The sequence below is a fragment of the Toxotes jaculatrix genome, chromosome 3 (assembly GCF_017976425.1).
Source record: "Toxotes jaculatrix isolate fToxJac2 chromosome 3, fToxJac2.pri, whole genome shotgun sequence".
Taxonomy (NCBI): domain Eukaryota; kingdom Metazoa; phylum Chordata; class Actinopteri; family Toxotidae; genus Toxotes; species Toxotes jaculatrix.
Genome location: NC_054396.1, coordinates 24659724 through 24943445, shown reverse-complemented (window position 1 = coordinate 24943445; position 283722 = coordinate 24659724). Strand labels below are relative to the sequence as shown.

The following is a 283722-nucleotide window of genomic DNA, read 5'->3' as shown; positions in this document are numbered from 1 at the left end:
ATTTGAAGTTCCCCCAAATAAGGGAGTTGGGAGAGTGAAAATTTGGGATTTTCACCAGGGTCAGTTTTAACCGATTCTCAGGGGAGCAAGATAGAGACATGGGACCTTGTCCTACCCCCCCATTTGTGTGTACCCCGAGTCCAACGGTACCACCCTCGAGTCTCTAGGACTTAGGGTTCCAGAGTTATGAGCATTTGAAATTCCTCCATATAAATGAGTTGAGAGAGTGAAAATTTGCATTAGTGTGAGAGGCCAAAAGTGTTCCCCCAGAAAGTGTCTAGGAGCGCGTTTCGGGGCCTCAGGAGGGGTTTGGACCCCCCTTTTTGTGGTACTTTTTGTAAAGCTGAAGTTGGTGTTTCGGGTGGTTAAGAGTGTACAGGGCTCACAGGCCTAAGTGTGAGAGGCCAAAAGTGTTCCCCCAGAAAGTGTCTAGGAGCGCGTTTCGGGGCCTCAGGAGTGGTTTGGACCCCCCTTTTTGTGGTACTTTTTGTCAAGCTGAAGTTGGTGTTTAGGGTTGCTGAGTGTCCAAGGCCTAAGTGTGAGAGGCCAAAAGTGTTCCCCCAGAAAGTGTCTAGGAACGCGTTTCGGGGCCTCAGGAGTGGTTTGGACCCCCCTTTTTGTGGTACTTTTTGTCAAGCTGAAGTTGGTGTTTCGGGTAGTTAAGAGTGTACAGGGCTCACAGGCCTAAGTGTGAGAGGCCAAAAGTGTTCCCCCAGAAAGTGTCTAGGAGCGCGTTTCAGGGCCTCTGGAGTGGTTTGGACCCCCCTTTTTGTGGTACTTTTTGTCAAGCTGAAGTTGGTGTTTAGGGTGGTTAAGAGTGTACAGGGCTCACAGGCCTAAGTGTGAGAGGCCAAAAGTGTTCCCCCAGAAAGTGTCTAGGAGCGCGTTTCGGGGCCTCAGGAGTGGTTTGGACCCCCCTTTTTGTGGTACTTTTTGTAAAGCTGAAGTTGGTGTTTCGGGTGGTTAAGAGTGTACAGGGCTCACAGGCCTAAGTGTGAGAGGCCAAAAGTGTTCCCCCAGAAAGTGTCTAGGAGCGCGTTTCGGGGCCTCAGGAGTGGTTTGGACCCCCCTTTTTGTGGTACTTTTTGTAAAGATGAAGTTGGTGTTTCGGGTGGTTAAGACTGTACAGGGCTTGTAGTTTTAACCAGTGTCTGTTTTGACCGATTCTCAGGGGAGCAAGATAGAGACATGGGACCTTGTCCTACCCCCCCATTTGTGTGTACCCCGAGTCCAACGGTACCACCCTCGAGTCTCTAGGACTTAGGGTTCTGGAGTTATGAGCATTTGAAGTTCCCCCAAATAAGGGAGTTGGGAGAGTGAAAATTTGGGATTTTCACCAGGGTCAGTTTTAACCGATTCTCAGGGGAGCAAGATAGAGACATGGGACCTTGTCCTACCCCCCCATTTGTGTGTACCCCGAGTCCAACGGTACCACCCTCGAGTCTCTAGGACTTAGGGTTCCAGAGTTATGAGCATTTGAAATTCCTCCATATAAATGAGTTGAGAGAGTGAAAATTTGCATTAGTGTGAGAGGCCAAAAGTGTTCCCCCAGAAAGTGTCTAGGAGCGCGTTTCGGGGCCTCAGGAGGGGTTTGGACCCCCCTTTTTGTGGTACTTTTTGTAAAGCTGAAGTTGGTGTTTCGGGTGGTTAAGAGTGTACAGGGCTCACAGGCCTAAGTGTGAGAGGCCAAAAGTGTTCCCCCAGAAAGTGTCTAGGAGCGCGTTTCGGGGCCTCAGGAGTGGTTTGGACCCCCCTTTTTGTGGTACTTTTTGTCAAGCTGAAGTTGGTGTTTAGGGTTGCTGAGTGTCCAAGGCCTAAGTGTGAGAGGCCAAAAGTGTTCCCCCAGAAAGTGTCTAGGAGCGCGTTTCGGGGCCTCAGGAGTGGTTTGGACCCCCCTTTTTGTGGTACTTTTTGTAAAGCTGAAGTTGGTGTTTCGGGTGGTTAAGAGTGTACAGGGCTCACAGGCCTAAGTGTGAGAGGCCAAAAGTGTTCCCCCAGAAAGTGTCTAGGAGCGCGTTTCGGGGCCTCAGGAGTGGTTTGGACCCCCCTTTTTGTGGTACTTTTTGTCAAGCTGAAGTTGGTGTTTAGGGTTGCTGAGTGTCCAAGGCCTAAGTGTGAGAGGCCAAAAGTGTTCCCCCAGAAAGTGTCTAGGAGCGCGTTTCGGGGCCTCAGGAGTGGTTTGGACCCCCCTTTTTGTGGTACTTTTTGTAAAGATGAAGTTGGTGTTTCGGGTGGTTAAGACTGTACAGGGCTTGTAGTTTTAACCAGTGTCTGTTTTGACCGATTCTCAGGGGAGCAAGATAGAGACATGGGACCTTGTCCTACCCCCCCATTTGTGTGTACCCCGAGTCCAACGGTACCACCCTCGAGTCTCTAGGACTTAGGGTTCTGGAGTTATGAGCATTTGAAGTTCCCCCAAATAAGGGAGTTGGGAGAGTGGAAATTTGGGATTTTCACCAGGGTCAGTTTTAACCGATTCTCAGGGGAGCAAGATAGAGACATGGGACCTTGTCCTACCCCCCCATTTGTGTGTACCCCGAGTCCAACGGTACCACCCTCGAGTCTCTAGGACTTAGGGTTCCAGAGTTATGAGCATTTGAAATTCCTCCATATAAATGAGTTGAGAGAGTGAAAATTTGCATTAGTGTGAGAGGCCAAAAGTGTTCCCCCAGAAAGTGTCTAGGAGCGCGTTTCGGGGCCTCAGGAGGGGTTTGGACCCCCCTTTTTGTGGTACTTTTTGTAAAGCTGAAGTTGGTGTTTCGGGTGGTTAAGAGTGTACAGGGCTCACAGGCCTGTGTGAGAGGCCAAAAGTGTTCCCCCAGAAAGTGTCTAGGAGCGCGTTTCGGGGCCTCAGGAGTGGTTTGGACCCCCCTTTTTGTGGTACTTTTTGTCAAGCTGAAGTTGGTGTTTAGGGTTGCTGAGTGTCCAAGGCCTAAGTGTGAGAGGCCAAAAGTGTTCCCCCAGAAAGTGTCTAGGAGCGCGTTTCGGGGCCTCAGGAGTGGTTTGGACCCCCCTTTTTGTGGTACTTTTTGTAAAGATGAAGTTGGTGTTTCGGGTGGTTAAGAGTGTACAGGGCTCACAGGCCTAAGTGTGAGAGGCCAAAAGTGTTCCCCCAGAAAGTGTCTAGGAGCGCGTTTCGGGGCCTCAGGAGTGGTTTGGACCCCCCTTTTTGTGGTACTTTTTGTCAAGCTGAAGTTGGTGTTTCGGGTGGTTAAGAGTGTACAGGGCTCACAGGCCTGTGAGAGGCCAAAAGTGTTCCCCCAGAAAGTGTCTAGGAGCGCGTTTCAGGGCCTCAGGAGTGGTTTGGACCCCCCTTTTTGTGGTACTTTTTGTCAAGCTGAAGTTGGTGTTTAGGGTTGCTGAGAGTGTACAGGGCTCACAGGCCTAAGTGTGAGAGGCCAAAAGTGTTCCCCCAGAAAGTGTCTAGGAGCGCGTTTCGGGGCCTCAGGAGTGGTTTGGACCCCCCTTTTTGTGGTACTTTTTGTCAAGCTGAAGTTGGTGTTTAGGGTTGCTGAGAGTGTCCAAGGCCTAAGTGTGAGAGGCCAAAAGTGTTCCCCCAGAAAGTGTCTAGGAGCGCGTTTCGGGGCCTCAGGAGTGGTTTGGACCCCCCTTTTTGTGGTACTTTTTGTCAAGCTGAAGTTGGTGTTTCGGGTGGTTAAGAGTGTACAGGGCTCACAGGCCTGTGAGAGGCCAAAAGTGTTCCCCCAGAAAGTGTCTAGGAGCGCGTTTCAGGGCCTCAGGAGTGGTTTGGACCCCCCTTTTTGTGGTACTTTTTGTCAAGCTGAAGTTGGTGTTTAGGGTTGCTGAGAGTGTACAGGGCTCACAGGCCTAAGTGTGAGAGGCCAAAAGTGTTCCCCCAGAAAGTGTCTAGGAGCGCGTTTCGGGGCCTCAGGAGTGGTTTGGACCCCCCTTTTTGTGGTACTTTTTGTCAAGCTGAAGTTGGTGTTTAGGGTTGCTGAGAGTGTCCAAGGCCTAAGTGTGAGAGGCCAAAAGTGTTCCCCCAGAAAGTGTCTAGGAGCGCGTTTCGGGGCCTCAGGAGTGGTTTGGACCCCCCTTTTTGTGGTACTTTTTGTCAAGCTGAAGTTGGTGTTTCGGGTGGTTAAGAGTGTACAGGGCTTGTAGTTTTCACCAGTGTCTGTTTTGACCGATTCTCAGGGGAGCAAGATAGAGACATGGGACCTTGTCCTACCCCCCCATTTGTGTGTACCCCGAGTCCAACGGTACCACCCTCGAGTCTCTAGGACTTAGGGTTCTGGAGTTATGAGCATTTGAAGTTCCCCCAAATAAGGGAGTTGGGAGAGTGAAAATTTGGGATTTTCACCAGGGTCAGTTTTAACCGATTCTCAGGGAAGCAAGATAGAGACATGGGACCGTGTCCTACCCCCCCATTTGTGTGTACCCCGAGTCCAACGGTACCACCCTCGAGTCTCTAGGACTTAGGGTTCCAGAGTTATGAGCATTTGAAATTCCTCCATATAAATGAGTTGAGAGTGAAAATTTGCATTAGTGTGAGAGGCCAAAAGTGTTCCCCCAGAAAGTGTCTAGGAGCGCGTTTCGGGGCCTCAGGAGTGGTTTGGACCCCCCTTTTTGTGGTACTTTTTGTCAAGCTGAAGTTGGTGTTTAGGGTTGCTGAGAGTGTCCAAGGCCTAAGTGTGAGAGGCCAAAAGTGTTCCCCCAGAAAGTGTCTAGGAGCGCGTTTCGGGGCCTCAGGAGTGGTTTGGACCCCCCTTTTTGTGGTACTTTTTGTCAAGCTGAAGTTGGTGTTTAGGGTTGCTGAGTGTCCAAGGCCTAAGTGTGAGAGGCCAAAAGTGTTCCCCCAGAAAGTGTCTAGGAGCGCGTTTCGGGGCCTCAGGAGTGGTTTGGACCCCCCTTTTTGTGGTACTTTTTGTCAAGCTGAAGTTGGTGTTTCGGGTGGTTAAGAGTGTACAGGGCTCACAGGCCTAAGTGTGAGAGGCCAAAAGTGTTCCCCCAGAAAGTGTCTAGGAGCGCGTTTCAGGGCCTCAGGAGTGGTTTGGACCCCCCTTTTTGTGGTACTTTTTGTCAAGCTGAAGTTGGTGTTTAGGGTGGTTAAGAGTGTACAGGGCTCACAGGCCTAAGTGTGAGAGGCCAAAAGTGTTCCCCCAGAAAGTGTCTAGGAGCGCGTTTCGGGGCCTCAGTAGTGGTTTGGACCCCCCTTTTTGTGGTACTTTTTGTCAAGCTGAAGTTGGTGTTTAGGGTTGCTGAGTGTCCAAGGCCTAAGTGTGAGAGGCCAAAAGTGTTCCCCCAGAAAGTGTCTAGGAGCACGTTTCGGGGCCTCAGGAGTGGTTTGGACCCCCCTTTTTGTGGTACTTTTTGTCAAGCTGAAGTTGGTGTTTAGGGTTGCTGAGTGTCCAAGGCCTAAGTGTGAGAGGCCAAAAGTGTTCCCCCAGAAAGTGTCTAGGAGCGCGTTTCGGGGCCTCAGGAGTGGTTTGGACCCCCCTTTTTGTGGTACTTTTTGTAAAGATGAAGTTGGTGTTTCGGGTGGTTAAGAGTGTACAGGGCTCACAGGCCTAAGTGTGAGAGGCCAAAAGTGTTCCCCCAGAAAGTGTCTAGGAGCGCGTTTCAGGGCCTCAGGAGTGGTTTGGACCCCCCTTTTTGTGGTACTTTTTGTAAAGCTGAAGTTGGTGTTTCGGGTGGTTAAGAGTGTACAGGGCTCACAGGCCTAAGTGTGAGAGGCCAAAAGTGTTCCCCCAGAAAGTGTCTAGGAGCGCGTTTCAGGGCCTCAGGAGTGGTTTGGACCCCCCTTTTTGTGGTACTTTTTGTCAAGCTGAAGTTGGTGTTTAGGGTTGCTGAGAGTGTCCAAGGCCTAAGTGTGAGAGGCCAAAAGTGTTCCCCCAGAAAGTGTCTAGGAGCGCGTTTCGGGGCCTCAGGAGTGGTTTGGACCCCCCTTTTTGTGGTACTTTTTGTCAAGCTGAAGTTGGTGTTTAGGGTTGCTGAGAGTGTACAGGGCTCACAGGCCTAAGTGTGAGAGGCCAAAAGTGTTCCCCCAGAAAGTGTCTAGGAGCGCGTTTCAGGGCCTCAGGAGTGGTTTGGACCCCCCTTTTTGTGGTACTTTTTGTCAAGCTGAAGTTGGTGTTTAGGGTTGCTGAGAGTGTACAGGGCTCACAGGCCTAAGTGTGAGAGGCCAAAAGTGTTCCCCCAGAAAGTGTCTAGGAGCGCGTTTCGGGGCCTCAGGAGTGGTTTGGACCCCCCTTTTTGTGGTACTTTTTGTCAAGCTGAAGTTGGTGTTTCGGGTGGTTAAGAGTGTACAGGGCTCACAGGCCTAAGTGTGAGAGGCCAAAAGTGTTCCCCCAGAAAGTGTCTAGGAGCGCGTTTCAGGGCCTCAGGAGTGGTTTGGACCCCCCTTTTTGTGGTACTTTTTGTAAAGATGAAGTTGGTGTTTAGGGTTGCTGAGAGTGTACAGGGCTCACAGGCCTAAGTGTGAGAGGCCAAAAGTGTTCCCCCAGAAAGTGTCTAGGAGCGCGTTTCGGGGCCTCAGGAGTGGTTTGGACCCCCCTTTTTGTGGTACTTTTTGTCAAGCTGAAGTTGGTGTTTCGGGTGGTTAAGAGTGTACAGGGCTTGTAGTTTTCACCAGTGTCTGTTTTGACCGATTCTCAGGGGAGCAAGATAGAGACATGGGACCTTGTCCTACCCCCCCATTTGTGTGTACCCCGAGTCCAACGGTACCACCCTCGAGTCTCTAGGACTTAGGGTTCTGGAGTTATGAGCATTTGAAGTTCCCCCAAATAAGGGAGTTGGGAGAGTGAAAATTTGGGATTTTCACCAGGGTCAGTTTTAACCGATTCTCAGGGGAGCAAGATAGAGACATGGGACCGTGTCCTACCCCCCCATTTGTGTGTACCCCGAGTCCAACGGTACCACCCTCGAGTCTCTAGGACTTAGGGTTCCAGAGTTATGAGCATTTGAAATTCCTCCATATAAATGAGTTGAGAGTGAAAATTTGCATTAGTGTGAGAGGCCAAAAGTGTTCCCCCAGAAAGTGTCTAGGAGCGCGTTTCGGGGCCTCAGGAGTGGTTTGGACCCCCCTTTTTGTGGTACTTTTTGTCAAGCTGAAGTTGGTGTTTAGGGTTGCTGAGAGTGTCCAAGGCCTAAGTGTGAGAGGCCAAAAGTGTTCCCCCAGAAAGTGTCTAGGAGCGCGTTTCGGGGCCTCAGGAGTGGTTTGGACCCCCCTTTTTGTGGTACTTTTTGTCAAGCTGAAGTTGGTGTTTAGGGTTGCTGAGTGTCCAAGGCCTAAGTGTGAGAGGCCAAAAGTGTTCCCCCAGAAAGTGTCTAGGAGCGCGTTTCGGGGCCTCAGGAGTGGTTTGGACCCCCCTTTTTGTGGTACTTTTTGTCAAGCTGAAGTTGGTGTTTCGGGTGGTTAAGAGTGTACAGGGCTCACAGGCCTAAGTGTGAGAGGCCAAAAGTGTTCCCCCAGAAAGTGTCTAGGAGCGCGTTTCAGGGCCTCAGGAGTGGTTTGGACCCCCCTTTTTGTGGTACTTTTTGTCAAGCTGAAGTTGGTGTTTAGGGTGGTTAAGAGTGTACAGGGCTCACAGGCCTAAGTGTGAGAGGCCAAAAGTGTTCCCCCAGAAAGTGTCTAGGAGCGCGTTTCGGGGCCTCAGTAGTGGTTTGGACCCCCCTTTTTGTGGTACTTTTTGTCAAGCTGAAGTTGGTGTTTAGGGTTGCTGAGTGTCCAAGGCCTAAGTGTGAGAGGCCAAAAGTGTTCCCCCAGAAAGTGTCTAGGAGCGCGTTTCGGGGCCTCAGGAGTGGTTTGGACCCCCCTTTTTGTGGTACTTTTTGTCAAGCTGAAGTTGGTGTTTAGGGTTGCTGAGTGTCCAAGGCCTAAGTGTGAGAGGCCAAAAGTGTTCCCCCAGAAAGTGTCTAGGAGCGCGTTTCGGGGCCTCAGGAGTGGTTTGGACCCCCCTTTTTGTGGTACTTTTTGTAAAGATGAAGTTGGTGTTTCGGGTGGTTAAGAGTGTACAGGGCTCACAGGCCTAAGTGTGAGAGGCCAAAAGTGTTCCCCCAGAAAGTGTCTAGGAGCGCGTTTCGGGGCCTCAGGAGTGGTTTGGACCCCCCTTTTTGTGGTACTTTTTGTCAAGCTGAAGTTGGTGTTTCGGGTGGTTAAGAGTGTACAGGGCTCACAGGCCTGTGAGAGGCCAAAAGTGTTCCCCCAGAAAGTGTCTAGGAGCGCGTTTCAGGGCCTCAGGAGTGGTTTGGACCCCCCTTTTTGTGGTACTTTTTGTCAAGCTGAAGTTGGTGTTTAGGGTTGCTGAGAGTGTACAGGGCTCACAGGCCTAAGTGTGAGAGGCCAAAAGTGTTCCCCCAGAAAGTGTCTAGGAGCGCGTTTCGGGGCCTCAGGAGTGGTTTGGACCCCCCTTTTTGTGGTACTTTTTGTCAAGCTGAAGTTGGTGTTTAGGGTTGCTGAGAGTGTCCAAGGCCTAAGTGTGAGAGGCCAAAAGTGTTCCCCCAGAAAGTGTCTAGGAGCGCGTTTCGGGGCCTCAGGAGTGGTTTGGACCCCCCTTTTTGTGGTACTTTTTGTCAAGCTGAAGTTGGTGTTTCGGGTGGTTAAGAGTGTACAGGGCTCACAGGCCTGTGAGAGGCCAAAAGTGTTCCCCCAGAAAGTGTCTAGGAGCGCGTTTCAGGGCCTCAGGAGTGGTTTGGACCCCCCTTTTTGTGGTACTTTTTGTCAAGCTGAAGTTGGTGTTTAGGGTTGCTGAGAGTGTACAGGGCTCACAGGCCTAAGTGTGAGAGGCCAAAAGTGTTCCCCCAGAAAGTGTCTAGGAGCGCGTTTCGGGGCCTCAGGAGTGGTTTGGACCCCCCTTTTTGTGGTACTTTTTGTCAAGCTGAAGTTGGTGTTTAGGGTTGCTGAGAGTGTCCAAGGCCTAAGTGTGAGAGGCCAAAAGTGTTCCCCCAGAAAGTGTCTAGGAGCGCGTTTCGGGGCCTCAGGAGTGGTTTGGACCCCCCTTTTTGTGGTACTTTTTGTCAAGCTGAAGTTGGTGTTTCGGGTGGTTAAGAGTGTACAGGGCTTGTAGTTTTCACCAGTGTCTGTTTTGACCGATTCTCAGTGGAGCAAGATAGAGACATGGGACCTTGTCCTACCCCCCCATTTGTGTGTACCCCGAGTCCAACGGTACCACCCTCGAGTCTCTAGGACTTAGGGTTCTGGAGTTATGAGCATTTGAAGTTCCCCCAAATAAGGGAGTTGGGAGAGTGAAAATTTGGGATTTTCACCAGGGTCAGTTTTAACCGATTCTCAGGGGAGCAAGATAGAGACATGGGACCGTGTCCTACCCCCCCATTTGTGTGTACCCCGAGTCCAACGGTACCACCCTCGAGTCTCTAGGACTTAGGGTTCCAGAGTTATGAGCATTTGAAATTACTCCATATAAATGAGTTGAGAGTGAAAATTTGCATTAGTGTGAGAGGCCAAAAGTGTTCCCCCAGAAAGTGTCTAGGAGCGCGTTTCGGGGCCTCAGGAGTGGTTTGGACCCCCCTTCTTGTGGTACTTTTTGTCAAGCTGAAGTTGGTGTTTAGGGTTGCTGAGAGTGTCCAAGGCCTAAGTGTGAGAGGCCAAAAGTGTTCCCCCAGAAAGTGTCTAGGAGCGCGTTTCGGGGCCTCAGGAGTGGTTTGGACCCCCCTTTTTGTGGTACTTTTTGTCAAGCTGAAGTTGGTGTTTCGGGTGGTTAAGAGTGTACAGGGCTCACAGGCCTAAGTGTGAGAGGCCAAAAGTGTTCCCCCAGAAAGTGTCTAGGAGCGCGTTTCAGGGCCTCAGGAGTGGTTTGGACCCCCCTTTTTGTGGTACTTTTTGTAAAGATGAAGTTGGTGTTTAGGGTTGCTGAGAGTGTACAGGGCTCACAGGCCTAAGTGTGAGAGGCCAAAAGTGTTCCCCCAGAAAGTGTCTAGGAGCGCGTTTCGGGGCCTCAGGAGTGGTTTGGACCCCCCTTTTTGTGGTACTTTTTGTCAAGCTGAAGTTGGTGTTTCGGGTGGTTAAGAGTGTACAGGGCTTGTAGTTTTCACCAGTGTCTGTTTTGACCGATTCTCAGGGGAGCAAGATAGAGACATGGGACCTTGTCCTACCCCCCCATTTGTGTGTACCCCGAGTCCAACGGTACCACCCTCGAGTCTCTAGGACTTAGGGTTCTGGAGTTATGAGCATTTGAAGTTCCCCCAAATAAGGGAGTTGGGAGAGTGAAAATTTGGGATTTTCACCAGGGTCAGTTTTAACCGATTCTCAGGGAAGCAAGATAGAGACATGGGACCGTGTCCTACCCCCCCATTTGTGTGTACCCCGAGTCCAACGGTACCACCCTCGAGTCTCTAGGACTTAGGGTTCCAGAGTTATGAGCATTTGAAATTCCTCCATATAAATGAGTTGAGAGTGAAAATTTGCATTAGTGTGAGAGGCCAAAAGTGTTCCCCCAGAAAGTGTCTAGGAGCGCGTTTCGGGGCCTCAGGAGTGGTTTGGACCCCCCTTTTTGTGGTACTTTTTGTCAAGCTGAAGTTGGTGTTTAGGGTTGCTGAGAGTGTCCAAGGCCTAAGTGTGAGAGGCCAAAAGTGTTCCCCCAGAAAGTGTCTAGGAGCGCGTTTCGGGGCCTCAGGAGTGGTTTGGACCCCCCTTTTTGTGGTACTTTTTGTCAAGCTGAAGTTGGTGTTTAGGGTTGCTGAGTGTCCAAGGCCTAAGTGTGAGAGGCCAAAAGTGTTCCCCCAGAAAGTGTCTAGGAGCGCGTTTCGGGGCCTCAGGAGTGGTTTGGACCCCCCTTTTTGTGGTACTTTTTGTCAAGCTGAAGTTGGTGTTTCGGGTGGTTAAGAGTGTACAGGGCTCACAGGCCTAAGTGTGAGAGGCCAAAAGTGTTCCCCCAGAAAGTGTCTAGGAGCGCGTTTCAGGGCCTCAGGAGTGGTTTGGACCCCCCTTTTTGTGGTACTTTTTGTCAAGCTGAAGTTGGTGTTTAGGGTGGTTAAGAGTGTACAGGGCTCACAGGCCTAAGTGTGAGAGGCCAAAAGTGTTCCCCCAGAAAGTGTCTAGGAGCGCGTTTCGGGGCCTCAGTAGTGGTTTGGACCCCCCTTTTTGTGGTACTTTTTGTCAAGCTGAAGTTGGTGTTTAGGGTTGCTGAGTGTCCAAGGCCTAAGTGTGAGAGGCCAAAAGTGTTCCCCCAGAAAGTGTCTAGGAGCACGTTTCGGGGCCTCAGGAGTGGTTTGGACCCCCCTTTTTGTGGTACTTTTTGTCAAGCTGAAGTTGGTGTTTAGGGTTGCTGAGTGTCCAAGGCCTAAGTGTGAGAGGCCAAAAGTGTTCCCCCAGAAAGTGTCTAGGAGCGCGTTTCGGGGCCTCAGGAGTGGTTTGGACCCCCCTTTTTGTGGTACTTTTTGTAAAGATGAAGTTGGTGTTTCGGGTGGTTAAGAGTGTACAGGGCTCACAGGCCTAAGTGTGAGAGGCCAAAAGTGTTCCCCCAGAAAGTGTCTAGGAGCGCGTTTCAGGGCCTCAGGAGTGGTTTGGACCCCCCTTTTTGTGGTACTTTTTGTAAAGCTGAAGTTGGTGTTTCGGGTGGTTAAGAGTGTACAGGGCTCACAGGCCTAAGTGTGAGAGGCCAAAAGTGTTCCCCCAGAAAGTGTCTAGGAGCGCGTTTCAGGGCCTCAGGAGTGGTTTGGACCCCCCTTTTTGTGGTACTTTTTGTCAAGCTGAAGTTGGTGTTTAGGGTTGCTGAGAGTGTCCAAGGCCTAAGTGTGAGAGGCCAAAAGTGTTCCCCCAGAAAGTGTCTAGGAGCGCGTTTCGGGGCCTCAGGAGTGGTTTGGACCCCCCTTTTTGTGGTACTTTTTGTCAAGCTGAAGTTGGTGTTTAGGGTTGCTGAGAGTGTACAGGGCTCACAGGCCTAAGTGTGAGAGGCCAAAAGTGTTCCCCCAGAAAGTGTCTAGGAGCGCGTTTCAGGGCCTCAGGAGTGGTTTGGACCCCCCTTTTTGTGGTACTTTTTGTCAAGCTGAAGTTGGTGTTTAGGGTTGCTGAGAGTGTACAGGGCTCACAGGCCTAAGTGTGAGAGGCCAAAAGTGTTCCCCCAGAAAGTGTCTAGGAGCGCGTTTCGGGGCCTCAGGAGTGGTTTGGACCCCCCTTTTTGTGGTACTTTTTGTCAAGCTGAAGTTGGTGTTTCGGGTGGTTAAGAGTGTACAGGGCTCACAGGCCTAAGTGTGAGAGGCCAAAAGTGTTCCCCCAGAAAGTGTCTAGGAGCGCGTTTCAGGGCCTCAGGAGTGGTTTGGACCCCCCTTTTTGTGGTACTTTTTGTAAAGATGAAGTTGGTGTTTAGGGTTGCTGAGAGTGTACAGGGCTCACAGGCCTAAGTGTGAGAGGCCAAAAGTGTTCCCCCAGAAAGTGTCTAGGAGCGCGTTTCGGGGCCTCAGGAGTGGTTTGGACCCCCCTTTTTGTGGTACTTTTTGTCAAGCTGAAGTTGGTGTTTCGGGTGGTTAAGAGTGTACAGGGCTTGTAGTTTTCACCAGTGTCTGTTTTGACCGATTCTCAGGGGAGCAAGATAGAGACATGGGACCTTGTCCTACCCCCCCATTTGTGTGTACCCCGAGTCCAACGGTACCACCCTCGAGTCTCTAGGACTTAGGGTTCTGGAGTTATGAGCATTTGAAGTTCCCCCAAATAAGGGAGTTGGGAGAGTGAAAATTTGGGATTTTCACCAGGGTCAGTTTTAACCGATTCTCAGGGGAGCAAGATAGAGACATGGGACCGTGTCCTACCCCCCCATTTGTGTGTACCCCGAGTCCAACGGTACCACCCTCGAGTCTCTAGGACTTAGGGTTCCAGAGTTATGAGCATTTGAAATTCCTCCATATAAATGAGTTGAGAGTGAAAATTTGCATTAGTGTGAGAGGCCAAAAGTGTTCCCCCAGAAAGTGTCTAGGAGCGCGTTTCGGGGCCTCAGGAGTGGTTTGGACCCCCCTTTTTGTGGTACTTTTTGTCAAGCTGAAGTTGGTGTTTAGGGTTGCTGAGAGTGTCCAAGGCCTAAGTGTGAGAGGCCAAAAGTGTTCCCCCAGAAAGTGTCTAGGAGCGCGTTTCGGGGCCTCAGGAGTGGTTTGGACCCCCCTTTTTGTGGTACTTTTTGTCAAGCTGAAGTTGGTGTTTAGGGTTGCTGAGTGTCCAAGGCCTAAGTGTGAGAGGCCAAAAGTGTTCCCCCAGAAAGTGTCTAGGAGCGCGTTTCGGGGCCTCAGGAGTGGTTTGGACCCCCCTTTTTGTGGTACTTTTTGTCAAGCTGAAGTTGGTGTTTCGGGTGGTTAAGAGTGTACAGGGCTCACAGGCCTAAGTGTGAGAGGCCAAAAGTGTTCCCCCAGAAAGTGTCTAGGAGCGCGTTTCAGGGCCTCAGGAGTGGTTTGGACCCCCCTTTTTGTGGTACTTTTTGTCAAGCTGAAGTTGGTGTTTAGGGTGGTTAAGAGTGTACAGGGCTCACAGGCCTAAGTGTGAGAGGCCAAAAGTGTTCCCCCAGAAAGTGTCTAGGAGCGCGTTTCGGGGCCTCAGTAGTGGTTTGGACCCCCCTTTTTGTGGTACTTTTTGTCAAGCTGAAGTTGGTGTTTAGGGTTGCTGAGTGTCCAAGGCCTAAGTGTGAGAGGCCAAAAGTGTTCCCCCAGAAAGTGTCTAGGAGCGCGTTTCGGGGCCTCAGGAGTGGTTTGGACCCCCCTTTTTGTGGTACTTTTTGTCAAGCTGAAGTTGGTGTTTAGGGTTGCTGAGTGTCCAAGGCCTAAGTGTGAGAGGCCAAAAGTGTTCCCCCAGAAAGTGTCTAGGAGCGCGTTTCGGGGCCTCAGGAGTGGTTTGGACCCCCCTTTTTGTGGTACTTTTTGTAAAGCTGAAGTTGGTGTTTCGGGTGGTTAAGAGTGTACAGGGCTCACAGGCCTAAGTGTGAGAGGCCAAAAGTGTTCCCCCAGAAAGTGTCTAGGAGCGCGTTTCGGGGCCTCAGGAGTGGTTTGGACCCCCCTTTTTGTGGTACTTTTTGTAAAGATGAAGTTGGTGTTTCGGGTGGTTAAGAGTGTACAGGGCTCACAGGCCTAAGTGTGAGAGGCCAAAAGTGTTCCCCCAGAAAGTGTCTAGGAGCGCGTTTCAGGGCCTCAGGAGTGGTTTGGACCCCCCTTTTTGTGGTACTTTTTGTAAAGCTGAAGTTGGTGTTTCGGGTGGTTAAGAGTGTACAGGGCTCACAGGCCTAAGTGTGAGAGGCCAAAAGTGTTCCCCCAGAAAGTGTCTAGGAGCGCGTTTCAGGGCCTCAGGAGTGGTTTGGACCCCCCTTTTTGTGGTACTTTTTGTCAAGCTGAAGTTGGTGTTTAGGGTTGCTGAGTGTCCAAGGCCCAAGTGTGAGAGGCCAAAAGTGTTCCCCCAGAAAGATTCTAGGAGCGTGTTTCGGGGCCTCAGGAGTGGTTTGGACCCCCCTTTTTGTGGTACTTTTTGTAAAGATGAAGTTGGTGTTTCGGGTGGTTAAGACTGTACAGGGCTTGTAGTTTTAACCAGTGTCTGTTTTGACCGATTCTCAGGGGAGCAAGATAGAGACATGGGACCTTGTCCTACCCCCCCATTTGTGTGTACCCCGAGTCCAACGGTACCACCCTCGAGTCTCTAGGACTTAGGGTTCTGGAGTTATGAGCATTTGAAGTTCCCCCAAATAAGGGAGTTGGGAGAGTGAAAATTTGGGATTTTCACCAGGGTCAGTTTTAACCGATTCTCAGGGGAGCAAGATAGAGACATGGGACCTTGTCCTACCCCCCCATTTGTGTGTACCCCGAGTCCAACGGTACCACCCTCGAGTCTCTAGGACTTAGGGTTCCAGAGTTATGAGCATTTGAAATTCCTCCATATAAATGAGTTGAGAGAGTGAAAATTTGCATTAGTGTGAGAGGCCAAAAGTGTTCCCCCAGAAAGTGTCTAGGAGCGCGTTTCGGGGCCTCAGGAGGGGTTTGGACCCCCCTTTTTGTGGTACTTTTTGTAAAGCTGAAGTTGGTGTTTCGGGTGGTTAAGAGTGTACAGGGCTCACAGGCCTAAGTGTGAGAGGCCAAAAGTGTTCCCCCAGAAAGTGTCTAGGAGCGCGTTTCGGGGCCTCAGGAGTGGTTTGGACCCCCCTTTTTGTGGTACTTTTTGTCAAGCTGAAGTTGGTGTTTAGGGTTGCTGAGTGTCCAAGGCCTAAGTGTGAGAGGCCAAAAGTGTTCCCCCAGAAAGTGTCTAGGAACGCGTTTCGGGGCCTCAGGAGTGGTTTGGACCCCCCTTTTTGTGGTACTTTTTGTCAAGCTGAAGTTGGTGTTTCGGGTGGTTAAGAGTGTACAGGGCTCACAGGCCTAAGTGTGAGAGGCCAAAAGTGTTCCCCCAGAAAGTGTCTAGGAGCGCGTTTCGGGGCCTCAGGAGTGGTTTGGACCCCCCTTTTTGTGGTACTTTTTGTCAAGCTGAAGTTGGTGTTTAGGGTTGCTGAGTGTCCAAGGCCTAAGTGTGAGAGGCCAAAAGTGTTCCCCCAGAAAGTGTCTAGGAGCGCGTTTCGGGGCCTCAGGAGTGGTTTGGACCCCCCTTTTTGTGGTACTTTTTGTAAAGATGAAGTTGGTGTTTCGGGTGGTTAAGAGTGTACAGGGCTCACAGGCCTAAGTGTGAGAGGCCAAAAGTGTTCCCCCAGAAAGTGTCTAGGAGCGCGTTTCGGGGCCTCAGGAGTGGTTTGGACCCCCCTTTTTGTGGTACTTTTTGTCAAGCTGAAGTTGGTGTTTCGGGTGGTTAAGAGTGTACAGGGCTCACAGGCCTAAGTGTGAGAGGCCAAAAGTGTTCCCCCAGAAAGTGTCTAGGAGCGCGTTTCGGGGCCTCAGGAGTGGTTTGGACCCCCCTTTTTGTGGTACTTTTTGTAAAGATGAAGTTGGTGTTTCGGGTGGTTAAGACTGTACAGGGCTTGTAGTTTTAACCAGTGTCTGTTTTGACCGATTCTCAGGGGAGCAAGATAGAGACATGGGACCTTGTCCTACCCCCCCATTTGTGTGTACCCCGAGTCCAACGGTACCACCCTCGAGTCTCTAGGACTTAGGGTTCTGGAGTTATGAGCATTTGAAGTTCCCCCAAATAAGGGAGTTGGGAGAGTGAAAATTTGGGATTTTCACCAGGGTCAGTTTTAACCGATTCTCAGGGGAGCAAGATAGAGACATGGGACCTTGTCCTACCCCCCCATTTGTGTGTACCCCGAGTCCAACGGTACCACCCTCGAGTCTCTAGGACTTAGGGTTCCAGAGTTATGAGCATTTGAAATTCCTCCATATAAATGAGTTGAGAGAGTGAAAATTTGCATTAGTGTGAGAGGCCAAAAGTGTTCCCCCAGAAAGTGTCTAGGAGCGCGTTTCGGGGCCTCAGGAGGGGTTTGGACCCCCCTTTTTGTGGTACTTTTTGTAAAGCTGAAGTTGGTGTTTCGGGTGGTTAAGAGTGTACAGGGCTCACAGGCCTAAGTGTGAGAGGCCAAAAGTGTTCCCCCAGAAAGTGTCTAGGAGCGCGTTTCGGGGCCTCAGGAGTGGTTTGGACCCCCCTTTTTGTGGTACTTTTTGTCAAGCTGAAGTTGGTGTTTAGGGTTGCTGAGTGTCCAAGGCCTAAGTGTGAGAGGCCAAAAGTGTTCCCCCAGAAAGTGTCTAGGAGCGCGTTTCGGGGCCCCAGGAGTGGTTTGGACCCCCCTTTTTGTGGTACTTTTTGTAAAGATGAAGTTGGTGTTTCGGGTGGTTAAGAGTGTACAGGGCTCACAGGCCTAAGTGTGAGAGGCCAAAAGTGTTCCCCCAGAAAGTGTCTAGGAGCGCGTTTCAGGGCCTCAGGAGTGGTTTGGACCCCCCTTTTTGTGGTACTTTTTGTCAAGCTGAAGTTGGTGTTTAGGGTGGTTAAGAGTGTACAGGGCTCACAGGCCTAAGTGTGAGAGGCCAAAAGTGTTCCCCCAGAAAGTGTCTAGGAGCGCGTTTCGGGGCCTCAGGAGTGGTTTGGACCCCCCTTTTTGTGGTACTTTTTGTCAAGCTGAAGTTGGTGTTTAGGGTTGCTGAGTGTCCAAGGCCTAAGTGTGAGAGGCCAAAAGTGTTCCCCCAGAAAGTGTCTAGGAGCGCGTTTCGGGGCCTCAGGAGTGGTTTGGACCCCCCTTTTTGTGGTACTTTTTGTAAAGATGAAGTTGGTGTTTCGGGTGGTTAAGAGTGTACAGGGCTCACAGGCCTAAGTGTGAGAGGCCAAAAGTGTTCCCCCAGAAAGTGTCTAGGAGCGCGTTTCAGGGCCTCAGGAGTGGTTTGGACCCCCCTTTTTGTGGTACTTTTTGTCAAGCTGAAGTTGGTGTTTAGGGTGGTTAAGAGTGTACAGGGCTCACAGGCCTAAGTGTGAGAGGCCAAAAGTGTTCCCCCAGAAAGTGTCTAGGAGCGCGTTTCGGGGCCTCAGGAGTGGTTTGGACCCCCCTTTTTGTGGTACTTTTTGTCAAGCTGAAGTTGGTGTTTAGGGTTGCTGAGTGTCCAAGGCCTAAGTGTGAGAGGCCAAAAGTGTTCCCCCAGAAAGTGTCTAGGAGCGCGTTTCGGGGCCTCAGGAGTGGTTTGGACCCCCCTTTTTGTGGTACTTTTTGTCAAGCTGAAGTTGGTGTTTAGGGTTGCTGAGTGTCCAAGGCCTAAGTGTGAGAGGCCAAAAGTGTTCCCCCAGAAAGTGTCTAGGAGCGCGTTTCGGGGCCTCAGGAGTGGTTTGGACCCCCCTTTTTGTGGTACTTTTTGTAAAGATGAAGTTGGTGTTTCAGGTGGTTAAGAGTGTACAGGGCTCACAGGCCTAAGTGTGAGAGGCCAAAAGTGTTCCCCCAGAAAGTGTCTAGGAGCGCGTTTCAGGGCCTCAGGAGTGGTTTGGACCCCCCTTTTTGTGGTACTTTTTGTCAAGCTGAAGTTGGTGTTTAGGGTGGTTAAGAGTGTACAGGGCTCACAGGCCTAAGTGTGAGAGGCCAAAAGTGTTCCCCCAGAAAGTGTCTAGGAGCGCGTTTCGGGGCCTCAGGAGTGGTTTGGACCCCCCTTTTTGTGGTACTTTTTGTAAAGCTGAAGTTGGTGTTTCGGGTGGTTAAGAGTGTACAGGGCTCACAGGCCTAAGTGTGAGAGGCCAAAAGTGTTCCCCCAGAAAGTGTCTAGGAGCGCGTTTTGGGGCCTCAGGAGTGGTTTGGACCCCCCTTTTTGTGGTACTTTTTGTCAAGCTGAAGTTGGTGTTTCGGGTGGTTAAGACTGTACAGGGCTTGTAGTTTTAACCAGTGTCTGTTTTGACCGATTCTCAGGGGAGCAAGATAGAGACATGGGACCTTGTCCTACCCCCCATTTGTGTGTACCCCGAGTCCAACGGTACCACCCTCGAGTCTCTAGGACTTAGGGTTCCAGAGTTATGAGCATTTGAAATTCCTCCATATAAATGAGTTGAGAGAGTGAAAATTTGCATTAGTGTGAGAGGCCAAAAGTGTTCCCCCAGAAAGTGTCTAGGAGCGCGTTTCGGGGCCTCAGGAGGGGTTTGGACCCCCCTTTTTGTGGTACTTTTTGTAAAGCTGAAGTTGGTGTTTCGGGTGGTTAAGAGTGTACAGGGCTCACAGGCCTATGTGTGAGAGGCCAAAAGTGTTCCCCCAGAAAGTGTCTAGGAGCGCGTTTCGGGGCCTCAGGAGGGGTTTGGACCCCCCTTTTTGTGGTACTTTTTGTAAAGCTGAAGTTGGTGTTTAGGGTTGCTGAGAGTGTCCAAGGCCTAAGTGTGAGAGGCCAAAAGTGTTCCCCCAGAAAGTGTCTAGGAGCGCGTTTCGGGGCCTCAGGAGTGGTTTGGACCCCCCTTTTTGTGGTACTTTTTGTAAAGCTGAAGTTGGTGTTTCGGGTGGTTAAGAGTGTACAGGGCTCACAGGCCTAAGTGTGAGAGGCCAAAAGTGTTCCCCCAGAAAGTGTCTAGGAGCGCGTTTCGGGGCCTCAGGAGTGGTTTGGACCCCCCTTTTTGTGGTACTTTTTGTAAAGATGAAGTTGGTGTTTCGGGTGGTTAAGACTGTACAGGGCTTGTAGTTTTAACCAGTGTCTGTTTTGACCGATTCTCAGGGGAGCAAGATAGAGACATGGGACCTTGTCCTACCCCCCCATTTGTGTGTACCCCGAGTCCAACGGTACCACCCTCGAGTCTCTAGGACTTAGGGTTCTGGAGTTATGAGCATTTGAAGTTCCCCCAAATAAGGGAGTTGGGAGAGTGAAAATTTGGGATTTTCACCAGGGTCAGTTTTAACCGATTCTCAGGGGAGCAAGATAGAGACATGGGACCTTGTCCTACCCCCCCATTTGTGTGTACCCCGAGTCCAACGGTACCACCCTCGAGTCTCTAGGACTTAGGGTTCCAGAGTTATGAGCATTTGAAATTCCTCCATATAAATGAGTTGAGAGAGTGAAAATTTGCATTAGTGTGAGAGGCCAAAAGTGTTCCCCCAGAAAGTGTCTAGGAGCGCGTTTCGGGGCCTCAGGAGGGGTTTGGACCCCCCTTTTTGTGGTACTTTTTGTAAAGCTGAAGTTGGTGTTTCGGGTGGTTAAGAGTGTACAGGGCTCACAGGCCTAAGTGTGAGAGGCCAAAAGTGTTCCCCCAGAAAGTGTCTAGGAGCGCGTTTCGGGGCCTCAGGAGTGGTTTGGACCCCCCTTTTTGTGGTACTTTTTGTCAAGCTGAAGTTGGTGTTTAGGGTTGCTGAGTGTCCAAGGCCTAAGTGTGAGAGGCCAAAAGTGTTCCCCCAGAAAGTGTCTAGGAGCGCGTTTCGGGGCCCCAGGAGTGGTTTGGACCCCCCTTTTTGTGGTACTTTTTGTAAAGATGAAGTTGGTGTTTCGGGTGGTTAAGAGTGTACAGGGCTCACAGGCCTAAGTGTGAGAGGCCAAAAGTGTTCCCCCAGAAAGTGTCTAGGAGCGCGTTTCGGGGCCTCAGGAGTGGTTTGGACCCCCCTTTTTGTGGTACTTTTTGTAAAGCTGAAGTTTGTGTTTCGGGTGGTTAAGAGTGTACAGGGCTCACAGGCCTAAGTGTGAGAGGCCAAAAGTGTTCCCCCAGAAAGTGTCTAGGAGCGCGTTTCGGGGCCTCAGGAGTGGTTTGGACCCCCCTTTTTGTGGTACTTTTTGTAAAGATGAAGTTGGTGTTTCGGGTGGTTAAGACTGTACAGGGCTTGTAGTTTTAACCAGTGTCTGTTTTGACCGATTCTCAGGGGAGCAAGATAGAGACATGGGACCTTGTCCTACCCCCCCATTTGTGTGTACCCCGAGTCCAACGGTACCACCCTCGAGTCTCTAGGACTTAGGGTTCTGGAGTTATGAGCATTTGAAGTTCCCCCAAATAAGGGAGTTGGGAGAGTGAAAATTTGGGATTTTCACCAGGGTCAGTTTTAACCGATTCTCAGGGGAGCAAGATAGAGACATGGGACCTTGTCCTACCCCCCCATTTGTGTGTACCCCGAGTCCAACGGTACCACCCTCGAGTCTCTAGGACTTAGGGTTCCAGAGTTATGAGCATTTGAAATTCCTCCATATAAATGAGTTGAGAGAGTGAAAATTTGCATTAGTGTGAGAGGCCAAAAGTGTTCCCCCAGAAAGTGTCTAGGAGCGCGTTTCGGGGCCTCAGGAGTGGTTTGGACCCCCCTTTTTGTGGTACTTTTTGTCAAGCTGAAGTTGGTGTTTAGGGTTGCTGAGTGTCCAAGGCCTAAGTGTGAGAGGCCAAAAGTGTTCCCCCAGAAAGTGTCTAGGAGCGCGTTTCGGGGCCTCAGGAGTGGTTTGGACCCCCCTTTTTGTGGTACTTTTTGTAAAGATGAAGTTGGTGTTTCGGGTGGTTAAGAGTGTACAGGGCTCACAGGCCTAAGTGTGAGAGGCCAAAAGTGTTCCCCCAGAAAGTGTCTAGGAGCGCGTTTCAGGGCCTCAGGAGTGGTTTGGACCCCCCTTTTTGTGGTACTTTTTGTCAAGCTGAAGTTGGTGTTTAGGGTGGTTAAGAGTGTACAGGGCTCACAGGCCTAAGTGTGAGAGGCCAAAAGTGTTCCCCCAGAAAGTGTCTAGGAGCGCGTTTCGGGGCCTCAGGAGTGGTTTGGACCCCCCTTTTTGTGGTACTTTTTGTAAAGATGAAGTTGGTGTTTCGGGTGGTTAAGACTGTACAGGGCTTGTAGTTTTAACCAGTGTCTGTTTTGACCGATTCTCAGGGGAGCAAGATAGAGACATGGGACCTTGTCCTACCCCCCCATTTGTGTGTACCCCGAGTCCAACGGTACCACCCTCGAGTCTCTAGGACTTAGGGTTCTGGAGTTATGAGCATTTGAAGTTCCCCCAAATAAGGGAGTTGGGAGAGTGAAAATTTGGGATTTTCACCAGGGTCAGTTTTAACCGATTCTCAGGGGAGCAAGATAGAGACATGGGACCTTGTCCTACCCCCCCATTTGTGTGTACCCCGAGTCCAACGGTACCACCCTCGAGTCTCTAGGACTTAGGGTTCCAGAGTTATGAGCATTTGAAATTCCTCCATATAAATGAGTTGAGAGAGTGAAAATTTGCATTAGTGTGAGAGGCCAAAAGTGTTCCCCCAGAAAGTGTCTAGGAGCGCGTTTCGGGGCCTCAGGAGTGGTTTGGACCCCCCTTTTTGTGGTACTTTTTGTCAAGCTGAAGTTGGTGTTTCGGGTGGTTAAGAGTGTACAGGGCTCACAGGCCTAAGTGTGAGAGGCCAAAAGTGTTCCCCCAGAAAGTGTCTAGGAGCGCGTTTCGGGGCCTCAGGAGTGGTTTGGACCCCCCTTTTTGTGGTACTTTTTGTAAAGATGAAGTTGGTGTTTCGGGTGGTTAAGACTGTACAGGGCTTGTAGTTTTAACCAGTGTCTGTTTTGACCGATTCTCAGGGGAGCAAGATAGAGACATGGGACCTTGTCCTACCCCCCCATTTGTGTGTACCCCGAGTCCAACGGTACCACCCTCGAGTCTCTAGGACTTAGGGTTCTGGAGTTATGAGCATTTGAAGTTCCCCCAAATAAGGGAGTTGGGAGAGTGAAAATTTGGGATTTTCACCAGGGTCAGTTTTAACCGATTCTCAGGGGAGCAAGATAGAGACATGGGACCTTGTCCTACCCCCCCATTTGTGTGTACCCCGAGTCCAACGGTACCACCCTCGAGTCTCTAGGACTTAGGGTTCCAGAGTTATGAGCATTTGAAATTCCTCCATATAAATGAGTTGAGAGAGTGAAAATTTGCATTAGTGTGAGAGGCCAAAAGTGTTCCCCCAGAAAGTGTCTAGGAGCGCATTTCGGGGCCTCAGGAGGGGTGTGGACCCCCCTTTTTGTGGTACTTTTTGTAAAGCTGAAGTTGGTGTTTAGGGTTGCTGAGAGTGTCCAAGGCCTAAGTGTGAGAGGCCAAAAGTGTTCCCCCAGAAAGTGTCTAGGAGCGCGTTTCGGGGCCTCAGGAGTGGTTTGGACCCCCCTTTTTGTGGTACTTTTTGTCAAGCTGAAGTTGGTGTTTAGGGTTGCTGAGTGTCCAAGGCCTAAGTGTGAGAGGCCAAAAGTGTTCCCCCAGAAAGTGTCTAGGAGCGCGTTTCGGGGCCTCAGGAGTGGTTTGGACCCCCCTTTTTGTGGTACTTTTTGTCAAGCTGAAGTTGGTGTTTAGGGTTGCTGAGTGTCCAAGGCCTAAGTGTGAGAGGCCAAAAGTGTTCCCCCAGAAAGTGTCTAGGAGCGCGTTTCGGGGCCTCAGGAGTGGTTTGGACCCCCCTTTTTGTGGTACTTTTTGTAAAGATGAAGTTGGTGTTTCGGGTGGTTAAGAGTGTACAGGGCTCACAGGCCTAAGTGTGAGAGGCCAAAAGTGTTCCCCCAGAAAGTGTCTAGGAGCGCGTTTCAGGGCCTCAGGAGTGGTTTGGACCCCCCTTTTTGTGGTACTTTTTGTCAAGCTGAAGTTGGTGTTTAGGGTGGTTAAGAGTGTACAGGGCTCACAGGCCTAAGTGTGAGAGGCCAAAAGTGTTCCCCCAGAAAGTGTCTAGGAGCGCGTTTCGGGGCCTCAGGAGTGGTTTGGACCCCCCTTTTTGTGGTACTTTTTGTAAAGCTGAAGTTGGTGTTTCGGGTGGTTAAGAGTGTACAGGGCTCACAGGCCTAAGTGTGAGAGGCCAAAAGTGTTCCCCCAGAAAGTGTCTAGGAGCGCGTTTCGGGGCCTCAGGAGTGGTTTGGACCCCCCTTTTTGTGGTACTTTTTGTAAAGATGAAGTTGGTGTTTCGGGTGGTTAAGACTGTACAGGGCTTGTAGTTTTAACCAGTGTCTGTTTTGACCGATTCTCAGGGGAGCAAGATAGAGACATGGGACCTTGTCCTACCCCCCCATTTGTGTGTACCCCGAGTCCAACGGTACCACCCTCGAGTCTCTAGGACTTAGGGTTCTGGAGTTATGAGCATTTGAAGTTCCCCCAAATAAGGGAGTTGGGAGAGTGAAAATTTGGGATTTTCACCAGGGTCAGTTTTAACCGATTCTCAGGGGAGCAAGATAGAGACATGGGACCTTGTCCTACCCCCCCCATTTGTGTGTACCCCGAGTCCAACGGTACCACCCTCGAGTCTCTAGGACTTAGGGTTCCAGAGTTATGAGCATTTGAAATTCCTCCATATAAATGAGTTGAGAGAGTGAAAATTTGCATTAGTGTGAGAGGCCAAAAGTGTTCCCCCAGAAAGTGTCTAGGAGCGCGTTTCGGGGCCTCAGGAGGGGTTTGGACCCCCCTTTTTGTGGTACTTTTTGTAAAGCTGAAGTTGGTGTTTAGGGTTGCTGAGAGTGTCCAAGGCCTAAGTGTGAGAGGCCAAAAGTGTTCCCCCAGAAAGTGTCTAGGAGCGCGTTTCGGGGCCTCAGGAGTGGTTTGGACCCCCCTTTTTGTGGTACTTTTTGTAAAGATGAAGTTGGTGTTTCGGGTGGTTAAGAGTGTACAGGGCTCACAGGCCTAAGTGTGAGAGGCCAAAAGTGTTCCCCCAGAAAGTGTCTAGGAGCGCGTTTCAGGGCCTCAGGAGTGGTTTGGACCCCCCTTTTTGTGGTACTTTTTGTCAAGCTGAAGTTGGTGTTTAGGGTGGTTAAGAGTGTACAGGGCTCACAGGCCTAAGTGTGAGAGGCCAAAAGTGTTCCCCCAGAAAGTGTCTAGGAGCGCGTTTCAGGGCCTCAGGAGTGGTTTGGACCCCCCTTTTTGTGGTACTTTTTGTCAAGCTGAAGTTGGTGTTTAGGGTGGTTAAGAGTGTACAGGGCTCACAGGCCTAAGTGTGAGAGGCCAAAAGTGTTCCCCCAGAAAGTGTCTAGGAGCGCGTTTCGGGGCCTCAGGAGTGGTTTGGACCCCCCTTTTTGTGGTACTTTTTGTAAAGATGAAGTTGGTGTTTCGGGTGGTTAAGACTGTACAGGGCTTGTAGTTTTAACCAGTGTCTGTTTTGACCGATTCTCAGGGGAGCAAGATAGAGACATGGGACCTTGTCCTACCCCCCCATTTGTGTGTACCCCGAGTCCAACGGTACCACCCTCGAGTCTCTAGGACTTAGGGTTCTGGAGTTATGAGCATTTGAAGTTCCCCCAAATAAGGGAGTTGGGAGAGTGAAAATTTGGGATTTTCACCAGGGTCAGTTTTAACCGATTCTCAGGGGAGCAAGATAGAGACATGGGACCTTGTCCTACCCCCCCATTTGTGTGTACCCCGAGTCCAACGGTACCACCCTCGAGTCTCTAGGACTTAGGGTTCCAGAGTTATGAGCATTTGAAATTCCTCCATATAAATGAGTTGAGAGAGTGAAAATTTGCATTAGTGTGAGAGGCCAAAAGTGTTCCCCCAGAAAGTGTCTAGGAGCGCGTTTCGGGGCCTCAGGAGTGGTTTGGACCCCCCTTTTTGTGGTACTTTTTGTCAAGCTGAAGTTGGTGTTTCGGGTGGTTAAGAGTGTACAGGGCTCACAGGCCTAAGTGTGAGAGGCCAAAAGTGTTCCCCCAGAAAGTGTCTAGGAGCGCGTTTCGGGGCCTCAGGAGGGGTTTGGACCCCCCTTTTTGTGGTACTTTTTGTAAAGCTGAAGTTGGTGTTTAGGGTTGCTGAGAGTGTCCAAGGCCTAAGTGTGAGAGGCCAAAAGTGTTCCCCCAGAAAGTGTCTAGGAGCGCGTTTCGGGGCCTCAGGAGTGGTTTGGACCCCCCTTTTTGTGGTACTTTTTGTCAAGCTGAAGTTGGTGTTTAGGGTTGCTGAGTGTCCAAGGCCTAAGTGTGAGAGGCCAAAAGTGTTCCCCCAGAAAGTGTCTAGGAGCGCGTTTCGGGGCCTCAGGAGTGGTTTGGACCCCCCTTTTTGTGGTACTTTTTGTCAAGCTGAAGTTGGTGTTTCGGGTGGTTAAGAGTGTACAGGGCTCACAGGCCTAAGTGTGAGAGGCCAAAAGTGTTCCCCCAGAAAGTGTCTAGGAGCGCGTTTCGGGGCCTCAGGAGTGGTTTGGACCCCCCTTTTTGTGGTACTTTTTGTAAAGCTGAAGTTGGTGTTTCGGGTGGTTAAGAGTGTACAGGGCTCACAGGCCTAAGTGTGAGAGGCCAAAAGTGTTCCCCCAGAAAGTGTCTAGGAGCGCGTTTCGGGGCCTCAGGAGTGGTTTGGACCCCCCTTTTTGTGGTACTTTTTGTAAAGATGAAGTTGGTGTTTCGGGTGGTTAAGACTGTACAGGGCTTGTAGTTTTAACCAGTGTCTGTTTTGACCGATTCTCAGGGGAGCAAGATAGAGACATGGGACCTTGTCCTACCCCCCCATTTGTGTGTACCCCGAGTCCAACGGTACCACCCTCGAGTCTCTAGGACTTAGGGTTCTGGAGTTATGAGCATTTGAAGTTCCCCCAAATAAGGGAGTTGGGAGAGTGAAAATTTGGGATTTTCACCAGGGTCAGTTTTAACCGATTCTCAGGGGAGCAAGATAGAGACATGGGACCTTGTCCTACCCCCCCATTTGTGTGTACCCCGAGTCCAACGGTACCACCCTCGAGTCTCTAGGACTTAGGGTTCCAGAGTTATGAGCATTTGAAATTCCTCCATATAAATGAGTTGAGAGAGTGAAAATTTGCATTAGTGTGAGAGGCCAAAAGTGTTCCCCCAGAAAGTGTCTAGGAGCGCATTTCGGGGCCTCAGGAGGGGTTTGGACCCCCCTTTTTGTGGTACTTTTTGTAAAGCTGAAGTTGGTGTTTAGGGTTGCTGAGAGTGTCCAAGGCCTAAGTGTGAGAGGCCAAAAGTGTTCCCCCAGAAAGTGTCTAGGAGCGCGTTTCGGGGCCTCAGGAGTGGTTTGGACCCCCCTTTTTGTGGTACTTCTTGTCAAGCTGAAGTTGGTGTTTAGGGTTGCTGAGTGTCCAAGGCCTAAGTGTGAGAGGCCAAAAGTGTTCCCCCAGAAAGTGTCTAGGAGCGCGTTTCGGGGCCTCAGGAGTGGTTTGGACCCCCCTTTTTGTGGTACTTTTTGTAAAGCTGAAGTTGGTGTTTCGGGTGGTTAAGAGTGTACAGGGCTCACAGGCCTAAGTGTGAGAGGCCAAAAGTGTTCCCCCAGAAAGTGTCTAGGAGCGCGTTTCAGGGCCTCAGGAGTGGTTTGGACCCCCCTTTTTGTGGTACTTTTTGTCAAGCTGAAGTTGGTGTTTAGGGTGGTTAAGAGTGTACAGGGCTCACAGGCCTAAGTGTGAGAGGCCAAAAGTGTTCCCCCAGAAAGTGTCTAGGAGCGCGTTTCGGGGCCTCAGGAGTGGTTTGGACCCCCCTTTTTGTGGTACTTTTTGTCAAGCTGAAGTTGGTGTTTCGGGTGGTTAAGACTGTACAGGGCTTGTAGTTTTAACCAGTGTCTGTTTTGACCGATTCTCAGGGGAGCAAGATAGAGACATGGGACCTTGTCCTACCCCCCCATTTGTGTGTACCCCGAGTCCAACGGTACCACCCTCGAGTCTCTAGGACTTAGGGTTCTGGAGTTATGAGCATTTGAAGTTCCCCCAAATAAGGGAGTTGGGAGAGTGAAAATTTGGGATTTTCACCAGGGTCAGTTTTAACCGATTCTCAGGGGAGCAAGATAGAGACATGGGACCTTGTCCTACCCCCCCATTTGTGTGTACCCCGAGTCCAACGGTACCACCCTCGAGTCTCTAGGACTTAGGGTTCCAGAGTTATGAGCATTTGAAATTCCTCCATATAAATGAGTTGAGAGAGTGAAAATTTGCATTAGTGTGAGAGGCCAAAAGTGTTCCCCCAGAAAGTGTCTAGGAGCGCATTTCGGGGCCTCAGGAGGGGTTTGGACCCCCCTTTTTGTGGTACTTTTTGTAAAGCTGAAGTTGGTGTTTAGGGTTGCTGAGAGTGTCCAAGGCCTAAGTGTGAGAGGCCAAAAGTGTTCCCCCAGAAAGTGTCTAGGAGCGCGTTTCGGGGCCTCAGGAGTGGTTTGGACCCCCCTTTTTGTGGTACTTTTTGTAAAGCTGAAGTTGGTGTTTCGGGTGGTTAAGAGTGTACAGGGCTCACAGGCCTAAGTGTGAGAGGCCAAAAGTGTTCCCCCAGAAAGTGTCTAGGAGCGCGTTTCGGGGCCTCAGGAGTGGTTTGGACCCCCCTTTTTGTGGTACTTTTTGTCAAGCTGAAGTTGGTGTTTCGGGTGGTTAAGAGTGTACAGGGCTCACAGGCCTAAGTGTGAGAGGCCAAAAGTGTTCCCCCAGAAAGTGTCTAGGAGCGCGTTTCAGGGCCTCAGGAGTGGTTTGGACCCCCCTTTTTGTGGTACTTTTTGTCAAGCTGAAGTTGGTGTTTAGGGTGGTTAAGAGTGTACAGGGCTCACAGGCCTAAGTGTGAGAGGCCAAAAGTGTTCCCCCAGAAAGTGTCTAGGAGCGCGTTTCGGGGCCTCAGGAGTGGTTTGGACCCCCCTTTTTGTGGTACTTTTTGTCAAGCTGAAGTTGGTGTTTAGGGTTGCTGAGTGTCCAAGGCCGAAGTGTGAGAGGCCAAAAGTGTTCCCCCAGAAAGTGTCTAGGAGCGCGTTTCGGGGCCTCAGGAGTGGTTTGGACCCCCCTTTTTGTGGTACTTTTTGTAAAGATGAAGTTGGTGTTTAGGGTTGCTGAGTGTCCAAGGCCTAAGTGTGAGAGGCCAAAAGTGTTCCCCCAGAAAGTGTCTAGGAGCGCGTTTCGGGGCCTCAGGAGTGGTTTGGACCCCCCTTTTTGTGGTACTTTTTGTCAAGCTGAAGTTGGTGTTTAGGGTTGCTGAGTGTCCAAGGCCTAAGTGTGAGAGGCCAAAAGTGTTCCCCCAGAAAGTGTCTAGGAGCGCGTTTCGGGGCCTCAGGAGTGGTTTGGACCCCCCTTTTTGTGGTACTTTTTGTCAAGCTGAAGTTGGTGTTTAGGGTTGCTGAGTGTCCAAGGCCTAAGTGTGAGAGGCCAAAAGTGTTCCCCCAGAAAGTGTCTAGGAGCGCGTTTCGGGGCCTCAGGAGTGGTTTGGACCCCCCCTTTTTGTGGTACTTTTTGTAAAGATGAAGTTGGTGTTTCGGGTGGTTAAGAGTGTACAGGGCTCACAGGCCTAAGTGTGAGAGGCCAAAAGTGTTCCCCCAGAAAGTGTCTAGGAGCGCGTTTCAGGGCCTCAGGAGTGGTTTGGACCCCCCCTTTTTGTGGTACTTTTTGTCAAGCTGAAGTTGGTGTTTAGGGTGGTTAAGAGTGTACAGGGCTCACAGGCCTAAGTGTGAGAGGCCAAAAGTGTTCCCCCAGAAAGTGTCTAGGAGCGCGTTTCGGGGCCTCAGGAGTGGTTTGGACCCCCCTTTTTGTGGTACTTTTTGTCAAGCTGAAGTTGGTGTTTAGGGTTGCTGAGTGTCCAAGGCCGAAGTGTGAGAGGCCAAAAGTGTTCCCCCAGAAAGTGTCTAGGAGCGCGTTTCGGGGCCTCAGGAGTGGTTTGGACCCCCCTTTTTGTGGTACTTTTTGTAAAGATGAAGTTGGTGTTTAGGGTTGCTGAGTGTCCAAGGCCTAAGTGTGAGAGGCCAAAAGTGTTCCCCCAGAAAGTGTCTAGGAGCGCGTTTCGGGGCCTCAGGAGTGGTTTGGACCCCCCTTTTTGTGGTACTTTTTGTCAAGCTGAAGTTGGTGTTTAGGGTTGCTGAGTGTCCAAGGCCTAAGTGTGAGAGGCCAAAAGTGTTCCCCCAGAAAGTGTCTAGGAGCGCGTTTCGGGGCCTCAGGAGTGGTTTGGACCCCCCTTTTTGTGGTACTTTTTGTAAAGATGAAGTTGGTGTTTCGGGTGGTTAAGAGTGTACAGGGCTCACAGGCCTAAGTGTGAGAGGCCAAAAGTGTTCCCCCAGAAAGTGTCTAGGAGCGCGTTTCAGGGCCTCAGGAGTGGTTTGGACCCCCCTTTTTGTGGTACTTTTTGTCAAGCTGAAGTTGGTGTTTAGGGTGGTTAAGAGTGTACAGGGCTCACAGGCCTAAGTGTGAGAGGCCAAAAGTGTTCCCCCAGAAAGTGTCTAGGAGCGCGTTTCGGGGCCTCAGGAGTGGTTTGGACCCCCCTTTTTGTGGTACTTTTTGTAAAGCTGAAGTTGGTGTTTCGGGTGGTTAAGAGTGTACAGGGCTCACAGGCCTAAGTGTGAGAGGCCAAAAGTGTTCCCCCAGAAAGTGTCTAGGAGCGCGTTTCGGGGCCTCAGGAGTGGTTTGGACCCCCCTTTTTGTGGTACTTTTTGTAAAGATGAAGTTGGTGTTTCGGGTGGTTAAGACTGTACAGGGCTTGTAGTTTTAACCAGTGTCTGTTTTGACCGATTCTCAGGGGAGCAAGATAGAGACATGGGACCTTGTCCTACCCCCCCATTTGTGTGTACCCCGAGTCCAACGGTACCACCCTCGAGTCTCTAGGACTTAGGGTTCTGGAGTTATGAGCATTTGAAGTTCCCCCAAATAAGGGAGTTGGGAGAGTGAAAATTTGGGATTTTCACCAGGGTCAGTTTTAACCGATTCTCAGGGGAGCAAGATAGAGACATGGGACCTTGTCCTACCCCCCCATTTGTGTGTACCCCGAGTCCAACGGTACCACCCTCGAGTCTCTAGGACTTAGGGTTCCAGAGTTATGAGCATTTGAAATTCCTCCATATAAATGAGTTGAGAGAGTGAAAATTTGCATTAGTGTGAGAGGCCAAAAGTGTTCCCCCAGAAAGTGTCTAGGAGCGCGTTTCGGGGCCTCAGGAGTGGTTTGGACCCCCCTTTTTGTGGTACTTTTTGTCAAGCTGAAGTTGGTGTTTCGGGTGGTTAAGAGTGTACAGGGCTCACAGGCCTAAGTGTGAGAGGCCAAAAGTGTTCCCCCAGAAAGTGTCTAGGAGCGCGTTTCGGGGCCTCAGGAGTGGTTTGGACCCCCCTTTTTGTGGTACTTTTTGTCAAGCTGAAGTTGGTGTTTAGGGTTGCTGAGTGTCCAAGGCCTAAGTGTGAGAGGCCAAAAGTGTTCCCCCAGAAAGTGTCTAGGAGCGCGTTTCGGGGCCTCAGGAGTGGTTTGGACCCCCCTTTTTGTGGTACTTTTTGTAAAGATGAAGTTGGTGTTTCGGGTGGTTAAGAGTGTACAGGGCTCACAGGCCTAAGTGTGAGAGGCCAAAAGTGTTCCCCCAGAAAGTGTCTAGGAGCGCGTTTCAGGGCCTCAGGAGTGGTTTGGACCCCCCTTTTTGTGGTACTTTTTTGTCAAGCTGAAGTTGGTGTTTAGGGTGGTTAAGAGTGTACAGGGCTCACAGGCCTAAGTGTGAGAGGCCAAAAGTGTTCCCCCAGAAAGTGTCTAGGAGCGCGTTTCGGGGCCTCAGGAGTGGTTTGGACCCCCCTTTTTGTGGTACTTTTTGTCAAGCTGAAGTTGGTGTTTAGGGTTGCTGAGTGTCCAAGGCCTAAGTGTGAGAGGCCAAAAGTGTTCCCCCAGAAAGTGTCTAGGAGCGCGTTTCGGGGCCTCAGGAGTGGTTTGGACCCCCCTTTTTGTGGTACTTTTTGTCAAGCTGAAGTTGGTGTTTAGGGTTGCTGAGTGTCCAAGGCCTAAGTGTGAGAGGCCAAAAGTGTTCCCCCAGAAAGTGTCTAGGAGCGCGTTTCGGGGCCTCAGGAGTGGTTTGGACCCCCCTTTTTGTGGTACTTTTTGTAAAGATGAAGTTGGTGTTTCGGGTGGTTAAGAGTGTACAGGGCTCACAGGCCTAAGTGTGAGAGGCCAAAAGTGTTCCCCCAGAAAGTGTCTAGGAGCGCGTTTCAGGGCCTCAGGAGTGGTTTGGACCCCCCTTTTTGTGGTACTTTTTGTCAAGCTGAAGTTGGTGTTTAGGGTGGTTAAGAGTGTACAGGGCTCACAGGCCTAAGTGTGAGAGGCCAAAAGTGTTCCCCCAGAAAGTGTCTAGGAGCGCGTTTCGGGGCCTCAGGAGTGGTTTGGACCCCCCTTTTTGTGGTACTTTTTGTAAAGCTGAAGTTGGTGTTTCGGGTGGTTAAGAGTGTACAGGGCTCACAGGCCTAAGTGTGAGAGGCCAAAAGTGTTCCCCCAGAAAGTGTCTAGGAGCGCGTTTCGGGGCCTCAGGAGTGGTTTGGACCCCCCTTTTTGTGGTACTTTTTGTCAAGCTGAAGTTGGTGTTTCGGGTGGTTAAGAGTGTACAGGGCTTGTAGTTTTCACCAGTGTCTGTTTTGACCGATTCTCAGGGGAGCAAGATAGAGACATGGGACCTTGTCCTACCCCCCATTTGTGTGTACCCCGAGTCCAACGGTACCACCCTCGAGTCTCTAGGACTTAGGGTTCTGGAGTTATGAGCATTTGAAGTTCCCCCAAATAAGGGAGTTGGGAGAGTGAAAATTTGGGATTTTCACCAGGGTCAGTTTTAACCGATTCTCAGGGAAGCAAGATAGAGACATGGGACCTTGTCCTACCCCCCCCATTTGTGTGTACCCCGAGTCCAACGGTACCACCCTCGAGTCTCTAGGACTTAGGGTTCCAGAGTTATGAGCATTTGAAATTCCTCCATATAAATGAGTTGAGAGAGTGAAAATTTGCATTAGTGTGAGAGGCCAAAAGTGTTCCCCCAGAAAGTGTCTAGGAGCGCGTTTCGGGGCCTCAGGAGGGGTTTGGACCCCCCTTTTTGTGGTACTTTTTGTAAAGCTGAAGTTGGTGTTTCGGGTGGTTAAGAGTGTACAGGGCTCACAGGCCTATGTGTGAGAGGCCAAAAGTGTTCCCCCAGAAAGTGTCTAGGAGCGCGTTTCGGGGCCTCAGGAGGGGTTTGGACCCCCCCTTTTTGTGGTACTTTTTGTAAAGCTGAAGTTGGTGTTTAGGGTTGCTGAGAGTGTCCAAGGCCTAAGTGTGAGAGGCCAAAAGTGTTCCCCCAGAAAGTGTCTAGGAGCGCGTTTCGGGGCCTCAGGAGTGGTTTGGACCCCCCTTTTTGTGGTACTTTTTGTCAAGCTGAAGTTGGTGTTTAGGGTTGCTGAGTGTCCAAGGCCTAAGTGTGAGAGGCCAAAAGTGTTCCCCCAGAAAGTGTCTAGGAGCGCGTTTCGGGGCCTCAGGAGTGGTTTGGACCCCCCTTTTTGTGGTACTTTTTGTCAAGCTGAAGTTGGTGTTTCGGGTGGTTAAGAGTGTACAGGGCTCACAGGCCTAAGTGTGAGAGGCCAAAAGTGTTCCCCCAGAAAGTGTCTAGGAGCGCGTTTCAGGGCCTCAGGAGTGGTTTGGACCCCCCTTTTTGTGGTACTTTTTGTCAAGCTGAAGTTGGTGTTTAGGGTGGTTAAGAGTGTACAGGGCTCACAGGCCTAAGTGTGAGAGGCCAAAAGTGTTCCCCCAGAAAGTGTCTAGGAGCGCGTTTCGGGGCCTCAGGAGTGGTTTGGACCCCCCTTTTTGTGGTACTTTTTGTAAAGCTGAAGTTGGTGTTTCGGGTGGTTAAGAGTGTACAGGGCTCACAGGCCTAAGTGTGAGAGGCCAAAAGTGTTCCCCCAGAAAGTGTCTAGGAGCGCGTTTCGGGGCCTCAGGAGTGGTTTGGACCCCCCTTTTTGTGGTACTTTTTGTAAAGATGAAGTTGGTGTTTCGGGTGGTTAAGACTGTACAGGGCTTGTAGTTTTAACCAGTGTCTGTTTTGACCGATTCTCAGGGGAGCAAGATAGAGACATGGGACCTTGTCCTACCCCCCCATTTGTGTGTACCCCGAGTCCAACGGTACCACCCTCGAGTCTCTAGGACTTAGGGTTCTGGAGTTATGAGCATTTGAAGTTCCCCCAAATAAGGGAGTTGGGAGAGTGAAAATTTGGGATTTTCACCAGGGTCAGTTTTAACCGATTCTCAGGGGAGCAAGATAGAGACATGGGACCTTGTCCTACCCCCCCATTTGTGTGTACCCCGAGTCCAACGGTACCACCCTCGAGTCTCTAGGACTTAGGGTTCCAGAGTTATGAGCATTTGAAATTCCTCCATATAAATGAGTTGAGAGAGTGAAAATTTGCATTAGTGTGAGAGGCCAAAAGTGTTCCCCCAGAAAGTGTCTAGGAGCGCGTTTCGGGGCCTCAGGAGGGGTTTGGACCCCCCTTTTTGTGGTACTTTTTGTAAAGCTGAAGTTGGTGTTTCGGGTGGTTAAGAGTGTACAGGGCTCACAGGCCTAAGTGTGAGAGGCCAAAAGTGTTCCCCCAGAAAGTGTCTAGGAGCGCGTTTCGGGGCCTCAGGAGTGGTTTGGACCCCCCTTTTTGTGGTACTTTTTGTCAAGCTGAAGTTGGTGTTTAGGGTTGCTGAGTGTCCAAGGCCTAAGTGTGAGAGGCCAAAAGTGTTCCCCCAGAAAGTGTCTAGGAGCGCGTTTCGGGGCCCCAGGAGTGGTTTGGACCCCCCTTTTTGTGGTACTTTTTGTAAAGATGAAGTTGGTGTTTCGGGTGGTTAAGAGTGTACAGGGCTCACAGGCCTAAGTGTGAGAGGCCAAAAGTGTTCCCCCAGAAAGTGTCTAGGAGCGCGTTTCGGGGCCTCAGGAGTGGTTTGGACCCCCCTTTTTGTGGTACTTTTTGTAAAGCTGAAGTTTGTGTTTCGGGTGGTTAAGAGTGTACAGGGCTCACAGGCCTAAGTGTGAGAGGCCAAAAGTGTTCCCCCAGAAAGTGTCTAGGAGCGCGTTTCGGGGCCTCAGGAGTGGTTTGGACCCCCCTTTTTGTGGTACTTTTTGTAAAGATGAAGTTGGTGTTTCGGGTGGTTAAGACTGTACAGGGCTTGTAGTTTTAACCAGTGTCTGTTTTGACCGATTCTCAGGGGAGCAAGATAGAGACATGGGACCTTGTCCTACCCCCCCATTTGTGTGTACCCCGAGTCCAACGGTACCACCCTCGAGTCTCTAGGACTTAGGGTTCTGGAGTTATGAGCATTTGAAGTTCCCCCAAATAAGGGAGTTGGGAGAGTGAAAATTTGGGATTTTCACCAGGGTCAGTTTTAACCGATTCTCAGGGGAGCAAGATAGAGACATGGGACCTTGTCCTACCCCCCCATTTGTGTGTACCCCGAGTCCAACGGTACCACCCTCGAGTCTCTAGGACTTAGGGTTCCAGAGTTATGAGCATTTGAAATTCCTCCATATAAATGAGTTGAGAGAGTGAAAATTTGCATTAGTGTGAGAGGCCAAAAGTGTTCCCCCAGAAAGTGTCTAGGAGCGCGTTTCGGGGCCTCAGGAGTGGTTTGGACCCCCCTTTTTGTGGTACTTTTTGTCAAGCTGAAGTTGGTGTTTAGGGTTGCTGAGTGTCCAAGGCCTAAGTGTGAGAGGCCAAAAGTGTTCCCCCAGAAAGTGTCTAGGAGCGCGTTTCGGGGCCTCAGGAGTGGTTTGGACCCCCCTTTTTGTGGTACTTTTTGTAAAGATGAAGTTGGTGTTTCGGGTGGTTAAGAGTGTACAGGGCTCACAGGCCTAAGTGTGAGAGGCCAAAAGTGTTCCCCCAGAAAGTGTCTAGGAGCGCGTTTCAGGGCCTCAGGAGTGGTTTGGACCCCCCTTTTTGTGGTACTTTTTGTCAAGCTGAAGTTGGTGTTTAGGGTGGTTAAGAGTGTACAGGGCTCACAGGCCTAAGTGTGAGAGGCCAAAAGTGTTCCCCCAGAAAGTGTCTAGGAGCGCGTTTCGGGGCCTCAGGAGTGGTTTGGACCCCCCTTTTTGTGGTACTTTTTGTAAAGATGAAGTTGGTGTTTCGGGTGGTTAAGACTGTACAGGGCTTGTAGTTTTAACCAGTGTCTGTTTTGACCGATTCTCAGGGGAGCAAGATAGAGACATGGGACCTTGTCCTACCCCCCCATTTGTGTGTACCCCGAGTCCAACGGTACCACCCTCGAGTCTCTAGGACTTAGGGTTCTGGAGTTATGAGCATTTGAAGTTCCCCCAAATAAGGGAGTTGGGAGAGTGAAAATTTGGGATTTTCACCAGGGTCAGTTTTAACCGATTCTCAGGGGAGCAAGATAGAGACATGGGACCTTGTCCTACCCCCCCATTTGTGTGTACCCCGAGTCCAACGGTACCACCCTCGAGTCTCTAGGACTTAGGGTTCCAGAGTTATGAGCATTTGAAATTCCTCCATATAAATGAGTTGAGAGAGTGAAAATTTGCATTAGTGTGAGAGGCCAAAAGTGTTCCCCCAGAAAGTGTCTAGGAGCGCGTTTCGGGGCCTCAGGAGTGGTTTGGACCCCCCTTTTTGTGGTACTTTTTGTCAAGCTGAAGTTGGTGTTTCGGGTGGTTAAGAGTGTACAGGGCTCACAGGCCTAAGTGTGAGAGGCCAAAAGTGTTCCCCCAGAAAGTGTCTAGGAGCGCGTTTCGGGGCCTCAGGAGTGGTTTGGACCCCCCTTTTTGTGGTACTTTTTGTAAAGATGAAGTTGGTGTTTCGGGTGGTTAAGACTGTACAGGGCTTGTAGTTTTAACCAGTGTCTGTTTTGACCGATTCTCAGGGGAGCAAGATAGAGACATGGGACCTTGTCCTACCCCCCCATTTGTGTGTACCCCGAGTCCAACGGTACCACCCTCGAGTCTCTAGGACTTAGGGTTCTGGAGTTATGAGCATTTGAAGTTCCCCCAAATAAGGGAGTTGGGAGAGTGAAAATTTGGGATTTTCACCAGGGTCAGTTTTAACCGATTCTCAGGGGAGCAAGATAGAGACATGGGACCTTGTCCTACCCCCCCATTTGTGTGTACCCCGAGTCCAACGGTACCACCCTCGAGTCTCTAGGACTTAGGGTTCCAGAGTTATGAGCATTTGAAATTCCTCCATATAAATGAGTTGAGAGAGTGAAAATTTGCATTAGTGTGAGAGGCCAAAAGTGTTCCCCCAGAAAGTGTCTAGGAGCGCATTTCGGGGCCTCAGGAGGGGTGTGGACCCCCCTTTTTGTGGTACTTTTTGTAAAGCTGAAGTTGGTGTTTAGGGTTGCTGAGAGTGTCCAAGGCCTAAGTGTGAGAGGCCAAAAGTGTTCCCCCAGAAAGTGTCTAGGAGCGCGTTTCGGGGCCTCAGGAGTGGTTTGGACCCCCCTTTTTGTGGTACTTTTTGTCAAGCTGAAGTTGGTGTTTAGGGTTGCTGAGTGTCCAAGGCCTAAGTGTGAGAGGCCAAAAGTGTTCCCCCAGAAAGTGTCTAGGAGCGCGTTTCGGGGCCTCAGGAGTGGTTTGGACCCCCCTTTTTGTGGTACTTTTTGTCAAGCTGAAGTTGGTGTTTAGGGTTGCTGAGTGTCCAAGGCCTAAGTGTGAGAGGCCAAAAGTGTTCCCCCAGAAAGTGTCTAGGAGCGCGTTTCGGGGCCTCAGGAGTGGTTTGGACCCCCCTTTTTGTGGTACTTTTTGTAAAGATGAAGTTGGTGTTTCGGGTGGTTAAGAGTGTACAGGGCTCACAGGCCTAAGTGTGAGAGGCCAAAAGTGTTCCCCCAGAAAGTGTCTAGGAGCGCGTTTCAGGGCCTCAGGAGTGGTTTGGACCCCCCTTTTTGTGGTACTTTTTGTCAAGCTGAAGTTGGTGTTTAGGGTGGTTAAGAGTGTACAGGGCTCACAGGCCTAAGTGTGAGAGGCCAAAAGTGTTCCCCCAGAAAGTGTCTAGGAGCGCGTTTCGGGGCCTCAGGAGTGGTTTGGACCCCCCTTTTTGTGGTACTTTTTGTAAAGCTGAAGTTGGTGTTTCGGGTGGTTAAGAGTGTACAGGGCTCACAGGCCTAAGTGTGAGAGGCCAAAAGTGTTCCCCCAGAAAGTGTCTAGGAGCGCGTTTCGGGGCCTCAGGAGTGGTTTGGACCCCCCTTTTTGTGGTACTTTTTGTAAAGATGAAGTTGGTGTTTCGGGTGGTTAAGACTGTACAGGGCTTGTAGTTTTAACCAGTGTCTGTTTTGACCGATTCTCAGGGGAGCAAGATAGAGACATGGGACCTTGTCCTACCCCCCCATTTGTGTGTACCCCGAGTCCAACGGTACCACCCTCGAGTCTCTAGGACTTAGGGTTCTGGAGTTATGAGCATTTGAAGTTCCCCCAAATAAGGGAGTTGGGAGAGTGAAAATTTGGGATTTTCACCAGGGTCAGTTTTAACCGATTCTCAGGGGAGCAAGATAGAGACATGGGACCTTGTCCTACCCCCCCCATTTGTGTGTACCCCGAGTCCAACGGTACCACCCTCGAGTCTCTAGGACTTAGGGTTCCAGAGTTATGAGCATTTGAAATTCCTCCATATAAATGAGTTGAGAGAGTGAAAATTTGCATTAGTGTGAGAGGCCAAAAGTGTTCCCCCAGAAAGTGTCTAGGAGCGCGTTTCGGGGCCTCAGGAGGGGTTTGGACCCCCCTTTTTGTGGTACTTTTTGTAAAGCTGAAGTTGGTGTTTCGGGTGGTTAAGAGTGTACAGGGCTCACAGGCCTAAGTGTGAGAGGCCAAAAGTGTTCCCCCAGAAAGTGTCTAGGAGCGCGTTTCGGGGCCTCAGGAGTGGTTTGGACCCCCCTTTTTGTGGTACTTTTTGTCAAGCTGAAGTTGGTGTTTCGGGTGGTTAAGAGTGTACAGGGCTCACAGGCCTAAGTGTGAGAGGCCAAAAGTGTTCCCCCAGAAAGTGTCTAGGAGCGCGTTTCAGGGCCTCAGGAGTGGTTTGGACCCCCCTTTTTGTGGTACTTTTTGTCAAGCTGAAGTTGGTGTTTAGGGTGGTTAAGAGTGTACAGGGCTCACAGGCCTAAGTGTGAGAGGCCAAAAGTGTTCCCCCAGAAAGTGTCTAGGAGCGCGTTTCGGGATCTCAGGAGTGGTTTGGACCCCCCTTTTTGTGGTACTTTTTGTAAAGCTGAAGTTGGTGTTTCGGGTGGTTAAGAGTGTACAGGGCTCACAGGCCTAAGTGTGAGAGGCCAAAAGTGTTCCCCCAGAAAGTGTCTAGGAGCGCGTTTCGGGGCCTCAGGAGTGGTTTGGACCCCCCTTTTTGTGGTACTTTTTTTAAAGATGAAGTTGGTGTTTCGGGTGGTTAAGACTGTACAGGGCTTGTAGTTTTAACCAGTGTCTGTTTTGACCGATTCTCAGGGGAGCAAGATAGAGACATGGGACCTTGTCCTACCCCCCCATTTGTGTGTACCCCGAGTCCAACGGTACCACCCTCGAGTCTCTAGGACTTAGGGTTCTGGAGTTATGAGCATTTGAAGTTCCCCCAAATAAGGGAGTTGGGAGAGTGAAAATTTGGGATTTTCACCAGGGTCAGTTTTAACCGATTCTCAGGGGAGCAAGATAGAGACATGGGACCTTGTCCTACCCCCCCATTTGTGTGTACCCCGAGTCCAACGGTACCACCCTCGAGTCTCTAGGACTTAGGGTTCCAGAGTTATGAGCATTTGAAATTCCTCCATATAAATGAGTTGAGAGAGTGAAAATTTGCATTAGTGTGAGAGGCCAAAAGTGTTCCCCCAGAAAGTGTCTAGGAGCGCGTTTCGGGGCCTCAGGAGGGGTTTGGACCCCCCTTTTTGTGGTACTTTTTGTAAAGCTGAAGTTGGTGTTTCGGGTGGTTAAGAGTGTCCAAGGCCTAAGTGTGAGAGGCCAAAAGTGTTCCCCCAGAAAGTGTCTAGGAGCGCGTTTCGGGGCCTCAGGAGTGGTTTGGACCCCCCTTTTTGTGGTACTTTTTGTCAAGCTGAAGTTGGTGTTTAGGGTTGCTGAGTGTCCAAGGCCTAAGTGTGAGAGGCCAAAAGTGTTCCCCCAGAAAGTGTCTAGGAGCGCGTTTCGGGGCCTCAGGAGTGGTTTGGACCCCCCTTTTTGTGGTACTTTTTGTCAAGCTGAAGTTGGTGTTTCGGGTGGTTAAGAGTGTACAGGGCTCACAGGCCTAAGTGTGAGAGGCCAAAAGTGTTCCCCCAGAAAGTGTCTAGGAGCGCGTTTCAGGGCCTCAGGAGTGGTTTGGACCCCCCTTTTTGTGGTACTTTTTGTCAAGCTGAAGTTGGTGTTTAGGGTGGTTAAGAGTGTACAGGGCTCACAGGCCTAAGTGTGAGAGGCCAAAAGTGTTCCCCCAGAAAGTGTCTAGGAGCGCGTTTCGGGGCCTCAGGAGTGGTTTGGACCCCCCTTTTTGTGGTACTTTTTGTAAAGCTGAAGTTGGTGTTTCGGGTGGTTAAGAGTGTACAGGGCTCACAGGCCTAAGTGTGAGAGGCCAAAAGTGTTCCCCCAGAAAGTGTCTAGGAGCGCGTTTCGGGGCCTCAGGAGTGGTTTGGACCCCCCTTTTTGTGGTACTTTTTGTAAAGATGAAGTTGGTGTTTCGGGTGGTTAAGACTGTACAGGGCTTGTAGTTTTAACCAGTGTCTGTTTTGACCGATTCTCAGGGGAGCAAGATAGAGACATGGGACCTTGTCCTACCCCCCCATTTGTGTGTACCCCGAGTCCAACGGTACCACCCTCGAGTCTCTAGGACTTAGGGTTCTGGAGTTATGAGCATTTGAAGTTCCCCCAAATAAGGGAGTTGGGAGAGTGAAAATTTGGGATTTTCACCAGGGTCAGTTTTAACCGATTCTCAGGGGAGCAAGATAGAGACATGGGACCTTGTCCTACCCCCCCATTTGTGTGTACCCCGAGTCCAACGGTACCACCCTCGAGTCTCTAGGACTTAGGGTTCCAGAGTTATGAGCATTTGAAATTCCTCCATATAAATGAGTTGAGAGAGTGAAAATTTGCATTAGTGTGAGAGGCCAAAAGTGTTCCCCCAGAAAGTGTCTAGGAGCGCGTTTCGGGGCCTCAGGAGGGGTTTGGACCCCCCTTTTTGTGGTACTTTTTGTAAAGCTGAAGTTGGTGTTTAGGGTTGCTGAGAGTGTCCAAGGCCTAAGTGTGAGAGGCCAAAAGTGTTCCCCCAGAAAGTGTCTAGGAGCGCGTTTCGGGGCCTCAGGAGTGGTTTGGACCCCCCTTTTTGTGGTACTTTTTGTAAAGATGAAGTTGGTGTTTCGGGTGGTTAAGAGTGTACAGGGCTCACAGGCCTAAGTGTGAGAGGCCAAAAGTGTTCCCCCAGAAAGTGTCTAGGAGCGCGTTTCAGGGCCTCAGGAGTGGTTTGGACCCCCCTTTTTGTGGTACTTTTTGTCAAGCTGAAGTTGGTGTTTAGGGTGGTTAAGAGTGTACAGGGCTCACAGGCCTAAGTGTGAGAGGCCAAAAGTGTTCCCCCAGAAAGTGTCTAGGAGCGCGTTTCAGGGCCTCAGGAGTGGTTTGGACCCCCCTTTTTGTGGTACTTTTTGTCAAGCTGAAGTTGGTGTTTAGGGTGGTTAAGAGTGTACAGGGCTCACAGGCCTAAGTGTGAGAGGCCAAAAGTGTTCCCCCAGAAAGTGTCTAGGAGCGCGTTTCGGGGCCTCAGGAGTGGTTTGGACCCCCCTTTTTGTGGTACTTTTTGTAAAGATGAAGTTGGTGTTTCGGGTGGTTAAGACTGTACAGGGCTTGTAGTTTTAACCAGTGTCTGTTTTGACCGATTCTCAGGGGAGCAAGATAGAGACATGGGACCTTGTCCTACCCCCCCATTTGTGTGTACCCCGAGTCCAACGGTACCACCCTCGAGTCTCTAGGACTTAGGGTTCTGGAGTTATGAGCATTTGAAGTTCCCCCAAATAAGGGAGTTGGGAGAGTGAAAATTTGGGATTTTCACCAGGGTCAGTTTTAACCGATTCTCAGGGGAGCAAGATAGAGACATGGGACCTTGTCCTACCCCCCCATTTGTGTGTACCCCGAGTCCAACGGTACCACCCTCGAGTCTCTAGGACTTAGGGTTCCAGAGTTATGAGCATTTGAAATTCCTCCATATAAATGAGTTGAGAGAGTGAAAATTTGCATTAGTGTGAGAGGCCAAAAGTGTTCCCCCAGAAAGTGTCTAGGAGCGCGTTTCGGGGCCTCAGGAGTGGTTTGGACCCCCCTTTTTGTGGTACTTTTTGTCAAGCTGAAGTTGGTGTTTCGGGTGGTTAAGAGTGTACAGGGCTCACAGGCCTAAGTGTGAGAGGCCAAAAGTGTTCCCCCAGAAAGTGTCTAGGAGCGCGTTTCGGGGCCTCAGGAGGGGTTTGGACCCCCCTTTTTGTGGTACTTTTTGTAAAGCTGAAGTTGGTGTTTAGGGTTGCTGAGAGTGTCCAAGGCCTAAGTGTGAGAGGCCAAAAGTGTTCCCCCAGAAAGTGTCTAGGAGCGCGTTTCGGGGCCTCAGGAGTGGTTTGGACCCCCCTTTTTGTGGTACTTTTTGTCAAGCTGAAGTTGGTGTTTAGGGTTGCTGAGTGTCCAAGGCCTAAGTGTGAGAGGCCAAAAGTGTTCCCCCAGAAAGTGTCTAGGAGCGCGTTTCGGGGCCTCAGGAGTGGTTTGGACCCCCCTTTTTGTGGTACTTTTTGTCAAGCTGAAGTTGGTGTTTCGGGTGGTTAAGAGTGTACAGGGCTCACAGGCCTAAGTGTGAGAGGCCAAAAGTGTTACCCCAGAAAGTGTCTAGGAGCGCGTTTCAGGGCCTCAGGAGTGGTTTGGACCCCCCTTTTTGTGGTACTTTTTGTCAAGCTGAAGTTGGTGTTTAGGGTGGTTAAGAGTGTACAGGGCTCACAGGCCTAAGTGTGAGAGGCCAAAAGTGTTCCCCCAGAAAGTGTCTAGGAGCGCGTTTCGGGGCCTCAGGAGTGGTTTGGACCCCCCTTTTTGTGGTACTTTTTGTAAAGCTGAAGTTGGTGTTTCGGGTGGTTAAGAGTGTACAGGGCTCACAGGCCTAAGTGTGAGAGGCCAAAAGTGTTCCCCCAGAAAGTGTCTAGGAGCGCGTTTCGGGGCCTCAGGAGTGGTTTGGACCCCCCTTTTTGTGGTACTTTTTGTAAAGATGAAGTTGGTGTTTCGGGTGGTTAAGACTGTACAGGGCTTGTAGTTTTAACCAGTGTCTGTTTTGACCGATTCTCAGGGGAGCAAGATAGAGACATGGGACCTTGTCCTACCCCCCCATTTGTGTGTACCCCGAGTCCAACGGTACCACCCTCGAGTCTCTAGGACTTAGGGTTCTGGAGTTATGAGCATTTGAAGTTCCCCCAAATAAGGGAGTTGGGAGAGTGAAAATTTGGGATTTTCACCAGGGTCAGTTTTAACCGATTCTCAGGGGAGCAAGATAGAGACATGGGACCTTGTCCTACCCCCCCATTTGTGTGTACCCCGAGTCCAACGGTACCACCCTCGAGTCTCTAGGACTTAGGGTTCCAGAGTTATGAGCATTTGAAATTCCTCCATATAAATGAGTTGAGAGAGTGAAAATTTGCATTAGTGTGAGAGGCCAAAAGTGTTCCCCCAGAAAGTGTCTAGGAGCGCGTTTCGGGGCCTCAGGAGGGGTTTGGACCCCCCTTTTTGTGGTACTTTTTGTAAAGCTGAAGTTGGTGTTTCGGGTGGTTAAGAGTGTACAGGGCTCACAGGCCTAAGTGTGAGAGGCCAAAAGTGTTCCCCCAGAAAGTGTCTAGGAGCGCGTTTCGGGGCCTCAGGAGTGGTTTGGACCCCCCTTTTTGTGGTACTTTTTGTCAAGCTGAAGTTGGTGTTTCGGGTGGTTAAGAGTGTACAGGGCTCACAGGCCTAAGTGTGAGAGGCCAAAAGTGTTCCCCCAGAAAGTGTCTAGGAGCGCGTTTCAGGGCCTCAGGAGTGGTTTGGACCCCCCTTTTTGTGGTACTTTTTGTCAAGCTGAAGTTGGTGTTTAGGGTGGTTAAGAGTGTACAGGGCTCACAGGCCTAAGTGTGAGAGGCCAAAAGTGTTCCCCCAGAAAGTGTCTAGGAGCGCGTTTCGGGGCCTCAGGAGTGGTTTGGACCCCCCTTTTTGTGGTACTTTTTGTAAAGCTGAAGTTGGTGTTTCGGGTGGTTAAGAGTGTACAGGGCTCACAGGCCTAAGTGTGAGAGGCCAAAAGTGTTCCCCCAGAAAGTGTCTAGGAGCGCGTTTCGGGGCCTCAGGAGTGGTTTGGACCCCCCTTTTTGTGGTACTTTTTGTAAAGATGAAGTTGGTGTTTAGGGTTGCTGAGTGTCCAAGGCCTAAGTGTGAGAGGCCAAAAGTGTTCCCCCAGAAAGTGTCTAGGAGCGCGTTTCGGGGCCTCAGGAGTGGTTTGGACCCCCCTTTTTGTGGTACTTTTTGTCAAGCTGAAGTTGGTGTTTAGGGTTGCTGAGTGTCCAAGGCCTAAGTGTGAGAGGCCAAAAGTGTTCCCCCAGAAAGTGTCTAGGAGCGCGTTTCGGGGCCTCAGGAGTGGTTTGGACCCCCCTTTTTGTGGTACTTATTGTAAAGATGAAGTTGGTGTTTCGGGTGGTTAAGAGTGTACAGGGCTCACAGGCCTAAGTGTGAGAGGCCAAAAGTGTTCCCCCAGAAAGTGTCTAGGAGCGCGTTTCAGGGCCTCAGGAGTGGTTTGGACCCCCCTTTTTGTGGTACTTTTTGTCAAGCTGAAGTTGGTGTTTAGGGTGGTTAAGAGTGTACAGGGCTCACAGGCCTAAGTGTGAGAGGCCAAAAGTGTTCCCCCAGAAAGTGTCTAGGAGCGCGTTTCGGGGCCTCAGGAGTGGTTTGGACCCCCCTTTTTGTGGTACTTTTTGTAAAGCTGAAGTTGGTGTTTCGGGTGGTTAAGAGTGTACAGGGCTCACAGGCCTAAGTGTGAGAGGCCAAAAGTGTTCCCCCAGAAAGTGTCTAGGAGCGCGTTTCGGGGCCTCAGGAGTGGTTTGGACCCCCCTTTTTGTGGTACTTTTTGTAAAGATGAAGTTGGTGTTTCGGGTGGTTAAGACTGTACAGGGCTTGTAGTTTTAACCAGTGTCTGTTTTGACCGATTCTCAGGGGAGCAAGATAGAGACATGGGACCTTGTCCTACCCCCCCATTTGTGTGTACCCCGAGTCCAACGGTACCACCCTCGAGTCTCTAGGACTTAGGGTTCTGGAGTTATGAGCATTTGAAGTTCCCCCAAATAAGGGAGTTGGGAGAGTGAAAATTTGGGATTTTCACCAGGGTCAGTTTTAACCGATTCTCAGGGGAGCAAGATAGAGACATGGGACCTTGTCCTACCCCCCCATTTGTGTGTACCCCGAGTCCAACGGTACCACCCTCGAGTCTCTAGGACTTAGGGTTCCAGAGTTATGAGCATTTGAAATTCCTCCATATAAATGAGTTGAGAGAGTGAAAATTTGCATTAGTGTGAGAGGCCAAAAGTGTTCCCCCAGAAAGTGTCTAGGAGCGCATTTCGGGGCCTCAGGAGGGGTTTGGACCCCCCTTTTTGTGGTACTTTTTGTAAAGCTGAAGTTGGTGTTTAGGGTTGCTGAGAGTGTCCAAGGCCTAAGTGTGAGAGGCCAAAAGTGTTCCCCCAGAAAGTGTCTAGGAGCGCGTTTCGGGGCCTCAGGAGTGGTTTGGACCCCCCTTTTTGTGGTACTTTTTGTCAAGCTGAAGTTGGTGTTTAGGGTTGCTGAGTGTCCAAGGCCTAAGTGTGAGAGGCCAAAAGTGTTCCCCCAGAAAGTGTCTAGGAGCGCGTTTCGGGGCCTCAGGAGTGGTTTGGACCCCCCTTTTTGTGGTACTTTTTGTAAAGCTGAAGTTGGTGTTTCGGGTGGTTAAGAGTGTACAGGGCTCACAGGCCTAAGTGTGAGAGGCCAAAAGTGTTCCCCCAGAAAGTGTCTAGGAGCGCGTTTCGGGGCCTCAGGAGTGGTTTGGACCCCCCTTTTTGTGGTACTTTTTGTCAAGCTGAAGTTGGTGTTTCGGGTGGTTAAGAGTGTACAGGGCTCACAGGCCTAAGTGTGAGAGGCCAAAAGTGTTCCCCCAGAAAGTGTCTAGGAGCGCGTTTCAGGGCCTCAGGAGTGGTTTGGACCCCCCTTTTTGTGGTACTTTTTGTCAAGCTGAAGTTGGTGTTTAGGGTGGTTAAGAGTGTACAGGGCTCACAGGCCTAAGTGTGAGAGGCCAAAAGTGTTCCCCCAGAAAGTGTCTAGGAGCGCGTTTCGGGGCCTCAGGAGTGGTTTGGACCCCCCTTTTTGTGGTACTTTTTGTCAAGCTGAAGTTGGTGTTTAGGGTTGCTGAGTGTCCAAGGCCGAAGTGTGAGAGGCCAAAAGTGTTCCCCCAGAAAGTGTCTAGGAGCGCGTTTCGGGGCCTCAGGAGTGGTTTGGACCCCCCTTTTTGTGGTACTTTTTGTCAAGCTGAAGTTGGTGTTTAGGGTTGCTGAGTGTCCAAGGCCTAAGTGTGAGAGGCCAAAAGTGTTCCCCCAGAAAGTGTCTAGGAGCGCGTTTCGGGGCCTCAGGAGTGGTTTGGACCCCCCTTTTTGTGGTACTTTTTGTAAAGATGAAGTTGGTGTTTCGGGTGGTTAAGAGTGTACAGGGCTCACAGGCCTAAGTGTGAGAGGCCAAAAGTGTTCCCCCAGAAAGTGTCTAGGAGCGCGTTTCAGGGCCTCAGGAGTGGTTTGGACCCCCCTTTTTGTGGTACTTTTTGTCAAGCTGAAGTTGGTGTTTAGGGTGGTTAAGAGTGTACAGGGCTCACAGGCCTAAGTGTGAGAGGCCAAAAGTGTTCCCCCAGAAAGTGTCTAGGAGCGCGTTTCGGGGCCTCAGGAGTGGTTTGGACCCCCCTTTTTGTGGTACTTTTTGTAAAGCTGAAGTTGGTGTTTCGGGTGGTTAAGAGTGTACAGGGCTCACAGGCCTAAGTGTGAGAGGCCAAAAGTGTTCCCCCAGAAAGTGTCTAGGAGCGCGTTTCGGGGCCTCAGGAGTGGTTTGGACCCCCCTTTTTGTGGTACTTTTTGTAAAGATGAAGTTGGTGTTTCGGGTGGTTAAGACTGTACAGGGCTTGTAGTTTTAACCAGTGTCTGTTTTGACCGATTCTCAGGGGAGCAAGATAGAGACATGGGACCTTGTCCTACCCCCCCATTTGTGTGTACCCCGAGTCCAACGGTACCACCCTCGAGTCTCTAGGACTTAGGGTTCTGGAGTTATGAGCATTTGAAGTTCCCCCAAATAAGGGAGTTGGGAGAGTGAAAATTTGGGATTTTCACCAGGGTCAGTTTTAACCGATTCTCAGGGGAGCAAGATAGAGACATGGGACCTTGTCCTACCCCCCCATTTGTGTGTACCCCGAGTCCAACGGTACCACCCTCGAGTCTCTAGGACTTAGGGTTCCAGAGTTATGAGCATTTGAAATTCCTCCATATAAATGAGTTGAGAGAGTGAAAATTTGCATTAGTGTGAGAGGCCAAAAGTGTTCCCCCAGAAAGTGTCTAGGAGCGCGTTTCGGGGCCTCAGGAGTGGTTTGGACCCCCCTTTTTGTGGTACTTTTTGTCAAGCTGAAGTTGGTGTTTCGGGTGGTTAAGAGTGTACAGGGCTCACAGGCCTAAGTGTGAGAGGCCAAAAGTGTTCCCCCAGAAAGTGTCTAGGAGCGCGTTTCGGGGCCTCAGGAGTGGTTTGGACCCCCCTTTTTGTGGTACTTTTTGTAAAGATGAAGTTGGTGTTTCGGGTGGTTAAGACTGTACAGGGCTTGTAGTTTTAACCAGTGTCTGTTTTGACCGATTCTCAGGGGAGCAAGATAGAGACATGGGACCTTGTCCTACCCCCCCATTTGTGTGTACCCCGAGTCCAACGGTACCACCCTCGAGTCTCTAGGACTTAGGGTTCTGGAGTTATGAGCATTTGAAGTTCCCCCAAATAAGGGAGTTGGGAGAGTGAAAATTTGGGATTTTCACCAGGGTCAGTTTTAACCGATTCTCAGGGGAGCAAGATAGAGACATGGGACCTTGTCCTACCCCCCCATTTGTGTGTACCCCGAGTCCAACGGTACCACCCTCGAGTCTCTAGGACTTAGGGTTCCAGAGTTATGAGCATTTGAAATTCCTCCATATAAATGAGTTGAGAGAGTGAAAATTTGCATTAGTGTGAGAGGCCAAAAGTGTTCCCCCAGAAAGTGTCTAGGAGCGCATTTCGGGGCCTCAGGAGGGGTGTGGACCCCCCTTTTTGTGGTACTTTTTGTAAAGCTGAAGTTGGTGTTTAGGGTTGCTGAGAGTGTCCAAGGCCTAAGTGTGAGAGGCCAAAAGTGTTCCCCCAGAAAGTGTCTAGGAGCGCGTTTCGGGGCCTCAGGAGTGGTTTGGACCCCCCTTTTTGTGGTACTTTTTGTCAAGCTGAAGTTGGTGTTTAGGGTTGCTGAGTGTCCAAGGCCTAAGTGTGAGAGGCCAAAAGTGTTCCCCCAGAAAGTGTCTAGGAGCGCGTTTCGGGGCCTCAGGAGTGGTTTGGACCCCCCTTTTTGTGGTACTTTTTGTCAAGCTGAAGTTGGTGTTTCGGGTGGTTAAGAGTGTACAGGGCTCACAGGCCTAAGTGTGAGAGGCCAAAAGTGTTCCCCCAGAAAGTGTCTAGGAGCGCGTTTCAGGGCCTCAGGAGTGGTTTGGACCCCCCTTTTTGTGGTACTTTTTGTCAAGCTGAAGTTGGTGTTTAGGGTGGTTAAGAGTGTACAGGGCTCACAGGCCTAAGTGTGAGAGGCCAAAAGTGTTCCCCCAGAAAGTGTCTAGGAGCGCGTTTCGGGACCTCAGGAGTGGTTTGGACCCCCCTTTTTGTGGTACTTTTTGTAAAGCTGAAGTTGGTGTTTCGGGTGGTTAAGAGTGTACAGGGCTCACAGGCCTAAGTGTGAGAGGCCAAAAGTGTTCCCCCAGAAAGTGTCTAGGAGCACGTTTCGGGGCCTCAGGAGTGGTTTGGACCCCCCTTTTTGTGGTACTTTTTTTAAAGATGAAGTTGGTGTTTCGGGTGGTTAAGACTGTACAGGGCTTGTAGTTTTAACCAGTGTCTGTTTTGACCGATTCTCAGGGGAGCAAGATAGAGACATGGGACCTTGTCCTACCCCCCCATTTGTGTGTACCCCGAGTCCAACGGTACCACCCTCGAGTCTCTAGGACTTAGGGTTCTGGAGTTATGAGCATTTGAAGTTCCCCCAAATAAGGGAGTTGGGAGAGTGAAAATTTGGGATTTTCACCAGGGTCAGTTTTAACCGATTCTCAGGGGAGCAAGATAGAGACATGGGACCTTGTCCTACCCCCCCATTTGTGTGTACCCCGAGTCCAACGGTACCACCCTCGAGTCTCTAGGACTTAGGGTTCCAGAGTTATGAGCATTTGAAATTCCTCCATATAAATGAGTTGAGAGAGTGAAAATTTGCAATAGTGTGAGAGGCCAAAAGTGTTCCCCCAGAAAGTGTCTAGGAGCGCGTTTCGGGGCCTCAGGAGGGGTTTGGACCCCCCTTTTTGTGGTACTTTTTGTAAAGCTGAAGTTGGTGTTTCGGGTGGTTAAGAGTGTACAGGGCTCACAGGCCTAAGTGTGAGAGGCCAAAAGTGTTCCCCCAGAAAGTGTCTAGGAGCGCGTTTCGGGGCCTCAGGAGTGGTTTGGACCCCCCTTTTTGTGGTACTTTTTGTCAAGCTGAAGTTGGTGTTTAGGGTTGCTGAGTGTCCAAGGCCTAAGTGTGAGAGGCCAAAAGTGTTCCCCCAGAAAGTGTCTAGGAGCGCGTTTCGGGGCCTCAGGAGTGGTTTGGACCCCCCTTTTTGTGGTACTTTTTGTAAAGATGAAGTTGGTGTTTCGGGTGGTTAAGAGTGTACAGGGCTCACAGGCCTAAGTGTGAGAGGCCAAAAGTGTTCCCCCAGAAAGTGTCTAGGAGCGCGTTTCGGGGCCTCAGGAGTGGTTTGGACCCCCCTTTTTGTGGTACTTTTTGTAAAGCTGAAGTTGGTGTTTCGGGTGGTTAAGAGTGTACAGGGCTCACAGGCCTAAGTGTGAGAGGCCAAAAGTGTTCCCCCAGAAAGTGTCTAGGAGCGCGTTTCGGGGCCTCAGGAGTGGTTTGGACCCCCCTTTTTGTGGTACTTTTTGTAAAGCTGAAGTTGGTGTTTCGGGTGGTTAAGACTGTACAGGGCTCACAGGCCTAAGTGTGAGAGGCCAAAAGTGTTCCCCCAGAAAGTGTCTAGGAGCGCGTTTCGGGGCCTCAGGAGTGGTTTGGACCCCCCTTTTTGTGGTACTTTTTGTAAAGATGAAGTTGGTGTTTCGGGTGGTTAAGACTGTACAGGGCTTGTAGTTTTAACCAGTGTCTGTTTTGACCGATTCTCAGGGGAGCAAGATAGAGACATGGGACCTTGTCCTACCCCCCCATTTGTGTGTACCCCGAGTCCAACGGTACCACCCTCGAGTCTCTAGGACTTAGGGTTCTGGAGTTATGAGCATTTGAAGTTCCCCCAAATAAGGGAGTTGGGAGAGTGAAAATTTGGGATTTTCACCAGGGTCAGTTTTAACCGATTCTCAGGGGAGCAAGATAGAGACATGGGACCTTGTCCTACCCCCCCCATTTGTGTGTACCCCGAGTCCAACGGTACCACCCTCGAGTCTCTAGGACTTAGGGTTCCAGAGTTATGAGCATTTGAAATTCCTCCATATAAATGAGTTGAGAGAGTGAAAATTTGCATTAGTGTGAGAGGCCAAAAGTGTTCCCCCAGAAAGTGTCTAGGAGCGCGTTTCGGGGCCTCAGGAGGGGTTTGGACCCCCCTTTTTGTGGTACTTTTTGTAAAGCTGAAGTTGGTGTTTCGGGTGGTTAAGAGTGTACAGGGCTCACAGGCCTAAGTGTGAGAGGCCAAAAGTGTTCCCCCAGAAAGTGTCTAGGAGCGCGTTTCGGGGCCTCAGGAGTGGTTTGGACCCCCCTTTTTGTGGTACTTTTTGTAAAGCTGAAGTTGGTGTTTCGGGTGGTTAAGAGTGTACAGGGCTCACAGGCCTAAGTGTGAGAGGCCAAAAGTGTTCCCCCAGAAAGTGTCTAGGAGCGCGTTTCGGGGCCTCAGGAGTGGTTTGGACCCCCCTTTTTGTGGTACTTTTTGTAAAGATGAAGTTGGTGTTTCGGGTGGTTAAGACTGTACAGGGCTTGTAGTTTTAACCAGTGTCTGTTTTGACCGATTCTCAGGGGAGCAAGATAGAGACATGGGACCTTGTCCTACCCCCCCATTTGTGTGTACCCCGAGTCCAACGGTACCACCCTCGAGTCTCTAGGACTTAGGGTTCTGGAGTTATGAGCATTTGAAGTTCCCCCAAATAAGGGAGTTGGGAGAGTGAAAATTTGGGATTTTCACCAGGGTCAGTTTTAACCGATTCTCAGGGGAGCAAGATAGAGACATGGGACCTTGTCCTACCCCCCCCATTTGTGTGTACCCCGAGTCCAACGGTACCACCCTCGAGTCTCTAGGACTTAGGGTTCTGGAGTTATGAGCATTTGAAGTTCCCCCAAATAAGGGAGTTGGGAGAGTGAAAATTTGGGATTTTCACCAGGGTCAGTTTTAACCGATTCTCAGGGGAGCAAGATAGAGACATGGGACCTTGTCCTACCCCCCCCATTTGTGTGTACCCCGAGTCCAACGGTACCACCCTCGAGTCTCTAGGACTTAGGGTTCCAGAGTTATGAGCATTTGAAATTCCTCCATATAAATGAGTTGAGAGAGTGAAAATTTGCATTAGTGTGAGAGGCCAAAAGTGTTCCCCCAGAAAGTGTCTAGGAGCGCGTTTCGGGGCCTCAGGAGGGGTTTGGACCCCCCTTTTTGTGGTACTTTTTGTAAAGCTGAAGTTGGTGTTTCGGGTGGTTAAGAGTGTACAGGGCTCACAGGCCTAAGTGTGAGAGGCCAAAAGTGTTCCCCCAGAAAGTGTCTAGGAGCGCGTTTCGGGGCCTCAGGAGTGGTTTGGACCCCCCTTTTTGTGGTACTTTTTGTCAAGCTGAAGTTGGTGTTTAGGGTTGCTGAGTGTCCAAGGCCTAAGTGTGAGAGGCCAAAAGTGTTCCCCCAGAAAGTGTCTAGGAGCGCGTTTCGGGGCCTCAGGAGTGGTTTGGACCCCCCTTTTTGTGGTACTTTTTGTCAAGCTGAAGTTGGTGTTTCGGGTGGTTAAGAGTGTACAGGGCTCACAGGCCTAAGTGTGAGAGGCCAAAAGTGTTCCCCCAGAAAGTGTCTAGGAGCGCGTTTCGGGGCCTCAGGAGTGGTTTGGACCCCCCTTTTTGTGGTACTTTTTGTCAAGCTGAAGTTGGTGTTTCGGGTGGTTAAGAGTGTACAGGGCTCACAGGCCTAAGTGTGAGAGGCCAAAAGTGTTCCCCCAGAAAGTGTCTAGGAGCGCGTTTCAGGGCCTCAGGAGTGGTTTGGACCCCCCTTTTTGTGGTACTTTTTGTCAAGCTGAAGTTGGTGTTTAGGGTGGTTAAGAGTGTACAGGGCTCACAGGCCTAAGTGTGAGAGGCCAAAAGTGTTCCCCCAGAAAGTGTCTAGGAGCGCGTTTCGGGGCCTCAGGAGTGGTTTGGACCCCCCTTTTTGTGGTACTTTTTGTCAAGCTGAAGTTGGTGTTTAGGGTTGCTGAGTGTCCAAGGCCTAAGTGTGAGAGGCCAAAAGTGTTCCCCCAGAAAGTGTCTAGGAGCGCGTTTCGGGGCCTCAGGAGTGGTTTGGACCCCCCTTTTTGTGGTACTTTTTGTCAAGCTGAAGTTGGTGTTTAGGGTTGCTGAGTGTCCAAGGCCTAAGTGTGAGAGGCCAAAAGTGTTCCCCCAGAAAGTGTCTAGGAGCGCGTTTCGGGGCCTCAGGAGTGGTTTGGACCCCCCTTTTTGTGGTACTTTTTGTCAAGCTGAAGTTGGTGTTTCGGGTGGTTAAGAGTGTACAGGGCTCACAGGCCTAAGTGTGAGAGGACAAAAGTGTTCCCCCAGAAAGTGTCTAGGAGCGCGTTTCGGGGCCTCAGGAGTGGTTTGGACCCCCCTTTTTGTGGTACTTTTTGTCAAGCTGAAGTTGGTGTTTCGGGTGGTTAAGAGTGTACAGGGCTCACAGGCCTAAGTGTGAGAGGCCAAAAGTGTTCCCCCAGAAAGTGTCTAGGAGCGCGTTTCAGGGCCTCAGGAGTGGTTTGGACCCCCCTTTTTGTGGTACTTTTTGTCAAGCTGAAGTTGGTGTTTAGGGTGGTTAAGAGTGTACAGGGCTCACAGGCCTAAGTGTGAGAGGCCAAAAGTGTTCCCCCAGAAAGTGTCTAGGAGCGCGTTTCGGGGCCTCAGGAGTGGTTTGGACCCCCCTTTTTGTGGTACTTTTTGTCAAGCTGAAGTTGGTGTTTAGGGTTGCTGAGTGTCCAAGGCCTAAGTGTGAGAGGCCAAAAGTGTTCCCCCAGAAAGTGTCTAGGAGCGCGTTTCGGGGCCTCAGGAGTGGTTTGGACCCCCCTTTTTGTGGTACTTTTTGTAAAGATGAAGTTGGTGTTTCGGGTGGTTAAGAGTGTACAGGGCTCACAGGCCTAAGTGTGAGAGGCCAAAAGTGTTCCCCCAGAAAGTGTCTAGGAGCGCGTTTCAGGGCCTCAGGAGTGGTTTGGACCCCCCTTTTTGTGGTACTTTTTGTCAAGCTGAAGTTGGTGTTTAGGGTGGTTAAGAGTGTACAGGGCTCACAGGCCTAAGTGTGAGAGGCCAAAAGTGTTCCCCCAGAAAGTGTCTAGGAGCGCGTTTCGGGGCCTCAGGAGTGGTTTGGACCCCCCTTTTTGTGGTACTTTTTGTAAAGCTGAAGTTGGTGTTTCGGGTGGTTGAGTGTACAGGGCTCACAGGCCTAAGTGTGAGAGGCCAAAAGTGTTCCCCCAGAAAGTGTCTAGGAGCGCGTTTCGGGGCCTCAGGAGTGGTTTGGACCCCCCTTTTTGTGGTACTTTTTGTAAAGATGAAGTTGGTGTTTCGAGTGGTTAAGACTGTACAGGGCTTGTAGTTTTAACCAGTGTCTGTTTTGACCGATTCTCAGGGGAGCAAGATAGAGACATGGGACCTTGTCCTACCCCCCCATTTGTGTGTACCCCGAGTCCAACGGTACCACCCTCGAGTCTCTAGGACTTAGGGTTCTGGAGTTATGAGCATTTGAAGTTCCCCCAAATAAGGGAGTTGGGAGAGTGAAAATTTGGGATTTTCACCAGGGTCAGTTTTAACCGATTCTCAGGGGAGCAAGATAGAGACATGGGACCTTGTCCTACCCCCCCATTTGTGTGTACCCCGAGTCCAACGGTACCACCCTCGAGTCTCTAGGACTTAGGGTTCCAGAGTTATGAGCATTTGAAATTCCTCCATATAAATGAGTTGAGAGAGTGAAAATTTGCATTAGTGTGAGAGGCCAAAAGTGTTCCCCCAGAAAGTGTCTAGGAGCGCGTTTCGGGGCCTCAGGAGGGGTTTGGACCCCCCTTTTTGTGGTACTTTTTGTAAAGCTGAAGTTGGTGTTTAGGGTTGCTGAGAGTGTCCAAGGCCTAAGTGTGAGAGGCCAAAAGTGTTCCCCCAGAAAGTGTCTAGGAGCGCGTTTCGGGGCCTCAGGAGTGGTTTGGACCCCCCTTTTTGTGGTACTTTTTGTCAAGCTGAAGTTGGTGTTTAGGGTTGCTGAGTGTCCAAGGCCTAAGTGTGAGAGGCCAAAAGTGTTCCCCCAGAAAGTGTCTAGGAGCGCGTTTCGGGGCCTCAGGAGTGGTTTGGACCCCCCTTTTTGTGGTACTTTTTGTAAAGCTGAAGTTGGTGTTTCGGGTGGTTAAGAGTGTACAGGGCTCACAGGCCTAAGTGTGAGAGGCCAAAAGTGTTCCCCCAGAAAGTGTCTAGGAGCGCGTTTCGGGGCCTCAGGAGTGGTTTGGACCCCCCTTTTTGTGGTACTTTTTGTAAAGATGAAGTTGGTGTTTCGGGTGGTTAAGACTGTACAGGGCTTGTAGTTTTAACCAGTGTCTGTTTTGACCGATTCTCAGGGGAGCAAGATAGAGACATGGGACCTTGTCCTACCCCCCCATTTGTGTGTACCCCGAGTCCAACGGTACCACCCTCGAGTCTCTAGGACTTAGGGTTCTGGAGTTATGAGCATTTGAAGTTCCCCCAAATAAGGGAGTTGGGAGAGTGAAAATTTGGGATTTTCACCAGGGTCAGTTTTAACCGATTCTCAGGGGAGCAAGATAGAGACATGGGACCTTGTCCTACCCCCCCATTTGTGTGTACCCCGAGTCCAACGGTACCACCCTCGAGTCTCTAGGACTTAGGGTTCCAGAGTTATGAGCATTTGAAATTCCTCCATATAAATGAGTTGAGAGAGTGAAAATTTGCATTAGTGTGAGAGGCCAAAAGTGTTCCCCCAGAAAGTGTCTAGGAGCGCGTTTCGGGGCCTCAGGAGGGGTTTGGACCCCCCTTTTTGTGGTACTTTTTGTAAAGCTGAAGTTGGTGTTTCGGGTGGTTAAGAGTGTACAGGGCTCACAGGCCTAAGTGTGAGAGGCCAAAAGTGTTCCCCCAGAAAGTGTCTAGGAGCGCGTTTCGGGGCCTCAGGAGTGGTTTGGACCCCCCTTTTTGTGGTACTTTTTGTCAAGCTGAAGTTGGTGTTTCGGGTGGTTAAGAGTGTACAGGGCTCACAGGCCTAAGTGTGAGAGGCCAAAAGTGTTCCCCCAGAAAGTGTCTAGGAGCGCGTTTCAGGGCCTCAGGAGTGGTTTGGACCCCCCTTTTTGTGGTACTTTTTGTCAAGCTGAAGTTGGTGTTTAGGGTGGTTAAGAGTGTACAGGGCTCACAGGCCTAAGTGTGAGAGGCCAAAAGTGTTCCCCCAGAAAGTGTCTAGGAGCGCGTTTCGGGGCCTCAGGAGTGGTTTGGACCCCCCTTTTTGTGGTACTTTTTGTAAAGCTGAAGTTGGTGTTTCGGGTGGTTAAGAGTGTACAGGGCTCACAGGCCTAAGTGTGAGAGGCCAAAAGTGTTCCCCCAGAAAGTGTCTAGGAGCGCGTTTCGGGGCCTCAGGAGTGGTTTGGACCCCCCTTTTTGTGGTACTTTTTGTAAAGATGAAGTTGGTGTTTAGGGTTGCTGAGTGTCCAAGGCCTAAGTGTGAGAGGCCAAAAGTGTTCCCCCAGAAAGTGTCTAGGAGCGCGTTTCGGGGCCTCAGGAGTGGTTTGGACCCCCCTTTTTGTGGTACTTTTTGTCAAGCTGAAGTTGGTGTTTAGGGTTGCTGAGTGTCCAAGGCCTAAGTGTGAGAGGCCAAAAGTGTTCCCCCAGAAAGTGTCTAGGAGCGCGTTTCGGGGCCTCAGGAGTGGTTTGGACCCCCCTTTTTGTGGTACTTATTGTAAAGATGAAGTTGGTGTTTCGGGTGGTTAAGAGTGTACAGGGCTCACAGGCCTAAGTGTGAGAGGCCAAAAGTGTTCCCCCAGAAAGTGTCTAGGAGCGCGTTTCAGGGCCTCAGGAGTGGTTTGGACCCCCCTTTTTGTGGTACTTTTTGTCAAGCTGAAGTTGGTGTTTAGGGTGGTTAAGAGTGTACAGGGCTCACAGGCCTAAGTGTGAGAGGCCAAAAGTGTTCCCCCAGAAAGTGTCTAGGAGCGCGTTTCGGGGCCTCAGGAGTGGTTTGGACCCCCCTTTTTGTGGTACTTTTTGTAAAGCTGAAGTTGGTGTTTCGGGTGGTTAAGAGTGTACAGGGCTCACAGGCCTAAGTGTGAGAGGCCAAAAGTGTTCCCCCAGAAAGTGTCTAGGAGCGCGTTTCGGGGCCTCAGGAGTGGTTTGGACCCCCCTTTTTGTGGTACTTTTTGTAAAGATGAAGTTGGTGTTTCGGGTGGTTAAGACTGTACAGGGCTTGTAGTTTTAACCAGTGTCTGTTTTGACCGATTCTCAGGGGAGCAAGATAGAGACATGGGACCTTGTCCTACCCCCCCATTTGTGTGTACCCCGAGTCCAACGGTACCACCCTCGAGTCTCTAGGACTTAGGGTTCTGGAGTTATGAGCATTTGAAGTTCCCCCAAATAAGGGAGTTGGGAGAGTGAAAATTTGGGATTTTCACCAGGGTCAGTTTTAACCGATTCTCAGGGGAGCAAGATAGAGACATGGGACCTTGTCCTACCCCCCCATTTGTGTGTACCCCGAGTCCAACGGTACCACCCTCGAGTCTCTAGGACTTAGGGTTCCAGAGTTATGAGCATTTGAAATTCCTCCATATAAATGAGTTGAGAGAGTGAAAATTTGCATTAGTGTGAGAGGCCAAAAGTGTTCCCCCAGAAAGTGTCTAGGAGCGCGTTTCGGGGCCTCAGGAGGGGTTTGGACCCCCCTTTTTGTGGTACTTTTTGTAAAGCTGAAGTTGGTGTTTAGGGTTGCTGAGAGTGTCCAAGGCCTAAGTGTGAGAGGCCAAAAGTGTTCCCCCAGAAAGTGTCTAGGAGCGCGTTTCGGGGCCTCAGGAGTGGTTTGGACCCCCCTTTTTGTGGTACTTTTTGTCAAGCTGAAGTTGGTGTTTAGGGTTGCTGAGTGTCCAAGGCCTAAGTGTGAGAGGCCAAAAGTGTTCCCCCAGAAAGTGTCTAGGAGCGCGTTTCGGGGCCTCAGGAGTGGTTTGGACCCCCCTTTTTGTGGTACTTTTTGTCAAGCTGAAGTTGGTGTTTCGGGTGGTTAAGAGTGTACAGGGCTCACAGGCCAGTGAGAGGCCAAAAGTGTTCCCCCAGAAAGTGTCTAGGAGCGCGTTTCGGGGCCTCAGGAGTGGTTTGGACCCCCCTTTTTGTGGTACTTTTTGTCAAGCTGAAGTTGGTGTTTCGGGTGGTTAAGAGTGTACAGGGCTCACAGGCCTAAGTGTGAGAGGCCAAAAGTGTTCCCCCAGAAAGTGTCTAGGAGCGCGTTTCAGGGCCTCAGGAGTGGTTTGGACCCCCCTTTTTGTGGTACTTTTTGTCAAGCTGAAGTTGGTGTTTAGGGTGGTTAAGAGTGTACAGGGCTCACAGGCCTAAGTGTGAGAGGCCAAAAGTGTTCCCCCAGAAAGTGTCTAGGAGCGCGTTTCGGGGCCTCAGGAGTGGTTTGGACCCCCCTTTTTGTGGTACTTTTTGTCAAGCTGAAGTTGGTGTTTAGGGTTGCTGAGTGTCCAAGGCCTAAGTGTGAGAGGCCAAAAGTGTTCCCCCAGAAAGTGTCTAGGAGCGCGTTTCGGGGCCTCAGGAGTGGTTTGGACCCCCCTTTTTGTGGTACTTTTTGTCAAGCTGAAGTTGGTGTTTAGGGTTGCTGAGTGTCCAAGGCCTAAGTGTGAGAGGCCAAAAGTGTTCCCCCAGAAAGTGTCTAGGAGCGCGTTTCGGGGCCTCAGGAGTGGTTTGGACCCCCCTTTTTGTGGTACTTTTTGTAAAGATGAAGTTGGTGTTTCGGGTGGTTAAGAGTGTACAGGGCTCACAGGCCTAAGTGTGAGAGGCCAAAAGTGTTCCCCCAGAAAGTGTCTAGGAGCGCGTTTCAGGGCCTCAGGAGTGGTTTGGACCCCCCTTTTTGTGGTACTTTTTGTCAAGCTGAAGTTGGTGTTTAGGGTGGTTAAGAGTGTACAGGGCTCACAGGCCTAAGTGTGAGAGGCCAAAAGTGTTCCCCCAGAAAGTGTCTAGGAGCGCGTTTCGGGGCCTCAGGAGTGGTTTGGACCCCCCTTTTTGTGGTACTTTTTGTAAAGCTGAAGTTGGTGTTTCGGGTGGTTAAGAGTGTACAGGGCTCACAGGCCTAAGTGTGAGAGGCCAAAAGTGTTCCCCAGAAAGTGTCTAGGAGCGCGTTTCGGGGCCTCAGGAGTGGTTTGGACCCCCCTTTTTGTGGTACTTTTTGTAAAGATGAAGTTGGTGTTTCGGGTGGTTAAGACTGTACAGGGCTTGTAGTTTTAACCAGTGTCTGTTTTGACCGATTCTCAGGGGAGCAAGATAGAGACATGGGACCTTGTCCTACCCCCCCATTTGTGTGTACCCCAGTCCAACGGTACCACCCTCGAGTCTCTAGGACTTAGGGTTCTGGAGTTATGAGCATTTGAAGTTCCCCCAAATAAGGGAGTTGGGAGAGTGAAAATTTGGGATTTTCACCAGGGTCAGTTTTAACCGATTCTCAGGGGAGCAAGATAGAGACATGGGACCTTGTCCTACCCCCCCATTTGTGTGTACCCCGAGTCCAACGGTACCACCCCTCGAGTCTCTAGGACTTAGGGTTCCAGAGTTATGAGCATTTGAAATTCCTCCATATAAATGAGTTGAGAGAGTGAAAATTTGCATTAGTGTGAGAGGCCAAAAGTGTTCCCCCCAGAAAGTGTCTAGGAGCGCGTTTCGGGGCCTCAGGAGTGGTTTGGACCCCCCTTTTTGTGGTACTTTTTGTCAAGCTGAAGTTGGTGTTTCGGGTGGTTAAGAGTGTACAGGGCTCACAGGCCTAAGTGTGAGAGGCCAAAAGTGTTCCCCCAGAAAGTGTCTAGGAGCGCGTTTCGGGGCCTCAGGAGTGGTTTGGACCCCCCTTTTTGTGGTACTTTTTGTAAAGATGAAGTTGGTGTTTCGGGTGGTTAAGACTGTACAGGGCTTGTAGTTTTAACCAGTGTCTGTTTTGACTGATTCTCAGGGGAGCAAGATAGAGACATGGGACCTTGTCCTACCCCCCCATTTGTGTGTACCCCGAGTCCAACGGTACCACCCTCGAGTCTCTAGGACTTAGGGTTCTGGAGTTATGAGCATTTGAAGTTCCCCCAAATAAGGGAGTTGGGAGAGTGAAAATTTGGGATTTTCACCAGGGTCAGTTTTAACCGATTCTCAGGGGAGCAAGATAGAGACATGGGACCTTGTCCTACCCCCCCATTTGTGTGTACCCCGAGTCCAACGGTACCACCCTCGAGTCTCTAGGACTTAGGGTTCCAGAGTTATGAGCATTTGAAATTCCTCCATATAAATGAGTTGAGAGAGTGAAAATTTGCATTAGTGTGAGAGGCCAAAAGTGTTCCCCCAGAAAGTGTCTAGGAGCGCATTTCGGGGCCTCAGGAGGGGTGTGGACCCCCCTTTTTGTGGTACTTTTTGTCAAGCTGAAGTTGGTGTTTAGGGTTGCTGAGTGTCCAAGGCCTAAGTGTGAGAGGCCAAAAGTGTTCCCCCAGAAAGTGTCTAGGAGCGCGTTTCGGGGCCTCAGGAGTGGTTTGGACCCCCCTTTTTGTGGTACTTTTTGTAAAGATGAAGTTGGTGTTTCGGGTGGTTAAGAGTGTACAGGGCTCACAGGCCTAAGTGTGAGAGGCCAAAAGTGTTCCCCCAGAAAGTGTCTAGGAGCGCGTTTCAGGGCCTCAGGAGTGGTTTGGACCCCCCCTTTTTGTGGTACTTTTTGTCAAGCTGAAGTTGGTGTTTAGGGTGGTTAAGAGTGTACAGGGCTCACAGGCCTAAGTGTGAGAGGCCAAAAGTGTTCCCCCAGAAAGTGTCTAGGAGCGCGTTTCGGGGCCTCAGGAGTGGTTTGGACCCCCCTTTTTGTGGTACTTTTTGTAAAGCTGAAGTTGGTGTTTCGGGTGGTTAAGAGTGTACAGGGCTCACAGGCCTAAGTGTGAGAGGCCAAAAGTGTTCCCCCAGAAAGTGTCTAGGAGCGCGTTTCGGGGCCTCAGGAGTGGTTTGGACCCCCCTTTTTGTGGTACTTTTTGTAAAGATGAAGTTGGTGTTTCGGGTGGTTAAGACTGTACAGGGCTTGTAGTTTTAACCAGTGTCTGTTTTGACCGATTCTCAGGGGAGCAAGATAGAGACATGGGACCTTGTCCTACCCCCCCATTTGTGTGTACCCCGAGTCCAACGGTACCACCCTCGAGTCTCTAGGACTTAGGGTTCTGGAGTTATGAGCATTTGAAGTTCCCCCAAATAAGGGAGTTGGGGAGAGTGAAAATTTGGGATTTTCACCAGGGTCAGTTTTAACCGATTCTCAGGGGAGCAAGATAGAGACATGGGACCTTGTCCTACCCCCCCATTTGTGTGTACCCCGAGTCCAACGGTACCACCCTCGAGTCTCTAGGACTTAGGGTTCCAGAGTTATGAGCATTTGAAATTCCTCCATATAAATGAGTTGAGAGAGTGAAAATTTGCATTAGTGTGAGAGGCCAAAAGTGTTCCCCCAGAAAGTGTCTAGGAGCGCATTTCGGGGCCTCAGGAGGGGTTTGGACCCCCCTTTTTTGTGGTACTTTTTGTAAAGCTGAAGTTGGTGTTTAGGGTTGCTGAGAGTGTACAGGGCTCACAGGCCTAAGTGTGAGAGGCCAAAAGTGTTCCCCCAGAAAGTGTCTAGGAGCGCGTTTCGGGGCCTCAGGAGTGGTTTGGACCCCCCTTTTTGTGGTACTTTTTGTCAAGCTGAAGTTGGTGTTTGTGGTTAAGAGTGTACAGGGCTCACAGGCCTAAGTGTGAGAGGCCAAAAGTGTTCCCCCAGAAAGTGTCTAGGAGCGCGTTTCGGGGCCTCAGGAGTGGTTTGGACCCCCCTTTTTGTGGTACTTTTTGTAAAGATGAAGTTGGTGTTTCGGGTGGTTAAGACTGTACAGGGCTTGTAGTTTTAACCAGTGTCTGTTTTGACCGATTCTCAGGGGAGCAAGATAGAGACATGGGACCTTGTCCTACCCCCCCATTTGTGTGTACCCCGAGTCCAACGGTACCACCCTCGAGTCTCTAGGACTTAGGGTTCTGGAGTTATGAGCATTTGAAGTTCCCCCAAATAAGGGAGTTGGGAGAGTGAAAATTTGGGATTTTCACCAGGGTCAGTTTTAAACCGATTCTCAGGGGAGCAAGATAGAGACATGGGACCTTGTCCTACCCCCCCCATTTGTGTGTACCCCGAGTCCAACGGTACCACCCTCGAGTCTCTAGGACTTAGGGTTCCAGAGTTATGAGCATTTGAAATTCCTCCATATAAATGAGTTGAGAGAGTGAAAATTTGCATTAGTGTGAGAGGCCAAAAGTGTTCCCCAGAAAGTGTCTAGGAGCGCATTTCGGGGCCTCAGGAGGGGTGTGGACCCCCCTTTTTGTGGTACTTTTTGTAAAGCTGAAGTTGGTGTTTAGGGTTGCTGAGAGTGTCCAAGGCCTAAGTGTGAGAGGCCAAAAGTGTTCCCCCAGAAAGTGTCTAGGAGCGCGTTTCGGGGCCTCAGGAGTGGTTTGGACCCCCCTTTTTGTGGTACTTTTTGTCAAGCTGAAGTTGGTGTTTAGGGTTGCTGAGTGTCCAAGGCCTAAGTGTGAGAGGCCAAAAGTGTTCCCCCAGAAAGTGTCTAGGAGCGCGTTTCGGGGCCTCAGGAGTGGTTTGGACCCCCCTTTTTGTGGTACTTTTTGTCAAGCTGAAGTTGGTGTTTCGGGTGGTTAAGAGTGTACAGGGCTCACAGGCCTAAGTGTGAGAGGCCAAAAGTGTTCCCCCAGAAAGTGTCTAGGAGCGCGTTTCAGGGCCTCAGGAGTGGTTTGGACCCCCCTTTTTGTGGTACTTTTTGTCAAGCTGAAGTTGGTGTTTAGGGTGGTTAAGAGTGTACAGGGCTCACAGGCCTAAGTGTGAGAGGCCAAAAGTGTTCCCCCAGAAAGTGTCTAGGAGCGCGTTTCGGGACCTCAGGAGTGGTTTGGACCCCCCTTTTTGTGGTACTTTTTGTAAAGCTGAAGTTGGTGTTTCGGGTGGTTAAGAGTGTACAGGGCTCACAGGCCTAAGTGTGAGAGGCCAAAAGTGTTCCCCCAGAAAGTGTCTAGGAGCGCGTTTCGGGGCCTCAGGAGTGGTTTGGACCCCCCTTTTTGTGGTACTTTTTTTAAAGATGAAGTTGGTGTTTCGGGTGGTTAAGACTGTACAGGGCTTGTAGTTTTAACCAGTGTCTGTTTTGACCGATTCTCAGGGGAGCAAGATAGAGACATGGGACCTTGTCCTACCCCCCCATTTGTGTGTACCCCGAGTCCAACGGTACCACCCTCGAGTCTCTAGGAGTTAGGGTTCTGGAGTTATGAGCATTTGAAGTTCCCCCAAATAAGGGAGTTGGGAGAGTGAAAATTTGGGATTTTCACCAGGGTCAGTTTTAACCGATTCTCAGGGGAGCAAGATAGAGACATGGGACCTTGTCCTACCCCCCCCATTTGTGTGTACCCCGAGTCCAACGGTACCACCCTCGAGTCTCTAGGACTTAGGGTTCCAGAGTTATGAGCATTTGAAATTCCTCCATATAAATGAGTTGAGAGAGTGAAAATTTGCAATAGTGTGAGAGGCCAAAAGTGTTCCCCCCAGAAAGTGTCTAGGAGCGCGTTTCGGGGCCTCAGGAGGGGTTTGGACCCCCCTTTTTGTGGTACTTTTTGTAAAGCTGAAGTTGGTGTTTCGGGTGGTTAAGAGTGTACAGGGCTCACAGGCCTAAGTGTGAGAGGCCAAAAGTGTTCCCCCAGAAAGTGTCTAGGAGCGCGTTTCGGGGCCTCAGGAGTGGTTTGGACCCCCCTTTTTGTGGTACTTTTTGTAAAGCTGAAGTTGGTGTTTCGGGTGGTTAAGAGTGTACAGGGCTCACAGGCCTAAGTGTGAGAGGCCAAAAGTGTTCCCCCAGAAAGTGTCTAGGAGCGCGTTTCGGGGCCTCAGGAGTGGTTTGGACCCCCCTTTTTGTGGTACTTTTTGTCAAGCTGAAGTTGGTGTTTAGGGTTGCTGAGTGTCCAAGGCCTAAGTGTGAGAGGCCAAAAGTGTTCCCCCAGAAAGTGTCTAGGAGCGCGTTTCGGGGCCTCAGGAGTGGTTTGGACCCCCCTTTTTGTGGTACTTTTTGTAAAGATGAAGTTGGTGTTTCGGGTGGTTAAGAGTGTACAGGGCTCACAGGCCTAAGTGTGAGAGGCCAAAAGTGTTCCCCCAGAAAGTGTCTAGGAGCGCGTTTCAGGGCCTCAGGAGTGGTTTGGACCCCCCTTTTTGTGGTACTTTTTGTCAAGCTGAAGTTGGTGTTTCGGGTGGTTAAGAGTGTACAGGCTCACAGGCCTAAGTGTGAGAGGCCAAAAGTGTTCCCCCAGAAAGTGTCTAGGAGCGCGTTTCGGGGCCTCAGGAGTGGTTTGGACCCCCCTTTTTGTGGTACTTTTTGTAAAGCTGAAGTTGGTGTTTCGGGTGGTTAAGAGTGTACAGGGCTCACAGGCCTAAGTGTGAGAGGCCAAAAGTGTTCCCCCAGAAAGTGTCTAGGAGCGCGTTTCGGGGCCTCAGGAGTGGTTTGGACCCCCCTTTTTGTGGTACTTTTTGTAAAGATGAAGTTGGTGTTTCGGGTGGTTAAGACTGTACAGGGCTTGTAGTTTTAACCAGTGTCTGTTTTGACCGATTCTCAGGGGAGCAAGATAGAGACATGGGACCTTGTCCTACCCCCCCCATTTGTGTGTACCCCGAGTCCAACGGTACCACCCTCGAGTCTCTAGGACTTAGGGTTCTGGAGTTATGAGCATTTGAAGTTCCCCCAAATAAGGGAGTTGGGAGAGTGAAAATTTGGGATTTTCACCAGGGTCAGTTTTAACCGATTCTCAGGGGAGCAAGATAGAGACATGGGACCTTGTCCTACCCCCCCCCCATTTGTGTGTACCCCGAGTCCAACGGTACCACCCTCGAGTCTCTAGGACTTAGGGTTCCAGAGTTATGAGCATTTGAAATTCCTCCATATAAATGAGTTGAGAGAGTGAAAATTTGCATTAGTGTGAGAGGCCAAAAGTGTTCCCCCAGAAAGTGTCTAGGAGCGCGTTTCGGGGCCTCAGGAGGGGTTTGGACCCCCCTTTTTGTGGTACTTTTTGTAAAGCTGAAGTTGGTGTTTCGGGTGGTTAAGAGTGTACAGGGCTCACAGGCCTAAGTGTGAGAGGCCAAAAGTGTTCCCCCAGAAAGTGTCTAGGAGCGCGTTTCGGGGCCTCAGGAGTGGTTTGGACCCCCCCTTTTTGTGGTACTTTTTGTCAAGCTGAAGTTGGTGTTTAGGGTTGCTGAGTGTCCAAGGCCTAAGTGTGAGAGGCCAAAAGTGTTCCCCCAGAAAGTGTCTAGGAGCGCGTTTCGGGGCCTCAGGAGTGGTTTGGACCCCCCTTTTTGTGGTACTTTTTGTCAAGCTGAAGTTGGTGTTTAGGGTTGCTGAGTGTCCAAGGCCTAAGTGTGAGAGGCCAAAAGTGTTCCCCCAGAAAGTGTCTAGGAGCGCATTTCGGGGCCTCAGGAGTGGTTTGGACCCCCCTTTTTGTGGTACTTTTTGTCAAGCTGAAGTTGGTGTTTCGGGTGGTTAAGAGTGTACAGGGCTCACAGGCCTAAGTGTGAGAGGCCAAAAGTGTTCCCCCAGAAAGTGTCTAGGAGCGCGTTTCAGGGCCTCAGGAGTGGTTTGGACCCCCCTTTTTGTGGTACTTTTTGTCAAGCTGAAGTTGGTGTTTAGGGTGGTTAAGAGTGTACAGGGCTCACAGGCCTAAGTGTGAGAGGCCAAAAGTGTTCCCCCAGAAAGTGTCTAGGAGCGCGTTTCGGGGCCTCAGGAGGGGTTTGGACCCCCCTTTTTGTGGTACTTTTTGTAAAGCTGAAGTTGGTGTTTCGGGTGGTTAAGAGTGTACAGGGCTCACAGGCCTAAGTGTGAGAGGCCAAAAGTGTTCCCCCAGAAAGTGTCTAGGAGCGCGTTTCGGGGCCTCAGGAGTGGTTTGGACCCCCCTTTTTGTGGTACTTTTTGTCAAGCTGAAGTTGGTGTTTAGGGTTGCTGAGTGTCCAAGGCCTAAGTGTGAGAGGCCAAAAGTGTTCCCCCAGAAAGTGTCTAGGAGCGCGTTTCGGGGCCTCAGGAGTGGTTTGGACCCCCCTTTTTGTGGTACTTTTTGTAAAGCTGAAGTTGGTGTTTCGGGTGGTTAAGAGTGTACAGGGCTCACAGGCCTAAGTGTGAGAGGCCAAAAGTGTTCCCCCAGAAAGTGTCTAGGAGCGCGTTTCGGGGCCTCAGGAGTGGTTTGGACCCCCCTTTTTGTGGTACTTTTTGTCAAGCTGAAGTTGGTGTTTAGGGTTGCTGAGTGTCCAAGGCCTAAGTGTGAGAGGCCAAAAGTGTTCCCCCAGAAAGTGTCTAGGAGCGCGTTTCGGGGCCTCAGGAGTGGTTTGGACCCCCCTTTTTGTGGTACTTTTTGTAAAGATGAAGTTGGTGTTTCGGGTGGTTAAGAGTGTACAGGGCTCACAGGCCTAAGTGTGAGAGGCCAAAAGTGTTCCCCCAGAAAGTGTCTAGGAGCGCGTTTCAGGGCCTCAGGAGTGGTTTGGACCCCCCTTTTTGTGGTACTTTTTGTCAAGCTGAAGTTGGTGTTTCGGGTGGTTAAGAGTGTACAGGGCTCACAGGCCTAAGTGTGAGAGGCCAAAAGTGTTCCCCCAGAAAGTGTCTAGGAGCGCGTTTCGGGGCCTCAGGAGTGGTTTGGACCCCCCTTTTTGTGGTACTTTTTGTAAAGCTGAAGTTGGTGTTTCGGGTGGTTAAGAGTGTACAGGGCTCACAGGCCTAAGTGTGAGAGGCCAAAAGTGTTCCCCCAGAAAGTGTCTAGGAGCGCGTTTCGGGGCCTCAGGAGTGGTTTGGACCCCCCTTTTTGTGGTACTTTTTGTAAAGATGAAGTTGGTGTTTAGGGTTGCTGAGTGTCCAAGGCCTAAGTGTGAGAGGCCAAAAGTGTTCCCCCAGAAAGTGTCTAGGAGCGCGTTTCGGGGCCTCAGGAGTGGTTTGGACCCCCCTTTTTGTGGTACTTTTTGTCAAGCTGAAGTTGGTGTTTAGGGTTGCTGAGTGTCCAAGGCCTAAGTGTGAGAGGCCAAAAGTGTTCCCCCAGAAAGTGTCTAGGAGCGCGTTTCGGGGCCTCAGGAGTGGTTTGGACCCCCCTTTTTGTGGTACTTATTGTAAAGATGAAGTTGGTGTTTCGGGTGGTTAAGAGTGTACAGGGCTCACAGGCCTAAGTGTGAGAGGCCAAAAGTGTTCCCCCAGAAAGTGTCTAGGAGCGCGTTTCAGGGCCTCAGGAGTGGTTTGGACCCCCCTTTTTGTGGTACTTTTTGTCAAGCTGAAGTTGGTGTTTAGGGTGGTTAAGAGTGTACAGGGCTCACAGGCCTAAGTGTGAGAGGCCAAAAGTGTTCCCCCAGAAAGTGTCTAGGAGCGCGTTTCGGGGCCTCAGGAGTGGTTTGGACCCCCCTTTTTGTGGTACTTTTTGTAAAGCTGAAGTTGGTGTTTCGGGTGGTTAAGAGTGTACAGGGCTCACAGGCCTAAGTGTGAGAGGCCAAAAGTGTTCCCCCAGAAAGTGTCTAGGAGCGCGTTTCGGGGCCTCAGGAGTGGTTTGGACCCCCCTTTTTGTGGTACTTTTTGTAAAGATGAAGTTGGTGTTTCGGGTGGTTAAGACTGTACAGGGCTTGTAGTTTTAACCAGTGTCTGTTTTGACCGATTCTCAGGGGAGCAAGATAGAGACATGGGACCTTGTCCTACCCCCCCCATTTGTGTGTACCCCGAGTCCAACGGTACCACCCTCGAGTCTCTAGGACTTAGGGTTCTGGAGTTATGAGCATTTGAAGTTCCCCCAAATAAGGGAGTTGGGAGAGTGAAAATTTGGGATTTTCACCAGGGTCAGTTTTAACCGATTCTCAGGGGAGCAAGATAGAGACATGGGACCTTGTCCTACCCCCCCATTTGTGTGTACCCCCGAGTCCAACGGTACCACCCTCGAGTCTCTAGGACTTAGGGTTCCAGAGTTATGAGCATTTGAAATTCCTCCATATAAATGAGTTGAGAGAGTGAAAATTTGCATTAGTGTGAGAGGCCAAAAGTGTTCCCCCAGAAAGTGTCTAGGAGCGCGTTTCGGGGCCTCAGGAGGGGTTTGGACCCCCCTTTTTGTGGTACTTTTTGTAAAGCTGAAGTTGGTGTTTAGGGTTGCTGAGAGTGTCCAAGGCCTAAGTGTGAGAGGCCAAAAGTGTTCCCCCAGAAAGTGTCTAGGAGCGCGTTTCGGGGCCTCAGGAGTGGTTTGGACCCCCCTTTTTGTGGTACTTTTTGTCAAGCTGAAGTTGGTGTTTAGGGTTGCTGAGTGTCCAAGGCCTAAGTGTGAGAGGCCAAAAGTGTTCCCCCAGAAAGTGTCTAGGAGCGCGTTTCGGGGCCTCAGGAGTGGTTTGGACCCCCCTTTTTGTGGTACTTTTTGTCAAGCTGAAGTTGGTGTTTCGGGTGGTTAAGAGTGTACAGGGCTCACAGGCCAGTGAGAGGCCAAAAGTGTTCCCCCAGAAAGTGTCTAGGAGCGCGTTTCGGGGCCTCAGGAGTGGTTTGGACCCCCCTTTTTGTGGTACTTTTTGTCAAGCTGAAGTTGGTGTTTCGGGTGGTTAAGAGTGTACAGGGCTCACAGGCCTAAGTGTGAGAGGCCAAAAGTGTTCCCCCAGAAAGTGTCTAGGAGCGCGTTTCAGGGCCTCAGGAGTGGTTTGGACCCCCCTTTTTGTGGTACTTTTTGTCAAGCTGAAGTTGGTGTTTAGGGTGGTTAAGAGTGTACAGGGCTCACAGGCCTAAGTGTGAGAGGCCAAAAGTGTTCCCCCAGAAAGTGTCTAGGAGCGCGTTTCGGGGCCTCAGGAGTGGTTTGGACCCCCCTTTTTGTGGTACTTTTTGTCAAGCTGAAGTTGGTGTTTAGGGTTGCTGAGTGTCCAAGGCCTAAGTGTGAGAGGCCAAAAGTGTTCCCCCAGAAAGTGTCTAGGAGCGCGTTTCGGGGCCTCAGGAGTGGTTTGGACCCCCCCTTTTTGTGGTACTTTTTGTCAAGCTGAAGTTGGTGTTTAGGGTTGCTGAGTGTCCAAGGCCTAAGTGTGAGAGGCCAAAAGTGTTCCCCCAGAAAGTGTCTAGGAGCGCGTTTCGGGGCCTCAGGAGTGGTTTGGACCCCCCTTTTTGTGGTACTTTTTGTAAAGATGAAGTTGGTGTTTCGGGTGGTTAAGAGTGTACAGGGCTCACAGGCCTAAGTGTGAGAGGCCAAAAGTGTTCCCCCAGAAAGTGTCTAGGAGCGCGTTTCAGGGCCTCAGGAGTGGTTTGGACCCCCCTTTTTGTGGTACTTTTTGTCAAGCTGAAGTTGGTGTTTAGGGTGGTTAAGAGTGTACAGGGCTCACAGGCCTAAGTGTGAGAGGCCAAAAGTGTTCCCCCAGAAAGTGTCTAGGAGCGCGTTTCGGGGCCTCAGGAGTGGTTTGGACCCCCCTTTTTGTGGTACTTTTTGTAAAGCTGAAGTTGGTGTTTCGGGTGGTTAAGAGTGTACAGGGCTCACAGGCCTAAGTGTGAGAGGCCAAAAGTGTTCCCCCAGAAAGTGTCTAGGAGCGCGTTTCGGGGCCTCAGGAGTGGTTTGGACCCCCCTTTTTGTGGTACTTTTTGTAAAGATGAAGTTGGTGTTTCGGGTGGTTAAGACTGTACAGGGCTTGTAGTTTTAACCAGTGTCTGTTTTGACCGATTCTCAGGGGAGCAAGATAGAGACATGGGACCTTGTCCTACCCCCCCATTTGTGTGTACCCCGAGTCCAACGGTACCACCCTCGAGTCTCTAGGACTTAGGGTTCTGGAGTTATGAGCATTTGAAGTTCCCCCAAATAAGGGAGTTGGGAGAGTGAAAATTTGGGATTTTCACCAGGGTCAGTTTTAACCGATTCTCAGGGGAGCAAGATAGAGACATGGGACCTTGTCCTACCCCCCCATTTGTGTGTACCCCGAGTCCAACGGTACCACCCTCGAGTCTCTAGGACTTAGGGTTCCAGAGTTATGAGCATTTGAAATTCCTCCATATAAATGAGTTGAGAGAGTGAAAATTTGCATTAGTGTGAGAGGCCAAAAGTGTTCCCCCAGAAAGTGTCTAGGAGCGCGTTTCGGGGCCTCAGGAGTGGTTTGGACCCCCCTTTTTGTGGTACTTTTTGTCAAGCTGAAGTTGGTGTTTCGGGTGGTTAAGAGTGTACAGGGCTCACAGGCCTAAGTGTGAGAGGCCAAAAGTGTTCCCCCAGAAAGTGTCTAGGAGCGCGTTTCGGGGCCTCAGGAGTGGTTTGGACCCCCCTTTTTGTGGTACTTTTTGTAAAGATGAAGTTGGTGTTTCGGGTGGTTAAGACTGTACAGGGCTTGTAGTTTTAACCAGTGTCTGTTTTGACCGATTCTCAGGGGAGCAAGATAGAGACATGGGACCTTGTCCTACCCCCCCATTTGTGTGTACCCCGAGTCCAACGGTACCACCCTCGAGTCTCTAGGACTTAGGGTTCTGGAGTTATGAGCATTTGAAGTTCCCCCAAATAAGGGAGTTGGGAGAGTGAAAATTTGGGATTTTCACCAGGGTCAGTTTTAACCGATTCTCAGGGGAGCAAGATAGAGACATGGGACCTTGTCCTACCCCCCCATTTGTGTGTACCCCGAGTCCAACGGTACCACCCTCGAGTCTCTAGGACTTAGGGTTCCAGAGTTATGAGCATTTGAAATTCCTCCATATAAATGAGTTGAGAGAGTGAAAATTTGCATTAGTGTGAGAGGCCAAAAGTGTTCCCCCAGAAAGTGTCTAGGAGCGCATTTCGGGGCCTCAGGAGGGGTGTGGACCCCCCTTTTTGTGGTACTTTTTGTCAAGCTGAAGTTGGTGTTTAGGGTTGCTGAGTGTCCAAGGCCTAAGTGTGAGAGGCCAAAAGTGTTCCCCCAGAAAGTGTCTAGGAGCGCGTTTCGGGGCCTCAGGAGTGGTTTTGGACCCCCCTTTTTGTGGTACTTTTTGTAAAGATGAAGTTGGTGTTTCGGGTGGTTAAGAGTGTACAGGGCTCACAGGCCTAAGTGTGAGAGGCCAAAAGTGTTCCCCCAGAAAGTGTCTAGGAGCGCGTTTCAGGGCCTCAGGAGTGGTTTGGACCCCCCCTTTTTGTGGTACTTTTTGTCAAGCTGAAGTTGGTGTTTAGGGTGGTTAAGAGTGTACAGGGCTCACAGGCCTAAGTGTGAGAGGCCAAAAGTGTTCCCCCAGAAAGTGTCTAGGAGCGCGTTTCGGGGCCTCAGGAGTGGTTTGGACCCCCCTTTTTGTGGTACTTTTTGTAAAGCTGAAGTTGGTGTTTCGGGTGGTTAAGAGTGTACAGGGCTCACAGGCCTAAGTGTGAGAGGCCAAAAGTGTTCCCCCAGAAAGTGTCTAGGAGCGCGTTTCGGGGCCTCAGGAGTGGTTTGGACCCCCCTTTTTGTGGTACTTTTTGTAAAGATGAAGTTGGTGTTTCGGGTGGTTAAGACTGTACAGGGCTTGTAGTTTTAACCAGTGTCTGTTTTGACCGATTCTCAGGGGAGCAAGATAGAGACATGGGACCTTGTCCTACCCCCCCCATTTGTGTGTACCCCGAGTCCAACGGTACCACCCTCGAGTCTCTAGGACTTAGGGTTCTGGAGTTATGAGCATTTGAAGTTCCCCCAAATAAGGGAGTTGGGAGAGTGAAAATTTGGGATTTTCACCAGGGTCAGTTTTAACCGATTCTCAGGGGAGCAAGATAGAGACATGGGACCTTGTCCTACCCCCCCATTTGTGTGTACCCCGAGTCCAACGGTACCACCCTCGAGTCTCTAGGACTTAGGGTTCCAGAGTTATGAGCATTTGAAATTCCTCCATATAAATGAGTTGAGAGAGTGAAAATTTGCATTAGTGTGAGAGGCCAAAAGTGTTCCCCCAGAAAGTGTCTAGGAGCGCATTTCGGGGCCTCAGGAGGGGTGTGGACCCCCCTTTTTGTGGTACTTTTTGTAAAGCTGAAGTTGGTGTTTAGGGTTGCTGAGAGTGTCCAAGGCCTAAGTGTGAGAGGCCAAAAGTGTTCCCCCAGAAAGTGTCTAGGAGCGCGTTTCGGGGCCTCAGGAGTGGTTTGGACCCCCCTTTTTGTGGTACTTTTTGTCAAGCTGAAGTTGGTGTTTAGGGTTGCTGAGTGTCCAAGGCCTAAGTGTGAGAGGCCAAAAGTGTTCCCCCAGAAAGTGTCTAGGAGCGCGTTTCGGGGCCTCAGGAGTGGTTTGGACCCCCCTTTTTGTGGTACTTTTTGTCAAGCTGAAGTTGGTGTTTCGGGTGGTTAAGAGTGTACAGGGCTCACAGGCCTAAGTGTGAGAGGCCAAAAGTGTTCCCCCAGAAAGTGTCTAGGAGCGCGTTTCAGGGCCTCAGGAGTGGTTTGGACCCCCCTTTTTGTGGTACTTTTTGTCAAGCTGAAGTTGGTGTTTAGGGTGGTTAAGAGTGTACAGGGCTCACAGGCCTAAGTGTGAGAGGCCAAAAGTGTTCCCCCAGAAAGTGTCTAGGAGCGCGTTTCGGGACCTCAGGAGTGGTTTGGACCCCCCTTTTTGTGGTACTTTTTGTAAAGCTGAAGTTGGTGTTTCGGGTGGTTAAGAGTGTACAGGGCTCACAGGCCTAAGTGTGAGAGGCCAAAAGTGTTCCCCCAGAAAGTGTCTAGGAGCGCGTTTCGGGGCCTCAGGAGTGGTTTGGACCCCCCTTTTTGTGGTACTTTTTTTAAAGATGAAGTTGGTGTTTCGGGTGGTTAAGACTGTACAGGGCTTGTAGTTTTAACCAGTGTCTGTTTTGACCGATTCTCAGGGGAGCAAGATAGAGACATGGGACCTTGTCCTACCCCCCCCATTTGTGTGTACCCCGAGTCCAACGGTACCACCCTCGAGTCTCTAGGAGTTAGGGTTCTGGAGTTATGAGCATTTGAAGTTCCCCCAAATAAGGGAGTTGGGAGAGTGAAAATTTGGGATTTTCACCAGGGTCAGTTTTAACCGATTCTCAGGGGAGCAAGATAGAGACATGGGACCTTGTCCTACCCCCCCATTTGTGTGTACCCCGAGTCCAACGGTACCACCCTCGAGTCTCTAGGACTTAGGGTTCCAGAGTTATGAGCATTTGAAATTCCTCCATATAAATGAGTTGAGAGAGTGAAAATTTGCAATAGTGTGAGAGGCCAAAAGTGTTCCCCCAGAAAGTGTCTAGGAGCGCGTTTCGGGGCCTCAGGAGGGGTTTGGACCCCCCTTTTTGTGGTACTTTTTGTAAAGCTGAAGTTGGTGTTTCGGGTGGTTAAGAGTGTACAGGGCTCACAGGCCTAAGTGTGAGAGGCCAAAAGTGTTCCCCCAGAAAGTGTCTAGGAGCGCGTTTCGGGGCCTCAGGAGTGGTTTGGACCCCCCTTTTTGTGGTACTTTTTGTAAAGCTGAAGTTGGTGTTTCGGGTGGTTAAGAGTGTACAGGGCTCACAGGCCTAAGTGTGAGAGGCCAAAAGTGTTCCCCCAGAAAGTGTCTAGGAGCGCGTTTCGGGGCCTCAGGAGTGGTTTGGACCCCCCTTTTTGTGGTACTTTTTGTCAAGCTGAAGTTGGTGTTTAGGGTTGCTGAGTGTCCAAGGCCTAAGTGTGAGAGGCCAAAAGTGTTCCCCCAGAAAGTGTCTAGGAGCGCGTTTCGGGGCCTCAGGAGTGGTTTGGACCCCCCTTTTTGTGGTACTTTTTGTAAAGATGAAGTTGGTGTTTCGGGTGGTTAAGAGTGTACAGGGCTCACAGGCCTAAGTGTGAGAGGCCAAAAGTGTTCCCCCAGAAAGTGTCTAGGAGCGCGTTTCGGGGCCTCAGGAGTGGTTTGGACCCCCCTTTTTGTGGTACTTTTTGTAAAGCTGAAGTTGGTGTTTCGGGTGGTTAAGAGTGTACAGGGCTCACAGGCCTAAGTGTGAGAGGCCAAAAGTGTTCCCCCAGAAAGTGTCTAGGAGCGCGTTTCGGGGCCTCAGGAGTGGTTTGGACCCCCCTTTTTGTGGTACTTTTTGTAAAGATGAAGTTGGTGTTTCGGGTGGTTAAGACTGTACAGGGCTTGTAGTTTTAACCAGTGTCTGTTTTGACCGATTCTCAGGGGAGCAAGATAGAGACATGGGACCTTGTCCTACCCCCCCATTTGTGTGTACCCCGAGTCCAACGGTACCACCCTCGAGTCTCTAGGACTTAGGGTTCTGGAGTTATGAGCATTTGAAGTTCCCCCAAATAAGGGAGTTGGGAGAGTGAAAATTTGGGATTTTCACCAGGGTCAGTTTTAACCGATTCTCAGGGGAGCAAGATAGAGACATGGGACCTTGTCCTACCCCCCCCCATTTGTGTGTACCCCGAGTCCAACGGTACCACCCTCGAGTCTCTAGGACTTAGGGTTCCAGAGTTATGAGCATTTGAAATTCCTCCATATAAATGAGTTGAGAGAGTGAAAATTTGCATTAGTGTGAGAGGCCAAAAGTGTTCCCCCAGAAAGTGTCTAGGAGCGCGTTTCGGGGCCTCAGGAGGGGTTTGGACCCCCCTTTTTGTGGTACTTTTTGTAAAGCTGAAGTTGGTGTTTCGGGTGGTTAAGAGTGTACAGGGCTCACAGGCCTAAGTGTGAGAGGCCAAAAGTGTTCCCCCAGAAAGTGTCTAGGAGCGCGTTTCGGGGCCTCAGGAGTGGTTTGGACCCCCCTTTTTGTGGTACTTTTTGTCAAGCTGAAGTTGGTGTTTAGGGTTGCTGAGTGTCCAAGGCCTAAGTGTGAGAGGCCAAAAGTGTTCCCCCAGAAAGTGTCTAGGAGCGCGTTTCGGGGCCTCAGGAGTGGTTTGGACCCCCCTTTTTGTGGTACTTTTTGTCAAGCTGAAGTTGGTGTTTAGGGTTGCTGAGTGTCCAAGGCCTAAGTGTGAGAGGCCAAAAGTGTTCCCCCAGAAAGTGTCTAGGAGCGCATTTCGGGGCCTCAGGAGTGGTTTGGACCCCCCTTTTTGTGGTACTTTTTGTCAAGCTGAAGTTGGTGTTTCGGGTGGTTAAGAGTGTACAGGGCTCACAGGCCTAAGTGTGAGAGGCCAAAAGTGTTACCCCAGAAAGTGTCTAGGAGCGCGTTTCAGGGCCTCAGGAGTGGTTTGGACCCCCCTTTTTGTGGTACTTTTTGTCAAGCTGAAGTTGGTGTTTAGGGTGGTTAAGAGTGTACAGGGCTCACAGGCCTAAGTGTGAGAGGCCAAAAGTGTTCCCCCAGAAAGTGTCTAGGAGCGCGTTTCGGGGCCTCAGGAGTGGTTTGGACCCCCCTTTTTGTGGTACTTTTTGTAAAGCTGAAGTTGGTGTTTCGGGTGGTTAAGAGTGTACAGGGCTCACAGGCCTAAGTGTGAGAGGCCAAAAGTGTTCCCCCAGAAAGTGTCTAGGAGCGCGTTTCGGGGCCTCAGGAGTGGTTTGGACCCCCCTTTTTGTGGTACTTTTTTTAAAGATGAAGTTGGTGTTTCGGGTGGTTAAGACTGTACAGGGCTTGTAGTTTTAACCAGTGTCTGTTTTGACCGATTCTCAGGGGAGCAAGATAGAGACATGGGACCTTGTCCTACCCCCCCATTTGTGTGTACCCCGAGTCCAACGGTACCACCCTCGAGTCTCTAGGACTTAGGGTTCTGGAGTTATGAGCATTTGAAGTTCCCCCAAATAAGGGAGTTGGGAGAGTGAAAATTTGGGATTTTCACCAGGGTCAGTTTTAACCGATTCTCAGGGGAGCAAGATAGAGACATGGGACCTTGTCCTACCCCCCCATTTGTGTGTACCCCGAGTCCAACGGTACCACCCTCGAGTCTCTAGGACTTAGGGTTCCAGAGTTATGAGCATTTGAAATTCCTCCATATAAATGAGTTGAGAGAGTGAAAATTTGCAATAGTGTGAGAGGCCAAAAGTGTTCCCCCAGAAAGTGTCTAGGAGCGCGTTTCGGGGCCTCAGGAGGGGTTTGGACCCCCCTTTTTGTGGTACTTTTTGTAAAGCTGAAGTTGGTGTTTCGGGTGGTTAAGAGTGTACAGGGCTCACAGGCCTAAGTGTGAGAGGCCAAAAGTGTTCCCCCAGAAAGTGTCTAGGAGCGCGTTTCGGGGCCTCAGGAGTGGTTTGGACCCCCCTTTTTGTGGTACTTTTTGTAAAGCTGAAGTTGGTGTTTCGGGTGGTTAAGAGTGTACAGGGCTCACAGGCCTAAGTGTGAGAGGCCAAAAGTGTTCCCCCAGAAAGTGTCTAGGAGCGCGTTTCGGGGCCTCAGGAGTGGTTTGGACCCCCCTTTTTGTGGTACTTTTTGTCAAGCTGAAGTTGGTGTTTAGGGTTGCTGAGTGTCCAAGGCCTAAGTGTGAGAGGCCAAAAGTGTTCCCCCAGAAAGTGTCTAGGAGCGCGTTTCGGGGCCTCAGGAGTGGTTTGGACCCCCCTTTTTGTGGTACTTTTTGTAAAGATGAAGTTGGTGTTTCGGGTGGTTAAGAGTGTACAGGGCTCACAGGCCTAAGTGTGAGAGGCCAAAAGTGTTCCCCCAGAAAGTGTCTAGGAGCGCGTTTCAGGGCCTCAGGAGTGGTTTGGACCCCCCTTTTTGTGGTACTTTTTGTCAAGCTGAAGTTGGTGTTTCGGGTGGTTAAGAGTGTACAGGGCTCACAGGCCTAAGTGTGAGAGGCCAAAAGTGTTCCCCCAGAAAGTGTCTAGGAGCGCGTTTCGGGGCCTCAGGAGTGGTTTGGACCCCCCTTTTTGTGGTACTTTTTGTAAAGCTGAAGTTGGTGTTTCGGGTGGTTAAGAGTGTACAGGGCTCACAGGCCTAAGTGTGAGAGGCCAAAAGTGTTCCCCCAGAAAGTGTCTAGGAGCGCGTTTCGGGGCCTCAGGAGTGGTTTGGACCCCCCTTTTTGTGGTACTTTTTGTAAAGATGAAGTTGGTGTTTCGGGTGGTTAAGACTGTACAGGGCTTGTAGTTTTAACCAGTGTCTGTTTTGACCGATTCTCAGGGGAGCAAGATAGAGACATGGGACCTTGTCCTACCCCCCCATTTGTGTGTACCCCGAGTCCAACGGTACCACCCTCGAGTCTCTAGGACTTAGGGTTCTGGAGTTATGAGCATTTGAAGTTCCCCCAAATAAGGGAGTTGGGAGAGTGAAAATTTGGGATTTTCACCAGGGTCAGTTTTAACCGATTCTCAGGGGAGCAAGATAGAGACATGGGACCTTGTCCTACCCCCCCCCATTTGTGTGTACCCCGAGTCCAACGGTACCACCCTCGAGTCTCTAGGACTTAGGGTTCCAGAGTTATGAGCATTTGAAATTCCTCCATATAAATGAGTTGAGAGAGTGAAAATTTGCATTAGTGTGAGAGGCCAAAAGTGTTCCCCCAGAAAGTGTCTAGGAGCGCGTTTCGGGGCCTCAGGAGGGGTTTGGACCCCCCTTTTTGTGGTACTTTTTGTAAAGCTGAAGTTGGTGTTTCGGGTGGTTAAGAGTGTACAGGGCTCACAGGCCTAAGTGTGAGAGGCCAAAAGTGTTCCCCCAGAAAGTGTCTAGGAGCGCGTTTCGGGGCCTCAGGAGTGGTTTGGACCCCCCTTTTTGTGGTACTTTTTGTCAAGCTGAAGTTGGTGTTTAGGGTTGCTGAGTGTCCAAGGCCTAAGTGTGAGAGGCCAAAAGTGTTCCCCCAGAAAGTGTCTAGGAGCGCGTTTCGGGGCCTCAGGAGTGGTTTGGACCCCCCTTTTTGTGGTACTTTTTGTCAAGCTGAAGTTGGTGTTTAGGGTTGCTGAGTGTCCAAGGCCTAAGTGTGAGAGGCCAAAAGTGTTCCCCCAGAAAGTGTCTAGGAGCGCATTTCGGGGCCTCAGGAGTGGTTTGGACCCCCCTTTTTGTGGTACTTTTTGTCAAGCTGAAGTTGGTGTTTCGGGTGGTTAAGAGTGTACAGGGCTCACAGGCCTAAGTGTGAGAGGCCAAAAGTGTTCCCCCAGAAAGTGTCTAGGAGCGCGTTTCAGGGCCTCAGGAGTGGTTTGGACCCCCCTTTTTGTGGTACTTTTTGTCAAGCTGAAGTTGGTGTTTAGGGTGGTTAAGAGTGTACAGGGCTCACAGGCCTAAGTGTGAGAGGCCAAAAGTGTTCCCCCAGAAAGTGTCTAGGAGCGCGTTTCGGGGCCTCAGGAGTGGTTTGGACCCCCCTTTTTGTGGTACTTTTTGTCAAGCTGAAGTTGGTGTTTAGGGTTGCTGAGTGTCCAAGGCCTAAGTGTGAGAGGCCAAAAGTGTTCCCCCAGAAAGTGTCTAGGAGCGCGTTTCGGGGCCTCAGGAGTGGTTTGGACCCCCCTTTTTGTGGTACTTTTTGTAAAGATGAAGTTGGTGTTTCGGGTGGTTAAGAGTGTACAGGGCTCACAGGCCTAAGTGTGAGAGGCCAAAAGTGTTCCCCCAGAAAGTGTCTAGGAGCGCGTTTCAGGGCCTCAGGAGTGGTTTGGACCCCCCTTTTTGTGGTACTTTTTGTAAAGCTGAAGTTGGTGTTTCGGGTGGTTAAGAGTGTACAGGGCTCACAGGCCTAAGTGTGAGAGGCCAAAAGTGTTCCCCCAGAAAGTGTCTAGGAGCGCGTTTCGGGGCCTCAGGAGTGGTTTGGACCCCCCTTTTTGTGGTACTTTTTGTAAAGATGAAGTTGGTGTTTCGGGTGGTTAAGACTGTACAGGGCTTGTAGTTTTAACCAGTGTCTGTTTTGACCGATTCTCAGGGGAGCAAGATAGAGACATGGGACCTTGTCCTACCCCCCCATTTGTGTGTACCCCGAGTCCAACGGTACCACCCTCGAGTCTCTAGGACTTAGGGTTCTGGAGTTATGAGCATTTGAAGTTCCCCCAAATAAGGGAGTTGGGAGAGTGAAAATTTGGGATTTTCACCAGGGTCAGTTTTAACCGATTCTCAGGGGAGCAAGATAGAGACATGGGACCTTGTCCTACCCCCCCATTTGTGTGTACCCCGAGTCCAACGGTACCACCCTCGAGTCTCTAGGACTTAGGGTTCCAGAGTTATGAGCATTTGAAATTCCTCCATATAAATGAGTTGAGAGAGTGAAAATTTGCATTAGTGTGAGAGGCCAAAAGTGTTCCCCCAGAAAGTGTCTAGGAGCGCGTTTCGGGGCCTCAGGAGGGGTTTGGACCCCCCTTTTTGTGGTACTTTTTGTAAAGCTGAAGTTGGTGTTTCGGGTGGTTAAGAGTGTACAGGGCTCACAGGCCTAAGTGTGAGAGGCCAAAAGTGTTCCCCCAGAAAGTGTCTAGGAGCGCGTTTCGGGGCCTCAGGAGTGGTTTGGACCCCCCTTTTTGTGGTACTTTTTGTCAAGCTGAAGTTGGTGTTTAGGGTTGCTGAGTGTCCAAGGCCTAAGTGTGAGAGGCCAAAAGTGTTCCCCCAGAAAGTGTCTAGGAGCGCGTTTCGGGGCCTCAGGAGTGGTTTGGACCCCCCTTTTTGTGGTACTTTTTGTAAAGATGAAGGTGTTTCGGGTGGTTAAGAGTGTACAGGGCTCACAGGCCTAAGTGTGAGAGGCCAAAAGTGTTCCCCCAGAAAGTGTCTAGGAGCGCGTTTCAGGGCCTCAGGAGTGGTTTGGACCCCCCTTTTTGTGGTACTTTTTGTCAAGCTGAAGTTGGTGTTTAGGGTGGTTAAGAGTGTACAGGGCTCACAGGCCTAAGTGTGAGAGGCCAAAAGTGTTCCCCCAGAAAGTGTCTAGGAGCGCGTTTCGGGGCCTCAGGAGTGGTTTGGACCCCCCTTTTTGTGGTACTTTTTGTAAAGCTGAAGTTGGTGTTTCGGGTGGTTAAGAGTGTACAGGGCTCACAGGCCTAAGTGTGAGAGGCCAAAAGTGTTCCCCCAGAAAGTGTCTAGGAGCGCGTTTCGGGGCCTCAGGAGTGGTTTGGACCCCCCTTTTTGTGGTACTTTTTGTAAAGATGAAGTTGGTGTTTCGGGTGGTTAAGACTGTACAGGGCTTGTAGTTTTAACCAGTGTCTGTTTTGACCGATTCTCAGGGGAGCAAGATAGAGACATGGGACCTTGTCCTACCCCCCCATTTGTGTGTACCCCGAGTCCAACGGTACCACCCTCGAGTCTCTAGGACTTAGGGTTCTGGAGTTATGAGCATTTGAAGTTCCCCCAAATAAGGGAGTTGGGAGAGTGAAAATTTGGGATTTTCACCAGGGTCAGTTTTAACCGATTCTCAGGGGAGCAAGATAGAGACATGGGGACCTTGTCCTACCCCCCCATTTGTGTGTACCCCGAGTCCAACGGTACCACCCTCGAGTCTCTAGGACTTAGGGTTCCAGAGTTATGAGCATTTGAAATTCCTCCATATAAATGAGTTGAGAGAGTGAAAATTTGCATTAGTGTGAGAGGCCAAAAGTGTTCCCCCAGAAAGTGTCTAGGAGCGCATTTCGGGGCCTCAGGAGGGGTTTGGACCCCCCTTTTTGTGGTACTTTTTGTAAAGCTGAAGTTGGTGTTTAGGGTTGCTGAGAGTGTCCAAGGCCTAAGTGTGAGAGGCCAAAAGTGTTCCCCCAGAAAGTGTCTAGGAGCGCGTTTCGGGGCCTCAGGAGTGGTTTGGACCCCCCTTTTTGTGGTACTTTTTGTCAAGCTGAAGTTGGTGTTTAGGGTTGCTGAGTGTCCAAGGCCTAAGTGTGAGAGGCCAAAAGTGTTCCCCCAGAAAGTGTCTAGGAGCGCGTTTCGGGGCCTCAGGAGTGGTTTGGACCCCCCTTTTTGTGGTACTTTTTGTAAAGCTGAAGTTGGTGTTTCGGGTGGTTAAGAGTGTACAGGGCTCACAGGCCTAAGTGTGAGAGGCCAAAAGTGTTCCCCCAGAAAGTGTCTAGGAGCGCGTTTCGGGGCCTCAGGAGTGGTTTGGACCCCCCTTTTTGTGGTACTTTTTGTAAAGATGAAGTTGGTGTTTCGGGTGGTTAAGACTGTACAGGGCTTGTAGTTTTAACCAGTGTCTGTTTTGACCGATTCTCAGGGGAGCAAGATAGAGACATGGGACCTTGTCCTACCCCCCCATTTGTGTGTACCCCGAGTCCAACGGTACCACCCTCGAGTCTCTAGGACTTAGGGTTCTGGAGTTATGAGCATTTGAAGTTCCCCCAAATAAGGGAGTTGGGAGAGTGAAAATTTGGGATTTTCACCAGGGTCAGTTTTTAACCGATTCTCAGGGGAGCAAGATAGAGACATGGGACCTTGTCCTACCCCCCCATTTGTGTGTACCCCGAGTCCAACGGTACCACCCTCGAGTCTCTAGGACTTAGGGTTCCAGAGTTATGAGCATTTGAAATTCCTCCATATAAATGAGTTGAGAGAGTGAAAATTTGCATTAGTGTGAGAGGCCAAAAGTGTTCCCCCAGAAAGTGTCTAGGAGCGCATTTCGGGGCCTCAGGAGGGGTGTGGACCCCCCTTTTTGTGGTACTTTTTGTAAAGCTGAAGTTGGTGTTTAGGGTTGCTGAGAGTGTCCAAGGCCTAAGTGTGAGAGGCCAAAAGTGTTCCCCCAGAAAGTGTCTGGGAGCGCGTTTCGGGGCCTCAGGAGTGGTTTGGACCCCCCTTTTTGTGGTACTTTTTGTCAAGCTGAAGTTGGTGTTTAGGGTTGCTGAGTGTCCAAGGCCTAAGTGTGAGAGGCCAAAAGTGTTCCCCCAGAAAGTGTCTAGGAGCGCGTTTCGGGGCCTCAGGAGTGGTTTGGACCCCCCTTTTTGTGGTACTTTTTGTCAAGCTGAAGTTGGTGTTTCGGGTGGTTAAGAGTGTACAGGGCTCACAGGCCTAAGTGTGAGAGGCCAAAAGTGTTCCCCCAGAAAGTGTCTAGGAGCGCGTTTCAGGGCCTCAGGAGTGGTTTGGACCCCCCTTTTTGTGGTACTTTTTGTCAAGCTGAAGTTGGTGTTTAGGGTGGTTAAGAGTGTACAGGGCTCACAGGCCTAAGTGTGAGAGGCCAAAAGTGTTCCCCCAGAAAGTGTCTAGGAGCGCGTTTCGGGACCTCAGGAGTGGTTTGGACCCCCCTTTTTGTGGTACTTTTTGTAAAGCTGAAGTTGGTGTTTCGGGTGGTTAAGAGTGTACAGGGCTCACAGGCCTAAGTGTGAGAGGCCAAAAGTGTTCCCCCAGAAAGTGTCTAGGAGCGCGTTTCGGGGCCTCAGGAGTGGTTTGGACCCCCCTTTTTGTGGTACTTTTTGTAAAGCTGAAGTTGGTGTTTCGGGTGGTTAAGAGTGTACAGGGGGGCTCACAGGCCTAAGTGTGAGAGGCCAAAAGTGTTCCCCCAGAAAGTGTCTAGGAGCGCGTTTCGGGGCCTCAGGAGTGGTTTGGACCCCCCTTTTTGTGGTACTTTTTGTAAAGATGAAGTTGGTGTTTCGGGTGGTTAAGACTGTACAGGGCTTGTAGTTTTAACCAGTGTCTGTTTTGACCGATTCTCAGGGGAGCAAGATAGAGACATGGGACCTTGTCCTACCCCCCCATTTGTGTGTACCCCGAGTCCAACGGTACCACCCTCGAGTCTCTAGGACTTAGGGTTCTGTAGTTATGAGCATTTGAAGTTCCCCCAAATAAGGGAGTTGGGAGAGTGAAAATTTGGGATTTTCACCAGGGTCAGTTTTAACCGATTCTCAGGGGAGCAAGATAGAGACATGGGACCTTGTCCTACCCCCCCATTTGTGTGTACCCCGAGTCCAACGGTACCACCCTCGAGTCTCTAGGACTTAGGGTTCCAGAGTTATGAGCATTTGAAATTCCTCCATATAAATGAGTTGAGAGAGTGAAAATTTGCATTAGTGTGAGAGGCCAAAAGTGTTCCCCCAGAAAGTGTCTAGGAGCGCGTTTCGGGGCCTCAGGAGGGGTTTGGACCCCCTTTTTGTGGTACTTTTTGTAAAGCTGAAGTTGGTGTTTCGGGTGGTTAAGAGTGTACAGGGCTCACAGGCCTAAGTGTGAGAGGCCAAAAGTGTTCCCCCAGAAAGTGTCTAGGAGCGCGTTTCGGGGCCTCAGGAGTGGTTTGGACCCCCCTTTTTGTGGTACTTTTTGTCAAGCTGAAGTTGGTGTTTAGGGTTGCTGAGTGTCCAAGGCCTAAGTGTGAGAGGCCAAAAGTGTTCCCCCAGAAAGTGTCTAGGAGCGCGTTTCGGGGCCTCAGGAGTGGTTTGGACCCCCCTTTTTGTGGTACTTTTTGTAAAGATGAAGTTGGTGTTTCGGTGGTTAAGAGTGTACAGGGCTCACAGGCCTAAGTGTGAGAGGCCAAAAGTGTTCCCCAGAAAGTGTCTAGGAGCGCGTTTCAGGGCCTCAGGAGTGGTTTGGACCCCCCTTTTTGTGGTACTTTTTGTCAAGCTGAAGTTGGTGTTTAGGGTGGTTAAGAGTGTACAGGGCTCACAGGCCTAAGTGTGAGAGGCCAAAAGTGTTCCCCCAGAAAGTGTCTAGGAGCGCGTTTCGGGGCCTCAGGAGTGGTTTGGACCCCCCTTTTTGTGGTACTTTTTGTAAAGCTGAAGTTGGTGTTTCGGGTGGTTAAGAGTGTACAGGGCTCACAGGCCTAAGTGTGAGAGGCCAAAAGTGTTCCCCCAGAAAGTGTCTAGGAGCGCGTTTCGGGGCCTCAGGAGTGGTTTGGACCCCCCTTTTTGTGGTACTTTTTGTAAAGATGAAGTTGGTGTTTCGGGTGGTTAAGACTGTACAGGGCTTGTAGTTTTAACCAGTGTCTGTTTTGACCGATTCTCAGGGGAGCAAGATAGAGACATGGGACCTTGTCCTACCCCCCCATTTGTGTGTACCCCGAGTCCAACGGTACCACCCTCGAGTCTCTAGGACTTAGGGTTCTGGAAGTTATGAGCATTTGAAGTTCCCCCAAATAAGGGAGTTGGGAGAGTGAAAATTTGGGATTCACCAGGGTCAGTTTTAACCGATTCTCAGGGGAGCAAGATAGAGACATGGGACCTTGTCCTACCCCCCCCATTTGTGTGTACCCCGAGTCCAACGGTACCACCCTCGAGTCTCTAGGACTTAGGGTTCCAGAGTTATGAGCATTTGAAATTCCTCCATATAAATGAGTTGAGAGAGTGAAAATTTGCATTAGTGTGAGAGGCCAAAAGTGTTCCCCCAGAAAGTGTCTAGGAGCGCGTTTCGGGGCCTCAGGAGGGGTTTGGACCCCCCTTTTTGTGGTACTTTTTGTAAAGCTGAAGTTGGTGTTTCGGGTGGTTAAGAGTGTACAGGGCTCACAGGCCTAAGTGTGAGAGGCCAAAAGTGTTCCCCCAGAAAGTGTCTAGGAGCGCGTTTCGGGGCCTCAGGAGTGGTTTGGACCCCCCTTTTTGTGGTACTTTTTGTCAAGCTGAAGTTGGTGTTTAGGGTTGCTGAGTGTCCAAGGCCTAAGTGTGAGAGGCCAAAAGTGTTCCCCCAGAAAGTGTCTAGGAGCGCGTTTCGGGGCCTCAGGAGTGGTTTGGACCCCCCTTTTTGTGGTACTTTTTGTCAAGCTGAAGTTGGTGTTTCGGGTGGTTAAGAGTGTACAGGGCTCACAGGCCTAAGTGTGAGAGGCCAAAAGTGTTCCCCCAGAAAGTGTCTAGGAGCGCGTTTCAGGGCCTCAGGAGTGGTTTGGACCCCCCTTTTTGTGGTACTTTTTGTCAAGCTGAAGTTGGTGTTTAGGGTGGTTAAGAGTGTACAGGGCTCACAGGCCTAAGTGTGAGAGGCCAAAAGTGTTCCCCCAGAAAGTGTCTAGGAGCGCGTTTCGGGGCCTCAGGAGTGGTTTGGACCCCCCTTTTTGTGGTACTTTTTGTAAAGCTGAAGTTGGTGTTTCGGGTGGTTAAGAGTGTACAGGGCTCACAGGCCTAAGTGTGAGAGGCCAAAAGTGTTCCCCCAGAAAGTGTCTAGGAGCGCGTTTCGGGGCCTCAGGAGTGGTTTGGACCCCCCTTTTTGTGGTACTTTTTGTAAAGATGAAGTTGGTGTTTCGGGTGGTTAAGACTGTACAGGGCTTGTAGTTTTAACCAGTGTCTGTTTTGACCGATTCTCAGGGGAGCAAGATAGAGACATGGGACCTTGTCCTACCCCCCCATTTGTGTGTACCCCGAGTCCAACGGTACCACCCTCGAGTCTCTAGGACTTAGGGTTCTGGAGTTATGAGCATTTGAAGTTCCCCCAAATAAGGGAGTTGGGAGAGTGAAAATTTGGGATTTTCACCAGGGTCAGTTTTAACCGATTCTCAGGGGAGCAAGATAGAGACATGGGACCTTGTCCTACCCCCCCATTTGTGTGTACCCCGAGTCCAACGGTACCACCCTCGAGTCTCTAGGACTTAGGGTTCCAGAGTTATGAGCATTTGAAATTCCTCCATATAAATGAGTTGAGGGAGTGAAAATTTGCATTAGTGTGAGAGGCCAAAAGTGTTCCCCCAGAAAGTGTCTAGGAGCGCATTTCGGGGCCTCAGGAGGGGTTTGGACCCCCCTTTTTGTGGTACTTTTTGTAAAGCTGAAGTTGGTGTTTCGGGTGGTTAAGAGTGTACAGGGCTCACAGGCCTAAGTGTGAGAGGCCAAAAGTGTTCCCCCAGAAAGTGTCTAGGAGCGCGTTTCGGGGCCTCAGGAGTGGTTTGGACCCCCCTTTTTGTGGTACTTTTTGTCAAGCTGAAGTTGGTGTTTAGGGTTGCTGAGAGTGTCCAAGGCCTAAGTGTGAGAGGCCAAAAGTGTTCCCCCAGAAAGTGTCTAGGAGCGCGTTTCGGGGCCTCAGGAGTGGTTTGGACCCCCCTTTTTGTGGTACTTTTTGTCAAGCTGAAGTTGGTGTTTAGGGTTGCTGAGTGTCCAAGGCCTAAGTGTGAGAGGCCAAAAGTGTTCCCCCAGAAAGTGTCTAGGAGCGCGTTTCGGGGCCTCAGGAGTGGTTTGGACCCCCCTTTTTGTGGTACTTTTTGTCAAGCTGAAGTTGGTGTTTCGGGTGGTTAAGAGTGTACAGGGCTCACAGGCCTAAGTGTGAGAGGCCAAAAGTGTTCCCCCAGAAAGTGTCTAGGAGCGCGTTTCAGGGCCTCAGGAGTGGTTTGGACCCCCCTTTTTGTGGTACTTTTTGTCAAGCTGAAGTTGGTGTTTAGGGTGGTTAAGAGTGTACAGGGCTCACAGGCCTAAGTGTGAGAGGCCAAAAGTGTTCCCCCAGAAAGTGTCTAGGAGCGCGTTTCGGGGCCTCAGGAGTGGTTTGGACCCCCCTTTTTGTGGTACTTTTTGTAAAGCTGAAGTTGGTGTTTCGGGTGGTTAAGAGTGTACAGGGCTCACAGGCCTAAGTGTGAGAGGCCAAAAGTGTTCCCCCAGAAAGTGTCTAGGAGCGCGTTTCGGGGCCTCAGGAGTGGTTTGGACCCCCCTTTTTGTGGTACTTTTTGTAAAGATGAAGTTGGTGTTTCGGGTGGTTAAGACTGTACAGGGCTTGTAGTTTTAACCAGTGTCTGTTTTGACCGATTCTCAGGGGAGCAAGATAGAGACATGGGACCTTGTCCTACCCCCCCATTTGTGTGTACCCCGAGTCCAACGGTACCACCCTCGAGTCTCTAGGACTTAGGGTTCTGGAGTTATGAGCATTTGAAGTTCCCCCAAATAAGGGAGTTGGGAGAGTGAAAATTTGGGATTTTCACCAGGGTCAGTTTTAACCGATTCTCAGGGGAGCAAGATAGAGACATGGGACCTTGTCCTACCCCCCCATTTGTGTGTACCCCGAGTCCAACGGTACCACCCTCGAGTCTCTAGGACTTAGGGTTCCAGAGTTATGAGCATTTGAAATTCCTCCATATAAATGAGTTGAGAGAGTGAAAATTTGCATTAGTGTGAGAGGCCAAAAGTGTTCCCCCAGAAAGTGTCTAGGAGCGCGTTTCGGGGCCTCAGGAGGGGTTTGGACCCCCCTTTTTGTGGTACTTTTTGTAAAGCTGAAGTTGGTGTTTCGGGTGGTTAAGAGTGTACAGGGCTCACAGGCCTAAGTGTGAGAGGCCAAAAGTGTTCCCCCAGAAAGTGTCTAGGAGCGCGTTTCGGGGCCTCAGGAGTGGTTTGGACCCCCCTTTTTGTGGTACTTTTTGTCAAGCTGAAGTTGGTGTTTAGGGTTGCTGAGTGTCCAAGGCCTAAGTGTGAGAGGCCAAAAGTGTTCCCCCAGAAAGTGTCTAGGAGCGCGTTTCGGGGCCTCAGGAGTGGTTTGGACCCCCCTTTTTGTGGTACTTTTTGTCAAGCTGAAGTTGGTGTTTCGGGTGGTTAAGAGTGTACAGGGCTCACAGGCCTAAGTGTGAGAGGCCAAAAGTGTTCCCCCAGAAAGTGTCTAGGAGCGCGTTTCAGGGCCTCAGGAGTGGTTTGGACCCCCCTTTTTGTGGTACTTTTTGTCAAGCTGAAGTTGGTGTTTAGGGTGGTTAAGAGTGTACAGGGCTCACAGGCCTAAGTGTGAGAGGCCAAAAGTGTTCCCCCAGAAAGTGTCTAGGAGCGCGTTTCGGGGCCTCAGGAGTGGTTTGGACCCCCCTTTTTGTGGTACTTTTTGTAAAGATGAAGTTGGTGTTTCGGGTGGTTAAGACTGTACAGGGCTTGTAGTTTTAACCAGTGTCTGTTTTGACCGATTCTCAGGGGAGCAAGATAGAGACATGGGACCTTGTCCTACCCCCCCATTTGTGTGTACCCCGAGTCCAACGGTACCACCCTCGAGTCTCTAGGACTTAGGGTTCTGGAGTTATGAGCATTTGAAGTTCCCCCAAATAAGGGAGTTGGGAGAGTGAAAATTTGGGATTTTCACCAGGGTCAGTTTTAACCGATTCTCAGGGGAGCAAGATAGAGACATGGGACCTTGTCCTACCCCCCCATTTGTGTGTACCCCGAGTCCAACGGTACCACCCTCGAGTCTCTAGGACTTAGGGTTCCAGAGTTATGAGCATTTGAAATTCCTCCATATAAATGAGTTGAGAGAGTGAAAATTTGCATTAGTGTGAGAGGCCAAAAGTGTTCCCCCAGAAAGTGTCTAGGAGCGCATTTCGGGGCCTCAGGAGGGGTTTGGACCCCCCTTTTTGTGGTACTTTTTGTAAAGCTGAAGTTGGTGTTTAGGGTTGCTGAGAGTGTCCAAGGCCTAAGTGTGAGAGGCCAAAAGTGTTCCCCCAGAAAGTGTCTAGGAGCGCGTTTCGGGGCCTCAGGAGTGGTTTGGACCCCCCTTTTTGTGGTACTTTTTGTAAAGATGAAGTTGGTGTTTAGGGTTGCTGAGTGTCCAAGGCCTAAGTGTGAGAGGCCAAAAGTGTTCCCCCAGAAAGTGTCTAGGAGCGCGTTTCGGGGCCTCAGGAGTGGTTTGGACCCCCCTTTTTGTGGTACTTTTTGTCAAGCTGAAGTTGGTGTTTAGGGTTGCTGAGTGTCCAAGGCCTAAGTGTGAGAGGCCAAAAGTGTTCCCCCAGAAAGTGTCTAGGAGCGCGTTTCGGGGCCTCAGGAGTGGTTTGGACCCCCCTTTTTGTGGTACTTTTTGTCAAGCTGAAGTTGGTGTTTCGGGTGGTTAAGAGTGTACAGGGCTCACAGGCCTAAGTGTGAGAGGCCAAAAGTGTTTCCCCAGAAAGTGTCTAGGAGCGCGTTTCAGGGCCTCAGGAGTGGTTTGGACCCCCCTTTTTGTGGTACTTTTTGTCAAGCTGAAGTTGGTGTTTAGGGTGGTTAAGAGTGTACAGGGCTCACAGGCCTAAGTGTGAGAGGCCAAAAGTGTTCCCCCAGAAAGTGTCTAGGAGCGCGTTTCGGGGCCTCAGGAGTGGTTTGGACCCCCCTTTTTGTGGTACTTTTTGTAAAGCTGAAGGTGTTTCGGGTGGTTAAGAGTGTACAGGGCTCACAGGCCTAAGTGTGAGAGGCCAAAAGTGTTCCCCCAGAAAGTGTCTAGGAGCGCGTTTCGGGGCCTCAGGAGTGGTTTGGACCCCCCTTTTTGTGGTACTTTTTGTAAAGATGAAGTTGGTGTTTCGGGTGGTTAAGACTGTACAGGGCTTGTAGTTTTAACCAGTGTCTGTTTTGACCGATTCTCAGGGGAGCAAGATAGAGACATGGGACCTTGTCCTACCCCCCCATTTGTGTGTACCCCGAGTCCAACGGTACCACCCTCGAGTCTCTAGGACTTAGGGTTCTGGAGTTATGAGCATTTGAAGTTCCCCCAAATAAGGGAGTTGGGAGAGTGAAAATTTGGGATTTTCACCAGGGTCAGTTTTAACCGATTCTCAGGGGAGCAAGATAGAGACATGGGACCTTGTCCTACCCCCCCATTTGTGTGTACCCCGAGTCCAACGGTACCACCCTCGAGTCTCTAGGACTTAGGGTTCCAGAGTTATGAGCATTTGAAATTCCTCCATATAAATGAGTTGAGAGAGTGAAAATTTGCATTAGTGTGAGAGGCCAAAAGTGTTCCCCCAGAAAGTGTCTAGGAGCGCGTTTCGGGGCCTCAGGAGGGGTTTGGACCCCCCTTTTTGTGGTACTTTTTGTAAAGCTGAAGTTGGTGTTTCGGGTGGTTAAGAGTGTACAGGGCTCACAGGCCTAAGTGTGAGAGGCCAAAAGTGTTCCCCCAGAAAGTGTCTAGGAGCGCGTTTCGGGGCCTCAGGAGTGGTTTGGACCCCCCTTTTTGTGGTACTTTTTGTCAAGCTGAAGTTGGTGTTTCGGGTGGTTAAGAGTGTACAGGGCTCAAAGGCCTAAGTGTGAGAGGCCAAAAGTGTTCCCCCAGAAAGTGTCTAGGAGCGCGTTTCGGGGCCTCAGGAGTGGTTTGGACCCCCCTTTTTGTGGTACTTTTTGTAAAGATGAAGTTGGTGTTTCGGGTGGTTAAGACTGTACAGGGCTTGTAGTTTTAACCAGTGTCTGTTTTGACCGATTCTCAGGGGAGCAAGATAGAGACATGGGACCTTGTCCTACCCCCCCATTTGTGTGTACCCCGAGTCCAACGGTACCACCCTCGAGTCTCTAGGACTTAGGGTTCTGGAGTTATGAGCATTTGAAGTTCCCCCAAATAAGGGAGTTGGGAGAGTGAAAATTTGGGATTTTCACCAGGGTCAGTTTTAACCGATTCTCAGGGGAGCAAGATAGAGACATGGGACCTTGTCCTACCCCCCCATTTGTGTGTACCCCGAGTCCAACGGTACCACCCTCGAGTCTCTAGGACTTAGGGTTCCAGAGTTATGAGCATTTGAAATTCCTCCATATAAATGAGTTGAGAGAGTGAAAATTTGCATTAGTGTGAGAGGCCAAAAGTGTTCCCCCAGAAAGTGTCTAGGAGCGCGTTTCGGGGCCTCAGGAGTGGTTTGGACCCCCCTTTTTGTGGTACTTTTTGTCAAGCTGAAGTTGGTGTTTAGGGTGGTTAAGAGTGTACAGGGCTCACAGGCCTAAGTGTGAGAGGCCAAAAGTGTTCCCCCAGAAAGTGTCTAGGAGCGCGTTTCGGGGCCTCAGGAGTGGTTTGGACCCCCCTTTTTGTGGTACTTTTTGTCAAGCTGAAGTTGGTGTTTTGGGTGGTTAAGAGTGTACAGGGCTCACAGGCCTAAGTGTGAGAGGCCAAAAGTGTTCCCCCAGAAAGTGTCTAGGAGCGCGTTTCGGGGCCTCAGGAGTGGTTTGGACCCCCCTTTTTGTGGTACTTTTTGTCAAGCTGAAGTTGGTGTTTAGGGTTGCTGAGTGTCCAAGGCCTAAGTGTGAGAGGCCAAAAGTGTTCCCCCAGAAAGTGTCTAGGAGCGCGTTTCGGGGCCTCAGGAGTGGTTTGGACCCCCCTTTTTGTGGTACTTTTTGTCAAGCTGAAGTTGGTGTTTAGGGTTGCTGAGTGTCCAAGGCCTAAGTGTGAGAGGCCAAAAGTGTTCCCCCAGAAAGTGTCTAGGAGCGCGTTTCGGGGCCTCAGGAGTGGTTTGGACCCCCCTTTTTGTGGTACTTTTTGTAAAGATGAAGTTGGTGTTTCGGGTGGTTAAGAGTGTACAGGGCTCACAGGCCTAAGTGTGAGAGGCCAAAAGTGTTCCCCCAGAAAGTGTCTAGGAGCGCGTTTCAGGGCCTCAGGAGTGGTTTGGACCCCCCTTTTTGTGGTACTTTTTGTCAAGCTGAAGTTGGTGTTTAGGGTGGTTAAGAGTGTACAGGGCTCACAGGCCTAAGTGTGAGAGGCCAAAAGTGTTCCCCCAGAAAGTGTCTAGGAGCGCGTTTCGGGGCCTCAGGAGTGGTTTGGACCCCCCTTTTTGTGGTACTTTTTGTAAAGCTGAAGTTGGTGTTTCGGGTGGTTAAGAGTGTACAGGGCTCACAGGCCTAAGTGTGAGAGGCCAAAAGTGTTCCCCCAGAAAGTGTCTAGGAGCGCGTTTCGGGGCCTCAGGAGTGGTTTGGACCCCCCTTTTTGTGGTACTTTTTGTAAAGATGAAGTTGGTGTTTCGGGTGGTTAAGACTGTACAGGGCTTGTAGTTTTAACCAGTGTCTGTTTTGACCGATTCTCAGGGGAGCAAAATAGAGACATGGGACCTTGTCCTACCCCCCCCATTTGTGTGTACCCCGAGTCCAACGGTACCACCCTCGAGTCTCTAGGACTTAGGGTTCTGGAGTTATGAGCATTTGAAGTTCCCCCAAATAAGGGAGTTGGGAGAGTGAAAATTTGGGATTTTCACCAGGGTCAGTTTTAACCGATTCTCAGGGGAGCAAGATAGAGACATGGGACCTTGTCCTACCCCCCCATTTGTGTGTACCCCGAGTCCAACGGTACCACCCTCGAGTCTCTAGGACTTAGGGTTCCAGAGTTATGAGCATTTGAAATTCCTCCATATAAATGAGTTGAGAGAGTGAAAATTTGCATTAGTGTGAGAGGCCAAAAGTGTTCCCCCAGAAAGTGTCTAGGAGCGCGTTTCGGGGCCTCAGGAGGGGTTTGGACCCCCCCTTTTTGTGGTACTTTTTGTAAAGCTGAAGTTGGTGTTTCGGGTGGTTAAGAGTGTACAGGGCTCACAGGCCTAAGTGTGAGAGGCCAAAAGTGTTCCCCCAGAAAGTGTCTGGGAGCGCGTTTCGGGGCCTCAGGAGTGGTTTGGACCCCCCTTTTTGTGGTACTTTTTGTCAAGCTGAAGTTGGTGTTTAGGGTTGCTGAGTGTCCAAGGCCTAAGTGTGAGAGGCCAAAAGTGTTCCCCCAGAAAGTGTCTAGGAGCGCGTTTCGGGGCCTCAGGAGTGGTTTGGACCCCCCTTTTTGTGGTACTTTTTGTAAAGATGAAGTTGGTGTTTCGGGTGGTTAAGACTGTACAGGGCTTGTAGTTTTAACCAGTGTCTGTTTTGACCGATTCTCAGGGGAGCAAGATAGAGACATGGGACCTTGTCCTACCCCCCCATTTGTGTGTACCCCGAGTCCAACGGTACCACCCTCGAGTCTCTAGGACTTAGGGTTCTGGAGTTATGAGCATTTGAAGTTCCCCCAAATAAGGGAGTTGGGAGAGTGAAAATTTGGGATTTTCACCAGGGTCAGTTTTAACCGATTCTCAGGGGAGCAAGATAGAGACATGGGACCTTGTCCTACCCCCCCATTTGTGTGTACCCCGAGTCCAACGGTACCACCCTCGAGTCTCTAGGACTTAGGGTTCCAGAGTTATGAGCATTTGAAATTCCTCCATATAAATGAGTTGAGAGAGTGAAAATTTGCATTAGTGTGAGAGGCCAAAAGTGTTCCCCCAGAAAGTGTCTAGGAGCGCGTTTCGGGGCCTCAGGAGGGGTTTGGACCCCCCCTTTTTGTGGTACTTTTTGTAAAGCTGAAGTTGGTGTTTCGGGTGGTTAAGAGTGTACAGGGCTCACAGGCCTAAGTGTGAGAGGCCAAAAGTGTTCCCCCAGAAAGTGTCTGGGAGCGCGTTTCGGGGCCTCAGGAGTGGTTTGGACCCCCCTTTTTGTGGTACTTTTTGTCAAGCTGAAGTTGGTGTTTAGGGTTGCTGAGTGTCCAAGGCCTAAGTGTGAGAGGCCAAAAGTGTTCCCCCAGAAAGTGTCTAGGAGCGCGTTTCGGGGCCTCAGGAGTGGTTTGGACCCCCCTTTTTGTGGTACTTTTTGTAAAGATGAAGTTGGTGTTTCGGGTGGTTAAGACTGTACAGGGCTTGTAGTTTTAACCAGTGTCTGTTTTGACCGATTCTCAGGGGAGCAAGATAGAGACATGGGACCTTGTCCTACCCCCCCATTTGTGTGTACCCCGAGTCCAACGGTACCACCCTCGAGTCTCTAGGACTTAGGGTTCTGGAGTTATGAGCATTTGAAGTTCCCCCAAATAAGGGAGTTGGGAGAGTGAAAATTTGGGATTTTCACCAGGGTCAGTTTTAACCGATTCTCAGGGGAGCAAGATAGAGACATGGGACCTTGTCCTACCCCCCCATTTGTGTGTACCCCGAGTCCAACGGTACCACCCTCGAGTCTCTAGGACTTAGGGTTCCAGAGTTATGAGCATTTGAAATTCCTCCATATAAATGAGTTGAGAGAGTGAAAATTTGCATTAGTGTGAGAGGCCAAAAGTGTTCCCCCAGAAAGTGTCTAGGAGCGCGTTTCGGGGCCTCAGGAGGGGTTTGGACCCCCCTTTTTGTGGTACTTTTTGTAAAGCTGAAGTTGGTGTTTCGGGTGGTTAAGAGTGTACAGGGCTCACAGGCCTAAGTGTGAGAGGCCAAAAGTGTTCCCCCAGAAAGTGTCTAGGAGCGCGTTTCGGGGCCTCAGGAGTGGTTTGGACCCCCCTTTTTGTGGTACTTTTTGTCAAGCTGAAGTTGGTGTTTAGGGTTGCTGAGTGTCCAAGGCCTAAGTGTGAGAGGCCAAAAGTGTTCCCCCAGAAAGTGTCTAGGAGCGCGTTTCGGGGCCTCAGGAGTGGTTTGGACCCCCCTTTTTGTGGTACTTTTTGTCAAGCTGAAGTTGGTGTTTCGGGTGGTTAAGAGTGTACAGGGCTCACAGGCCTAAGTGTGAGAGGCCAAAAGTGTTCCCCCAGAAAGTGTCTAGGAGCGCGTTTCAGGGCCTCAGGAGTGGTTTGGACCCCCCTTTTTGTGGTACTTTTTGTCAAGCTGAAGTTGGTGTTTAGGGTGGTTAAGAGTGTACAGGGCTCACAGGCCTAAGTGTGAGAGGCCAAAAGTGTTCCCCCAGAAAGTGTCTAGGAGCGCGTTTCGGGGCCTCAGGAGTGGTTTGGACCCCCCTTTTTGTGGTACTTTTTGTAAAGATGAAGTTGGTGTTTCGGGTGGTTAAGACTGTACAGGGCTTGTAGTTTTAACCAGTGTCTGTTTTGACCGATTCTCAGGGGAGCAAGATAGAGACATGGGACCTTGTCCTACCCCCCCATTTGTGTGTACCCCGAGTCCAACGGTACCACCCTCGAGTCTCTAGGACTTAGGGTTCTGGAGTTATGAGCATTTGAAGTTCCCCCAAATAAGGGAGTTGGGAGAGTGAAAATTTGGGATTTTCACCAGGGTCAGTTTTAACCGATTCTCAGGGGAGCAAGATAGAGACATGGGACCTTGTCCTACCCCCCCATTTGTGTGTACCCCGAGTCCAACGGTACCACCCTCGAGTCTCTAGGACTTAGGGTTCCAGAGTTATGAGCATTTGAAATTCCTCCATATAAATGAGTTGAGAGAGTGAAAATTTGCATTAGTGTGAGAGGCCAAAAGTGTTCCCCCAGAAAGTGTCTAGGAGCGCGTTTCGGGGCCTCAGGAGTGGTTTGGACCCCCCTTTTTGTGGTACTTTTTGTCAAGCTGAAGTTGGTGTTTAGGGTTGCTGAGTGTCCAAGGCCTAAGTGTGAGAGGCCAAAAGTGTTCCCCCAGAAAGTGTCTAGGAGCGCGTTTCGGGGCCTCAGGAGTGGTTTGGACCCCCCTTTTTGTGGTACTTTTTGTCAAGCTGAAGTTGGTGTTTCGGGTGGTTAAGAGTGTACAGGGCTCACAGGCCTAAGTGTGAGAGGCCAAAAGTGTTCCCCCAGAAAGTGTCTAGGAGCGCGTTTCAGGGCCTCAGGAGTGGTTTGGACCCCCCTTTTTGTGGTACTTTTTGTCAAGCTGAAGTTGGTGTTTAGGGTGGTTAAGAGTGTACAGGGCTCACAGGCCTAAGTGTGAGAGGCCAAAAGTGTTCCCCCAGAAAGTGTCTAGGAGCGCGTTTCGGGGCCTCAGGAGTGGTTTGGACCCCCCTTTTTGTGGTACTTTTTGTAAAGATGAAGTTGGTGTTTCGGGTGGTTAAGACTGTACAGGGCTTGTAGTTTTAACCAGTGTCTGTTTTGACCGATTCTCAGGGGAGCAAGATAGAGACATGGGACCTTGTCCTACCCCCCCATTTGTGTGTACCCCGAGTCCAACGGTACCACCCTCGAGTCTCTAGGACTTAGGGTTCTGGAGTTATGAGCATTTGAAGTTCCCCCAAATAAGGGAGTTGGGAGAGTGAAAATTTGGGATTTTCACCAGGGTCAGTTTTAACCGATTCTCAGGGGAGCAAGATAGAGACATGGGACCTTGTCCTACCCCCCCATTTGTGTGTACCCCGAGTCCAACGGTACCACCCTCGAGTCTCTAGGACTTAGGGTTCCAGAGTTATGAGCATTTGAAATTCCTCCATATAAATGAGTTGAGAGAGTGAAAATTTGCATTAGTGTGAGAGGCCAAAAGTGTTCCCCCAGAAAGTGTCTAGGAGCGCATTTCGGGGCCTCAGGAGGGGTTTGGACCCCCCTTTTTGTGGTACTTTTTGTAAAGCTGAAGTTGGTGTTTAGGGTTGCTGAGAGTGTCCAAGGCCTAAGTGTGAGAGGCCAAAAGTGTTCCCCCAGAAAGTGTCTAGGAGCGCGTTTCGGGGCCTCAGGAGTGGTTTGGACCCCCCTTTTTGTGGTACTTTTTGTAAAGATGAAGTTGGTGTTTAGGGTTGCTGAGTGTCCAAGGCCTAAGTGTGAGAGGCCAAAAGTGTTCCCCCAGAAAGTGTCTAGGAGCGCGTTTCGGGGCCTCAGGAGTGGTTTGGACCCCCCTTTTTGTGGTACTTTTTGTCAAGCTGAAGTTGGTGTTTAGGGTTGCTGAGTGTCCAAGGCCTAAGTGTGAGAGGCCAAAAGTGTTCCCCCAGAAAGTGTCTAGGAGCGCGTTTCGGGGCCTCAGGAGTGGTTTGGACCCCCCTTTTTGTGGTACTTTTTGTCAAGCTGAAGTTGGTGTTTCGGGTGGTTAAGAGTGTACAGGGCTCACAGGCCTAAGTGTGAGAGGCCAAAAGTGTTTCCCCAGAAAGTGTCTAGGAGCGCGTTTCAGGGCCTCAGGAGTGGTTTGGACCCCCCTTTTTGTGGTACTTTTTGTCAAGCTGAAGTTGGTGTTTAGGGTGGTTAAGAGTGTACAGGGCTCACAGGCCTAAGTGTGAGAGGCCAAAAGTGTTCCCCCAGAAAGTGTCTAGGAGCGCGTTTCGGGGCCTCAGGAGTGGTTTGGACCCCCCTTTTTGTGGTACTTTTTGTAAAGCTGAAGGTGTTTCGGGTGGTTAAGAGTGTACAGGGCTCACAGGCCTAAGTGTGAGAGGCCAAAAGTGTTCCCCCAGAAAGTGTCTAGGAGCGCGTTTCGGGGCCTCAGGAGTGGTTTGGACCCCCCTTTTTGTGGTACTTTTTGTAAAGATGAAGTTGGTGTTTCGGGTGGTTAAGACTGTACAGGGCTTGTAGTTTTAACCAGTGTCTGTTTTGACCGATTCTCAGGGGAGCAAGATAGAGACATGGGACCTTGTCCTACCCCCCCATTTGTGTGTACCCCGAGTCCAACGGTACCACCCTCGAGTCTCTAGGACTTAGGGTTCTGGAGTTATGAGCATTTGAAGTTCCCCCAAATAAGGGAGTTGGGAGAGTGAAAATTTGGGATTTTCACCAGGGTCAGTTTTAACCGATTCTCAGGGGAGCAAGATAGAGACATGGGACCTTGTCCTACCCCCCCATTTGTGTGTACCCCGAGTCCAACGGTACCACCCTCGAGTCTCTAGGACTTAGGGTTCCAGAGTTATGAGCATTTGAAATTCCTCCATATAAATGAGTTGAGAGTGAAAATTTGCATTAGTGTGAGAGGCCAAAAGTGTTCCCCCAGAAAGTGTCTAGGAGCGCGTTTCGGGGCCTCAGGAGGGGTTTGGACCCCCCTTTTTGTGGTACTTTTTGTAAAGCTGAAGTTGGTGTTTCGGGTGGTTAAGAGTGTACAGGGCTCACAGGCCTAAGTGTGAGAGGCCAAAAGTGTTCCCCCAGAAAGTGTCTAGGAGCGCGTTTCGGGGCCTCAGGAGTGGTTTGGACCCCCCTTTTTGTGGTACTTTTTGTCAAGCTGAAGTTGGTGTTTCGGGTGGTTAAGAGTGTACAGGGCTCACAGGCCTAAGTGTGAGAGGCCAAAAGTGTTCCCCCAGAAAGTGTCTAGGAGCGCGTTTCGGGGCCTCAGGAGTGGTTTGGACCCCCCTTTTTGTGGTACTTTTTGTCAAGCTGAAGTTGGTGTTTCGGGTGGTTAAGAGTGTACAGGGCTCACAGGCCTAAGTGTGAGAGGCCAAAAGTGTTCCCCCAGAAAGTGTCAAAATGTCATAAAAAACGTCATAGTATAGTAAGGCGTCAAAATGGACCAAAAAAAGTCAAATTTTCTTTTGACCTCAAAATATCATAAAAAACGTCACAGTATAGTAAGGCGTCAAAATCTGAAAAAAAAAGTCAAATTTTCTTTTGACCTCAAGATGTCATGAAAAACGTCATAGTATAGTAAGGTGATAAAATCTGACAAAAAAAGTCAAAATTTTTTTTGACCTCAAAATGTCATAAAAAATGTTATAGTATATTAAGGCGTCAAAATCGGGAAAAAAATTAAAAATCTTTTTTTACCTCAAAATGTCATAAAAAACGTCATAGTATAGTAAGGCATCAAAATTGGAGAAAAAATGTCAACATTTCTTTTGACCTCAAAATGTCATAAAAAACGTCATAGTATAGTAAGGCTTTTTTTTCCGCCAAAAAAAGTCCAAATTTTTTTTGACCTCAAAATGTCATAAAAAACGTCATAGTATAGTAAGGCGTTTTTTTCCGCCAAAAAATGTCAACATTTATTTTGACCTCAAAATGTCATAAAAAACGTCATAGTATAGTAAGGCGTTTTTTTTGGCCAAAAAAAGTCAAAAAATTTTTTAACCTCAAAATGTCATAAAAAACGTCATAGTATAGTAAGGCGTTTTTTTCGGCCAAAAAAATTCAAAAAATTTTTTGACCTCAAAATGTCATAAAAAACGTCATAGTATAGTAAGGCGTAAAAATTGGAGAAAAAAAGTCCAAATTTTATTTGACCTCAAAATGTCATAAAAAACGTCATAGTATAGTAAGGCGTTTTTTTCGGCCAAAAAAAGTCCAAATTTTTTTTGACCTCAATATGTCATAAAAAACGTCATAGTATAGTCAGGCGTTTTTTTCTGCCAAAAAAAGTCAACATTTATTTTGACCTCAAAATGTCATAAAAAACGTCATAGTATAGTAAGGCGTCAAAATTGGAGAAAAAAAGTCAACATTTTTTTTTACCTCAAAATGTCATAAAAAACGTCATAGTATAGTAAAGCGTTTTTTTCGGCCAAAAAAAGTCAAAAAATTTTTTGACCTCAAAATGTCATAAAAAACGTCATAGTATAGTAAGGCGTTTTTTTCGGCCAAAAAAAGTCCACATTTCTTTTGACCTCAAAATGTCATAAAAAACGTCATAGTATAGTAAGGCGTTTTTTTCCGCCAAAAAAAGTCCAAATTTTATTTGACCTCAAAATGTCATAAAAAACGTCATAGTATAGTAAGGCGTTTTTTTCGGCCAAAAAAAGTCCAAATTTTTTTTGACCTCAATATGTCATAAAAAACGTCATAGTATAGTCAGGCGTTTTTTTCTGCCAAAAAAAGTCAACATTTATTTTGACCTCAAAATGTCATAAAAAACGTCATAGTATAGTAAGGCGTCAAAATTGGAGAAAAAAAGTCAACATTTTTTTTTACCTCAAAATGTCATAAAAAACGTCATAGTATAGTAAAGCGTTTTTTTCGGCCAAAAAAAGTCAAAAAATTTTTTGACCTCAAAATGTCATAAAAAACGTCATAGTATAGTAAGGCGTTTTTTTCGGCCAAAAAAAGTCCACATTTCTTTTGACCTCAAAATGTCATAAAAAACGTCATAGTATAGTAAGGCGTTTTTTTCCGCCAAAAAAAGTCCAAATTTTTTTTGACCTCAAAATGTCATAAAAAACGTCATAGTATAGTAAGGCGTTTTTTTCGGCCAAAAAAAGTCCAAATTTTTTTTGACCTCAAAATGTCATAAAAAACGTCATAGTATAGTAAGGCGTTTTTTTCGGCCAAAAAAAGTCCAATTTTTTTTTGACCTCAAAATGTCATAAAAAACGTCATAGTATAGTAAGGCGTTTTTTTCAGCCAAAAAAAGTCAAAAAAATTTTTGACCTCAAAATGTCATAAAAAACGTCATAGTATAGTAAGGCGTAAAAATTGGAGAAAAAAAGTCCAAATTTTTTTTGACCTCAAAATGTCATAAAAAACGTCATAGTATAGTAAGGCGTTTTTTTCGGCCAAAAAATGTCAACATTTTTTTTTTACCTCAAAATGTCATAAAAAACGTCATAGTATAGTAAGGCGTTTTTTCCGGCCAAAAAAAGTCCAAATTTTTTTTGACCGCAAAATGTCATAAAAAACGTCATAGTATAGTCAGGCGTTTTTTTCGGCCAAAAAATGTCAACATTTATTTTGACCTCAAAATGTCATAAAAAACGTCATAGTATAGTAAGGCGTCAAAATTGGAGAAAAAAAGTCAACATTTTTTTTTTACCTCAAAATGCCATAAAAAACATCATAGTATAGTAAGGCGTTTTTTTCGGCCAAAAAAAGTCCACATTTTTTTTTACCTCAAAATGTCATAAAAAACGTCATAGTATAGTAAGGCGTTTTTTTCCGCCAAAAAAAGTCCAAATTTTTTTTGACCTCAAAATGTCATAAAAAACGTCATAGTATAGTAAGGCGTTTTTTTCGGCCAAAAAATGTCAACATTTTTTTGACCTCAAAATGTCATAAAAAACGTCATAGTATAGTAAGGCGTTTTTTCCGGCCAAAAAAAGTCCAAATTTTTTTTGACCTCAAAATGTCATAAAAAACGTCATAGTATAGTAAGGCGTTTTTTTCGGCCAAAAAAAGTCAAAAAATTTTTTGACCTCAAAATGTCATAAAAAACGTCTTAGTATAGTAAGGCGTAAAAATTGGAGAAAAAAAGTCCAAATTTTTTTTGACCTCAAAATGTCATAAAAAACGTCATAGTATAGTAAGGCGTTTTTTTTCGGCCAAAAAAAGTTAACAATTTTTTTGACCTCAAAATGTCATAAAAAACGTCATAGTATAGTAAGGCGTCAAAATTGGAGAAAAAAAGTCAACATTTTTTTTTTACCTCAAAATGTCATAAAAAACGTCATAGTATAGTAAGGCGTTTTTTTTGGCCAAAAAAAGTCAACAATTTTTTTGACCTCAAAATGTCATAAAAAACGTCATAGTATAGTAAGGCGTTTTTTTTGGCCAAAAAAAGTCAAAAAATTTTTTAACCTCAAAATGTCATAAAAAACGTCATAGTATAGTAAGGCGTAAAAATTGGAGAAAAAAAGTCCAAATTTTTTTTGACCTCAAAATGTCATAAAAAACGTCAGAGTATAGTAAGACGTAAAAATCGGAGAAAAAAAGTCCAAATTTTTTTTGACCTCAAAATGTCATAAAAAACGTCATAGTATAGTAAGGCGTTTTTTTCGGCCAAAAAAAGTCCACATTTCTTTTGACCTCAAAATGTCATAAAAAACGTCATAGTATAGTAAGGCTTTTTTTTCCGCCAAAAAAAGTCCAAATTTTTTTTGACCTCAAAATGTCATAAAAAACGTCATAGTATAGTAAGGCGTAAAAATTGGAGAAAAAAAGTCCAAATTTTTTTTGACCTCAAAATGTCATAAAAAACGTCATAGTATAGTAAGGCTTTTTTTTCGGCCAAAAAAAGTCAAAAAATTTTTTGACCTCAAAATGTCATAAAAAACGTCAGAGTATAGTAAAGCGTAAAAATCGGAGAAAAAAAGTCCAATTTTTTTTTGACCTCAAAATGTCATAAAAAACGTCATAGTATAGTAAGGCGTTTTTTTCGGCCAAAAAAAGTCAACATTTTTTTTGACCTCAAAATGTCATAAAAAACGTCATAGTATAGTAAGGCGTTTTTTCCGGCCAAAAAAAGTCCAAATTTTTTTTGACCTCAAAATGTCATAAAAAACGTCATAGTATAGTAAGGCGTTTTTTTTCGGCCAAAAAATGTCAACATTTATTTTGACCTCAAAATGTCATAAAAAACGTCATAGTATAGTAAGGCATCAAAATTGGAAAAAAAAAGTCCAAATTTTTTTTTACCTCAAAATGTCATAAAAAACGTCATAGTATAGTAAGGCGTTTTTTTCGGCCAAAAAATGTCAACATTTATTTTGACCTCAAAATGTCATAAAAAACGTCATAGTATAGTAAGGCGTTTTTTTTGGCCAAAAAAAGTCAAAAAATTTTTTTACCTCAAAATGTCATAAAAAACGTTATAGTATAGTAAGGCATAAAAATTGGAGAAAAAAAGTCCAAATTTTTTTTGACCTCAAAATGTCATAAAAAACGTCATAGTATAGTAAGGCGTAAAAATTGGAGAAAAAAAGTCCAAATTTTTTTTGACCTCAAAATGTCATAAAAAACGTCATAGTATAGTAAGGCGTTTTTTTCGGCCAAAAAATGTCAACATTTTTTTTTACCTCAAAATGTCATAAAAAACGTCATAGTATAGTAAGGCGTTTTTTTTAGCCAAAAAAAGTCAAAAAATTTTTTAACCTCAAAATGTCATAAAAAACGTCATAGTATAGTAAGGCGTTTTTTTCGGCCAAAAAAATTCAAAAAATTTTTTGACCTCAAAATGTCATAAAAAACGTCATAGTATAGTAAGGCGTTTTTTTCGGCCAAAAAAATTCAAAAAATTTTTTGACCTCAAAATGTCATAAAAAACGTCATAGTATAGTAAGGCGTTTTTTCCGGCCAAAAAAAGTCCAAATTTTTTTTGACCTCAAAATGTCATAAAAAACGTCATAGTATAGTAAGGCGTAAAAATTGGAGAAAAAAAGTCCAAATTTTTTTTGACCTCAAAATGTCATAAAAAACGTCATAGTATAGTAAGGCGTTTTTTTCGGCCAAAAAATGTCAACATTTTTTTTTACCTCAAAATGTCATAAAAAACGTCATAGTATAGTAAGGCGTTTTTTCCGGCCAAAAAAAGTCCAAATTTTTTTTGACCTCAAAATGTCATAAAAAACGTCATAGTATAGTAAGGCATCAAAATTGGAGAAAAAAAGTCCAAATTTTTTTTTACCTCAAAATGTCATAAAAAACGTCATAGTAAAGTAAGGCGTTTTTTTTGGCCAAAAAAAGTCAACAATTTTTTTGACCTCAAAATGTCATAAAAAACGTCATAGTATAGTAAGGCGTCAAAATTGGAGAAAAAAAGTCCAAATTTTTTTTTTACCTCAAAATGTCATAAAAAACGTCATAGTATAGTAAGGCGTTTTTTTTGGCCAAAAAAAGTCAACAATTTTTTTGACCTCAAAATGTCATAAAAAACGTCATAGTATAGTAAGGCTTTTTTTCCGCCAAAAAAAGTCCAAATTTTTTTTGACCTCAAAATGTCATAAAAAACGTCATAGTATAGTAAGGCGTAAAAATTGGAGAAAAAAAGTCCAAATTTTTTTTGACCTCAAAATGTCATAAAAAACGTCATAGTATAGTAAGGCTTTTTTTTCGGCCAAAAAAAGTCAAAAAATTTTTTGACCTCAAAATGTCATAAAAAACGTCAGAGTATAGTAAAGCGTAAAAATCGGAGAAAAAAAGTCCAATTTTTTTTTGACCTCAAAATGTCATAAAAAACGTCATAGTATAGTAAGGCGTTTTTTTCGGCCAAAAAAAGTCAACATTTTTTTTGACCTCAAAATGTCATAAAAAACGTCATAGTATAGTAAGGCGTTTTTTTCCGGCCAAAAAAAGTCAACATTTATTTTGACCTCAAAATGTCATAAAAAACGTCATAGTATAGTAAGGCATCAAAATTGGAAAAAAAAAGTCCAAATTTTTTTTTACCTCAAAATGTCATAAAAAACGTCATAGTATAGTAAGGCGTTTTTTTCGGCCAAAAAATGTCAACATTTATTTTGACCTCAAAATGTCATAAAAAACGTCATAGTATAGTAAGGCGTTTTTTTTGGCCAAAAAAAGTCAAAAAATTTTTTTACCTCAAAATGTCATAAAAAACGTTATAGTATAGTAAGGCATAAAAATTGGAGAAAAAAAGTCCAAATTTTTTTTGACCTCAAAATGTCATAAAAAACGTCATAGTATAGTAAGGCGTTTTTTTCGGCCAAAAAAATTCAAAAAATTTTTTGACCTCAAAATGTCATAAAAAACGTCATAGTATAGTAAGGCGTTTTTTTCGGCCAAAAAAATTCAAAAAATTTTTTGACCTCAAAATGTCATAAAAAACGTCATAGTATAGTAAGGCGTTTTTTCCGGCCAAAAAAAGTCCAAATTTTTTTTTACCTCAAAATGTCATAAAAAACGTCATAGTATAGTAAGGCGTAAAAATTGGAGAAAAAAAGTCCAAATTTTTTTTGACCTCAAAATGTCATAAAAAACGTCATAGTATAGTAAGGCGTTTTTTTCGGCCAAAAAATGTCAACATTTTTTTTTACCTCAAAATGTCATAAAAAACGTCATAGTATAGTAAGGCGTAAAAATTGGAGAAAAAAAGTCCAAATTTTTTTTGACCTCAAAATGTCATAAAAAACGTCATAGTATAGTAAGGCGTTTTTTTCGGCCAAAAAATGTCAACATTTTTTTTTACCTCAAAATGTCATAAAAAACGTCATAGTATAGTAAGGCGTTTTTTCCGGCCAAAAAAAGTCCAAATTTTTTTTGACCTCAAAATGTCATAAAAAACGTCATAGTATAGTAAGGCATCAAAATTGGAGAAAAAAAGTCCAAATTTTTTTTTACCTCAAAATGTCATAAAAAACGTCATAGTATAGTAAGGCGTTTTTTTCGGCCAAAAAATGTCAACATTTATTTTGACCTCAAAATGTCATAAAAAACGTCATAGTATAGTAAGGCGTCAAAATTGGAGAAAAAAAGTCAACATTTTTTTTTATCTCAAAATGCCATAAAAAACATCATAGTATAGTAAGGCGTTTTTTTCGGCCAAAAAAAGTCCAAATTTTTTTTGACCTCAAAATGTCATAAAAAACGTCATAGTATAGTAAGGCGTTTTTTTCGGCCAAAAAATGTCAACATTTATTTTGACCTCAAAATGTCATAAAAAACGTCATAGTATAGTAAGGCGTTTTTTTCGGCCAAAAAAAGTCTAAATTTTTTTGACCTCAAAATGTCATAAAAAACGTCATAGTATAGTAAGGCGTCAAAATTGGAGAAAAAAAGTCAACTTTTTTTTTTACCTCAAAATGTCATAAAAAACGTCATAGTATAGTAAGGCGTTTTTTTTGGCCAAAAAAAGTCAACAATTTTTTTGACCTCAAAATGTCATAAAAAACGTCATCGTATAGTAAGGCGTTTTTTTCGGCCAAAAAAAGTCAAAAAATTTTTTAACCTCAAAATGTCATAAAAAACGTCATAGTATAGTAAGGCGTAAAAATTGGAGAAAAAAAGTCCAAATGTTTTTTGACCTCAAAATGTCATAAAAAACGTCAGAGTATAGTAAGGCGTAAAAATCGGAGAAAAAAAGTCCAAATTTTTTTTGACCTCAAAATGTCATAAAAAACGTCATAGTATAGTAAGGCGTTTTTTTCGGCCAAAAAAATTCCACATTTCTTTTGACCTCAAAATGTCATAAAAAACGTCATAGTATAGTAAGGCGTTTTTTTCGGCCAAAAAAAGTCCAAATTTTTTTTGACCTCAAAATGTCATAAAAAACGTCATAATATAGTAAGGCGTTTTTTTCGGCCAAAAAATGTCAACATTTATTTTGACCTCAAAATGTCATAAAAAACGTCATAGTATAGTAAGGCGTTTTTTTTGGCCAAAAAAAGTCAAAAAATTTTTTAACCTCAAAATGTCATAAAAAACGTCATAGTATAGTAAGGCGTAAAAATTGGAGAAAAAAAGTCCAAATTTTTTTTGACCTCAAAATGTCATAAAAAACGTCATAGTATAGTAAGGCGTTTTTTTCGGCCAAAAAAAGTCAAAAAATTTTTTGACCTCAAAATGTCATAAAAAACGTCAGAGTATAGTAAGGCGTAAAAATTGGAGAAAAAAAGTCCAAATTTTTTTTGACCTCAAAATGTCATAAAAAACGTCATAGTATAGTAAGGCGTTTTTTCCGGCCAAAAAAAGTCCAAATTTTTTTTGACCTCAAAATGTCATAAAAAACGTCATAGTATAGTAAGGCGTCAAAATTGGAGAAAAAAAGTCAACATTTTTTTTTTACCTCAAAATGTCATAAAAAACGTCATAGTATAGTAAGGCGTTTTTTTCGGCCAAAAAAAGTCTAAATTTTTTTGACCTCAAAATGTCATAAAAAACGTCATAGTATAGTAAGGCGTCAAAATTGGAGAAAAAAAGTCAACATTTTTTTTTTACCTCAAAATGTCATAAAAAACGTCATAGTATAGTAAGGCGTTTTTTTTGGCCAAAAAAAGTCAACAATTTTTTTGACCTCAAAATGTCATAAAAAACGTCATCGTATAGTAAGGCGTTTTTTTCGGCCAAAAAAAGTTAAAAAATTTTTTAACCTCAAAATGTCATAAAAAACGTCATAGTATAGTAAGGCGTAAAAATTGGAGAAAAAAAGTCCAAATGTTTTTTGACCTCAAAATGTCATAAAAAACGTCAGAGTATAGTAAGGCGTAAAAATCGGAGAAAAAAAGTCCAAATTTTTTTTGACCTCAAAATGTCATAAAAAACGTCATAGTATAGTAAGGCGTTTTTTTCGGCCAAAAAAAGTCTACATTTTTTTTTACCTCAAAATGTCATAAAAAACGTCATAGTATAGTAAGGCGTTTTTTTCGGCCAAAAAATGTCAACATTTATTTTGACCTCAAAATGTCATAAAAAACGTCATAGTATAGTAAGGCGTTTTTTTCGGCCAAAAAAAGTCCAAATTTTTTTTTACCTCAAAATGTCATAAAAAACGTCATAGTATAGTAACGCGTAAAAATTGGAGAAAAAAAGTCCAAATGTTTTTTGACCTCAAAATGTCATAAAAAACGTCATAGTATAGTAAGGCGTTTTTTTCGGCCAAAAAAAGTCAAAAAATTTTTTGACCTCAAAATGTCATAAAAAACGTCATAGTATAGTAAGGCGTTTTTTTCGGCCAAAAAAAGTCAAAAAATATTTTGACCTCAAAATGTCATAAAAAACGTCATAGTATAGTAAGGCGTAAAAATTGGAGAAAAAAAGTCCAAATTTTTTTTGACCTCAAAATGTCATAAAAAACGTCATAGTATAGTAAGGCGTTTTTTTCCGCCAAAAAAAGTCTACATTTTTTTTGACCTCAAAATGTCATAAAAAACGTCATAGTATAGTAAGGCGTTTTTTTCGGCCAAAAAATGTCAACATTTATTTTGACCTCAAAATGTCATAAAAAACGTCATAGTAAGGCGTTTTTTTCGGCCAAAAAAAGTCAAAAAATTTTTTGACCTCAAAATGTCATAAAAAACGTCATAGTATAGTAAGGCGTAAAAATTGGAGAAAAAAAGTCATTTTTTTTTTACCTCAAAATGTCATAAAAAACGTCATAGTATAGTAAGGCGTTTTTTTCGGCCAAAAAAAGTCAACATTTTTTTTGACCTCAAAATGTCATAAAAAACGTCATAGTATAGTAAGGCGTTTTTTTCGGCCAAAAAAAGTCCAAAAATTTTTTGACCTCAAAATGTCATAAAAAACGTCATAGTATAGTAAGGCGTTTTTTTCGGCCAAAAAAAGTCTACATTTTTTTTGACCTCAAAATGTCATAAAAAACGTCATAGTATAGTAAGGCGTTTTTTTCGGCCAAAAAATGTCAACATTTATTTTGACCTCAAAATGTCATAAAAAACGTCATAGTATAGTAAGGCGTTTTTTTCGGCCAAAAAAAGTCAAAAAATATTTTGACCTCAAAATGTCATAAAAAACGTCATAGTATAGTAAGGCGTAAAAATTGGAGAAAAAAAGTCCAAATTTTTTTTTACCTCAAAATGTCATAAAAAACGTCATAGTATAGTAAGGCGTTTTTTTCGGCCAAAAAAAGTCTACATTTTTTTGGACCTCAAAATGTCATAAAAAACGTCATAGTATAGTAAGGCGTTTTTTTCGGCCAAAAAATGTCAACATTTATTTTGACCTCAAAATGTCATAAAAAACGTCATAGTATAGTAAGGCGTTTTTTTCGGCCAAAAAAAGTCTACATTTTTTTGGACCTCAAAATGTCATAAAAAACGTCATAGTATAGTAAGGCGTTTTTTTCGGCCAAAAAATGTCAACATTTATTTTGACCTCAAAATGTCATAAAAAACGTCATAGTATAGTAAGGCGTTTTTTTCGGCCAAAAAAAGTCAAAAAATATTTTGACCTCAAAATGTCATAAAAAACGTCATAGTATAGTAAGGCGTAAAAATTGGAGAAAAAAAGTCCAAATTTTTTTTTACCTCAAAATGTCATAAAAAACGTCATAGTATAGTAAGGCGTTTTTTTCCGCCAAAAAAAGTCTACATTTTTTTTGACCTCAAAATGTCATAAAAAACGTCATAGTATAGTAAGGCGTTTTTTTCGGCCAAAAAATGTCAACATTTATTTTGACCTCAAAATGTCATAAAAAACGTCATAGTAAGGCGTTTTTTTCGGCCAAAAAAAGTCAAAAAATTTTTTGACCTCAAAATGTCATAAAAAACGTCATAGTATAGTAAGGCGTAAAAATTGGAGAAAAAAAGTCATTTTTTTTTTACCTCAAAATGTCATAAAAAACGTCATAGTATAGTAAGGCATTTTTTTCGGCCAAAAAAAGTCAACATTTTTTTTGACCTCAAAATGTCATTAAAAACGTCATAGTATAGTAAGGCGTCAAAATCTGACAAAAAAAGTCACATTTTTTTTTGACCTCAAAATGTCATAAAAAACGTCATAGTATAGTAAGGCGTTTTTTTCGGCCAAAAAAAGTCAACATTTTTTTTTTACCTCAAAATGTCATAAAAAATGTCATAGTATGATAAGGCGTAAAAATTGGTGAAAAAAAGTTAAAATTTTTTTTGACCTGAAAATGTCATAAAAAACGTCATAGTATAGTAAGGCGTTTTTTTCGGCAAAAAAAAGTCAAAAAATTTTTTTACCTCAAAATGTCATAAAAAATGTCATAGTATGATAAGGCGTAAAAATTGGTGAAAAAAAGTCAAAACATTTTTTGACCTCAAAATGTCATAAAAACGTCATAGTATAGTAAGGCGTCAAAATCTGAGAAAAAATGTCAAATTTTTTTTTGACCTCAAAATGTCATAAAAAACGTCATAGTATAGTAAGGCGTCAAAATCGGGAAAAAAAAGTCAAAATTTTTTTTGACCTCAAAATGTCATAAAAAACGTCATAGTATAGTAAGGCGTCAAAATCTGAGAAAAAAAGTCAAATTTTTTTTGACCTCAAAATGTCATAAAAAACGTCATAGTATAGTAAGGCGTCAAAATCTGACAAAAAAAGTCAAATTTTTTTTTGACCTCAAAATGTCATAAAAAACGTCATAGTATAGAAAGGCGCCAAAATCGGGAAAAAAAAGTCAAAATTTTTTTTTACCTCAAAATGTCATAAAAAACGTTATAGTATAGTAAGGCGTCAAAATCGGGAAAAAAAAGTCAACATTTTTTTTTACCTCAAAATGTCATAAAAAACTTCATAGTATAGTAAGGCGTTTTTTTCGGCCAAAAAAAGTCAACATTTTTTTTGACCTCAAAATGTCATAAAAAACGTCATAGTATAGTAAGGCGTTTTTTTCGGCCAAAAAAAGTCCAAATTTTTTTTGACCTCAAAATGTCATAAAAAACGTCATAGTATAGTAACGCGTAAAAATTGGAGAAAAAAAGTCCAAATGTTTTTTGACCTCAAAATGTCATAAAAAATGTCATAGTATGATAAGGCGTAAAAATTGGTGAAAAAAAGTCAAAACATTTTTTGACCTCAAAATGTCATAAAAAACGTCATAGTATAGTAAGGCGTCCAAATCTGACAAAAAAAGTCAAAAAAAATTTTAGACCTCAAAATGTCATAAAAAACGTCATAGTATAGTAAGGCGTCAAAATCTGACAAAAAAAGTCAAATTTTTTTTTGACCTCAAAATGTCATAAAAAACGTCATAGTATAGAAAGGCGCCAAAATCGGGAAAAAAAAGTCAAAATTTTTTTTGACCTCAAAATGTCATAAAAAACGTTATAGTATAGTAAGGCGTCAAAATCGGGAAAAAAAAGTCAAAATTTTTTTTTACCTCAAAATGTCATAAAAAACTTCATAGTATAGTAAGGCGTTTTTTTCGGCCAAAAAAAGTCAACATTTTTTTTTACCTCAAAATGTCATTAAAAACGTCATAGTATAGTAAGGCGTCAAAATCTGACAAAAAAAGTCAAATTTTTTTTTGACCTCAAAATGTCATAAAAAACGTCATAGTATAGTAAGGCGTTTTTTTCGGCCAAAAAAAGTCCAAATTTTTTTTGACCTCAAAATGTCATAAAAAACGTCATAGTATAGTAACGCGTAAAAATTGGAGAAAAAAAGTCCAAATGTTTTTTGACCTCAAAATGTCATAAAAAACGTCATAGTATAGTAAGGCGTCCAAATCTGACAAAAAAAGTCAAAAAAAATTTTAGACCTCAAAATGTCATAAAAAACGTCATAGTATAGTAAGGCGTCAAAATCTGACAAAAAAAGTCAAATTTTTTTTTGACCTCAAAATGTCATAAAAAACGTCATAGTATAGAAAGGCGCCAAAATCGGGAAAAAAAAGTCAAAATTTTTTTTGACCTCAAAATGTCATAAAAAACGTTATAGTATAGTAAGGCGTCAAAATCGGGAAAAAAAAGTCAACATTTTTTTTTACCTCAAAATGTCATAAAAAACTTCATAGTATAGTAAGGCGTTTTTTTCGGCCAAAAAAAGTCAACATTTTTTTTGACCTCAAAATGTCATTAAAAACGTCATAGTATAGTAAGGCGTCAAAATCTGACAAAAAAAGTCAAATTTTTTTTTGACCTCAAAATGTCATAAAAAACGTCATAGTATAGTAAGGCGTTTTTTTCGGCCAAAAAAAGTCCAAATTTTTTTTGACCTCAAAATGTCATAAAAAACGTCATAGTATAGTAACGCGTAAAAATTGGAGAAAAAAAGTCCAAATGTTTTTTGACCTCAAAATGTCATAAAAAACGTCATAGTATAGTAAGGCGTTTTTTTCGGCCAAAAAAAGTCAAAAAATTTTTTGACCTCAAAATGTCATAAAAAACGTCATAGTATAGTAAGGCGTAAAAATTGGAGAAAAAAAGTCTTTTTTTTTTTACCTCAAAATGTCATAAAAAACGTCATAGTATAGTAAGGCATTTTTTTCGGCCAAAAAAAGTCAACATTTTTTTTGACCTCAAAATGTCATTAAAAACGTCATAGTATAGTAAGGCGTCAAAATCTGACAAAAAAAGTCAAATTTTTTTTTTACCTCAAAATGTCATAAAAAACGTCATAGTATAGTAAGGCGTTTTTTTCGGCCAAAAAAAGTCAACATTTTTTTTTTACCTCAAAATGTCATAAAAAATGTCATAGTATGATAAGGCGTAAAAATTGGTGAAAAAAAGTTAAAATTTTTTTTGACCTGAAAATGTCATAAAAAACGTCATAGTATAGTAAGGCGTTTTTTTCGGCAAAAAAAAGTCAACATTTTTTTTGACCTCAAAATGTCATTAAAAACGTCATAGTATAGTAAGGCGTCAAAATCTGAGAAAAAAAGTCAAATTTTTTTTTGACCTCAAAATGTCATAAAAAACGTCATAGTATAGTAAGGCGTCCAAATCTGACAAAAAAAGTCAAAAAAAATTTTAGACCTCAAAATGTCATAAAAAACGTCATAGTATAGTAAGGCGTCAAAATCTGACAAAAAAAGTCAAATTTTTTTTTGACCTCAAAATGTCATAAAAAACGTCATAGTATAGAAAGGCGCCAAAATCGGGAAAAAAAAGTCAAAATTTTTTTTGACCTCAAAATGTCATAAAAAACGTTATAGTATAGTAAGGCGTCAAAATCGGGAAAAAAAAGTCAAAATTTTTTTTTACCTCAAAATGTCATAAAAAACTTCATAGTATAGTAAGGCGTCCAAATCTGACAAAAAAAGTCAAAATTTTTTTGATCTCAAAATGTCATAAAAAATGTCATAGTATAGTAAGGCGTCAAAATGGGCCAAAAAAAGTCAACATTTTTTTTGACCTCAAAATGTCATAAAAAATGTCATAGTATAGTAAGGCGTCAAAATCTGGAAAAAAAAGTCAAAAAGTTTTTTGACCTCAAAATGTCATAAAAAACGTCATAGTATAGTAAGGCGTCAAAATCGGGGAAAAAAAGTCAAAAAATTTTTTGACCTCAAAATGTCATAAAAAACGTCATAGTATAGTAAGGCGTCAAAATCGGGAAAAAAAAGTCAAATTTTTTTGACCTCAAAATGTCATAAAAAACGTCATAGTATAGTAAGGCGTCAAAATCTGAGAAAAAAAGTCAAATTTTTTTTTGACCTCAAAATGTCATAAAAAACGTCATAGTATAGAAAGGCGTCAAAATCGGGGAAAAAAAGTCAAATTTTTTTTTGACCTCAAAATGTCATAAAAAACGTCATAGTATAGAAAGGCGCCAAAATCTGCCAAAAAAAGTCAAAATTTTTTTTGACCTCAAAATGTCATAAAAAACGTCATAGTATAGTAAGGCGTCCAAATCTGACAAAAAAAGTCAAAATTTTTTTGATCTCAAAATGTCATAAAAAATGTCATAGTATAGTAAGGCGTCAAAATGGGCCAAAAAAAGTCAAAATTTTTTTTGACCTCAAAATGTCATAAAAAATGTCATAGTATAGTAAGGCGTCCAAATCTGACAAAAAAAGTCAAAAAAAATTTTAGACCTCAAAATGTCATAAAAAACGTCATAGTATAGTAAGGCGTCAAAATCTGACAAAAAAAATCAAATTTTTTTTTGACCTCAAAATGTCATAAAAAACGTCATAGTATAGTAAGGCGTTTTTTTCGGCCAAAAAAAGTCAACATTTTTTTTTTACCTCAAAATGTCATAAAAAATGTCATAGTATGATAAGGCGTAAAAATTGGTGAAAAAAAGTTAAAATTTTTTTTGACCTGAAAATGTCATAAAAAACGTCATAGTATATTAAGGCGTTTTTTTCGGCAAAAAAAAGTCAAAAAATTTTTTGACCTCAAAATGTCATAAAAAACGTCATAGTATAGTAAGGCGTTTTTTTCGGCCAAAAAAAGTCAAAACATTTTTTGACCTCAAAATGTCATAAAAAACGTCATAGTATAGTAAGGCGTCAAAATCGGGAAAAAAAAGTCAACATTTTTTTTTACCTCAAAATGTCATAAAAAACTTCATAGTATAGTAAGGCGTCCAAATCTGACAAAAAAAGTCAAAATTTTTTTGATCTCAAAATGTCATAAAAAATGTCATAGTATAGTAAGGCGTCAAAATGGGCCAAAAAAAGTCAAAATTTTTTTTGACCTCAAAATGTCATAAAAAATGTCATAGTATAGTAAGGCGTCAAAATGGGCCAAAAAAAGTCAAACATTTATTTGGTGTCAAAATGTCATAAAAAACGTCATAGTATAGTAAGGTGTCAAAATCGGGAAAAAAAAGTCAAAAAGTTTTTTGACCTCAAAATGTCATAAAAAACGTCATAGTATAGTAAGGCATCAAAATCGGGAAAAAAAAGTCCAAATTTTTTTTGACCTCAAAATGTCATAAAAAACGTCATAGTATAGTAAGGCGTCAAAATCTGAGAAAAAAAGTCAAAATTTTTTTGATCTCAAAATGTCATAAAAAATGTCATAGTATAGTAAGGCGTCAAAATGGGCCAAAAAAAGTCCAAATTTTTTTTGACCTCAAAATGTCATAAAAAATGTCATAGTATAGTAAGGCGTCAAAATGGGCCAAAAAAAGTCAAACATTTATTTGGTGTCAAAATGTCATAAAAAACGTCATAGTATAGTAAGGTGTCAAAATCGGGAAAAAAAAGTCAAAAAGTTTTTTGACCTCAAAATGTCATAAAAAACGTCATAGTATAGTAAGGCATCAAAATCGGGAAAAAAAAGTCAAAATTTTTTTTGACCTCAAAATGTCATAAAAAACGTCATAGTATAGTAAGGCGTCAAAATCTGAGAAAAAAAGTCAAATTTTTTTTTGACCTCAAAATGTCATAAAAAACGTCATAGTATAGTAAGGCGTCAAAATCAGGAAAAAAAAGTCAAAAATTTTTTTGACCTCAAAATGTCATAAAAAACGTCATAGTATAGTAAGGCGTCAAAACCTGACAAAAAAAGTCAAATTTTTTTTTGACCTCAAAATGTCATAAAAAACGTCATAGTATAGTAAGGCGTCAAAATCTGACAAAAAAAGTCAAAAATTTTTTTGACCTCAAAATGTCATAAAAAACGTCATAGTATAGTAAGGCGTCAAAATCTGACAAAAAAAAGTCAAATTTTTTTTTGACCTCAAAATGTCATAAAAAATGTCATAGTATAGAAAGGCGCCAAAATCTGCCAAAAAAAGTCAAAATTTTTTTTGACCTCAAAATGTCATAAAAAACTTCATAGTATAGTAAGGCGTCAAAATAAGGAAAAAAAAGTCAAAATTTTTTTTTACCTCAAAATGTCATAAAAAACTTCATAGTATAGTAAGGCGTCCAAATCTGACAAAAAAAGTCAAAATTTTTTTGACCTCAAAATGTCATAAAAAATGTCATAGTATAGTAAGGCGTCAAAATGGGCCAAAAAAAGTCAAACATTTATTTGGTGTCAAAATGTCATAAAAAACGTCAAAGTATAGTAAGGCGTCAAAATCGGCCACAAGAAGTCAAAATTTTTTTGACCTCAAAATGTCATAAAAAAACGTCATAGTATAGTAAGACGTCAAAATATGCTAAAAAACGTCATAGTATCGTAAGGATTCACAATACGCCAAAAAAAACTTATACTGTAGTATGGCCTCAAAATGTGCCAAAAAACATCAAAGTATAGTAGGGCTTTAAAATAGGCAAAAAAAGTCATACTTTAGTATGGCCTCAAAATATGCCAAAAAACCTCATAGTATAGTAATGCTTCAAAACATGCAAAAAAAGTGATATTTTAGTATTTCCTCAAAATGTTACTTAATCAACAAAACAATTTGAAGAGCCGCTTGGGAGCCGAAAAAGCTGGCTCTTTTTAGTAAGCCGAGCCAAAATAGCCGGTTCTCTAAGAGCCAGAATTCCCATCACTAGTAAATATGTTTTTTTAGGCTGTAAAGTTGGCTATTTTAACATGGGGGTCAATGGAGAATTGCTTACTTGTGGAGCCATCCCCCAGTGGCAGCCGAGGAAATGCACCTTTTTGAACGTGGAAGTGATCCTCACTTCTGAAACCTACAACTTCCCCCTTGGTGGAGTCATTTCAGCGGACAACATTAAAGCACAGACATGGTTCATGGATCGGAAATCTCTGCAAAAACAAAGTGAAGATATTAAGCATTAAAAAAAAAGTTCGCACACAAATGATCAGTGACAATACAAAACGACTCGTACACAACACTATTGGCTATAACTTTTAATTGTGACACAACACTGAAAAAAATCAAGTAAGTCCAGTTGTTCTGTAGTGCTTAGTGTGCAACATTCATTGTTATTGTCCTTGAAGAGTCATGAGAACTTGGTTAATACAAAATACAACAAAGCCATAGTTTCACTTGTATGCAGGCGGATTAATCCATTATTACTGTTAAAATAAAATGAACAAAGGATGAGGGAAAAAAAATCATAGTTCATTCACATTCAAACAAAGTAGTAATCTGACATTTTTGCTTTACCTTTCATTTATTCCTATCACCATCTCAAAGTCTGAACTGAGAAAAATTCCAAAAGAAATTCCCAATCAAGTCCTCCAATGTCAAACTTATTTCTGTTTGGCAACAATGCAGTACCAATATTACCATCACAGATATGTGTAATAGAAATACAGGTCCTGCATAATAAACTGAGCTATAAGGAAAAAAATAATATCTTAACATCCTCTTCCAATTACACATTTTTGACTCGACGTTTAGCATAAATAGGTGCATGCTTCATCCTTGTAGGCAGTGTGTATCAAACCAATAAGCAAAGAGATAATGCCTGACTTCAGCTGCAAATGTGAGAACATCCTCCAGTTGTGCAAAACATACAGTGTAACTGAGTGACAATTCCTGGACAAGCACTACAAATAAAAAGCAAAAACAAAAAAAAAACCTTTACACCCTGACTAGAGTTGCTCTTGGCCTGCAAATGTGAAAAGAAAAAGTAGAATTGATGTAAACATAAAAGATGAATGTTTAATTAATGCTGAGTACATGATGTATGGGCTGTACCTGAACAGTAAATGCCTTAAGTGAGCAGGACTAGTCTCACACAGCGTGACTCACGCTCACTTGTTTCAGATTTCTAGTCAATTCTCCACTGTCTAACCATAATTTGTGTTCAGAAATACAATGCTCAAACACCTCTCATTAACGCTGATGTGTATTTCAAAATATGCAGCAATATAAAACAAAAAAAGTGTTTTTAAAAAGATTAGTTCTTACAGCAATGACACCTGAAAATTACACACCAGAATTAAAAATGACACCCCTGAAAAGCTGTTGTACCAATGGAGAAAAGCAAAGCACTACAGACTTCGTAAAATGTTTTGTTTTTTCAGCACCAATTTTTTTTTTGTTTAATTTAAAACAAGCTCACTGATAAACGATGTCGCAACATCAAAAAATAAAAATTAAAAAAAGGGAAAAAGTCCCACATAAGTAAATAGGATAGTTTTGGATCACAATTTGTAATAATGATATTGTATTTCAAAATTAATAACCTCAATCTCACTGGCCACTGCTCAAAAAATTTAAGGTGATGTCGCAAACAGCACATTTGCATGGAGATGATTTCCAGCTTAGCATTAACACAGACCAACTGTGCAAAACAATTCAGACATCTAAAGTTAACCAAATTATTTTTTAAGTATTGGAAGAGTTCCTGACAAACCTCTGTTCACAAGGGAAATAAAAAACATGCTACATAACCAACGTGATGAATAACAGTCAAACTTTGTGTGCTGCGTTTAAGACAACAGTGAGTAGGATCGCATCATAGAACAAATAATTCTTTGCAGTTGTTTTAAACTCTTTGTAGAGCCAGATAGTGGGATTTTAGCAGATTTATCAGTCAGTCACAGTTAAGTATTGGAAACGCATCAGCCACTATTTGGTTTGCCAAAATACAATCCAGCCATCGACTGATCTAAAACAGATTAAAACAAATCCCAAGAATTGTTTGCATATTTTCCTGGACCCAGTTAAACAGATTTTAAACCATCCCCAAACAGACTAACATGATTATTTAATGACATCGGAGCACTGCAGTAGCATATCTGACTTTGAAAACCGACAGCAGTTAAAAATGAATACTGAACAGGTTAGAGGCTGAACACAGTGTCTGCAGATTCTCCATATATGTCACTGGACAATGTGAGGTAGAGGATCACACAAGCAGACAGACAGACTGACAGAGTTGCCAGACATGGGGCACGGGTTTGGTGGTGGTTGTATTTGTGAGAGGGAAAAAAGACGATGTTCACACTTCCCCAAAATTGGTGTGGCCCGTCTCCTTGGCATGCTCACGAGCTTCCTTTTGTCCCACCAGGCCCGTCTGGCACACCATGCAACGCAATGCAAAGCGGTTTACGTCCGTGAACTGCCGCTTGCGGCGAGCCTCGTCTGCCAGCTCGAGGGCCTGGGCCAGGATTACGTCGTCTGTAGTGGAGAAGATAGTCTGGGGTGGGGCGTCAGAGCCGGGGGTTTCTTTCTGCAGCGGGTCGTAGTGGATACCGTCGTAAATGAGCAGCACACGTTTGTGGTAGCCAGCATCCTCCCCAAAACGATCCACTCGGACTGTCTGAGTGTCCACCACGCAGATCTCGCACTGGTAAAACTTGGACAGGATGGACACCTCGATGGCTCCTCCCCAGGTGTCGTCGCGTCTTATCCAGGCGCAGTACTCCTCGTTGGTCTTTCCCAGCACGGCCTCACAGTAAGCTGCAGGGTCACTCGACACAATCTGGGCGATGAGGCCTCGCATCTCAGGAGCACAAGTGGGGTCATATACACCACCCTCCACAACATAATACACACTGGTGAAGAGGCAGGAGTTGTCAGCCGGGACCACTCGACGTGCCAGCACGGGTGAGGCTTCCCGGCGTGGTGCTTTAGTCACAGTGGGGTGATCCTGAGGCTTTGGCTTGTTTTTTTCTTCCTCAACAATGAGTGTGTCTCCTGCAAAGGATGAAAAACATTAATCTTGTTTATTTTTTGCACATATTAGAAAAGTTTCAAAAAAGGTGTATATACAGGAGTTGAGTTAAAGGGTCAGTTCACCTAATAAAAAAAAGAATGGTTTGCCGAGGTTTGGAGATTTCCATCTCTGATATTTCTGCTACCACTTCAATACAATGAAGGCTGTCCTTGTTCCTCTGGATAATCCACAAAACACTGTCCAGAGTTGTCATAAAGATGGTTTCTTCTTAAATATACTTAAATGTTAATTAACTTCTATTTATGTCTTGAAAAAAGGGTTCAAAAATATAATAAAATAATCATATCAACAATAAATGGTGTGAATTTGCTTCTCGTTATCTGTATATTTTTGATGTCTGACAATGTACCTGATTTGATGGGGTAATCCTTGAGGTGAGCTTTTCCGTTTCGAAGATCAAGGCTGGAGGGTGGGTAACCAACCATAATTTTCTGCACATCACAGGGGATACCAGTCAGCTCCTCCACCTTACTCTTCAGCTCTTCGACACAGGACTGATGAGTCAAGCCCTGCATTATGTGGCTCCCATTTTTGGTCTTGCAGCGAAGCCTCAACATCCTACCTGCAAAAATACGTGACAACAAATCTGAATTTAACTCAAATCTGCACTACACTACAAGTGATTGGTATAAACATTACTGATGCATCAGGGCATTTGCTGATAAGAGACTGGCATAGACATCAAAAGGACATTTACTATACATCCAAATCAAAGTTTCTAATGTTTTTTTTTTCTTAATATAAAATCACAACTGGAATATATATATATATATATATATATATATAAAGAATAAAAAGGCCTGTCAATGAATTACATTTTGTAAACAGAATGAATTTTTATATTTTGAAATTAAATCTAATTAATAACAAACTAATGCTGCTGTTTAACAGCGTATATGAGCTGCATGGAAGGCACACCAATTAATGCTCGATTCAAGGCAGCACAAAGTGAAGAAGGTCTGTGCATTTGCTGTAAGTAAGCAGTTTTCTCCTTGTGACATAAACTCAATGTGACATTTGTGACATAACAGAAAAAGTTCTCCAATTTTCTAATTCACTAATGGCTACAGAAAGTCAGACAACTGGTTGGTGTTAGTCCAAAAGTAAACAAGTATCATTTTACGTTTCTGTAGATTCTCACATATTTAACCCAGATGAGGAGTTTATTTGACAAAGGCTTCCAGCAAACATCTTTTAAAAAGGTAGGGCTCCTTCCTTGAACAGCAGCAAAAAGACAACAAAACCTAGCTAAAGCTCATATTGTCTAATAAAACAATCATGCAATAAACCCTCCTGCCTTAAGGTTATAAGGTTCAGTTTGTGTTGAAAATATTTCAGAGGGGTGTTGAATTGTTCTGCCTTATATGGAGGAGACTAAACATTTACATTTTTAAATCACTGTCTCCAGCTGTTGCAACAGCAGGAAGGAGAGAAATGTCAAATGGATCCTTTAAATGAGAAACGTAGTAAAGTGATTAACGACCTCCCACGTTTCATTTAAGTTTAATTTATCAATGAGATAAAATAGTATCGTAACTCATCAGTGCGAAAGGTTGAAATGTACAATTATGTTTAAGACACAAACTGGGGCTTGAGAAGGGCCAGACGCCTAGAAGAACTACTCAGCATGAAATTAAAGTCAGGCATAAGTCCCTTCTCCGAGTCATAACCTTATATCTGGAATTTTAAAAGTCGAGAGGCTCCTTATGCATACTAATCTTAGTCGTACACCACTGAGTGGTTTTAACGGCTCTGAATCACTTTAACACTTCCAGAAAACGCACGTGTCCTCTCAAATATTGCCTGTTCGTGCTGGTAATGAGATTGACTTTATTCACACGTTGTTGTTTTGTTTATTTACGGTTATCTAGCTCGGAACTTAGCTGCTTTATCATATAGCGATAAGGTACATTCACTTGCATCGGCTAATTGTATCTGTTAGCCAGTTGCACAGTAAGCATCGGGTTCGTTATATCATAATACTGCTTTCTAAATGGAGATGGTGTAACAATTAAACTGCTGATGGACAGCGGCAATAGAGAAAAACGCCTGACAGCGATATTGCTTTGTTTTATTTTCTTTGTTCTGGCAGTTAACTCAGCAATAAGACACTGATAGCGCGCTAAGCTAAGAGCTCTTAGCCAAGCAAGAAAGAAACAAAATTTCTTAGAGGCACTTGTCATTTAACTCGACAAATAATCAGAACATGAATGACATGATTCTGAAACTGCATGAAAGAAACGTAGTTGGCCGGACTTGGACACAAATGAACGTTAACGTTACGGGCAGCTAACTGTAGCATCTATCATTTGCTAGCCTTAGCATGCTAGCCTGACCATCAACTTGGCGTTAACTGGACATTTCTTCCAAGCGTTTCGCATCCGAATACACTTTGCTACAATCTGTTATTTGTCAAACGACAAATCTCTACACGGCCGAGTACATTAAATGATATGACAGTGGGTTAAGTTGTTTTGTTTGCTCACCTGCCGTAGACTGCAGCCCTGCCTCAAACAATAAACATCCAGTGAGACCCCTGATGTGTGGAACGTCACTCTACGTCGTTGTGACGCCACGACGCTGCTCCCTTGTACCTTAAATTTTCTAATAGACACAACCCCGTTGTCGAGCTACAGTAGTATTTACAGTATGCGTGCACGGTTTGTGCGACAAATAAGCACAACCTGTTTTTAGACGAGCACAGATTCGGCTCCTCTGTCCCTCCTTTGTTTGTTATGTCTGCCAAACACACTGTTAATACTTTACATCGTTTAATTGCCAGGATTTTTCTAAAGCATTCAACTGATAATGATCCTGAAATACGTAGCTTGTATCTGAACAGTCCTGCTCAGTAGACATTTACTTAACTGGGTCAGATTAGGAGAACATCTCACAGTCTTGTTTTAGGTTATGTTGCATTTGTTTGGGGATTGAAGTGTACTCTGCTGTTTCCGCAAAGTTACAACAAATTAGGTCTTTGTGATCAGTGGTGGAAGAAGTACTCAGATCTTTTTCTTTGGTAAAAGTACAGTTTCAAAAATAGTCCATTACAAAAGTTCTACTTTCTAAATTTCACATACGTAAAAGTATCAGCAGAAAGGGCTTGTTCTGCAGTAAAATGCTTCCTGTGACTGATTCTATTTGGCATTATTTTATTGTTAATTCTGATGCATCAGTGTGTAAGCAGCATGTAGCTAAGTGGTGCTATGAAGATCCCCCCATTTCATTTGATTCTTTAATAATTTTGAGATTGTGCATTTAACAAGGGACAGTCAAATGAAGATCACGAACAAATAATAGATTCGGATCATTTGGAAGATGTTCTGCAAAACTCATCACTTCAAAGCTCACTTTTATTGTTTGCTGAAAAGGCACAAGTAGGCTGCTTTGAGCAAGAACTTGTCAACAACCAAAATTACACAGTCATAGAAATTAAACTTGCACTACTGCCCATTATTAAAAATGGATGTTAAGGAGAATTTAAGGAGAAAACATACATTTGCACGAAGTAGTTAAAACGAATTCTTGGCCAATATGTCTGTGAATGTTCTCATTCATCCAGGTCATAGTTCTCTCTTTGAAAATTGAATCGAAGGCAACTGGACATATGTTTGTCTGGGGAGACGTTTCGCCTCTTATCCAAGGGGCTTCATCAGTTCATACGCATCGGTCTATCTAGGTCAGACTAGTGCGGACTAGATAGACCGATGCGTATGAACTGATGAAGCCCCTTGGATAAGAGGCGAAACGTCTCCCCAGACAAACATATGTCCAGTTGCCTTCGAAGGCAAAGAGAGATTCTTGGCCAAGAACACAAGTATCAAGAAATAGCTAATGTACTTTCAACATGTTTTTGTTGCACAAAATCCGTTGCTAGAATACAGCGACATGTGGATTAACAGATGAACATTTACAATCTAGTGTTCACTGTTAAAGATAATACCAGCTAAATGCATTGCTTTGTGAATGGCAACTTGTGACAGAAAGGTACATTTGCTTAACTACTGCTGGTGTACAGTATGTCCAGAAATGTGGTGGATTTTCTAACAACACATAAAAATGTTTCCATTACAGAGGGATGAAACTCAGTACTGTATTTTAATCTCCTTCAGAACCCGATGAGTACACTCTCTCAAATACATAACATACGACATAACAGATGATGGTTTAGGAATATATCTGATAAGAATCACAACTACAGATTATCTGTAAATGGTAGATGAGTGGATTGTATTAGAAAAATATTTTTACAGCATCTACTTTATAACATATTCTGGTTGCAACACTGAAAATTGATTTTCATCATAATAATGCATAACTTGTTCTTTTTACATTCAGAGGCATACAGAGGAGCTAATTCTATCAGCATGTTTGATGTTCAGTAAGGCATTGTATTATTTGAACAATGATTTTAAGTTGCCAGTTTTGTGTGTTCAGATAGCTGATTGATTTCTTTTAGTGCACATGCAGAAGAATTTATGACACTAATGATAAGGCTTCCAGTTCAAAGCCTTTACATGCAGAGTAGAGACAAACAGGAGGTTGAGATAAATCAGAACAAAAATGAACTCGTGTCCAGGTGGCCTCATTTTCAAAACAAAGTGTTCTTTGACTTCGTCTTTCACTTACCCTCACCATGATTTCCAAAAATGTGGTTTAAAAAAAAAAAAAAATTGCAAACATTTCCTTCTTTCATTTGATTGACGATTGAACCCAAAACTTCTGCCGACATTGTGACATGAAGAAAGAGGCTTTTGTCTTCACTCAGAAGCGGACACAGCCACCAGTTTCTTCGGGGCTGTCAAAGTCGATTCCTTCGCACAGGGACTCCTTCAAGAAAAAGAAAATGTCACTGACATTCACAAATTAATGCCTTACAGCAGCAAATCCTATTCGAGGAGACTAATAGCTTCCCAGGCAGCCCAGGAGTCTTAAGTTCCTATTTGAAAAATTAGGTCATTATGTGAAGTGTGGAAAAATGGCCACAATGCTGGAGACTTTTCTTTGGCACACCCTCAAGACGTGATTAATTGTTAATGACTTTCTGATCCTAAGTATGATTGGCTCCAAATCATAATCGTGTACACTTCACTTTAATCAATACTGAAACGCCCTTGAATCACTATAATTTAATGCGTGTACAGTGTAGCCCTTATTTTAGGATTTTAAAATATATCTAGTTTCTAACAAACACTATCATCAAAGAGTTTTATTGATGTCGCTCTCACTGTTGCAGCCATTTATTAAAATACCAGAGAATCTGTGTGTGATAGTGTCCGTGATAAGGCCGCTGAGATGAAACAAAGGCGATAGCAGCTTTCACTGTGCAAAGGTGATGGAAGGTTAGAGATACCCAAGGACAGAAAACCATAAAAAAATACAAAACTGTGATAACATATATTGACATGGGTTAACAATACATGAGTTGAATAGTGGGAAAGAAAATGAAGGGTTGGCTACATGAACCAAGTCACCAAGTCTCAGAATACTCACAGACAACTGCTTCCTATCCGGGGCTGTAAGACACGGTTGGAGAAAGTGGAGAAAGAGAGAGATAGATAGAAATGTGGAGATGGGCTGAAGCACTGTACCCACAAGGCAACGCCAACAAATACATAACACATACAAATATGAATATGCATTTTTAAATTTCAACACTTTTTCTAGGTTTCAAATATTATTTATGTTATATTGATTTTCTCAAATTGCCCTTAAATAAAAAAACCCTTAAATAGGTTTCAGTATTAAAAAAAATAAACCTTCGCTATAGAAGTTTATGTATAGCTAATATGTTTACTATGTACAGTATATTCTGATCACCTGTCACAAAATAGTACAGGATGTCTTTGATGTTTGTGTGTCTTCTAGACCCCATAATTATCTGACAAGGCGAACTCATAGGGAGCTTTCCTCGGCAAATAAGAGACATGCTGTTCTGCATATTCAAGCTGGAGACAGCCCTGTGGTGAAGCAGAGGTCATGCAAGACAAACAATTGACAGCCACAACATTTAAAGAAGAGAGCAACCTGTTCAAGACCCAAAACATGCCCTGAGAGAGAAAGACAGATGGAGATGGGCTCCATGTACGTCACTTTCAACATAGACACTAAACCATCGAGAGGATCCACAACTGAGGCGAGGGAATGCCAAACACAGAGGCACAACTGTGGTGGGAGGTGACTGATTACAGCTGACGGTGACTAATTTAAAGGGGGGAGCCTGTAACTCTTCACTAACTTGGCTTTGCTGTCCCTCTGGCATCAGAGCTGATGGGGTGGGGGCGAGCGGTAGCCAAGGCTGGTTGCCCGCACTGTAGAGCCTGGGACGCTTGACCTGGTCGTGACTGGACAAGGGAGTGTAACTATTCCGCCGATGTATGAGAGCAGAGTCCCTCGGGATTTTACCCTGGTAGGAGATGAAATACCGCAGGTGTTAAGGAAAAAAGTGATCTGGGAACACACAACACCAGGGAACACCTGACCAGACACAGCAGAGCAAACTAGCCGTCCTCTCCACACTGATTCACAGCAACAGGCGACAAAACTGAAGCCACTTTAAATGACAGAATATGCCAAGCACAACCCTGATCAAACAGACATGTTCTTCAATTAAGAAAGGAAACCTTTTAAAAGACAAAATTCCAAAGTGGGATCGACTATTCGATCGACTCTGTATTCTTAATCTCTGAGCGTAATATCAGAATGCAACCAGAGCAATGGAAATGATTCGATCAGCCAAGCGAGGCAACATGATCAGCCATGGCTTCAATCAAGGTAAAATATTAACAAATTAACAGCTTGTCTCACATTCATTAGCTCACAGGTCAAGACAGGCTGATTAAATAGGGATAAAGATAAAAGGGGACATAGCAAAACAGGGATAAAAAGGAGGGAAGTCAAAGATGCAAGGCCTCACATACAGGGGGTGAAGTGTGATTGCATCGCAATAGCATTGAACTAGTGGACACAACAAACAAGAATCCATTAGACTTTGGATTAGATGTGGTTTGTTGATTAGTTTTGAATAATTTCTGTGTAACTAAACAACGCACAAATATTTTGCACATACGGTAACATTTGTGGCTTTAATTCAACAAAGCTGGATGCATATTTATATGCAACAACGTGACATTTCAGCTTGATTCAGAGCAACTTACAAGAGGCCGGTCTCGATGTGTGTTTACCGCCTCCACGTTAAGATAAAACATTTCCACTTTGCAACCTGGAAGACACGAGACAGAATACATTTCAAATCATTTCAAACAAATCAACTAACGGGCAAAGATCAGTCATGGTGGAAACTCAAGCTTCATCTGACATGAGGACCTACCATATGCAACAGGGGTAAGTTTGAGCACTGTGTGGAGCGGACATTTCATGTATGGTAGATCTTCTGTGGATAACGAAAAAGCCACAAACCACATGTCACTATCTGGTCATAACCTTGAGCTGTGTGTGTCTTGTGTTTTTATACCTGCACTCTTGTCCAGGAAGTAAGCTAGCAAACAGCGCATCACGGCCTGGTGGCAGATGACCAACACGTTGCCCTGTCTCTCTAACTCCATGATAACTGGCTCCAATCGCTGAACAAGATCCTGGTAGGACTATTGAGCCAAAGAAGACAAGTTTAATCTAAATGTTTAAAAACACAGGAAGGTAAAAGGAAAAAGAGGACAGAGAAAGTTGAACATGGAATGAAATGGATCCTCTGTTTTAGCATGACTTAATGCCTGATTAAGGAAGAAGTAGCTGTGCAAAACTATGGCATGGAAAGAGTGAGCCAGGTCACCTCTCCTCCTAGGTAGCGATAGTGGTACTTGTCCTGGTCCCTCAAAGCAAACTCCTCTGGGAATGTCTTCTGGATCATCTCATAAGTCATCTCCTCACACACACCCTGGGAGAAAGATAACATTTGTTGTTCATCAGGGCAAAAGTAGTAAAAACAAATGATTACGTCCTTGACTGATGCCTGACTAAATAAAGGCTTTTCAAATAACTTCTCTCTTATTATTATCTGTTCAAACTTTGGTTTTCTTCAGGTCGTCTCCTCAGGATGTTGCTTCATGCTTGAAAAGGAACAACTGTTTTTGCAGTTCCTATCTACTTCTACACTGACACATTTCTCCTACATTATGTATTACATGGTTACAGGAAGTCCTGTGTTTCCCCACTAATTTAAGTGTCTCAAACATCATCATCTAAGCATCAAAAGATCTAAAATATAGTTTCTGTCTATCTAAACCAGCGCTCCATAAGGCCGTAATGATTCCTATAATCACAAACTGTGGGAGGTTAGATGACAGGGTACTGACAGCATCGATCTCGTTGAGTATCTTCCACTGTTCATAAGGCACCCCCAGCTCCTCCGCCGTCTGGATGGTCCTTCTCAGCTGGCTCGTCCACACCTTCAGATCTGACAGTTTGTGCTCTTCAATGAAATCTCGCAGGGCGTGGGCGAACTTGGGTATAAGAGAAACAGAGAGAGGTTTCCAGTTATATGTCTGTTCACCATCTTTCCACAATTATTTTATTCAATGGTATTTCTGCTTCATTAGATTAATGTTTCATGGACAGAGACAGGACAACGGGAAATGGTGAGAATTAAATGTGATAAAGGTCACGACTCAGGTGTTCATCATATTGAAGTTCACCTTTTCCCACTGAGCTGTCTCCCTGAGACAGCTCATGTAATTGGGTTTTTCAGAGGACACTGACTCTGCAGTTCATTAAATGAGGATTATGAGAGAGAAGCGGCAATCGCACCTGTTTCCCTCGAGGAGAAAGTTCTGAGTCTCCTCCGATGCGGCCTTCAACGTTGTGGTTGCTCTCCCCGTGCCGACACAGGTAGATGGAGTGAGAGTGCACGTGGATGTTGATGAGGTAGTAGACAATCTTACTCTGGATGTAGTCCTGCACCCGGTTCACCAGAAAACGTCGGCCCACATTTATCACCTTGATAAAAGACAGGTCCCTGCAGGTGGTAATGAATCATGGAAGTTTGTTTACTGTCACCATCTAGTGTTTATTTTTTGAATTGCAAGGTGTAATTCTCCAAAATGAGAAGACGCAAACTGCTTGGTTAAAAACCTCCTAAAGTTAGATTCACAGGAGCAAGCCAGAAGTATTTTAAACGTAATGTCCTATTTATATAAAGAGAAGCAGTAAGATCTGATCGATTCTTACTTGTCGTAGTTATCAGGATCTAACGGTTGGTAAGTAACCTTGTAGCACTCGATTCGTTTAAGGAAGTCGTCCATCACTCTCTCTCTGTGTCTCTCAGGGTAGTCTGGACTGGAAACTTTCACTTCCTGTTACAGGTATTCAGCACATTCAAACAATGTGAGCGAGCAGCGCAGTTCTTACATAACACTGCAGATAGTGTGAATATTTATAGATTATGGGTTTGACCCAGACGAGAAGTCACAGTCAAACACAAGGTAGGTGACATTAGTTCATACCAGAATATTAGCAGCAATGACCTCTGGGTCGTCACACACTGACTCCACAAAGAACACCTGTTGAAACGAGAGCAACCCAGAGGTTCACATGTGCTAAAGCTTTCTGAAACTGTCCACTGAATCGACACCATGAGACACTATAATCCAGTTCGTAAATCAGAGATTAAAGGTGTCCTGTGGAGATTTCGTGTAAACAGTCTAAAGTAAGATCACATTCGCAAATTCTCACAAAAAAATTGTGTGCATCCTCAACACCCTACAAACATGCAGGGTGCATTTTTATGCGTGTAGGAAACTTCAGCATGAATGCTTAAATATCAGAGTCCAATTTCCACTAAAGCCCTAGAGTCAAAAGATAAAATAATTGCAAAATATATAAAAAAAACCCCACATCAATATAAACAAAATTTTTGGCAGTCTCACCTTAAATCCATTCTCTTTCACAAAGGCTTGAATGAGGTCCCGCCGCTCTCTTGTTGTGTTTGTTGCATCAAAAACCTGATTAAGGGAACACAAAGGGCGGAAAACAAAGAAAATAGTCCTCATGTATTATAATGTGGGGTGTTCCTATGATAAAATATTTGTAGGGCAGTTTAGGATTAAGACTGTCCTGATGCCAGATGTGTTTCTGTTCTAAATACTTCAAAGCCTTTGGAAATGAGCCAACATAGAGACACAGGCAGAGAGACAGATGGACAGAAAGGCAGCGAGTACTCACCGCGATCTGACCTCCCTCCTCCGTCAGGTACGCCTTCACATCCTGCAGCGCTACCAGAGCACACTGCCTGCAGGAAGGAGAGCCTCGGTGTGAAACTCTCACTCACCAAAATGGACATTACATCACTGGTATTATATTGTAGGTATAATGTACAACAAAAATAGATTCTCAGTGCTTTTGAAGTGTTTAATTAGTGGTTGCTCCTGCCTTTACTCAGTGACTCGACTGGCAATCTAAAAAAGATTCATGTCTGATTTCTGAAAAATAAAAAATCCCATCTTCCTATTTAATCCTATCTAGTGGTATTAAACCATGCAGACTGTTTTGTTTTCATGTGCCACCAGCAATATATTTTTCCACAAACTTGGTACATGGGTGGGAATCTCTTAAGTTTACAGAGATTTTACAGAGATTTCCCAAGTTTTCCCAAATCTAGTTCAACATTGTGGGATATTTGTAAAGATAAAGAGATAAATGAGAGGATTGATACGACTCAGTTAATTAGTGTAGTTAACTCTGCTGTTAATTAGTGGGCAGACAGGTGATGGGCTGCTGACAGTAGCTTCATATTTTGCATACATTAAAGTCTTCAGTCTTCTCATTTCACTAATAAGAACATTTCACAAAATGTCAAGATATTCCTTTAACCCCACCTGGATGATACATCAAAGAGCAAAAAGACAAACGCTCCGAATTATTTACAGCAGCTCTTTGATGCAGGTTGGATGCCAATGCAACACCCTGGAGGGCCTGTGTCGGCTTCAGAGTGACAGCGGCAGCAGCTTGTTTAATATCTAGGTCAGAATTCAGCACTGGGGTGCTGTCAAGAGCCTGTCACATTTTCATGATAGCCATGCACAGCAAACCCCACTTCAGTTGTTACCACCAGATAAGACCATGGGGGAAAGAGACACATATGTTCTTTACTCCTCTATTTGGAGACATTAACAGTGATTTTCAGTTTATCTGAGAACAGTCTAATAACCACACAGGATTTAGTGGCCATGCTTTGTCATGTGATGTGTTTGATGTGTTTGTGTACATACGAACACTGCGCTGACCCTGGCTGAATATCAGCTGTTGGCCTAAAAAACAGCTTAGTCACTGATGCAGCAGTGGAGGCTGCAGAATACCAAACAGACTCATGTTGACCGAGAGAAATGTGATACTCAGAGCGCAGAGATGCTACAGCTTCTCCGACCGTGAGACAGGTGATATTTTAATGTCCCATTTAAAGACCGAAGACCGAGAGCACATGATGGGCACATTTGTAAATGTGGAACTTACTTTCTTATTTTCATGGCTTCCTCATTGTCGTGGCGGAAAAACTCGTAGGACTTGTAAGCTCTGACGGCTTCTCTGCGGTACACTCCCAGGTTAAACACTGCAAAATGAACGAGTGACATTTACACTCTGCCCACGCTGCACTTGTGTGAAGTCACAGCTGAGGTCGGTTTCTAAAGCAATTAAAGTATAATAGCTATACTATTATAACTCACCTGATGCTAAATTTAGTCTCCCACTCTGAGATACTCTGACATACAGTACATACATTTAAATGTACATGTGATGGGACGTGAGGTGAGGGGGAGGTTTGCTATGCATAGCAATACAAAGAACAATCACACTATCACTGGAAAGTCAAAAAATATATACTATTCACTTGTAATCAAGATCTTAGTGATCTTAATGCACTGATGTCATAATGATAATCCATCAGCAGGTTAATCTGCTTGTGATGGGCCAAATTCAAGATCTACGGTCTTAATACAACAACAAATTCTCCTCCAGATATCTTTAAGGTTATGTGAATGTTCTTTAAATATACTCAGACTTAAGGTGTTGATTTTAAACTGCTAAATATGGACATATAGTTTGTAAACTAAAATATATTGTGCTAAAGAGTTGAATATGGCTCACATGTAGCACAGACAAGTTGAAGACAGGATGGCCATGTCAGCTGTAATTTGAAAAATGAGTGGAGAACTTTTTAAAAATTTAAAGTTGGCACACTGAGAAGGAAAACGGGCTTTTGTCTGATGTCATGTGCTACCTTTGGTTGGTACTCCTATCCAGTTGAGGTAACGTGTTAGCTTCTTTGACATGTAGGTCTTCCCTCTCGCAGGCAGGCCGATCATTACGATCATTGTTGGGGAATTTGTCATGTAGGACGCCCATGCTGCACAGGAGATATTTGTCATGCGCATTAATTAAAGTCGTACGCAGCTCCAAGAAAATAATGTCTGACCCTCAAATGTTGATCACCTGCATTTCAAAAAGCAACAACAAAAAAAAAAGTTATATAAGAAGAAAAAACAGAAGCAGATTTACAGCATCTGGGGACGTTAGGCTGTATTTCAAAAGAACTGAAACAACAAACTTAATATGATAACTAGGCCATGTGTGTACTGGACAAAAATAATTATGTCTCCTTAGACACAAATATCGTCCATGGACTGGGATTGCAAGCAACTGACGAAATTAGTTGAAGTAATGTCCTGGGAGAAAAAAAAAGCCATTTTCTTAAGAACATGTGAAACCACAGAAGGAGTCACAGTATTTTTATATCACTGATGATAATTTATATTCTTGTCTTTCCTACTGAGAATCACTCTCTTGAAGAAGTCTTTTGTGAGCTGAAGCCTAAATGAAGGAGCTTCAGTGTCACAGAGAAGTAATTTAGAAACAATTTGGGAATAGTACCAGGTCTTACGTTACCTGTGCACCTGCAGACTTTTGCAGCAGTCATGCAGAAGAACTTGCTCAAATGTAATTGTGGGAGACTTAGAGTTTACTTACAGCATTTCTTCTCATTTACTCTCAGGTCTGCTTTCTTGGCTTCTGCTGAGTTTGCAGAGCCATTGTCCCTCTGAGCGCTTGACATGTTGAAATCTTGCTTGAGCTCAGTTTGCAATCAGCTCTCTCTCAGCGGGGCATTGTCCAGGCTGGTCTGCAAACAGAGGAATCAGGCACACATGTAATGTTCCTGTCTCCATCCGTGCCTCTCTGACACATCAGAGCAGAATTTCGCACACAAAACTATAGCTTTTTAAAAAAACAAAACAATGTGTTATGGTGATGGCTTTATGTCTCCCTGGCAATAACCGACTGCTTCTCTCAAAATCAGAGAAGCAAAGGATGGTGAGAAAAGGCGCTGCCACATCATCTGTTAAAGAAAAAAAAAAATCCACTTGGCTAAAAGGACTGTGTTTAAAAAAACCTCATCCGACCAAGGGATGATTTTCAATCCAACTGGGGTGACAGAGTTCATGCGGCACTAAAAACGACATGAAAATGTGTAATATAATACACATCAAAAACAATCCACACAAGAAGCGTTTCTAACAGCATCATGTTCAGTGTTTATATTTATTTATTTACCTGCTCGATATGCAAATATGATGAGTCCCGCCAGCCAGAAACGCCTGTGGGGACGCCGTCGAACGCTGTCGGTACAGGGATCTCCGGATCTGCCTCTGCCGGACCGAGAAACTGCGTCCGCCACTGCGGCCGGAGGAGCCAGTCTTGTCGGCCTGTCCTTGGTGTGGAGGTGCCTCCTCGGCCGGCTGGTGTCCTTCCAAGCTGGAGGTGTGCCTCTGCGTCATTTTTTTTTCTCTACCGTAACGTTGGTAATAGATCAACAGCAGTAAACTTCAATGCACAACCCAGTTCGACTTATTCAAAAGCACGGAGAACAAAACCATAAGGGCTCTGCAGAGGATCAGGTGCAAACTGGTGTGAGAACAAGCATAAAAAACCCCAGAATCCATGGATGAAAAAGATTTTATTTACCTCTATCAAACATTTTCTTTGACTTTAACCATACCCTCCTTGCATAGATATTTTATTCAACAACAGTCCTCAATACAAAAGGCAGATAGTGGTCAAAGAGTCATGACTTACAGGTACCATTACCAGTTTAAGTGCTAAAATAAATAAAGCCCAGTTACAGCCACAAGGTTTCCACTTTAAATAGTACAAAAGGATGAAAGCAAAGTTGAGTCCTATGAAAAGTCGTTAAGTACAGCTGGCCGCCCATTCTCATTTACTGTCTTTAGATAGCGCACAGTTTTATAGTTAACTGAACTATGATAGTGATGAGAAACTGAACAAACTATCTACATTTTAGTATCTGCATTTATAATTTTATAATTTATTTACATTTCACTTTACGTCCACGCATCTGTACATGACACAGTTGGAAAACCTGGATGCCACAGAAGCCTGAAATGGTCTCAGACCTCAGCTCACCGCTATATTTAACCCGCATACTGAGGAACATTCATGGGTCAAAAGTTAGGCACCGGGTTAGTGGCTTGGCCGAGGGACACGGTTGGCTGCCTCACCAGCTTAGCAGCCAGTAACGGTGTGTAATGTGTGTGATTGTCAGAGCATCTCAGGCTTGCGAATGACTGATGAAACTCAGAAGTCTGAGTTGGAAGGCACAGACAATGTTTATACTGTCAGTAGGTTTGCACACTTTCTTTTGTAGATGAGAGGATGTCTGCAGCAGACAACGGGATTCCTGGTCTCCAGTGTCCCGACTTTTAGTGGTTTGCCGTTTTCACATTAAGGCTTGATTTTCCACAGCTGGACATTAAACAGAAGAGATAACACTTTCATTAGAGAAAGAAGATTGCTGTCACTTCACAGACATAGTACAGAACAACACAAAGACATATTCACACATCAGAATACAGCATTACCTACAGTGGCATGTCCTTGGTTAAAGGAACAGTTCAGCAATTTGGGAAACATTATAATTCACTTTCTTGCAGTGGGTTTTGAGCCATACCAGTCTCATGTCATCCCATCTACATTTTTATCACACAGGTATGACAGTAGCACCGATTTTTAAAATCTAACTCTCAGCAAAAAAGTGCTTGAGGATGTTTCTTAAAAAGTCAAACTATTCCTTTAAGTATCTCCTGTCTTTGCTGAGGGCTTGTCCCCGTACAGTACTTTAATTTAAAGCACTGCCTGCTAACCACCTGAAGGTACTTTTGAGTTCTTCCTCGCTCACAGCTCATCTATCACATCTTGAATTTTTTCTCAATATGCATGTTGTCAGCTTATCTGCCAGATGGCCACGACCAAAGCAAGACGGCTTCTGACATATCCCTGTAGGCTACAAACAACCCCATCGCCTAAGAGTGTAATATGCAGCTATAAATGGAGAATTTCAGAAGATGCATTTAAGGTCATGCCAGAAGTTTGCTATAATAATTCTTATAAAGTTAGTTTATTCACAAGGGAGAGATTTTTTTAAAAAAAATCTGTAAAAAATCAGAGCAGCTGCGTGACCATGAGTCCCTTCATGAGTCAAGCATCAAAATCACTGGATCCAACGTTTTCCACGGTGCAACATGATATTGTTAGACACTCTGACAGGTAAATACTCATGTTTGGAGTCTCCAAGCTGAAATAACCCTTTTTCCACAGGATGAATAGTGCTCTATGTGAGAGGTAAAGTGAACTTGATGTGTAAAATTGGTGGAGTGCAGCTTTCATCTATCGTGTTCTGTCTTCTTGTATCATCATCACAAAAACGAAGGAGCAGCAATTTTAAAACTTAGCCCCCCCAAAAAAAAAAGACTCCACTCACTCTGATGTTGAAGCCGAGCAGGTCGCTGACCACAGCAGACACGGCAGACAGGATGACCACTCTGGTGATGTTATAGATCAGAGGGTTCACTGTCAGGCCCAGCAGTCTGAACGGAGTATCCAGCTCCTGGTGGAAGTGAGCAGGAATACAGTGTTTTTTGAGATTTAAGACACGGGTAGCTCCACAGGGGCCTTCATTAGAAATATTATAAAGAAATCATATCAACAATCAAATGCTATTCCGTGTTCTTACTTTTTGGTCAGTGTTCAGTAAATATACAGACGATTGTATATATTATTATGATATACAATCAAGTCTTTACTGAACATACAGTATACACAATCTTTTACAGTTGGAAACAACATAACTGCAGGATCAAATACACTGAGCCTTTTTCATATTCAACTGTAAATCCAGGCAAAACAGAACATAGCAATTCATGCTCACCTTCATCAGTTTTGTGGCAAGTTTCAAAACATTGTTCACTATACTGAGTTCTTCCTTCTTATTGGGCTTTTTCTCCATCTTGAGATACAAATTGATCTGAAAGGAAGAAGAACGAAGATGGGTTTTACAGACTGTAAACTGTACAGTAAAGACCTAGCTGTAACATCGTGGTGCTGAGCACACAGAGAAATAACCTGCAACCCCATGAGTCTGGCAGTCATGGGTACTTACCTGTTCGGTGAGCAGCACTGAGGAGTTGCTGTATTTGCAGTTGGTCTCTGAGCCCAGCGTGGCCAGCCGCAACAGAAAGAGGACGAGGGAGGAGCCCCACACCATTAGCTCCCAGTTTGTCAGAGACTCAAGGAATGTCTTGTGGCTGTGCAGAAGCTGAGGTGGAGCAAAAGCAGCAGTGTTCATATTAGTAGTCCCCAGCAGTTCGTTGTAGGCTTTTTTTTTTTTTTTTTTTTTTTTTAAATCAAACAGCATATGTAAAATATTTTGTATCTGACTTTATGGCTTATCTTCACTCAGGTAATATGCGTAGGTGGTCTCTAGGTAAGTCTCACACTATTTGCACAACACTATTAAACATATGCTCTCGAAACAGATGAAATCTGTTCCAGCAGATATGACTGACCTGGGCACAAATGATGAATGAAATGGAAAGCGCTAAGAGGAAGACAGTGGAGACAATGACGTCAACAGATCGCTGCGGCCCTCGTCTCTGCAATGGACAAGCAAGTCAGTGATGCACCATTACAAACAAAGGGAATTCCACACCAACCCTCTAGGGGGGTAGAACAATACAGAGTAATAAAAGAACGAGTGTTAAAACTGGAGAATACACACCCTGAGAAAAGAGCGTAGTGACAACCACATTTTTATGTTCTGGACTTTCTTCAGTCTGAAATGAGGGATCTCAGATTTCTTGGCCTTGCGAGCTGAAGTGAGGTGGCTGAAGTACTTCGCAAATAAAAGTCTCTGTTGGGGAAAAATGGACAAACACTGTATTCTGTGATTCTGTTGTCTGTAGACACCACCTGCCACTAGGGGGGAGAAGTGGATAAAAAGATGGTGTTGCATTCAGTCTGGATTCAATTAAGTACAATGCTTCAAAAAAAAAAAAAACGTGCAAACAGCCATAATAATACAAATGATCAGTGATTAACCCTTAGAGCCAGAGGCTTTTTTGCTCAGCTGCTTTCTTTACAGGCTTTGAGCAGAGTTCAAGTTTTTTTCAAAACAGGGCAAATATCTGTATGTGACTGGAGAGAGGACAGAGCCCTGTTAATGGGACATTATGAGCCTTAGTAAATGTCAAAAATGAAATGAGTGTGCAAACCCCCAAAAAAAGAAAAGGTTTTATCACTGCTTTTAACTAATTTGGAGTAATTATGTTTTGGAAGTGCAGTTCCCATACAAGTAGAAAGTCATAACTCCAGGTTTAATGGGTTCAAATTGTAGCTGTTTAAATGCAAAGTAGTATAATCATAAGAAGGTAAAAGCTCAGATTATTGTTGTTACTGCTTTACTACAAAAGCCACAGAGAGAGGACATAACTGGAAACACAGAAATGCTTCGGATCATACAAACTGACCGCTCACCTGTTTGTACGTTCTCTCAGCCACACACATCATGAAGAAGAACAGTCCAGTGAGGCAGGCTCTTTGCACCGTTGTGATGAAGAAAAAGGCGTACGCCTGCGCATCGGGCGGCCCCACCACCATTTCTGCCAGCTTGGTCACGGACAGGGAGCCGAGGTTCGACATGTCCAGATGCTGAGCCACGCGGAAGGCAGACGGAAGCAGCGCCAGGGTGGCAGTCATGAGCCCGCCGAGGACGAGGTAGCCCATACCCTGCTCCACTAACTTCACCTGTTAACAACAGAGAAGAGAGGGAGAGACAGGGGACATCTTGTTATGCTGCAACATGTTTACGCTGATTAAAAAAAAAAAAAAAAAAAAAAAAATCAGCAATCAGTTTTATCTGGAGTAGACTTTATACAGAGAGTGTGTGCCAGCAAAAAGAGGACAATGTGTACCCGCGTGAGGATGATCCCACTGATCTCCAATACGGACATGTCTGCTTTCTTACACTCGCCCTGCTCCCATATTATGGCACTGACACGGTCCTTGGATGGGTGACATGCCTGAAGCCAAGACAGCTGGCTCTAAAATGAGAACAAGCATCAAGTATCGAGTTTTAAGTGCTTGAGTGCAAGTTTTAAGTGCTTGGCGTCCTTGTTTAAAAAATTGCCAATGTATTGAATCAGTAATTTCCCTTTGTGAAAAGCACAGATAAAACCTGTATTGAAGATTTATGGTGATCTTACTCCGGTGATTCCCTGCTGTAGGTTCTCATCGTCACTGCTCAGATTGCACGATTGTGGGAGTGCCATGCCGGCGTTGTACCTCCCGTTCCCCTCGCTGTCACTGCTACCCGAGGTGGCGGAGTCAGGCCCTTGGAGTAGCTCCTCCCACATTGTGTCATCAGTGTCGGAGGCAGGACGGGAGCCCACGTTCGGCCTGAGGCGCTCCACCTCTCGAGGCTTCACCTTGATGGAAGCTCCACTCCCTTCCTGTTATATCAGTATATAAAGAGCTTAATTTGTAGAATACATTGAAGGTTACTCACTGGTTATCCCATATTAGAAAGAAACAACTTAAGCAAATTACATATCTAACTCCAGTTTTTTTCTGTACTAAAGTACCATTAAACATAAACCTTAATAAATAAAACAATAAGTTTACCTGAGGTCTTAGTGTAGGTTTAGGGCTAGACTTTAGGTTTCTCTTTCTAACAGAAGACACAGGTGCAGATGTAGCAGGGTGTCTCTCTTGATGAGGTGGTGGGCGAATCTTTTCGATCCCCTCCTCTTCCTCACTGGACAGCTCGTCGGATGCCCCAAATCCTGACTGTCTTTTGTTCTGTGAGAGAACATCAAGACACAAACAGAGCACCTTACAAATGTATTCCAAAACATGCGCACAAATTCGATAAAGGACTTTTAAGGCGCAGTTAAAATGATAAATTAGACATCATAATTTCAATTATTTTTTCCAAAGGTCGAATAACATTTTATAATGTTGAATGGGAAACTTTTTTTCCCTTTAATTCCATAATCCTACACATGACACACTAGGCTGACAGAGGCAGACTTAGCTACACTTGAATAATGTTTTTAGGTACAACAAAAATTAATTTATTGTTTATTATTATTTTTAAACCTTTAGTCACAGTGGACCTCAAGGCTAGATCAGTTCTGAATACCATTCTGTACTGCCTGAGATTAACAAAATAAAAAAGCACAACTTATTTTTCTAATGAACTCCAATATAATATCCCTGCAGTAAATACAACATAAATGAACTATCTGAAATTTATTATAAGCTCTAGTCGTGGTTGAGGAAGGTTATTGATTGCACTGACGATACAGATGTTCATTTGTACATTTATATACTCTATACTGGCGTCATTAATCTGCCAGTGTGGAGACAAATTCAGGTAAGAATAACACTACCTTTGTACAAGAAAAGAATTTAGAGGAAACTAAAGATCAATTCAGCATTTACACATCAACAATCAGCAGCTGCCAACTGCTGCATAATTTTTGGCTGTGACTACTTTTCCCAATACAGCCAACCAGTAGTTATTGACTGCTGTTTTTAATGCTTAAAATTGCTTTGTGGTGCTGAGAATGAGAATCCTCTATCCACCTCAGCTCTCTAACCCAAGTTTGTTGACTAAAAATTGACTGGAGAGATGTGTGACCGTACCCTCCTCTCCTCATTTCTGTATAATCCCTGGTTTTCTTCAAACTGCCAGGGCCCCTGCTGTTCTGTGTCCCCGCTTTCATTATTTTCTTCAGGTTTTTTCAGCCCTCTGCCCTTCCTCGGCCTGGATGAGACAGAATAAAAATAACAGCCAAAGACGAGAGATGGTAGCTACAGAAGGTTCTGTCTAAAAATCACAGGAGTGAGAGCATCTGAGTGGCTTTACTGCACGCCGCAGGTACAGTTTTTGGGTCTACCTGTGTGCATAATGTGTAAGTTTATGCATGTGCCAAGAGGTGAAAATGTGTTAGTACAAGCGAGTGAGTGTGCAGTGCCTAACAATGAGAAAACCACCTCCTTCTGCGCGCAGGGCTGGTAGTGCTGCTGGCAGCTGGACTGCCCGAGGGCCACCGGCTGGACTCGGTCGACACAATCTGGCAGTGCACAGTGCCCAGCAACAGCATCAGACACATGGGTCCAAACACCTCACTGGCACTCGCCCCAGGGACCTCCAAGTACAGCACCACTGCTGCCACTGAGGGGAGCAAAACATTTGGCAACAGCAAACAAAACGGTCTCTTAGGGGAGACATTATAACAGAATTCATGCTTACTAATGAGCCATTTCTGTTGCCAAGGTGTAACTGTGACAAATGGAAACACAGCATTTAGGTTGCAGGAATGGATTTAAATCTAAGGCAAATCTCAAAAAGTCATAGTGACTTTGAAGAATTTCCTGTCTATTGACTGTATCAGGAACCGTGTACTGTATTTAAATCCTTCAGTGACTGAAAGTGTTGGGGACCCATTGCTTAGGTAAGTTAAAAGTGAATATTAAAAAACCCTTTAGCACCTGTCTGAAGGATTTTAACTGCCATAGCAGAAATGGTTTAATTAAAGAAATAGATCCACTCAGAATGTCAGTGTTGCTATAGCAGTCTTTTAAAAAGGAGCAACCATGTGTAAAATCTGCAGATTCTCTCTTTAAGTTAGTTTTAAAATCGTCACTAGATGTACATCCTGTCATTCCTGTTAATTTCTCATAGCCTGGCTCCAGACAGTATATCTTCTTTCTCCATCTTAAAGCACATGAATGATTGTTTTATAGAAGAGAATCATGAAGGAATTATTATTCCTCAAAACCCCTTTGTCAAGTGATGTTATAATTATTTTTTCAGTAAACGACAAGAATGAGTAGAGCTGAAATGTTTGAGTCAGTTTACAATGTGCAGTCTGTTACTTGGACCATGGTTAATGTCATTATGTAAATGTTAAAAATAATATTAAAAATTAGGGCCATTTCATAAGAAACTTCATTAGACTCAGAGATGCTGACCTTGCATGAAGTAGAGCACAAGGATACATGAGGAGATGGACTTGGAGGTCACCTGGATCCACCAGTGGAAGAAAAACGGGAACAGAAGCACGCGGACCAGACCTTTTCGAGTCAGAGAGGTCCAGGGACTCTCTGGTTTGGCTTTGCTGAATGTGGATCCTGGAGGCGCAAATGTGTACAACTAAGCTTTATTGCAACTACTACAAATATTGCTATAAAACTGATACTCTCACTACACATTAGGCAATCTAGTGTTTTTTGTATTCTGTTCCTCTGCCATGAGGCAAGGGTTAAACTATAGAGACAACAGTGCATTGCAGGTTATATGCAGGTAGACTGAGTATGTGGCTTTAGTTTGTGCGAATTAAGCGAACACATATTTGTTTATTCCTGAATTTGTAAATGTAAATCACTGTAAATGTGTCTGATACTAACAAACTAAAAACAACAACAGGAGGATAACTACTCTTTATTCATTCTTACCTCTTACTAAGTCGACATCAATGAGGTCCGACTTGATGTAACCCGTCTTCTTTGGTTTGCTGTCCAAACCCTATATGAATGGCAAGGGGTTTTTAAATATAGTGGTAATTCACGACATAAATACGCACACATTTTCTTTACAGAGATCTGTAGGTGTCTTACATTTAGATCCGCTTTCTCCAGAGATTTCTCCCAGACTTGTTGATCGTAGGCCCCGATCTGCGACAACAACAGAACTTTTTTCTTACTAAGCGAGTTTATTCATATTTAGTAAAGGACCACACCAAACTTTTGCTCAATTAAAATGTAAGAAAAGTTTGTGGAAGGATATTTGGGCTCATGCTCATGGTAAACTAATGATTTTAGTTAAATACAGTAACTGAACATCAGCATCAGGTCAGAGACAGCAAACTGGGAATTTTGTTGCATTGAAAACTTCTGCATGTGACAATAAAGCTTTTGAATTAACCTGATCTGAATATTTTCTCTTAGAAATCAGTTTGTTGGATACATTTTAAACGTGCTGATTTAACGTTGGTCTTACCTTCTCTTGATACCAGGCTATTCTGGCCATTGTAGTCGGCTGCTGGATCCACTGAACTCGGGAGTCAGGTCATGTCACACAGATCGCAGGACAGAGGAAGGGGGACTGGGCATCAATCCAGATTTGTTCGTTAAACAAAAAAACGGCACGGCCACATTGAACCTGGCGTAAAACCAGAACAATGGAGAGCAACGGTCAACAAAGGAAACCAAACATTAAGTTATCGTTACTTGTAAACGTGCTGTTAACGTGTAAGTTGATGAAGCGTCTGTAAGCGACGTTAAACTATACTAGCAAAGTAAACGTTAGCAACGTAACAGTAACGTAACAGTAGCCGCCCGTTAGCAAGCAGCCAAGACAACTTACCTGAAATGAAACAGTACGGGTCGATGTAGCACAAACTGCAAGAGACCTTTAGTATCATCACAAACTGGTCTTTAAACACTTTGTTGTCATCAGTTTCAGGGGCGTTGCAGCGTCCTGTTATGAAGCTGAGCTAACTACTAGCTGCGCACACTGTGAGCTTCACCTCAACTGACAAGTTTCGACGCGATTAATGACTTAATGTTGCACGTATGACTTATTTTCTTCGTGCGCATATGGATATCCAACGACACGTTTATTCCAGGTATCCTGTACGTCTCTAACTTCACTTTTGTTTAGCATTCAGCCCATTTTCCGCTTCCCTTTTCCGGGGTTTGTTGTGTTTATTATGGGCTTTATCTTCCCTGAGTAATGTCTGTCAGGCGGAATTTGCGCCAGCTCAAGCGTCTTCTAAAATACTTGTTATAGGTAAGATTGTCAGGCAATAAACAGCAGCTATTGTCTGTAGTATTGGGTGAACAATTTGCTATTTGCATTTTAACATTAATATTTGAATGATATAGTTTGTCGCATTCTAGTAGATGAAGGTGCTGCCTGAGAGTCCAACCTGAAGGCAAAAATTACCCTATAGCTCATTCCTGAAATTTCAACCAATCAGAGCACAGCAAGACAGAGCGCTTGAGTAAACAGATGAGGCATGAGGATAATGGTTAGGAATCCAATTTACCATTATTTTCTTTATTGATTAATATGTTGATTACGTTGTCAAATAATTGCTTGATCTATAATATTTTAGGGAAAATAAACAATGCTCACCACAACTGTAAATCTCGGGATGATTGATGATTCAAATTCAGGGCCGTAGCCATGATTTTAGAAATACTGACACCAAAAGCTCAAAGCCCCCCAGTGCAGCCCCAGCCCCCCAAATATTTTTTGACAAGTCACCAAAAAGTCTTTTCCCCCCACATTTCCCACGTTATGCTAAAACATAATGTCCGGTAAATGTTAACTCCCCACTCAACTGTCTAAATGATGTATAAAATCTACAATACCAGGAATACAATCCTGGTGGATAAATTCCAAATTCCACAATCTTGATGTATAAATAAATGATGAAATAAATACAGACATAAATAATGACAAAGACTGAGATTAAGATTGAATGTTCATTTCAGCTCAAGTGATGCTGGTGAGAATGATATATTTTTTTTCTGCTGACAAATAAAATTACCACAAACTCTTTCTCTTATATGTATTTTCTTGACACTTCTCTCTAGTACTACTTTCTTAAGGTCCGTTACTCAGCTAAATGATAAATGTCATCTGTGCTCAAATGCTCAAAATGATAAGGTAGAGTACAACTCTGCTGTCTTGCAGGTGAGTCAACAACCTGTCAAGATAGAGAAAGAGTCATTTGTCATTTGACTCCTGAGTGTCTGCTGATGGTTGGTCTTGCTCAGACGCACACACAATCTTTGCCTTGACCTTCTTGTTGGAAGAAATGATAAAGTAGGGGCTGAGAGAGGCGTAGCAGGAGGAGAAGAACACCCTCATATCAGCCACCACTGGTGACACCTTAGCCACTGTCAGCATGTAGATCCAGATCACGTTATCAATCCCAAAGAAGACCACATACAGAACCACCAAGGTGACCACTGTTTTGGCAGCCCTGGTCTCTGCTCCACCACCCTGAGAGCGACGGATCCCTCTCACCTGGCGGCTGTGGCGGTGGAGAAGCAACAGGATGTAACTGCTGGAGCCCACCATCAGGGCGACAAAGGCAAAATCTCTCCCAGAGACAGCCACCCCGTTGATCACATAGGACAGGTTGTCTCTGAAGTCCACATGACAGAAGCCCAAGTTGAGGGTAAAAGCAGGGACCGTGCCATTACGTGGGGCCATAGAGAAGAAAGGGGCTGCTATGCATATGGCCATGTTGAGGAGCCACAGCCCTGCAAAGGTGGGGAAGACCAGGGAGGGAAGTGCAGGCTTCAGCCTAGACAAACGGGGCCCAGAGGGGGCGATGGTTACTGCCTGAAACACACTGAGCATGCAGGTGATGCAGACAGACAAAGCCCGGCCAATGCGGTAGGCGTATATCACCACCTTACAGCCTGGATCATTCAGCAGTTCCCTCAGCCCAAACACAGTCATGGTCTGAGGGATGCAGCGGGTCAGTAGCAGCATTAGGTTGGCAAAAGCCAGGTGGCACAGGATCATGTCCACAGGAAGGAGCTTGGGTTCCGTACATATGATGTGGCTGTACGCCAGCAGGACCACGGTGTTCCCCAAGATGCCCATACCTGTTTGCAAGAGGAAGGAGACCCCTTTGATGGTCACACACAGATCCATCACACGAAGAGCTGCACCGGTCATGATTTACAAAGCAAACAGAGAATCAAATCTGTTATCAATACATTGCACAATAACTAACATATTTCAAGTTGGTTACATCAAAAAACCTGGTACAACAGATAATATAATTGTGCCTTCTCCATGTGTTGTGTCAGTGTTCAAAATGACGCTCACCTGAGGTTGTAGATGAAAAGTAAAGTCTGTTGTGCATTAACTGTTTAATAGCTCGTGTAATTCCAATTTATAGCCTCTTATGCCCCTTGAGATCGCTGCCCAACATTGCGAGTTCAGCCCAGTTTGGCCAATTAAAGTCACACATTAAATCTGAGGATGGTTTCAGAAGGTAAGCACTGCGAGGGAATACAATACCACCGAGGGATGCACACAGTTTTTCAAGTCTGCTTTAAAAAAAATAGCTGCAAATATGTCCACTGAAACCTTTTTTTCTTGCTGTAATCAAGCATCTGTTCACACAGATGATTAATAGAACCCCTCATAATATATTCCAATAATATATTTCCAATATAGGTGACTGGGGAAAAAAATCCACAGTCCTTGTTCTGTGTAAGAATAAGTTTATTTGAAGGTATAAGTCAGTGTCTTCCAAAGTTTGTATGTCAAAGTATGAAATTCCCTCTTTGTGTTTCCCTGCGTGGTGTTTCTGTGCTGAGCTGCAGCTGATGGTTAGTAACACAAAGACTAAAATATCTAATTCTGTAAGATGCTGACTTGATTTGATTAACCAGACTGCTGAACCGTCATATGAGCTTCAGATAACTATTTTTGCACAGAACAAGGACTGATTTTCTTCCCAATCACCTACATTGTAAACATGTTATGAAATGTTATGAAAGGGCACCAGTATGAACCGAAGAAATGATCACAGCGAGCAAAACCTGTTTCAATATACACATGGGAAAACTAGGAAAGATATAGCTGGAAATTAGAGTACATTTCTTGGTCTGAAATCGGATACAGTTGTACAATTGTTTCAAACAAATGTGGCATGAGTCTGCAGATAACCTCCTTTCTTTAATATGAATGAAGGTGCTCCAGGCTGTACATCAACACAGCATTCCAGATTAGTCTTATAGGCTTCAATGTCGGGAAACTGCTCATTGTCATAAAAGGTCATTGAGCTGCCTTGGGTCATATGAATAACATATGTGAATTCTTCTGTGAATTTCCAACTTGAATGGTATTTTCCTGTGGTTAAATTCCACATGTCGGTTTTCAGTTTCTTTGGACAGAGAGGCTGCACGTCGATCACCTCTCTGAGATATTATAATGCCATTTCCCAGTGGAGTTAAAAATAGTGTTAAACAACCCCTGCAGAGACAACAGTGTGTGGTTATTGTTGGTGCAAAAGCAGCCTGATGATGCCTTGAATGAGCCATCAAGAGGCTTTTACATGCACAGCTGGTGCTTCAGTGTGCGCTCCTTTCCTCCTTCATGTCCTGGGAGCATGTTAAAAGACGCAGAGGAGCAAGACAATTAGCCATATAACAAAGCTTGTCTGTGCTAATTGGGGGCAGAGAGACAACCAGCCATTATTCATTTATGTTCTTCATTCTCAACACTGACATATGCTCTAACAGAATTTGAGTTTGTAATGTGTTTTCCAGCAGTATCTAATATACATAAACTATAAATGGCAATTGTGTCTTAAATTAGACGCACTCTAACCCATTGGTCAATTACTAACTATTCTCTCAGCTTCAAAATTCAGATTATGTGCTGAAACTGTGTTTTTTGAGAAGCTTGTTTTCTCCTGAGAATAGGTAATGGAATAAAGCATCATTAGATGTGTTATTTCCCTGTGTGTTTTTTAACATGTTTACATGTTCAGAGAGCTAATTAAAATGGCAAGTTCGAGCATGTCCTGCATAGGGGATTTCATCATGTACAGTATGTTGCATGGTAAGTTTTCAAGATGAAGCTTTCTCCCCCCTGACAGGAGTTTTCTATTATTATTTATTTATTAATTTTTTTGTTTATGGCTGTTTCTTTTCCCATTACACTAATTTAATTTGTAGTCAACTCAAGTTTATTCGTAAAGCACATTTAAAACAACCAGAGTTGACCAAAGTGTTGTACAATAAAATACCATAAACTGAAATAAAATAGCATAAGATGGTAAAAGCCAGAAAGAAACAAAAACACAAGAGATATCTTAGAGATAACAAAACTATCCCACAGGCAAACACAAGCAAGGGCCATTTAAAAAATATAAAACACTATAGACTGAAAAGTGAAAAATACAAACTTTAAAAGAAAACTCAAGAGTGTGAAACAAGTGGGTCTTCAGTTTAGCCTTAAAAGTGTATATGGAGGGAGAGCACTGAATTGTAAATGGTAAACTGATTGCCCTTACACCTCGACCTCGCCTCGACCAAGGGACCACCAGGAGCAGCTGGTCTGAGGATCTGAGAGATCTGGGGGATGGAAAGGGGGCAGAGGAGCTCAGACATGCACTGGGGCACAAGGTCATGTGAAGTTTTAAAAACAAATGAAAGAACTTTTAACTGCAATTTTATAATAACTGATTCCAATAAAATAATACAATTATAGAGTCAATGTTCACATTTGATACAGAAACATGGCAGAAACAACCATGTCTGAAATTGATTGTTTTTTTTTCTGTACATGCAATAAAATACACTTAGTGGCTATTTCAGTGAGTCGACCTTTACAGTCTAATCCACTGCAAAACAGGTTCTGCCATAAAGTCTCCTTTTATGATGCCGACAGTTTTATGACATTTTTTTGGCACTGTCATAGGGATGTAAATTGAATTAGCCGTTTTAGCACTGAGGTCATAGTTAGTAATGGTGTTGTGCATCACATTCAGAGGTGCATCAAGTTAGCTGTTTGCCTACAACTTGAGTTAGTTCAGAGAAATACCACTTTTTGACCTTTTTCACCTTCAAATCTGCTGAAGAGGGCAACATCTTCGGCTGGTGAAGAGGAAATATTCAGTTCCCCTCTTGCTGTGCCACTTAATCTGTCCCACAGCAAAAATGTGGTTTAAGAAGCTTTTGGCTTAGCAACCTCATTTTCATTCCTTTGCCCATAACATCAAGTCTACAGAGACTCATTTATCAGTATGGGCACCTGTCTGCAGCACCTGTTTTCTCGGTTCTTTAAATAAAATAGTGATAGATGTGTAGTCGAGATAAGTCAAGTCGGTTTTATTTATATAGCAAAAATTCACGAATCACAATCTTTACAATCTGTACGTCCTAAGACACTTTGGAAGAGGGAAAACTCCACAACCAATCAATAAATAAATAAACAGGAAGCAGATAGATCCCTCTTTCTCCCTTAGAGTATTTGAAACTAAATAAAACTAAACTAAAAAATTTAAAAAATTAAACTTAAAACACAAAAACAAAAGACAAAATACTATGTAAACATACAACAGTCATGATATAAGTTTGATGAGGTTATTGTATATGTAACTATTCTCGTTGTGGTTATATTATAGTTTTTTAAACATAGTCTCTTTTACTTTGAGTGGAGGACATGTCTCTTCGTGTTCGTATGAGAAATGAGCTTAATATTCATTACTAAGTCCCTGCTGTGGGACAGGTTGCAGTTAAATCATGCAGCCTACCCTCACTCAGTCGCCCTTACTACACCTCATAGTTTAGGTTTAATTCCATTTTTAGAACTTTTATTGCTTTGGATGAATTACACAATCATAAATTGGACGCTATGCCACGCACCACAGATGAAACCGTAGGTGATCTATCATGCAGACTGAGTGGAACGTCCTCTGGCTTTTACTTTGTTTCAGCTTTCTCCACTGGAGGACACTGTGGTGTTGGTATCTGACTAACCGACACAAGAGAGATCTCTTTAATAAGTGGTGGCTTTTAAAATTGATTGCAGACATTCAAAAAAATAAAAAATACAGAAGTAGTATGGAGGGTCTAATAAGGAAATCTAACTATAGTATCAGTAATTAGAAAAAGTATTCAATAGTTTCCACTCAGTGAAACAGTGACACTGAGAAATGGTTTTAATCTTTTCTGAGTATAAACATGCAGACATCATCCTTTCATTAACACCATCATCTCTGTCCACTGGTTAGATCTATGTGCCCTGTGAGTGAATCCAAACACAGGTGTCTCTGTGTTAATCTGCCTGTCTGTCTGAAACCCAGTGAGGGGACAGAGGCAGTCATCTGAATTGATCTCAAGTAATTGGAGGCTCAGGGAAAGGGAAGTCAATGGACCATGCAAAACAGATCCAACAAACATTACCTGTTTGCGAGTATAAGACAGCAAACAGCTCCACTACTTCAGTAGAGAGGGATCAGAGACAAGGTCCACTCCAGACCTTGTCAGCTTTGACTGCTCTTAGGTGAGAGTGTAACCTTGTACAGTTACTTTTCTGATATCATTTTGAATGCTAGGTATTATTTGACATTCGAAAAGGCCTTGTGAATTTTGACACCTTGATAATCCAGGTGCTTTTATTGGTTTGATAATAACGGTTTTCCATTGATTTCTGTCCCTGCAGGAATGCCATCGGAAGAGTTTGTTCGTGGGATGCTCTATCTGTCCCTCACCATTGTTGGAGTCCCAGGTAACTCTGCTGTCATCCTGGCATTCCTCCTACTGCTGCACCAGGAGAACCGGCTCCTTCCAGCGGATGCCATCGTCTTGCATCTGGCCTGCGCAAACCTGCTGGTGGTGGGTGTTCGCTGTCTGCTGGAGGTCTTGGCCTCCTTTCGCCTGGCCAGCATCTTTGGAGACGTAAGCTGTAAAGCTGTGATTTTTGTCTACAGGACCTCCCGCTCCCTCTCCATCTGGCTCACCTTCATCCTGAGCGCCTACCAGTGCCTGAGCATTGCCCCTCCCGGATCACACTGGGCCTCCGCCCGCGCCTGGGTAGCCAACTATTTGGGCTTTGTGTTCCTCTTCCTCTGGCTCCTCAACACCTGCATGAGCTCAGCAGCCATACTTTTCTCCTTTGGCAGACAGAATAACTCCAGCTTGACAAGCCATGGCATTAATGTAGAATTCTGCTATGTGCGCTTCCCCTCAAAGCTGTCCAAAGAGGCCAACGGGGCAGCCCAAGTGGGCAGAGATGTGGTTCCCATGGCCCTCATGACTCTAGCCAGTCTCATTATCCTAGTCTTCCTTTACAAGCACAGCCAACAGGTGAAGGGACTGCGCAGCAGTAGTGGTGGCGGTGGAGGAGGTGGTGGGGCCGAGCAACGAGCTGCCAAAGCCGTGGTAGCGCTCGTGACCTTGTATGTGGTCCTCTACGGGGTAGATAACGGGCTTTGGGTGTACACTCTCACCGTGAGGCAGACCATGAATTCCTCACTGATCTCTGACCTGCGTATATTCTTCTCCTCGCTCTATGCAGCGCTAAGCCCTATGGTCATCATTGCTTCCAACAGGAAGGTGAATGGCAGGCTGAGGTGTGTAGTGCAGGAGAAGCCTGTTCAGGAGAAAGCCACAAGTCTTTCTACTATGTGAGACCTGCTGGGATGGCTGATTACTCACAGAGCGGCAGGGGAAGCCAAGATGATAAGGACTGAATTTTACTGAAGTCTGGGTCATTCTGTCTTTTTTTAATATACTGGGTATATTATGTTTTGTGATAGGAGATGCATGAGAGACTGTTCTTTCATCTGCAGTGTAGCTCATCATAATGATGTTTTTTTTTTCCTTATATAAACCTTTTATTTATGAGACTTTTCCGACAGATTGTAACATAACCTGTACGAGTTTAGCACCTGTAGCTTCGGATGAGAAGGTGTTCCTGTGGCCCAGACGGGACCTATTGTCTCACTGACTATAATTAAGCAGAAAAACTGTCATAACAACCCTGTTACTCAATACTAGTCTGTATGAATCTCTGCTTACCTGGCTTACCTGCTTTGTTTGTTTATTCTTTATGTTCCCTCCATTTAATTGGGTGGAAGAATTATAGCCGAGTGACTCAGGGCTCAATGTAGCTGTCAAATGACTTCCAGCTGCCCATTTAACTATAATTAAGGCTTTGAATAGAATCTTGGAACTGTCCCTTGCTAATGAGGCAGGTTAATTGTCCCACAGAGAATTGGTTAAAAAAACCTGATGGGAAAACTATATTCTTCAGAGAGAAAAGCTGTAAAAGATGTTCATTACTCAATACTTAATTGCAATGCTGACAATATCTGTCTGAGCTCTGTGGGTGCAGTTATAAGATGAGGAGACTTTTGGGACACAAAGCTACGTCTTGGCACAAACCCTGAAGAGTTTGCTGTGGATGTGGAAACGTGGGAATTCAGGAGTCATTATGTAATTGCCGTGTCTTGGAGAAGCAGGGGCAGAATGACAGGGTGAGGACATAACAACCACTGTGAGTGACAGTCTAAAAGACATAAAGTTGGGCTGCCAGGACTCTGTGATCCTGCAGTAACTCTCAAGTGCAATCAGCAAGGTGATATTCAACTGCTGTCGCAATGCAGGTAAGGAAGGAAGAGGAGAAGTCCTCTTTCTGTGCTTGTGTAGAACTGTTGCATTCAACAGCAGGTTGAAATCAAATTATATTAAAGGCCATATCCCTTGTCACAGAGCAACATTCAAATTTATTTTAAAAGCCGCAACCAACTGTTACAACCCATGGTAATGTGACTACACGTCTTTTGCAAAGCTCTCTCCAGACGAAAAATTCCATGTGTCTTACTCTTCAAACCACTGAAATCTGAAATCTTTACACAGACTCCGGTGGAATGAAGGATAGAATACATGGATGGTTTCATTAGAGCAGCGAGCATGTTGGCGCCTCCGGTGAGGAATCACTGAGATAGTTGAGACGGATGATTCCCTTCAACGCATTCGGTGATGTCATTCTTCCTGTTTCTGTGGGGAAAGAAGTGGCAGATTAGTTAAAAGAAAGAAACACATGAAAAACAGGTTCCATTGGTGTGCGTGCTCACGACGTTTTCTATGTGTGTATGAGCATGTGTGTGTGTGTGTGTGTGTGTGTGTGTGTGTGAAGGGTGTGCCAGGCAGGCCTCTCCCAGCACAAGACAGGACCTGTTTCCACTGTTTTCCATCCTTTTGGAGTCTTTTGAGCCCAGTGCAGGTTGTTGTTGACTATGCAGAGACCAAACCCACAGAAATCTCACTCGCTATTACTGCCTAACTCTGAAATCACCACCAGCCTTTAGCTCACACGCTTTCTGTCCAAGACTTGACTCTGTTCAAGAAACAGAACTCGCAACAGCTGATAAATGTACATTTTGACTTCTGCTCAGCCTCAGCTTGCCGGACTGACAAGGCAAGATTTGTGAAATGCACAAACTATCTGGAAAAATAACACAACAGCTGCACCAGCAACTGACATTTACCAAAGAAATAAAACAAATGCTAACTCTTCTGTTCCTTTGTCTGTAGTTGAACAAAATACACAACACAAACCTGTCGAAAAGAGACACACACACACAAAAAAAGCTGTCAAGTTGGTCCAGAGCGGTCCATCCCTGCTGTGCCTGATGTCAGTCTGTTTACCTGCAGCAGGTACAGGTATTTTAGTCCCCCGTGTCCACCAATGGGGACGCAGCAACACGGTAAAACCTCGCCCCCTTTCTGCCTTGAAGCCTGTCCACACCCTAATATAGTCTTTTTTTTTCTCTCAGGAAATGAATGTTAAACCAAAGTCTTCTCCTCCACCCCCAGAATTACACAAACATCAGAATCTGAATCACAACAATCACTGTGTGCAACACACAGGAATTTGTTCTTATACTGATGCTTGAGCAAACTCACGACTAATATGGTAATACAAGCAAACAGTGACAACAAGCATGATTCATTAACACACCAACCTCCTAAAATCATAAATCTAAATAATTTGATAATGGCACATGAAAACATTTTGAAAGCACCATCGTTCTGTTTACTTCTAAATGGTCAATTAATCCAGTGACCTTGAATGTCATTTTTCTGGATAAAACTATAACTTAGCCATTAGTCCCTTAAAAATCTTTTCTCTAATGTTTTTTCCAGTTAAGAGGAGTTTAGACTGACTATGGCAACTCAAAACTTGGGGGTTTATTACTGTGGTGAAAATGTATCAATAATAAACACATCCTGCGGTACTTTCAAACCCCAAATTTTATGGAAATGACAGACGTAATAAGCCCTTTTTAAGTTTGCTGATACCGTCTTTGCCTTTCCTTCAAAGCGATGTTTCTTTAGGCGTGTTGTTTAGAGGATTTATTCCCTGTTTGAGTGAAGCTACTGATGGAGAATGTCACAGAAAAACAGTACTTTTATGTAAATCAACTCATTTAGTGTTTTTTTAAGTGCAGGGCAGAAAAAAATAATCCATCTTAGAAGCGATTTTAATTCAGTGCAGTGCCCATTTAGTGTTCTTCTGAGCACAAATAAAGAAAGTATTTAAATTACGTGAAAGCTATGTGCTTTAAACCCTATCTCAGAATACCTGCCAGGAGGTGACCTGAGTTTAACATGATTTTTATTTTGTTTTTTCACACTCTTATGTTACAGACTTCTATGTGTGTCACCAATTTCCCTGCATCCACCCAGTTTAACTGATTTCCTCAGACAGGGAACACACACGGTCGTGTTTCAACTTGCCTGGAATGCTGCACTGCACGTAAGCAAGGACCAAGATGTGGGAAGAAAATTTACACAGTTGAGGCAAAAGTCAGACCTGTTGTGTCTCGACAAACACAGCAATACTTCTTCATTTAAGCTGACTGTCAGCCATTTTATAGAAAAGGCTGAGATGCTGGATTTAATATATACGTAAATCTGCAGGTTCTGGGGTTTAATGGTTGGTTTTACTTTTCTGGCAGCCTGACTTCACTTGAGAATCTATGGGCAACATAAAGAAACAGTCAGACATTTAGGAAAACAAGATTATTTACTTTCTTGTGAAGAGTTAGATGAGACGACTGATGAGACAGATGAGAAGATTGATATCGCTCAGCTTAGCTTAGGACAAAGAGGAACAATGGGGACAATGTTAGATGCAGGTGGAAAAATGAACAGACAAAAATGGACGTCCAAATGAGAATGAACAGTGAAACTACACCTCTACCACAAGGCCTGTGCAATCTACAGCAGGGAGGCTATATAGCAGATTACTCCCACTTCCAGTGCACCAGCAAGGACATGGACCACACTGAATAGGGGTGTGGGTGTGGGGTGTGGTGGGGGTTTGTGCTCTGGGGCCCCAGGGCAGCAGCCTGCTGCAACTTCAGGTAAGATATGCACTGCTGTGCCGAGACTTGAAAGACATTCATGATGTTGCTCCCCATCTAGCAGTGTTTCACACTGTGAGGAAAAGAAAAAGAAGGAGGGAATGAGGAGTGGAAGAGAGCACTTTGGGTTGCTGAGTTGGAGGAAAAAAAAACTGTATAGACAGGCATGGAAGTGCTGTCATGTGAACTTCTGAGAAATAATTGAATATTAATAATCTTTCACAAGAAAGATGGGGGTTACAGTTTGAATTGGCTGAAACTGAAAGCTGAGACCTGACGTGAACCAAGTATCAGCATGTCAGTACTCTCTCAATATGTGGCTCATAATTTATTACTCAGGGCTGAATTAGTTTTTGTTTTATCTTTATTCAGGTAGTCTTACTGAGATCAAGATCTCTTTTTTTTTTTTAAAGAGAAAGATAGAGAGAGGGAGAGAGAGAGAGAGAGAGAGAGAGAGAAATAAATGTATATCAGGGAGGAAAGGGCTTCATTGACATGTCAGTTTGCAGAGATTTATCCTTTGATGAGCCAATCCAGTGTCCCTCGGGGACACTGATTCATGCTGAATGCTGTGTGAATCCATAAACCCGGCGCCCAGATTTTAATCTCTTTAAATGATTGTGGATAAGAGGCAGCTAACACGGTGGGGCACAGACTGGGGGTTTGAAAGTTGAATTCAACTCCAGGAATAATAGTGTAGCTCCATCTGCAACTGCCCACTCAATACTGTTATTTCTTTATTTTGGATAAAAATGCCAAATGCACAACTCAGCACACCCACTTCACTTCACTACTGTAAAACCACACTGACATTCCCAATATTGCACAACAGTCTGACAATCTGATATGAAGCAAAGTCTCTAACTATAAATTTCTCACTGAAAAAATGATCAGGTACAGGATACTTACATTATTGACATTATATGACAAAAACCCAGTGTTGACTTCGAATCTGATATGTATATAACATTTATGGTATGTTTTCATATTTTATACATTCATAGTGTGAATGCTATGAGCTCTCAGTGGAATCATTAGTGTTGCAGATTCAGAAAACAGATTAAATATCTTAGATCATAGTTCATTAAAGTCAAAACTGCTCTTGTAAAATAACTTTTTAACAAGGTCAACAGTCAAAAGAACAGTTCAACATTTTGGGTAATTAGATTCTTGCCGAGAGTAAGATAAGAAGCTTTCAACTGCTCTCATGTCTGTACGGTCAATATGTCGGTATAGACAGCAGCATAAAGGCTTGAAACTGAATAACATATATATCTCATTAAGACTGCACAAAAACCACGTTGACACCTTTAGGTTGCCGGTCCATTAACATAGACTTTTGTGCTATGCTAAACTATGCTAAGGCAGCAGCTTCATATTTAACCTCATAAACATGGGAGTGGTATCAATGCTCTAATCCCAAAATGTTACTTAAAATGCTGTATGTTCATGAGTATTTTCATCACTCGCTGATATAAAATTGGTGAGAAACTAACCAGCAGATCCAACAAGCCTTTAATCAAAACGCAGCATAACCCTCTTCATGTCAAATTTAGACTGTAGCAGTAACTCGGTTCCTGCCCTTTATCTTTCCAATCTTCCCTTTTAAATGCCACAAAGGTGGAATTTTCCACAAGCCACTTCCCTGAGTTCACTGTGGAATGCAGACAAGATGGAGCAAGCCTGCAGAGCACGGCATGGCAGCAGTAACAGTATGTTAAGGTGCTTAGCATCTGCACATCATGGCCACCTCCTTAATTCTCCCTTCGGGGAGTTTGTTAAGCTATTACTCAAAGTGGAGTTCTGTCCTGCGGTGCTGGTAGTTGCCACTGTTGCTGTTGGTTTTCATGAGGACCCTGCAGAGGGCTGGTCCAGGATCTGTAATCTCAGCACTCTACATTCTCTGATTTTGTCCAGTAACCAGTTCACATACTCTGGATGTTGTTGTCATTTATTTTGCTAAGAGGTTTGATGGCTTAAGTAAGTGCATCATTCAATATGTTTGTATGTCTAAGTTAGGCTCCCAAAAGCCCTAAAAGCAGCAGGATGTTTTAACACAATTCAAAGCTTTTGGAGACATTTACGACTGCTCTTTTAAACAGCCATAGATTGCTATCTGCTCCTCAGAGCAACAGACCTTGTAAAGTTATACAACATGGGCATGTGCTGACATAACAGCCAAACATATCTCATCTTGCTACTACCACCCTTCACACGGGTGAAGGAAGCGCAGTGTGGAGAAAACGATGGAAACACTTCGGAGCCAAAATGACTGTCTGTAACAGGAAGAAGTCAGAATACGTCTCTCCACATGCTGCATTTACACAGCACTTAAATGTACCACATGGTCGTGCACTATTAATGGGATGTATATAGAATGACAAATTGCCGGCAGCAGGGAGTTGTTGGCATGTGATGATAAGGAGCGTTACTCCAACATACTATGAAAAATTGAGTCTCCTTGTGCTTTTTCCAGAACAAGTGGTGTCACTCCACCCACTTAAATCTGAATAATAGATATGATGGATCCTCTGTGTATCATACAGCTGCTGTCAGAGTAATTACAAAAGACATGAGCGGAGCATTCACACAGCCATTTCAGACTTTACATGAGTCGAGCGAGTTTATCTCACTGCTTCAGAGGCTGGGAAGATTTTGTATTCCATGTTCTGTTGAAGTAGACCTTTGCACAAATTACACGCACTGGTCTTGTTGTAGCTGCCCTTAAATCCCAAAATGTCCAACCAGCTCAACCTTTTGACTTTTGCATTAACTTTCAAAACATTAACCATGAGCTCTGAGGACATTTTGAGAGTTTTGGTCGCTGTTGGGTCCTACAACCCAATCAGGAACTGCACTTTCAAGTATTTGGAAATGGGGGAGGAGAGAGCACCACCTGTTGATTCTTTAACGTATTACAGTAGAAGGGCAACTTGAATAATGCCAGTGCAGTGCTAAGAAGGAAGATTCTCAGGGCAAAATGGCTGAAATCATTTTAATTTTTTTCCAGATAGTCAAGTTTTTGAAAGAATTCTTATATTCTAAGTTGTTATGCTGTTAAGAATCCACACATTCTGACAGGAATTTCAGACTAACGCTGGTCACGATGGGGCTTACTGGTAGTCCTAATTGGTCTCCTTCACAAAGCAAATGCTAAAATACTTTTCTTTCAGCCTTGTTGCAGACACACTTCAGTAACAACTGACTAACAAATTTGCCAAGCCAAAAAGACTAAAAACGTGATCCGAGTGACCACATAAGAAGTATATTTGAATAAGACTGGAGAACATATGAGCTGTTGAACAACTGATGAATTGTCAATTAATGATTCTCACACGTCTCTGTCATTGTCTGTGTTTTTGTTACCCTATAATGGGCCTCTCTCCTAACCAGCAGTGTAAACAAACCTATGCTAAATCATTTAACAGAAGGGGCTGTGTTTTCACAACAGGCTTGTGGTAAAATTACACACAACACATCCATGAATACCTTCCTAGAGTCCTAAAACATCTGTAAACCTAAAGCCAGGACAAAAAAAAGAAAATAAATGTAAATAAGAGGACAACTAATGTGTAAATGAATGGTATCAAACAAGATAGAGATATTTTTAGGTAAGTAGGTGACAGAGACCACTAGTTTTATCTAGTGTCACAGGTTTTGTTGAAGTCCCAATGCACTGAATAATGTATTGACTCATACGTCTGGAGGAGCACCACAGTAAGCCAGACGATCAATGACACAGCAGCAGTGCCAGATTAGCTTTTATAGAACTTTTTTCCACCCAACACAGTCTTGTCTGTCCTAACATTAGAAAACTATTCTGATGGTAATTTCTGGATTCATAGCCTGGAAGAGAGTTGGCGCGACAGGCAGGTGCTGGACATGAAGGGTATCTTCATTCTGGGATCCAGTGGTATTAGATAAACAGTGTGTTGTCTGTCACTACAGGTCAGCAAGATTTGTAAGGATGGTGACTGACTCAAGAAAACAATACGCAGATGTTCCCATTTTTCGTCTGCACCGAGGCAATATATCTGAAAGACTAAGTGTAGCGTGATGTGCATCTCTCTAAAGAGCCCAGGATCCATCTGTAGCAGAGGGGAGAAAAAGAGTTTACTAATGCAAACACATCAAATATGAAGCAGAAGATGAATGAGGATGATTTCTGTCTAACACACTCATAGTGACAATGCTATAATGCTGATGTTCATCATTGTGGTTTAGCCTGTTAGCATGCTAACTTTTGCTAATTAGCACGAAAAGCAAAACTGAGGCTGAGCTATTTGGTCATAGACCTTTATTAAACAAACTGAAATTTTGAGGTGATTTTATGATGATGATACAGAATAAGTCAGGGGATCCCCACAGTGTTTACAGTTCATCCCGTGGGGAACAGGAAATTTCATGGCAGTCCACCCAATATATTTGAGATGCTTCAGTCTGGACGAGAGTGGTGGACTGATTGACTTACACAGAAACTTCCAAGAACACCATCTTAAAATAAAAATTTTCAAAGTTGCCTCTTTGAAAAAATGTTCACACTCAAGTTTCTATGAGTTTCCTCACTGGTAGCGATATTGATGCATGGACCTTGGCTACCAAGATATCTCTGTCTGCAGGATCAGGAATGTGGGATAATGTCCATGCATCACCAGTGCCCACGTCTTTTTTATGGCCAGCTCTTTTTTCTAATTCTATTCACACATTTCAACACGGATCATCCATTTACTTTCACTCTGTTAACTAGTTACTAGAACCTGCGACAGGTGCCAGAAGAGAAGATGTGATAAAAAAAAGGGAACCTATCTATCTCACACCATGCAAATCAATAAACCTAGAAATAATTGTGCACAGGTTTGCCTTCACAGATAATTACACAGCAGTGATCTTTGTCTCTAATTTTCATTTAAGATGTTGGTGGTGGATCTGGCAGCTGTGCAACAAAGAAGTTGAAAATACTTTTTAATGTACATCCCTTCTGTCACCAATGACTCTTCACCTCTAAATACACACACAAACATAAACACACACATCTGGCCCATTTACTCGGATGGTGTAAGACCCTTTTACCTCAAGTTCTCCGCCTTACTTCTGCCCCCTGTGGTCCTTGAAGATACACTCATTAACAGTAGAGGGCATTGGACACATCACCTCATCACCTCCCTACAGGACCGAAGCCCTCCGCCTGACCTTGGAAAACATCCAAGCCAGCAGCACATCAGGCCTCAGGAGGGGAGTAAGGTTCAGGTTATGGGGATGAAGGTCAGCGTACCACTGCCTCATGCATGCTGAAGAGGTCTGCTGCTTTCCAGACAGGAGGAGTTTTTTATGGTTTCTCTCTTCCTGTCTTTGACAGAAAAGACGACCTCTGAGCACAAGTCCATCTGACACTCTTTTGCATTTTTGCATGCAAATCTTCAGGCTTGGGTTTCAGCCCAGGTTCATTATTGATGGGCTGTTTGTGAGACAACATCAGACATGAAATGTGACATTGAGTGCTGCTGGCTTTCCCTTGAGATGCCCTGAAAAATGAAAACCGTGCTAGCTGACTGAAAACTTCATCTGGCAGCTAAAGCAGACCTTTGAGCAGCAGTCAGATTATGAAAGGAGACCACCATTCAAATGACACTTTCATCTGAAAATATGACTCTGCTTTCTTGAAACACAGAGTAGGTGGAGGCAGAAAAAGAAAAGTCCATTAATAAGGAAGATGGAGTCTAATGTGGAATCGACCAAAGGGTCTTTTAATGATTACTAGCCGTTCATTGATCAAGCACTCCAAGACAGGAACAAAGCATGCTGTGAGGGGGAACGAATCCTCTGCTCCTACCTCTGCTTCAGAAATTAGTAATCAAACCTCTGACACTCAGATGTCTGTTCTTGGATTAAAAAGAAAAAAAAAAAATCAAGGTCTCACTTTTGAATCTGAACATGAATTGTACTTGAAAATCCATTTATTGAGTTACTTATTCTACTCTAAATATTGGTTGCCATGCTGGCAGAGTGGTTTTAGAGATGGCATTGCTCAGTCAGTTGGTCCACCACTTTAGTCCAGACTAAAATATCTCAAATCCAACTCTTCGATGGATTGTCAGCAAATTTAGCATCATTATTTCAGCATCTGTAATGGTCCCAGACAATCCTAAGAGTCCTAATGGATTTGCTGAAACTTTTTCTGGATTGCCATTATTAGATAAAAAAATATTTTTGTCCAATAGTTTAGTTCATTACCAAATACCAACAAAAGTAACAAATATATCCCATCAGCTGTATTTAGTGCTTGACACTGATTAACAAATGTTAGCACGCTTATAGGCTAAACTAAGACGGTGAACATGCCATTATATCATGTCATTATTACTGGGGCTGTAGAACTTTATTCATGTTCTTTTACCTTTAAATATGTTTTCATAGCCTCAGTATTAATGTAGGTTCTCTGTTAAGCGCTGTTTTATTCACAAGCACATATAGTCCAGATATATTTTCCTATCCTCACACTGTGTTAGTGTTTTCCCTTAAGCTCATCTAATCAATATTTTCACAGTAACATTAAATGAATTATTTGTAAAGTGAAAGGTGCTGCTTGTTGGGACAAACCTGCAGAGCATTTTAAGGTTTTTCAGTTCACTGCTTTGCTTCTACAGCCTGTAACTTTAATGTTTAATGCCTAAGTTTCCTGCATGGGAAACCAAATGACAGACTAAGTTAGCAACTAGCTGGTGAACAGAGTGGAACATTTTGCAAACAATACGCAGATGTTCCCATTTTTCGTCTGCATCGAGGCAATATATCTGAAAGACTAAGTGTAGCGTGATGTGCATCTCTCTAAAGAGCCCGGGATCCATCTGTAGCAGAGGGGAGAAAAAGATACAGAGTCAGATACTTCCCACTGGGGTTGGTGGAGACCCAAAAAAGCTAAAAGAAGACTGACTATTGGACTTACATCAAGTGCCTGAAAAAAAAAAGGACTCAAATTAATGCTAATGTTGCTCCGGGGTAGCTGGATGCATAAATAAGCAGCTGTTTGCTGTTCACCCTTTCAGCTTGATAACATGATAGTGATAAAATGTCAGAGTGCACAAAAAACAATTAATATAGGTTTAATTACGAGTTGTAGTTATTGCTCCAACATTAGGATGAGGTGTCGAATTGCTAAAAAGCTAATTTCAGGCACCACTGGTTAATTGCCATAGTTCAATGCTCTCTCACAAGTCATACCATCAAGGAAAAGAAATGTTCATCAGGCTGCCATAGCTAGGTTTTTCACAAAAAAAGTGTTCGTGCAGCTGCAGCACATGAAAGATAGCTACTGACTTTAACATCTGAGCCTCCTGGATTTTTGGTGTTTAGGGTTAGGGTTAGGGTTTGTAGCCCTATGTGGTTATCTGCCAGTATGTCCTTATTTCTGACCTATGGATTTGTTTTGATGCTGTAACTTTCATTCTTTTTTTTCATAATATTTTACAGTTTGAAAAGGCAGCAGCAAAAAAACATAACCACCAGAACTGAAATAACCTTATGTTCCTCCCTGGAGTGAGAGCAAGGTAAACACATGTTGGAGAACATTTTTAGTGGTTACAGACAAATGTATGTTCTACTTAGATTCTGCACAGATTTTAGGGGATTTCAAGACACTTGTGAAATATCAGCAATAAATTTATATTGATGACATAGTATGAAGGCATTTATAGATGAGTGTACTTTCACAAGTCCCAAACCAAGGCTTCTTATTTCATATCGCTGCTCTTTTCTGTATCAACATCCCACACGCTGAAACACAAAAAAAGGTCAGAATCTGCTAAGAAAGCATAATGGATTGCAGAACAGCACAAAAGTGACACCTGCCAAATTTGAATGTATATTCTCTTGCCTGTCTGCAATGTGTCACATTTGCAGTACATTACATTGCTCAGTGTTAGCCCTCCCTGAGAAAAACATGCTGTTCCTTGCTACAGTGCATTATGAAAGGTTGCAAATGGGCTAATTTGCAGCTTTGACAGCACCAGCCTCAGCAAAGGCGGGTAGTAATAGGTTTTGAGGTGCCGCTTCAGCGACTGCTGTGATGGGAATGCTGTGGCTGAAAGTAGGCATAGGTCAGGCTTCTCTGGAAACTCTGACAAATTAAAAACAGAAAACCTTTGACATTTATCATGCTAGGACTCTGCAAAGGTCATTGCCTGTACTTGCTGCTTTCATTTTCCTTCTCCGTCCCCTCTGGACATGTTTTGCGGTGATTGCTTATAGCCTGCTGCAGCTGTAGCAGGGGGAATCAGGAGCTGTGATTTTACAGAAATACCCACATGATAACAACATTTCTCATGCGAGAAGCAGACATATGGAGTAAACAGAAATGTAAACTTATGGAGTCTCTCTGCTGCTGCTGCTGCTGCTCTTTCTTCTTATTTATATACTGCACCATACCAGTTGTTAATGAGCCTATCATGATGATTAGTTATCACATCAGTTTCATCAGGATGCTATTTAGAAGTAAACTGCTGTTGTGTACAGAACAACCACAGGCATGTAATAACACAGTAAAATTCATTTCTGATTTCCTCGTGATACATCATTCCACACCATAAACACTGAAAACTTGTAATCCCACTGGACCATGACTGTCCCATTTAAATGTTAATATAATTCCCATCATTCATAATTTAATGTGCTCCCTGGCATTTTCCGTTCATCTCGGTAATGCTATCTTATGTGACAAGCCAATTTACTGCTGGAGTTGACCAAATTGCTTTAGCATTGTAATACTAACACCATAATAAATCCTTGACATACCATTCCTCCTCAGGTAATAAAAAAAAAAAAAAAAAGAAAGAAAGAAAGAGCAAGTTATGCACGTTCTCCATGAAATCAGTTTCCATTGATTTCCCTGGCGTTACACATACCACCAGATTGTGCCTTTAAGTCAGATATGATGCAGCTGGAGAAACATTACATCTGAGGAACGTGACAGGGATTGCCCTTTTTTGCCCTCTTGTTGTCAGAGGTGGCTTTAGTGGGGTTGAAAGCAGTGTGAGAGATAACACAAGCAGTGCTAGGAAAACGAATCGGGCAGATTATAGCTCTGAAGAGGAGGAGGAGGAGGAGGAGAGAGAGCAGGGCCAGGCTTAATGCTGGTAGGTGTCATTTTGTGTGACCTTTCTGGGAATTACCACTGTGCATGACCCAGAGCATGTCTGCCTGTCACTGAGACAGTATGGGGCTTCTGCTGCTGCTGCTTCCCCCTCTTCCAGCCATACTTCCTCCGGCAGACATTATGGCCCAACTCAGCCTCCTGATGCCTGACTACCTTCCAATTGACCTGATCACGGCCAATAACTCTGATAATCCCTCAGTTCTCATTAGCTCCCTCACACAACTGGAACTGAAATTTGAATTCTACGGGCTCCCTCTGTGTCTGCGAGGTAGCTTAACCTTTGATAATATGTCTTAGCAGAGAAAACCCAGGATTAGTCGACTCGTGGAAGCTATTGTGGGAGAAAAGCAGCATCAGAAGTTGATCATCGTTTAGTTGGCGGAATATGAATGTGGATTCACTCAAGATACAGGCAGTCGAAGCTTGAAATCCCGAGATTAAGACATGTAATCCTGTGTTAATTGTAGAATAGCAGAATATGTTTAAATGGTGATGACTCATACCTGCCATTTCAAGCCAGGCATATCAAGTTTTCTTTAAATTACAAATCTGGTGTTATTCTTCACTTTCTGCTCTGTCAACAAATGTCACGTAAAGACAAAAACCGTAAATGTCTCTGACTCTTAATATTTTCCATCTTCCCTAACATATTGAAGGCACTCAGCTCCAAACCTATTGAATGAGTATCTTAAAAACAATTTACAAATGTACAATTTTAAAAAAAAGGGGGAAAAAAGCTTTCTCTTCTCTTTCTCTTCAATTTCTCAAAATGTTGATTTATTGCTTTAAATAGATGTTGGTGTGATATCAACTGTACACAGAATTCTATGGCAAAAAAAGTGTTTGGATTGCTACACCCACAACAACAGATCCTGAACAACTATTTTGAAGCAATGGGGATCCGGTGTCGGGTGGAGGATTGGGTGGCTCATCTAATAATATGTCCCACTGAGCAGGGCTATGAGAAAACCAGCTTGAGCTGCAGCCAAACACTAACTACGTGTTCACAGGAAGCCACTGTCACAGGCAAAAATTAAATCACTCTGCTTGCAAGGACTGAGGTGCAATCACATCAAGGTCCTAATTAAAATAAATTAAGCGAAAGGTGAGATAGGGAAAAAGATGCAGAGGGAGAGACAAAGAGGGAATAGTGTTACGTTAAATTGTCATTTTACTCTAAATAATGTCTGTAGGCTTGCAGCAATCCCACGAAAAAAATCTTTGAAGACATCCTACATAAATCCATTTTTCTTTGCCTCAACATGTTTCTCCCCAAAGAGTTTTCACATACTCATGACAGCCCTATGTCTATGCTTTTCCCTCCTTTCACATCCTTCTCTGTATTTGATGTCTACCACAATGCAGCCTTTGGACACAGTGTGTTTTCAGAGACAGACGAGAGGAAATGATTCATTCATCAGACATGGCCCAGGATACAAATCCCAGCTGACCTGCTGATCAGATGGTTGATATTGCAGATCTTCCTCGGGGCGGGTGCCGGGCGACGCTTGTTAGGGCTTTCAGTGGAGCACGGTGCGTGGGTCATCATCTCTCCCGTAGTGACTCTGTGTGACGGCAAACACAAACCGGCCTCACCTCTGAAAATGAACACATCACATCACCTAATTCAAACATCAAACCAGATAAGGAACTGCAGGGATTACAGTGTGATATGAGGGCTGGAGAGGACTGTCAGAGCAGTAATTATTTATTTATTAGAGGAAATATGGAGTTGGCCTCAGGTGTGTGTTTCCTTGTTTCTGAGGTCATTCTGTGGGTAAATGTGTCACATCAGAAGTTTGCAGAGGCAGATATATATACTCATCAAAACTTTTCTGATTGCTTTGGACGGGCAATTTCAAAACGCAGCGCGGAGGAAGATGGCTGAGCGCAGCTGTCCGTGGTGCTGAAATTGACATACAAAGACTCATGTGTGTTTGCTCTCCCTATCTATATTTTTGACAGTGACAGACAGTACAGTACATTAAATAACATATTATCCTGGGGTGTTTTGATTAATAAAAGCCTGATAAACCACGGTGTCAATCAGAGGGATTTAAGTGCGTTCACCGCAAATCTCAATAAAGAGATTAGAGAGCTTTTAAATGTTAAAACCATATACAACAGCAGGTAGATGAAAAGCCACCTGCAGTGATGTTTTTGATGTATTTTTTATTACTTTTATTATTATTACTTTCATTTGAGATGTTGAGATTCATCAGCACCCAGAGACACTTCTAAGACGTTTTTCTCTTTTTTCCCTCCACTATTGCTTCCTTTAATTCCTGCTACACCTGCAGTAGGAGACAGGAGGAGATTCATGATCAGGAGGAACAGGTTATTTGGGTACATTTGCTCCTATCTTGTGAGGAAATTTCTGCGCTAATTAAAATACCATTTATCTACCTTGATGCCTTTCGAACATCAGAGCCTTATGATTGTGAAGTGGGTGGGGGGATGGCATGTTCGTCAGGCCTCATTTCATCTAAAAAAAAAAGAAAAAAAAAGTTCTTAAATTATGACTGAATATGTACAGTGGCTATAGTTACTGGCACCGATTGAAAAAATATCCAGATCATGTATTTCAGTAAAAGCAACAATACTGCACTTTAAAAACAGGCAATTAAAGGTAAAAGTCCTTTATTTAAAATATACTCCAACAGGTAAATATGAAAGTATTTTCTGCAACGTATCTAAAGCATTTATTATGCAGAGAGAATGGCTCCATTCAGAGTTGCATTCTTGTTTATTATTGAATTATTGCCACAGATGCATTCATGTGTACTGTAAGAAGTATTCTAATGTTGTAAATCTATGGTTGGGTAGTTAAATCTATTATAATGTATTTGAGCACATAAGCTGATCTTATGGTTTGAGTGTGAAACTTTAATCTGCAAAGTAACTGTAGCTGTAAATGGAAATACTCAAGTCAGCTATAAGTAAATCAAAACTGCACTTTGGCACAGTGCAGAGTAAATGTACGAGGTTATATTTCAGCCTTACCATCATCAGGTCAAAATTTATGTACGTTTATTAATTATCCAGTATTTCGGTTTATGACCAAATACCGGCAAGGCTAATGAAATTCCCATCAATCTCTGCTGTGCTTTGTGTTTAGAGTTAATTAGCAAATGTTAGCATGCTAACACTCTAATCTAAGATGGTGATTATGGCAGCTATTCTACGTGTTAAACATCAGTGTGTTAACTTTGTCACTGTGAGCATGTTAGCATGCTGACATTAGGATTTAATTTAAGCACCACTGTGCTAAAGCACGGCCTCACAACGCTGCTTGCAGGTCTCCATTTCAGAGCACCTGGACTGTTAAAACCAATATAAACATCTGCAGTGTGGCTCTGTGAAAAAAATATGAGCAAATTCGAAGTTTAGAGACTTAACATGCCTCCTGAAACCTCTGCTCTGCTTTATTTTGTGCATTATAATAATTCAAATGATGAAACGAACAAATCCTTTTTTAAAAACCAGGGACGGATGCTGAGGCACATTCTCTCGCTCTGCCTCGCTTCCTTTTATTTGCGCAACCACTGTGCAATGATTTCCTGTGCCAAGGTAGAGGCACCACACATTAAACTCTATTCTGAGCACAGGCTTCATCCTCACCGTGTATTGTGAAAGAATCCAATAATAAGGCTGAAAGTGAGAGAAACCCTGCAGAGATCTAATCAGCGATACACATTGTACTGAGCCAGTGTCCAATGTATGCCCGAGCTGGGCTCATCAGCAGCCATTTTCAGAAGCCAATTCCAGAATTATTATCACTTGAGGTCTGTGGTACGTTTTTTATAGCACAAATTAAACCGAAATCTCTTCCGACATTTCTGCTGAGGTTTCGATAGGCGACCCCCAGAACGTTTGCAGAGGGGCAATTCAGAAAGCTCGCTGAGCGGGTGGTTAAATGGCAGTGATAGACATTTTTCTTCATTTTCTCTTTCAACTGTGTGACAGTGCACCTCTGCCCATTTTGGACCCCACAGACTGTCTCCATCTTACACTTAAGAACTGAATTTTACATTTCGTCACATTAATTTGCAGCCCCATGGAAGATTGCAGTGTGTTCCTGTTGAATATTTACACATGCAGTATCTTCCTCTGACAAGAAAATGCCAATTTACAGGGCACACAAAACTACTTTCATCCAATAAGCCAGATGCAAATGAATCCTGTTAAAGAAGGTCAAACATATTCAAGATTTTTCAAGCCCCCTTTAATTAAAAGGGTCTGATGTTGGTCTAAATATGGAAGTGCTCTTGAAATATGCTCTTCACTGCACTGAGTGCTGGCTTGTAACACATTCTTAATATCCTTTGACTTGCCTGCTTGATAACAAAACACGGGATCTTTTAAGTTCACCATGAATTAATAAAAATCTAATTAAATTTGTTTCGGGGGGGGGGGGGGGGGGGGGGGTGGGGAAGGAGCTTGACACTTTTCTGAAGAATTCATGCATACACAGGGCTCAAATGTGTGCAGTGGGCAGGATACCAGAGCGATTTGGCTTAAAGAGCGCATCCTGCTCCACAGGATACGGGGAAATGCTGAGTGAGATGATCAAGTTCTGTCCACCTGTTCGCAGAGGGAATGACCTCCAGGAACAGGTAGATGTCCCAGCAGGATCAGTTCACACTCAAGCCAAGCATGCAGCTAATGCACAGTCGAGCGATGGAGCCATAAACTCACTGTGGAAAAGAGGAGTGAACTGAACTCAAACCCAAAATTTGAATGAGATGGCAAGGACGCGTCAGAAAGAAAGATGGATGGAAAATACCCTGAAACCTTGCAAATACAAGGTGCCATCTGGTGTTCTGGGCAAACTGGAATCATCCATATAACAAAGTACCTCAAAAAGTACATTAGATTTGGCTGAAATTAGACGTTTGACAGAGTTTATGTTCAAACTTACAGGTTAAGCAAGAAAAATACCTGCTCTAGACTGGAATATGCGATCTGAGGGGGAAAGATGCTACTAAATGAGAATTTGGAGTAACTGTAGAGGTACTGTCTTGCTATTTATTAGGTTTGAAGAACATAAAGCTTGAGAAACTCGATTTGCCAAACCCACCATTGTTACTTCTGAGTATTAAAAAGTGAGTTTTCACTAGCAGTGAGTTCCACCAGCTAATAGCAGCTAACAAAATCATCATCCTCATTTCAGACAACTGAATCCAGAGTCCTTGGCTAGAAATTAGAAGTCATCTTTTGTCTATATCAGTGTGAAACCAAAGACAGAAGCTTACTGATTTTTTTTAAACTCTTTAATCCTGTAGCTGCTTGTCATTGTTATTTCTACATCAGTGTTAACAGGGAATTCCTTCATAAACAAGCTTACTCTCGGTGAGTGTCCCCAAATAAAGCTCAATAATACAGTCAGTCAGTCAGTCGTTGGAATCCATTATTAAACTTGAAAGCAATTACTCACACCAATTGTTCCTTTGTTTTCCAATAGCCCCTGTTATGTTAAACTGTAAAACAACACAACCATATCTGATGCTAAACTGAGACTGTGATATAAAGATGAAAAAAGAAGGAAAAAAAGAGCAGTTTTGGGCCTGAAAGGGTTAATGTGTATGACGGGTCAGTAAACGTGAAAGTTCACTTCCTAAAAACAACTCTAAATGTAGCTGGAGGCATTTAATTCCACTTTAACGACCTAAAAGTTTTGATTAATACCAGCTCAACATCATTTCAAAACTATTCTGCTCTTCCAATTCTGCTTTGTTTTCTCAATATTTACAGTATTGATTTGTTGCAGTATAAGCACTGGAATAAATGGGAAGCCACAAAATGTCAGCAAATGTCAGCTGATGAAAATGCATGACTGATGGGCGAACCACGTGTTTTCATATCACATTCACACACAATTGGCTCTCACTGTCTGCCTCCCCCTCCTTCCTGCTACAGGATGCAAAATACCCTCGGAGTCAATGAGGGTAATAAACTCATGATAAACGCCGTGCTCACGTAAACAGATCAGAGAACTTCATTTACACACCGTCGTAACCGAGGAAAGTGTCAATTTACTCTCAATTCAATCAACGGAGGAGGATTGTTTATGAAATTCAGAAAGGCTTTTGCCCTATTTCTAGTCTGTCAAGAACTTGTGAATGGGGTCTCCGTCATTAGTTTGTAATTTACAGGTTTAATTGAATTTGTGAATTGAATGAGCTGAATATGAACAGGGCAGAGAGATATGGGTGTAGAATACCTGAGATCTGTTTGCTTGACATCCTCTCTCGCAGTGACACTTAATATGTGTTTTTTTCAGTTTACTACTTTGTTTCACCGTCAACACACAGTAACTCAGTTCTTACTCAGTGCGCAGAAACGTTTACATCTGCTGTCCTGAAGTCCTTGGTAGATCTTTCATCAAGGAAAACACTCACAGAAAGTGAAGCGGTTCACATATATAACAGTAAATTCGGTTTAGATAAGATTACATAATAAAAAACATTCATGATTGTACCTATCTGCGTCACACTGTGTGATACTGCATGATAGCTTTGTTGGCCATTTGTGCTGGAATAATGTTGCTGACACTTCAGATTACAGCTGCTAAATTAAAGTGTAATTATTTAGTATATTGCTGTAGTAATAGTGCTTACTGCTGCACTGTGACTGCAGTATAACTGTATTTCTGGTCTATTATCATCTTTGTCACTCTGTATTTGATTTCATCAGTTCACCTAATAGCTTCATTTTGGTTTCCAGCTTTGCGAGCACAACACTTCATTGTCCGGGAACATGGGAACATCATGAGAGAAACATGCTCAGGGTGCATCTGGTCCCTGTGAAATGCTGTCATCTTCCTAATCTGCTACAACATGATCATCTGACCCAGTGACCTCCACCACATGGCCGCTCAGGAAATCTTCTGTTTTCAGTGCACAACAGGGCTTTGTGTGTTTTAAGGCGCCTCTTGACTTTCTCGAAAACTGATCAATGAGAATTTAGTAAATTTTTACTTTGCTCTTTCTTCCTCTTTGTTGCGACACCTGTCAGGCTTTCCATTCTCACACTGCATAGTTTATCGTGATAACAGGGGTGGGCTCACTACTCAAAATGATTATACATTTTTAAAACAGAAAGAGACAAAAAAAGAAGGAGGCTCTTCGTTTCTAGTCAATGACTGTTGAAATGACAACTGTCTCTGTTTGGCTGCTTAGCTTGAATCCTGGCTCATATTTACCTCCACCAAGGAGGTAATTTTTTTCAGCCATGTCTGTTTGTTGGTTTCTTTATTGCCTTGTTTGTCTATTTGTGCCATTCTAGTTTCAAATAGTATGTTTTTACTCTTAACTGTGTGTCTGCCAAATGTAACACTAGCTTTGGGTAACACTGACAGGGTTTGCAGGAGTGTAAACTCCAAATCCAATAAAGAGGCACAAACTCTGACAACATCCACTATCAGGAGAAATACTATACAATGTGTCAGCAGCAACCAGGGCTTTTTTTTAACCCAACAAACAAATGTGGTTGGTTAATGATGTGCTTCTTGAGTTTAGAAGTAACTAAGCTGTAAGAAGTGAATAACTGCTTAGTGCTAGTTAGCCAAACGATAGCAGTTAAAGATAAACCCACTGTTTAATCCTCACACTTTTGCTCACATGCACATTCAAAAAAAAAAAAAAGAAAAGAAATATATCAGCCTCTAATGTCTTAAAATGCTGAACATTGCCCATGAATGGCGTTTTTGTCACGTAGAGAAATCCAGCGTGAAAACTCTGCTGTGCCCTGGTACGATTGCTAAGTTATGATTGGACAGTCGCTGCTTGGAGGAAGAGTTTGACGTACAGTTAATTACTCAGGGCTCCATTTTTGTTCCTTTCACACTATAAAGCTATTAACAGCTTTGTGAAGCTCACGGGAGATTATTTTTGTTGAAACTCTGTCATAGAAGTGTTAAACAGAAGTGTGAGGGTTTGAGGCGGTACCTTTGGGGTCTTTAACAGCTATCAGACTCTCTCTCAGGTTGTTGGTGAGCATCAGATTTTGACTGCTGTTCTTGTTTGCGGTTTGTCTGTGTTTGGCAGATATTATGACAGTTTCCCTTGTTGCATCACATAACACAGCAGGTTTTGTGACTGGTGCTTCTGCATTTCAGGTAACAACTACATCATCTTTCAGCCGTGGATAGTTGTCCCGTAGTGCTTTGAAAACATACAGTTAAGCAGTGATAGTATAAACTCAATTAACAAACTCAGTCACAGTCAACCTAACGCTTAATATAGTTATAGGTCTTACTGTTATTGATTCTAGTTACATGTCTGTATATTTAAAGGACCCGTGTGCAGGATTTACAGAGATCCACTGGCACAAATGAAATATTCATGATAATGTTTTCATTTGAGTATAAACACTTGAAACTTGAAAGTAGCATTGTGTTTTCCTTAGCTTAGAATGAGTCCTTCATTTCTACATAGGGAGCGGATCCTCTTCCATGGAACCCGCCATGTTGCATCACCAAGTTTCTACAGTAGCCCAGAACGGACAAAACAAACACAGGCCTTTGGCATTTTTACATCACCTGAAGGCCACCGTAGGTTCTGCTACACGCTTAAAGAGGGAGGGGTGACATCCAGTTCCACTAAATCCTACACACTGGTCCTTTAAAATATAATGTTTTGAAAAGGATCTAATCACCGTGAACCATTTTCTGTTTTAGTCCTCAGGCACACTGCAGTTCTGGTCTGTGATCACAGGCTGTCTAGCACATTATGAAATTATGTTTGTTGAGTCAGAAGTAGAGAGAGTTGTTTTGCTTCCTAACTGAACAACAGAATGATTCTTTTCCCAGATGACTTTCAAACCTTCATCTATCCAGGCAATGTTTTGCTACTTAAAGGTGGTGAAATTTTATAATAATTTTGTTATTGTCAACAAATTCAATGAAAAAACAAAACCACCCATGTGTTGGTCTGCCTTTTCTTTCTCACTTGAAAGACTTCTGGTCTGTTGCTTCTGCCTTAAGCTCATTTACTCCCACTGAAGACAGAATTTCTTTTTTTTTTTTTAAACCAAAGAATTTCTTTGAACAGCAGGGCACTGTAGTTTTTAGCAAACATTTCTCAAAGTGGAGTAAATAGTGCTTTTGCCGGGGACTATTTTCAGATGGGGATTAATACACACTTGGTGCTCCAGTGAGTATTTATGGCAGCAGGACAGTGTTTGTGGGACTGACTCTATATAAACTACAGTGTCCATCATTACAGTGTTTATGGTAATGAAGGAACATATCATGCAGGGCAAATCTGTGGCTCTTAAAGGTTTTTGGACAAAAATGAAGCTCTGTGACACAGAGGAATATGATATATCAGGCTTTAGCTCTGTGGGCGGTAATTTTGAGCAGGATACATTCAGTGCTGGTTTTGGTCTTTCTGTGGGATAAAATATTATCAGACTTATCTGGATGTATGAATGTTGGGTAAAATAAAATTCCATAATCAAACACAGAACTGTTGGTTTGAAGGCAGGTGAAAAAATCACATTTTCATTGGCGTGTCCAGATTTTCCCAGTTGCACTGGGGCTTTGAAACGGTCCCACAAACTATTTTATTAAATTACTAACGCCTACGCAAACCACCCATCTAACCTGAAAAATGCACCTGGTTTTACTCTTCGTTTGGATGGAAAACATGTCTGTGAACAAGTGACGAGGGGGATAGATAATTGTTTTGCAGCAAAAGACTCCTTTTGATGAATGTCTCATTATAATCTGGGGATGATGGATGTGAGTCGGATAAAGCCTGGTGTGTATATGTGACTGTTTAGGCAAAATGAGAGATATGAGGGCCTCTCAATCCTATTCTTTGCACAGTGAGGTGTAACGGTTCAGAGTGAAAGGTTTTAATGGCTTTCAGTTGTTATTATTCTGTGTGTTATGACAGCTTGATTGGGCCTGCGGTCTTCTTTCATTGCTGTTCCATTTGCATGCGCCTCCCTTTGCCTCCTTCCACAGCTTTGTGTTGTTATGGTAATTTTCATGAAGTAGATTGCATCTAGCTGGCTGCTCCACTTGGGTCCTGTCTGTGAGAGAAGCCCGGAGCAACAGCATAATAATCATAATGAACACATCAGAACAATGCCAGAGCAAAATACCACGCACATCAGACACACTAGAGCCATTTCAATGACCACCGTGGTTACCTAAGTAACTAATTACAAACGCCGATGAAGATTTAGATCTCTGCCCTCAGGTGCTGTATTTTCATCAGTTTGTACTTGACTCATTTCACTCATACCCGTTGGTGTGGAAAGACTCTAAATCTCTAACTGTGTGCTTGAGCTTACTGTTAGAGTTATATTTAGGGTCACGTTTCATTTCAGAGCAGCAGCCGAGCTAATGATCGAAGCATTTCAACTGATCAGGGGCCCTCTGACTGGCTGAGGTGCCTCCCTGGTGTGACATTAAGGAAAAAAAAAAAAATCAAGTAAGTGTGTACTTTTAGTGCAACTAGTTGAAGTGTTTTTTTTTTTTTTTTTTTTAGTGTATACTGTAATTTTATTATCCATATTTTTGTCTACAGTGTCCTTACAAAATCTATTACATGTCTGTCCTGGAAAAGGAATTCCCCCTCTCTAATTTTCCCTGAGTTTTTTTTTTTTCTTCTAGTTTTAAAGGGGTGTTTTTACTTATTCAAACAGAGTAAACAAGACTAACAGACTCAATTTTGGAGTTAGCATTTCAGCACATACAGGAGATATTCTAACAAATGTAACCGAATCATTACAAGCAAAATCACATCCTCACACCTCTCTAAAAGCCTGTTCCACACATATTTCTGGAAAAAGCTATTTTCCATTTTTCCTCTCACCTGAAACTGCACTTTCCCCCCAGCCCTGTGTACATCTGCATACCTATTTCCAGCACTGTTAATGTGCATGCACACTGCCTCGAGTGCATGTTTACGTGTTTGTGTTTGCTTGTGTGTCTGCATGCTTTTTTTTTTTGCATCGCCGTACGTGTTTGTGTGTGTGCGTAACAGGGGCTCAGGACCATGGCACCTGACATGGGGCCAGTGAGGAGTAGCTGCCATCTGGTCAGCCCTGAGGGAGTCCGCCGGCCACCCAGAGCTGCGCGGCCCTAACAGGTAGCCCGTCTGACATGTCCAACTCATCTCCAACCCACCAAACAGCAGATAATGAGGGGCAGACAGCTGGCTGATGGACCCGGTGTGGACGCCCCCCACCAGAAGTACCCACTGGGCTTTTCAACAATGTAAGCTGTCCTATGGTTGTGGGGAGTTTCATCTAGACACACTGCTGGATGTGTGTGTGTACAGTTTGCCATCAAAGACATGATTTATCCATGAATCATGAAACAACGCAGCCACCTATTCCTGAGTCACAGTCACATGTGTTTTGAGCCTTTACCTGAGGTAGGAAACAAACATGGCTCAAATAATGAGGCTTTCTCTGTACAACAAAGGCTCTGTAGCACAGGTTTTCCATTACAAAGATATGCAGTTACATTATCCAGCCTATAGATGGCAGTATTACAAAGGAAACTTCTGCATGCTGCCCTATGCATTTATCTAGACTTCTGAATGAAAATAAAATACATATGAATTCATCGTCAGATGTGTGAATGGTTTTATTACTTTCTTTATGAAGTGTCAAACAGGTCTGACTGACTGAGCGGGCCTAGTCAGCTGTAATATATTTTCATTTCACCTTCCTCCAAACCACATTTCTTTTTTAGAAAATGTGGGGATGCATGTTCCAAATTGGACCAAAAATACAACTCATTTATACATGTGGAAGGCAGGCTTTGCACAGACACACGAAGATGGCAATCAATTTGACAAATAGGACTGTTTTAGACACTGACATTATCTTCATCCTGCGTGCTGCTGATAACATACGCAGGCCAGGTCCAGTTTTTATATATTTTGAATTCTATAGTATAGGTCATTTCTGTTGAATCTGTATTACACGTATTGATTATCCCTCACCATCACGACTTACATAATTAATATTCGTCTGCCTGAATGTATAAATCTACAAACGTTTTTGTTGACCGGTAAATATCGAAATGCCATAAAAATGTATTGCAATGCGCTCAAGTTGTGCCAAAGGATGACGCGACGGAGGTTGGGTCTAAAAGCGCACACTGTACGTGAGATGCAAGTGAACTGATGGGTGACTTCATGTAGCACCGGCATCCACACCGAGAGAGAGAGAGAGAGGGGGGAGAGAGAGAGAGAGAGAGAGAGAGAGAGAGGTTATGTGGCAGCGTGCTACAGAAAATGATCAATCCCTGAACGAGGCGGGAGGGTCACTTGATACCGTCTCCTTCGCAGCGGCTGACGGGGAGATGCTCACTGCTGTCCAGATGACTTTACAGGCTGTACGCGGCGGCAGCGCGTAGAATAAATGAACAGGCGGTTTATCTCGCTGTATCTGGCGTCCACACACATTCGCGCTGACTGACCGAGACGCGGGACGTTCCCCCCCCAGAAAATCCCAGCGAAATAACCGGATCCGCGCTACTCATGAATGAGTCTCCTCTTATTTCAAGGTGAGTAGTCTATCCTTTACTGTTGTAGCCGAGCAGCAGCCTGTAGTGCAGCCCAGCAGCGTGCAGAGGGGTAAAGTTGGGTAGACTTTACGCACCTGGGACGCAGTGAAAAACGTTCAGTGACATTGTGCACCCTGGATAGAGGTATTATATAAAACGTTGCACGAGGAAATGATCAAATTATCTCTCTACTGGTCACCTGTAACAACCAACAGATGAGGGCTGATGCTCTGGAAACAGAGCGACTGTAAATGCCTCAGCTTCAGTACCAATCCGATTCACAGACCGGCAGAGGAGGCAGAGAAGCGCTCTGTAGGTTTTCTATTAATCATTTCATTATCAGTGGGATGCACTTCACTCTACTTTAGACAAAGCCTGCTACAGCTGCCTGCTCTTGCAGATATTTTCCAGAGCTCTTTACGCATGTGGGTTATTCTGCGTGGCAGCCGTCAGATCAGGTCACCGGGAGAGTACCAGAGTACTGCTACCCCTGTCTCCTGCCTCCTGCAGCTGGAGCTCGTGCAGCCTTGGCAGAGCGGGCAGAGCAGAAGCCACTGGGACCCTGATAAGACTGGGCAGGAGCTGAGATGGAGCCTGAGCCCGAAAGAGCTAAAGCACACACAGTTGTAGCAGTGCCAGCCTCAACAATGCTGTTGACCAAGTGCATCTTTGTTCAAGCCCAGTTCTGTTTGTGTGGTAGTAGAGAGGGGGCAGTGAGGGGTGGTGGAGGGCTGGCTGTTTGGATTCACAGCTCTTTGACTCTCACCCCTCTTCTCTCTGTATGCTCTTTCTGGTCTGGCTTATCTGGCTGGCCAGTTGGACTAGCTTTTATTCTCCTGGCCCCTCCAGAGTGGGTAAAGCCTCTCGCAGAGAGAGAGAGAGAGAGAGAGAGAGAGGGGGGGGGGGGGGGGGCTGGCTGCTCTCTTGGCATGTTCATGCCAGTCATGCGCTCCGGCACTTTATCAGTTGCCTGCTAATTTTAGAATTTAAATGAATCTCCACTTTAGTTCTGTCTCTCTCTTCAGCTGTATTTGACAGCAGTGAATGAAACTGAGCTTTGGTCTGTGATGATTTCTGTTCATCTAAGGAGTCTTGGTAATGTGGCTGAGACTTAACCACTTCAAACTCCTGAAAAGACAAATTTTTAAAGGTTCTCTTTATCCAAAATACAAAAAGACATATGGTACCCCATTGTGGTTCCTTTGTGTGCTGATATATTTGGTCATACAGGCCACGGCTTTAAGGTATCTTTCTCTGATCTTTATGCTGCCACACAAGAATAATAGAATATGTTTGATGGGCAATTTTCTTTTAAATAACATTTGAAAAACTCAAAATCTGTTTTCCCCCCATAACAATATTCTGCTTTGTCGGGATAATTCACAGATCTTGCTGTGATCTCTTCTTACTCTAACTACTTTAAAAGAAATGAGTTTTATGAAATCCGAGGTCCTGAGGATCATCCAGTGTAACTTGGACACGTTTTCTGGAAAGAAAAGTCGTGGATGATGATCTCAAATGTTATTTTTCAATGCTTTGAGGAGCACAAAGAAATTTCCTTTCATTGTTTTTGGGCAACGACTGAAGTTTCAGAGGCAGACATGTAAAGACCTTGGTAAACCTACTAGTTTAATGACTATATGTATATATTTTTTTTCTGATTTGAGTGAACTCATCCTCTAAGGTGATGGGTCCATACAGTTGTCAAGAACGTAGAATCAGATTAATCCAGTGTAGATTAGATTAAAAGAGTTTTGAATATAGAAGGATCGCAGGAGGAAATGCATTATTTTGGAGCCTCTTGACCCTACAGGCAACGGCAGACCAGTGTAGGTGAAGTAATTTAGAACATCTGTCTCTGTCATTTCCACCCACATTTTCACGCCAGGAGTTGACTGTTATCTCTGACTTCTACAGTGATTAATGAGCTATACTGTATGTTAGAGGAGATATATATATATATATATTTTAAAGGAAGCAGGAAAACAGCACCACACTGCGAAAAACAACTTTTGATTTAAACGACCACCAGTTCGATCCATGACATTGATTTTGTTGTCATTTGAATATCGGGGGCTCGATGTGGGTCAGGGGCGAAGGCGACGCACAGCCACTGCAATAGTGCATCAGGCAAATTAGTGTATGTAACACAATTACATGGTGAGTGAGTGCACAGCAGCTCACTGCTACTACCCATAGCTGGAGACCCCCCACCTCCAACACCCCCAACCACCCCCCTCCCCCAGCCGCTATCCGGGTTGCCCACGGAGACACTGATTAAACACGACTGTTCAGATGCTACAGCCCGAGGAAGAAGAAGAAGGAGAGCCCCCAGTGTGTGTGTATTGTGTGAGTGTGTTAGTGTTTGCATGAGTGTGCATGTACTGTATGTGTGTGCGTTCATACAAATGTGCTAGTTATACTGTATGTGTGAGCATTGCCTTGTGTATCTTTGCATACGACTGTATACATTAGAGAGCAGAGAGAGAGAGACGGAAAAAGAAGAGACGCAAACTGTGAAATTAAACCGACAGTGACAGGAAAAAGAAGGAGAGAGAGAGACAGAGAGACAAAGACAGATACAGAGAGAGAGAACAAAATACTGCAGATCATCAAGCATTGCTGGTATGCTGTTGTCCTCACTCTTTTCTCCCCTTCATCCCTCTCTCAATCTTCACGCTTCTGCTTGTTTCAGTGTGTGAGCCAGGCCTGGAGGGGGGTGGGTGTACAGGTGGATGAAGATGGAGAGCAGGCATGATGCAGAGGTAGAGCAGAGAGTAAGAGGTGGAAATAGAGGGAGCAGATAGAGTGAGAAAGACTAGTAAAGGCAGGAACAGACAGACAGAGAGATAGAGGGAGTGAGAGAGGTGGTGGCAAACAGTGGAGGAGAGAAGTGAGAGGGAGGAGAGGTACAAGTGGAAAGCGTGCAGCTCACCTGCCAGATGGCAGCTTTGGCAGCGCTCAGCAGGCAGTGATGGCGGTCTTGCAATATGGCGCATCGCTTCCAGATTGTCACACCGTTGTTGATACAACCAGTGCGATAAGTTTGCTGATGTGTGTGTTTTGCTTGATTTTCTTTGGCACCGATCTAAGCAGACAGCATATGGTCATAAAGAAAAGCTGACAAAGTTGAGGGATGTCGCGTGCATTGTTTTTCTTGGAAAAGTTTTGACACATTATCTTTAAAGTTTGAACAATTCGTAATCTGTTTTTCTTAAAGAAGCACTCCAGTAGTTTGAAGATAAGTTTACACATCATGAACAGCTCTACTCAGCTTATGAAAACAGTTGTAAAATGTCTTTTGTGGCTCTGGAGGGAGCTTCCTAAAGTCTGAGAAAATAACCCAGATGCCATCAGGACAAACTGCTGTACAAACTCAGGGCAAAGAGTTTGAAAGACTTTTGTTTTTATCAGGCAAGGAAGATCTCACAAAAAGATGCTATCGAGTTGTATACAGGAATAAATGATTCAGTGTTTCTGCAGCTTGAGTCATATTATGGACTTAAATAGTCAGGATATCTGGGCCTCTTTTCCACAATTTGGATGAGGGACCTAAAATGTAGGAGTCTTGGAACATTTAAATTAACTGTTAATTAAAATGTAACAATTTAAATTAGAAATTAAAATACTGGTCATGAAAAATGTGCTATAAAACATGGAAAATGTACGGAAATTGGTCTTAATGTGGTAGAACCATGGCAAATCTGTGTCACGTCACTATTTCCCTCCATTTCAGCAAACGCCTCCGACTCAAATCATTTTCCGTTTCTAGAAAATGAAATCTTTGCACTACTTTCTTCATGGCATGTCAGCAGAAGTAGGTGAAATCCTCAATAAATAATAACATCAGCAACTTTTTAACTTTTTATCAACATATTCACCTGTCCCTTCAGACCTGCACACCTGCAACTTCCAAGTTTCAAAGAAAATGTCGTGCAGTTTTGGCACATTCACCCTGAACTCTTCCTAAAACACTGTATCGGCAAGTTCAAGTTTATGGGTGAAAAATCTGTATAATTTATAACTACTATTCCCTTATGACCTGGGGTGACAGAGTTCTTGGGGAAATGTTGAAGCCACAGCAAACACCCCACACAGGCCAGTCTTATAAAAAAAAGTAAGTTATCAGTTCCCCCATAAATGCCCAGTGCGGGAACATCTGCAAAATGGTCCCCATCAGGTTACCTACAATATGTCCCCGAAGCCCAGAGCACCTGGACTACATCTGAGACTGCTGTAGTGTTCAGCCCTTGGCAGCGATAAACCAGGTGGGACTGGACTTACTTAATAGAGCTGGAGAATTCAATTTTAATTTGAGGATCAGGTCCTATCAAGAAATACAGGTTGTAGCGAAGGAAAATCAGTTCTGCTGTGTATTCGCTGTCAATGCTTTACTGTTTTCCCAGTATGTGTTATCCCTGAAGGAGTTTCAGTAAAAAAAAAAAAAAAAAAAAAAAAAAGATTTTAAAAAACCTGTGCCCCATTTGCCTTACAGTGAATTTCTATTTGAGGAAATTCACCTGTGTTTGCAGTCCTGGTAGACCTCTGGCCCTCTAGGGTACTGTACTTTTAACCAGGCTATTTCTATTTCTGAACATTGTGAAAAGTTCTATGCATTTACCCAAAACCGGAGTCAGAGACTTAGACTTAGAGTTTTCAGAGTAGGTTAGAATTGGGGACAACCATGGAGGCAGACTGAGATAATCTGGTCAGATGCTTGTATTTGTACAGCTTTTGGGTGAATGGCCACCAAAGGCCTTATCTGCACTGCGGATTAAATGTTAAATGGGTTTTGGAGCAGCAGATACTTAGAGGGAAAGTTGTTGAATAGTGGAACACGCACCGTCTCTCCTCCTCTTTCCTGTTTCGCTCTCCCTCACTCGTTGTCAATCGCTGTCTCCTCTTGCTCACAGTGATTTGTCAGCAGTGGAGGTAGCAGCTGTTCCTTTTGCGCTGTAATTTCTTTGATCGTAATTATTCGTGCCAGCTACCCCCAACCTTGGCATCCTCCACCCCACGAAGCCATATGGGCAAAGAGGGAGGAAGCCGAGAAAACATACAGGCTTCTTTGGAATAAGTTCTTTGATTTCTGTGTGTAGTGGTGTGGGAAATATGGACATATGTGCCTCACAGCTTCACATGGATGCACTGCATCAGTGTGTTTGATTATTTTTCTCATTCGCACACTCGTTGGGGTCTAGCCTCTGCCAAACACAATGTATATTCCCTGTCAGGTCTCTATGATTCATGCATGCAAAAGCAATATCGCTCTGCACATCTGTAACCGAATCAGTCTGAGCAGAAACATACCTTTGTTCTACAGAAGGAGCAATGTGAGCTCAGACAAGAAAAGACAGAAACTCAGAAGAAGGCAGCAGCCATAGAGACTGAATAGCAGGCTGTTAGTTAATGAACCAAATAAAGATGGCTAAAAGAGTGCTCTTATAGTACAAAAAACACGATTGGGAGAGGTGTTCTGTTCTTGTCCCAGTGCTAGAGACCAGAGTTCACATTTCCCCACCCTCATTCCCTATTCTATTCAGCTGCACTGTCCACAGATCACTCTGAGCTCCGGTCGGACTCCTATGTTTGCTCCTTGTTCTTGTTCTTGCACTTAAGTGATGTTAAGAATGAGGGGTGCTGGGCAGCCGCTGCAGCACGGCGCACACACACACACACACACACACACACACACATGCTGTGTGGCTCCAAAGAAAACGCAGCTCGCTCTGTCTTCTTCTGCGGTCGTTGAATTATAGAAGACCCTCTATTGCACTCGAGCTGCATGGGTTTTCATCACAGCGCTGGAGGTCACTTTGACTTTCCCCACTATGCTCATCATATATGCAACGCGAGGGCTTCGGCAGTTGAGAGGAGCCTGCTTGAGGTCACCATTAACCAGGGAAGAACGACAATGAGATTTATGGAAGAGGAGACAGAGCTGAGGAGAAGGATGGGAGGAGAATGGCATGCATGGTTAAATCTGAGTGTGGCAGCAGTGCCCTTCATCTGGTCCCTGCTCTTAACAGCAATTTCAGACATAGTACTGTATCTGCATGTATAATGCATATGCCCTGAAATAATGGCATGCATCGCACAGGAGGATGCTGACTGTGTTGTGGCGATGTGTTGGAATTGGTCCCCTATGTCACATTTGCCTCTGCCCAGGTCCCCCGCACTATCCTGCAGTTATTAGGAGCAGAGCGCGTTGCGATGACATAGTGCTGTTTTACTGTTCCCCGCGGGCAACCTCAGCTACTCTACCATCAAGATTAGTGGCTGACTGGAGAGCCCTAAAGCCTGCAATATCTGCGCTGACCAATAAACTAAACAACAAGAGTGAAAAAAAGGCAATTACAGTTCATTTTTGTTAATATAAAACCATGCAGAGACACAGAGACCATGCCAGAGGAGCTGCCAACAAAGCTAAATGAACTTACAGCAATTCACAGGGTTTCCAGAGAATACTGACATCACAAAATGCTAGTGTCATTAATCTAAATACTGGCTGTAAGAACTTTTTTTTTTTCCCCCCGACTGAGAGAAATGTCTGGAGGATGCACTGTTGTTTGAATTTACACCGTAGAGCATAATGATAAAAATTAACCACAGGCCAACTGTCGCAAAATTTCTCTGTGCGGCATCAAAGTGAAGATATCCTGTGGGTATCTGCAGTGTGAGCATCAGCGCTACACATTATGCCCTCCGAGGCCCCGAGCCTGTGCTTCTGTGAAGGGGCCTTACGAGGCGGAGCCCATCGCCCTGGGCTGCCCCTCCACAACGCAGCCGCAGATAAAACACGGTGGACTGATCACAAAACACTGCTTTTTCTAATAAACCCTGCCGGTCCTTTGTGATTCAATATGACATTCATTTAAAAGTCATCGTTAATAAAGACGGCATTTTCATGTCCTAATTCCCCGACTCATCACTGTAGGTACCAGCGACAGCCCCTGGCTCTGGCTTGCTGGCTCCCTCCTCCCTCCTGTCTCTGCCGCGTTTGACCTACTTCTGTCTCCACAACATTGTAAACAGATCTACTAATTGCCTTCATTTATTCATTTGGAAGTCAAGTTCTGTTGCGGCTGGCGCCCTCCCAGCTCATTCATGTGTAATGTGTACAATGCTGGCCCTCCCCCCAGTGACTCGTCCATGTGGATTTGCAGAAAACCCCAGACAAAAGTATCCCATCAAGCCATGTGAGTTTACATACTGTAAGTTCAAACAGTGTTTAGTACAGTAACAAGAAGTGCGGCGGCCAAAAGCTCTTTCAAGAAGGAACTTTTATAAACTTAGACTTTAAACTTCCATCAGCACCCCCATTTTGGAAAACCACACACACACACACACAAAACGAAATACAAGCGCATCTCTGCCTGGCCGGCTTGTAGTCATGAGGACAGAAGCTGTTATGACTATTGTAGTTCAGACACTTTTCCGCCCCCATAGTCTTATACTGTTATTGCTTTTGTGCAGCCTTATAAATCTAGGCCACACAAAAACAACAGCAAAAAAAAAAAAAAAGTTTTTATCACCTCTGATGCGAGTGACAATGACTCCCATTGTTGACTAAGTGTGAGAACAGAGATGTTTCTTCTGACCTTTAGAAAGATCGTGGCACAGTCTGCCGACAGTGCTCCCGCTCTCACACAAATCTATAATCCAAAACGTAAGCAAGATAAACTTGCTGTTAGTTCTAAATCTGTCATTCCTTTAAGGGAAGAGATCATGATTGATTTTAGACATTATCCACTGGGTTTTAACAGGGTATTATACACGCCTTAGGCCATTAGGTGCAATCAATCACTACAATAGAAAGTGTGCAAATCACCCAAAAAACAGTAGTGAGGTTTTTAAATACCATCACTGTATATTATTAAGAACAGCTCATTTGAATTTTCTACAATTTGTAAATGAATTTAAGAAACATATTTTCTAAGTTGCCTGTTAGTTACCGGCAGAGCACAGCTTCATATTATCAATCTGAGGGAGCAGGGAAAATGACGACTGACAAAGAAATATCCCCTCTGAACATTTCTGTCGTCTCTGATGGCAGATGGGTCACACAAACAAGAAATTTACAAAAAGCTAACCATCCCTTCTGTCCCATGAATCATACCTAACTGGGAGCTACAGAAGCTATGGCAGTGTTCCACCCCAATAAAAGCTGAACCCAAAAGATGGATCTGGTTCCACTGATCTTGATCCAGGTCAAAAGGTCGGGGTCCGTGGACCACAAGAGGCTGGCTTCTCCCTCCTCTGCATCGCGATTGGTGTCCCCAGAGGCCTCAGCAAACCATGTTCCTGTGTGTGTGAGTGCGAATGAGTCACGTCTCGGCTGGAGCGTGTCTGAGTGGCGAGGCGGAGAATTCAGCAGGGAGGACTGCGCAGGGCGAAGAGCTGTCTCTATAATCCAGGGTAAACACTGAGCAGCATGACTGCACGCCTTAGACGTGACCAAAGCCGGCAGAACAGAAATGAATGAAACGATAAGGCTGCTGCTTGCCTGCATGCCTGCCCAACTCCGTTTGCCACCAGCACTTTCTCTTTTTCTCTTCTTGTTTTTCTCCCGTCTTTTGTAATTCCTTTGAGGGTTTGACTGGAGACTCCCAACACTGAATTAACCTCTGGGTGGCACTGCTGGTGTCTGTTGTTTAAGGTCATACCAGACTCAAGCCTGCCTTCCCAAATATCATTTGTGCTGCTATTTGCTGTCAGACCTCAAGAGCGATGTCTTATTCGTTATTTCAAGTTGAGAAAAGGACAGTGCTTGAGGTTCTCATAAGATTACAATGCAAATTACACACCTGGAAACTTGTAGTGTGATTTCAACATGGAAAATTACAAGTAATGAGATTCTGCTGGATGCCACAAAGCAGAGACAATCCGAGTTAATTTTCGTTAACACACAATCACTTTTCTGCTTCTTTTTAGTGGCAGCTCAAGAATATGCACAAAGGCTTGAGTCAGATTTCTGTGTTCTAACACGCCCACTTTCAAACAGCTCTGTACTGAATTACATCCCATTCCAGCATCCCCTCTCGCACCAAAACTGCCTACATCGAAAAGCACAAGAAACGAGCAAATGAATGCTGCGAAGGGTTTATATTGTAGTTCACCCAGAAGCCATCAAAGTATGGAAATGCACTGCTTTCTCTGAAAACATTTCAAACACCCTTTCTCCGGGTTTTCGCATAAAAAGGACAAATGATGAGAATTATGGTAACATCAACCCAGAAACTGGTTCAGAAACTGAAGGAGGGATTTTCAAAAGGAATGTGCTGGACTCCATTTTGTCCAAAACAAAGAATCTGTAAATATTAGAGCCAACATGTCCTGCCAAATCTCTGCTTTCTGAGAACTAATAAAAGCAAACACAGTTTTTTTGTGTCCAGTCAGGAAAAAAGAAAATAAAAAACAGAAGCTTCTGTTATCCAACATTTAAAGCAGAGATAGTTAAAGATAGTGAGAAGCAGAATGTGACTAATATTGATTCACATAGGTCTGTAGAAGTGCTGTGTATTATGAATAAAGAAAAGCAAACACAGAACTTCAGATGTAAATGCAGCGGTACAGCGTGTGAAAGATATTACTCTTCAGTGGCCAATTACTGGCGGAGCTGCTCACACTGAGCCTGCCAAATTGAGCAGAGTAGGTCGAGACACTTGAGTGACTTCACCCCCGGTGTGAGTGTGGTGGGGGACAGATGGACAGGAGATGCTGGAGTGGAGCTGGAGTCGACCCAGCCAGCTCAGTGTCAGTCCATCCGCTCCATCCCTGGCTCCGGTTCAAATCCGCCGGACGTTCAGTTAGTCGGCCAATGGAGAGCACCCACCGCATCATGACCCCCACATTAGGATCTGACATGACTGTCTTCATTTAACCTTTACTTATACCAGGAAGTCTCACTGAGAAAACACCCTGTTTACGTTAGCTCCGGCCAAAAAAGACAGTTGCCTTTGAGCTAAAGCTGTCTAGCATTTGGCAGGATATCTATAAAGGACATTCAGAGGCACTTCACTGAGGAGGGTAGACAGATTTTAAAAAAAAATATTATTAGAAAAGTGTGAAGAGGCTGTTTGTGTGGTAATGAAGAGGACAAAGGGGGAGATAGAATCAACCTTTGGGAGCCAGATTGGACAAGCCTCAGACAGGACTTAGGATGATGTAGGTGTCTTAATTTATTGTCTGTCCCCCTATGCAGGCAGTTTTATTACACCATTAATGGACTTCAGTGAAATATGAGCATACGTGAAGCCACTTGCTACTGCTTGTGTTGCCTTCTGTCTTTATTTTGAGACCAAACTGTCAATACATCACACATGTGTCTCACTCATCCATCCTCCAGTCCATCATGTGTTTGAGAGACATTGTTGGTCCCCCGGAAATATCTACATAAAATATGTTAATGAAATTAAACAGGGAAGTGTGAGGGTTGATGCTGCCTGGCTCTGAATCTCTAATGACTCCCTGCCATCCCTGGAAAAAGCCTGATTAATTTAGGAATGTCGGCCGCAGTGGAGAGTGATTAATTCCTCTTGCATTCAACCATTTAAACGAACAAGGCAGAGGGGAGAAAGGAAAACAGGGAACCAAAATATGGACGCATAATTAATACATTTGAATCATTTAATTAGCCACCCAAACAGAGGGAGGGCTCAGCTACAGTGTGTCACTGCTTTGTTCAAGTAATAGGCTGCAGTTAGTTCTCTCTTACAGAGCTGCGAATATAACGAGCCCCCCTGTTGATAGGGGGAATATTGGACCATCTCTCGGGCTAGTAAATAAGAGGAGACAGTTTGAACAAATGATTACTTGTTTCTTTGATGTCTCATGTGCCTGACCAAGCAGAGAGAGAGAGGAAAACAAGCACATACATTTCAAGGTTTTTCGATGAACTGTCTAATGATACCCTGAAAGCACTGTTTCACTCCTGAACGAATCAAGGATTGTTTGGATGTAAAACAAATGTCTCTCTTTTCTCTTTCAGAATGATGTGAAGATCACTCAAACAGGACAAGACCGCACCTCAGCTCATCTTTCAGCGCAATCCTGCTCCTTGCTGATACACGATCCCAGGAGTTTTGTCTGAGCTCTGTATTTTTTGGAGCCCTGTGGGAATGGGAACGTGCTTGGATAAAGGATGGATTTACTGCGGCCTCACTAAAGGTCACGGTCCTCTAAAGGTCATGTCATGGCCCCTGGCTCTGTGGCTATTGACTCTAATCTCTGTGAATCAAAAGATGACTGTTGGACAGACTTTGAACATCTTCCAATCAGAGCGGAGGGAGTGGCCACTGAACCACCTCACCGTGCACCAGTCCACTGGGGCTCTGTACGTCGGAGCCGTCAACCGAATCTACAAGTTGTCGGCGAATCTCACCCTCCTGGTGTCCCATGACACAGGGCCAGAGTATGACAACAAAGCATGTTATCCTCCACTGATTGTCCAGCCTTGCTCTGAGCCTTTGGCCTCTACTGACAACGTTAACAAACTGTTGCTCATCGACTACTCTCACAACCGGCTGCTGGCCTGCGGCAGCCTCTACCAGGGCGTCTGCAAGCTGATGAGGCTGGACGACTTGTTCATCCTTGTAGAGCCCACACACAAGAAAGAACACTACCTGTCCAGTGACAACCAGACGGGGACAATGTATGGGGTTGTTGTGCCCTCACAGGGTCAGGATGCCACTCTATACATTGGCACAGCTGTTGGAGGAAAGCAGGACTACTTCCCAACAATCTCCAGCCGCAAGCTGACTGGTGACCCAGAATCTTCTGCGATGCTGGACTATGAGCTTCACACTGACTTTGTTTCATCTCTCATTAAAATCCCCTCAGACACACTAGCTCTTGTCCCACACTTTGACATCTACTACATCTATGGCTTTGCTAGCGGCAGCTTCGTCTATTTCATGACAGTCCAGCCGGAGACTCCAGAGAACGGGATGCCTGCAGGCGGCTCCCCTGGCGACCTGTTTTACACCTCTCGCATCATCCGCCTCTGCAAAGGTGACACCAAGTTCCACTCCTATGTGTCGCTTCCTGTGGGGTGCGTACACAGAGGCGAGGAGTACCGTCTGCTGCAGGCGGCTTACCTGACCAAAGCCGGCAGGGTTCTGGCAAAGTCGCTCAACATTAGCGCTCAGGAGGACGTGCTCTTTGCTGTGTTCTCCAAGGGACAGAAGCAGTACCACGATCCTCCAGATCACTCCGCTCTCTGCATCTTCACCATCCAAGACATCAACACACGCATCAAGGAGCGGCTACAGTCCTGCTACCAGGGAGAAGGAAACCTGGAGCTGCACTGGCTGCTGGGAAAGGACGTGCAGTGCACCAAGGCGGTAGGTAGACTGCAGAGAGGCAGACAGAGAATGATGCTCACAACATCATCTTGTGGATCCTCTGATTTTACCTCATGAAAGTTGTAGACATTTGCATACACAGTTGTTTAAACCTACTAGAAAACTCCCATGGTGGTGAGCGGCTCTGATATAGATTTACAAAAAGTTGGCTCTTTGAGGGATCCACAACTGCGACTGCAGCCTAAATAGCTGATAGGCAGGCAGCCAGCACTGTGCTGAAGACACCATTCAGGTTTTTGGGATCCCGTGAGAGCAGAAGAGCTGGAGGAGATTAATTCCACAATGCTAATCAGAGGAGTTTTGTGTAGAGCTTTGATTTCTTTCAGAGGTTTGGGCACTGACACCCGCCTACTTCTCCTTTCTCTCCCCCTCTCTCCACTCGCCATCTTCTTCCATTTTGCTCTAGTCGCTGTCAGCAGTATTTGAACCCTCCGAGACCTGTTCTTGATCTTGAGAAAAGGGCTTTCTTGTAAATGTCCAAGTCTGTGCCTTTGTGAAGGCTATAATTCTGCATAATGAGTGGCTTTCATGGAAACAAGTTGAAAGCGAACCATGAAAACAATGATATTCATCACATCCATCGCTCTGATGGTTCCCAACGTGTACTTTCATTCCACTGTGCCATCAAACAAATAAGATGTAATGTTATTCATAACAGCAACTGGGGGAGGACAGAGATACATAATAATACAATAATTAACTCTCACTGCACAGTTAACCAGAGAGCTTTATGTCTAAAACGGTAAATGAAATGCTATGGTTCAGTTTTGTTAAAGATGCTATGTGATACTGTGTGGTTTTTTTTTTAAATGACTAATTACTCTGTGTGAAAAATCAACAGCCAAATGTTTATAGAGCTGCATCAACATGTTATTTTGAACCTAAGAACATGTGAGCCAAGATTTTAGATGTGCCTGATCATTGCTTGAAAACACTGTTTATTCAGAAAAGAGTGGGTTAATTTTGTGCAAATGTATTCCAGCAGATGTTGGGAAATTTCACTGGACAAGTGACAACTTTGACCTGCTGGTGACACTAGATGCAAAGTCAGTAAATCACAAGGGTCATTATGATTCATCCTCTCGACACCATGAATATATCAAATTTCTTGACGGCCCATTCAAATGTGGACATTTCAAAAAAAAAATCTGACAGTGACACAAGAGCAAAAATCAGAGCATCACCAAAGTCATAAGGATGAATATGAATTTCTACTGGAGACCACGAATGTCTGTTCAAAATTACATGGCAAGTTATTCAATACCTGATAAGAAGTGGGGGACCAACTGACTGAAAATCCAACACTGCCATTACTAAAGCAAATTTAAAAGCCATATTATTTCAGCACTGATATACAGACAAACCCCTTATAGTTTGTGTTGCTCGTTTCCAGGGGTTATTAGTGTATGACATTAAAAATTCAGCAGCAGAATTTTGGGGGTGGTCAAGTCTAAGACAAATATTACAACAAATGTTCATATGATGAATATTCGTGTGCACAATATTTAGGTTCTAGAGAAAGGAGTTCAGAGACTACACTTATTAGTCACACAGAAATGGCTCATATTTGTATTTTCTTTTACAAGACTGGAGGTCAGGCTCAAGCCGAGAAAGACTGGAGTGAGGGGGGGGGTATGAAGTTTGTTTACACTGAACTCACTTCACTGATCACATTCAGTAAAGCTCAGGAGCATCACTTGATGAAAGAAAAGCGCAGTAAGGCCTAATATGTGCATAAGAAGTAGGGGATGTGAAATAAGAAATTAGCTGCCCTAAAAAGGTAGATTTATATACTGAGTGACAAGCAATTAGCAAGGGTTTGAGGTGCATTTTAGTAGATGTAACAGGACTGCTTAGCATGCAGCTCTCTTTGATGCTTAATCAAAACCTGACATCTCTTGTGCTGTGTGTTTGTATGATGTCAGATCAAGCGATCTGAAAATCACAGAAACAGGCGCAAAACACACAGCGTTTCTCGTGTTTGCCATCAGCAATTAGTCTGCTCCGCAAATTCCCCCGCTCGGAGGCTTGTTGATAAACGCAGGAGCCCAAGCCCTTTTGAAGTAACCATTTTTAACCCTGAAAATTGTTCGCTTAATGCATGTTAGGCTTACCAGAAGTCAGTTTGAGTTCTCTTCTTTTATTCGCACGTGTCTACAGTGATCTCAGTCATTTTCCTGGCTCCCACTTACGTTCTTCCCTCTCTCTCGTTACCTCCATCTCCTCTCCTTACATCTGTCATCCTCACTCCTCGGTCCTTTCACTCTTTCACCTTTTCTATCCCTCCTCCTGAATTCTTCTTAACATTTTCTAAAAAAAAAACACACCCCTCTGTCTTCATACTCTTAATGCTTTCTTCATCTTCACCCCACACCCATTTCACCCAATCCCTCTCTCTCCGTGCAGCCTGTTCCCATTGATGATCACTTCTGCGGCCTGGATATAAACCAACCCCTGGGGGGTTCTCAGCTGGTGTCGGGTCGGACAGTGTTCACCGAGAGCAGGGACAGGCTGACCTCTGTCACCTCCTACATCTACAACGGACAGAGTGTGGTCTTTCTAGGCACCAGAAGTGGACGGTTGAAGAAGGTGAGAACACACGCTGACAGTGACCGGCAAGCATGAAACTGAAATCAGACACTCAGGGATTACGCGGTTGTTTTCAGGGAACTGCTAAATCTCAAGAGACGTAACCAGACCCTTAATGACAAATCACATCATTTACCTATTCAAAATGTACCACTGACTTCTTGAGGCTGCTGTTGATGACCCACTGGCATATCAGTGATGGCTGTCTCCTTGTTTTAAGCTTTGAACGCCAATGCACAATGTAGCCTGGTCCCAGACCTCTGAATCGCCACCCACATCTCAGATTTGTGCAGTGATTCAAAGAGGTCTGATGCTGTGCCCATTGACAGCTAATTCAGCAGCTTGGTCGAAACAATCAACTAAGCAGAGCTTAGTAGGCGGGATTGAGAATGGGAACACCATCTTTCTACAGAGCTAGCAAGCTACACTCATAAAATACAGTGGCAGAAAAATGCCAACACACGTAGCCAAGCACAAGTTGGTGTAAGTCCATGTGCGGAAAAAACAACTCTTAAACTGACATATTTGGATAACAAATGTGAAAAATGTTAACTGCTCCCAGCAACTGTTACCACAGCTTTCGTGTTAACTGAAAATAAAGTCCAGACAAATATAAAACTCAAAAAATCAAAATAAGCCCCTTGCATTAACACTGTGTCAGGCTGAATGCATTAAATAAAACAAAGTTTGATTACCAGGCTACGCTACATTAGGTCTATACTCCAGTGACTTAGTGGCTCAGTAGGAAGAGTGGGTCCACTGATTGGACGGATGGTGGTTCGATCACCAGGTCCTCCAATCCACCCATCAAAGCTTCCTTGGACAACATAATGAACCTCATATAGCCCCCGATGTATCGCTGGTGTGTGAGTGCTGCATGAATGTGTGTGAATGGGTGAATGTGGTTTGTAGTGTAAAGGGCTGTGAGTAGTCGATAGGAGCAGAAAAGCACCATACAAATGCAGTCCATTTACCATTAGAGAGAGACAGACAACAAAAGGAGCAGTCAAAATTGATGCTGCAGAGACTGATATCCAAAATTTTAGTTCCTCGTATGTGGAGTGATGCTCCAAAAATACTAAAAGCTACATTTCACTTAATGTAACTTCAGGCATGTTTTTGTCAGACCCTCCCTGTCTGGTAAATGTATGTCTTTCTTGACTCCACATCCACAGTGTGTAACTGCCGCTTTAAAAAAATGTAAAGGCCACAAGGTCAAGACAAGACAAGATAACCCTGATGACATGACTGTGAGATGATCAGGGTTATTTTCTCAGACTTCAAATCTGCTCCAGAGCCACAACTGACATTATACAACTGTTTTTATGGGCTGCATAGTACTCTATAACACATAAAATGAAGTTCAGTTGCAAAATTCGTAGAATACCCCTTTAGCGTCTTATATGACTTTAAAGGTTTCTGCCACCAAACTCCATGTCTATGAGAAATACACCACTGAGATATCCATAGCTGTTTTTGTGTCTCACCACCATGACACATCTACGTAATAATGATCTTTAATCCGTTAACACTAATTAACGCAATAATCTGCTCAATTAATGGTCTAATTAGCATAACTGGTTCTGTATAATATATCACGATGATCATGGCGAGACATTATGCAGCTGGATGAAGGTGCAGTAATCATGCAGCACGGTGCTCTTATATGAGAACAAATCGATGTAAATCTCCATCCATGCCTACTTGAGCCACAACTGAAGCACCTGCATGTTCCTCCAATTCCTTTTGTATCAGCTGAAAGAACAGGACATTATGCAGCTCTAGTGCCCCTTGTTTAACAGCGGCCGGGTGGATTTTGGTTTGAATGGCTTTTAGCATTACAAAGCACATAGAGAGCCACTCCACTGATTCTGAACAGTTTGCCTGCGAACTTGACATGTTTATAAACACTGGTAGACGTGTGAGTGTTCTTAGTATCTTGATGCCTGATCTGATTCAAATCACTGCCATAGCTCCTTTACCTGATGAGACAAGAAAATATGATGATATCCAAGTGTAATTTAGTTGTCTAGCAAATCTGACTTGTATTTTCCTTGTTTCAGGGCCTATCTTTAGCTTTCTTTTCTTTTTTTCTTTTTTTTTTTAGTTTTTCTTTTTTAGTTTTGAAAGTTCAAATTCAAAGTCTAACTTAAGTTTTCTTTTATTTAAGATATAAGTCTGGAGATATTCTACATGTCTTTCTATTGTTAAGAAATCCAATGAAAAGACTAAAACCAACAATGCATATATACTATTAATATTGCCTGCGTATCCAGTGCCTGATATAGCTTCTTCCTCTGAGCCACAGACGTCCATTGTTGTCCAAAATCTATTAAAACCACATCAGTGAGCCACACTGTCGCACTGGGTGACATGTTCCTTCATTTCAGTGCACATGGACACTGTAGTTTATTTTGAGTCAGTCCCACAGGCACTGTTTTGCTGCCTTATGTACCCACCAACACACCAAATCTGCAGCTGAAAATATTCAACAACAAATGCATGTTTTACTCCCGTTTGAGTAATATTTGATTTAGGAAGTTATTTAATCTGTTTAAACATGAACCCATGTATGTGTGACCAGTGGTTTTCAACAGGAACAAATGAGCTTAAGGCTGCGAGCCACAGAAAGGCTGGGGAATTCCAAATGCTCTGAAAGACTGAGTAATGCATTGTTTTGGCTCATTTTCCATCAAGTTATGCATTTCAAATGCATACCGTGATGATACATTATAATACAGTCCCTATAAGGGGCATCCTTTGATCGAACTGGATTGACTTTGTAGCACTGTGGACTCTGCTTACCACACAGTCATACAGCATGCAGCTGACTGAGGAAATGTGTGAGAGGACTGTTGTGACATTAGCCTGGGGGCGTCAGTCTTATGAGGAGCAAGCTGTCTGACACACAACACACACACACATAGACACACACGCGCGCACACGCACACAAAGGTCCAGACTGGCAGAGATAGCATCACTGCAGCTCTTTCATTGGATGAGCCATCGGGGAAAAAGACAAGATAGCCTGACAGACAGAGGAGAAAAGAGAAGGTGGAAGAGTGTGAGACAAAGACAGAGGAAACAACAGATACAGAGGTAGAAGGATGGAGATATTAAGTGAGAAAAAGGAAGAAGGACAGATTCAGAAAGAAAAAAAGAAAGGTAGAGCAACAAAGAAAAGAATCTTCTGCATGTGTTCAGGAAATGAGGAGTAAGTTGTGGTGAGCAGAGTGAAAAATCCATCATTACCGCGTTAAGTACTGAGTGTCTAACGGCCAGAGTTTGTCATTACACTGACAGAACATGCAGCCATGATTCAGACTCCCAGGAGCCTCTGAGGAGCACGGGGTCACCTCTCCAATCCTATTCCATCACCCCTGAATGGACAGGCTGAGTGGAAATGGGGCATGACAATAAATGCCATCAGCGGATCACTCCAGCTGCAGGGCCATTGCAAAGGTCAAGCCTGCCACAGGAAAGGTGTAACCAGGGTGAGAGGTCACCGGGATAAAAAACAGCCTCACCATCCAGGCTCCATGCAGCATATGGATGTGTCCATCAGCGTCTCTCGATTAGGCTACTCCTGTTCCAGAAATAACAGGACATTTCTATCATCATCTGCCACAGTTTCGTTGCCTTGGATGGTTGATTTTAGCTGAGTAAAATGACCCTGTGGGTAACTATGAATACAAAAGGGGCTTTTACACTGTGCATGATGTACGCTAATGAGGTGAATCCAGGTAAAAGTCATTATCTCTCACTGATCCTTATTCAAATCTATTCCAGTCTCAGGGCAGGAGGTGCAGCGAGATACAACTTTCAGTGGCACTGATGGCTCAGTCTCCATTTGTTAGCAAAATGCTACAGTGCTAGTGGGGCCCAGTGAGGGCAAGATTAGCATTTCAGCCAGCACAGTCACAGCAAGGTTTCAAACATTTACTACAAAAATTATGTGCATTTGAGTTTGGTGGTATTGTTCAGCTCATGTGATGCTCTGGACAAAGACTGACCCTCAACTCAAAAAAAAAAAGAATCAATATTTGGTTTATTTTCCACTACACTCCATTACAAAATATGTTGCATGTATGTTTGTATGTTAATGAACATCAACACATACTGGCAGAAAAATTAAAAACTCACATAAAGTTAAATTCTCAGACGAGGGAGGCAGAGAGAGTTAAGTTCATAAAAAAAAAAAAAATACAGAGTTCTCAAGTGGCGTACTGAAACATCAGCCGCTGATCAAATAAGTTGGTTTTCTCATGTCTCTCTCAGCTATTACATACTTCATGTTACTTCCCAGTTACAAGCTTAATAAAAGAAACAACACAGAAACAATCATAATGCGATAACTTTGTAGTAGACGGCTGGTTGCTGAGCAGTTATCCTTAAAAAACAGTACTTATCTAGGCCTAGTTTGCACTGAACAACTGAAGTGCAGACAAAGCCTTTAGACTTTAACTGAACAGAACAAAACTCTTTAACTCATCAACAATATTCATAATTTACGCCTGTGAGGAGGAGTAGCAAGTGGTGGAGCAGCAAGGATGTAGTTCTTTGATGTTATGCGATGTTATGCTGGATTTATACCTACACAAATGGCAAACAAATATCCTGACATAGATATAGCTACGGCACAGCAGCACTGCATCATTAGACAGATGCACATGATCAGGCTGTATCGTGCTATATTCCCGACAAGTAAATGTTTACAGTCTTTCATCCACTTTGTGCATTATGACAATAACAGTAATCAGAAGGTCTGCAGTGGAAACAGTTTTGTCAAATGTTGTTGGCAGAAAAGCAGCAGATTACCCAGTCGTCTCAGTAATAGAGCAAGGCTTATATCATATATGATTGGACAGTGTATGGAGCCTAGACTATAAGACACGGACTTGGACTTAAAGGCTAATTCTGCGCCTGACAGAACTGCTGTGAGGCTCTATTACCACCATCCCAGACCATAATATTTGACTACAAAAAAATATGTTTGTACATGACTTGGATCTTATGATCAATAAGCATTACCAAGCCAAATCCAAAAATTATAGGACTACAAATATTTTTCTTCCTTTCGCCTGGTTTTATACTCTATTTCTCTTTCTCTAGGAAGGACAGCATATTTTTTGTCTCTGTGCTACTGTAGCCTAGCTAGTAAGAGTGCAGCAAACACACAGTGTAGACTGACATTATGGCTTTGCTTACCCTGTGGCAGCTTCAAACACATAACAGGTGCTGAGTGGAATTGATTTTCTGAAGAGTTGTTTCTGCAGAGCACAGTAATGCTCAGAAGGACTACAATGGCATACAGAGTGACACCTGATGCTTCTCTGACATAGTCACTGTATCAAGAAGACTGACCTCTATACCAAGGTGTTCCTAGTTATGTTTTGTGTTTCGTGTGTTTCCCAGTTCAGAGGGAAATCAACGATGCCATCGCTGCCAGAGAGACGTTGCAGGGATATTTTAATATTTGATTAATCCTTTAATTTGTGCCAGAAGACTTTTGCCTGAGGTAGGCAATGCTTTCGACAGGCTGGAAGGCGTTTGACCGACTGTCCTTTAACTGAAGCATCACAAAATTGATCTGCCTCAACACTGATGCCAGCGCATTGTCTCAGTGGCTGCAGTTACTCAGCAGCAGTATTTCCCTAGGAATGGTTGAAAATGTTAAGCTCATGGCAAATAAAGCCTTAGTCAAATACTCTCATGTGCAAATAGTGGATTCATTATGGCTTATTGAGAGTTGACCGGGTGGGGAAATTCTCCAGTGCATGGCTAAATGACTTGGACTTTTCAAAGTCACGGTTTCTGTGGGGGCCAGGAAGGGGAGATTTGGTGATTGAAATCATTAGAATGGAGTTTCAGAGGAGGGGAGGGGCACCGGCAGAATAGGTGTGTTTGAAAGGCTAAATTGAAAGGATTTTCATAAGTGCATGAAGGGAGCTGGACCTGAGGGTAAAGGTTTTCAAAGCGGATCGCTGTTAGATGTCTTAATACAGCTGAAATAGTAAATGGTATTAAAAGAGGCAATTTTGTGATAACACGCGAAGGTGTCCAACTTTCTGCTTTTCCTGTCTGCAGTTTCATTTAGCAGCTACGTCTCTTTCTCCGATTCTCTTTGTCCTCTCCTTCTTTTCTCTCTCTTGCTCGGTCACACAAATGGAAACACACAAGAGGACTGTGACTGCATTGCGGTCAGGAAAATTAAGACCATACGGGTGCCATGAATTGTTCCACTGTCCCCCTCCCACTGCTTTTGTTGGTGGGCCATGGGAACCTGACAAACAATGCGAATGATTGGAGGGATGGGGGCCGTACGGAGGAGGACAGGAAACAGAGAACAGGAAACCATGTCCTCAAGGAGAGAGAAAAGAACTGAACACAGCAGAGACTCAGAGGAGACTGTGGTCAAGTTGTAGAAATTGTGGTATGACGACTTGGAAGCAGGCCATGCAGCTGAAGGTTAGAGCTAACTGAAATTCTGGCTGCTGCAGCTGGAGGGCTGTTAACAATAACCCTCAAAAACACACATGCATGGACACGCACACACGCTCAGACGCCATGACCTCTCTTCCGACCCAGTTGGTAATCACGTTTAGGTATGGGCACTTGCCAACATACAGCGTATCTAGTGGCTGTGATCAATTCGCCTCTCTTTGTGGCTGTAGTTAATGTGATGGCTGAATGATTAGTCATGTCCTGTAATACACATCTCCACCTCAGTGACCCGTCGTCCCCGTGAACGCTCTTGGTGTTTTTTTTTAACCGCTGCAGCTCAGCTCTATCCTGGGCTTTGTCTCATTAGCATTCACATGGCCATGATGGATATATGGGCTAATCAATGCCTGCTCTCCTCAGCTGTCAGCCACGATGGGACCATATGCACAGCCACTCAACCTTAAAGGTGGCCAGTTGTCTGGCCCTTATGTCGCTGCAAGCCCCTTGTCACAATATTGAGTCAAGCCTGGGAGCATCTACTGTGACTTCGGTGCCAAAATCTGTCTCGCTTACAGTGTACATTTACTTTAGATCTAGTCTTGCGTGTATTTTCATGCTGTGCCCATTTCTAGTGTAATGGAAGATTTATCTGTGCTTGCCTGCCAAATTGTAACCTATTTGCTTTTGGTGGTTTTATATGAAAAATAATACTTTGCTGTAAATCAGATGTTTACATACAAGACGATGCATTGATTTCCAGCGAAATGTTGTGTCATGACTGAAAAAGACAAGTTTGTTTTAGGAGAAATGAACCAACCTCCTTGTGTCTGGTTTGAGTCGGACAGATCGGTCTTCAGGGACAGACGAAACCTTGTCAGAGCGGCAGATTGGGAATGATTGGTTGAACAGAGTGCTCCATGCCTCCTGGGTCATCATCCATATGTTTAGGTTAGTTGGGTGAATTTGGAGGGCACAGACCGTCTGGGCACATATGGACACACTTGTTTAAGATTGGATGGTCGTTACCACATAAACATAGTGATCATCTGCGTACAAGGTCTCCTAATCAGCAGCGGAAAAACAGAGGTTGACATGTATACTTCCTCTCAGCATGAACAAAATTGTCACCTGAGATGCATCTCAGAATCAGTCCCTTATGTAAATACTCACGGGAGAGACATTCTGGGGAGTGTATTACTCACGCAAGGTCTGGCGGCTTTACAACGGAGCCAACCTGGCTCAAGCCAAGTGACATCTTAGAAGTCTGGAGTTTTTTTGTTTGCTTTGGCTCTCACAGGATGAGAGCGGAGCCGAGCATTTAAGATGCAAACCCAGCCACGAGAAAGGGAGGCTGTTTTCGTTAAAAGCACATAGGCTCAGGTTGCATATCTGTTTGTGGAAGCTATACTAAGCTGGTTTGTTTATATCCATTGCAGCTTCTGCAAGGGAATTTCAGCAGCAGGGAGGATATTACTGTTATTGGCTTAAATATTATTCATGGGTTAAATATATATCCTCATCAGCTGTGACACGCTAAGAAGAGAGAATGAAATGAGAAGCTAACTGAGGTCATGTGAACACATGGTATTAATGGCAAATCAGTTCAGTTCTTCTGTTACATGACATGGACCACACAAGGAGAATCTGTTTGAATTTTAAGAGGAGGTTTACTGAGGTTTTTGGAAAATGTGTTGTCCTTAACTGACCTAAAAGTGACGTTTAACTGCTTAAATAAGAACCCATTTACTCTTAGTCACTTCATGCATCTAGCTTTTTTGATATCCGATAGGTAAGTGCAAACACAGACATCAAGTATTCTAGGCGAACTGAAATCTGATTGCTGCGTTCTAGCGAGATGTTCAAGTGCAAATACAGAAGCGCTCTGCGGAGATACCAGCTCAATGTGTCTGTCTCCTGTGACAACAGCAGCTGAAGTGACACTGAGAGACTGAAATTAGCCATTGTTTCCCCTGGCTCATTAAAGTCACAGGAAAAGCAATTTCACACATACGATTGTACAGAAGGTGCACTGAGCTTTTGCAGCATATATCTGATCCCTGATCAGTCCAATCACTGAATGCTCTGAGCAAGTGAGTGACCTGGAAAGGCTAGATGATAAAATACTTGTCTTGCTGTAGCTCATAAATATGATTCATCCATGTGCTTAAATGTATTAATTGTCATTAGCTAGCAAGCTAAACCGTGATTGTTGTGACTAAGCGGCTAAACTAAAGAAGTTATTCTTCCTTTGGTGTTTTTGACAGTTACCAAACAGCTTGAGGTGCATTACCTACACTCTCTGGACTGGAGGAGGACTGTAATTGAAAATGTATTCAGTCATCATCAGACGTCTTTGATAGAGGAAATGACAAGTGTAAATGAGACCTAACATTGCACTATATGGATTGTTGCATATTGGGTGTGTGTTTCTGATTTGCCACAATCAATAGCAGTGCATTGATTGAACAAAAGATCGTGAACACAACTGCAGCTACAAATGCAATGAGCAACCAACAAAAGACTGAGTGCTCAGGGTGTTTGTGAGCAAGTGTACGCTCAGTTGTCAGTTCAGTAGGAACACCCAGCTAAAACTAATGCAGTCTAATACAAAAATCCTGCAGTAAATCCTACCTTCATGAAGGTTATAATGTTCAGTTTGTGTTGAACAGCTGTCTTGCAAAGAGATGTGTCTGTTGTTTAGCCTCCCCTCATTGATTTGAATGGGATGGCCAAGATAACAGTCACCTGCCAACGTACCACAAAGCAGTTCAACAGCACCACAAACTGCAGCCTCCAAAATGATCGAACAGCTGAATCAACATGGTTTCAACACAAACTGGACATTATAACCTTTAAGATGGACAATTTATTGCAGGATTGTTTTATTAGGCTGAATCAGTTTTATCTAGGTGTTCCTAATAAACTGATAACTGAGTGTAAATGTGTCTTTGTTTGTGTGCCTAGGTGAGTATGTGCGTGTGCAACTTTGTGTGTCATTTCCTACAAGCAGGCTCATTATAAAACCAATTAAACCTGCCTTACTCTCATTATGGAGCTGTGGGGCTTAAGGAGAGATTGAGGACCTGTTGTATTCCTGCGGGGATTCTGCCTGGTCAGCCCTGTTTTAAATGATAAAAACCACTTTTAAATCCGCTGAAATCAAACACCACGGATCGTCAAGATGGGTCAGTGTTTCTCGGAGCTCATCCCCGCTCCCCTGTCCCTAGGTCAGTCTCATCATGCCCGACTTAAAAAAAAAACCCCACACAGCTCAGTATCTGTCCCATTCTTTTTATATGTGGTTTCACCACAGAGATGCTTACATGTTCTGGTTTCTATCTGGGCTATTTATGAAATGAGGAGTGTGGGAAAAAAATCATGTGAACTGGCTCCATTGTTGCACAGGACTGTGGTACAGGAGGAGCAACAGGATAAGGAGGAGGAGGAGGAGGAGGAAGAGAAGATGGGGCAAGAGAAAGAAAACAGATAATGAACATGAGAGAAAGAAGCTTAGCTCTGAGATAAATCAGTCTGTGAAGTAACTTTTTAAAGAATAGGACTGTGCATGGTGTCGAGGTAATGACAGTCCGATCGGTGAGAAACAAACCGTGTCCTTTTATGATCTGGAACCAACAGACACACATCCCGTGTTACTATTGTGCTAATTACTTCAGTGTTTTTGTATGTGGGAGATGCTGCCCCACCCTCCTCGTAACCCCTCAGTGTTTACCCTCCCACACACATAAAACAACACACACACACACACCCACGTTTGCACAGATTTTCTCCCTCTCTACTTCATTCTTGGCTGGCGGAGCTGACGGTTGGAGAGGCACAGCTGCCTGGAAGGTGGAGGCGTGATTGATTGATGAAGTTTTGGTGCCCACGGGATCCAATCATGTAATCAGTTTGTATTGATTGACTGTCCCCATTGAGAGACTGCCGAGGCTCTGCCACCACGTGTGGAAGCTAGACCTGGCACTCGTTCAAAATCTTCTGCAGTCAAATTTGATTTGGTTGTGAGGTCGCCTAAGTCCATGCGTCAGGATGCATGCAGGGGCGACTGGTGTAATTGCACTGCAGACGTTTTGCAACACTTCCACGATTCTCTGCTCCAATTCCTCATTATCTTGCATTTATTTTAATTATTATGATTGAGAAATTAATTCAGCTTTACTGTAATTGCATCACATGGTTAATGATCCAATCTCCCTGGAATTTAAATAGGGCTTCAACCTGGGTTTGCATAGCTAATGAGGATTTTTTTTTCTCTAGCTATCATGCTTTATTCAGACTTTGCTCTCTCATTTCACACTTCTGACTTAGATTTCAAGTGTCAAGTTATCATTACTGTATGATGAAATTCACATCATTTCAGCACCAATGGTGAAAGATGGGTTTTTATGAGTGCAAAGGTATTTTTTTGTAATAAAAAACTGAAGGAGTACTGCCTAGGTTTTTTTTGTGGTGGATGCAAAACACATTGGGCAACATAAACCAGACAAATAAGGAGATTTGTCTTTGTGGTTGGTGGAAGAAAGTTAAAACACTTTGATTATGTAGGGAGTACTACAAACGGGTAGTTTATACTGGCACTAATAAAGGGTTTTTCAGCTTACTCACCACTTTACATCCTTACAAGCGTTTCCACGTCTTCACAAGGCTGCCTTCTGACAGCTCCAACATCAGTAAGCCACTTACTACAAAGACAGACCTGCTTATTTGTTTGCTTCACTGCAACAGCACATCTTGTTTGTAGGCAGAGGTGGGAGAAGAGAATTGAAAACCCTTCACCAGTGGGCATCTGTTCTCCATACTTGCATTTAATGAGCCCCAAAAGATTGCTGCCTGAAAGTCATTCCAAAGTTAAATTAAAGCTGAGCTTACTGAACATGACTCAAAACTAAACTGCGTCATGGCTGCAACCTGTGGGGTAGATTTAGGTCAGAGTCGCACTGGCCAGCTGGACAATGAATGTACTGTTTCTTGGTGGCACTAATGAAGATACCTTTGGAGCTACTGCACACCACCATGAGTCAGGAATGTGCTGGAAGCAAAACATGTAGTAAATGAAAAGAAGTCCAAGCACCCACACACTCACACTGGAACTAGCTTTCTTTTCTAGCAGTTCCCCGTGCTTCAAGACTTTGTGCTAATCTAGGCTAAACAAATCCTGGACCTCTGCAGCGGACACACAGAGATGAAACTGACTGTGATCTCATCATTAACTACACCTGTACTATATAAACTTATAACAAGTTATGTTTCCAAGTATTTCTGTTTCATATACAAATGAACAGGCTGTTTACTGTAAGCGGCTTCTGCGTTAATGAGCTAATGTTCTAATTGATTGTCGTGCTGGAGAGAGTTTATTTGCAACTGATAAGTCATTATTAGATAAGTCTATTTGTTACCGGCGTAGAACAATATGTAAATGACTTGTACTGCTGGAGATTCTTTAGAAATTGTCTGACTAATGTGAATAGACCTCTCATGGATTCTGCTTCCCGTTGTACTGAAATCAGCTCATCTTATTAAGCTGACATTTAAAGAATATTTCCTCATGACACAAATGTGTTGGAGGAACAGTGGCAGCTTCCACACAGATGCAAAGGAAGTGTACAAAGCAAACATAATGATATACAGTAGAGGACACATATCACTCGACAAATGTCCAATAACCACTCAGTCACCGTGTCCTGCAGCGCGGCATTCACTGTCTCTAACTCTGTGTTCATCTGTGTCTCTGTAGATAAGGGTGGACGGCCCTCTGGAGGGAGGAGTGCTGTACGAGACAGTGACTGTGATGAAGGATAGCAGCGCCATCCTCCGGGACATGGCCTTCTCCCTGGACAGGAACTCTCTCTATGTCATGTCTGACAATCAGGTGAGGAAACGCCCTCATTTCGCGGCAGCTGTCAGGAGAAACACTAAGCGGTGGGGTGATGTATGGAGGAGCAAGACCACCCTTCAGCTGGAAGCTTGCGGGTTCATGCCCCTGTGAGAGCGAGTGTGTTCGCCATGCTGACATGTCCTTGACTGACATACTGTATGTGTGACATGAAATTTGGAGTCAAGTTTTACTTAGCATGAAAAGGGGATATTTTTGCCATCAGGTCAGTGGAAACTGTATTAATCATTTGCATACATACATTTGCATCAATGCACAAAACTAATAAGTAGTTCTTATTGCTAAAGGATTTGTTTGTATCCAATTTATCAGGATGTTTCAAAAAGACATGTCTGGCTTTGGTCTGCACAGATACCAGGATTACTGTTAGCGTTAGCATTATTGTGCATAGCTTGGGAATTAGCAGTAAAACTGTTTTAAATCAAAAACATTCATTTACGATAAGTGCTAAATTAATGCTATTTATTTGGAATCCTACCAGCTGCTTATGACTTATCCCCAAAACCCAGTGTGGCAATTCTCTAACACTCGCAAACTGTATGTCTACAGTAGGGATTGTTAAATATGCAGGCTGTGTTGTAAGGGGATGGACCACTGTTCTAATTACTTATCCATGCGAATCGACTTACAGTGCATGCATCTTTTGTACGCAACACACACTCACACACATCCCATAGAAAACCATTAGCGACTTTTTTTTTTTCTGTGTGGCTGTATCCCCACTCATCTGCTCCTCACTTGGCCCGGCATCACAGAGGCGAGCAGTTGTTGTTGTTGTTGGACGATATTCTCTGCACTCATTGGAGATAAGAGTGAACAGTGGTAATCACTTTCAACTCCCATCAAGTGATTATTTTGGCACGGCTGCATGGCACTGTGAAATGGGATTAGGTTTCAGTGTGGCCAAAAAAAAAAAAAAAAAAGCACACACACAAAACCCTATCACTGCTCTCAGTTGTCTTCTGACTGCTGGAATGTATTGAGCCAGAGTCACAGGACAGAGAGGAAAAGGGCACTGGGACAGTTGCAGTTGTGTCATTTATTTCAGAGTGGCTCCAAACTCTTTTTTCTGGGAGCTTGAAAAACCTATAAAAGCACCAAGTTTAAGTGAACAGGGGACGTCATCTGAGGAAGCGAGAGAGAATAGAGACAGAATTGTGTTGGGTACTGTCTTATAAAACAAATCAAGGCAGCTCTTCCTTCTGTGTGATAGACTGGAAGAGACAGGGCATCACTTATTGATGAGCCCTGGTCGTTCAAGGAGAGACACATGCTTCCTTCAAGGAGATAGCCAGCTACTCTCTCCACTCCGCCTCCAGTGACACATAATAACCGAGACAGAAACCAAACCCAGTTTGGCCAGGCGTTTTCTCTCAATATTAGAACAACTCTGGCTTTGTAGCCCTCGGGAGCTCAGAGAAGAGTAAAGCCTTCCTCTCTCCGTCTCCCTCTCCATCTTTGCTCAGCTTTCCCTTCAGACTTTCACAAAGCTTGGGTAAGGAATCCCCCAGGGAGAGGGCTTCGCTCGCAGATTTCCCACATTTCCAGTAGATCCCAGAGATGAGAGATTTTCGGATTCCTGAGACCCAAACAATACAGGAATGATGTGGAATGAGGAGCGAGGCACAGACAGATTTGGCTGAGATCAGCCGACCCTTGTGGAATAACAATGAGCCTCTCTGTCTCCTGCCGAGTGAAACACGCAGGGTTAGCATGATGATGAAGAGTGAGGAGAGAAAAGTGTGTGTATGTGTGAGCATACATGTGTTTTTGTGTCTCTGTGGCCGCAACAAAACATCATTTGGGAGCCATTATTGATATGAAAAAAAAAAAGTCTTCCCAGCAGTTAATCTTTTTTCTCACCGTGTGCCTTTAGTTTGATCATTTCTAAGAATAGAAATGCTCAGTATCCAAACACACAACAACCTCACTGAATGTCACTCGTCTGTCTGTGAAATGATGGCTAAGGCTTTAAACCTTAGAGAGGGAGGGGGAAACTGCTGCAGGGTTTTTCCAGGGCAATTTCTCAAAGTGCCACTCTGTAAAATGTAAAATCGTTGCTTGAAATCCCACCTATCCACTTCTTTGTTTCTCTCTACCGAAGACCTGTCTATCTTCCCTCCCTCACCTGTATGTGATTATACTGTACAGCAGCGGTTCCCAGCCTTTTTTTCTCTGATGCACCCCCACAGCTCTATCGGATGAGCTACATCACCCCTCTAACACTATCCATCATGTTCCAAACAGGGCTGAATAACTAAGCGGGCCCTGAAATCCCCAGCTTTACTTCATATTATTTTGGCTATATAATTTCATTTGATTAATCTTAGATTTGTAAGAAATTCTTACCACTGAGACACAATGGGCAATCACTTGTGACGAATCCTCTTTCCTCCATCTTGTGCCCTTGGTCGTGTGTCGAAATCTAGTTTTAAGACCTAAGTTTTTTATACGTTTATTTAGCGTTTTCTGTGTTTGTGTTTTATCAAATTTCTTACATTTTTTTCATGTGTGTCAAGTAATTAACACACACAGAAGCTGGGGAAAGGTCGTATTATTCTCTATTCAGTAACTGTATGGCTGAAACCAACAATTATTTCCATTATCAATATGTCTGACAATTAATTTCTTTATGAATCAATTTATTGTTCAGTGTATAATGTGTCAGAAAAAAGCGAAAAACAAGATTTTAATGTCATCAAATTGCTTGTTCTGTCTGACTTGTCAAAAACTGAAAGCTGTTGCGTTTGGCTTCACAGAAAACACGAAAAACTGGCAAATATTCCCATTTGAGAAGCAGCTGCTGCCAGTGAAATGTTTGGCATTTTTGCTTAAAAAGATGACTCAAATTTTCTGTCAATCATCTAATTATTTCAGCTGTACAGTACTGGCTGGTTTCTAGGTGCCAGGGGAAATAATGAAACTGCCCGTGTGCAGTGGGGGTCAGTGAAACAAATTTTTGCTCAGGGGCCCCTGAAAAGGTTAATCCTATTCTTTTGATGAGATTCCAAGCAGGATGCTATTCACAACTATTGCTCATATAAAACTGGTTATAATTACAATTTTCTTTTTTCAATCAAGACATAATTATCCTGGAAATGCTTTATCTTTAATTATTGTTTTTTTTTGGCAGTTTTTAAGACTTTATCATAGACAATGGAGAGAGATGACAGGAAAAGAGAGAGGGATGCAACACATGTCCCCAAACCAGACACAAAGAGGGGAGGGTGCTCATGGTTAGCATCTTAAGCCCTAAGCTACAGCAGCGCTTCTTCTTTGTTCATTTTCAGTAGGTTGTGTCAAGTTTGCATTTGTACTGCTGCTGTCATTTATCAGTTCTATTTCAGCTTCTCTATTCACTTGCTAACTGTTTTTGACAAGTTCTCGATTACAGCAGTAGGGCTGGAGTGTTACAGCTGACTGACAGATGTCAGTGTGAAGTGGTTGTTGGTAGTTTCTTGATTATTGTGACAATAAATACCATAAAGATCAGCCTCACAACAATCTAAATGTTCACAGAGAATGCATTTGTTTTCCACCAAAATATCTGATCTTGCAGTACAATATCCACTCACAGCACCTAGTTATGGTTCTGGAAAGATCGTGGTCTGGTTTAATAAATAAGTCCACAGTGACTTCATACACAATGTGTTTATTTATATTTAACCAAAACCACAATCTTTCCCTGACCTTAACCAAAGTAGTTTTGCCGCCTGAACCAAACTACAGATGGGACTCTAACTGCAAAAATCCATCTAGTGATTATGTTGCTACCACAACATAATCGGGAAAACAGTTTGGTGGTATATGAATGTAATTTCTAGGAGACAGGGTTGTGGCATGTGTGATTAACGGGCTCTGAGAAAGTGAAAACGGAAAAGCTACTGTTTATAAACTGAAAAAGTTAACTGTATGTCATGCAGTCAGTGGTGCTTGTTCACAAGTTCCAGTCAAAGCAGAATGAAAGTCCACACAATGAGGAATTCATAATGTGTGGTAAATGTGATCTCGTCTGTTGAAACGTTAACGCTTTGTCAACCCAGACATTGGTTATTATTGGCATCACAAGTCATCTAAAGTTTCATTTTCAGTCTTTAATGAGAACCAATTAAAATTTTAACATACAATGAATGATTGGTTTGAATATTAGAACATTCCTACTCAGTTCTTTCACGTCCTGTACAATAAAATTAGGTCTGAAAGCGAAACATAAATAATAAATGGGTGATATAACAGTTTGGGATTAAATCCTCTTATGTTTTGTCTTGATGAGTCCTAAAAACAAAATCCTGGATGTGACCTGATATCCTGGCACCACGTGATACAAACAGTCATGTGATGCTTGTGGATTTTCCACAGCCAGACTGAGGATATAGGATGACAGCAGCGAAGAGGTTTTAAAGCCTGTGTGCTCATCTGACAGCATTCGTAAAGTTCCAGTAAATCCAGATGAAAGTGTTAAAGTGATAGCGAACTAGTAAGATGATAAGGTCGAGCATTAGCGTCAGGGGCACCCCAGATGCTGTGAAAAGATAAAGATTTTGTAATTCCTAAAGCTGGAAAAGTGGACCTGATCATCACCCGGCCCTGCCATGACAAAACGCAGAAAAACATAGAAAGCCAGCCAGACTTGGATTTTGCCCCTCGGGAACGGAGCATTTTCATTGGTTTTTCTTTGTTTGCTCTAAATGATCAGTTTTTCCTGAAGAAATGATCTCAGAGAAGACAAGGCAAACAAAAGCTTGATGAGAAAAATACTAAATACAGCATATGGTCATGAATGATTTATGAGGCATCTACAGTACATTGAACATGAACTGGGTATGAAGGCTTAATTCAGTGGTCCAACAATCATAGAAGGAAGACATGGTGGAGTATGGTCATCACCAAGATATGAACTGTCAGTGAAAAGTATCACCTTTTTGAATCGTTTTGAAATTTTCACGTGCACCATTGTCGACACAAAATATAGATGACTGACCATTAAAGTTATATATAGTGTTATATACAGTTATGGAGCTATATTCTAATGTCTAATTCTCATTTTTTCACCTCTTTAACTGGAATCTCTACACTGTTTAGCTTTGCAAGAGTGTCTACTGTCACAGCCAAGTCCAGCACTAGCGACCTCCTCTCGACCTGCCTCGCTCTGCTGCGGCGGTGACATTTAACCCACGTTGGCCTAGACTTGTGCGGAAAGCAAGACAAATTTTTGACCCAAACTGCAGCGGCTATAGTTTGTCATGTTTAGTGTTTTACCATATTAATGGTAACTGTGCGATAGCAGTTCATTGTTGCATCGTCGTATCTGTCTCTCTCTTTCCCCATATGTAGTGCCTGTATCTTAACTGTCGGTATTCAGTTAAGGGGAAATGAAAAGAAACTGATCTTAAGAGAAAACAAACAAGAACAACACACAATGTAACTGTATGTAAACAGAGAAGGAAACTGATCAGCTAATCCACATGCTGAGCTGCTCCTATATTTTAGCATCCCGTGGACATAAAACCTAAGGAATCGTATTTGGATTCAACATGGGGTGTTCCCGCTCAGGTCAGTTCCTCTAAACAAATCACCTGTGATGTGCAACGAGAGGTTCACATTTGATTCTTCGCTGGGCAGCAGAAAGAACAAGATCCATAGCTCTCCCCTTGTAAAGGTCACGCTGCCTCACGGCCACGGACCAACTTTGTTAGTTTAGATGAGCTCCAGTCCACAACAATTCATGGATTATTCCTACTGCGTCAGATATGGACTTAGAGTCCTCAGCCCCTCCCGCACTACAAAATCATTTTGCTAATGGAATGCACCGAATGGGTTCTGAACTGCTGGAAAAAAGACAGAAAGTTATTTCGTGGGGAGCAGCAGATAATCCATTTTGCCAACACAGACCTGAGAGAGCACCCACTTATGCTATCAAGAGCACCGGAGACACTCTAATCCATAATCCACTCTTCATTTGTGATTGCTTACATCAGGAAATTGCTTGCATCATACATCCAGACCTAGAATAATAACAAAGTATAAAACAGCCAGGCTCAGGCTGCAGCTCCAACCTGGTTTTGTATGCAGGGGTGGTGCTGGCTGCGCGACAGCAGTGACTCTCAAGCAGCTAATGGAGAGCTTATGCTTTGCCAGACGTTCACATGGAAGTGGCGGCAGTAGTGTGTGGTTGTCTGTCTGTCAGTTGGCCTCTGTCTTTTCGCGTGTGCACGGTCCTGTGTGTGCAAAAATAGCAACATAAACCTTTACTGCATCCCCGCAATGTAATTACTGTTGCAGGAGAAAATGTTACAAGTGTTTTAAAGAAAAGTTAAATAAGAATACTGCTGCAAAAAATGATTTTCAAATAGCTGTGGTGTCATTTCATGTGCTTTCTGCCATCTGAGAAAAAAAAAAATCAGATAATTCCTCATGTGGGCAGAACCACAATACTGCATGTTGCAAATTTGTGTCAGCAGGAAGAAGTAGGAAAAAAAAAGGGTTGTTTTCCTCAGGGATATTCTACAGTGTGTATTGTGATGAGGCTTCCATATATTGCAAAATAGACAACATGATGAAATGGGCTTTGGTCTCTCCTCATCAGAACTGCTTATTATTTCATCAGAATGTTTTGGTTGCACGCGTTCGTTGACCTTATTTTCACTCCGTGGCAGCCAGTTTTTACTTTTGTCACACAAAGTGTTGGAAATGTTAATCACAAGAATGACATTTACGTAAAAGTAGTGTTAAAGCCCTCTGCACAGCACTACACATCAAACATGTGCAGGTCAAAGAAAGCAAAAGTGAGTGTTTCTTTCCAGTTCTAGTTTTCTTTGGACTATAGGACTATGTAGCCTCCATATTGTGCCTTCTGAATTACATGTATGTCTGATTTTTTTTCAAGGATATAACTATATTTATAGAAATTTTTAGGATGTCTGTGTGTAAAATGTAATTACAATTCTGTTTCACTACAAAACAATATATGTGGAGCTAGTGATGGCGTAATTTGAGTTACGTGTCAGCTAAACGTGTTGCCTACTCTCCCACTTGCAAAAAAAAAAAGTTTAACTTGCTCTGGAGCTGAGTTTTTTGGTACGGGACAAGCACTTTATTTACTGATGAAACTAGTGATACTTTAGAAACAAAGAAAGGAATTCAGTCTCCCCTTACTGAGACTTATAAAATGAGATATCGATTCTGGAAACAGAAATAAAATGGCTGCTTGAAAGTGAAAGAATAGTTACTTAACTTACCATTGTTTATTTAACTACCTAGGTTAAGTTCAAGGAGCTGAAATAACCCTAATACTTTGTATGCCAAGATTATTTATTTTATGAAATGTTATTCAAATGAAATGCCAAAGGACCAAAATGAGCTTCACTTTCTCATAAGGTTTCCCACGCTGAATGTGAAGTAAATTCAAAATGGCTACCAATGGAATCATATCCATCAGCGAGACGGGAGCAGTTGCTATTTTTCGCACTTACTGTCTTTGATAATTTACCTGTGTGTCCTTTTCTAACATGTGTTATTACACATTTTAAACCTCCCTGTCATTCTTCTGCTTTAGGTGGCTCAGGTCCCTGTGGAGGCCTGCGAGCAGTACGGTACATGTGCTGAGTGCCTGAGCTCTGGTGACCCCCACTGTGGCTGGTGTGTCCTGTACAACATGTGAGTCCCTCTGTCTTCTCCCATGCTCACAGTGAACACATCTCATCTGAGGGCTTAAAACCACAACATTGGTGTTTACTAAACAGTTTGCAGGAAGCTATAAATAAAGCTGAGCACATGGTCATATGATTTGTGTAGTTTAATATAACAGACTTATTGTGCTCCCTGGAGTATCAACAGCTGGCGGGACAAACAGAAAAAAAAAGGAAGTAGTTGTTAGACAGTGTGATTCCTCTTAAATAGCGCTATTTAGGACAGCACAAACGTGCGCGCCCACCAGATTTTATTGTCTCTCAGGCGAGAGAACCACTGGCGTTAATGGAGGAGGGAGGGATTAGCCTGGCAGTCACAGCGGGTGTACAAACTGGACCTCTACATACCCGGGGAACATTTTGGACCTGACGGAGCAAGCTTATCTCTTCCATCTTAATTATATGACCCCTAGGTTAGCTTGCATAATACCTCGATATGGAGCAAAGGGGATTCAGGAGATTAAAAGCCTGTGTTTCTGAACCAGCCGCTGTGTTTGAAGCTGACCTCAGCCGGGGATTTACACGTCTCATCATATGACGTCTGCATTTCAACTAGCAATATCTTGATGATGATCAGCATTATTTAAATTGCAGCTCTCAGTGTGTTATCAAATCGCCACTGAAGTGAGAAGAAAAACTAATGTTTTGTTTTAATCTAAATTACCTCATTAAACCGTTGTTTTCCTTTTTTTCCTGAGTCCTGACTTTGTCTGCAAGTCCTGTTGTTTATTTAAATTAATGCCTCACACTTATCACTGAATAGATAGACTGCTGTTCCCTGAAGTAACCCAAAGTGAATCATGATCCCTCACACTGCGGAATGAGGCTACTTTATTTTTCTGTCTATTTAATCCAGATTGGGGTCTTTTTCTAGCCTCTGAATGACTCTCACAGCGTCTCATGTACAGCGCTTTCAGGATCTTACTTTCCCACCCCTGGCATGGTGCACCAAAGCACCTATCTGACAAAGCGTGTGTGTGTGTGGAGGGGTGGGGGGGTGTAGCTGAACATGTAAAAAGCCTAAAGGGAAAGAGAACAAATGGCTCCATCAGACAAAACACGGTGAATAAAAGAGGCAAAATAAAAGGCAATGAAAGACAGTCTGAGATGAAAGGCGACTTTTTTTTCCCGAACCACTTCAGCTGATGAGCGGTCAGAAGGTGACTGTCTATGCTCCTGTGGCTCTGGTCCGCCTCAAGGAGCCGAGCCAGCAACAGCTGTCACCACGTTTCCATTCCGCCTTTATATTGTGTTGTAATTACAGCAGAGGCCTCAGTGCTCTCTGAGTTCTCTCAGGAGGTGCCACCCCCTCAGCAGCATCTGAGAGTGTATTAAGCACCGTCTCCCCTCGCTGTGCACATTACACATTTAAAAGAAGAGATGATGGTGAACAGCTAGAATATTTTCTGAGTTTGCAACTGCAATTTAACTCTTCCGCTGAGAGACTCTTTCTCTTTAAGGCAGTGCTTGTCTTTAAGTACAGCCTGACTGTTACTATCTGAACCTGCAGAGACCTCCTATACAGCCTCTTCCAAAGGAAATCAGTATCAATACAACTACATTATGAACTGTCTCAACAACACCCCCAATTCTAAAACTGGACAAACTGCTAAAAGTTTTAAAAATCCTATCTATCCCTTGCCATAACCTTAAATTTACTTTTACTTTGCACTTCTCTCTTACAAGATTATTGTAAAAGGTCACACTGTGCTGCCGACCCTATCACTTCTCAGTTTTAATTGCCTTTTTGGATCCAGGAGCTCAAGCTTATTCTACTGTTGCACTCAGTGTAATTTGCTCTGCAGAAAAGGACAGTAACAAAGTGAAGAGACTGATCAAACCAAGCATCTGACAGCTATGTGCGAGAAAATGACGATGTTCAACAGAAACCCAAACATACAAAATCTCTTTTCTTGTGGCAAAGTTTTAAAATAAATAAATAAATAAATAAAATAAATCTTCAAAACAGCTGTAGGACTCGATTTGAATCCCTATTTGAGATACAGTATTCAGGATTCAGGGAACAGTTTTACATGAACTTTGACTGAGACATGATATTCACTATTAGCTTTGTTTGCAGGCTAGAAATGTAAAAATACAACAAGACTCTCTATAGCCAGGCTAGCAGCTCTACGAGGCTGCAAGTTCTCCAACCTAAATGACCATATATGTCATCTTTCATTTCTCTACCCTTTGATACCACCCATAGGAACGTCTCCTGAAGTGGCCGGTATTTAGTCCTGAGTGAGACACGAATGTTTGATTTCATGGCAAAACATTCAATAGTTAAAACAACAGAGGCGACATATCCAGGAGGTGCTGAGATATTTCAGCCTGGACCAAACCAACAGATATTACCATATAGAACCACGTAGCAAGCGTAACAAACAAAAATCACAGCTGCTCTGTTTTTTTTCCATTTTCAATTACGTGTCTGTTTTGCTCCACAGGTGCTCGAGGAGGGATCGGTGTCATAGGGCGGAGGAGACCTTCCGTTTCGCCACTGACATTGACCGCTGTGTGAAAGTTATCGCTCACCCGGACAGCATTGCTGTATCAGCACATAGCGTCCCTGTGAGTCTGCTTATCATTCCACCAATCACTGCACTGTCATTCCACTCGCAATGCCGATGTTTATGAGCAATCACTGTGAGTAGCCTTGTACAGCCACATGTACAGTAAGTATAAGCCTGGGAGAGAAGATTAGTTTTGTGAGAGGTGAAGGGAGAGAAGGAAGGGTGATTCACCCTGTATGGATTCCACTGTATTTATTTAGGTTGAAACACACAGTATGCACTGTGGGATTGGAGACAATGTGAAGAAAAACTTAGGTGGGAGTTGGTTTGGTTGGTCTCTTCTGCATCCGCCAAAAGGTTGATTACATTTCCTAAAAGCTTAATTCAACTGTTTTTCTACAGTAGCCCAGAGCACAGAGGAGTAAAGTACAGTAGGAGCTAACGAACATTTCCCTAAGAGAATAATTTGACATTTTGAGAAAAACACTTTAATTTATTTAAATGTTGGATATAAAGCTGTAGCCAGTTTCCAAAGACTGGAAACTAGAAAGACGTAGTAAACAGCTAGCCTGGCTTTTACCAAATGTAACAAAAACCTGCGTACTAATACTGATGGAGCTTACAAACAAGTTTTTATATCTCATTTGTTTAATCCATGAAAAATGGAAATATAAAAACAACAGATTATGGGTTTTACAGGGAGCTTATATGAAGGACTATATTTCTTGGTCAGGAGCATTAGTTTCCTGGAGCTATTTGTTGTTTTTACACTTCAGCTTTTGTATGGATTAAACAAAACAAGATATAATGTGTTGATTAGTGAGCTTTAGAGCTGCTGATAGCAGACTTTGTTATCTTTAGACAGAGCCAAGCTAGCTGTGGCCCCTTGTATCCAGTCTTTGTGCTCAGCTGTGCTGACCAACTGTTGGGCGTAGCTTCATATTTAATGGACGGATATGAGAGTGGTATCAAACTTCTCACCTAACTCATCAAATTTCCGCAAATGTCGAGCTATTCCCCTAACACAGTGATTTTAAAATACAGTAAACTCTCTTCACCACTGTACATGCACCAGTGCACCAGATCAGTCTCACGTTCAGTCGATTAAATCTTCTCCCTCATGTTTCTTTTAGCTTCTGCTGGAGGTGAATAATGTTCCAGACCTTTCTGCTGGAATCACCTGTTCATTTGGACAGCAAGCCCAAGTGGAGGGCCACGTCAAGGGGAACAGGGTAATGTGTCTGTCCCCTGCTGGGAAGGAGGTTCCTCAGATACCAGAGGGACAAGGTGAGCTCAGAAATTTAGGTCTCAAACAAAAAAAAAACAGAGAAAAACAATGACAGACGAAAAACTTAAAATATCAATATTCCAGACACATTAACAAAAAAAACCAGCCTTCTTTTCACACTGACCACCCTGCATTTTTTTGGTATATCCAAAGAGTTCGATAAGGAGCTGTAGAATTTCCTCTGAGCATATACAGTAATCCTTCAATTTAAGTTTCTGACTGAAGGTTTTCTCAAGACAACAGCAATATGCCCTTGCAGAGACGCAGACACCAGGTGGCTCTTTACAGGAGTGTGATAAAAGTATTAACATTTTTCTCATTTTGACCTCCTCTTTTCGCTCATTGTTTTCTTTTTTCGCTCATCCCTTTTTGTCTGACTCTCTCTGTCTCTCTCACCTTTTTTTCATGCTGTTCTCCCTCTCACATTTCCATCCCCTCGCTCACTCCTTTCACTCATTATGCATTCTCTGTCTCCCCTCTTCCCTCTCTCTCAGATTGGGCTGGCGTAGAGCTTCGTCTAAACTCAAAGGAGACGGGTCAAATGGTCGCCAGCACGGAGGTGAAGTTCTACAACTGCAGCACACATCAAACGTGAGTCCAGCTGCCATTGCCCCTCTCCCCCCCTCCCCCAACTTTGATTCGCTCAATAGATGGTAGAGCACAACTTAATTTAGGGCAATGATGTACTGACGCTCACAACCCCACTTAAGATTGGGCTGTTAGATAACCACTGAGTTCAATTTATCTGTCAGGTTTCATTTAAATCAGCATGATGCATTTGCCATGGCCTGTTTGTTTCGAGTTTGTTCAAACTGGCTGCTTGTGTGCTCAGTGCTTACAGCTTTAAATTCAACTAAACTACAGAATTTCTGTCAGTTATTTTAAAAACAAAAAAACAAAATAAACAAACAAAAAAAAATGACCATAAGTTTTGCAAAGCATGTACATATTGATACCTGGAATCTGTTCAAATGAACCATAGTGTTCATGACTGAGCATCTTCCCTAATGTAACTGGGTGTGCTTCACTGTAGGCCACCAGTCCCCTAGGACCCTGATACAGATAACCATTAGACTCACACGCCCCCTTTTTACTTGACTTTGTCGCAAAGGTCCCTGTCAGAGAGCTGTGTTTGTTGTCAGGCAAAAGACGTAGGACTTTTTAGAGTTTTAGCCTTGCTGCGGTGCCTTGAGGGCAGATAAAATAATGTAAATTAAAAAGGACTTCATTTAAATGCTCATGTTTTACTCTGCCAATGTAAGCTTCCTAACCGAGCAGAGAAGCTGCTTTGACTTTGATCCATTATGCTAATGTGAAGTGTATTTACCGTAACAGTAAAAAATGATAAAAGTGTTTCTATCTGAATAACAATTACAAACACTGCTACAAAGGTAGATCTTGTTAGGATGAATGCCAATTAGCAGCATTGTCAGCTTTATAAGAAATCTGCAAATCAGCAACTTTATGAGTTTTCTCGACAACATGGGACAGTTAATAAATCTCCAAAGAAAGACAGTGTTGAATATTTACTTCAAGGGCCTTGCAATATGTGAAATATCTGTTGTTCTCTATGAGCGGTACAGTAACAGTTGAGAGGAGGAAAGTAATATTTCCATTCTTTTTCAGGTGTTATTGTGATTTGAACTGACAGCCTTACATGAACACTTCACTAACCTTTAACTGTGCCGTGAATTACACTGCACCATGAGAGCAGAAAAGCTTGATTCAGGGATAAACAATGAGTTCGCTCTAGGAGGAACATTTGACTGATGGAGTATTCATGGCCAAATCCAGGAAATTAGCCCACAGTGGATACACATGCCATCTATTCAAAATGCTCTTTGACTGCGACATGAATGCCACAATAGAACCATATTAAGTCATTAGAGAGAAACAGTCGGAAGCTCATCACATCCGCCCCACACCAATACGGCCTCCATTAGCTGTGGGGTGACCATGTGAACTCCTGTGATTAATATTTCAGACCAAACACACTCCTAACTCCACCATCTAACTCCTCCACCTCCCTCGCCACCACCATCACCTCAGCATCACATCACCCTCCATAATTAATTATCCAGTGTCTGCAGCACCCTGCCAGTCCAGCTCCATTAATACCCAACCCCCCGAATTTCTTTTTCACACACACAAATACACACAAGCACATATTTTTTTAAATGTCTATAGTGGCCCTGGGCAGCTAATTAATATCAAAATTTAATGGCTCTGCACTACATTTATTGGCATTTGTAGCTTGCTATGAGCTGCAGCATTGGAATGCTGCCAGTGGTTTTATAGTTTCCTCATGGTTTCATCTTACTGCATGACAACATTCAGTAGGACAGACTCTGATAGCACATGGATCTATTTTCCACACAGTGGTACAGCTCTATTAAACACAGCAAAGTCCACATCCCGCCCCCCACAGGAAAAATAGGACATGATCAATTTTCAGCTCTCCAATTGCTCTGTTTGGTATATCAACAGCTGTGCATCACCTATCTCTGATTCTCTCATCTCTTCACCTCTCAGTTCCTCTCTCAAAGTTGTTTCACCACCACCTCCCTGTTTGTTGACCAGAATGTGATTAAATCCAGTCCAGCAGGGTTGTTTCAGTTCAACTTAAATCCACAACTGACCGCTGGCTGCAGTCGACTGAATCAGAGCCAAAGATGTTGCACAATTGTACCCTTCAAATATTCATTTGTCACTTTCCTTCCATAGTTTGTTAGAGTACAGATTTACACGGATTTCCATTAAAGTCAAGAATCAGAAACAAAATGAAGGGACTATAAAAAAATTGATGAATTGAAAAGCTGACATTGCTGTACATGTAAAAAGGACACCGTATGCCCCTGATAGAGATATTACACATTTTTATATTACACTGTTACAAGTGTTAAAAACTGCTTTAAGTGAAAGTGACACTTGAATGGTTACTTTCCTGCCAAGACCTTATGCTCAAGGTCATTTATTGTCATCTTCCACAAAAAGAGAAAGGTTGAAAATGATGGGTAGAAAGTGAAGAAGGATTAATCTTCTACAAACTACTTACTGTGTAAATGCAAAGCAACTCATTATACAAGCAGTGCTATTAAAAATGTGTGTGCAAGCTCTGTGTACAGTATGTAGTAACAGGTTCATTTCATCCTGCAGGTGTCTGTCCTGTGTAAACAGCACTTTTCGCTGCCACTGGTGTAAATACCGCAACCTGTGCACCCACGACCCAAGCAGCTGTTCTTTCCAGGAGGGCAGAGTCAATGCCTCAGAGGTACATTAACATACAGACACTGCAGAGTTACAGTTTCATTAGCTAATTAAATTGTATCTCTCAAGAGCACCATTTTTCAGGTCCAATGTGACACCTTTACCCTGAGGGCACTATCTACAATTTTAACTTAAAAATGCAGTCCCACTACAAATAATCAGCCAGACTAATGGAACTACAGCCATGCTAGTGGCTCTTTGAGGCTGTGTTTAGGTACACTGTTGCTTTGTGCTAAATGCTAATACTAGCATGCTGGTATGCACACAATAACAATGATATTTCGGTCTGGACCAAAGTGGCCGATTGTCATCCCAAGAGCCCCACTGCTAGCATGGCTAAATATTACTGACTGGGTCGTTAAGAAACATACAGCTATGCTGCAAAGAGTATCAATAATTATATACTATCAGTAACGACAGATTAAAGAAAGATTCAGTAAATATATCAACAAACATAAACATATTGCTCTTAAGAATCTGATATGAGAGTTTACAGTACTTATGTACAGCAGACCATAATCTAGTCTATATGTCATTTACTGTTGCGGAGAGAGTAACTTGTAGCACATGAATCCAAATTACATTTGGATTAGTGATTTATTTGCCCCATTGATCCCTGTGCTACATTAGTCCTTCATTTTTATATAACACATTGACATGTATTAACACGGATTAGACACCACAGGCAGACACGAATGCAGACCTTGACAGATTAATACAGCATATAGATGAAGAAATATATAAATGCTATGGATAGATTGGTCAACTAATATCCAGAGATGAAACTAGTAATGCCCAGTAAATGTCATTTACAGTATGTATTATGCTGGGGGAATATTAAGGCAGAAACGCGTGGGTGATAAGAAAAATCTAAGATCCCTCACTGTGAATAGAGCAATTATGTGTGTTTGTATGTTGTTTTCAAAGGATTGCCCTCAGCTCCTTCACTCTGGGGAAATTCTCATTCCGGCCGGCGAGGTCCGACCCATCACCCTGAGGGCCCGAAACCTTCCCCAGCCACAGTCGGGCCAGCGGGGCTACGAGTGTGTGGTGCACGTGCAGGGTGTCAGCCACCGTGTTACGGCGCTGCGCTTCAACAGCACCAGTGTGCAGTGCCAGAACAGCTCGGTATGACCTCAAACACTCCCAGTGGGAGTCTCACAGCTGTCAAATGAGGCAGACAGCTTGGATGCTGTGTAGGCAAGGTACATAGGGTACATCAGTGAATACCGCCCGGGGTGTTGAACATACTGAGGAGAAAGTGGAGGAAAGGAGAAGTGAAAGTGATGAGGAAAAAGGCAAAGCATGTGAGAGAAGAGTGACAGGGAAGGAGGGAAAGGAAAGGAACAAAAAAGAAAATGAAAAGAAAGGAAAGGAAAGGAAAATGGCGGTTGGAGAGGAAACCATGATTTCAATATGACCTTGTCTGGTAAGCTGGATATTGTCAGCTTAACATCTAGGTGTTCACATCATTGAGCATAAATGTGATCTTCCCAAACAGAAAGTCTCAGGTTTGGGATGAATACAGGAGATTTCTATGGTGTTTTGTTGCACTATGCAAATGGCAGCATAAATTTCAATGCAAAGCGTACCTTGTTACGCTGTGACAATGAGTGAAAAGGCCATTTTCTTCAGATGTGGATGATCGGCCACCCCAGTCAGTCAGGGTTTGCGTCCCTACATGTCAAAGAGGAGAGGAGCAGACAACCATGGCAGAAATGACAGATGGTTAAAAGCCTCGTCTCTCTGTTGCCCTTTCATCCTCTCATTTTACCCCTCTCTGTCTTTCTCTGTATCTTTCTTCCTCTTTTTTTTTTTACCCTGTCCCTTGTCTCTCTTTGACTTTCCCTCTCCCTGTATGCACTTTCCCGCACACTCCCTCACTCCCTGTTTCTGCTTCTCAGTACATGTACGAGGGTGTGAAGATCAGTGACCTGGCAGTGGACCTCTCCATCGTATGGAACGGCAATTTCATCATCGACAATCCCGAGAAGATTAAAGGTAACTCTGCCATCCATCACTGCCAGGCCAGAGAAGTGTAAAGCACTCAATCCACAGTGGATAGATGGGTCATAGAGAGCACTTCAAGGCTCCCAAAGGGCCGCGACAGAAAGTTCACAATAGCAGGGAGTGTTATCAAAAAGCACCCAATCACTTGCACACCCGGAGGGGTGGCGGGTGAATCTTCGTATTTGCTCAGTTTGGCTCTCATGGCTGCTCTTGGTTACCTCTCCATCATCATGCAAAAAAAGGTGTTTGTCAGTTGTCACTGTGGGTTGTAAATTAAATACATTCCCGTAGTCAAGGATATACACACTGATGGCCATAAATTTTAAAAGGCTTTGTCATTATTTAGGTGAGTTACTTTATATGGGCATAAATATAGGCTACTTACAGGAGAGAAGGTGTAAGAGACAGACTTCAAAGAAAGGTTTACTGGATTTACTTTAGCATCTTTTTCTTAATACTCGGAAGCAGAATTTACACAAACATGAATTAATTGAATTCACATGGTGAGGCTTCATGGTTTAAATCGGTTATTTGATGACTCTAGATACCATGTGTTTAAGCATGTGTTGTTGATTGGTTGATCAGTTTGATTCAGTTCATTACTTTGATCATATTGTAACAGCTCTCCCTGCTGGTCTAAATTTTGTTGTGTTTCCACAGTATGTTTTGTGGTTCTCATTTACTTTTAGAATCTATAAACGGGAGTTTATACATTAAAAGCATTAACACTGGCACTGACATTATACTTGGTAATATAACTGAACAGATGTCCTGTGCATTATCCCACAGTGCACCTCTACAAGTGCAGCGCTCAGCGGGACAGCTGTGGCATGTGTCTGCGGGCGGAGAGGAAGTTTCAGTGTGGCTGGTGCAGCGGTGAGGGCCGATGCACCATGAAGCAGCACTGTCCTCCCATCTCCCCCTACGCAAGCCGCTGGCTGGACCTCTCTGCCAGGAATGTCAAGTGTACCAACCCACGCATTACTGAGGTCTGTTGTTTGTTTGTTTGGGCTGGTGTCTAGTCAGTCAGTCAGTCAGCCAGTCAGTCAGTCAGTCAGTCATGCAACCAAGTTTAAATATATAGTGTATTTAAATTATACAAACACAAGATGTGAGGTTCTTTGGACAAGCGCTTGGCTAAGAATTCATTTTAATTTAGAATAAGCTGTTTCTGGGGTAGGCAGAGTTATACGCATTTCTTAGTCTTAGTCGCTATGCCAATTAAAACAGAGCTGACTGCTGTATGTGCTTTTCAGAAGCCCGCATTCCTAAGTGAATGTTCCACTTATTTTTCTCCAACAGCATTACAAAAAAACCAGAGTAATAAAAGTTTTAAGGACTGAACTAGGCGAAGCAGCTAAAAGATAAATCATGACATTTCGGTAATTTGTTCCAAAACTTTGAAATTGAAGGTGGAGGCTGCACTTAACAAAGTCCTGTTACAGGTTTTTTGTTGGAAATAAAATGTCAAACTCATTGACTGATAGGCGAGGCAGGCATGTCTGACAGAGAAACCAAAGTGAACCTGGTTGCAACAGTAGCTGAGACTATTTTACTTCTCTGTGTTCTGGCTGTCAAGGGACCAAATACAAAGTGTGGTTAACGTTCTCCATGGTACCTTGTTAACAGACCTTAGTTTAGGATTGTTGGGTAATTTTAAATAATTAATTTTAAAAATATAGTCGGCATTACATCCACTTATGGCTTCTACTGGACCATAAACATTTATTTTATTGCTATACACATAAAATATCATGCATTATGACTAAAATGTCACATGGTGGATATGAATAGTTTGCATCTTCTGAAATCAACACTTGCTCTCTGTTCAGGTTTTTAGTGGAGGATGTGGATGCTAAAGGCTTTGAATGTCCAGTCACAGTTCTGATTTTTCATCCATCCATCCACCGGGTGCCCCCTAAAACTGTATCAGAAAACATTATGCCAGCACACCTTGTAGGATATATGGGGTCCTCTGAGAATATCAACAACAAACACTAATTTTTTTTTCCATGACCACTTTCAGCTTCCCATCCCAAGTGTCTGTTTACCTGAGACTATCTCACATTTTCTTCCACAACGGCTGAATACCTTAAGTGTTTGACAGCTAAATGAATTCAGTCTGTTTAGAGAGTGGTGATGGATCTTTTATGTCACAAACTCCTGTTCATTCTCTTGAATGAGGCACAGTGGGTCAGGCACAGAGATGCAAGGCTCTCCCACTTCAAAGAGCCGCGAGCCTTTGATGTCCCTGTCACATTATTAGTGTTTCTGAAGGAGCTGCAGCAGAATGAATCAACTATTGAGTGCTGCTCGGGAGTGGAGGGACTGTTGCTCTGGCATTGCTCCTGTTCTGCTCTGCAGGTCCAAAGGTTTCCTGCTGGGGTGGTTAACTTTACTCTGGAAAGGACTGTGAATAGGTTTCTCAAGGCTTTGTTACTCACTGCATTATTCATTAAAGTTTGTTTAGAATTACTCTGGATTTCAAGGCTTTTTGAATAACGCCTGTCGGTATGTGAGTCACATATTTCACTCGCACGCTTAAGGTAAATGTACAGTACTTGATGTGTGCTTTCTTTGATTACAGAGAAATTACACAGAGACGGTGCAGTATGTCTGATATAGTTATCTAGTCCAACATATATAAGTGCTCAGTCAAAGGCAAATCCAAGAATTTAAAGATTTGAGAATCTACCCAGTTGCCTTAATTCGCACCTCTAGATAAAATGTTTTAAGATTTTAGGTGTCGTTAAACCAATATACAAGGGCCAGTGCCTTTTTTTTTTTTTTTTACAGTTGATATTATGCACCAGTCCAAATTTTCACAGTCATTCTAACCGGGAATTAGTGTTTCACCATAATTGTATTTCTCTTGGGTAAGAAATACTTAGAAAAACCATTTAATCCATGTGACTCTCCAGTAAAACTGTAACTAATTACATTATTTTGGAGTTAAATTCTCTTTATGACACGTTATTCTCCAATATGGGAATCTATGGGATACTGCTGCTTCTGCCTAAAAAAATCTGTTTACAAAAAAAATTAACACACAATTTTAAAAAAATTAAAAAAAACAAACAAACAAAAAACTGAAGCAAGGTTTACAGTCTTCACTACGTAGATAACAGCAAGGAACTGTGGTCATAAAGGAATCTCACTCACACAAGTTGCAGACAGAGCTGAAAAGCTGATGCTGCTGATGTCTGAGGAACCACTGTATGGTAAATTTGACTTCATCTTACTATCATTTTGTTTTCCTTCCTATGTAGGTGAGCCCAGTGGCAGGACCTCTGGAGGGGGGTACACTGGTCACCATCCAGGGCCTGAACCTGGGTCTGTCCTTCTCTGAGCTGGAGGGTAACGTGGAAGTGGCAGGAGTGCAATGCACCCCACAGGAAGAAGGATATATCACTGCAGAACAGTAAGAGACTCCTCCCCTCCTCTGCTCAGACACACATGGACTCATAGTGTACTGTACATCGATGTACATAGATACACTGTACAAATGGAAATGCAAATATACACACACACACACACACACACAATGAAATAGACACGCATGCAATCTCTCTTTCTCTTTCACACTATTTTGATTACACATACTAGCACAGTCTGTGTATGAGCCCAGTGATTCCTCATCAGGTTGTAGGATTGTGTGTGTGTATGTGTTGTGTGGGGGGGTGGGGGGGGGTACCGGGCTTTGCATTGCTGTGGTGCAGGCAGAGCCAAAGGAAGAGACAGTCTTTGTGTCTTTGTCGTTATGAGGCTGTCGGCACAGCTGTAATTGAAATGCGCTGCATGTCGCTGACGGGAGGGACAATCTGTTAGCCATGTGTTTCTCTCACAGCCATGTAATGCGATTGGGCTCAGGCGGCAGGACTTTATTTATATCCTTGTTGAAAAAAAAAAAAAAGAAAAAGAAAAGAACATGCCAGCAGAAAATTGGAAAACTCTCGTGATGTATGAATAGAAGGGTTGGGCAGGGACGATTCATTGGGTCCTCTTATTGTATCAGCAAACGCAGAGTTTCTTGCACAGAGCAGTGCGTTCGGCAGGGCCATTCATTTGGAACACACAGTGCTTGAAAACATGGCATTACAGCTGTTACAACCATTAATTTCAGCATGGGGTCAGTTGCTATAATGACTTATTCATGGTGCACTTTATCTTATTGACCTGACAGGCAATACTGATTTATCGAAGAAACCCCTACGTTGTCATGGCAACGGGAGGTAATGGTGGGTGGCAATCGCGCTGGAGATGGGGAGGGGTGTAGTTTATCATTTGAGTTATATTGCTGTTATAGGTTTCCCATTAGGAAGAAAGATGGCCCTCTGTATTGACCCACAACTTCTATGAAAGTCTGCCTCAATCACACTGGCCAGCAGAGACCATCTTCCCCCAGTACAATTCATAAAAAATGTGATACAGTGCAGTGATTCTTCTGTGTGTGTGTGTGTCCCTGGCTGGTGTTATAACTTGTATGCATGATGATCTGTTGGATGACTTTGTTTTTGTGCACCCACATTCATGTATTTGTGTCTTTTGTCTTGACAGGATTGTGTGTGAGATGGCTGTGGCTCCTAAAGGAAGTGCGCCGGGTCCAGTTAAGCTCTGTGTTGGCGAATGTAGACCAGAACTACGCGCACAGTCCACCCAGTTCTATTCCTTTGTGGTAATTTTGACACTGAAAAACATTATGATTGAATTTCCAATGGTTTGTTCGTTGTGTGCATTATTTTCATTTTATTGCTAATGAAAAGAATGTGAGCTTTCTTGCAAAAGAAACCACCAGCCAAAAGAGGCTTTTGTTTCCTTCTAAAGATGCATTGTAATATAATAATAATTTTTTCATCTTTACTTGATTAAACTTTTTTTTTTTTCTAAAAAAGCTTTGAAATTTTTGTTCCACAGTGGTGATTTAGCCAGGGCTGGTAGATTGGTGGTCTTCAGAGTTAGACAGTTAATAAGATATACTGTATTCTGTGTTCGACTTGTACTGAATGAAACATTAATGAATTTTGGTTCTCCACAGGCCCCCTCGATGCTGGCACTGACCCCGGGCAGAGGACCTGAATCAGGGGGGACCAAAGTCACCATCGTTGGCGAGAATCTGGGTGCTGGCAGCACTGTTAATGTGTACTTTGGCAATCAGACCTGTGAGATGTACAGGTGAGACTGATGAAGCACCTGATGCTATCTTAACCTCACATGACTCCAAATTCACAGACACTAAAGTGAGAATGCCTTCACACAATATTAACGATTTAGCCTTCTCTAATCTCTGTGAAACACAGTAAGAGACTGGCCTTTTTAAAGAAGCACACTTTAGATACAACTAAATGTCTGTATGCTAAATGAAAAGTCCTAATAATGATTTGTGAGGAGGTGATGAAACCCACAGCGGTAGGTATTGTTCTCTGTGTATTTATAGATATCTATTTAAAGTTCAAAATGCCTCACATGGTAGGAGTCAGGAGGATGAGGCGAGGAAGCCATTAGCTAGAGCACTCTCTAATTACAGTGTTCCATTGCTAATGTGTCTGTAACGAGGAGGAGATGGGACAGACTATAATGAATCCCCTCTCCTTGTGGTAATGTGCATGGCTCATAACTGCGTGAAGTCAGGGATTTGCCACTGCAGCAGCAAGTGGGCAGTCACAATCAAAGGGATGAATAAATCCCTCTTTTGGTACTCCCACCAGGAGGACCATGTCGGAGATTGTGTGCTTCTCTGCACCATCAGTGACGGGAGCGGGGCCAGTGCAGGTCAGTTTGAGTGTCGATCGGGCCAAAGTTCCTGGGAGTCTGGCTTTTGAGTACATAGAAGACCCCACAGTCCAGCGCATTGAACCCCAGTGGAGCATTACCAGGTAACACTGATCCATATAGTACTGCATATACGGTACTGGTTAAACTTTTTTTGAACACTGCAATTTTTCCAGCTGTTATTTCAATGTACACAATTCAGTGTTGTAGTGTTTCTGAAATTAAAGCATTGAACACAAAAACAATTGGAGATTTTAAAAAACAAGGAATCATGGAATCTTCCTGCAGTACAGTAGTATAGTCCCAATAATGCATCAGAGGGTGTAACAGCGATTTGTTCTAACACTACCTTTGTACAGACAGAGGGTTTGTAAGAAATCAGCTTTGAGCAGTTTACCACTTACTTTTGAACCATCTAAGGTAATTATGAATGTTATTGACCTGCTTAAATTTCAATAAAAAGTGGAAAAAATACAAGTGTTTTAAATAGTTTGGATTAGAGAGATATGTTATGATTAATGCAGGAGGATGTGAGCTCACGTTGGAAATTCGGTGTAACGGGCCCCAGGTGACTCTTACGTAGGAGTTGAACTGCTCTTCACATCCCGCTGTCTTCAGTTTTTTTAAATTATTTCTGATTTTTGTGAAGTGAATGCCATCTGAACAGTCTTAATGCTATTATATCCCAAACATTCTAGTGTTGCATACAAGTTAAAACAAACATCTATGGAGTTTAACAACATTTCTCTTACATTTTTTCAGTTAAAAAAACAAAAAGAACCCCAAATACTACAAAAAACCCTTCTGCCTGAATGTGGCTGTCTGCCTAGTAGAGATTACTATGAGGCCAGGCAATCTGTGAGTTAGCCAGGGTGTCAGGGGTGCAGGGAGAGTGATGAGAATAACCGAGGTGTTGTTGTCAGTCATAACAAGGTTGTTAAATAATCTGCGATCACAAGATGACTCACATAAACAAATGGAAATTATGTTCCATTTAATTGAAATTCTCTTTTCACTGATTTTAGATGACACAGTGTGATCTGCTGCTGATGTTACAGTGACAGTGAATTTGCTGCATAAACATTTCTATCACACTTGAACGGTGTGTTACCTGTATTCCGCAAAACAGAAGATGGCACTTAATTTGGGTTCGGGTGGGATTACCCAGCACTACGTCCCTGCAGATTAGACTTCAGAGAGACACCCTGGCCCTCAGCCTAGTGACAGGAGGAGCTTTGTGGAGCTGCAATCAAGAGCCTTCATCATGAAAGTGCAGCCCCACTATGTGGCCCTACAAGCTTAGGTAGCCTTTGAAGTGTGAGAAGAGAAGGACTGGCACTCTGTCAGCCTCACTAGACCGGCCAGTTCTTTTTTTAAAAACCATTTCTCCCTCATTTCTCTCTTGTATTTTCTTCTCTTTGTCTCCCCTTTTCTTCTCCTCAGTTCACTCTGCGGTTTTCTAAGCTTACACTGCTGCACAGGTTATGCAAAGATTAGAGAGTGTCGTTTATTTTAATCACATCTAGTGCAGATATGTAAACAAGCAGCACCTGTATTCATGCTATGCCAGCCTCACAGTCATGGATGAATATAAAATAGCAGCCAGCTGGTTCGCCGTTTGATCTGGCTCTTCAGCCCAATAACAAAGAGCAGGCTACCATGCCAGCTATATCTCCTCGAACCTGCATTAATGCAGTTTCTCTGGAAAAGGTTGGGCATGCAAGTTAAAGAGACTGATCTCTCGGCGGTCATCACTTTGATTAAATCACGATGAAAAGACTGTTTGCGTTCATATACAGGCTACCTGGGTTGTGATGTGCTTGTATGTGAAAATGTAATAATCCTTCTTACTTGTAAAACAAACATTCCTTTCTTCCCAACAGTGGACACACCACCCTGACAGTGACTGGCACCAACCTGGATGTAGTTCAGGAGCCGCGAGTCAGAGTCAAATATGCGGGCCACGAATCTGTCAATGTGAGTGTGACAACTGCTAATATACTGCACTCAACCTTTATTGATGTTGTTTACTCAAGCTGATAGACAATGGCACAGTAAAGCCGTTCTTTATTGATACTGTGCTAGGAGTGTAACAAGGTAGATTTAGCTTTGTGGTCAATTTACTTTTTGTTTTCATTTACTGATCTGCACTGACATTTTTTCAAATGTGGTCTAAAGTGTTTTCAGAGTTTAATGTACAAAAAGATGGTTTTTTTTTTGTTTTTTTTTTTTAACTCATGAAAATGTGACAGGTTGCCTTAGAGCCTGTTTAGTTTTGAGTGCTCAGTACTGTGTAACCACCGACCTGCCAAAGTATGAACAAAGCCAGAAAAACACCCTGTCTCTGCACCGAACAGTCTGCAGGATGGATAGCGAATGAACTACCAGTAGCGTGAACTACAATGGCACAATAATAGTCAGAAGTTCTTAAGATGTGGTCGTAGAAATGAAGCCATACAGAGAGGTTAGAACAAGGGGGCATATAGAATGATTGATTCCAAAATGAGATTTTAAAAAGCTGACATGGAAAAAAACAACTCAGTTTTGGGCGGTGATTTATGGTGCTGATTCTACGTGTCTGAGCTCCTCAGGCAGGTCGCTTCAAAGTGATTGATTGCTCCAAAGTGTTGGGGCCCCGATGGCAAAAGTCCAGTCACCTTTAGCCCCCTGTTTTCCACTTTGGACCAGTCAGAGAATCGCCTGAGGATTTGAGAGTGGACACTGGATGAAGGAGGGTCAAAACTTCTGGAGGGAACTTTTGGCTCGACCTTGAGAGAGTTCAATATAGTCTTATAAAATCAATTCTAAAAAGGTAGCTAGTGAAGAGATGCCAGAAATGGAATAATGTGTTCGCTTGTCCCAACATATGATAGAGATTTTTTATTGATTCTAAAATAAAGACAGAAGACAATGTAAATATAATATGAAAGAGTTTAGAGCCTATGTTTATGTGTGTGTGTGTGTGTGTGTGTGTGTACATTAGCTTGGGAACTATTTTTGTTTTGTATTGCTGGCAGAGCACTGGAAAGAAATGGTGTACTTAAAGATAATACAGCACAGGTGGAAGCATGTGAAAAGGGAAACACAATGAGAAAAATTAGGAATGTCAAATGTGCTGAAGAAGAGGGGTTTTTTTTCATGTAGGCAGTGTTATGTGTGAGATGTGTGCCCTGAGCCAATTAAATGGTGCGTTAATCATGCCAGCCAGAATTTTAGCCAGTCAATTAAAACTGCATGTTCTGCAGTGTCACTGGCAGAACTGAGATCTAAAGGGATTAAAGCTGAACTTTCACCCGAATCAGCTGCTAAAAGAGGGTCATTGGTAAATTTAATGAGGGCAGTCTCTTTATCGCACATATCTCGAAAACATAACTGGATCTGCTTAAAAATGTTTTGAATCACAAAAGCAGTTAATTGACTTGAAACAACTTTCTGTGAAACCTTAGATAAAAACTGAAGCTTAGAAATTTGCCCGGAGCTGGTGGAATTTATGATAGCAGCCAGAGTACGAGGAGCTTTAGGAACTGCAGGAAAAAAAAAAAAACACAGGAAGCAACATGCTAATTCAAGAGCGTTACTGGTTATTGATAAAGTGCCCGTAACAAATAACAAACAAAGACTTGTTTTAGGTATTTGGTTATGAGCCACCAATCAAGGGAGTGAGTGATTGGCCTCATGTAAGATACAGTTTCTGGGTAATATGCACAAGAAATGGTTTCAAAATAGAAAAAAAACATTCCCTATTTACATAAGGCCATCCATGGGCAAGTCAAAAATGTGAGAGCAGACAGGTGAACATCTGGATGGGATATGCTAGAAATTCTATATGCCAGAAAAACTGTAACAGCTAATTATTATCTCACGTTGTGTGCGCATTACCATCACAGAGATCGTTGGTATATTTAAATTAAAGTACAATTTGAACAAGACTAAATGGCTCCATAAGATTCATAACATCTGGATGTTAAAAATTACTGAGAATAATAATCCTGTTACAGTTGGGCATGAAATGAGACATCTGTTCAGATCTACTCAGCAAATGTGGTTTCTAGATTTATGTAAGTGCAAGGGGCCCTTAATCTATTTGCCTCATTTCAAAACTAATGTATTGTCATGTTTTAAAATGTTTTTAAGGTGAGGGCCAATGCTTACAAAAAAGTATTTAGGATGAAATAATGACTTGTGAATTTATGCTACAGATTTCAAAGTTGACATATTTTTTAATTAACCTATAAACAGATTAATTATCTATGTCTTTCAATAATTTATGCAGTTATTAATCATGCAGCAAGACTGTGAGTCATTAAATATGTGCCACGTTGGTGTGTTGGTGTGGTTGTGGGTACTGTATGTACTGGGACATGTGTAACTCGCACACCTGATTTGATCCCTCTCCAGGTTTGTAAAGTGCTGAACACAACCACTATCAGCTGCTTCGCTCCCTCTCTGAAGGCAGAGTACACCGCAGACCAGGAGACGATCAAACACGTGGACGAGTTTGGCTTCGTCTTCAACAACGTCCAAGCTCTGCTCACGTACAACAACACAAGCTTCGTCTACTACCCCAACCCTTACCTGGAGCCCCTCAGCCTATCAGGTGTTCTGGAGCAGAAACCCGGAGCTCCCATCATACTCAAAGTAAGTCAGAGGAGATCTGACCTGCTGCTGGTATCGTAATTTATTTTTTATTTCCCTGCAGTAGATGGAAGGAAAACTTTCAAGCCAGTAGCATCAGCGAGGATGCTGAATGTGCAGTATATGAGATACAGTACTCATCAGTCTTGTTTAATGTCATCTATGTCATGTCCTCATTACTGCAATCTTCCACTGTTCCCTCAATGATCAGTGCAGTCCTGTCTGGTCAGATCTTAGGATAGCCACACATAACACTTCTAAACATCCCTATATCATAATCAAATTCATTATTATACATTTAAGATTATTTCTTAGCATAAATATTTGAAAAAAAACAAACAAAACAAAACGTGGCAGCTGCTATCTCGTGTTTCTCTAACTAATACAGTTTTTCTGAAGAGTACATTTCTCAAGACGTTCCCTATGAAGTCCTGTACTTCATAGGGAAGTTCTGGAAAAAAAAAAAAACCCTGCAGCTTTGCATTGTTTGTGAACCAGATCTGATTTGTATTTTTGCCCACCTGACATTTCACACAAGTATAATGCAGTTAAAGTTAAAAAAAAAAGAGGTCTCATCTGCAGCCTTATAGACCAGAACCTGTTTTCTGCAGTTATGTACATTGCTTCTCTAACTGTGTTGCAGGGGCGTAACCTGGTGCCATCTGCATCTGGTGGAGCCAGGCTGAATTACACGGTGCTGATTGGGGATACGCCCTGTTCTCTCACTGTGTCCGACACTCAGTTACTCTGTGAACCACCAAACCTCACCGGGCAGCACAAAGTCCTGGTCAGTCTAATGCATTTTCTGCCTATCTGGTGGTTTTCTGTCTGTCTGTGCATCTGATTTGCTGTCTGCATGGATGTGGGTCACTGTCTGTGGGTCAGTGTTTGTCTGTACGTCACTGTGTTTGTGGGTCACCGACAGGCTTTCAGTTAGTCGCTGGCTTTCTGTCATTGTCTGTCACTCATGGTCTGGTAGATTACAGCACATTAACCCCCATTACCCCCCAGAATTATTGACAGGCACTCTTGCAAATAATGAGGGAAGAGCTGTAAAAACAAAACTAAGCTGGTGTGCCTGAAACTTGTTTTATTCAAAGGCAAAGGCAAAACCCCCCATATCTCCTTTTTGGTTGCCAGTTTAATTCGTCATCTATAATGTTTTGATGTTGCATTATTTGAGCATTTTCAACAGTGTTTTGAAGTCCTGTGCTTGAACCTGTATTTTTATTATCCAGGTCCAAGTAGGAGGACTCCACATCTCCCCAGGAGAGGTTCACATTCGGTCCGACAGCCTGCTCACCCTCCCTGCCATCTTTAGCATCACAGCTGGAGGAGGGCTGCTCCTCATCATCGTCATTATAGTCCTACTGGCCTACAGACGAAAGTCACACGAGAACGACCTCACTCTGAAGCGTCTGCAGATGCAGATGGACAATCTGGAGTCCCGAGTGGCTCTGGAGTGCAAGGAGGGTGAGTGAGGCTAAGTCATGTTGGCTGCAACTCACACTCCAAAACAACATCTGATTTGTAGTTGCATTATAGCGCCATCTGTTGAGAACTGATGTTCTGACTCATGAGCCTAGTGGCTTGGTTTACTAAATGATTTGTTTGAATAAGGGTTTATTTACCTTTCTGAACTGGCTGGGGAATAACTGACAGGCTAGCTGAATAGTCATTTATGATAAGAAGCTATGGGTATGTAATTTTAAAGCTAAAAGTTTGTTCACTTTTTAAATTTTTGCAAACACTGGGCCAAAATACCTGTCAAACCAAAACCCCAGTAAAAGTTATAATTAAAACCCATTGTTAAATATATAGTGTGAACCATAACTCTTACAGACAAGCAGGGTTCCAAAAACGTTAGGTTGTTCTCTTCAAACTATGGCTTTTTGAGAATATATTTTCTGAACTGAAAGATCAAAGATCATGTTCCAAAATGTTTATCAAAATATTTAACGCGCCCCTCTGTCATATGCAGCCTTTGCAGAACTCCAGACAGATATCAACGAGTTAACCAGTGATCTGGACAGAGCTGGCATCCCCTACCTGGACTATCGCACTTATGCCATGAGGGTTCTCTTCCCCGGCATCGACGATCACCCTGTGCTGAGAGAGCTGGAGGTGAGGGGCCCCTGAAGCGGGGCTGAACTACTTGAATCCAGTTTCAGCTATTTTGCTGTCGTCTTGACCTTCGGGCTCCAGTATACTCCAAAACTAAATTGATTTTGGCTTGTTGGCGAGTGCTGTCAAACTGCTTTCAAACTGAACAGTGTGAGCAAATGTCAGTCCACTCACTACGGTTTGAGGTCTGTTTGTTTAATGGTGTCCACACCAGCTGAGGTTTGCAAGCAGGTTTTGCTGCCTCTCTCAGTGCCGTAGTCGTGCACCTATATTCAGTCAAACTTTTCTTGGTCTGGGTCGTTGTATTTTGGCTCAACTTAAACACAAAAAGTTTCCAAGATTTCCAACTCATTTTCTACACCTGATCCCATATAGTTTACTTTTCTCTATGGAACCACAATGTTATAGTGGTCAAATGCTTATGTATTCATTTGCCAAAACCCTATACACTAAACAGTTAGATGTTGAGCGAACCAGCAGAGGTCCTGCAAATCTACTTCTCAGCTGAATATAAAGACAGTATCTACAAGTTATTATTTAAGACAAGTGTGTTCACTGCCTATTTTGTTTCAGTCTTGAAGACATTTTCTTCTGCTGTGGGTCTTGATCCTTAAGGACCTCATCTCTTCTCAGACTCAGGAGAACTTGGTGTTAAAATCTACTTTGATTGCTTTTATTATTGTCTTGACTTTAAAGGTTTAAATCTGAAGCACCTAATTTTGAAGACTCTCTGATGACTTTTTACTATTAGTGGAACAACTTGTCACAAACTCAAGGTCAAAATTGGTTTGGCGTTGCCAGCGATAGTTGGTTTAATCAAGGCATTATTATGGTCAGAGTGATTTCAAAAGATCTCTGTTCAAAAGGGCCTTTGATTGCATTTTAAAAATCCCGACTTTTACATCGAAGTTCATTTTTCGCGTCACTGCTACTGGGGGAAGTTTGCAGCCACATCAGTGGTTCTGTTTTGGACACAGGTGGTTTATGAGACTTTTTGTGTATATTTCATTACATTTTCGTTTTCCCCCACCTATGTTGTGACTTTTCTTATCCTTGAGTGAGTATTATCTAATGAGCGTGTGCGCCTTTGTGTGTGTGCAAAAACGCGTGATGCGTGTAGGTGCCGGGGAGCGGACAAGCAAATGTGGAGAAAGCCTTGAAGCAGTTTGCTCAGCTGGTGAATAACAAGGTTTTCCTGCTGACATTCATCCGTACACTGGAGCTGCAGCGCTCTTTCTCCATGCGTGACCGCGGTTACGTCGCCTCGCTCATCATGACCGCACTGCAGGGACGGCTGGAGTACGCTACAGACATCCTCAAACACCTGCTCTCAGACCTTATAGAACGCAACCTGGAGAGCAAAAACCACCCCAAACTACTCCTGCGCAGGTAAACCAAGCAATTAACTGTCTGAAAGATTCTTTACAAAAAGCTGGTTATATACTTTTGGAAAAAAGAAAGAAAGAAAAGAAACTCAACCAAGGATTTAATTTATTTCCTGTTCTTTACAAAATGTGATAATGCTTGTCTTTCTGGAATAGCGTGTGTCATTTTGTTCAGCTGAATATCTTCCTTTGAAAATAAACTTTATATAGAGCTGTAAAAATGGGGTTAGGCAATGGCTGTAGCTCAGCAATACTTGAAAAGAAGAAGGAGAAATAAATTTCCCTTATATGAAGATATCACCATTTTTTTTTAACAACACTCCTGAAAGCTTTAAAGTTAAGCGTATTATAGGTAAGAAGTTTAAAAACTCCACCATAAAATAGTTCCACTTTTAAGGACAAATCATGTATACGGTTCAAACACTGCCTTGTGAATTTCAGGAACCAAAATTTTAACTAGGTGGCTTTGTGTCACAAATCTGACCAGTTCTAATCTTATTTTCTAATCTAATCTAATCTTAACTTTTGGCACAGATAATTCCTTAGTGCATTGTTTTTTCGAGCCCAGTTACCGCACTTCTGATGGATGAGTAACTAGGCCAGCGAAGGAGAGCCCACTTCTGTTCAGCTTTGTTTTGTGCAGCGGCGTGAAACAGCCGTTACGAGTGTGAGAATCAGGGTGCCTGAGCAGACAGGTGAAAGACAGGAGGAGTAAAAGTGATAGAGAGTGGGAGAGACCAGCAGAGGAAGAGAACCTAATGGGGAAGAGTGAGTGCAGCGGTGGCAGAGCTGTTGTCAGTCTGACTTATCTTCTGTGTGCCACTCATGAAACATTCAGCTGTAGCTCACGTTTCTTTCCCCGTCACCTCTCCTCCCTTCTCTCGTCTCTCTCTCCCTCTCTCCTCCACCTCTGGTTATCTGCTGATTGTTTTCCCAGTGCTGAGACTGGCGTACTGAATGTTTCATGAGGTTTTTTTTTCTTTTTTTTTTTTTCTTTTTTTCTAAAAAGTGGGCTCTCTCAATTTGAAGCACACTCATTAAATATAAGGATGAGTTCGCATGGGAGCCAGTACAACAAGAACTTGTTAGCCCAAACATGCTGCTCGTGCGGAAACACTCTAAAATTTAATAGGATGCCGTCAACAGTGGAGTCCGGACAAGTTAGGGCTGAAATAAAGGTAAGGACAGAAAAGGAGTGACAGAGGGACAGCAGGTTAGGGAGAGAGACTGGCTGGCTATAACGCTGCAGGCTTTGTATTAGTGTCAGATTAAAAAAGGGCTTATATGCCCTTTTAAAGGTACTGTTACATGACTGAAAGGATTTACTACAGTAAATCATGAAATCTTCCCATCTGTACTCACATTAAAGTAGCTAAGTGCAGACACAGCAATGAAGAGACAGAGTGAAAGGACTTGAAAGTGGACCTGCACATCCTGCACATTTATGTCATGACCCAAATATGTTGTGCACCAGCAGCACTTAACTACAGCACAGCCGAGTATGTGTCTCTTGAGATTGAGCAGCTGAGTAGAGATGTAATTCCCTGTAAACTCTCCATGTCATGTTTTTTCGGCTCCAACAATATCAGGCTCTTCTACGTCTTAAATTATAAAAGAATAATCAGAGCACCCCGGCTCTCTGTGGGATGTCTCTTGCTAACAAATGACTGTGCTTTCCTCTTGTCTTGCAGAACAGAGTCGGTGGCAGAGAAGATGCTGACAAATTGGTTTGCCTTCTTGCTTCACAAATTTCTCAAGGTAAAACAAAATCTTCCTCACGCCTTATCGCTACAGGTGTCGATGTGATATACTCTGACGATGCTTCTTAAAATTGTTAGCATTGATTTAGAAAGAGACCGCTGTGCATGTATTTTCTGCAGCTGTGATTTTAACTTTCTGATATTGATGTCTTTTATGGACATTGTGGAGGGATAATGGTTACCTGTGGGGTCACTCATATCTGCAGCCTTGCAATTCAAAAGGAGAGAAAGCTCCATTTTATTATGTTTGATGTGTCACGCTCTAGTTCCTGAGTCTCATCGTCTGCGCTGATGAATACAGATCTTTCCTTCCCTCTACATCCTTCCTATGTCTTATTTTCCTTTCTCCCACCTTTCACTCTAATCCCTGGGTTCCCTTCCAAAACAAAGGAGTGTGCTGGCGAGCCTCTCTTCATGCTGTTCTGTGCCATCAAACAGCAAATGGAGAAGGGACCCATAGACTCCATCACTGGAGAAGCCCGCTATTCCCTCAGCGAGGACAAGCTCATTCGACAGCAGATTGAATACAAGACGCTGGTGAGTCATTAAGACGTTAATAAAGACAGAAAAAAATAAAGTTCAAATTTTTTGTCTGTATTCATTTTTGTACATCTTGTGGCAAAGTGCCTCGACTGATCCACAGAAATCTGGCATGTGTCAAGGCTGTGTGGCTGTAATTTTATGAGTCCTCTGAATGTTTGGATGGTGTAAATAACATGACAGCAGTGGGTAAATAATCTTGCATAGCTAGATGTTCATCTCATCAAGTTCTGCGAGATTCTAGGCAAAAATATTTAGAAACAAACTGAGAAAATTAGACCTTGGAGTTGATGCAGCCGCTCAATTATCTGTGAGTTTAACGCCTACTCCGGCTTCATTTTCTCATTTTCGTAAACATTAATGCGTTCATCTTATTCACTGCGCTCCATGTCACCGCTAACTCCCACTGCTGCAGTGGGCGGGAGGGCATGATATACAAAGGGGTTCATACTATCACGGCAAAATCATCTATGAACAAACATCACCAATAATCAGAGGGAGTTTCTAGTGTGGAGACAAGGATGTGACCCCTCACTGGCTTTTGTCCACTTTCTTCTGTACACATACAATTTGAGGTTTAATGTCGGGAGCCAGACATCAAACCACCAACCCTACAATTAACAGCTGACCTGCTTGACTACCTGAGCTCCCACCCATACTGTAATTGTATGGATTATAAGTTAAAAAGCTGCCTTGGCTCTTTTCTATCACACTTTTTGCTTTAAGTTAAAGAAATCAGTGGAAAAATCATTAAAAAGATTGAAGACACTTACATTTTTACTGATGAATATAATCAATAACACTGAGGTGTCAGAATTCTGGCTAGTGTATGCTAATCAGTGAAGAGTATGAAATGTGTGTGAGGTTAGGGTTCCTCCACCAGCCCATCAGGATAACTTCCCCCTCAGGCTTTAGCTCCAAAGCAGAGCCAGCCGGCAACAGGATGACACCTCTCTGATCGCCATGTCAGAGAGTCTGTGTCTCATTACTTGTTTAATGCCCCTGCTAGAGCTGCACAGCCACATCCTGAAGGTGTGAAATTACATTTCTGGCCAAGATACTCTCCACCAGGACAGTTTGGTGAGCAGTAGGTAATGAAAGGACTTTCCTAGCAAGCAACACCTCTCTCTCTCTGTCTTTTTTTCTTTACTCCCACCTACCCCCCCCGCCCCCCTCATACTGTATCTCCAGACGCTGAGCTGTGTGAACCCAGACAATGAGAACAGTCCAGAAATCCCAGTCAAGGTGCTCAACTGTGACACCATTACCCAGGTAAAGGAGAAGATCCTGGATGCGGTGTACAAGAACATGCCCTACTCACAGCGACCACGAGCTGCAGACATGGATCTAGGTGAGACTTTGCTGGGTGGAATCATACTGTGTAAAACTAACTGTTTAGTTCTACTCATATTATACAGTCTGAGATAAAACAGTGAAAATTTACCACGGCACATGATCTGTTGGAATAATGACAGGGGAAAAAATACTGTAGAGAGTGGGCAGTGTCAGGGGATGTTTCACTGAAGATGTATGACATCAACAAAGGGCTCAACATCAATTTCTGGAAGACAACCCCCTCCCCATACCTGTTTACAGCCCTAATCAGAGCAACACTCTCCAACACTGACGTTAAACCTTACTGACAGCGCACCTACACTTAGGCTTAAGCCCACAACATGTCATCCAATAGTGAATGACTCGGCACAAATCCAGCTGACATGCACCTTCAAAGGGAGTAAATAAGATGCCTTGTAGGTAGAGGCTGATATTGCTTTGGGTCTGTAGTTTTATACCTTAAGGGGCTTTTACAGGTTAGGAATTTGGAGAGGATCAGTTTCTCCTTGTTGCTTTGGGCAGCTTAAATCCCCGTTAAGACACTGTGTCATTTGTGGTTTGTTCGCAGACACACAATCGCATTAATTGTCAAGTAGAAATGTACGGGAAGTTGTCTCAGTGACATTGAGCTACTACGCTTGACATCTTACAGAGCTGCAAAGAAAACACACGGACGACATGACCTCACCATCAGCACAAAAGGGACAGTGCGAGACAAACGATGGACATTAGACAATATGTAACTGTCAGGCACTTGGCGTACAAACATTTCCCAAAATGCCATGTGTCACACATTCACCAGTGATGTCATTTTCCTACAGAGTGGCGGCAGGGCAGAACAGCTCGTGTGGTCCTCCAGGATGAGGACATCACCACTAAAATAGAAAGCGACTGGAAGAGACTCAACACGCTCATGCACTACCAGGTCTGTTAAAAACGAATACTTAATCTACGGATTTGTTTTCTTGATCGACTATTTACAACGCCAGAAAACTGTGAGAAAAATGTTCATTCTCAAATTGCTCAGAAAAAAAGACAAAAGCAAGAAATGAGTACTTTTGTAAAGTTGGCACCAGGAAATGTTTGGCATGTTAGTTCTACTAGTAAATATGAATTTAATGCAACTAGTAAATAATCAAAGTATCAGCAGTTTATCATCCTCTGTCAAACTGCTAGTCATTTCAGCTTTAATTGATACGGCGTCTAAAATGCTGTTGGACTCTTACACCTGCAAAGCATAAATCTCTTTTCAACCTTTTTCTAAATCTGCTATTATCCAGTTGCTCAAGGGCGTCACAGCAAATACTGTTGATGAGGGACGGAGATTACTCATTCATATTCATATCACTCACCCCTGCCAACATTTTTTCCCAACCTCCCAGTCACAAGCACGCTTAGTCAACCGAACATGCATTCATGCTGCTGTGTCTCTTACAACATCTTTTTTTTTTTCAGCTCATTAATACGACTACACAGGTCACCAACCTCAAATTAGTCATCCTGTTCCTTTGTCAGTCAGGTTTCTCTCTACAGCCAAAATTTTAGGATACTTGTTCAAAGGAAGAAAGAAATAAAGACAAAGGATATCTGCATTTTCTGCACTAAAAGCAGGTTTTGACAAGAGAGGGATGTACACCCTCGTATCTGTGAAGGAGATAAACAGTTTTGCTCTTTCATTTTTAATTTCTCTGCCAGGTGTGGAAATATGTGTTTGGTGTCTACGCTGGATTTGTATTATCTACATTTGTAGCTCATGCAGAACAGCCTGGTGAATTTTGCTCACACTGCAGATGACCCCGCATCGTCTACCAAGCAGTATGCCAACAGTATACAACATTTACCTGGAATTACTGCACAGGCAAACTGTAGGACCAGTGCTTGCAACAATAAAACTGTGCTTAGTAACTTGGTAACTGAAAAACACACACTTCTTTCTCCTACAAGTAGTTCAAGGCTCTCCCCCACAGCAAGGCAATGTCAAGTTTTAGCAGGGCCAAGGATGCTTGATAGGTTTCATTTATATCAGAAATTAAGAATTCATTTAGCTGCACTGAAACTGTTTCTGTTAGTGAAGTCACTAAATCTTGAATGTTTTACCTGAAGTGAAGTTCATTGTGAGTCTTGTGACTGAACTGCCCACGGCAGATATTCAAAACCTCTGAATTAGATTTTAATAAATACCCGGTCCTTGGATTTCAATCTCAAACAATTTTTTTTAAAATTCCAGCTATGATTACTTGTAACCATCAGGTGCAACGTAGAAATTCATAAAAATAATATGCGGGCTTTACCTTTGTCTCCCAGGTGTCTGAGCGCTGTGTAGTGGCCTTGGTGCCCAAGCAGATGTCCTCTTTCAACATTCCTTCCTCAGCCAGCTTCCCACGCAGCATCAGCAGATACGGTCAGTACTGTTTAAGAAACACAAATGCTTAATATTCACCCAACATACAGCAGTGTTGCACCATCTGTTGCTGTTACTCATCAGTCCATTATAGAGCACATTATCCCACACGGTTATATAGCACGTGAAACGAACAGATCCAACATGAGTTTCAAAAATATTCAACATTCAAGACTAATTCTGTCTATAACATTAGGTTGCCACGTCTATGTTTAGACAAGCAGATCAAATATGTATTATTTCAAATGATCCTCTACGTGGTGCATGTTTATGTTCTATAAGGGACATGAAATACAGTCTTGTCACTTTAGATTCATATGTATTACATCCCCAGGTGATCTTAAAGGTGATTCAAATTACACGAAACGACGACTCACACCGATCTTTCACATTAGGTTCAAATGTTGTCTTTAAAAAAACAAGACACATATGTGGAATCACACAGGAAAACAAGAAGAAGAGCAGAAAAAAAAAACAAAGACACATAATGAGAGAAAGCGAGGACCAGAGCCTGGACATGCATGCCTCTAGTGAATGCATGTCTGTATCATTACTATGACAACCAGTGAAATGATGACAGCAAATAATTACACAGTCTAAACACACACATCCAACCTGCCCACTTGCATATTACAAAGATGAGAGTCTTCCTTAAATTCAGAGAATTGAATTTGAAAAAGAAATGTGACTTTCTCTCCATTTGAGAAGGACTTTTTGTTTTACAAACTTCATTTAGAACATTTTGGAATATTTATTTATTTTATATCTCAAATTTGACCACCTAGGTGTGGACGTACCCTTCCGCTCCACACCCACCAGCCCCGACAGCCCCCACTCCCGTGTGCCCATGCTGACCCCTGACCTGGAGAGCGGGGTCAAAGTTTGGCACTTAGTCAAGAACCACGACCACGGGGACCAGAAAGAGGGAGAACGCGGCAGCAAGATGGTGTCGGAGATCTACCTGACGAGGCTACTAGCAACAAAGGTGCGATATATAGCCTGCAGTGTATTGTAGCAACGATATATTGGAGTAACATAATGGAAGACTTAGAGTTAGATTTAATAATAGTTTTGGGCACTCTGTACTTGTGATTAAGGTGAAGGTTTGAGGCAGTTATGAAACACTTAAATCTGTTGTAAACACTGAAAGTAGAAGAACTATGAGTCTTAAATTCATATGCTGTTTTCTACAGGGCACGCTGCAGAAGTTTGTGGATGACCTGTTTGAGACTCTGTTCAGCACAGTGTGTCGGGGCACCGCCCTGCCTCTTGCAATCAAATACATGTTTGACTTTCTGGACGAGCAGGCTGACAGACACGGCATCCATGACATGGATGTTCGCCACACGTGGAAGAGCAACTGGTGAGAGGGATTTCTGGCACAGGGCTGTGGCTTATTTATATGCCAAGAGACCTTATCGCCCCAAGTTTGTTTTAGCTTGTTTGCAATGGCTTCCAGTAGAATTCAAAATGTATTTTTAGATTTTACTCGTCACTGACAGAGCAGTCAACGCTCAGCCCTCAGTGCACAATTCTTAACTATTAAGCCTTATATGTTTTACTGGGCTTTCCTATTTTATCTTATTCTCTTGTGTTTCATATTGTTTCAGCTACTATATAGTCTAGTTTTTAAAGCTAGAATTTTTTAAAAATCTTTTTAACTGCATCTGCAGTTTGTTCTCATAGCTGAGTGAATAAGTCAGTAAATGCAAACCGTAAGTGGACATTTTGTACACATTCATTAAATGATGTCTTTTTGTCTTGCATTGTCTAAATCATTTCTCTCTGCCTTTTTTCAATATCTGCAGCCTGCCACTGCGTTTCTGGGTAAATGTGATCAAGAATCCCCAGTTTGTGTTTGACATCCATAAAAGCAGCATCACGGACGCCTGTCTCTCTGTGGTGGCCCAAACCTTTATGGACTCTTGCTCAACGTCTGAACACCGTCTGGGCAAAGACTCACCCTCCACCAAACTACTCTATGCCAAGGACATACCGCATTACAAAAGTTGGGTAGAAAGGTGTGTATGTGCACACATGCAAAGACACGGAGTACCTGGTTTAGTGCAACAGATCTCCCTGCTAACGCAATGTTCACATTCGCAAATATGGACTCTTCAAATACAGATGTGACTTCATAAAGTTATGAATCCAAATCATGATCTGTTTTAATGGAATTAACCATGAGCACAACGAGGTTAGGACAGAGAGAATGAATACGGCATGTAGCCAAGTGAATGTCTTCATAAGTATAGTCATATGAGTCTGTGTGTCTGTCTTAAAAAAAACAAAAAAAAAAAAACAAAGGGTGCAGGTGTGTGTTGAAGGCACTGGGAGCATTACTAAATGACTGAACCTGTGAGTGACACATTTCCTTATCTTCCTGCCAAAACACCTCTGATTTACTGACGCCTTTAAGAGTGGATATTCTTTGACTTTTCACAACAACAGACTGAATCCAAGTGAAGAGAAAAGCTCTCTGGTATGCACGGCTGTGCCCTTGACACTGACTGTGTGTGCGTGTCTCCTCTCAGGTACTATGCTGACATCAACCGCCTGCCTGCCATCAGTGATCAGGATATGAATGCCTATCTGGCTGAACAGGCTCGCCTTCACTCCAGCGAGTTCAATGTGCTCAGTGCCCTCCATGAGATCTACACTTACGTCAGCAAGTACAGCCAAGAGGTGAGGCCCAGTCAACACACTGTAATGTGGAAATGTGCTGTAGAGGTCCTCCTGGTGTGGATGTTAAGGACTGAAGTCAGCTTTTTTTTTTTTTTTTTTTTTTTTTTTTAATTTATATTAAAGCAGCTATAATCAATATTGTTATATTAACAACATCAAATGACTATGAAATGTAAATCTGTCCCTCATAGTGATTAATCCAGCTCTGCAGTTCTCCACAGCTCATAGCATTTTAACGTCTTTGCATCTCGTTGTTTTGCGTTCACGGCTCACACCTTTACTGTTTTGGTTCACTCTCGCTGCTCTCATAGTGTCATTTCTAGCCACAGCAAGAAGTTGTTTTGAGTGAAAAGCTGTGATAAATCCACTGGACACTATCTGCTGGGCACCAAACAGCAGACAGACAAATTTATTCACCAGCTGGTGAACATATTGGAGTGTTTAGCAGCTAAAGAGGCAGATATTTCCCTTGACAGTTGACATAGAGGTTGAGGTAAAAGGAGAGTGAATATTGGAATTAAATTCATCAAATCATTTCAATTTGATCGATTTGCCTCAACTTATTTTGTTTGTTTATTAGTTTGTTTTTCTTTGTAATGTCTTGGTTTGGCTTGGTTTTGTTTTTCCAACTAAAAATACGGTGAGTGGGTCGTGGGCAGGATGTGAGCACTTCCAGCTGGTCTGTTGGGCTTGGTTTCTTTGGGGGGGGGGATCACAAGAAATGTTCTTTATGTGTTTACTTATCTGTGAAAAAAAATTGGTGGGTGGACGCAAACATAACTGAATGCAGCTGTTGTTCTGTGTCTGCCATGTTTGGATAGGCGACTGTTTGCTAACAATTTCACCATTATCCTTCAATCTTGTCAGCTTTTTGCACTGCCCCCAAGTGGCCAATAATATCAATTAATGCAGGTTTAAGTGATTACAGATTCTGTTAAAATTGATGATTATTTTAATTTCTGATGTGTACACTGATTTTCCAATTAATTATTTTTTTTCTATAAATTTACAGAAAATACTGAAAAATGCCCATGAATATGTCCTAAAGCCCAAGGTGGTGTCCTCAAATTGCTTGTATAGTCAGCCACTGGTCCAAAACCCAAAGATATTTTGATATTTGACAATGATAGAAAACTGAGAAAAGCAATAAACTCAGCCAGCTGAGAGGCTGGAACTGGTGAACGTTTGGCTTCTCTTGCTTGATAAGGTTTAGTTATGACTGAGTTACACAACAGATTTTTTTTTGCTAATATTTTTAGATATTTATTGAATTCTGATTAATCAGATCAGTGATGATTAATTTAAATTAATCTGCAAGAATAATTTAGAAACTACCTTTTATAGTGGAAACTATTGATGTTATAGATCTGTTGTGTATTTGTTTGATTCATAATGTATGTGTGCATACTTGTAGGACTCCTGTAGCCGACCAATGATATGCCTCATGTCCTTGGTTTCAGTGTTTGTGCCCATGTGTGTGTTTCTGTGTGTGTGTGTTTCAGATCATTGAAGCCCTGGAGCAGGATGAACAGGCCCAGAAGCAGAAGTTGGCATATAAAGTGGAGCAGATCATCACAGTCATGTCTACAGAGAGCTGAGACACACACATATGCCTACGTATATACATACATACACTACACACACACACAGAAACACGCGGTAACAGGAGGAGTTATAAACCCATCAGCAACACATGTGGCTCTCACATGCACACATGTACATGCACAGCGTGTGCACACATAGAGTCACACATAAACGCACATACAGCTGTATGCAGAGAAACTGCAGGTTCTATGGACCTACTGTATAAACAAACAATACACACACAAAGAGATACATGTACATGCAAACACACACATACAAATGTACAGACACAAACCACAACACACATCAAACAGCAGATTGTCCCAAAGCTCGAATTTTGAATCCAATGTCATCGTTTTTGCAGAAGAAACTCCCAAAAGGCATCCAACTTCTAAAACGCTCCTATAGAGAGAGAGGGAGAAAGGATTTGGGCCATCACGGTTTCTGAATTTGCTGCCAATTCTTTTCCGCTGGGTAACGGTTTGTCTTTGTAGTTGGTGCTTATACTAAATTTCATAAAACAGCACTTAATAAAGTATGACTCAACTTGAAAAGTGTCTGGAGGAGTTCAACAAAGACAGGAGCCAATTTAATGGGACAGCACATGTGGCGAGACAAGACACAAAGTACTTTTCATGTGACAAAGATGAAGGACGCTTACATATCACGGGCTTGGAGCGACATTGCCGTTTGGAGCCACTGGGAACAGCGATGTGTATCTTTGTGCTGTTAAGCCTTTTCCTATTGCCTTTTAAAGGCTTAAAAAATAGAGAACACGAAAGACTCTGGCGTCATTACTTCTCATTTTTCCACTTGAAGCTCCCTGTCATAAGTTATTTTTTGTTTAATGAAGGTTTTCTAAATTACAACTCTGCTAGGGACAGAACTGACAAGGTGAGGGTCCATCTTAATAATCCAACACCATAAGGGCATTACCTTCAAATCTGAAATATATGTAGATGTATTTCCAGACCCAGCCCCTGGCTTTTTGTGCCAAATATAATATGTCTCATGTTTAATTCATGTTAAATGCTCCTGTAGAAGCTATTAATAGTAAATGCCATTGTATGGAAAAGATCCCATTTAAGATAGGAAATTTTGTACAGTGATGATCTATAGGCCACTAATTCAGCCATTCAAAGATAAGTGGAGACCAAATTGAACTGTAGCAGAAAGCATGATTAATGATTAAATGAGCCTGATCGAGGATCAGATTAGCCTAACCCTGGCCAACAGCGCCGCTCTCCCACCCTCCCAGTCTCATCAGTCATTGTTTACATTGAGCATGATACTTGAAATGCACCAAGTGTATGAGATATGAAGAACACCTGCTGCTCCCGAGGAGTAATCTGGTCAGATTAAGTTAGACGGAGGCTTTAATGCCTTATTGATTTTTCCCAATAAATCCACTTTGAACGTAACCTGGAAATTAAATGTAGGAAAAAAACTGCAAAATGGATTAGTAACCCCTGAGATCTTGAGATGTGAGAGGGGCTGCAGTTTAGTGTAAAGCAGGTGTTCCTTATATTCTGTACACAGAGTGGATATATGATTAATGATATATGTGTTTGGATCAGCAGTTGGTCCTTGTAAAGTTCATTCATTAACCGTCTGCTGCTTCACAGTGCTATCTCCGCTTTATATCCTGACTATTTCCATGTCTCAGCGTATAATTCACAAGTTTTCACTCTGCGTTCAGTGTATAGTTTACCCGACTGCCTGTTGTCTCCTTGCTGCTGTATTTATGGAGTGCCATATCTAAACTTTAAAATAATTATCATGACAAGAAATTCAGTCTGAGGCACCGCGCTAATTCAGGGTTTTAGTTTTGACTGTTTCACCCATTGCGATGATGAAAGATGAACATCTTTCTGTGCTTGCGGCTGTTTCATTGTTCCATAAAAAGTCACTGCAACCGTCTACTTCATTCTGGAGAACTGCTCTTTTTACCATTTCAGTATCAGTGGGGTTAGTGTACTCCCCACAGGACCTTGATTCATGTTAATCTAGAAGAACAAGATAAAATAAGATAGATAATAAATACATTTCCTGTAAAGTGTTGAAATATGACAGATAATTCATCTGTTTCATGCGTGGTTTGATGATGATAATTTATAAATGTGTTGTGCAATAAGCTGTCAGACGTTTAAACTGTAATGTTTTTTAAACTATATTATTGTATAAATACTGTACATAAAAAAACACTCCTATTTTGCAAGCAGAAGATTCACTTTGTACTGTTCTTATACATTAAATGCGCAGCTGATGAAAATGATTTTTGCCCAGGTTCTTTTGTGATGGCAAATAAGTTCTGAGTAATTGTGCTGAACATAATTTCTCTGTCTTTTAAAGGAAATAAATCCTAATTTAAGCCCTGGTAGATGAAATATTCTGCCCTCAAAATGCTTTATTAATACTGAAAGGAAATATTTATGCAAGACTTCAGTCTTGACCCTGTGTTGACGTCCTTGAATTCATATGAATCATTATACAACTCACAGTATATGACCACTATGTTTCTATGAGTTTTGCATTTACAGACAAATTGCTGCTGCTGTTAGAGGTGAGGTTATTTTCGAGCCAATCGGAACTCTGCCACACATAACTGGATAATCTTTTGTAATTATATTAATGGACCACTAACATAATAATTTAATAGTTAAGCTGTTACTGAGTTTTCATGGGAAGGCTCTAAATGCAAGATGATGTCAGACACAACGGAAATCCCAGGGGTACAAACATAGTTCAGCCTTAGAAACTATCATACTAAGGAAAACTGATGTTTACAGATGCACAACATACCACCATTAAAATACACCTTGACTGGTGAGAGAAACACGGGTGATACCAATGAGGAGCCGAGCATGTAAAACAGCAAAGAAATATCCTGGAGAAAACTGCTAAATAAAATAAAAGAACACACGACCCCATGCGATGAATAGCCTTTCAGAATGAAGAATAGTTTGCTCTGCCTTCATACTGTGACAGTATTTGGTATGGCAGCATATAGGGGCTCCTGAGCACTTGCCATAAGGAGACAGAATTTATTATTCATGGTTAACCCTCGGGGCTCTGGGCAAGCAGAGCAGAGGGGGGGGGGGGGGGGGGGGGGGGGGGGGGTTGTAGTATGTACATCCAGGCCTCCCAGCCCATACCTGTCAGATCCAGGTGGGGGAGTCATCAGCGCATCGAAGGGTCCTCTGTACACCTGCCAGGCTCTAACCCCTCGTCTTTCCCCTCTTCTCTCTTTGCTTGTCAGAATGACTACACTCAGCAGCCAGCAATTCCCCCTCACTACTTGCTTCTCACACACACGCACGCACGCACGCACGCACACACACGCACACACACACACACACACACACACACACACACACACACACACACACACACACACACACACACACACACACACACACACACACACACACACACACACACACACAGAGAGAGAGGAGGATCATTAGGTCTCAAACCTTCTCTACTGACAGCTGAAAAAGCCGCAGGATATCTTCTTGATAGACTGTGTGGCTGGATGGTAGTAGACAGGTTTATGGATGTACTACAGCCATTAGAAACCCATTATTCTTCTATCAATCCCTGACAGTTGTCATAATATCTCACTCTGCTCTGACCCATGATGGATGTAAGTACATTTTTTGCGAGACGTACAGTAAAATAACGGCGTAACACTAAATTTCTGTGAAATCACTGGTTGAACTCTAGCTTCTCCTGCTGCCCAGAATATTTGATTCGGGGAGGAAAACGGACCTTACGCACAGACTGCAGATCTTGAAGAATAATTCAAACTGTGGCTCTAACTGTGGAATGAATGATGAATGGAAAAGGCCTTGGACTTTCTCTGTACCTTGAACAACCCAGCGAGTTTGTGTTAATAGTCAATGGCCAGGGCTTCACTGTCCTTCATCACAGAGTGGGGTGGGGCACTAGCTGGGTTGTATCATATCATTTCATTGTATGCACTGAATAAAAGAAAATTTTTTCATGAACATTATTGGGCAAAAGTTATAGATCACCCCCATTTTTTCCAGCTGTTATTGAAATTTCAAAAGTTCAAGTAAATTTCATAAAAACAGGCTTTTTCAGGGATTAAGAAATTAGTTAACGTGCAGTTTTCCTGCAGGAAAGGTAGTGAATTAAGCTTGGAAAGTTAATGCAAATAGTTCCTACAGGTGCCCCAACTTTTGCTGATTACTTACAAACCCTCTTGCAGCCCTTCAATACGCCAGCTCAACATTTAATACTACCTGACTAAAGCTTATAAATAATGATCTGTTTTCCCTGAGACTCTGAGAGAGGTGTTGCCTAAAGTCAGTCACATTCAAGACTGCACTGTGTGCTGTGCAGGATTGCACGATAACAGCACACACAGTAAACAAATACATTTCATTTTGGACAGAATTCTCTATACAGATGCTTTTCCTTGTGGGTTGTGTTTTTTTTTTTTAGCTGGGAAGAAAACCAGCAGAAACATATGTATATGTCATACATCTGTTTTTTCCTGTTCATAATGTACACACCTACTGCTGAACAATCAAGCATCCAATTCCCTTAAGCACTGCTGGAACGCAGCTTTGAGGCTGTACAGGCCCACGAGCATCAGTCTCCTGCTGCTTTAATTAAATGCCTGCTGCATTATCAAAGCGCACATAATCAAACAGGCACTGATACCGTATGTTTGCTCGTACCAAGGACAAAAGACTGGTGTCCAAACCCCCGGGGGAGACCCTGATGACTGTATACGATGAATCCTAAATGGCCACAGCTCAGCCTTTAAGAGTAACAACTTGTTTCAGGATTTATTGAATGAGCTAATCCATGACGGCATTTTATGTCACCAATTTGCTGTGGTTATTTCTCTTTGGTCCACTAGCATCGGCATGGTCACTTATAGGCTTTCTGGTAATAACTGCCTTCATTAGTCACTATCTAAAAGCTGGAGTCTAGAAATTCATCATTTCAATTCCACCAAAATGCACAGTATAAAGCAATAAATGGCAGGTTTGATGACACATTGATGAAGCTAGTGTCCAGTAGGTTTCATCTGGACAGCACACCAGTCTAGTGGTGCCATCTTGTGGCCAAAGTTATTATGACAAGCTGATGGAGGCTGGCTGACAGAGACAGACTGACCATTCTTCATTCATTCGTTTACTGTTTACACCAGCTTGAGCACAAACTGGGATGAGAGGAGGAGATCATGTGAGACACTGTGAAAATGTGATGCAGGAAGAGGGTAAAGGATAAACATGTGTCAGGGACAAAAAGTGTCTGTTTCAGTGCTGCCGCCTGAGGGTGTGTGTGTGTGTGTGTGTCTGGAACATCTGCAGGGCTATGCAGCGGTCCTGGAGGTCATGACATACACCGCACCAAGACTATGTGTCCTGACACCGTGAAGAGAACCCACACAAGGAGGTCCCAGACACACATTTTGTTTTGGGAAGAAGTGACTTCATCAATCCGGCATTTCTTTTCTTTATTTCCTTTTCCCTCTTCCCGCTCAAAGACACAGACCTCAGTGCTCAGCCCACAGAGGCAACGGTCAACATTTTCTGCAGTTTGAAATTAAATCCCCTCATGCTCCTCCTCCTCCTCCTCCTCCCACACCTACCCTCACTTCCCCTCCTTCTCAGCCTCTCTTCTGCCCTCATGAAATCATTTCAAGTCAGGCTCCTTCCTACGTAGCCAATCTCTCAACTTTGTGGGATTTATGGCTCCCATTTTCAAAGGTCCATAAAATGTACATTACAATGTGTATGTGTTTCTGTGACTGGTATGATGTATGTGCCCGCATGTGTTTCCTCAAATAAATTAACCAAAATTAAATTAAGAACTGCAGTACAATGAGGACTTCAAAAATGCCCTCACCGTTAATTTAACAGTGAGCATTGATTGCCTTTTGTCTGCACTTGTGACTTAAGTCAAAACAGAACCATGAATCTCTGAAGCTATATTGTTAATTATGAACGGGTGGCAAAGGAATTCTCTTCCCACAAAGGATCGTCACATTAGGAGAGTCGCTGTTTTACAACTTCCTGTTCAGAGCTCTGCCTGGGGCACTTACAAATAATCCATTGCTGGTGCAATCAGGCTCTCAGACAGAATAAACGTTTCTTACGCTGCTGGAACTGCGCAACATTTTGAAGATTTACATCTTCAACAAAGCCATAAACAAAAGCCACCGCCTTGCGTAAGATGCTGAACTCATTACTTTATTGGCAAAGCTTGAAGCTCTGTGTCTGGAAACCTTAAAATATAAGGTAGAAGTCTTCAAAGAATATCATTCATGAAATATTCTGCTAATAAGCTCTCTGGTCTCTCAGGAATATCTGCCATTTAAAGAAGCCAGTGGTTCATCAGCCAAACCTCAGTGATGCTAAGGGGTGTCCAATTAACAACTTAGACTTCCAGTCTCAAAAAGTGAGACTGTGTAACTGGAACAGCCAGGCTGTTGGATGCTCCTTCATCAGCACAGTTTGACTAGTTATACCCCAAAAACATTATTAGTAAATGTCACGGATAACTTAAAAAATGTGATCTTAAGTGACCAAATTAGTAAAATAACAACCCAGACGGGATAGAGTCTCCACTATACCCTGAAGAAACTGGTTGTAATATATGGTAATTATGACTCTGTTTTTGTGCTTCCTGCACTGAGCAAACAGGTTGGGTGGAGTGTAGTTTTTTTTCTGTCTGTCCTCATAACAAAGAAGAGTCAATAAACTTTGTTATGTTGTTTTGTATCTGAGATAAGAAACAAGTGTGATGGGCAAATGCATGCTTTGACTGTTTTTTTCCCCCCCAAAAAAGTGTGTATGTGCAACAGAGGAACACGAGAAAAAAAGAAGCGAGACAAAGAAGACTTGCATGCAAGTAAAAAAAAAATTGCATGTTCACAAAATGTTTGGCAACAGTTCAGGATTTTTGTGGTCTTTAAAAATACAGGGTAAATCCAAAGGGGACTCCTCGTGAGAAAGAACCAGCACAAAGGCACAGTGCTTCTCTTTTGATATCGAACCTGGTTGCCTATATTCTCCTGAGACACTCCATCATACATTTCAGAAAGTATTTAACACACATGCTCCAAGGTGTAGATGCACAACACATGGAACAAAAAGGAAAAAAAAACGCAACCATCAAATCTGGTTAAAAGACACGTGTAAGTCAAACCGAAACACACACTGCTGTCAGAAATAATCTATGACAGCAGCAGATATATGGTGATTGCAATGTACTGTTACTGAAGAAACAGTGCAGCAGCTAAAAGGAAAAGGGAGGCTATGTTTTCAAAGTCCATAAGCTGCAACAGATGTGCAGAACAGTCAATATACTATAAACAAATAAAGCCATATGAAGCAGGGCCTATAGACTTTAAATCAGAGGATGCCAGTGGTAGAAATGTTTTCCAGATTTGCTTTCGGTAAGGTCTTAGGAGGTATGCACTTACTGTATTTGTCTCTGAGAAGATGGATAAGGAAATGGGGTGTCCAGTGATTGAGGGCAAAGAAGTTATGGCTGTATTTGGACACAAAGATCTATCATTACCCTCAGATTACCGTCACACCAAAGACCAGATTACAATGGTAGCATTTAAGGATTTTACCACAGATTTTACACATGAAGATCGGCTTATTCATCATCATTAAAATGAGGATATCTCAGTCTGTGACATTCATTTTTAAATCTATTGTGAACAGAAAAATTTAGAGATGGTCTTACAGAACTGCAATACCAAATTGCTGGAAAACCTCTTTCAAATAAATACAATCCCTGTACTTAAGTCACACAAAACTAGGTAAAAAATGAAAGCGTTAAGCTTTTTTGAAATAAGGAAAGAAAAAATGGAGCATGAAAAAAAACATAAAAAGGAAAAGAGGTTTGTCCTGCTGCCCTTGGCTGAAGGTAAAAGGTCTATTCTGTGCCTTACTGCCATCTGACAGGAAGCTGTGATTCATGGGGACTCAAGTAGCAGAAATACTTAACTAGCTAACAGTCTAATGAATGTTTTACTGGAGTGACATGGCTGCTGCTGTCCAGCTGTGCCTGCTGTAATGGGCTCATTGCTGCTTTTTCTCTTGGGGTTTTCAGCAAAGCTCATCTTGAGTCACAGTAAGGGGCCAATTGCCCACCTCTACGCCCTGCTGTTTGAGCTGAATGTTTGATAGGGGTCTGGGGGGGGGGGGGGGGGGGGGGGGGGTGACTGGGAGGAAATGGGGTGATGTGGGGGAAGGATGGGGCCAAAACAGGGACAGGGGGAATATGGGCACTAGAACTGGTGTCAAATTACAAGAATGTTTCTCAAGCATGTAAGAATTAGCTGTGGTTCGGTTTACTTCTCTCGACTCACTGTTGTTGCTACTTTTTTTTCTTTGTTGAAGAGGGTGGAGCTTTTTTTTTTAACAAGTCATTTAGCATACCTTCAGCAGTGGTTCCAGATGTGTTATTTACACAGAGCATGAGAACTACTAGCAAAAGAGCTAACAAAAGTAAAGCAAAGATCCTCAAGTTGCAGGGGGGCTGGGTGCTTTCAGGACTTTGTGGAAGTGTGAATGGTTTAAGCAGATCCTGTGGTGTCTTCACTACTGGGACAGCAGTTGTTGATTGATGGCCTTGCTGAGTAGTGGGGGCTTTGGGCCACTGAAATGGATTAATAACATTAACATAACAATGGATGACACCTTTGTTTTGAGTATGATTATTCTGCTCTACAGTCTGTCTCCATAAGCCTATTAAGGACCAGAGTGTCGAAGCCTATTGTCGCCTATCACTTTTTATTGTGAGGTGGATTACTGCTCCCGTCCAGACAGGGTTCACAGTTCAAGCAGACGTAGTAACCCAGTGTGAGCAAGGGATGAAGTAATGAGCATTGATCGCCAAAGCATTTTCTGCAGTGATATACCACACATCACACGCGCTGCAGCCCAGTTATGGTGGATGATTCAAGTACAAGAACGGCATATTTAGTGCCTATATATAAACACTGAGAGGTATTTGAAGAATTCGGCACATAGTTTTTCTTTTTTAAAAATACACAACATCCCAACAAGACCCCATTCTCCTCCTTCCCTCCGTCTGCCTTGCGTCTTCTTCCAGAGGGGTGGGAGCACAGAGGAAGGGTTAAAGTAACCAGTGGAAGACAGGGTGTAGGGCAGGGCCTCGGTAAGGGAGAAGGGGGGGGGGGGGCATATAAAAACTGACAGAACACAAGTGGTGCTTTATCCACCCTGTCCCGCTCTGGGTAAGAGGAAACCCTAAACTGCTCAGGCTCAACCAGCTTTAGCCTCTCTCTTTCTTTCTTTCTTTCCCTCCCTTTTCACTCACACCCACTGGACGTGTGTGCGCCCAGGATGAGAATGGCAGCATCATCTGCAAAGAGACCAGAACAGCCCTGCAAAATGCTGGCTTTTGCTTTGCTACTCATCGCTTCACTCTTAAATGGTACGTGGTGAAACAAAAAATGATAAACTTCTCAGAGATTGTATAGCCATCTACAGGGAGAGAGGGAGGGCCAGGAGGGGTGGGGTTGGACTGGAGGAGTGTTTGTTTGAATGGTGTTTGAGCTGAATCCAGGTTTTAACCCTACAACCTTTTTACTCACTGGAATGCTAACATACTATCTCCCTACTAAAAACAAATCTATAACTTTTGAGTCTTAAAATGTTTTTAAAATGAGTTTTTGAAAAAAAAAAAATTTCAGCCCATGATGCTGACAGAAAAACATTTCTTTGGTGTATACCTTGGCAAACAAAGCAACCACTTTAGAGAAAAGGGCTTTAATTTTGTGGAGACACAGGAAAGGTTTAAATGATGATTTGAAGTTAAGATATTCTGAACTTGTTACTATAGTATCAGTAGCCAAAGCAGAGCTTTCTACAGTTTTTAAACTTTCTTTTTGCATTTTACTGTTCATGTTTAAACCCGTTTGCTATTTCATTGACCTGATTCCCATGATCTTCAAGGACTTTGAGAAATGTGTGTATTTATATTTAGCTGGCTGTAATGTGAGGCGAGTTGAAGCATTCGTGAGTGGAGGGTGTGGAGTTTGTTAATGTCCAATTCAAACGTGGCTGTGCAGATATGTGCTTTAGTGATGCTTCAGGGATGACTGATGTTAAACTACGTGTAAAGACGACAGGGCTCATGTGGCTGACAGCCATTTAAGAGTAATGATAACAATATAAAAATGTTTATATCAAATGAAATAATCTAAATGTATTTATCATCTAAAAGCAACAGTCCTCTACAATATCTTGACATTAACTTAAGCACTTCAAAGACAATTCAAGTTTAAGTAAAGTTTGATGTTTGTTTCTGAGAAATCACTAATTTTTGCACAAAGCATTCAGTTTGTTCATTAAAGAGCTTGAATAACTTATTTTCTATTGGCATTTTCACCATGATGAACTTTTATTGATTTGAATCAGGCTGAGCTATAGTGTGCCGCATCTGAATTCAGTCCAAGTTTAAACTGAGTCCAAATAAGTTCAAGCCAAGATAAAGTCAAAACTAATTCAAGAGGAAGTCAAGGTCTACTGAAAAACAGGACCAAATAAGGTAATGAGCTCTGTATATGTTTTTACAAATGTAAAAATACTACATGAGCACTTGCTTAAGCATTCAGATGTAGATCAGTTCAGACGTACGATTACATACAACTCAAGTTTAGCCCATAAAATGTCTGCAGGGGCAGGAAGAAAATTAAAAGATGGATCATGTGGAGACAAAAAAATCTCTGTGAAACTTCTTAGATAGATGAGTTGTTTCATCCTTCAATAGTGGACAATCCAAGTTCTGATCAAAATAAACAGAAGGCAAGTCCAATATGTCACAAAAATGGAGCTGAGAATGAACTACAGCTATGCTATCATTTGCAGTGCTCTCTGTTGTGGTTGGAAATGAATCACACACTAAACTACTTAATTCAAACCTCCTGTCTTGTTCATGGGATATAGCTTATGGGAATGAGATCATCTGCAGTGAGAAGCAGCTACATCTGCTTTGGAAAATAAAACTGCTTTGACATAAGTTTGACCTATAGATTTTGAACCAGAGGCAGCAAAACTTTTATTCTGCTCTTGAAAAAGAAAAAAACCCATCCCTTGATGTGCTCTGCAATGTTTATCCTCCCTGAAAGTCACAAACGAAGCAACTCGAAACATGTGACACACTGAAGTTGGACCAAATATGAATGTCTTAAAAGATGAATAGCAATGGCGCAAATATCAGATCTCATACAGATGGGAAACCAGAGAATAAACCATCCGTCTCCTGAGTCAGACAAAAATCCCTCTTGTTGAATTGTCTTGTCAACCTGGGAGAAGGGAGCAGGGCAGAGTTATGTAAGCAGAGGAAAGATGGGCTTACTGAACAACTTTACCATGATGAGGTCAGAGCAGATTCACAGATGTTGGTGAGCGTAACAGTTACCCTGACAACCTGAAGGGGGGTCGGGGTAGCACAAGCTAAACAGGAGACGATCAGAAACACTGGGGGGAAAACCCCTATTGAGACTGTTTAGCAGACTTCTTTTGGAAAAGCGGTGAGAGGAGTGAGCTGAAGCAACGCACAGGGAGAGGAATATGTGTAGATTTACTTTGCTTTCAGTGGCATGACTGGAATGCCTCATGCTTGGAAGGTCTCAGTTTAGTTATCTGAAAACGCCACTTATAAACAATTTTCGTAATACGGTTTAAGCTCTGCCTGTGCTGTGAAGTGGTTTTAGGAGGCTCTCTAGTTAAGCAACAAACCCTGCCCAACCTTTCTGCCAACCCCAGAGCATGTAATTATGTAAATCATTGTTTTTGTAGCACCCATTGAAGTAAGATGCACCAAAGAATCAGAAAAACAATGTCAACAACAGAGTCCTCAATCCTCTCATGAAGAAAGTAGAACGGAGTGAGCCAGTGGTGGAAAGTAGAAATCTGGGTGCGCACACACACATAAGTTGTGTAAGATTCGTATTCGGTTGGGATAGTGTTTTTCATCCTCTCCTAATAAGAGAAAGCTGCTTTTTGCTCTCAGCTCTTAACGGCTTCGTCTTTGAACTTTTCCCCAGCCTCTGTACTTGTGTATTCTATTTTCACATACAATAAGTGCTGACATGCTACAGCTAAACGAGCTGCTGTATCAAACAACCAGAAGGTGCTGGTATGTACCCTGATGTGTAAATTGGATACATGGAAGGTAAAGGGATGTGAAAGCTGGAGTATCAGATGGCAACACGTACTGTAAAAAAAAAAAAAAAAAAAAAAGGAAAGAAAAACTCAATGAAAGCAACTGATGTTTTAAAGCAGAGAACAAATCTTTGCACATTGACTACATGCACTTTAGTTCAGCATCTTAAGGGCCTATTATGGCTGTTTTTCAATACCACCCCTGGATAAGTGTGCAAGCAATTACTCTGGTAGATTTGTGAAGGATATACTAAGTCTCAAATTCTTTCTGGACAAAATCAATGTTGAGCCTCTAAGCTATTGGCGGCCAGATATGCCTCACACCGCAACAGGATCCTCTAACAGTCTACCTGCATACACTCAAAACAGACAGGCTCATTCAAGGTAATGCACGAGGCAATGGAACTGCAGTGTTCAGTTGTGAGCATGTGTGTGCTGGGGGGTAGGAGTAGGTGGAGGGGGCTGATATAATGCTGCCAATTGAAAGCAGATGTCATGTTTCCTGATTGTGGTCCCGTAGAAACAGGCACCGCGCTCTCGATAAGGAGCTGCAGTGGCCTCAGGGTTGGGTTGGGCTGGGCTGGGTGAATGCTGCAGCTGGTGAAGCAGTGTTGGTGAAGCAAGTGCAGCTTCAAGGGCCTGATTGAAACCATGAGATCCAGTTGCTTTTCTGCCAAGAGAGGAGAATGGCCTAAGTTCTGCTATTAATCGCTGTGACAGGAACGACAGGGGTGGGGGTGCTGTTGGGGGGGTGGGTCAATATAGTGGGGTCAGCAGTCTGTTGTTTCAAAGAGGGTAGAGTTGCAGAGCATGTTTAAACCTAAGGGACTGGATTCCAATGTCACATTCCTCTGCGCGCTCTTAACTCTTAAATTCAGATTCTTTAAGAGCAGCAGGATATTAAATAATGAAGACACTCATTTTGAAAACAACACTGAATGAATGGTGAATTCATTCAATATCCAGAATACTGTGTAGAAAAATCAACAAGAAGTAACCACCTATGGGGCTGAATAAGACGAGGGAAAAAAATATCAGAGAACATGTTTATTTTGCAATATACCAACAACATTTCATAATATAAACGTCAAATTAACTGAAGCTTAATCCAATTATCATAATTTTTTCTGCATGTTCTTATCGCACCACTTTAAAAAAAAATCATAGATCAAATCATAGCATAATTATGAGCGACCAGACTGACAAACTTTAAATGAAAATGTGTCAGTTATTATACTCACTGTTATGTCTCCACCTTCTATTCAACTTTGAAAATCCATGTTGGGGTGAGTGCGTGAGGGAAGGGTGCGGTGGAGGATGTGCGCTCTTGGATCAAATTTCTATCCAACTAATGCCAGGGTGATGTCAGAGAGCCTCTAAAGAGGCGCTTTTACATTCGAAATTTGGGCTGGGTCAAGAGGCAGGAGAATAAGGGAAAATTCCAATTGATGGCAGTAAAATTAGGTATTCTACCAATTTTTTTTGAGCCGTACAACATTGTTCACAAACACTGAAATAAGTGTATGTATTGTGTTACACTATAAAGAAGGCATGTAACCACATTTACAATTAAGAGCAGCTGCACTTAAATTACCTTTTGTAAATGGTTAATAGTGGTGGTTGTTGACCCGATGGGGAGCAACCAGCATGAGAGTCTCAGAATGGGGCCACGAAGGAATTCATATGCTAGACCACCACACAACAGATCCCACTCAATCCAGACTTTCTAACACATTCATACATTTCCTGTAGATAAGTATGCAAGGAATATATCCAGAAATACGCACTAAAACCATGACAGAAAAGGGGAGGCAATCAGTCAGAGTGTTTATGGAAACTGTCTTAGCTGAACAGACTCTCATACACTCAGAAAAGTTAAGACATCGACATTCAGCCTCAAAACCAGCAGGAAAAAAAATGGTTGTGGCATTGGTCAAAGCTGCCAACTTTGTGAAACTCTAAGATAAATGTCTTGGTTCTACGAACACACTATATCATATGGTAACTATAGCATGCTGCATGTGGCGGGAAGGGTGTTAGTAGAAACTCAAGCATTAAGACTTTGACACGGTGGTCCACTAACTTGTGCAGACAATTATCACCTCACCATGCCCCATTACACGGCACAGGCTTTTTCTCAGCAGAAGCAGGGAGAGGCCAGGGTCTCCACGGATATATGGCCATATTTTTAGGGCTTGTCCCTCCTGAACATGTAGCACAGGACTTCTCTGGAAGCCAGGCTGGGACTGGAAGCCAAAGCCATAGGAGGGTCTACCCACTGAAAACATCCAACAGCTGGTTCATGTTTCACATACACAGCCGAAGTGGGTGAATTTGAAACAGCGCAGATTTTATATGAAAATCTTTCTATCCACTGGCGGGACTGGAACAAATTTGGTCAGCGAAATACTCTGTTGATAGAGTTTTCAGGCTTAAAGTCATTAGCGGAGGCACAAGAAGCATAAATGCAAAGTTATGTAAAGAAGACATGTGCCTCCATGTGGAACTTGTGCATGTTTAGCTTATAGATACACCATGAAGCAAGCCTAAGCCTAAGCCTGAACGCAGGCAAAGCTTTCTGGGGCCATGAGAGAGAAATTAACTGTTACATTATGACTCTTGGCATGTTGTTTTATATTACACTTCGGTGTGGGAGGTGTGAGGGCCTACATCTCACTTCGATAGATGCCTGGGATTAGCTGTGCGTGACTGGGAGAGGGCGAGCGGGCAGGGAGAGTTGGGCGGGAGGAAGGCGTGGAGCTGAAGGCTTGTCTTCTTCCAAAGCCCGCCACATTCCTCCATCCGGAGTCCCAAGAGATGGGGGGTGCAGGGTGGAGCATTTCCAGACCACAGCCGTCACTCAGAGCAATCTGGTGGGAAAATCTTCAAGAGAGCAATGAAGTCAAGTCCCATGCTGTATAACATATGGAGTCAGGGCTGATTAGGATGACGGAGCTTGGTTTGTTGTGTTTGTGCAATAATAGCAAGACACGCGACTGATGACTGATATCTTGGCCGCCTTTTTGACATTACACAAAAAGAAGGAATGAAAGATAAGTCTGGGCGGGTATTTGCGGTGATATGAGGAACAGGGCTTGTGAGTGTCTCAGATGTACGTATGTATGTATTAGAACGGTTCAGTAAAGTCAGTGAATGGCTCTTGTTGAGTGAGTGAGTGAATTTAGGGTTAGAGTTAGGGCTTAGAGGGCAGTGAGGCGGTGATGGGTTCAGAGGTCACACTGTGAGGAAGTGTGTTGACCTCACGCAGGGAGAAGGGCTGTAGAGAACACTGGAGACACCAGTGTATTAATTACAGCACAGGACAGCTCAAAGTTCAGCACAAGACTACATTTTAATTTCAGAATAACAGGAAAATGACTCCAAGTTGAACCCAGACTGGAAGCCTTTAGGCCAACAACGAAAACAAAACAATAAAAGATGGTCACTCAGATCATGCTGCGTCTGTAAATGTTGGTCATGAGAGGCAATTATATGCAGAGGTTTCATTCCATCTAGGCTCTGGTCTGTCAGGATGAGTGATGGCTGGTCAGATAGACTGGATAGATTTTACTGGTTGTATTGGCGGTGCTGCAAACAAAAAAAAAAAAACAACAACAAAAAAAAAAGAAAAAAAGAGGGCTTTGTGTTATTGTGTCTGAGGCTAAACAAGCATGTTTTGTTTTATTAAAATGCGGCAGCCAATTTAACAAGTGTGCTCGAGGTGCCATGGTATTGTGAGCACAAGACTATTAAAAGATAGTTGCTTTTTACATTATGGATTTAAAATCCCCCTTAATCCCTCAAATTCAAACACGTGCTGTATAAACAGGGAACCTGTTTTTAAATATTGGCAGTGCTCTTCTGGGTCTAAAGGAAGTACAAACTCCCTTCCAGTAACCCACCACAATATCTCCCAACTATTCTACCAGAAACCGCTCCAAACTCCAAACTGTTAATCAAAACCAAACATGCTCATCAGCAACTGAGTCAATCTCCAGACATTTTTTAATTTCACAACACCACTGACAAAAGTTTTACCTCCCAGTCCGCTACAACTCATCCGATGACAGAAAGTGATCACAGAGCTAAAACAACACATTTTAGCCTCTGCACTCTGGCACTCCTGGGTGTCACATTTGTATGAGAAAACCTGATTTACGCCTGACCATCTCACCCATTTTGAACCTCATCCGTTCCAGTAAAATAAACAAACAGACCACCCAGAGATGGAGGAGGGATGGCAGCTGTAGGTTACAGCATGGTGAAGGGGTCTAAAAAGACAGACTTACAAGGTTAGGGAGTCCTTGACCCGTTGCTGGTCCACACCCACACTAATGCTCCTGAGAGAAGAGACACCAAGCACACTGAGACGAGGCACTAAATTTGGCAACTTTCTGGCTCCATAGTGAAACCTGAGCATGTCTACGAGAGCTTTTATTATAGATTTGACATAGGTACGGGAACTGCAAAACTGCATAGAGGTCGGTGAGGCTGATGTATTTTCTTATTCAACTGTAAAATTCACAAGGTGTAGAAGATTTATTTCCCCTGTGTAGATACCGTATGACAGACAGCTGCAATGGACAGTTGCTAACACTATGCTTGAAGACCTCCTTGGAGATTACCGCCCCACCTGCTAGCACGGCACACACAGCGTTTACTCAGTACTTGTGGCACCTGTCTGTCACAGTGACTTATCTAAGGAAGTCCACGGACATGTGTCACAGTGTCACCACTGTGTGAATATATGTGGCTCGTGTGGAAACCTCAAGCAGTGACTTCAGACAGTGAGACGGCCATGAGAGAAACAACAGAGTGTCGCAGAGGAGAAAAACAACTCATAGTGTGAGAACAGTCAAGAACAGAACAGAACAAGTCCTTTGAAACACTTAAATGGTCTATAGGAGTATAGCATAAAACTAAGTGATGCTTTTGTTCTGTCACAGTCTGTTCCAACAGGAAAATGTAATCTCTTATTGTAACTGGCATGTACCGTACTGCACTGAGATAGCCCATGAATATCAAAGTAGGAGTTCATCATGAGCAGAAGTTTTTTGGATTTTATATGTGTATATAGAATAACTCTTAAACTATAAAAATGTGACAAGAATTTCTAGGAAACAAAAGGGAAACTGGCACTGCTGTCTAAAATGTAAAAGCAATTTATCAAATACAATTTATCAGCAAGTTTGTTAATACACAGACTCAAACTAGGCATCAAATAAATTATCAGCTAAATAAATAATACATGTTTTCAAAAATCTAAAGTGAAATTTTAAGGCCATGTTTAAAAGTGACAAATGTGCAAACCCAAAACAAAGTGCATGATTAAATCAAAACTTTATGTTAACAAAAGTAGTAGCAGCAGTAATAGTTCAGTTCAGCAGGGTGCAGCACACTGCAATTACAAACCTGAAATCAATCACAAACTTAATCTGGCAACCAGAGAGGAATGACAAAGTGAGAGAGTGGGAAGTAATGAGATCTGCAGAGGTAAAGCATTATGGGAATGTTTTGAGAATGAGGTAATGCTGTTGTTAGACCGAGAGAGGGGGATCTGGGTAAAGGGAATACATTCTGGGTATTCTGGTTTGACTTCTGGATCCTACTCAAGCAATTTGACCTGAGCAAATCACAGCAATAATGACCTGAGGCTCATTAGCCCAGTGACTGCAGGGTGTGGTGGCATATTTTATAAATTAGCACAGAGACTCAAACATACCGTGAAAGTTATCCAGGTTATTACAACGAATTTACCGCTGAAAGAACCCCACTAGAAATATCCTATCAAGACCTTGATTTAGTATTGCAATTTATCAAGGACTCTTAGCCCAAAGTCATATGGCTCCCTGAAAATGAAAAATGTTATAATGGCCTATTACATAATTCTAAAATCTGGAAAAAGTGATGTTTTCAAAGGCATCATAACCTGGCACCTTTCAGTAGCACATTTAATCAGGGCATTCAAAGGTTTAACAGGGTTGATGGAAAACCGTTCCACTCACATTAATATATCTCTGAAAGTTATTTTGTATATCCCATTCGTGGCCGACCTAAAGTGAGTCACTGCACCCACAGGATCTTTTGAAAAACTTCAGAGTGCGAAAGATTGCATTTCAAAGTAAATGACTTCATGACGTGAGCCATGGATCTGAGAGCATCAGTTATCTACTGCAATAAGATCTATTACCTAATCTTCCAGCACTGCAGAGGCCTCTAGGGACACACACACACACACACACATTACAGTGAGCACATCACTGAGCTCTCACAAACTGCACAAGTTCATGCATTAGGGTGATAATTGACATGAAGATAGCACACTGGTGAAAACTGCAGGCCATCTGAGCTATGAGCTACAACTTCACATTACAACTTTATTAAATCACGCCTGCAGAACGATAATGAGTCGATGAGGGAAAAACACCCCATGATTCATCCGAGGAGCTGGACTTAAGACTAAAAAAAAAAAAAAAATCTTCTCAGCCTAAATCACAAAATAGGTTGTCGCAGACAGGAACATGTCCTTCCTCACTGCAAAATTCAGAGATTTATGATAGCGTTTCCTCAGTTTCACTTTTTATTGAATCCTTCATTTATAACACTGTCATTTATTGCTTTGTGCATGAAGGGGTTGGGGGTGGGCTTGATTTGAGTAAAGCACGTTGTGTTATATTGTGTTTGTATGAAAAGTGCTACACGAATAAATGATTGAAGGATTCTGCCCTAAGATGCCGCAGATCCCACGCTTCATACATGATCTTGTATTAGGTCAAACTTCAAGAGGTGATATATATTGCTTTTCTTTATATTACAAAGAAAAGAAAAAAAGTCACAAAATGAAAAACTGTTCTCAAAAACATCAGCAAGCGAGCGTATCCAGAGAAAGCAGAGCTCACTATTAGACATTTTTCCATATTCCTGGACATTGAATTTGAAAAATGTGCATAAATCAATGTCTTGCCATCATTTGCAGCTAGTAAAATGGAAAGTGAAGTTTTGAAAGCATAACTTTATTAATTTTGGGTAAAGACCATATGCAGTGGAAGCCCGAGTGCTTGTACTCCTGACCTGATCAAATAGTGTTGGGAATTACTGGCACAATTACATTTTAATTTAACATGATTTTAATGCCAGTAGGTTTAGTTGAGTATGACACATAAAATCTAAACCAGAGCTGCAGGCAGACAATTACATAAAAGCATTTAAAAACTAAACAGATCTCTTTGCTTTGATTGACAGTCGTGAACGGCACCATTCTGGCACACAGCACGTTTTTATTATAAGAGCCATTTTAAACTGTCTGGCACAAGTCCATTGTGTAGCTCACAGCATGTTTGCCATGAGCCATCTGATTTCCCTGAGAAGCTCAGAGCACCGTCCCAGTGGGAGTGGACAGGAGGTCAGAGCTTTTGGCTGGTTCAGGTCTTGTGCTGAGGGATGGTTTATTTGCTCAGGCTGTGCAGAGGAATTAGTCCATCAGTGGGTTATTAATTATAGATAGTTCCATAGTGCTGAGAGTCATTGATTTAAGGTCACATTGAGAGAGTTCTTGTAATGTCTTACTGCACAGCACATCCACAAATTCAGACCCTGTCAAAACTGATGAGAGTTACATTAGTATTAAGCTTTGTAACACACAAGTAAATTTGTTGGTTAGAGATGGAGGATCGTTCGGCCAATATCTTAAAATGCTTTTTTTTTTTAAATCGCTTTCTTAAAAGTATGCAGACATGCCACTGTGTTTGTCACCATTTTAAATATATGCCACTGCATTTACAATTAGACAATGACAAACATTTTTTTCTGTTTTTTTTTCCCAAACAAAGTGACATTGAACCTTATTCTGATTTTACAGAAGGAGTCATGGCACAGCAAGAGGGAAATGTCACAGCAGAGGAACAGCTTGCGGAAACAGGAGAATTGGTACTAGGAAATATGATGCCAAAGACAACTCCTGAAGCTCCTGGTAAGAAACATGAACTAGCACCACCATCCATTTATGAAAAAAAATATAAATGTTTACGCTGAGGCTTGATTGCTCTACATGAACAACTCTAGTAAGTCAATTAAAATATCACCATATTTGACAGTCATTCTATGTGTGTGCATTTAAGTGCACTTGGCGTGACTGAATTAACCAACACAGTTAATGCAGTAAATCCTACATTAACATAGCCCGGCTCAACTATGTGCTCCTATATGTGAATCATCAGAGCACTTCATGTTTACTGTCATATATATTTAACAAACTAAACATTTAAGTTTAATTGCTTTTTCAGAGCCACAGGATACAAATGGTCAAGACAGGATATACCCTACTATAGATTTGCCTGTACAGACAACAGCGGTAACAGAAGAAGCAAAAAAGGAAGGAGATGCAGGACACAATGATGAAAGCAGCCCTGCAGCTGACGAGGGAACTCAGATCACAGTTGAGGCACATACTGACTTACCCAAATTCATGGAACCAGAAACCCAAGCACCTATGCCTGCCAGAGGCGACGGCCCTGGGAACGTACCAAAGGTAAGTGTAGGGAGGGCCTTCAGTTCACTAACTCCAGAGGTGTCCAAACTGTTCCACAAAGGGCTGTGTGGCTGCAGGTTTTTGTTCCAACCAACCACCAGCACACCAGACATGACTCATTTAATCAACTGATCACAGTCTTCAGACAGCTGATTGATCAAACTGTGTGCTCTTCATTAGTTGGAACAAAAACCTGCAGCCACACGGCCCTTTGTGGAACAGTTTGGACACCCCTGACTTAGTCCGTTGTCAAGTAAAGTCAGTTGATATTAAATACAAAGCTTAAAATAACAATCAAATGGAAGTAATATTATAGCATTTATACTTACTCAATAGCCTCTAATATTAGTGTTACTTTTCTAATGTTTCAAATGACACTGAGATATTACACTATTTGCAATGGTTTCTTCCCTAAGAAGAAAAGGAAGAGTGGCAATATTTTCTGCATAAGAAAATGAGGTTGTACTTTCATATTTTTGAGAACTGCATCTTCACAGGCCATATTCGTTTGGTCTTGTTTACAAATGTGCTTCCAGCCAGGACACAGATTTGTATTGTATGAATAATTGATCTTCCCCACAATCAATGAGATGTCGACTTTATTTAGTTTTGGGGGTTTTTTGAAATTTGTTATTAACCTAAATATGCTGTGCTGTAGGTACACACTTGGATTTAGTTCTTAGATTGTTTTATTTCTTAGGTATGTGCATGGTAGAGGAATAGGTCAGAAGTACTGACATTAAAATGTCCACCAAAAGGCATTCTGTGTGCTGTTACATGTCAGAGACACTGGCCAAAAACCAAAATAATTCTTTGGCCAATGCCATAAAGCAGTTATGAGTTTAATGGTGAGAAGAAGTCAAGGGATAGTGACAGAGGTTTGGTTTCTCTCTACAGCCAGTGCCACGGGGTGATGTTGTGGATGATGTTGTTTGTGTCAGCAAAGAAGCGGTCCAGGACAAAAACGCTGTCAGTTTGAAACTCAAGACCATCTCCAGCTGCGTAAGTTTAAAAAACATCTCCTCCTGTCTTGTTCTCATGTATCTGTTTAAAGGCATACATTTTTAGTGGTACTGTCATTATGCAAAGAGAACAGCAAAGAATCTTGAAGGGGCCATGTGATCCTGCTGAAGGTCAAAATATTGATGCACACACACTGAGGCACACACCAACAGTCTTTGCTTTTGATGCCACTCCCAGCTGGCAATCAGCTTGCTAAATGTGAGCGCAGTAGGAGATTCTTCCTTATATGAGAGGCAGTCACAGATGCCCATAAAACAGCGAAGCTGGAGAAAAACTGAGTCTATCCTTTTTAATGTCTACTTCTTACATGAGAAGGAAAAGTCCAAAAGCTCTGTGGTGCATCTCAGACAGGGCATGGATTGAGCTGTGAGCTGCGAGCTGTGAGGGCAGAGGGAGGGGAGCACAATGGGTGGGCTCACTGCTGCTGTAGAATGTGTAATGTATAGAGGTTTGAAGCAGCAGTGTGGGTGTGTGGGTGTGTTTATGCTTCGAAACACAAATTCTTCAGGCTCCCAGGATAACAGCTTTGAGGTCTGCAGAAATCACAGCTTCTACGCAGAGGCCTGAACTCAGTAAAAGTGAATTTAGCTTGCTGCAACTCTCTGAGCATCTGAGCATCAGATGTATTATTTAGCATTAAAAGAAATCCACTAACAGCTGTAAGCAGCAAAATATACCTATATACAAAGACATGTACTATACACAACAAGCCCAGAATTAAAATAAACCTCTAGTTCATCTTATCTTATCCTTATGTTTCCTGAAGAACTTGATGGTTTGGGCTCTATCCAATCCAATATTTTGCCATTTTTACTAACTATGTTAAATTTCGGTCCCCTTGCAGAAAGACACCAAAGTGAAGATTGAAAGTGTTCTGCAGGAGTTGTGTGGTGAAGACTGTAAACTAGATATCTACCAGGAGGACAACTCGGATGAAATCCTTGTGTCTGGAAAGTATGTAGAAGGTCAGTAACATTCTTGCTATATTTAATTTGTTTTGACAACAACTTTGATAACACCTCATAAACCATCCCCTTATTCCAAATTAATATCAGATTCATTACTCCAATCTTTAAAAGCTCCAATTTACTTTAGCAGGAGTTATGGCAGATTCTCATTTCAGTACTAGAGGGTACCCTTTGGTTAAGTAGCATCTTCACCTCAACTTTTCAGTGAATAAAAATGTTTTGTAACAAAAAACATTTTTTTATTATTTGCAGCTGATGTCGCAGGCATGGCTAACAAGTTCAACAATGACAACATCAAAGATAAGGTAAAGTACCGCTTACATGTTATTGTGGAAATGCTCTGTACATGTATATTTATGTGTGAAGCCATGTTTAGGTGGGTGACCCGCGATTCTCCATGCACTGAGGTTTGTACCTTATCTATGGGTATGACCAAAGTTTGGAGCAAGCTGGTACTCAATTTCACATTTCCAGGCACAACAGTAAATCATACCACTCACAATGAAGGTCCCATAAAATACACAGACTACAGCAACAACTTACATCGACTAGACTCAGCCACCATAAATTTTCTGGTTGACTCATAATCGAACTAGATGGGAAAACACAGTAGGCAGAAGAAAAACACTCTCTGAGTTTTCCAAAGGCTGCTTAAAGCTGCCAAGCTGACAGTTTGTGTGACAAACAAAAAGCCCAAACAAAAAGCCCTGACAGTTTGTGTGACAAACAATCCATTTGTCAGCTGCAAAACATTTTTTCCAAGTACCTAGGGAACAATCTCGGGTCATGGGTGTGCCTGTCACACCCATCTTCCTCTTTGTATTTGACATACACCGCATTTCTCTCCTTACTCCGAGATACACTGAATGACCTTATTAGCAGTTTACCAATGCTTCAGGCTAACAGACACTCTTCATTATACTGTCTACAGTCTAAAGGCATCTTTTTCTTTTGATGCTGCCTTGAAGCCACAGGAAACAGTACCCATTCTGTGGGTACATCTCCATAAACAAAGGCTTTGCGTGGGGTTGTTTTTTTTTTTTTTTTCAGTTATGATAGATAAGACGACAGTAACCAGATAATGAATGTGTACTTCTGCCAGTAAAACAATTGCACACAATGTACATCTTCAAAACACATCTGCATTGAATCTCATGCCTACATGTGTGTCCGTTTCAGTTTTTACAGAGTGACTGATAATTTGTTTGGCTTGCTGGAGACACTATGGTTTTGACTTGCCTTAGACACGCAAAGTGATCACTTGACTCATGGTATTTTGCTGTCATCTCTGGTTTCAGACTGATGTGGAGGAAGCTGTTCCTCGTTGGGGGAAGAACTCTAAGTTGGTTCTGGTTTCCTTGCTGCTGGCCGGCCTGTTGCTGGCTGCACTGCTGGTAGCTGGTTATTACCTCAAGACCCACCGCAAGAACTCCAAAGGAGTCAGACTGGTGAGTACATTAGAGGGGGTGTGTTCCACCGTCAAAACTCTGTGGCTGTTAAAACGTCAGGAAGCATTATGGGCACCATTGTTATCATCTTTAAATTTAAATGCACTCATGAGGTCAGCTAGTCAGCTATTAGAGAATGTGTACTGACAGAGACTCTGGCTACCTTAAAAGACATACTACCTAGACCAACATCTTCCTTCTATCCTGTATTTCCCACTCAAGTGAGTAAAGAAAAGCATTACGGGCTGGCAATGAAGCAACTGCCCGCCCTCGCTAGCCTAACATAACGTGCCCCCACAAGATTCAGTTCACTGCGGCAACTTTACACCATGACTGTTTATTTGGAAAAAAGAAAAGTACATATGGATTAGAGGTCAAATGTATGGTTATCCTCCCATCAGTTCCTGTCTGAAGGGAGGACACGCTTGACTCCCATGTCCTTTAACTCAAAGCAGAATTAAGTCCATGAGGCTGTTTCTTCCCCTTGCCAGGGGTCTACAGATGTTTTTAGTTTTTATTTTTTTCTGTACAGCTAATGACATCATTTAAAGTGTTTACATATGGGGGCACACCCATGTGATGGTTTAGCTGAAACAGCCAGTATAGTTCTTTCATAAGCATTAAATATGATCCATGAAGTCCTTGCCGACAAACAGAGCACCTAATCAAAGTTTTACAAATCTGCTTACAGATGGTTAATATTAGCAGCTAGAAGCAAAGTCAAACCAAAGTTGACCTGTCAACAGTAAAACAATTACCGACACCCTTCTGAGTGCGCACACAGCTGAAACCCATAAACCTCACTGATGAAGAATGTGTTTGTTTGCTTTTGAACACCACCCACAAAAACAAATCCATTTTCAATCACATGCATTCTTGCTTGTTTGCATGTCATATTTGAACAGCAAAATTAAACATGTCTGTGATAAACCTGTACGTTAAACTTCTCAACTTCTTAATCAACTACGAAGTCTCAAGTGATTGTTCTGTACTCTCCTTAGGCTGAGTCTTTCCAGGTGGACGAGGAGAATCAGGCTAATACCCTGGTGTCTGTGGCCCCCCTGCCCCAGGAGCCCCTCGACAAGCCCACCGCTAATGGAGAGTCTCCACCAGAAAACGGGACCAACCCCGCCCCCACCACTAACGGACACTCCCAGACCCCAGTGGCCGACACTGAGATGTGAATAATGACACCCCCTCCCCACCTCCTGTTCTACCCATCACCCACCGGGACACACAATCCACAAGCCCCTCTGCTGCCTCAGAGACTGTCCACACACTGAGACAAGTTCAACATGAATCCACCAAACAGAATCACCACCCCCCCCCTCCTCCTCTCCTCAACTTGTACCTCCCTAGACGATGATGACAACAAAGATGAAGCTCATCACTATAAAGACGATGACAATGACAATGCCTGTAATGTGAAAAGTTTGGGATCACTGGCCTTTGCTGGTGTCAAGAGGAGCTTACAGACGCTGTATTTGGGACTGAGACTGATCAGCATGGCAGTCTAGTAGTAATCAGTGTAAAATCACCAGAATAATGCCAAATATGTGCTGCTGATCCCTGACGAAGAAGCAGAGAACGCTCTATCACTTCAAACCACAACTGTGGTGCAATGAAACAAATGAAGCCAGGAAGGTGAAAGGAGACCAGTTTCTGTACTGTTGTAAAATGGACTGATGCTCTCTGCTTGATTGTTTTTTTTTTATCTGTGTGATTCAGGAAATGTTTTGTTTTCATAGCCTCACTATCTGCCTTAACTTTTTTAGACCTATGAAGCGTGAGATTGGCGGAAAAATAAGACATCCGAGTTTGAATTTATTGAATGTTGGCTACGTTTTCTTACAGTTTGTCAAACTTTAATAAAAAACTTAACATTGTTAACATTCTTCATAGAAACCAAAGACCAGCTGACACAGTATTAGCAGATACTTATGTAGCAGCAGCAAGTATGATCTTTGGTTTTTCTGAGGAATTAAATAATGCTACCAAGCTATTCATAATGTGGAAATGTCCGAAAATGTTTAGTGTTGTCTCAGTGCTTTATACTGATTTTGGTGATAATTATGACATTAGTGTACAGTTTTTCTGTTTTCGTTTTTTAAACAACTTCTTGCCACTGTCTTTGGGAATAGTGAAGTCCAGCAGCATTTTTAAATTCTGTAAGAAGGCATTATAAAACACAAACACAAACACACACACACACACACCAGGCTGGTAAACAAAATTACTGCCATGAAATTCCCACACAACATGCAGCAGGTTCACCATTCCAAAGACTGCCTTTATCTCCTTGTTGATATATATATTAAAAAAAAAAAAAAAACAGTTACATCAGTGGTACACTTTTTTTAGCTTGTCTTTTGAACAACTGGCTGCTTCCATAATGTACTGCATGTGTAAATAAGCCTGCTTTCCCTGTTTTTATTATCTGTGCCTGATTCATAAAATGTGACTGTTGACAATATCTTCGTCTGTTTTTTTTTCCAGCATACGTCTGTTGTGCTTATTTGGCTTGAGAACTCAAACATTTAAAATGTTTGAAATACACTATATATACACCAAAGTTCTCCCAAAATAATTGCACTGAAAGGCTTTTTTCAGCATGCACACACACGCATACTTGTGATCTAGTCTCCCAAAGTTAACCTAGCCTTTTAATCTGTTGTCTATCATCTAAACATAGAGATGTGAAGAACTGTGTGTACTCATTAAGCTAAACCACCAGCAGACCATGTATCTGGCTGCTTTGAACTGTTAAAAACCAAAAAAACAAAACATTGGACACATCCTGTCATGCAAAGCAGCAGTCTCTTGATTCTTGGAATCTAATTAACTAAAATGTGATATATTGCAAACAAACTATTCTTCATTTAATCTCCACTCAAGGCAATGAAAAATTTAATTAGCTTGTTTTAAACTAGACACTTGAACTTGATTATCACTCTCAAAATGGAATCTAAATTGCTCATGTTATATGAAGCAAATGTCAAGGATTAAAAGGAATAATGGATTTTTAAAATGGAACAAGAAAACTCTTTATTCTGTGCTTACATAGATTATGAAACGTTTTCAGGCATGGTTTCTGTTGATATGCAAATTAATATTTTGACTAAGACTAAGCAGAAAATAGCCCACAGAGCTAAAGGCTCTAGTTTGAATGTTCATAGTGAAAAAGCTAATCTTTTATTCAAAACATACCATTAGTAATGTACTTAAGAGAAGTCAGTGGAGTAATGGTGATTTCTGAGTTGCATGTACAGTAGAGGGAGAAGGCACTCCCAGTAACAACATACAGTTTAACATATACCATTCTCAAGAGCTCAAAAATCACAAATTGTGTAAATCTTAACTATTTTGTCTGAGAAGTTCACAGAATTGCACCAATCCAATTTTCTAAGAAATGAGGCCAGTATCAACACCAATACCAAATGACTCAAATTAAATTGGGATAAAGTATGCACAGTTTATACAGGATAGGACAGATGTTTGGGAATGGCATGAATATTTGGCAACAAATTTGAGACAACCTTCAGCTGATTCTCCCCATTCAGCCTAATTTGTGAACATTTGAATGCCCTCAATTTGTATCACTGCGCCTCTGTGTACACCCTGTGTATTTTCATAACAGCCTAAGATGCACTGCGATTGGGTGCCTGCTGCTCCTTCAAGCGTCCCGAAGACCCTTGACAGTATTACAATTCTAACGCTACAGAAGAGAACATCAATTCGACATGAAGAAAAGTGTTCTCAGGTTTCTCATTCTCACAGGCCTCTTCGAGGTGATCGTCTGTACCCTCTTTGGTAGCAATATCTATGTCCACACAAAAATGAGTTGGTCAGAGGCCAGAACATACTGCAGAGACCATTACACTGATCTGTCTTCAATCAACAGCCAAGAGGAATATGAAGAACTCGACTCACTTGCGGGAGACGAAAGTTCTTCAAATGCTTGGATTGGTCTCTACAAAGACGCTGATGATACTTGGAAGTGGTCGGGAGGGAAAACTTCATTGTTCCTCAATTGGTCAATGCTACATGACGAAAGTGAAGGCAACAGATGTGTGGCACAAAATAGAGAAGGCTGGCATGGAATGGACTGCGAGGCGAACAAATTCCGGTTCTACTGTTTTCAGAGCACCCTGGTTTTGGTGAAAGAAAACAAGACATGGGAGGAGGCCATGGAGCAGTGTCGCCACCAGGACAGTGACCTGCTCAGCCTGCAATCTGAATCTGCTCTGGCTCAAACCCTGCAGACTATCAGGAAAGCCCAGACTGACCAGGTGTGGATTGGCCTGCGCTACCTAGCTGGTAGCTGGCTGTGGGTGGACGGGGGCAACATGGAGTACCAGGCCTGGAGCCAAGGGCAAAGACAACAGTGCCCCAACAACAGTCACCACTGCGGGGCCCTCTCACTGGAGGGACAGCACTGGAACAGCCGGGACTGTATGGACAAATTCAACTTTGTCTGCTATTAGAATATTCAAGCGTGTCCTGAAACAAACTGTACACAATGCCATGTCACAAAATGTATGACAGGCCATATATTTAAACAAGGTATATTAATTGTTGTATGTACAAGAAAACAAAATGATTTGTACTATAATCCATGCCTGAGCTGATATGATATATAAATACTGTAACTTAAATAGTTCTTATTGGGGTCATTGCCTGCTTGCTCTTATTATTATTTACATATCTATCCTTTCTATCTATCTAATCCTCAATACAAATGGATATTAAATATATTCACAAAAACCAACTTGAGTTTTTACTTTGATCAAGACACAATGAGTAAATGAAAGATTAGAAGAATTAAATGTCCGCTGACTGATCGAGTGATAGGTTCTGACAGCAAGTTTTTAGTCTTGTATATTATTCCAAACCAAAGATAATCCTCTTCACGCAGTAATTAGTAAAAGTAACACAGTATTTCCTGCATTTTTGAGGTGATGACCGGATGTCCTTCATTTCAAAGAAGAAAACTGACGGTGGTAAATCTGTATCTTAACAACAACAACAAAAAAAATGCATCCTCACAACTACTGTAAGACAAAACCTGTGTGTGGATGTCTGTGTGTGTGCAGTTGGTGTTGCCACAACAAATTAACCACTGCTGTCATTCTAGCTGATGTGACCTTTTTCAACTCTTGTTGTTACATTCTGACAGCTTATACACGCCTGCTGTAACGGTTCACTTACCAGGCCTACTGGGGTAGAGGCTACCGCTGTCTGTACAGCTGCTGTAAAGCTGAGTGGGTGCAAAGGTCACTGATAGCAGCTCGGCAATGACTGCGAACAAGGCCTCAACACTCCATCACTGAAGATCATTCCTGCAACAGCACACACATGTCAAATGTCAGTGCTTTCACATCAACATCAGACCTCTCATTTGTCATAAAACCATGGCGACAGTTTATAGTCTCTTCTGCAATTATTTCTCCGTTCATTTGGCACAAATATTTTCCTAAATGTTTCCTACACATACACAAATATTGGGAGCAATGCTCACCAGGAACCAACATTTTTACCACCACTAACCACTGATGGCTGACCAACTCCACCACCTGAGCTACAGCGATCCCAAACATCTTTATTAGATGGAAATGATCAGACACACCTGTCAAACAACAATCCTGTAAACAGCCTACTTTACAAGGAGTATTAAAATCCTTTACTCAAACAAACAGATTTCAGCAAAGTAAAAGATTTTTTTCTAAGCAAAAGTTTTTCCTAATAAGTACAGAAGTATTGGTAACAACATGTACTCGGGTCTCTAAAGTACAAGTGCTCTATATTGAGAATTGCCCCTTTTAGACTCGGGCATGTACTATATAGTTAGAATATTAGAACAGATTCACAAACATTTCTGAGCTGTAGATCTGCAAGGTTTTGTTTGTAAACCCTGAGCCTGCAAACTAATAAGTAGCTTTCAAATGCATATATGCAGTAGGGGTAAAAAGTACAATATGTCATAACTACAAAGCACTTGTGTTTTCTGCTGGGGTAGATCCAGAGATCTAAAGCAGCATAAATGGAAATTGCTCATAAGCAATGCAAGACATAAATTAATCAATTCAACAGTTTGACTGCATGAAAAACAACCCGTGGACAACCTGATCTGGTTAGAGCAAAACTTGATCCATGTGATATTGTGTTTCCAGCAAAGCACAGTTGTTAATGCTGTACCTCCACCTACTGGTAATCCTTCGTCATTTCAGCTACTAGGTGACAAACAACTACAGGGACTAACTAACAACGTCTTCCTAATAAGTCCGAGTGACATTATGCTGAATACCGCCGTAAAAACCAAGCTTGTGGTGCCATTTTCGATCCGGAAAGTCGAGTTTGAAGTATGCTCGATGTTTCGGTGGTTTATGACGTAAAAACGCGGTTGCTAGGCGATTGTTAAAAGAGACGTTAGCTTGTTCTCTTTTTAAAACATTTACCGTTTTTTATCTGTGTGTGCTTTCGGCATCTCAACCAAACCAAGTAAAACTATTTTCAGAGCTGTGTTTTAAAATTAGATCAAGCCCCGCCCTTCACCAGGCACCAGTTCAAACACACGTCTTACTTACTTGAAAGGCTCTGAGGGTCTGTGTGTCTAAACGGACGACTACACGTGACATTAAAAAAAAAAAAGGGGAAGTCATTTTTTCTTAGGCTTTAAATATGGTTTTAGCCGGGCATTTCCCGCCAAAACGTGAGTGACGTCACGTGCCAATTACCGTAAGGGACAGTGAAACGGGGCAGTGAGTCACGTCAGTTACCGTAAATTGCATCAAATTAAGCAGTGAGACACAACTTTCAGAGGGCGAACTACCACACGAATGATTTTTAATTGCTTATGTACCAGAATGGAAGTCGGATGTGAGTCATTTGTCCCAATTACTTTTCTTGCCTTTGTTTTATTGATTTATTTATTTTTGGGTCAGATGATGCAACTCTATTTTTACAGTGAGAGCGCCAGCACTTCTATGTTACTAGTGGTCTTTAAATTACCGTAACTCTGGAACCAGTGGGGCTAGAGAGAAATTTCAAACGGTTCATGAAAGAAGAGAAGGCAAGCTTTACGGTACGTCAAAGATAGGAAGCCACGTGCAACGACCGTCCAATCACAGGTAAGAATTGGTGCACACACGGAGCAGAGACAGAGGTGGGGTGTGGAGAAGCTTGCGGGACAGGGAGCGTGGGATTTTGAATAATTTTTACACTAAATTGTGACAAAATATGTCAAGAAAATCTTATAGACAGAGAAAACCTCCCAGAAGGTTTATAGAGGAGGAGACTGACCTGGATGAAGGTCCGTCTGGAGCAGATCCATCTGAACAAGAGTAAGCAATGAATTTTGTAAAAGCTGCAAGGAAAATATGCAGAAATGCTAACGTTACTAAAGCACAGCTTTGTGTGTGTGTGTTTTTTTTTTTATTATATGTAGTATTACTTTATTAGTTTTGAGGACTTTCAGTTGTCAGTGAATTTTTCTTTTCTACTTAGTTCACCTATCTCCATTATTATTCTGCTATTCTACATTTTTTTGAGTGTTTATCCTCAAAGTTATGCACATTTTTGTTCATTATTATTATTATTATTATTTTTAAAATCAATTTATCTACCTTACCTTTATTTAATTTCCTTCAAGACTAATACATGTCTGTCATTTAGGATGGTTTTTACTGAAGAGGCATCATCGTACTCTGTACGATGAAGAAAGGCAGTGATGATTATGACTGTGCTCACCGGGTCAGGCCTCCGCTGGAAATGTTGAGGACCCGCTGCATGTCCCTTTATCATCCAAGGCGCAACATTTATGTGGATGAGAGGATGGTGGCTACGAAGGCCAGGCTGGGAATCAAACAAAAGGTGCACTCCCCGGCAGTGCCAGCAGTGCAGTGTGGGTCTCTGTATCCAAGTGGACATGAACTGCTTTACCATCTACCACACAAGAACAAAATACCTGGACATTTTTAAACACAAAAATGACAATATATGGGAAACTGAGAGAGTAAGGCTCAAAAACTTTTTTGTACATATTTTTTATAGTTCACATTTCCAGTTGATGTTGTGTTACATTATGTTCATGTTCAATTTCAGTTTGGACTTAATTAAAATCCTGTCCATGTTTTGTTTTTCTTCACTTTAAACTGTTATTACATTGTCTTAACACACAGTAATGTAAAATAACTGCCAGATATTGAAAGCTGAGGTTATTCTGAAAAAAGCAATAACTCATAGTATGATTTCTGACTCTTTTACAGCCATAAGAACTCCAGGCTGCATGATACTTGGGTGTTAAAGGGTAGTTTTCTGAGTCAGAAAATGAGTCAGCATATCGTCACGTCCCCTCAGGCCCCTCAGAGCTGGTCCTGATCCTGATCTTGGCTTCAAGGCAAAATACAACAGCCTATTTTAAGTCATGTTGAATTCAACATTGAACAGGCTTTAATGTATATAAAATCCATCTTGAAGGTCTGTAATGTCACATCCGACACATCTACCAATCTACCAAAATAGGAATATGGTGATACCAAAAGACACTGAAACTACAAACTCATTCTGCCAAGCCAGTTTTGAATGTTACACTGCCATCTATTGTAAGAGAAATGACATTGCAACGTAGATGATATTTTTTTGTCGTCACCTCAGAAATTGCTGGATCCGTATGGATTATAAAATATTTTTCACAATTATCCTTACAAATGAATAAGTAATCCATTAGACTTGAACATATTAGACAAAAAGGGCCATGAAACGTCCTGTCCTGGGATATTATGGGGATTGTGTGACATCTAAAAATGATCACAGGCTATTCCAGGAGATCAGAAGTAAAGTCAAAAACATAAACATTTTATATGTAGCAAATAGGAATGTTTTATTATTCACCTTTACCTAATTAAAGATCAAACGTCACTCTAAAGGACAGTGGTTCCCAGCCCCTTTTGACCTTTGACCCATTTAAAATGAAGCAATTACTTGTGATCCCTTGAGAGATTGTGAGCAATTTAACTAATGTAATTTTTGCTTCTTGGATTTGTCCCGTTCATAGGATTTGTGAAAACATGTATAGGAGAAAGTATTAAGTATTCCACAATAAAAAACAAGAACACAAATTAATACATCTTCTGTATCAGATGTTCTTCGTAATTCTCATGAGTCACCCAGGCGGGGATTGTCCACAAGCCTATTGGGACAATTAAGTGAGCCTGTGGTTCCTACTCTCTCTAACCTTATAATATACAATGCAATAGCCCTTGTGTATTTATGACCATTGGCCTGCTGTGGTATGCGCTGACTGTGTCCTCGTAAATAGACATGTTTATTAGATTTTTTTTTTCTTATAATGCTGAAAAAAAAGGCTCTCTGCACGACATCTGGTAGTTGCGTCAAAGGGAGGTAGTTTACGGTAAAACGGCGCCCATTACCATGTGATTTCACCGATGTTTGTAAACATGCGTCAGCCACATGTGATTCTGGCGATGAGGAAAGACTCTCCAGCCGTCCGACCAACCAGCGGCTGGGGGAGTGTCAGGGGCGGGGCTCCCGTGTTGCGCTATGGAAAATCGTTAGGGGGATACACTGTGATAAACTTACGCACCGAGATTGCTAATAGCGACAGTAAGGCTGAAACGGAAACCTAGTGGACTGACCGTTGACCGAGGACAGTGTCTGACTGGCGCCGGCCGGGAAATGGATGAGACTCTCTCGGCACGGGAGGAAAACAGGCTTGGGATAAACACGTAAGTTATTTATGTTATTATAGGGCGAGAGCGACATAATGCTGCGTATGTTGCGTAGAGAATACCACTATGTAATTCATAACCACTCGAGTGCTGTGTGAAAAGGTAAGAATAAAACCCAGAGGCGCTGTTTTAAAAGTGTAGAGAATAAATAAAGAAAATAAAAGTCCCGTATTCGTAACCACGAAAGTGCGAAGGGTCTGACGATTTAAAAAAAGGGGTTGTAAACACTTTTTGTAATCACGAGTGTTTCATCATCGACATGACAACAGGTAAATTAAACTGCGTCAGCGAGAAGGACCGACAAACCACACGAAATCCAATGGGAATTTCCGCTTCGATGGTGGAACATGCTGCGACGGCATGACAGCGTAGTAGTGCCCGGCCTGAAACTTGAGTTGCGGCCGATTCTAATGTTAAAATAAGGATGTAAACAAAGCGTGGGATCGGCAGGGATGGCGTGTGAAGGAAGAGCTCGGAATAGGATGCTGCGCAAGAGATGGATAGTGCGTAATCCTGTTGTGGGAGAGGACGATGTTACGCAGTTCATATTGGCACGATCATTTAACACCTTATTGTCTCATGGTCTTTTTTTCTGTCTCATGGTCTTTTTTCAAATAATAAAAAAATAACTTTAAACAAATTATGAGAATCAGACCACTTTATAAACATGGTCACAAATTGACGCACGGACGTTTGGTCTCTTGTTTGTCTAATTTCAGAGGGGAAAAAAAAGCTTAAGCTTCATGTGAGCGACACAATGGTGACGCAGCTTGTTTTATGTTTTAGGTGTCAAACAACATTTGCTGCGTCACAGAGATCCCAGGAGGTCCTTAATAGTAATCTGGCTCTTTAGTGCGCACTTGATATGGTGAAAACAAGCTCTATTGCCCAAACATAGGGGGTGCTATTGAGCAACACAATTCTTGGTATTATCTGGTGAGAGGGGATGTTGACATACAGGTATTTTTCATCCCTCACTGAACAGTCATTGTTTTTGCTTTTTATCTCTGGGGCCTATTTTGCCCCGTTTTGTACTGATGACAGGGACAAAAATAATGTGATTATGTAACTTTCACAAAGCGTAAATTTCACAAAGCCTTGATCTTTCTGTAACTGCGTTGTAGTTACGTATTGCTCAGAGTTGTTGTTGCCAATTAGGTTATTTGTCTCCCTTCGCTAGAGCTCGTAATGCACACCTGTCAGAGCACAGTAGGGCACTGAAACGCCTGATGTGATGACACTGTTGCTGTTGACACCGAGGCCGCTGGCCTCTTGTACCTTCCTAATGACCCTGGTGAAGGAGGGTGTGGTGCCTCCTACTGCTTACCTGCCAGAGGGACAGGAGATGAAGTGCTTCCTCGCCTCGCACAGCGTCTGAGGTGAAAATGAGACACACAGGAGGAGCGAACTCCTTCATGACAAGCAGATTTGTTCAGTCAATGGGTGAATCAGCAGTAGACCTCATCAGTTGCTAAACCACTGGCAAGGAAATGGAAAGAGAGTGAGAGAGACAGAGCGAGAAGGGGAGGGGAAGGAAGGGGAGCTTTAGAACTTTAATTATGTGTACTGAATAGAAACTTGACTCCCGAGGGAATGTCATTAGTAGTTTTGAAACAAACAGGTAAAGGTCATGGGAGGAAGTACACGCTGATCACTGAAAGAGTGTCAGGGGTGGCCTCACAGCAGCACCTCCCCTGTGCCTATTTGCATTATTATGAAAATATGAATCAAATAATCTACTCCCTGTCAGATGTTTTGAGCTGCTAAAGCTCAGCAGAATATTTTTACAGACTGTTATCATGTCCTCTGCAGTCACTATGTTTACCACGTCTTCTGAGCCTGACCATTAGAACAAGTGACCCACTTTCACAGACAAGGAAACGTGACCTCAATAGTTATTTTGCTATTCTTTCGGGGAGAGGCGCTGCCTCTCAAGTCAAACAAACAGGGGAGCCCAGTACAAGTGGGCTAAATGCGATGTTTTCAACCTAGTTTTATTCAGAGTTCTTTCTCAATGATTCTGTTATTAAGTTCTTAAAAAAACCCACAGTCCCTGCATTTTCAGTCTAGCAAACGCACTTCAGCAGATGCTGTGGGGCCAAAACTAGATACAGCAAACCAGCACTTTTAAAAGGCCTCCAGGGAGAGGCAGTGTGAATCTACTTATGGATATGTGTACAGCAGGGGGCCAGCATCACCTGTAGCCCACTTAAACATTCAGAAAATATGGTGAGAGACCCACTGCCTTTTAAAACAGATCCCTCCTACACGCAGATTATAGAATAGGAGGTGGCACAGAGCCGAGAGATGACAGTGCTAAAATTAAACTCGGCGCACTGCTGGCCTCGCTAGATGATGTTGTATTAATAGACAAGTGTGAGGCAGCATTCATTCGCAGGTATCATTACAAGCTACACACCTAACGTGCTTCAAAAAGGAAAAAAAAAATCTACTGTAAGCTTCTGTGCTGAAACCCAAAAGGGACGTCTCCTTACTGCCGTTATTAATAGCCTTGATTTTACTTTGTGTATATGTATGTCTTAACTTCTGTAAATATTTCTTTAAGATAGACAGTACATAGGAGGAGGGTTAAATAGCGAGACAGCTTATTGGTGCCTCAGTGTTTTTGTCCAGTATTACTGTTAATCGATGGGGAGGGCCAGCCAGGTTTTCTCTCTCTTCATGAAAACCTGTTTTGTTTTCACAGACAACCTATAGGTGCATTTTTAACCTTTAAGTATGCTTTTATCTCTAGTTATTGAACTCATAAAGTCACTCCTGTTATCAGCAAGTCATCTGATATTTCCCAACAGCCAGAGTGGGAGCCAGAAGTCAGTGACAAAGTGTAAATCAGCTCTTCCATTTCTGCCCATGGTGGAGCAGATAGAACACACACAGTGTCAGGCTCATCTGAACGTGTTAAGGCTCTGACATCTCCAAACATTTCGCAATTTGCTGCACTGAAGAGAAGATGATGCAACACTGACGGAGTTATTCAAACTATTAAACAATCGAACCACAATAGGAACTTTTAGGACATTGTCTGTACAGGCAAAATCAGCAGGAAATGGTCTTTGCCACATTTTGGCCTTGACTGGTCCAGCCAAGTATCATGTGATTTCTGCGTAATTCCACTGGTTTGATGGTAACACGTTAATAACAACTTTAAAAACCCATTAGTTCAGCTGTAGGTAATCACATCTTACAAAGATAAATATATCCAAGCTCATTGTTTATAGATATATAGTGATATAAACAGTATACAATAAACAATATGCTGAGAATTTTGAGCTAATATATTCTATAGTTTTCCTTTGTTGAACAAATGTCAAGAGGTGATTTAAAAACACATTACTTCGATGAGTTTGCCCCTCTCACTCCTGATAAATTAGGACCTCTAATCTGTAAGAGGATTAACCACCTACCCTGTTTACACGTGCACACATGCACACAACCCCACCCCCCCTACTGTTAAGTACACACAATGTCACACACATAGAGGCATTCAGCGTTCATTTTACGTCACTTTACCCTAATGTGACCCAACCCAGTGGCTCTCCCTCTGACACACTTTGGCTGCTAACAATCTGCCCTGCCTGATTCACAGTGGGATTTGTTGTCATAATTGATATCTAATTTCTGAAAACCACAGGGACATATTATGTTGCCACTGTCACAAATAAGAGACATTTGAGGAATTTGTTTCTGTTTGAAGAATAATTTGTGCTGCTGACTTTTATGTAACTGTTTTTCTACCATCTCCTCCTGCAGTTATGCTGTTGAAGGTGGATAGCGCAGACAATTTGATATAGTAGCTACAAATTAAACCAGTACTCGAGTAATTCACTTTTGTTTTGGTTTTAAAAGGGGCTGATATGCCTTTAACAAGCAGTAGATGGTCAGGTGACTCGGCAGAAAAAACTGCTCCGATGCAGAAAGCGACCTCTGCACACACAATAGACAGCGAAAAGAGCTCGTAGTAAAAAGAACTAGAGAGCAAGAGAGAGGTAGATACAGAGTTCACGAATAGCACTGTTACATGGGAGAAAACAGAACAGCAAGAACAAGGAGAAGACAGATGAAAGCAGTGCTGCGGCCTTCAGACTACACTGTCTGCCTGAGTTACTCTCGAAGCTGACACTGTGTTTGTGTATATACTGGGAGTGACTGTCGAAATCGAGGATATTTTAAGCTTTTGTTTGGGTCAAAGTACACGTCCATAAACTATTGATGGCCATCATATATGCCCAAATTTGATTAACAGCAGCGAAAATATAAAGCAAAACAAGGGCTTTTGTTTTAGAAGCCAAGACACTAAACTGCCAGTGAAGAGGATTAGGGAGTGACAGACAGGGAAATTGTCCCCGAAAGACACATGAAGGTTTTGGATTAGTTGCTACGTCACCTTTTCCCATCAACAGGACAACAGCGTCTGAGACACTGACAAGGCAGGATAATGCCAGCCTTTTAATGCCAAGCCTACAAATAGAATCCAGTGAGTTTTCACGAATTAATTGTCTTGGTATTGTGTTGTCATTTCAAAAGAAAAATAAGAACGGTAATAGTGACAGAGAACGTCTCGAATGTGTTCCTTATTGATATACGCTACTGCATGCCTCGTAGGGATGAACAACAGGGGCCACACTAATGAATATTTACCTATTTCAGGACCTGGTTTTTCCATCTTGCAACACAGTCAGCCCCACTTGGACCAGGAGCGGGACTGGATGCCTGAGGCAGACCCAGGAGAGGACACAGTATCCTATTGTGCATTACAAAGAAGTCTACAGGGAGCTGCGGAGATTTACTTTTCCACAGTATGATTCATAGCCAGTTTTTGTTGGGGTTCATCTCTGGTGCCAGTCTGCTGCCGTGCCCTTTCTTATACTCAGATCCTGGTCATCTGATGCACTTGTAACGCAAGTAATTGAGCTGCTGTGTCATTCTTAGATGTGCTGGCCATGACTCACTGGTTCTTCTCATTGGTCTCGGTGCCAGCAAACGGTCTGCATCTTCTTGAATTTTTGGTTCTTTCTCTCTCTCTCTCTCTGGAAAGAGCTAGAACCCCAGGTTTTACAGGACAACAGAACCAGCTCAAACACGGACCTTAGCAGTGTACAGATTAAAAAATGCTGTTTTGTTTCACTTCACGGTGCATGTCATGAAACAGGTGGGTGTTCTGTTACACATTAAGTAACCAAAAGTCAAGGTGATGATTATCAGACATTTTTTTATGCAGTTTCAACACCACACCTAAACATGAAAGGCAGTGTCTCGAACAAACTGCAGAAGTTTACGCAGGCAAAAGACGTTTTTATCGTGTGTTACTAAGAAACCACAGTTCTCCGTATCAGATGGCCACCAGAAGAACAGATATGTGCCCTGAAGAGTTGGAATTTGTTTTCCTTTGCCAGAACAAAAAGGAATAGGTTACACAACTAACTGCCTTTTTCTGTCTTATTGTTGTTAGAACCATTACAATCTGGATCTATAGGGACAGTGTGCTCTAAAACATGTCCGTCACTAAGCAGTTTGGCAAGAAACTGGAAAAGGGCGTCTCTCTGAGGGGAAATTTTTCTTCACTCTAATCAGATAGGATCGGCCATTTTTATTTGTTGTGTTAGGTTCAGTTATGTGGTTAAATGCGTTCAATATGTTGATCCATGTCATTGTCATAATCTGATATTGGAACAGTGAGAGCAGTCTCGAGTCTGATTGTTTGCTTTCACCTGCATCATTCAAATCGATTATAAAAACTATACTCAAAAGTGATGACAGTAATGTTTTTTTATTTTTTTTATTTTCTAATTTCAGATATGGAAGTGGTTTCCAAATGTTTTTTTCTTAAAGGCATCCTCCCCAGGGAACTGGTTTCAGATGGTGTCTTAGAGTAAAAAATCCAGTCTAGCACCATTTGAAATCGGTGTTCTTGAGCGGGAACAGACGTCAGGAAAATGAAGACAGCGTACGACCTCGTTCGCTGAGTTGTCAGAAGGTTTAGGATTGTTTGGTGACAATGTTTGCATCTGTATTTTTACAAACTGTTCCAGAAATATGTTACATTCAGTCAACTGAACACATAACGGGATATTTAAAAAAAAAACAACTCGACCAGTTCAGACAGCTCACGTTCCACTCATCTGAAGAGAACAGCGTGAAAGTTCAGTCTTCTGACCACCTGAGACCCCTCTCACCAAGGCTGACCGTTTTCCTCTGGTGTTCAGAGTTTCCATCATGTCTAGCACCATTTGAAATCGGTTACAATGTGGAGGGAATATCAACAAAGATTATGGTTCAGCAGCTTCACGATGCATTTCCTTAAATTACCAGAAGATGGCAGCATTGAGCTATCGTCCCTGCCATCATCTAGGGCCAATGTTTGATAGTTGGAGTCGCTGAAGCGGTGAATGGTGACCCTGAGGAAAAAAAAACTCAAAGGAGCTCTTCTTCTTTTATCATGTTATCTGTTTAAATGCCTCAGTAGTTCAGCAGTTGCGTATCTGCCCAGTGCAGAAGTGTCAGATTTATGTGGTTTTTTCCTTAGATTTAGTTTTACTTTTTAATGAAATAAAACTAGTTTTACTTTACTGTGTTTGTACTGTGTTTCTTTAATTAAGCCCTATAGTTTAAATGAAGAGGTTTAGGCATGACCCTTGTAATGTTATTTGGATTTGTTTTAAGAGAACCAACAATAAGATTATTTGAGTAAATATCACATGCTGATTATTTAAGTTATGTTGAAGTCTCTGCATTCTTTCATTGTCACCACCATGTTCCATCAGTTTAGTTTTAAGGAAGACAGACAGAAGAGACAGAGACATCTACCACTGTTGGTTGAATAAATCCTTTCTAATTATAACCTGTCACTTGTTTGAACCCAGAGCAGAGGCAATTCTCTTGAGTTTTTGAACTTTAAATTAAATTTAATTATAGCATGTAATCTTTTAATCCATGCCTGCCTGATGTTCTCATGCTCCATTACATGGAGACTAGATGGCAAATAAGGGCCAAGAATAGCGTAAAATATAGAGCCTGTAGCTGTCCACCTTGTTATCCTCCACATGTCATATGGCTGGCATTTGCATTAATTCAGCTGACTCTTTGAATAAATTATTGAAAATTTGTAATTAAAATGTATTAATGATTAACCCACACTGCTGAGGTTAACAGGATGAGAAACTATGGATCTAGGTCGTCTTGTTGTAATACAGAAAGATTTGTTTTAGAAGACTTAAGGACAAATTTGGCTTTAATATGAATTGGTCAGGTTTTGAAATAATTTTTCATTTTGTCTCACCATGTTTTTTTTTTTATCCACCTAATAACTATAAACATTTTATTGACTACCATATTGGGTGAGTTGAGAGTGAGTGACAGAGAGATGACAGCAAGATTAAAAGTAAAAAGAGGACAACAGTATGATTAGTAATACAAACAACAACAATAAAATAATGATGGTAAGACTAATATCCTCCTTTGAGATTTACTCTTATAAGAGAGAAACAGTGCCAAAACCGGGTTGGCCGTCAAGTAGTGCCATCCACCAAATGACTAATGACTGATGACTTCTCACTACCTGCTCAAACAAAATGAAACAGAGTGAAAAGAGTTGTTGAGCTCAGTCAAATCTTACAACTTGTAAAACGACCTTGTTTTTATCTTTGATGCCTTCAAGAAGCCAGGCCTTTATATATACAGAGCTGTGTGTGTGGATATATCAACAGCAAATAAGACAAAAAGGCTCATTCAGTGTCTTTTCACTTACGAGTGAATGTGAATAACTGGGAGTGTCTCAATGAAACATGACACACAGCGGACATAGCATCATCACGTTTTGATTCCACACAGTCCTGCTTTGACATGTCTGCAGATTTGGGTGGAGTGACAATTAAAATAACTGACTGGTCATAGCAGACATAAAGAATAGAAATACTGTAAGAATAATGTTAAGTCACTGTTTGTGTTTTACTTTAAAACAAGATTAAGTGACACTTAACATAAATAGCATATAAATCATAAAAGAAATAGCATATTTATTCTCTCACTGATGAAAAGTTACATTTGAAAGCAATAAAACACACCCTTGCTCCACTTACTACACTCAGGTTTTGCTGCTACATTCTTTTATGTTGGCTAATCATAGCAAACTTTAGATGGGTGTTTCTGAGTTAGTGTGCTTTGTAACTCTCCTCTACTTGTGCCACTGTATGGCATGCTGTCCAACCACGTTGGAGGGCAAAAGTGCCTATATGTGTACCAAAAAGCCACACCTGATAGGGAGGTGAATAGGCACCTATCATAAACAGAGACAAGACGAATTACAACACACCCTTTCTTACTTGGAAAGCATTCACTGCGCTGCACACATTTTTACACACAAAACGTGACAGAAATCAGTAAAGAATGAAACAAAGAGCTTGAGACAGAAGTTCAAACCCTCCATACTTTCTCACCTTCTGACAAGCACTTCTGTTGAAGTATACTAGCATCTTTAAGCTGCATTTAAACATTTGTTATTATTCTGTAATTGCTGCTTACTTACAGCTGAAGTGGCTGCTGTTCACTTAAGCTGTTCATTTCAAAGATAACATAGGCTAGCTTTAAAATGACTCTTGTGGTTTGGTTCTTGCAAATCACAGCCAGCATAATCAATATGCCTATATCATAAGTGCCATACTAAGTTGTGTGACCACACATTAAAGGCCACATAATGTATGTGTCTCTTTTATTGAAGTAAAAGTGGGAGTAGGCCGTAAAACTAATCCGTATTGTGGTAGGTGTTTACTCTAAGAGCAGCTCTGTTAAAAAGCACGTAAACATTTACACTGAGATCCTTGACAAGTGTTGGTAGGGTAATCAAGCTAAGCATCTGTTTCTGGTCTGATGCCGAGGCCTCAGTGGGAACCATTTATGTCATGTTTGTCTTAAGCCTAAAGATCTGTATCCGCCTTGCTCATGAGTACAACTTTAAAGAGGAGTTTCAAGAAGGTCAGGTTTTTTCCCCACAGCAAAGTCTGTTGTGCCATGACCACTCTAACCACATCCACCACAGTATGTGTTACCATGTGATTCCTTTGTTTTAGTCAGGCTGCCACGTTTACTCTACAGTGCCATAGAAACAAGTGTGTGTTATGCAATTTCTCTTCTTGCTTACCTCATGGGTAAAACTGCATCACTTCCTCTGAAGTGATGTTTTCCTATAGTCATATCTGACCATATCACTGGAATGGAATAAACTAGACTAGACAGGCCTGATGAGCAGATTTTTTACTCTCTGCATGACAGAATTTAAAGACAGATCATGGGACCATGATCTTGAAAATGTTTTTGTGAGGCAATCCAGCAAAAGTCCAGCTGGGATGCTCTTTATTTGATTTACAGCTTCCTGAAAGAGAATGATTGAGTTTGGACACTGCCTTAACTTTATGTATACAACTCAATGTCACTTTAAGTAGACCCTCCATAGGCATCTTTGTGTGTGTATCTGTATATGTATGTGTATTTACTGTCAATAAATGTTTTGAAACACACTTATATGTGGTTGTAAGCACATTTAAGCACATATTTATGTGATCATTAATACATTCATAAACAGAAGTATTAGCAGTTATTAAATATTTTATGATGTGT

General features: G+C 43.6%; 7 protein-coding genes and 2 long non-coding RNA genes across 12 annotated transcripts; 4 read left to right on the top strand and 5 right to left on the bottom strand.

Annotated features, from left to right (window-relative positions):
* Window positions 1–113126: 113126 nt before the first annotated feature.
* yod1 (YOD1 deubiquitinase) lies at window positions 113127–118456 on the bottom strand. Of its 2 annotated transcripts, none has more exons than XM_041035049.1 (3): window positions 118411–118456; window positions 116274–116486; window positions 113127–115884 (listed from the first exon to the last, which is right to left on the bottom strand). In XM_041035049.1, exons 2-3 carry the CDS (start codon window positions 116479–116481, stop codon window positions 115187–115189), a joined length of 906 nt encoding a protein of 301 aa, XP_040890983.1. In that variant the 5' UTR covers window positions 116482–116486; window positions 118411–118456; the 3' UTR covers window positions 113127–115186. The 2 variants fall into 2 exon arrangements, with proteins under 2 accessions (XP_040890983.1, XP_040890984.1); XM_041035050.1 differs by having other exon boundaries at window positions 116274–116482; window positions 118411–118449.
* Window positions 118457–119711: 1255 nt separating this feature from the next.
* On the bottom strand, window positions 119712–129600 carry pfkfb2b (6-phosphofructo-2-kinase/fructose-2,6-biphosphatase 2b). Of its 3 annotated transcripts, XM_041033717.1 has the most exons (17): window positions 129482–129600; window positions 128900–129050; window positions 128154–128279; window positions 127388–127484; window positions 126101–126167; window positions 125806–125880; window positions 125383–125439; window positions 125108–125232; window positions 124688–124895; window positions 124237–124383; window positions 123714–123818; window positions 123399–123528; window positions 123255–123317; window positions 123082–123146; window positions 122163–122330; window positions 121418–121509; window positions 119712–120754 (listed from the first exon to the last, which is right to left on the bottom strand). In XM_041033717.1, exons 2-17 carry the CDS (start codon window positions 128982–128984, stop codon window positions 120685–120687), a joined length of 1680 nt encoding a protein of 559 aa, XP_040889651.1. In that variant the 5' UTR covers window positions 128985–129050; window positions 129482–129600; the 3' UTR covers window positions 119712–120684. The 3 variants fall into 3 exon arrangements, with proteins under 3 accessions (XP_040889651.1, XP_040889650.1, XP_040889649.1); XM_041033716.1 differs by lacking the exon at window positions 121418–121509; XM_041033715.1 differs by lacking the exons at window positions 119712–120754; window positions 121418–121509 and having other exon boundaries at window positions 121951–122330.
* A 265-nt stretch (window positions 129601–129865) lies between these two features.
* On the bottom strand, window positions 129866–138974 carry phtf1 (putative homeodomain transcription factor 1). The gene is made up of 17 exons (XM_041033714.1): window positions 138654–138974; window positions 138288–138449; window positions 137906–137962; window positions 137744–137813; window positions 137261–137419; window positions 136280–136460; window positions 135929–136049; window positions 134903–135079; window positions 134485–134730; window positions 134194–134322; window positions 133757–134026; window positions 133002–133133; window positions 132790–132876; window positions 132384–132539; window positions 132153–132248; window positions 131706–131831; window positions 129866–130690 (listed from the first exon to the last, which is right to left on the bottom strand). Exons 2-17 carry the CDS (start codon window positions 138315–138317, stop codon window positions 130670–130672), a joined length of 2058 nt encoding a protein of 685 aa, XP_040889648.1. The 5' UTR covers window positions 138318–138449; window positions 138654–138974; the 3' UTR covers window positions 129866–130669.
* A 1050-nt stretch (window positions 138975–140024) lies between these two features.
* On the bottom strand, window positions 140025–141050 carry LOC121179582 (olfactory receptor class A-like protein 1). Its single transcript, XM_041034495.1, is given in 1 exon segment — window positions 140025–141050. A coding segment is annotated over 1 exon segment (1026 nt).
* A 4448-nt stretch (window positions 141051–145498) lies between these two features.
* Window positions 145499–146464, top strand: LOC121179474 (olfactory receptor class A-like protein 1). Its single transcript, XM_041034357.1, has one exon. The coding sequence runs from the start codon at window positions 145499–145501 to the stop codon at window positions 146462–146464; it is 966 nt and encodes a 321-aa protein (XP_040890291.1).
* A 15295-nt stretch (window positions 146465–161759) lies between these two features.
* Window positions 161760–269685, bottom strand: LOC121179184. Its single transcript, XR_005893854.1, has 3 exons — window positions 269555–269685; window positions 235808–235924; window positions 161760–161840 (listed from the first exon to the last, which is right to left on the bottom strand). It is a non-coding gene; the product is annotated as an uncharacterized LOC121179184 (long non-coding RNA).
* LOC121179182 (plexin-A2-like) lies at window positions 183011–240200 on the top strand. The gene is made up of 31 exons (XM_041033860.1): window positions 183011–184234; window positions 186662–186844; window positions 199041–199175; window positions 206755–206855; window positions 209338–209461; window positions 210537–210690; window positions 211186–211282; window positions 213848–213962; window positions 214886–215086; window positions 215863–215959; window positions 216758–216957; window positions 219238–219389; window positions 220526–220643; window positions 221004–221140; window positions 221674–221841; window positions 223621–223714; window positions 226136–226375; window positions 227016–227159; window positions 227611–227845; window positions 228354–228496; window positions 229617–229885; window positions 231573–231639; window positions 232032–232178; window positions 233373–233532; window positions 234338–234441; window positions 235821–235917; window positions 236703–236902; window positions 237111–237280; window positions 237726–237938; window positions 238452–238602; window positions 240105–240200. Exons 1-31 carry the CDS (start codon window positions 183011–183013, stop codon window positions 240198–240200), a joined length of 5736 nt encoding a protein of 1911 aa, XP_040889794.1.
* Window positions 249445–266713, top strand: si:ch211-286o17.1 (hematopoietic progenitor cell antigen CD34). Its single transcript, XM_041033861.1, has 8 exons — window positions 249445–249645; window positions 260239–260349; window positions 260663–260907; window positions 261805–261909; window positions 262775–262895; window positions 263151–263203; window positions 264197–264346; window positions 265348–266713. Exons 1-8 carry the CDS (start codon window positions 249555–249557, stop codon window positions 265528–265530), a joined length of 1059 nt encoding a protein of 352 aa, XP_040889795.1. The 5' UTR covers window positions 249445–249554; the 3' UTR covers window positions 265531–266713.
* Window positions 269686–273951: 4266 nt separating the features above from the next.
* LOC121178702 lies at window positions 273952–280676 on the top strand. The gene is made up of 2 exons (XR_005893819.1): window positions 273952–274089; window positions 278761–280676. It is a non-coding gene; the product is annotated as an uncharacterized LOC121178702 (long non-coding RNA).
* The last annotated feature ends 3046 nt before the right edge of the window (window positions 280677–283722 follow it).

Coding starts and splice junctions, on each gene's coding strand:
- yod1 (XM_041035049.1), bottom strand. CDS start 116,481: ATGTTGAGGCTTCGCTGCAAGACCAAAAATGGGAGCCACATAATGCAG. Junction 115,885..116,273: donor GGATTACCCCATCAAATCAG/GTACATTGTCAG, acceptor CATCCTTTGCAG/GAGACACACTCATTGTTGAG.
- pfkfb2b (XM_041033715.1), bottom strand. CDS start 128,984: ATGTCAAGCGCTCAGAGGGACAATGGCTCTGCAAACTCAGCAGAAGCC. Junction 128,280..128,899: donor AGTAAATGAGAAGAAATGCT/GTAAGTAAACTC, acceptor TCTCCTGTGCAG/CATGGGCGTCCTACATGACA. Junction 125,440..125,805: donor TGAAAGAGAATGGATTTAAG/GTGAGACTGCCA, acceptor TCGTTTCAACAG/GTGTTCTTTGTGGAGTCAGT.
- phtf1 (XM_041033714.1), bottom strand. CDS start 138,317: ATGGCCAGAATAGCCTGGTATCAAGAGAAG. Junction 136,461..137,260: donor TGTGCTCTACTTCATGCAAG/GTCAGCATCTCT, acceptor TGCTCCCCTCAG/TGGCAGCAGTGGTGCTGTAC. Junction 133,134..133,756: donor CTGAGAGAACGTACAAACAG/GTGAGCGGTCAG, acceptor TTTCCCCAACAG/AGACTTTTATTTGCGAAGTA.
- LOC121179474 (XM_041034357.1), top strand. CDS start 145,499: ATGCCATCGGAAGAGTTTGTTCGTGGGATGCTCTATCTGTCCCTCACC.
- LOC121179182 (XM_041033860.1), top strand. CDS start 183,011: ATGGGAACGTGCTTGGATAAAGGATGGATTTACTGCGGCCTCACTAAA. Junction 213,963..214,885: donor GCAGAGTCAATGCCTCAGAG/GTACATTAACAT, acceptor TTGTTTTCAAAG/GATTGCCCTCAGCTCCTTCA. Junction 220,644..221,003: donor CCCAGTTCTATTCCTTTGTG/GTAATTTTGACA, acceptor GGTTCTCCACAG/GCCCCCTCGATGCTGGCACT.
- si:ch211-286o17.1 (XM_041033861.1), top strand. CDS start 249,555: ATGAGAATGGCAGCATCATCTGCAAAGAGACCAGAACAGCCCTGCAAA. Junction 261,910..262,774: donor TCAAGACCATCTCCAGCTGC/GTAAGTTTAAAA, acceptor GTCCCCTTGCAG/AAAGACACCAAAGTGAAGAT. Junction 262,896..263,150: donor GTCTGGAAAGTATGTAGAAG/GTCAGTAACATT, acceptor TATTATTTGCAG/CTGATGTCGCAGGCATGGCT.